The 288,358-nt window shown below is 42.1% G+C and overlaps 7 protein-coding genes, 1 long non-coding RNA gene and 1 other non-coding gene across 60 annotated transcripts in view; 3 read left to right on the top strand and 6 right to left on the bottom strand.

Annotated features, from left to right (window-relative positions):
- Positions 1-9,517, bottom strand: part of DLG2 (discs large MAGUK scaffold protein 2) — a 2,352,634-nt gene extending 2,343,117 nt beyond the window's left edge. For 8 of the 13 annotated variants that reach the window (XM_045165931.1, XM_045165932.1, XM_045165935.1 and 5 more), the window contains exon 1: positions 7,775-9,382. In XM_045165931.1, coding sequence (XP_045021866.1) covers positions 7,775-7,793 — 19 coding nt within the window. In that variant the 5' untranslated portion in view covers positions 7,794-9,382. Of the gene's footprint in view, positions 1-7,774 lie in introns of all 13 variants that reach the window. The other 5 variants (XM_045165939.1, XM_045165929.1, XM_045165926.1 and 2 more) reach the window with 4 other exon arrangements.
- A 116-nt stretch (positions 9,518-9,633) lies between these two features.
- Positions 9,634-16,485, top strand: TMEM126B (transmembrane protein 126B). Its single transcript, XM_006074544.4, has 5 exons — positions 9,634-9,863; positions 13,329-13,450; positions 14,492-14,685; positions 15,748-15,859; positions 16,145-16,485. The coding sequence occupies exons 1-5, from the start codon at positions 9,783-9,785 to the stop codon at positions 16,326-16,328; spliced, it is 693 nt and encodes a 230-aa protein (XP_006074606.1). The 5' UTR covers positions 9,634-9,782; the 3' UTR covers positions 16,329-16,485.
- Positions 16,212-24,838, bottom strand: LOC102392066. The gene is made up of 3 exons (XR_003109756.3): positions 24,668-24,838; positions 20,622-20,700; positions 16,212-19,988 (listed from the first exon to the last, which is right to left on the bottom strand). It is a non-coding gene; the product is annotated as an uncharacterized LOC102392066 (long non-coding RNA).
- TMEM126A (transmembrane protein 126A) lies at positions 24,256-33,517 on the top strand. 6 transcript variants are annotated; one of them, XM_044944033.2, is made up of 6 exons: positions 24,256-24,537; positions 26,626-26,696; positions 27,593-27,726; positions 31,294-31,487; positions 32,574-32,688; positions 33,243-33,517. In XM_044944033.2, exons 3-6 carry the CDS (start codon positions 27,626-27,628, stop codon positions 33,433-33,435), a joined length of 603 nt encoding a protein of 200 aa, XP_044799968.2. In that variant the 5' UTR covers positions 24,256-24,537; positions 26,626-26,696; positions 27,593-27,625; the 3' UTR covers positions 33,436-33,517. The 6 variants fall into 6 exon arrangements, with proteins under 6 accessions (XP_044799968.2, XP_044799967.2, XP_006074604.3 ...); XM_044944031.2 differs by lacking the exon at positions 24,256-24,537 and adding an exon at positions 24,885-25,022; XM_044944032.2 differs by lacking the exon at positions 26,626-26,696 and having other exon boundaries at positions 24,259-24,537.
- Positions 33,518-37,599: 4,082 nt separating this feature from the next.
- Positions 37,600-43,047, bottom strand: CREBZF (CREB/ATF bZIP transcription factor). 11 transcript variants are annotated; one of them, XM_025287279.3, is made up of 4 exons: positions 41,711-43,047; positions 40,261-41,497; positions 39,534-39,641; positions 37,600-38,506 (listed from the first exon to the last, which is right to left on the bottom strand). In XM_025287279.3, the coding sequence occupies exons 1-2, from the start codon at positions 42,781-42,783 to the stop codon at positions 41,482-41,484; spliced, it is 1,089 nt and encodes a 362-aa protein (XP_025143064.1). In that variant the 5' UTR covers positions 42,784-43,047; the 3' UTR covers positions 37,600-38,506; positions 39,534-39,641; positions 40,261-41,481. The 11 variants fall into 11 exon arrangements, with proteins under 11 accessions (XP_025143064.1, XP_025143065.1, XP_006074602.1 ...); XM_025287280.3 differs by lacking the exon at positions 39,534-39,641 and having other exon boundaries at positions 40,261-40,329; positions 41,057-41,497; XM_006074540.3 differs by lacking the exon at positions 39,534-39,641 and having other exon boundaries at positions 40,261-40,329; positions 41,420-41,497; positions 41,711-43,046.
- Positions 43,048-60,165: 17,118 nt separating this feature from the next.
- On the bottom strand, positions 60,166-68,154 carry CCDC89 (coiled-coil domain containing 89). 2 transcript variants are annotated; one of them, XM_045165801.1, is made up of 3 exons: positions 67,863-68,154; positions 66,190-66,280; positions 60,166-61,916 (listed from the first exon to the last, which is right to left on the bottom strand). In XM_045165801.1, the coding sequence occupies exon 3, from the start codon at positions 61,494-61,496 to the stop codon at positions 60,384-60,386; it is 1,113 nt and encodes a 370-aa protein (XP_045021736.1). In that variant the 5' UTR covers positions 61,497-61,916; positions 66,190-66,280; positions 67,863-68,154; the 3' UTR covers positions 60,166-60,383. The 2 variants fall into 2 exon arrangements, with proteins under 2 accessions (XP_045021736.1, XP_025142027.1); XM_025286242.3 differs by having other exon boundaries at positions 66,190-68,154.
- A 244-nt stretch (positions 68,155-68,398) lies between these two features.
- Positions 68,399-187,593, bottom strand: SYTL2 (synaptotagmin like 2). 19 transcript variants are annotated; one of them, XM_045165800.1, is made up of 23 exons: positions 187,431-187,589; positions 140,980-141,052; positions 135,818-136,054; positions 133,943-133,997; positions 132,871-133,364; positions 120,342-120,493; positions 117,940-118,075; positions 106,373-106,454; positions 105,095-105,209; positions 103,162-103,944; positions 97,165-99,633; positions 91,970-92,071; positions 89,910-89,963; positions 88,631-88,678; positions 84,853-84,947; positions 81,830-81,949; positions 80,347-80,516; positions 79,131-79,233; positions 76,522-76,692; positions 74,418-74,496; positions 71,760-71,859; positions 70,315-70,520; positions 68,399-69,470 (listed from the first exon to the last, which is right to left on the bottom strand). In XM_045165800.1, the coding sequence occupies exons 5-23, from the start codon at positions 132,969-132,971 to the stop codon at positions 69,325-69,327; spliced, it is 5,232 nt and encodes a 1,743-aa protein (XP_045021735.1). In that variant the 5' UTR covers positions 132,972-133,364; positions 133,943-133,997; positions 135,818-136,054; positions 140,980-141,052; positions 187,431-187,589; the 3' UTR covers positions 68,399-69,324. The 19 variants fall into 19 exon arrangements, with proteins under 19 accessions (XP_045021735.1, XP_044799355.2, XP_025142010.3 ...); XM_044943420.2 differs by lacking the exon at positions 140,980-141,052; XM_025286225.3 differs by lacking the exons at positions 133,943-133,997; positions 135,818-136,054; positions 140,980-141,052 and adding an exon at positions 165,894-165,995.
- Positions 148,498-148,569, bottom strand: TRNAW-CCA. Its single transcript has one exon. It is a non-coding gene; the product is annotated as a tRNA-Trp (tRNA).
- Positions 187,594-232,110: 44,517 nt separating the features above from the next.
- CCDC83 (coiled-coil domain containing 83) lies at positions 232,111-287,964 on the top strand. 6 transcript variants are annotated; one of them, XM_025286215.2, is made up of 13 exons: positions 232,111-232,248; positions 232,530-232,602; positions 235,232-235,295; positions 238,657-238,779; positions 244,213-244,297; positions 250,172-250,334; positions 253,686-253,853; positions 267,189-267,280; positions 273,511-273,579; positions 278,780-278,901; positions 282,860-282,936; positions 283,475-283,683; positions 287,694-287,964. In XM_025286215.2, the coding sequence occupies exons 4-13, from the start codon at positions 238,685-238,687 to the stop codon at positions 287,853-287,855; spliced, it is 1,242 nt and encodes a 413-aa protein (XP_025142000.2). In that variant the 5' UTR covers positions 232,111-232,248; positions 232,530-232,602; positions 235,232-235,295; positions 238,657-238,684; the 3' UTR covers positions 287,856-287,964. The 6 variants fall into 6 exon arrangements, with proteins under 6 accessions (XP_025142000.2, XP_006067392.2, XP_025142005.2 ...); XM_006067330.3 differs by having other exon boundaries at positions 232,527-232,602; XM_025286220.2 differs by lacking the exon at positions 235,232-235,295 and having other exon boundaries at positions 232,112-232,248.
- The last annotated feature ends 394 nt before the right edge of the window (positions 287,965-288,358 follow it).

Below are 288,358 nucleotides of genomic sequence, written 5' to 3'. Positions count from 1 at the left end.
GCACATGAAGGCCGAGAGGAGCTACTCCATGTTCAAGGTCAGGATGGGCGACTCGCCCAAGGTAAGGAGCAACAGCTGCGCTTTGCTGGAGCAGCTGTGAAGAGATACCCCAGGTCCAAGGTAAGAGAAACCCAAGTAAGATGGTAGGTGTTGCGAGAGACATCAGAGGGCAGACACACTGAAACCATAATCACAGAAAACTAGCCAATCTGATCACATAGGCCACAGCCTTGTCTAACTCAATGAAACTAAGCCATGCCATGGGGGGCCACCCAAGGTGGACGGGTCATGGTGGAGAGGTCTGACAGAATGTGGTCCACTGGAGAAGGGAATGGCAAACCACTTCAGTATTCTTGCCTTGAGAACCCCATGAACAGTATGAAAAGGCAAAATGATAGGATACTGAAAGAGGAACTCCCCAGGTTGGTAGGTGCCCAATATGCTACAGGGGATCAGTGGAAAAATAACTTCAGAAAGAATGAAGGGATGAAGCCAAAGCAAAAACAATACCCAGTTGTGGATGTGACTGGTGATAGAAGCAAGGTCCGATGCTGTAAAGAACAATATTGCATAGGAACCTGGAATGTTAGGTCCATGAATCAAGGCAAATTGGAAGTGGTCAAACAGGAGAAGGCAAGAGTGAACATCAACATTCTAGAAATCAATGAACTAAAATGGACTGGAATGGGTGAATTTAACTCAGATGACCATTATATCTACTACCGTGAGCAGGAATCCCTTAGAAGAAATGGAGTAGCCATCATGGTCAATAAGAGAGTCCAAAATGCAGTACTTGGATGCAATTCAAAAAAGCATCTGTAGCACTTCCCTATTCTCAAAACAATTTTCACATGGGCTAGGTATCTTTATTTGATTATCTCAAGAATCCTAAGAGTTGAGTATTACTATGTGTGTGTTCAGTTGCTCAGTCATGTCTGACTTTGCGACCCCATGAACTGCAGCTCCCCAGGCTCCTCTGTCCATGGAATTTTCCAGGCAAAAACACTGGAGTGAGCTGCCATTTCCTTTTTCAGGGGATCGTCCCAACCCAGTGATCAAATCCATGTTGCTTGCATCTCTGCATTGACAGACAGAGTCTTTACCACTGCATCATCTGGGAAGCCCCTTGGGTATTATTTGTGGCAGTTATAACTTAAGATGAGAAGTTTGAAGCTCAACCTGTTGATTTTTAGATAACATATCCAGCTGATGGAAAAGGTAGGATTCCATCCCAGGGCTCTCCACTCCCAGGGCTCTCCTCCACTCCCAGGGCTCTCCTCCCCTGCACCATGACACCATTCAGTGGATCTAAGAACACCGCACTCATACAGTGCAAAGAACAATGGATAAACTTCCTGTCCTAATTCTATCACTAACTTTATTTTATAAAAATAAAGTTCATATACATTATCTTATTTGATGAGGAAAAGAAACAATGTATTACTAATGTTGTTTCAGAAAAGGAAACTGAAGTTCAGAAAGATTATATGATTTTCACAAGGTCACCTGGTGGCACTGTCATAAGGCGGCATGTGAAGAAGCACACATGGGAGATTGGTACTTTGAGATCTTAGTTTTTTCTCTCTCTACATGTTCCCATTTCCTTTCTTTTCCTTCAAGCTGGTAACTGATTTTTTATTGTATTGCCTCAGGAGAGGTATGTACTAGGACAGAAAATTGAAGGAATTTTAGTTATTCCAGTTTTGCTTTCCAAAAGCCTAAACCCTCTGAATAAAAGAGTTTGTTTCAAAGATCAAAGAGAGATTCTCAGGTACATGCAGAGAGAGGAACATCTTCCAGCCCCTCCCCAGTCTAGGAAAAGATTTTCTCAGCTGAAAACTAAGAGAAGTTTTTGGAACCCAAGGCCGCAGGTGTCTAGGCTATTTCCTGGCAGCACTGCCTGAGAGGCAGAAAGACCCCAGAGAGGAAAAGCAACATTATGCAGCTAGGCAAACAGAAACACAGAAATTCTGTGGGGGCTGGGGAGGGGTGGGGAATGTTAAATCCATGTCTTGGAAGTAGCAATTGTAGCTAGACAAGAAAGAACTATCTAGACAAAACAACTCATGACTCAGAGGTAAACTGTTACACTCAGATGATCAATGACCAGAGTAGACCCCGTGCCAGATGGAGCCCTACCATAACCCCAGGAAAGACAGAAAACCTCAAAATGGATTGGAGTGATTCTGCCCATAACTTAGGAATTACAAGTCAGAAACAAAGCTGAACTGTGGAAAATGAAGATATTTCTTACACACCTAAATCTACAGAATAAGAGTCCTGGTCAATGATTATCTAATCTTGTCCCTTCTTCTGGAAGCCAGGTCTTCTGAGCCAGGTCTAGGTTTCTCCCACATCACTGCAACTGATGATGATGGAGGACATGGTTCAAAGAAATGAACATGAAACACAACACTGAAATTGCCTCTTTCCCTATCTGTCCCCTAATAAATTTTAAGCATCATAAAGTCAGACTGAATACTGTTTGCCACTGCAAAACATACACCTAGCACAGTGCCTGTGCCTATTAACAGGCACTCAATAAATCTCCGTTGAATGGATAAATGATTGAATAATTAAATGGAAGGAAAGCTATTTCCTTAAATATGTACACAAGTTTACCTTCTAAAATAAATTTTTAGTTTATTATCTATATGGAATTTTAAATAGAACACGACTTAACAGGCTTATTTCAGGTCTCACCACACATTTAATGAGAAAGATGTCACAGCTCTTCAAAATGACAGATACTCTACAGACCCCTCAGAGCCTTGTGCTAACAGACCTAGGGCCTTAATGGCTGGTAAGATGTGCCATCAGGAGAAATAAGATACACAATCTTACTCATAATCTTTGGAAGTTTTAACTTAATAATTTATTTTCACAGGATTTTCTACTTTATAATACATCATTTCCACTTGAATCTTCAATCCTAAAACAAATGAGGTCAGGAGAAATGTTTCATAATGGAGGTGACTGGGCCATAATTCTTGAAATAGCTTTGAAAAACTAAAAACTAAACCTATGCAGAAAGCTTACTACCTGGAATTCAGAATGACTGCGGTAAAACTCATGATCCTTTGCTGACAAAGCAACCTACATTGAGGATACAGAGCCCTCGTGCCTTGACTGCTACAAACTCCTGAGCAGGAATTATAGCTGGGGGACACGTCCTCTTGCCCCAGTTTAAAAAAAAAAAAAAAAAAAGATTTTATGCACCTCAGCATTATACTAAAAACATATCTGTTTTGTAGCCACTTGTGTGGCTACATGGTAAATATTAAGAAATAAGAGAATATAATGAGAGTATATAATTAAGAAAGAGGAAAGAATATTCTTACAGTTTACGGAATGTATTGTTATAGAAGAGTGAGGAATTAATTGTTTGGCAAAGGCATAAATGAGTGAAACATGTGAATTCAATGTTTTAAAAGTCCAATATTTTGTGTACATCTTCTCATTGACTAGACTTTTCTATCCAAAGATGTAACCAATCAAAGGCCTAAAAGAAAGATCAAATATTCTATCATGAATGGAGCACTTGGACAGTTTCCCAAAAACCTAACAGTTCAAATAGTGTATATTATCAATTTATTAGCATATCATTTGCAACTTTCCCTATACATAAGAACTACAAAATAAATTCAATTAACAATAATTTTAGAATGATGCCTACTGTTTGCTTCATAACATACTCTCAATGAGTACTTTAATACAAAGAATATTCTTCTATTTTTCTCTCCAGAATGATCTCTTATCATTCCAAGATGCCTCCTGGATTGATAATTATTTTCCAACATCAGGAGTCTGTGGCTTCATGACTTTTAATAACTCTTTTAACCAAGGTCAAGATGACCCTTTTGAAGGATTTCAAATTTAAGAAAATCTTTAGGAAGTTATCTTATTTTAATTTACAGAAATTACAAAAGTCTGAAAACTGCCTTTTCCCATCCCTCTCTGGGAAGATTTGGGGCTTAATTCTTGAATTCTACTAGCTTGGAAAAAGAAAAAACAAGTTTTTCTGAAATGGAATAAATCATCTGGATAATAACCCTGGTATGGCAAACACAAAAATCCAAACAAAAACTTGGTGAAGTATATACAAAAGGGATAAAATAGCTACTCACAGCCAATAAATTTAGTTACATATTTTCCCCTTTTTAGAGAATCAAATGAAATTATTTTAATAATTGAAGAAAAGCTAGAGATAGAAAAAGAGTATGCCCAGATTATCATTGTTGTTTAGTTGCTAAGTCATGTCCAACTCTTTTGCGACCCCATGGACTGTAGCCCACCAGGCTCCTCTGTCCATGGGCTTTCCCAGGCAAGAATCCTGGAGTGGGTTGTCATTTCCTTCTCCAAGGGATATTCCTGACCCAGGGATCAAACCCCCGTCTCTGGCATTGGCAGGCAGATTCTTTACCACTGAACTACCAGGGAAGTCCATACCCAGATAATGAAAGGCAAATATAAAATAGTGAGATCCTACAAAAACAAAGTTAAGCCACAAAGTGCAGGAAACAAGTAAGAAAACTTTAACTAAGGAAACAATAAACTTAAGAGTTATAAGTTTCCTTCCCAGGAGGAGGGGAAAGAAGAAAAACAGAAATGACACTTTTATGAAGTATACAGTCAACCAATAGGAAAGAGTGTAAGCCCAGGAAACAACAATCTCAATTTCAAGAATGATACATGGCATGCTACATGGCAATATCATCTCTGGGGATTCCAATTACACAACATTCTTCAACTTCCTTTAAAAAGAACAATCTCTAAACAATGAGTTATGAAAATGATCATGTTTAAGTTTCATTAGATAGTATACATACTCCATTACATCACTAAGAACAGTTGCAAAAGAAGAAGTCAAAGGAAATAAAATGTCACGTATATTAATAACATCAGATAGACTTCTATACCAATTTAAAAGAAGCACAGAATAGCACAATATTTTAAAAACAGAGAAATGAAATAAGCATCGGTCTCAAAGTATTAAAAGCACTGATTTTTTCCCCCACGTTTAATGACAATAAAGGGAACAAAAATATTGCTCAAAAAATGCACTGCAATGTACTAAAAAATTCTGTTGAAACATATGTTATCATTAAAAAAGCAGCTTTCTGCAAAAAGCACAGGGGATAACACAGCTATCATTAACTTTTATTTCTTGCATCAATCTAACGTGAAATCAGATCAATTCATAAGTCTTGCTGAAATAGCCCCTTACTATACATCATGATCTTGCATCATATCAGAGAATGCTGATACAACTTATCTTGGATCAACCCTGAATTTTCAGAATTTAAAACAGGTCAAAGATATCAAAAAGGCTTAGCTGGGAGCAAATCAAATTACTACTATAGAAAAAAGAATTCTGAATGAAAAGCAACTGTTGGGAGAAAAATATCTCTGAAGAAGAAATGACATGTTCTGTTGATAAAACTGAAATCTATAAAAATGTGAAGCAAGTGAGTGGAAGATGTAGTTAAGTAATGTCATAAAACAAACTAGCAGTGAATATAGGGATTTGAGATACAGTAGCTTTGGCTTATCTAAGAACAGTCAAGAATAGCAGCTAGAAATGTACTTAGGGGCTTCCCTGGTGGCCCAGGAGTTAAGAATGCTTCTACTGCAGGGGCATGGGTCCAATCCCTGGTCAGGGAACAGCAAAAAAAGAAAAGAAAAATGTACTTAGTGAGATGTCACACCCATTCCCACTTCCCACCATGGTTCACGTTACCAATCAGAGAAACCACTCTCTACTTTCACAATAACATACAAAATGTTTCACAAGCGAGAAATCTGTCTTATGAAATTTTCTTATTGTAGTGAGAATATATTCAACAATGTATAAACATGGTTCTATGAGGATAGTTATTGCTTAAAATTACATGAAGCCAACTCTTCCATCCTAGCTACATGCAACAACAATGAAGAAAGAAAAAAAGATTTAAGATGACAGAGGACTGTGCTCCCTGCAGAATAAATCTAGGTTATACTTTCAAGTATTTGTTTTACGTATGTTATAGAACAGTACAGACAGTAAGCTTAGCTAATTAAAAATATAATGTACATGTCGCAACTTGTTTGGTTAGTGGTCTATAATATTTAAAATATATATCTTAGTACTAACAGTTTTAAGAGAAGAGAAAGGGAGGAAAGAAGAGAGGAGGAGGAAGGAAATAAATTATTTCTCCTAAAGTACAGTTTTCAATAATGTATCAGCAATTTTTATAACTTCTTTTAAAGGTAGGAACTTTTAACAACCTCAGTCTGCTGGGTTTAGACCTTAAGTTCACCCTGATTAGTTAAGTTTTACCTAGAACATCAGTGCCCTTCTTCATCTCTCTTCCCAGATACCTTTTCACCCCCTCATTCTCCACACACACACCACACACGCACACATACATACCACACATACACACCACACACACACACACAGTGTTTAATTCAATTACTAGTTTAAAACAAATCCAAAAGGAATACTAACTACAGAACAATAAATGGTAGAAAGAATAAAAATACCCTGCATGCCAAATAAGTCAAAGAGACATACCATTTATTGGCTATATTTCCCAAACCATCCTTGTTCCAAATAAACCAATGATGTTAGGTCTGGGCAAAAGTAGCTCCAAAACTTCATGGAGAGTTTATTTCTCTCAGTAATTATGGAGGAGAGCAGGAGGAGGAAACAAGCCCAGTCTTAAAATCCCAGTGTACTAGATGTCTAGGTGTTTCACAGGTATTATATATCATTACCCATCTCCAGAAGACGACACCAGTTGGATAAAGACTCTGATTGTAAGTTTCCTCAGTGCACCTTCCAAATCCACAGGTATGATTAAGCATCATACAGAGCCAGGTTGTACCTTAACCTTCATCCTAAGCTTTAGTTTTAGACTGCAGGAACTCCCATAACCGGTCAACATTTGGATCTACACTAGTCTACTACAGTGGAGTTCAAAAGTGTTGATACAAATTTTAGTTTAAAACTCTTTAAAAAAAAATAAACTATTTTATAATCGATTTGGTCTTCTATACCACATTAAAAAAAAAAAAAAAAAAAACTAGGTTCACAAGGATCCTTAGAAATAAGGTTCACCTGGGGTAGATCTAGGCTAAAGAGAATCCCAAGGTGTATATATGATACTTCACTAACTCACCAGATCTTGATCAACTGGTGGGGGAGGAGTCCAGTGTTTACCTCATTTGGGAAATTTGCCAGTAATGTTATTGGATAATGTATACACAGCAGTTACCAAAGTTGTGATTTACCACAAAAGGGAAGACTTACACCAGAGTAAATCCAAACATAAAATCTATTCTTAATCAAAAGATAATCTACAATTGTGTACACTGCAAGCAACTTTGTTACCTTTTACAACTATGTAATTCACCTGATAAATATTTAAGCCATAAAGAAGAGCTGCACTGTGCATGTTTCTTTTTTAAAGACCATGTAAAAGTCATCTTTAACAAGCTAAGAAAACAAGTGAAAGAAAGTCCCAAACTATGGTATCAAATTTACGCTCATTACAAAATGGTGATTTAGACCTCCTGATTTGGAAACCACAAATGTCTATAATTAAATAGGACAGCCCTACGTGACTTTCTTTTAGCAAAACAGTATTACTGAATGATGCACCACAGAAAAGACATTATTATAAGAACTACACCCCAAGCAAAACTTTACTCTCAAATGGAATACAATTTAAACTGCAAATACCAGAACCAAGAAAAAGGACAAACATATACAGGAAACCTCATAGCCCACCTTTCTTCCTGACTGGCATTCTTGGGTCTTTCCAATGCCACAGGATTCAAGAGCTCTTTTCAGGTCTCAACTTGATCCAGCTGGATGGAGGCCAAGGGCCAGGTAACTGTTGCAAACCTCTTGGTTGTTTGAAATCCAGGCAGTCTTCTCTTCCAAATAAAGAAAAAATGATGTATTTTATCCCACAAACTTTGACAGTGCCCAAGGAGTTTAAAGAAAAACAGCTTTTGCGTTTTTCAAGTTTTTCAATGCTTCTAAAATAGTTATTCTGCTTAAAAAGAAAATTATTATAAGCATAGAAAACATTATTAAAACTCCTCTTTAGGCAGCAATATCTCTGGAGTTCAATGACTAACTCAATTAAGGCACAAAACAAATTTACACAGCTGTCTCATTACTCAACACATGATCAAAGATGAACTGGTTGATGATAAAGACCCTCAAATTCTTTAGAGAAAAATTTAAAACCCTCACCTCTCCAAAATACTTTTTAAAACCTCTTTAATGGTCTCTAAAAAAGGTGGGGTGAGTTTGGACAGTTTTCTGGGGGTAGAACCCAGACTGAAAGGCCCTTTTCTATTTACTGGACCCGAAGTTCCGGATCTCACCCCCTCAGTGAGACAGGATCCAGCTTGCTGTCACTTTCATTTTTTTTTTTTTTCTTCTGTGCTCTCCAAGCCCCTCAGGCTTGATCCTTAATGCCCCTCTGATTCTGATCCTCCCATGTATTAACCGAGAGGATTGGAAAGAAGGAAAGCAATCCCTTGGCATGGAGACATTAAAGTGACAGTGCTACTCAATGGGCACTTGATGCAGGATGAGTTGGCGAAGATTTCTTCACAGTGGAGTCAGTCAAATCATGCCATCTCTTCGCATCCAGGCAGCTCCCTATCCGGCGAGGAAAAAACACTGAGACTGCTCGAGACAAGTCAGACCTTCCCCCAAAGGTGTTTTCTGAGACGCTGTAGTAGTATTAGGCATGTGAGCATAAGCTGGGCAAACGGTTCGCGGTTTCCTAAATGGGAGAGAGTTCGGCTGCGTGGCTTCCACATCCACCCTTTTTCTCTCAGTCTCTCTCTCCAAACTACCCACCTTCCTTTCGCAGAAAAGACCAGGAATCCCTCAGCTACCGCCGGCCACCCCTCTGCCCACACCCCATTCTTAGAGAGATGAGCACAGAAACGTCCCGCACCCCTCCACGCGATGAAGTGTTTCCTCAGGCAGGAGAAACAGCAACACTAGAAATTATATAACTCGCGATTCTGGCTTCTCTAAGACGCGGAGACGGGAGGGTCGGGGGTTGCTGGTCTGGGAGACACTGCCGGGCACTGAACGTGCACAAAAGGGGGCTAGGCCTTCGCGCAGCGCCCCCCTCACCCCCACCTCGAAACATCGGCTGGCAAGGGGGGGTCTTCTAGGGGAGTGGAGGGGCAAATTTCTCTCCGGCCCCTTCCCAATTGGGGAAAACGGATGGCATGTGAGGGGACTAGAGACTGAAGAGGAGACGCTGACGGCTGTGAGGGGAGGAGGCTACTCGGGGCTGCTCCGGCGGCCGGTTGGGGGCTCTAGGGAGGGGGGGCTCTAGAGAGGAGGTGCCCGAGAAGCTGGAGCCTTAACACACGGGCTGGGCCAGAGGGGCGAGCACCCTGAAGAAGTGAAGGGGGCAGGCAGCTCGGCCACAGCTAACGGAGGTGTCCTGAGAGAAACACGCGCAGCCACATTCGTGCGCGACGACCGACCCACGTTTCCCTCAGGATGCGAGAACGAGGGAGCCAGGCTCACAAATAGCAGAAGCCGGGGATGAGGGCCTGGCAGGGGGCGGGCCCACGGGCGTCCGGCCCTCCTTGAAGCCAATGAGCGCCTCCAGACACCGCGCCCAATCACAGCCAGGACGGAGGGCGCGGCTTTTGACTGGGCCGGGGCTGCGGGCGCTAGGCGTGAGCCCGCGACCCTTCCGGACCCGAGAGCCCTGCGTCCCCGCCCACCGCCAGTCACGTGAGCCGCCAAGATGGCGGCGCTCGGGCGTGAGGCTGGAGACGACGTGCGGGTTGCCGGTGTGGTGCCGGTGGGAGCTGCGGAAGTGCCTAAGGTAGGCGGAAACCCAGGGTGCTGAGGCCCGTGATTTCTGCGACCTCAAGTGCTGGCGCACTCTCCTGAAATGCGCATAAAAGGGACCTGAAAGTCTAAACGGGACAGTTCCCAACTCCATGCAAGGCACGTTTAAATCCCCAGTTGCTGTGAAAAGAGGTGGGGAGAAAGTAGGAGACCTAAACTTTAGTCCTGAATGATGGAGCCTGTTTTCTCTTGCCTGGGGCCTTTGTACTTTAAACCCCCTGCCATTCTATCCTGACTTCTGCCCTGGTTGTGGGTTCTGAGGACAGACTACATCTTGCTTAACTGGGGGACTTTCAAATACCCGGTGAATGTTTGCGCAAAAGATGAATGATTGATGAATAAAATTCTCAAAGTCAAGTGAATGGATACACATAAAAGCACTACAAAACCATAAGATACTTTGAAAGTTATAAACTTGCACGATGCAGTATTAGTGGTGTAATTAAATCGTGGTGACCAGTTGAGTGGCCTTGAACTCGTTATAGCAAAATCTGTACATTTCAGTACTTGTAAAACTTCTGTTAGGAAGTTATCAGTACATTTCTCTGCTTTAATAACAGTGCCTTAGGAAAACTAGGTATCCAGTAAACATTTGCTGTCCTGTTTCAGTATTTTAGGATCATAATTCTGGATGTTTGTGTTTACTATATACTGAGGTAGACGAGATAGGAAGTTGGTACACGGCATTGCCTGAAAGTTTTATGAGTAATAAGGGACTTCAGTGAATTAGATGACAGAGAAACAAAAAGTTTTCCCAAGTTTCTAGTTAATTATCATGCTACTGACATCTGCCTTCATGTACATTAGATGGATTCGATATAGAATCTTCCTATATTGCTATCTTGTTTCTTCCATTTGCCATTTAGATGTCAGAGAGAGGCAAAAGATTAAATCTAGTTTGTGAGAAATTGGAATTTATAAAATATTTTACTTTTTTTTTCCTGTCTTCCCAGACAATTTAAAGAAAAAGAACTGGCTCGATTATAGTTCTTCACTGATAGGGAAATAAACTGGTCCATTATTACTCTTTGTTTAATACCATACAAATATTCAAGAGAGCCCATACGTTCACGACGTTGATTGTTGTCGTTCAGTGGTCAAGTCGTATCAGACTCTTTGCGACTCCATGGACTGCAGCGCACCAGGCCTCCCTGTCCCTCACCATCTCCCACTTTGCCCAAGTTCATGTCCATTGAATCAGTGATGCCATCCAACCATCTCATGCAGTCGCCCTCAGGATGTTGATACGTTTGAATCGACCTTTCATTAGTTCAGTTCAGTTCAGTCGCTCAGTCATGTCTGACTCTTTGCGACCCCATGAATTGCAGCACGCCAGGCCTCCCTGTCCATCACCAACTCCCGGAGTTCACTCAAACTCACGTCCATCGAGTCAGTGATGCCATCCAGCCATCTATCTCATCCTCTGTCGTCCCCTTCTCCTCCTGCCCCCAATCCCTCCCAGCATCAGAGTCTTTTCCAATGAGTCAACTCTTCGCATGAGGTGGCCAAAGTATTGGAGTTTCAGCTTCAGCATCATTCCTTCCAAAGAACACCCAGGACTGGTCTCCTTTAGAATGGACTGGTTGGATCTCCTTGCAGTCCAAGGGACTCTCAAGAGTCTTCTCCAACACCACAGTTCAAAAGCATCAATTCTTTGGCGCTCAGCTTTCTTTACAGTCCAACTCTCACATCCATATCACTATTCAGGAAATGAATATTACAGTGATGTTCAACATGTGTCCGTTTGACTACCAGCATCAGAATCACTGGTGCAGATTTCTAGACTTTACTCCTGCTGAACCCAGATATTTCAATAGGGAGCTCAAGAGACAGCACGTCAAGTACACTGCTCATGTGATTCTTGTGCACACAAAAGGTTTAAAATCTTACTAAGTCTCTTCTATGTCCTTTATGTTTAATCCACTCTGATTCTCTTGCCCAGGACTCCTGAAATTTGAGACTTATGAGTCTGCCCTTGACCACAAATGTTGTTAACATAGGGATTCATATAAATTGTGAAGGACATAGATTTTTTTAATCTATTCACTAGCTAATCTGGAATCCCATAATGCCAGTATGCCAAATGATGTAACAAATACTATTAAGACTTTTCACAAAAATCTGAGTCTTACCCAGAGCAAAATATTTAAAAAGGATCCTTTCTGAAAGCCTAGTTTTGTTTTGTTTTTAACCACTGGTTTCTGTTAAGATGGCTTCCCTGATAGCTCAGTTGGTAAAGAATCCGCCTGCAATGCAGAGGACCTCAGTTTGATTCGTGGGTTGGGAACATTTGCTGGAGAAGGGATAGGCGACTCACTCCAGTATTCTTGGGCTTCCCTGGTGGCTCAGACAGTAAAGAATCTCTGCAATGCGAGAGACCTGGGTTTGATCCCTGGGTTGGGAAGATCCCCTGGAAGAGGGCATGGCAACCCACTCCAGTATTCTTGCCCGGAGAATTCCATGGACTGTATAGTTAATGGGGTCACAGAGAGACATGACTGAGCCACACGACTGAGCAACTTTCACCTTCTGTTAAGATGCTACTGGCCAAACCTCATGGTCCCTCAATATTAGCAACTGTCTATTTATGCATCACACTTGGGAGACAGGAACTTTCCAATCTTGGAGTCCAGTGCCTTAGGACCAGGCCCCCTGATATTACCATGTAACAGTTTCCAGCAAAGGCCCTACTTCCGCCCCAGGAGCTCCTCACAAGCTAGATATGTAACTTACATAATCCAAGGTAGCCATCCACTGCCTCTTCCTAGTTTGGAAGGTGTCCCTCCTACTGATGTTCTCTCTCACTGGTTTCCAAGGAAATTCCTGCTTCTACCTCTCCAGCAAACCCAGCATAATCCCCAAAACTCAGGCTTTTATGAGACAGAGGATAAAAATGGTTGTCAACAGGTAGCTACTGTTTACTTTCAGCTCTGAAAAAGCTACAGTGTGGAGAACTACAACAGGCCTGGCTACCTTCAGGGAAAACTGTAAGGAAAACAAAAATACCTGAGTAACTTAATCCTTCTACATCAAGTCCTAAGGCAAGTCAACCTCTCTGAACCTTGTTTGTCTTATCCATAAAAGTAGAGATGACCATTTTCCTACCAATTTCTCAAAGTTATTATGTGAATCAAAAAACCATTGTCTAAAAGATAAGAGCCCAAATGGCAACCCACTCCAGTGTTCTTACCTGGAGAATCCCAGGGACAGGGGAGCCTGGTGGGCTGCCGTCTGTGGGGTCACACAGAGTTGGACACGACTGAAGTGACTTAGCAGCAGCAGCAAACAATGAATGAATCATTAACAAAGGATGTGAAAGTAGATGACAGTACTTGATACTTTACTAGGGTCTAAATGTTTTTAATCTGAATCTGTAGAATTTATAAGATTTACTGTTAACATCATTAGCTATTATGGTTCTGAATTTTGTGTTTTCCAGGACATCAAGATACCAACATACACACCTGGTCAGTCCAGGCCTTCTCTAGGAGATGCAAAACTCAGAAAACCAGTAGTCATCGAAATCATAGAAAAAAAAATTGAATGCCTTAGAAAAGAAAAGTAAGAGACACACCCAGACTGAAAGTCAATAACTTTATCTGTAGATCTTCTGTATTGCCATGGTTTCTAGGTATCTAAGATCCTATTAACTGTACTGAGTTGGTTATAAAGAAAGCTTTTTTTAAAAAAAAGAACTGGAGGGAAATATGAGCAGATGAAAATAGACGTTTGTCACAATACTGAGACTGGATAATTTCTTTTGTCTCTTGAAATTCCTTTGTTTCTCAAATTGTTGAAATGTTATCTGTGCAATAAGCATATTTTAATTAAAGGTAATCAAGAGAACACCATTTTGAAGACTACTTACATTAATTATCTATTATAATTAAATTCAGTTTAGAATTTCTTTCTTCAGCCACACTGCTGAGCTCAGCAAAAAGGAATACAGGATTCCATGATGTACATATAGTCTCACATTACCATTCTGACTTTTAGATTTAATAGAGTTCAAGAATAAAATCAGTGGACGTTAATCTGAATTGTTCAACATTTCTGGATTTAGGTATGAGTCAGAATAAGCAAAACTAGATCTTTCAAATTTCTCTGAAATTTTGGAAATACTTTAAATGTATCTGGACTACTTAAGAAATAGTTATTTTCTAGAAGACCTAACCAAATGTCAACAACTTTTTTCAGATGACCTTAAGCAAATTAATTCTTACAGTAGAAAGAACAGTATTCTTGGATTTAGCTAGCTCATAAAATTTGGCTACATTGGAAGTACTGATCCTTATTTTTGGCCAAAATTTATTTCTCTTTAAAAGAGCTCCATCTTAGAACCACACTGTTCTCATAAAGAGAATTATATTATCCTCTCATTAGAAGGCAATTTCCATGAGGGGGTGGGATTTTTTTGTTTTTTTTCCCTGCTTTATTCACTGCTCCAGCCTTAGCACAAAGTAAATACCTTTCACAGAGTAAATGCTTAAGAAAAATGTGATGTTGCATAAATATGTAATAACGAATGACTACACAGGAAAGGCTATATCTGTTAGAAGAGTATTATGTTGAACTTAACTTTCACTCTGTTTTTCCGATTAGGACTTTAAATATATATGGAACACTGACCTTTGGAACAACAGCTGCTTTCTCTGGAATGTTGACAAACTTCATTTTCAGACATCGCTTCAAGGTCACGCATGACGTTTTGAAGACATATGCATCATTGACTGCACTTCCATTTTTGTCTACCATAGTTTCTTATAAGCTTCTTGTAACAGATGCTTTGTGTTCAGGTAATTTTAAATTCATTAGCATATCATGTGTTTATATCTAAGTAAAATTACTCATTAACATATACTGTTGCTGCTACTGATAATAATCCCTTACATGTCTATATTTCTTTACCACTAACAAAAGTACCTTCACATATATTGTCCTGTTTAAACGCCACAATATCTAATCAGACAGGGAAAATAGTATTGTGGCTTTTTTTTTTTTAACAGGTAAGATACTAAGCTGAGACATGTTCAGGTACACTAAGAAGCAACATAATGTACTAGAAAAAAAGCAGGCTTTGGTATACTACATATTTCACTTAAGTTTTGTGACACTGGGCAAGTCATTTAAGAGACATGCTTGTTTTAAGAGACTCAGTTGTTTTGTATCTATGAATTAGGACTAATAGTACTTACCTCAGGATTGTTTTAAAAATTAAGATAATGTATGCTGAATGCCTGGCATAATATCTGGTATATTATGGGCGTCTAATGTTACTTCCTGAGGAACTTTAGGAACTTCCTGAGTTACTTCCCGTACTTTAAGTTTCACAGCTAGTAATTGATGGAACCCATGATCCCTGTTCATCAGGTACCTGCTTAAATACCTCATCTCCAGGTATAAATAGGAAATCTCTGATTCCCTCAGGTTAAGTTTCTCCATACATTCCCTATTCATTTTACCTTCAAAGCATGTGCACGTTTAAGTATTTGTCTAATGCATTTCTTTCTTAGTAGACTAGACCTGAAGATCAGTGGTTGGGTCTCTTTGTGTTACACTGTATCACTAGCACGTAACTGACATACAGACAATACAAATGTACTAATCTGGAATCCAGATATCTGGTCTGCTAGTTTAATATTCTTCATTGTGAAATTGCTTTTGCACCAGCTGTATAAGTAAGAAGTAAACTTATCCTTATATAAAGTGTAATAAAAACATTTAAAATTTTTGATACATTCAGTATATTGTACCATACACTGAATTTCTAGCATTCTTTCAGCTATTTTGCTGTGGTTGAGGACAATGCAAATAAGTACCCAAGACTCTTAATAGCCAAATTTACTTTTGTTTTCCAGGTAACATAAGCCAGGAAAATTGTGTTCTTAGAAGTTCACTGATTGGCATAGCATGTGGTGTTTTATATCCCACTGCTTTGGCTTTTTCTAAAAATGGACGTCTGGCATTCAAGTAAGTCCATCTTCTTGTTTCTTCTCTTCCTTCTCCTCCTCCCTTCCCTACCTCCATACTTCCAATTTTTTTTTTTTTAATGTTAATAAATTCTCCTTATTCTTTAGCTGCCAATGACACGTTTTAATTAAAATATCATGGTTTCATATTTCAAATAGCTAATTTTAACCCTTTTTGCTTTCTACATGAAAGATCTAGAACAGAAATGATCAGTTTAGGAGAAATTAACAAATGTTCCATAGAATTTACATCCAGACGAAGTCCTTAACTCTTTTTCCTTTTTAGGTATCATACTGTTCCCATGCCACCAAAAGGAAAGGTTTTACTTTATTGGCTGCTGCTTTGTCATACAGAGATAAAAGCAATGGTGATCCCTCTCATCCTTCAGACAACCTTTGGAATATTTCATGGTCTGCAGCACTATGCAATATTTGAAAGTACACTTGAGAAAACTGTACATGAAGATTAACCGAAGAATGAATGGACACTAAATCAGCTGAATGAACTTTTTTATAAGGACTCAGGCATTGCTGAAAGAGTTAAAAAAATAGTTCTGGATAGCCAGTTTGTCTCTTTTCCTTTTGCCTGGTATACAGCAGGTGCTCAATAAATAGTAAATAAATGTAGGTTTTATCTCTGTTTCATTATTATATGTGGAAATGGGCTTGAGGCCCCAAGGTCTAATCTATACATTTATATATTTATTCATTCATAAACATTTATGGAGCACCTGCTAGGTCTCAGGCATTGTGTTGCTTTTAATAAGAAATGGTCCTCACCCAGAAGAAACTCACAATTAGAAATGTGAACACACAGCATGAGAGGGTTTGAGAGGTATACCTGTAATTGTGTGAGCATACTGAGGATGTAGCTGTTAAATACTTGTGCCGAAGGGAAAGCTATGGGGAAAAGTGACATTGTCCTAAATTTTGAAGGGAAAGTTGAAAGTTCACAAGAAATCAATATAGAAATAAAGTAACAGCCCATTCCTCTAAACTCTCATTCAGTATACTTAGTAGCTCTTAATCATTAACAAATTCACTATGCTATTTAAAGAACATTTATTGGGACTTTCCTGGTGGTCTAGAGACTTTTAAGACTCCATGCTCCCAGTGCAGACAACCTTTGGAATATTTCATGGTCTGGGTTTGATCCCCTGGTCAGGGAACTAGATCCCACATGCTGGAACTTAAAGAGTTCACATGCCATAACTAAAGATCCGGCTTGCCCCAGTGAAGATTAAAGATCCTATGTGCTGCAACTAAGCCCCGGCACAGCCAAATAAATATTTTTGAAAGAAAGAACATTTATTGAGTATCTTTTTGCTATTAATACTGGTACCAGGGGTACAAAGATTCAGTCCTTGCCCTCAAGAAGGTTAATCTAAAGGAGGTCACAGCATGCTGCTTAAGTCTGCTACAGCACTCCTGAGCTACACGTTTAATTAAGGAAACTTAGTACCAGAAATGAACACTGATGAACAAGACACGCAGTGGAATCTCATAGCTTATTCTCTGTCTTAATCATGTTCATCTTGAGATTTAAGGATTTGGTCATCTGAGGCCCCAAGCAACCTAGAGCAGAAATGGAAATCTTAACAAGGTGCTTTACAGCATCAAATATAACAATCTGAAACACATACACTCCTACTAATTAAAAAAAAAATGGCCAGTAAGCCATTCAGCTTCTATTCTCAGAATAATTCATGATACTTGAAACTGAGGAAAAGGCAGGTGAAGGGAGGGAGAGAGGGAACCAAGTCAAGTAGATAACTGCATCAATAGTATTAATATTAACTCTTAAAAATTATTAAGCAACAAGTACATGAAAACCTCATTGTGAGATATTCAAATGATCCAGAAGAATAAAAAGTGAGACATGAAAGTCCCCCTTAACACCCACTCCACCCTATTTCTACTCCATTCTCCAGGGGTAACTACTAAGTTAGACGACTCTTTCCTTATAGTCTTCTTTTATAATTTACATATTTTTAAATAAATGGTATTATCCATACATATACTGGAAATTAATTTTCACTGTATATCAGAGAGCTTTCCAACTCATTTCATATAAGTCTAATATGTGCTTTTTCGTGACTTAAAAACATTTTTAGTGATTCCAGTATTCACATAGGTGATCCTTTCAACACCTTGGTCTCTCTATCATACCACTTATTCCCATGGTCATACTCGAGACCTGTGCCATCCAATATATAATAGTCATTAGTCATTTGTGGCTGCTGAGCATTTGAAATGTGACTAGTCTAAGTTGAGATACATTGTAAGTGTAAAATACACATTAAGTTTTAAAGATTTACTATGTAAAAAAATGGAAGATATCTCAATCTTGATTACATGTTGAAATGTTACTCTTTTGGATATACTGGGTTAAATAAATACATTAAAATTGATTTTATCTGCTGTTTTTTTTAATCTGGCTACTAGGAACTCTTAAGTTACATACACATGTGCATGCTAGATCACTTCAGTCGTGTCTGACTCTTTGTGACCCCATGGATTGTAGCCTGCCAAGCTCCTCTGTCCACAGGATTCTCCAGGCAAGAATACTAGAGTGGGTTGCTATGCCTTCCTCCAGGGGATGTTCCCAACCCAGGGATCAAAGCACATCTCTTAGGTCTCCTGCATTGGCAGGCAGGGTCTTTACCACTAGCACCACCTGGGAAGTCCTACATAAAGTGGCATGTATTTTTATCAAATTGTTTCTCTAGACCTTATCGTTATCAATAAACTCAAATTCTTCACATTGTCAGTTATAAAACTCCATGTTCTGGTCACTACCTCCCGTCCTTCCCGTCTTTTCCTCCTCACACCACATTACTTTGCTTTACCAGCATCTATAATCCATCAATCCCACTACCTTTTCACTGTCTCGCACCCCTCAACCTCCTGACTGTCCCTCTCCAGTTTCAGCTACATCAATCTTTTTAAAGTTTTCCAATCTTGAGGAAAAAAGAAAAGCATAAAAATGAATCTAGCTAAATTTGATTATGAAATAAAGGTACTGGCCTCTTATTTTCTTTTGTGAATTTTCTGTTCATGCCTTTGACCCATTTGATTTGTAAATCAAATAAATTCTCTGTAAATTCTGGGTATTTTGCTTCTTCAGATGCCGAGATAGTCATCTGGGAAATAGCAAGATTGACTTATATGTTCACTTCCCTTGCCAACTGAAAACAAGAGATTTGTCCCTTACTCCATGACTTCAATTTGCCTTTTATACAGTAGAAAAGATAGGGAAGTATGTCAATATTTTCCTTTGGCTTTGGGAAGCAGTACTTGTCAAAGTCTCTGTAAGAGGCCATAAAGGAGAATTAGGGAAATCTTGATCTGAGCCTGAGCCTAAAGGTAAAACTACGTGAACCACAGTATGAAAGGCAGCAAGTCTCTAGAGGCAAGATAGTTCAGAGGTGTGAAGTACAGCCTGGAGCTCCCTTCTCAAAGTTCAGATCCTGGCCTTACTATGCACCAATGGGATGACTTGAATAAGCTATTTTACCTCTCTGCACCTCAGTTTCCTCATCTGTAAAATGAGAAATAAAGACTACTTACCTCATAGTGTTGTCAGGACTAAATGAGTTAATACATGTAAATCAAAATTGTGGCCAACTCACAGGATGTTACTGCCGTTACCGCACACCAACTAATACAGTCCTTTCTCTAGCCTGTAGTTCTCAGTTTACCATTTTTCTAGGAAATATTAGAAAGAAGCACAGCAAAGAAAATGTTTAACTTCCATTTGAATACATATTCATTTATTCGGCTAATATTAAGGCATAGTGTATGAAAAACATTGTATACCACATGCTGGGCAATTTACCTAAACTTTCTGACTGCTTTGCAGTAAGGTTTTAAAAATGGAACCACACCATACCTGGCCTATAGAAGGTGCTCAATAAATGTGTTTACATTTGTCTGTTTTCCCTGATATTTTCCCTGAGTCATATAACAGTGACTAAGATATGGCCCCAACTATAAGCTCTTACCTTCTCTCTTGGATTTTTCCCCTCCATTTCCTCCAACTGCCTTATTGGCCATGTGATTATCCTGTTTTGTGGTTACTGTATCACACTGTATTGCTTGCAGTGTATTGTATATTGATTTTCTTCCTGCTTTTGAACAATTATATTGGCATGTATAAACTATTGAGCATTTTAATTTCCAAGCTTAAGCAGTAATCTAATAATGAGGAAATTATATTTTACAGATGTGGCTGAATTTCATAGAACCTGTTCACTTACTTTCCTCAGATCAGATCAGATCAGATGAGTCGCTCAGTCGTGTCCAACTCTTTGCGACCCCATGAATCGCAGCACTCCAGGCCTCCCTGTCCATCACCAACTCCCGGAGTTCACCCAGACTCATTCCCATCGAGTCGGTGATGCCATCCAACCATTTCATCCTCTGTCGTCCCCTTCTCCTCTGGCCCCCAATCCCTCCCAGCATCAGGGTCTTTCCCAATGAGTCAACTCTTGCCATGAGGTGGCCAAAGTACTGGAGTTTCAACTTCAGCATCAGTCCTTCCAATGAACACCCAGGACTGGTCTCCTTTAGGATGGACTGGTTGGATCTCCTTGCAGCCCAAGGGACTCGCAGGAGTCCTCTCCAACACCACAGTTCAAAAGCATCAATTCTTCGGCACTCAGCTTTCTTCACAGTCCAACTCTCACATCCATACATAACCACTGGAAAAACCATAGCCTTGACTAGACACTAATCAAAAGAAACTTTTTGGAGGGACCTACCTGGGAGTCCAGTGGTTAGATTCCATGCTTCCAGCACAGGGGGGCACAGGGTTCAATTCCTGGTCGTGGAACTAAGAACCTGCATGCCACGTGGTGTGAACAAAAAAAACAAGAAACAAAAGCTATTGGAGTGGCTATGTTAATGTTAAATAAAGTGCAAAGCAAAGCATATTACCAATTATTAAGAAGGTTATTTCATAATGATACAGAGATAAATGTTTATTCATATAATAATGAAGCTTCAAAATACATAAAGCAAGAGCTGATAGAAATGAAAGGAGAAACAGAACAATCCCCATACTAGAGATTTCAATAACCTTCTCTCAATCATTGATAGAACAAGTTGGTTGAAATTCAGAAAGAATAAAGAATTCTTCACTATCAATCAACTTATGGTATTGATGTTTTCGAAAATTTGGCACAGCAGCTGCATATACATTCTTTTTAATCACATATGAAACATTTACACAGATGGACCAGAATCTGGGCTATAAATACCAATAAATTTAAAAGGATCAAGTCATACAAAGTATATTCTCTGACCACAGTGGAATAGAATTAGAAATCAATAACAGAGAGGTATTCAAAAAATTGAACTATTAGGAAAGTAACACACTTCCAAGAAACTCACAGGACAAAGAAAATAGAAGAGAGAATTTAGAAATATTTGAAGCTAAACTAAAAGAGTGAACAGTGTTTCAAAATCTGTTGTTGTTGTTGTTGTTGTTTAGTCACTAAGCTGTGTCCAACTGTTTTGGGGCCCCATGGACTGTAACCTGCCAGGCTCCTCTGTCCACAGGATTTCCCATGCAAGAATACTGGAGTGAGTTCCCATTTCTTTCTCCAAGGGATCTTCCCAATCCTAGGATCAAACCCATGTCTCCTGCATTAGCAGGCAGATTCTTTACCACTGAGCCACCAGGGAATTAAAGCAGTACTTGGAGGGAAATTCATAGCATTAAACTCACATATGGAGTAGAAAAAGATTTCACACCAATGATCTTAGCTTCCTCCTTAAGAAATTACAAAAAGAGGACCAACTTAAATCTCAGGTAGGAATAAGAAAGGAAAAAAGATTAGAACAGAGCAGAATACAATCAAATTGAAAACAGAAAAAAGCAAAACAAACAAATCAATTAAATATGAAACTAGTTGAAAAGATTAAAAAAATTACAAACCACTAGCCCAACTATCAGACATAAAAAAGAGAAGACACAATGACCAATAATAAGAAATGTGGCCTCACTATAGATTTTAGAGAAAAATAAAAGAAAAACTATGAACAATTTAAGACAATAAATCTGATGAATTTGACATTTCATCCTGTCTTGAAAGAACAGTTTTTTTATAAAATCTCAATGAAAAAAATTGCTTTTATTACTTTAGAATGGCTTTCTTCAGATATTGTACAGCACTCACACTTATTAACTTCAAATTAGCTTCAAACCATTGAAAATGACATTGGAATAAGAGTATAGAGTGTTAGGGGGAAAACGCACTCGCATGCACACACACACGTACACGTACACGTACACACACACACACACACACACAATCTGGTTTTCCCAAACTTTCTCACTTACCTCGGAAACTTTCCAGCTGGGATGCACACCCACTTTCCACCTCCATATATGAGGGCCTGTTTTTATTTTCTGGTTCACTGATAAGCTACAGTTTGACAGTAGATAAAGCCCTCTCCAGATGTTGAAACTGGTTTACAGAAAAGGCAGAGGAACCAGAGATCAAATTGCCAACATCCACTGGATCATCGAAAAAGCAAGAGAGTTCCAGAAAAACATCTATTTCTGCTTTATTGACTATGCCAACACCTTTGACTGTGTGGATCACAATAAACTGTGGAAAATTCTGAAAGAGATGGGAATACCAGAGCACCTGACCTGCCTCTTGAGAAACCTATATGCAGGTCAGGAAGCAACAGTTACAACTGGACATGGAACAACAGACTGGTTCCAAATAGGAAAAGGAGTACGTCAAGGCTGTATATCGTCACCCTGCTTACAATAAGAGTACATCATGAGAAACGCTGGGCTGGAAGAAGTGCAAGCTGGAATCAAGATTGCTGGGAGAAATATCAATAACCTCAGATATGCAGATGACACACCCTTATGGCAGAAAGTGAAGAGGAACTTGCTGAAGAGCCTCTTGATGAAAGTGAAAGAGAGTGAAAAAGTTGGCTTAAAGCTCAACATTCAGAAAACGAAGATCATGGCATCCGGTCCCATCACTTCATGGGAAATAGACGGGGAAACAGTGGAAACAGTGCCAGACTTTATTTTTGGGGGCTCCAAAATCACTGCAGATGGTGACTGCAGCCATGAAATTAAAAGACGCTTACTCCTTGGAAGGAAAGTTATGACCAACCTAGACAGCATATTCAAAAGCAGAGACATTACTTTGCCAACAAAGGTCCATCTAGTCAAGGCTATGGTTTTTCCAGTGGTCATGTATGGATGTAAGAGTTGGACTGTGAAGAAAGATGGGCGCCAAAGAATTGATGCTTTTGAACTGTGGTGTTGGAGAAGACTCTTGAGTCCCTTGGACTGCAAGGAGATCCAACCAGTCCATTCTAAAGGAGACCAGTCCTGGGTGTTCTTTGGAAGGTGCCGGTGCCAGCCGGCAAAGTTGATCAGGTCCCGAGAACATGCACGGCGGGGCTGAGACAGGAAACTAAAGCAAGAGAAATCTACAACAAAGATGGGGTCGAAAGGTTCAGACACGTCTCCACCAAGGGACGCAGTCTGACACCAACTTTATTCAGCATCTCATATTTATACAGAAGAGCGTGAGAAAGACAAGACAGTTAACATTTTCTTTGTTTGACCTATACATCTTACAAACAGGCACAAGAAATCTTGAGAGCATGGGAATGCCACCCTGTTATTATTTCTTACACCAAATAACATTTCTCTGTGCGTGAGAAGTTTGCACAGAACTCCAGGTGCCTGCAGTAAATAAGCGCCTAATCTCTGGGGTGGCGGGACAGAGAGCTGTTTGCAAGCAAACCAAGGACTGAGGCAGCTCCCAGAGCTGTGTCCTTCGGACAAAGGACCCCGTTCTCACGGGCAGCTCCCCGCAGGAAGGACTGATGCTAAAGCTGAAACTCCCAGTACTTTGACCACTTCATGCGAAGAGTTGACTCACTGGAAAAGACTGATGCTGGGAGGGATTGGAGGCAGGAGGAGAAGGGGACGACAGAGGATGAGATGGCTGGATGGCATCACCGACTGGATGGACATGAGTTTGGGTGAACTCCGGGAGTTGGTGATGGATGGACATGAGTTTGGGTGAACTCCGGGAGTTGGTGATGGACAGAGAGGCCTGGCGTGCTGCGATTCATGGGGTCGCAAAGAGTCGGACACGACTGAGTGACTGAACTGAACTGAAAGCCCTCACAGCAAAGGGGGTGGGGAGAGGTCTTCTGCTCGGTCTCCTATTAAGTCCGGCCCCCTCCTTTATCTTGTATACCACTTTCTCCTTAGATAAAGCTCAATTATTTTCCCAACAACTTCGGCAAGAGCTTTAACAGGATCCTCACAGGTTTACAAAATAACCAATGAGGCTGTTTCCCCTCCTGCTTTTTAACAGAGGAAAGAGCCCCGCTCCTGCTTGGTATGTGAGGAAAGAGGATGCGAGGAGACAGGAAACAGAGGCCTTCAGAGGTTTGGTTCAAGACTTTCGTCCTCAATTGCCCTGACTGATGGAGCCACAAGACTCCTTTTCTCTCTAGTTTTTCTTTTGCCTCATTCACCTAATCCTCCTCTCATAAGCAATACAGAAAAAACAAGATCCTGCTGCTCTTCAGGCCTTCAGATTATGGTGGCATGATCAGCCAAACCGCACTAGGAGCTCAAGATCCAAGGGAGAACGTAAAATCGATGGAGCAAAGAAATCTCAGGTAATTTTAGACTTCGTTTTAACCGACGACCTATCTCGTATGCTGACGGCTGTGCAATTTCATATATATATATCCCTCATGTCAGTACACGACGTGTAAACTATTGGCCAGGAAATTTTAAGGAACGTACCCAAGGTAGAAGTTTCAACTAATGGGACGGGTTTCAGGTCACTCAGTTTTCATATTGAAATCTCACAATTTCCACAGTCCGTATCCTGTGAAGCGGAGACCGGTTGTAACCGGTACCCCCCGCGTTACCCAAACAGCCGGCCTCTGAGGCGGAGCACCGCCCACTTGCGGGAAGGCCGAGCGCAGCCTCGGCCCCGGAAACCCAATCCGCCGCCGGCTCCGACCCGACGCCCTCCTCGGGCCGGTCACGTGGAGCTCAAAATGGCCGCGCCCGGGCGACTCGAGCGGAGCGTGGCGTGAGCCCTCGCGGGGCCGGAGACCCGCGGAGGCCGCGGCTGCACGGAGGAGCGCGTAAGGTACCGGCGCTCGGGAAGAGGGGCGCCGGCGGGGACTGAGAGATACGCAGCGGGTGACGCTCTGTTCTGCCGCAGCGTGGTAATGAGATCCCAGGACTGAGTCACAACGAGGAGGGGAGTCGGTTCCATCGGTCCGACCATCCCTATACTTTCCACCCTAGAAGAAAAGATCTATTTAAATTAAGCCTCTGGCGGCAGGGCCGGGGGAGGGGAAGAGGTTGGAAACCCGTGCTTGAACTTAATCCCAGGTTTACTGCCAATTTACCGGGTGACCTTGGCCTAATTTAATTTTCATCGGCCCCACTTTCCTCATTGTCTCGGGAGCTATCTTAGAAAACTAATGCAAAAGGCTTTCGAAATGTTTGTAATATGTAAACGTGTCATTCATTGTCTTAAGTGTGGATATATTATTAATAACCAAGATACATACAGTGACCTATTGTGGACCAAATTAAGGGTGACTTTTAATAGCCACACTTTAGAAATGGCTAGCTTACAGCAGGAACCTCAGCAGTATGCAGAGCATAGATCAGAAAACTAGTGATAGCCTTAGGCGGGACTTTTTGGGAAAACATTTCAGACATATACACTGTACACCTTGTATATACTGAATTTTATTTCTCTTTCCACCACCCCGCCAACATAAAATTATTCAGCGTTCCTGTAGATCAGAGATCCTATCATGTTACTGTAACCAAGGCCCTCAAAAAGTTTGAGTCCAGAAAACCTAGACATTAATTTCCAACCCTGCACTGTAGTTAGGATAAATTCAACTTTGTTTAGTTGCTACATTGTGTAGCCTGCCAGGCTCCTCTGTTCATGGGATTCCCAGGCAAGAATATTGGAGTGGGTTGCCACTTCCTCCTCCAGGGGATCTTCTCCACCTAGGGATCAAACCCACATCTCCTGCCTTAGCAGGTGGGTTCTTTACCACTGAGCCATCAGCGAAGCCCTAACTTGAAGGCTATGAAATTCAGTGCACTCAACATTTCCCAAGGCATCTAATGGCTACCCAGTAAAATTTGTTAGTGTTATAAATTAATCTTCTAGCAAATGAATAGTGAACCAAGAAAACTACTTAATAATGTAGTACATTCTTTCTGAACTTTTGCTTTTCTTAACTCTGCTGCCCTGAAATATGAGCTAAATCTAATGAACTAAATCTTCAGGCTAAAATTTATCATTCACCCATTCCCTTACTCTCTTACTCACTTCGACTAGTGCCTAAGTCAACAAACTACCTGCCTGTGGACCAGAGGAAGGTTATCGTTTGTTTCTTTGCAGCCAGCCAGAATGAGTTTTATATTTTTAAATTTTTTAAATTGTTTCATTTTTCTAAGTACGCAACAAAGACCATTATGTGACCCACAAAGCCTAAAATATACTATCTGGCCCTTTAGAGAAGTTTGCTGACCTCTGCTCTAGGGTACAGGTGAAATTGCTAGTGTCTTCTACAAATTCTTTCCCAAAGTGGTTGTAATGAAAGTTGCTCAGTCGTGTCCGACTCTTTGCAACCCCATGGACTGTAGCCTACCAGGCTCCTCTGTCCATGGAATTCTCCAGGCCAGAATACTGGAGTAGGTAGCCTTTACTTTCTCCACAGGATCTACCCAACTCAGGTCTCCCACATTACAGGTGGATTCTTCACCAGCTAAGCCACAAGGGAAGCCCCAGGTAAGCCCAGTTGTACCCAAATTGGATACAATTTATGCTTCTGGCAGCATATGAGTTTCCGTTACCCCACATTCTTACCAGTAATTGAAATTTAATTTCTATTTCCCTGATTATAGTGGTTAAGCATATTTTCATATTTATTGGCTGTTTGGCTTTCCTCTTTGTTATAATTTCAAATTCAGGATTCCCTGGTGGCTCAGCGGTAAAGAATCCACCTGGGAGGCAGGAGCCATGGGAGACACAGGGTCAACCCCTGGGTAGGGAACATCCATGGGAGGAGGAAATAGCAACCCACTCCAGTATTCTTGCCTGGAGAATCCCTTGGACAGAAGAGCCTGGCATGCTACAGGCCTTAGGGTTGCAAAGAGAAGTGCCTGTTAACACCTTTTGTCAATTTTTCTATTGAGTTGGTTGCCTTTTTCTTACTGATTTCTAGTATTTTGCATATTCTGAGTACCAACAACGACTCCTTTGTCAGTTATATTGCAAACATTTTCTCTACCACTGGCTTATCTTTATGGTATCTATGAATGAGTTCATTTTAACTGGTTAATACTAGTTTAAAATTATGTATTTTATGGTTAGCGCTTCTTGCAGATTTGCAGTATTTTTAAGGGTCACAAAAATGTTCTGTTTTCTGAAAGTTTCATGTGTTGTCGTCCACGTTCTGGTTTCTGTTTCACATAGAATTGTGGGGGTTTGGAGGCAGAGGTGTTTATGCTAATCAGTTTCATAATCAAATTGATGATTATCAAGCTATGGCTTGATAATCAGCCTAACATCCATTAGCCATAATAAGCTATGGCTGATTTTTTTTTTTTTGGCTGATTTTTTTAAAACTAAATATTTATGGTCTTCAGAAGGCTTTTATAAGCCCTTTTGCTGTTTTTCTATAGATACACATTATTGAAAAATGACATTTTAATTTAATGCTCAAGATGGAAAATCATGAACCAGAAGGTACTATCATCAAGGAGAACTTAATTGATATCATAGCCAGAAAAATTAACCAACTCCCAGAAGCAGAACGGTAAGATCCCTTCTTATACTTAAAAAAACTTGTTATCAGGTGGATTTTCATCATTGATTCATTTCAATTTAGTCTGACTATAAATAACATACACTATCAGAAAGAAACTGAGATTTTTCTTGCATTGATGAAAAAGACAGGTCCAGAGAGATTAGCCATTTTACTTGAAGTCAAGGCTGAAATTCATTTCTTTGGACATCTAATAGTTGTTTTTCCATTTGGCTTAGAGACAAATGTATGTATTTATGGATCTAATTTAAATAACAAAATTTTAGATTTTAAAACTGTGTTCTCAATTCATTACCACTCTTACCACAGTCAATTCATTACTACACTTACCAGTCTGAGAGTGCCATGTAACATACATAGCTAGACAAGAAATTTCAGAGAAATGGGATCATGGCTAAAAGATCATTAAGGCATTATTAATTTATACAGGAAACATGCTGATCTTTGAAGACAACACTGAATGAATTGCAGTCCCTACAAAATGTTCTTAGATCTCCTTCGGAGGCAGCCATTCTAACATTCCATTTAAGCTGAAGCTCAGAGAAGGAATGGCATATGCACAGGCAACAGGACAGCAGTCTCTCATATTTGAGGAACCAGTGTTGCTAAAGTATTAGGGAAGTGGGCATAAGGTTGAAGAAACAGTTTTGAGCAGGGAATGACCCAGCTAACATTTCCAAAGAACATTCCAGTTGTTTTCTCGAAAACAGATTTCAGGTAGGAGAAAAGGAAGGAAGACCACCAGTAGGAAAACTGGCATAGTAATCCCAGTGAGTGGTGGTGGCAGTTTGAAGTGAAAAAAAGGATGGATTTGAAATACATTTTGGAAGTATAATCTTACTATCTTGCACAAATTCCAATCTTGCTGACACCAGCTAAACAAGGGAGAACCTAAACCCAAGGGCAGTAATAAGAACTTAAGTGAGATTTTTTTAAGCTGTATATCCAACTCGCCTCCCCCCAACCACACACACATACACACTGATACTGTTTTCCAGAGATAAACAGAAAACCTTTTTAAGCAAATAAAAGATATGTACCCATGTTTCCAGGCCAGTAAAGAAGGGAAAGCCACACTGACTGACACAAAGATGGGTAGATGTGACAGCCTTGAAGAGAAGGAAGTAGGATGTGCTATTGGGACTTGCACCAAATTAGAATAAGCAATGGGGAAGTGAGCTAGAACTGCAAAGCAAGCTTTAGTTTAGAAGTAAACTGTTTTCAGTCCCTGGCACCTGAGCAGGGCAGATGGCAGCACCTCCTTATCTTTCCCTTGTTCCCTATTTTTTCTGTTTCTATTTTATGTATCCTAGTTCTGTTTGAATCCTTCTTATATTATCAGTTGTTGTTTAGTCAATAAAGTCATGTCCAACTCTTTCCAATCCCATAGACGGTAGCCCCCCAGGCTCCTCCATCCATGGGATTTCCCAGGCATGGGTTTGTTATTTGAAAAGTTGTTAAGTGTATTAAGCTTGAATACCAAACACTACACTTTCTAATCTACGAAATAATTTCATGTAACAATTTTCATTGCCACTTGTTATTTCTGATCTTATATTTCATTTTATCATGTATCTAGTTATTTTTTATCTTTCCAAAAAAATCCTGAGTTCACATTTCTAATTTGTATTAGAAACTTTTTGGAAACAGTGACCAGCTATGGCGCTGCTAGGTAACAGTTTTCTATTGAATTATTAACTAAACAACATGACTTTAAGCCACAGGAAATTAAAATCTGATTGGGAGACTGCAGACTGTGCTATTCATATTCCAGTTACACTCCTTAATATATTTAGGGACTTATTTATGTAATTTTTAATATTTAACATTAATATGGAGAAGGCAATGGCACCCCACTCCAGTACTCTTGCCTGGAAAATCCCATGGATGGAGGAGCCTGGTGGGCTGCCGTCCATGGGGTCGCTAAGAGTCGGACACAACTGAGCAACTTCACTTTCACTTTGCACTTTCATGCATTGGAGAAGGGAATGGCAACCCACTCCAGTGTTCTTGCCTGGAGAATCCCAGGGACTGGGGAGCCTGGTGGGCTGCCATCTATGGGATCGCAGAGTCGGGCACAACTGAAGTGACTTAGCAGCAGCAGCAACATTAATATATCAACATATTATAATGTATATAATAATTATATATACGGGCAAGTTATTTACCTTAGTATTTGTTCCCATGACTAAAAATGAAAATAATAGGTATTTCACAGTGTTATGATGAAAACAGTATTTTAGAGGAAATGCTTAAGTTTCCCACTCCCTTAGCTCCCCCAAAAATACACAGGTCTTTTCCTATTCATGTTTTATTGTTACTGTTCAGTAGTTCTCCAGGCCCTCATCACAGATATTGTCTTATGTACCCTAAGTTTCTAAACTGCCTCCTTTGTACTGCCATTACTGTTTTAGTACACTTCTGTGAGATTTCAAGTGTATGTATCTTTCAATCTTCACTAATAAACTATGAAGACACTGAAGGTAGATAATTTTTGTACCTTCATAGCCAAGTGCGCTGTATGCAGTAAGGTGCTCAGTGACTAAATGCCAAGTACCATTATGATTACAAAGTGACCAGTAAGAGAAGTAATACCGTATACAATGTAGAAAGCTCAATTAGAAATTCCTAGAAAAGCTGTCTTGAGTGTTAACCATAGTAGTGAGGGTATTATATGGTTAGTCTGGCTAATTAATAATAAGAAAATTGAGAGACTGAAATGCCTGTTACAGGTGGCAAGGCAGGTGGTAGAAGAGTTAAAACTGTAGTTAAAACTCAGAAGAGTCTGAATTGGAATATTTCAGTATTCAGCAGTTTTAGGGTTATTTTTTCCCCGGAAACTAAAGAATGGATAGAATGTGTACTTTAAAACTTATACATACCATGCTTCAAAAGCAGTTTTACCATTTACTATCCCAAAACATCATTTTTATTTCAATGAGTTCTTGTGATGTGCCTAGCATAGAGGATCCCTTAAATGTTAGTACTGTTCCAGCCCCCTAACCCTGACTCTAATGCTTCAAGGAAGATTAATAGGGAACATCAGTTCCACCTTATTGAATGCCTTCTGTGTGTCAGGTGCTGTTGAAACCAAGATACTTGTATCTTTGTAGCCAGTCTTCAAGTTGTTTACAGGCTAGTTGGGAAGGCTGACATGTAAATCTATGATAAGACAGTACCGCTTTATAATGTGTTGTGCTACAGAAGTTAAGTACTGGGCGTTGTAGGAGCCTGGAGAGGCATCTAAGTCAGACTCTTCAGAAGTTCTTCCCTGCTATATAGGGGTCACGGGGCAGGGGGAATTTCCATACCAATACCCTTTACAAAATCACAAAACAAATTGTACCACTGCATCCTTAATGTGTTGGCCAAATTCAGAACCTTTTGGAATAAAAATCTCTATGTAAGACAGTGATTTTAGATTTGTTTTACAGAGCTCTAAGATATAAATATGATCCTAAAATCCTGATTAAGTTCTGTAACATATGCGGGAATTGTTCTTGGAGAGCTTACATACATGATAGAGCAAAAAGTTACTGTTTTTTCTCACGCATTCAGGAATCTGCTTGAAAATGGATCAACATATGTTGGACTTAATGCTGCTCTCTGTGGCCTAATAGCAAATAGTCTTTTTCGACGCATCTTACATGTGACACAGGCTCGTATAGCTGCTGGCTTACCAATGGCAGTGATCCCATTTTTGACAGCAAATGCATCTTACAAAGGTTTTGTAAGTTTACCTTTGAGTACAGGTAAGTTCTATTTCACTATCACCAGTAAGTTCACTTTGGTATACAGTTTGTACCTTATGTCAATCCTTAAAGTAGCTATATGATTTAAGGTAGTCACGGTGTACGTCTGTCAGACTCTGATGGATAAGACTGAACCTTGCTAGCCTCTGTAACGCAGCAATTAATTCATATTAGCATGGTCTACCAAACAAGTAAAATAGATATACACAGTAATGCTAAATACTTTCCTTTATCTAACTTATCTTTCCCACAGTGCTTAGTAAGAAATACTTGACAACTTTTTTAAAAATGTTGACTGCCTTAACATTATAGGAGTTTCTTAAAGGGAAAAAAAATTTTGTGGGAACAAGACTATGTAGTAAATCAAAGAGCACCAAATGTGTGTATGCACAGTAGTTATCAAATACATGGAGACTTGATTTCCTTTGGACAGTTCACAATATTTGCTGAGTACTCCAAGTACAACTAAATCATGAAAGGATTTATGATTTCAAAAAAAAAATTATCACAGGTGGTAGTAGGGAAGGAGGCAGTCCATTTAAATTCTCTTAAGTGGTACTTCAAATTTGTTTAAATTGGATGAGTATTTTGTTTGAATCCCTAAGATCACTGTGGAAAGAATTTTGATATGCAGGGAAACAATGAAGTGAACAGAATGAGTGAAAACATAAGTTAACTTTCTAGCACCATGTACTAATTTGAAAATGAATAATTTTATAAAAATAAAACCAGACTATATAATGTAAAAATTTAAGATGAATTAAATTGTTAAAACAGATTTCCCATGGGTTTAAAAGTTTCTTGAAGACAAAAATACTAGCCCGGGTTTGGTAATACAAATGAAGAAAACTAGAGGCAGTGCAAACTATTACATTCAAATAGAAAACAAATTAGGGAATTTTCCCTAAAATGGTTTTATCAGTTACTTTTTTTAACTACCCATATGTATACCTTTTAACATGCCTTGAGAAATGCATTTACTGTATTACTGCTTGAAAATTACCTATCTGTGATACATATAAGGGGACCTTGAGTTCTTTACGTGTTTGCTTGAATATCCATTTGCAGAACTAATTTGTTTCCTAGGTGATCTGCAGTGTGAAACCTGCACCGTAACACGAGGTGGACTGGTTGGTCTTGTTTTCGGTGGCCTGTACCCTGTTTTCTTGGCTATCCCTGTGAATGGTGGCCTAGCAGCTAGGTAGGATTCTTTTCCATAATTATTGAAAAACTTAAGTACACTCTATTTTTTAAGGAATGTTACCTGTTTGATTTGAAAGCATTAATGAGACTTGTTTTTTCCAAGTAATCAAAGAATATTTTTCAAGAATTTGAAAACACTTCTGGAAATTTATCTCACTAACCTCTTGGGTGTGAGGTTCAGGTTCAAAACATAAAGCTGCAAACAGTACTACTGTGACTAGTGTGAAAGCTACATTATATGTATAATGTTCTTAAGAGTTTGTGTACTTCTTCTAAAAGAAAATTCCATCAGAAAATGTGTAGCTATAAGCCAAAATAACTCAGTTATCCTCTGATGAACTCTTCGAGAGGTGAAATGGGAAAAAATAAAAAAAGGACCAAAGAAAACAAAAGGCCAGTTTTTAGGACTAACAGACATTGAAGAGAATGCTATTACCTTAATCTTTACCCTAAGCTAGTTTTAAGACTTCTGGAATTAATATATGTTGTACATAAATTTATCACTTAATACAACTATCTTTTCTAGTGAACTGTCTCAATGTTTTCTTACAGGTATAATTCAGCCCTGCTGCCAGAGAAAGGAAACATCTTAAATTACTGGATTAGGATTTCTAAGCCTGTCTTTAAAAAGATGTTATTTCCCATTTTGCTCCAGACTGGGTTTGCTGCATACCTCGGGTCTAGACAATATAAACTACTTATAAAGGCTCTTCAGTTACCAGAACCTGGCCTAGAAATTGAGTGATTGTTAAGCAAATCTGTACACAAAAATAAAACTATAAAAATAACCTACATCTGATTATGAATAAACAGAGACTTGTACATAAGGTACAATTCTGGAATCTATAGTTGTCAACACTGTCCACTTAGGTAAGAACCTAACTTCCTCATATTCCCAGTACTTTCTCCCACATTCACTTGCTCTACTCCTTTATATTAAGCACTTTGGTTTGTAACACAGGAAAAAACCATACATTAGTTTTCATTAAAAACCTCAAAGAATCCAAACAGAAATGAAAATGGGGGATGGGGGTGGAGAGGTATCAACATACTACATAAATAGTATTCATTTTCTTAATTCATTGTTTTCCATAGGTATTATTCATAGACTCTTAGAGCGTATTTTAAAACATTCCTGGGACTTCTCTAGCAGTCTACTGGTTAAGATGCCACACTTCAAACCCTGGTCAGCTAAAAACAACAAAAACTCATTCCTCACAGTGATCAATTCCAATATTCTTGCCAGATGATTATTCAGGCTTAGCTCAAGCTGTCCTAACGATAGGCTTCCCTGGTAGTTCAGTGTTAAAGCACCTGACATCAAGCCCTTAACGAGTAGCCATGCTCTTCCTATTATTTCTGGTTTTGTTAAGTATCAGTCTATTCCTGACTTCCTAAGATTATTTAAATTTTTGAAATGACCAGTTGTTTTCCCTTCCTAAAACTTTTCATCTCCAGTTCTTGAAACCATTTTATTTGACAGCATCTGAATCAGCATTGAGCTCCCTAGTGGCTCAGCAGTAAAGAATCTACCTGCCAATGCAGGAGATGTGGGTTTGATCCCTGGGTCAGGAAGATCCCCTGGAGGGGAGAACGACAAGCCACTCTACTACTGCCTGGGAAATTCCATGGACAAAGTAGCATGGTGGGCTACAGCCCATGAGATTGCAAAAGAGTCAGACATGACTTAGCGACTAAATGACAGATCACCACTGGCCAACAAAACTATGATGAGGAAATATCTTTATACTGTACGTGACTGATAACATGTTAGCACTAGCCTATGTGGCTACTGAGCACCCAAAATGTGACTAGTGCACTGAATAACTGAATTTTTTATTCTGTTTAGCCATACCTAGCTAGTATCCTTGGCATTGAACAATGAAGATCTCTATCAACACTTGTTTATGAAACAAGCCAGGCATACTACATACTGTGTCACCCTAGAATATTATTCACAAGCATCTTAACTATTCCTTTTCAAATACAGTGATACATCTGTTAGTCTTATGCTATTTAAAATTATATAAAAACATTTAGCCTGTCACCTAAAAAAAGCAGCTTTGAGTGGGATAGACTTTCAGCATCCCGTAAAGAAAAGAAAGCAGTACAGCCAAAGATTTAAAATTCGATTTATAAAATACAAGGGAATTCCCTGGCAGCCCAGTAGTTAGGGGAGCTTCCCTGGTGGCTCAGCAGTAAAGACTCCACCTGCAATGCAAGAGCTGTGGGTTCAATCCCTGGATCAGGAAGATCCCCTGAAGAAGGACACAGCAACCCACTCCAGTATTCTTGCCTGGAGAATCCCATGGACAGAGGAGCCTGGGGCGCTATAATCCATGGGGTCACAGAGTTGAACATGACTAAAGTGACTTAGCATGCACAAACACCAGTGCTTTGACTGCTGAAGGTGTAGGTTTATTAATCCAGGGACCAGCAAGCTGTGTGGCAGGGCTAAATAAAAACCAAGTAAAAAACCTAATAAAAACAGATTATGTTAAAAAAAAATTCCCTATCAAACTACATTTGATATGAAATTAGAATATATTTTACTATGGATATTCTCTGGGCTACAGAATTATGGCTGATTTTTCTTTTCATCTTGATTCCTTTCTGGATATTCCCAGTTTTCTGTAATGAATATGCTTTACTTTTACAACTGGGGGGGGGAGGAATATATATATATATATGTATATATATATGGCTAAAAACAAAACAAACCCTTTATTTTATAAGCTAAAATATCTAGATAAAGCTCTGACCCAAAGATACATATTTTATATGCATTCTCACTTTTATTGATTGAAAGCATGGTTCTACTCATCACAATAGAAAACCCCAATAAAATTCCTGACTTCAAAAATAAGAAACCCAAATTACCGAATCAGACTTCTTAAAAACAGCATGGTGTAATGAACTTAGATAGTTCAAAACCCACTGATATAACTATATTGATAGTTAGTACAAATGGTTTCCTTACTTTAACATTCCCGCAGTACTTACTCCCTAGCATACCACCATCTGTAAACATACAACAATTTACAATGGTTTCTGCAACCAAAAATGATTCTTTCTTACACCTGTCCTCTACCATATTTTTCTTAAATCATCTTCTCAATTAGTAGAAATGGGCAACATAGGCCAAAGAACCTGTTATTTTAAGCCTGTTGCTACAAATTTACTTTACCAAAATTTCTGATCAGGGGCAAATTAGCAAGAACGTTCTATGATCTGCATTACAATTTAAAGAAAGTCATTTTTAGCTAAGACCTAAAGAACACTGCCTCAGAGAGGAAAATAGTTTATTTCATCAGTTCTGTCACAATAAAAAAAAAAAACTATTTAAACTTTTCTTTGTTCTGTGTAGTTATTTGGCTTTAAAAAAGAAGGCTCATGTTATACTATACTTAAGGTATTAATTTGTAAACCCCAGACTGTGGTACATTAGATGCCAAAAGGGTCCAGGAACTATAAAGGAGAGATACAGAACTTAATGGCACATTCTAAAGGATGCTCAGCCACCAATAAAATTCAAATCTGTATATATCAACAGCTACAGAGATGTTCAAAACACCAAGTGGCTAGATTTTTAAGTCAGATTAACTGAAAATTGAGCAAAAGATTTAACAAATTTTGGGTCAACAAAACTACAAAAAACGGAATTCTCAGGCAGTCCTGTGGTTAAGACTCCATGCTTTCACTGCTGAGGTCCTGAGGTCGGATCCCTGGTTGAGGATCTAAGATCCCACAAGGCTGCAGCACAGCAAAAAAATATATATATATATAAATTATTAGAAAAATTTTAATAAAGCACTGTGATCTGCTTTTTAAAAAGTGGGGAAAATGGCTAAGAAATCTTGAACGTACAAACTGGAGAAAGGTAAAAAAACAGGAATAAAAACACTATTATGAGTAACCAAAGCAATGAAAAGAGCAACTTTCTATTAACCTTTTAAAAAAATACATAGTTTTCCTTACATGATTTGTTGCTAATGATAAAGTAATTTACTTTTGGAATAAAATTTAAAGTATCTCCAGTTTCATTTTTCTGCACTTTAAAACTGAATGTCACTAACCGCTTGCTGTCTAGGTTAGAGCTCTGAGCTCAGTCTGTTACTATAAGACAACAGGGAGTAACAGGCAGATTATTGAGGTATTCAAGTTCAAATATGTACAAAATACTATGCTAGCTAAGCAAACACTTTACAACTATCTAATAGAGGACATCCCCTTTTTGATTCCTGGCTTAGATGGTAACCACCTGGTTTCTCAATAAAAAACAGCACAGTAAAATATAAAAAAAAACCATTTGGGAAGGTCTCAAAACTTTTGTGTCAATAGCCAGGGGGGGAAACCAAACACCTGAAAATATTTTACAACCTCTTCAACTTTAAATAGTCATCAGATTACTTAGCTTAAAACTGTGACTAGACTAGTGAAAAAGTATACCTCCCAAATGCAGAACTAGATAATTATGTATTTTAAAACATTCACTCATTATCAGTGAATTATCCACTCTATTCTATCAAAGCAGCACTTATGGTCACCAAATAGTGTTGAAGCCTACCTGATTTTGGTTACAACACAACTAGCTGTACTGTTCAACATGTAGGAACATCCATCAATCACTTAAGTATAACTGAGAACGCTCTTTGCTGCCTGGCATCAGACTCTGAATAAACTTGAAACTGAGTGAATTTAATCAATCTTGTGTATCACCATACAATAATCAAACTGAATAATTATGATGACGAATCATTTTGGAGAGAGAAGAAATAAGAGCCTATCTCCTACTCCCTCCCACTTCTACCATCTGCACACTTCCGAAATGAATAAAATGACCCAGTCTAGACCAGGTGAAACAATGTATTAACATAATCCAACAAAAATGAAATAAAACAATCAAGAGTTTTGAGTGTTTTTTCACACTTGTAATGAACTGGAAAAATGTTTCAAGTAAGTAAAACAACCATATTCTGTTTTTAAAAAAAAACCACTCCCATCATCCAGAATGCTAAAAAGCCTTTCACACTAGAGAAATTTTAATACAAAACAGTAGAAACTAGTATACCATTCATTAGAAACCTCAAAATAATTTTAATATGTCTTCAGAGGAAGCTCAAGAAGCCAAAACCTCAGAATCCACACATCTTGGCATTACCCTGAATTGCAATTAACTACCCACACATTTAATCATAATCCATTTTTCAAAGATATACAGACAAATCAATGCATCTATTTAAAAAGACTATAGATAAAGACTTTACATTAACTTTTATATTCTACTCAGCAAGGTCTGTCTATACTTCAGATTAGCTCTCATGTTCCAGGAAATAAATACAAACTCATGATATGGCCTTGTGATCACTGATGGCCTGTTTATGTAATTCTACTGCACTAAATGTAATTCCATAAAAGGTGCTCTTGATTATGAAAAGAATCTAATATTCCTTGATGAAATACTATCAATCTCTTCTCCAACGGTTACAATTTTTAAAAGGTATGCAAAGAACTGAGTATCACTCCCATGAAAGACAAAAAATGTATAATTTTGTTCCAAAATTAACTTAGTCTCATGTATTCCTATTAAGTCTTTCAAGGATTCCAGACAATCTTTTCATATCTCCATTTCTGGAAAGTGAAATCTGGAAAGTGAAATCAGTATAGAAGTAATTTGGGAACTTGAAAATGGCATTCATTTTTTTCAGCAGATGCCAAATTTTTGACCGACATGGCTCCCACAATTACTTTGTTACCATCAGTCCAGTCAGTTAACAGGTTGTAGGAAAAGATTCGTTTTTGCAGACACTGCTAAGCTGTTTAAAGAGAAGAGAGAGAGATTAATTTAGTGATTATAAAATGAACAAATGTTTATAATATTTTGAACACTTTTTGTTGGATTATATCAGAGGTGTGACTACATTTTAACAAACGTGGACTCTTTAGTTAGGTCAAGGAAGTGCAGAAACATTAAGTCAATATGATAGAAACAGTAGGTCAATATGATGTGTTAGTTCAATTAATGTATGAATTCCTGTCACAATCAGAAGACAACTATTAAAAGGTACATCTTTAGTTCTTTCTGTATCATTTTGCCATAGAGGCACAATTAGAAAAAGAAAAAAAGACTGCCCAAATACTAAACTGCTTTCATCCATTACAGTAAATAGAGCCAAACCTGAAAATTTCTAAACAATCCGTATTATATTCCAGAAATCTCCTTTATCCAGCTACTAATCATTCAGAACACAATTTTCTAAAAATAGTAAGACAACAGTTTCATATTAATCATAACTTTTTTAATTAACAAGTAGTGAATAGGACACTTTAAGATATTGTTTACTACACACTGAAATAAACATATCTGTTGTAAATTCAGAAACCCAAACATTTACAGTAAAATGTGTTTACACATAAATATGACCAATTTATTTAAAGTCCCTGTTAGATAGGTCTTAAATACATGCAATACCATGTAAAAACAAGACTATGACGTTGATGCAAAAAATGACAAAATCACTATAAGTCACCAAAATTTGAAAAAAAGAGAATGAAATGGAAACTAAGAAAGACAGTTAAAACATAAGGAACCTAACAAAGCAGCTTTTAAAATAGTTGATACTAATCTCCATTTTCAAAAGTTCTTAATCAAGTATTTCCAAAAACTGCCATTTATAAAATGACATTCTAAAAATCTATACTTGGAATTTCAAAGCATCCCAATTCAGAAAGCTTTGACTGTTTCTCCCCAGCCCCCAAACTTCAAATAATGCAGGAAAATCATTGACGTTAGGAAGAAAATATTCCAAAGGAATGGTATAATTTTTAGAAAAACGCACTTACTGCTTCCAGAACCTAAGACCCACAGCATTAACAACAATCATTTTTCCTATTTTCATCCATTGTTTTCCAATGTCATGTTAGAGATGAATAAATTCTTTGAGCCCATAACTGAAAGATCAACAAACCTGATTTTATTATGACACCATATTTTTGTCATTGGTACTGCACAAAATTATATACAAAGATATATATATACAAAATGTTCAAGTATTAATTAAATTTCAATTCAAGGCTTCTGTTTCAAAAAGCTACATTTAACATATTCCATAAAGATAGCACAAATTAGTCATTTCAAATAATTTTTCCAACTACTTTTGGTTTATATATATTATATATTATTCAGTAGGCACTAAAAATCCATGCAGCTGCATTGTGAGGGGCTTGCTCCTGCACTTAGGTATAAGCAGGTTCATCACTCCAGGTTGTGAGTTTGGCTACTATCCATATTCATGCTCAAGTGCAGTAGATGATTTTACAAAATATGCTGTAATGCACTGGAAACCAGAGACCAAGTTAGGTCTCAGAGTGTATTATCTAGCAACAAAACATTTACAGTTGTGCAAGAACAAGATTCCATTTTCATAACCAAATAACAACAAAATAAAACATTTTATGTGTAAGATAACTTACATCTTTGGACTGCTGGAAAATACTTTTTAATTATGAACATTTTAAAATAAAAGCAGAAGCCCTGATATTACCTCTTTTTCCTCATTTCTTATACTACCTTTTAAAATAAAGCAGGAAATGTGGCCAGCAGCTGGTCCCGTCTCTTCTGCCCCAACAGCTGTATCCACTTTAGCACAAAGAAAAACAAGGATGCTAAATACGTATATACTTTATCAAACAGTGATGTTTCACAAAGAATTTCTTCATGTCCCTTACATTGAAGGACATCATGGTTCAATCTATATACAATCACACAACAGAGTACTTCAAAGGAAGAATACGTCCCAACTTTGGAAAAGTGTCAATTGTGTCATTAAGTAGCCAGAATCACTCAATTTTAAAACTCATTTTTAAACAGGACAAATACCTTTGAAATATGGAGAGTAAGATTCTTTGTGAAGCCTCACTTTACACGTTTTCATTCACATTTCATAACCTTCAATATCTAATCATACATAAATTTAACCTAAAAATTTAATACAACAAAAATAAAGGTGTTCAACAATTTATTCATACTCAATGATAGGGTAATCACTGTGCTGGTCCTCAAAGAAACATTTCATTAACCATTCTTATTTCTCCTTCAAGTAACTAACACAGGAGTCTGGTATGCATGTTAATTTTCAACTTCTCTAATGTTGAGATATAAAAATCTATTAATCTGAATAGACTGTATGTCTATATCTATTAAAACTAAAAGACATTCTTATATTTAAGATTTCTGTCATCTCCAGCAAAGTAACTATCCCATTTGTGCATGCCCCAAGTACTTATTGTCAACCTCTGAAAAGTTGCTCTAAAATTGGAATTCCAATTTGCACCTTGTACAACTCGGAAGTTCCATTCAACTTCACCTGTGTCACTGTCTCCAAACTGTATCTCTATTAGCAGCTTTCAGTGTACAGTTGGAACCGATGTCATCCAAGGCCATGTCCACACTGGGGACAGAAGAGCTAGGTACACGCAAGTCTGAACAAGGGGACACATTAACAGCTATTTCAACCAGAAGAAGCATCTTGAGTACATTATTGACCAGCACAAGTCTGTTTCCAGGGTGGACAGGGCCCAAATTAGATTCCCCTCCCAACTTCCGAAAAAGAAAACAACAAACAAACAAACAAAAAAAAAAATCACACACACGCACAAATTGAGATGTTGCCCATTAAAGTAGACTAAGCAGCAGAGCATGAGCGTTACGTGAAGAGATGGATCCTTACCAGGTGGTGAGGCGGGAACGACTGTTCTGTAACCCCTACAACGGAGCCTGGCAGGAAGGAAATCACCTAAAAAAGAAACTGTCAGAGAGATTTAATAGTCACATGTTATCATTAGGAGTTGGTTACAGTGTCACATTCATGCTTTTAGCTAAACACTTAAAGATTCAATATTACTTTTTTTTTCCTCCTCTGAAATGTGTCCAGTGACGATGTCCCACTAAGGTGTTTTACATGATGTAAGGGAGTTGAAAGGGGATAAACGCGGATAAAGAGCAGATTACTTGACCCTACATTTTAAGAGAAGACGACGCCTTCCGGGCGCACGCCGAGCAGAACTCCACCGACACCTTATCCTTGTCCACATGCAGACACACTCCTCCCGCCGAGTCGTCCTGGTCTTCCAGCGGGTCCGGCTGCTGCTTCCCCACGGGCAGAGCGTAGTCGTGGTCCCCGGCGGGCGAGTCCCTGAAGAGCGAGGTGGTCAGCCGCAGTCCCACGCCGCTCAGCCGGCTCAGCAGGCGAGCCAGTCCGGTCTCGTTGGCTAAGACGGCCCGAAGGTAGCGACTCTCCTCCTGCAGTGCCTGCACGCGCTTGCCCAGCTCCCGGTTCTCGGCCCGCAGCTCCTGGTTCTCGGCGGCCAGCCCCCGTACTCGGCTCTCCAGCCCCATCACGTATTCCTTCTTCTTCAGCCGGTTGAGGCGGGCAGCCGCCGCCGCCGCCTTCCGGGGACTCTTTGTCGCCGCCTGGTTGCTGTCGTTGCCGCCGCTGCCTCCGCCGCCGACGCCGCCGCCGCCTCCCGGGGACTTTCTCCGCCTCTTTTCGCCGCCGCCACTGTCACTGCCGCTGCTGCAAGCTCCGATGCCGTTTAACAGCCTCTGCAGCAGGTCCGAAAAGCGCTGCATCTCGGCAGCCGCGGCCTCGTCGTCGTCGTCGCCTCTCCAGAGGCCCCCGCTGTCCGAGCCTCCGCCGGACGAGGAGAGGGGCCCCGGCGAGCTGAGCCCGGGCTCGAGGTGCCAGTCCGGCTGCCGGGGGTCCAGCAGGTCCGCCAGTTCCAGGCCGGACAGAAAGTCCATGTCCTCCGTCTCCTCCCCGGGGACGCTGGCCATCGCCTCCTCCTCCATCTCCTCAGGCGAGGGCGCGCGCGCGGCCACGCCGCCGCGGCCCCCCCTCCCGGCCTCCGACTCGCCCTCGTCGCCGCGCGGCTGTCTGCGGCCGGGAGATCCGGCCGCCGCCGTCCCCTCGTCCTCCGCCGCCCCGGTCAGGTCCGGGGGCAGCGAGCAGGTCGCGACGGGCGCCGGGCTCTCACTACGCGTCGGGGAGTCGCTGCCCGAGGCCGCCAGCAGTTTAGTCAGGCTATGCCTCATGGGGCCCGGCGGCGGGCCCACGTAGGCCCCGGGCCCTCAGACCGGGCCTCGCGGGTCCTAGGGACCCAGAGCGGGTAGCCGCGGAGCAGGCCAGAACGAAAGGGGAAGGTCCGCGTCGCCTCCCGCCCCCGCTTGGCTGGTCGACCCCCCGCGCCGGGGCGGGGGGCTGGGAAAGGAGATGGAAGCAGCAAGGCCCAACGATGACTCGACCGCGCCACCCAGACAACGGCCTGGCCGGAAGTCAGTCGATCTCGCTCCAGCCCCTCCCACCGCATTTCGCGCTCCACTGGGCTCTAGTATCGCGAGACTTCGGTAGACCAGGCATAATTCCAGATCTCCAGTGATGTCATAGTAACAGCGGCAAAAATAACAACAAACCAGGGATTTATTGGAACGGTGGTCTACCCTGTCGGCCCTCGCTTCTCTATCCTCTGTATTCCAGCTTCAACCTGCAGTGAAGCAACTCTCGCTCAAAACTGATCGATACCACACTTATGAATAATCAAAGTTATCCTGGAATTTAAGACTGCTGATCAAATCCTTTTGGAAATTGCCCGGCTCCCTTACGCTATAGTACAAGATGGTTTCATTCAAACACTTAACTACTACTAGAAGAAAAAAGAGATAAGTCATTCATATGTAATTTTTCAAAATTGTTTAAAAAATTTACAAATATACAGAATATGTGAAAGAGTATTCTAATTCAACAATACAACCCAATACCCAGACTCAACAATTAACCGTTTGCCATATACACTTTATCTGTATATAAATGTTTGTAAAACTTTTTTTTTTTTTTTGCTGAATTATCCCAAAGTTTGAGACAAAACACACCACCTCAACATGCTTCCGTGTGCATCTTTAAAAATAACATTATCTTTCATAATCGTAATACTATTATCAGGTCTGGAGAAAATTAACAATCTTGTTAATAGTACCTATTACTCATATCTCATTCAAAATTCATTCAGTTTTCTTCAAAAATAATCTTTGGTAGCAGATATGTTCTTTTGAGCCAGGATCCAATCACAAACCACTTCTTGCATTTGCTATGTTCCCCTGCCCCCCATTTGTCAAACTAGAACACCCCCTTTCACATTGGATTTTTGAAAAAAACAAGGTCACTTGTTTTGAAAAAGGCACCACAATTTGGATTTGTCTGTTTCCTCGTGGTGGTGTTTATATTGTTCTTAAAACCCACAAGGATTTCAGGTTTGAAGCAGTTCACAAATACACTAGAAAACAATGAAATAACTCACATTTTTACAAAGCAAGGTCAGTGAAAATACAGATGAAAAAGATAAGGAGTTCTAAAAGGAGGAAAGGTTTGTTTCAGAATTGGATGGACATAAAATCTTAGTTACTTAAGTTGAGCTAACAGTAGACTAAGCTTCCTGGTAACCCAAACAAACAAACGTTCCTTCATTTGCTTATGAGTAAAGTATACATGAATTCCTTAACTGCTTTTCCTGTTCTCACGTCTTAAAGAAACTTTTCAGTGGGATACTGAATAAAGTAGCAGATAACCTCACCAATAGCTTTCTTTATTTGGCTGTTTCTTAGAAGGATTGAAAGCAAGTTCCAGGAAATTTGGACACTGATAGGTCCCAAACACAGGGTAGGCTTTGATAATTATTTGTTGAATGAATGAAGAAGGTCTCCAACTTTTAACTGAAGGCATTGCACTAAAACTCAACTAAATGAAAACGATTCTGCAAGGGACACAAATAAGCATGACCTGTGGTATCTAGACATGAGTTTGAGCAAGCTCCAGGAGTTGTTGATGGACAAGGAAGCCTGGTGTGCTGCAGTCCATAGGGTCACAAAGAGGCAGACACAACTGAGCGACTGAACTGACTGACTGATGGTATCTAGAAGAAAACATGAGTGGCCTCCAGGTAACTCCTTAACCTTCTCATTAGGAAAAGAAATGAAAGAGAAAGTGAAGTCACTCAGTCGTGTCTGACTCTTTGCAACACCATGAACTGTAGCCTATCAGGCTCCTCTGTCCATGGGATTCTCCAGACAAGAATACTGGAGTGGGTTGCCATTTCCTTCTCCAGGGGATCTTCCCAACCCAGGGATGGAGCGCAGGTCTCTCGCATTGCAGGCAGATGCTTTACCCTCTGAGCCATCAGGGAAGCCCCAATAGAAAAGGTTTTGCAAAAGTAGGACAGCAAACAGTTCGAGATGATAAATTTCCTGGCATACTTTGATTTAACAGGTGTTTTGTGTGGCTGGTCATCCAATCGAACTGTATTTTCTCCTAAGGCAAAATCAAGATCATGAATTGATTTATCATTTTTTCCTAAATTACAAGATTTTGGTTTAAATATACATGGTTTTGGAGAAGGAAATGGCAACCCACTCCAGTACTCTTGCCTGGAAAGTCCCATGGACGGAGGAGCCTGGTAGGCTGCAGTCCATGGGGTCACTAGGAGTCGGACGCGACTGAGCGACTTCACTTTCACTTTTCACTTTATGCATTGGGGAAGGAAATGGCAACCCACTCCAGTGTTCTTGACTGGAGAATCCCAGGGACGGGGGAGCCTGGTGGGCTGCCGTCTCTGGGGTTGCACAGAGTTGGACACGACTGAAGCGACTTAGCAGCATACATGGTTTAAGACCCTCTATATTGAATTAAGAGAAAAGTAAAAAACTGAGAGAGGGGAATTTTTACAAGTGTAGCCTCAGAAGACAAAAAAGCAGCTGAAGCAGAAACAACCTTCCCTCCCTTTCATCATTCCTCTCCTCTCATTCTCTCCTTCTTCACAGTTGGGTTTTTTTTTCTTTTCTGGTTATAATGATCATTGTAAAAGATTCAGATAGTGCAGAAATATACAACTAAGTAGAATATTACCCATAATCTAACTACCCCAAAATGAATTATTAAAATTTTGATGTGTAATATAGTTTTTCTATGTATGGACATATGATATAAATTGTTTTATTTCTCTGAACTCTAATGTTTTGATGTGAATATTTTGTTGACATATTTTATACTACCAAATATATATTTGCATGCTTATTTTTGTTGACTGTCTAGAATTCCATTTCAGGAACTTTCCAACTTTCAATCAACCTCACTGATAGCACTTAGGTTGTATTGGATTTTTCACTGTTATATACCACACTAAAATGTTGCACAAACATATTTGTTCACTTATCCTATGATTTTCTTAGGACAAATTATTGGAAGTAGAATATCTGTCTACAATTTTTATACATAGACTCTTATTACTTATGGGAAGGTATCTGTCACCAATGGTGTTTGACAGTATTTAATTCCTATGCACTCATCAAAATGGATTTCTTCTTTTTAAAATGTGCTAAAAATAAAAAGGGGCATCTTTTTGTGTGAATATGCATTTCTTTAATTATTAGCTTGAATGTTTTTCACATCACCAACTGATTTCTAATGTGAATAGTCTTTTTGCCGCCTAAGTCCAGTTTTATTTGAAGTGAGAGATTTTCGTCAAGAAAGATATTTCTCGCTTTCCTTCTTAATTTATATGAACCCCTTGCATTATAAGAAAAACATCCCTTTGTCTCATATATGTTCCAGTTTTTCCTCTAGTTGATCATTTATTGGGGGGGAGGGCTAAAACTACTTTACTATAATTTCTAAATAGTCTATCAAACTTTTCTGCATGATTTCTGGCTTTGATGTTTAGCTGAAAAAGCCTTTATTAAACTAAATAATATTGATATTTACTTATATATTTTAGAGCTCCTCTAATTTCTTCTATTTATAAATTACTGAGCTTTTTAACAATATGAGTGATTATTTCACTTATTAAATAAGATCCAATTGGAATTTATTCTAGTATAAAATGTGACATAAGAATATAATTTTTCAAAAAGTTATCTGCCACAATACAGTTTATTGAAGAATCCATACTTGTACCCACTGATGTCCTAACATTTGTGCCATATATTAAATTCTTATATATAGTTGGATCTATTTCTGGTGTTTTTCTTCTATTTAATTGATTAGTGTATCCATTCTGGAAGCAAAATCAGTATATTTTTATTGCAGTTTTATATTTGAATGTCATAGGACAAGACTTTTTAGTCTTTCTCAGAATTTTAAATCTGTATTTGAATATTTATTCCTCCAGATAACTTTATAAAATTTTCCAAGTTTAAAAAAAAAAAAAAAGCTGTAATTTTCATGGAAATTGAATTAACTTTATTAATTTATTTTCCTCAGTTACTTTACGCATTTTTTTGGCCTGCTGGACTAGATTATTTCTTCTTTTATGCTTTCTAAATGGTTATTGTTGCTCCTTTGGAAAGCTACTGATGTTTTTGTTAAATTTTTAACTGACTCACTCACTGAATTTTCATTTTTTCCAGTTTCCATCAATGTAGTTCAGTTACAAGGACCTACAAGGCAAGGATCATTTTAATAACTGTAATATAATAGTAGTAACAATAGCTGCTAGTTAGGAGCCCTTATCAATTACTGGGCATATATAGGACTTTACACATATTATTTCCTTAAACATGATAATAGATTTGGGAGGCCTCCCCAAATGTATCAGGGAATCACTGTAGGCTCTCAAGTTGTACTGTTTAGTTTCTCCCTAGAAATGATACATTTTGAAAAGGCTATCTCCAGACCATTTTCTACCAGATTCTTTCCAGTTCAGTTTTATTCATCTTTGATGCTTCATGTGGCAGAGTAAATATGTATAATGAAGATTGTGTTTATCTAGATTCAATGGCTGATCTTGCTTAAGTCTTTATTTTTAGTTTATTCATTCAAATTTCCCTGGTAAACAGTTATACATCTTATTATATATAATGACAATTTTACTTCCTTCTTTGCAATACTTGTTTTATTATCTTGACTTGTAATTAAATAGCACTTCCAGAGTGATGCTAAATAATGCTGTGAATAATCAGTTTCCTTGCCTTATTTCTGAACTTCACAGGAATGCCTCTAGAGTCTAGCTACTGATTTGAGATGGGTATCTTTATTAGGTTAAGCCCAGTTGCAGGAAACAGAAACCACTTCAGCTATTTTAAGCAGGAAAAGCTGTAATACAGAGAAGATACAAAGTAATCGGAAGGACTAGAAGAGTGGGCATTAGGCCAGGTGATTAAGAATGCCTCTCAGTGCAATGTGGCCTAACAGGCCTGCTAGGGTGCTGTTATCTCTGCCCAGGTTGGGATAGTTGTAAATACAAAGCTGGAATGTTGCTTCAAGAGCACTGCTTCCAGGACTCTCAACCCCATTTATTAATTATGTACTGCTGCCTAAAAAGTTACCCAAAACCTAAAACAAACAATACAATAAATACGTGCTTATTGTTGTGGCTTAAACTAACAATAAACATTTCTTATCTCTAGCAGTTTCTGTTGGTCAAAAATTTGTAAGTGCCTCACTTTGAAACTCATGGAACTCAGCCAGATTTTGACTGGGCTGGAGTCATCTGAAGGCTTGGCTGAAACTAGAGCACCTACTTCTAAGGTGGCTGACAGGTTGCTCCTGGGGTTCCTTCTCCCTGTGGGCCTATCCACAGGTTGTGTGAGTGTCTGCACTGCCATGTAGCTGGCATCCCCCAGAGTGGACAATCCAAGACACCAAGGAAGCATCAGCAAATATCTTATGACCTAGCCTCAGAAATCACAATCCCTTCTGTAGTATTCTATCAGTCATATGAGTCAGACCTTACTCACTATGGAAGGATATGAACACACGGAGACAAGAATCATTAGGTACCATCTTGGGGGCTGACTACCATATCTCATAAAACTAGTGAATGGACAGCCACACATAAAAGAAAAAGATTAGAACATTCTCTAACATCATATACAAAAATAAATTCAAAATGAACTTAAAGACTTAAATGTAAGAACATAATACTCCTAGATGAGAATACTGGCAGAACATTCGTTGATACAAATAGTAGCAAGTTTTTTTGGATCTTTCTCCTAAGGCAAAAGAAGTAAAAGCAAAAATAAACAAATGGGACCTAATTAAACCTAAAAAGTTTTGCATAGCAAGGGAAACAACGAACAAAATGAAAAAACAATCTACTGAACTGGAGAAAATATTTGCAATGATATGACCAACAAGCAGAGAAGGCAATGGCACCCCACTCCAGTACTCTTGCCTGGAAAATCCCATGGATGGAGGAGCCTGGTGGGCTGCAGTCCATGGGGTCACTAGGAGTCAGACACGACTGAGCGACTTCACTTGCACTTTTCACTTTCATGCGTTGGAGAAGGAAATGGCAACCCACTCCAGTGTTCTTGCCTGGAGAATCCCAGGGACAGGGGAGCCTGGTGGGCTGCCGTCTCTGGGGTCACACAGAGTGGGACACGACTGAAGCGACTGAGCAGCAGCAGCAGCAGCATGACCAACAAGGGATTAATATCAAAATATATAAACAGTTCATACAACTTGATATCAAAAAAACAACTGATTACAAAATTGGGAGAAGACCTGAATAGACTTTTTTTTAGAGAAGACATACAGTTGGCCAAGAGGCACATGAAAAGATGCCCAACAGTGCTAATCACTAGAGAAATGTAAATCAACCATAATGAGGTATCACCGCACACATGTCAGAAGGGCCATCATCAAAAAGTCTATACATAACAAATGTTGGTAAGGATTGGAGAAAACAGAACCCTTGTATGCTATTGGTGGAAATGTAAATTGGCAAGTCATTATGGAAAAAGAGTATGGAGCATCCTCAAAAAAACACAAAAATACAACTATCACATGACCCAGCTTCTGGGTATATATCAAAAAGAAAAAAAGGATGAAAGAAAGAAAGGGAGGTAAAGAAAGACTCAAGGGAGGCAGAGGAGGGAAGGGAGGGAGGGAGGGAGGAAACACTAATTTGAAAAGATACATGCACCCCATTGTTCACAGTAGCATTATGTACAGCAGGCAAGATATGGAAGCAACCCAAGTGTCCATCAACATATGAATGGATATGTATATAATGGAATATCACTCAGCAATAAAAAGAGTGAAATTCTGCCATTTGCAACAAAGTGGGTGGACCTAGAGAGTACTGTGCTTAGTGAAATAAGTTAGAGAAAGAAAAATACTGTATGTTATCACTTATATGTGGGATCTAAAAAAATAAAACAAACAAATGCATATAACACAACAGAAACAGACTTACAGATATAGAAACCAAACTAGTGGTTACTAGTAGGGAGAGAGACGGGGAGTGGGGAAAGGTAGGGGTATGGGATTAAGAAACACAAACTACTATGTATAAAATAGATATGCACAAAGGATATACTGTACAACACAGGGAATTACAGTCATTGTTTTGTAGTAACTTTAAATGGAGTATAATCTATAAAAATATTGAATCATGATTTACAACTAAAACTAATACAATATTGTAAATCACCTATACTTGATAGATGATAGATAAAACTAGTGAATGAATACTACGATGAAAACTCAACATCTCCAAGAATGTGCTTGGGAACAACAGCAGCCAAAGCGGGGAAAAGATGCCTGCCACATTTGTATCTACCAAATATAACTGCAGAGGAGTCTGAAAATACAATTTTCGGGTGTGTGTTTCTTTTGTTTTAGCTTTTCCATTTGCACAATACAGAAAAGCACATTAAAAACAAATTAAAAGAGGAATTGAAATGGATGGTGAGCACCAATCTATTAAATCCTCCACAAAGATCATGGCTTTATGATACCTCATCACCAATACATACATCTATTGGATTTTTCTATAATGGGAGTTGGAGCAGAGATGGTAGGGAATGCAGCTGAATCAGGGCTGAGGTTTCGCTGAATGGATACAGCAGAAGGATGAGTGCTACAGAGGCCAGAGTGTTTATTTTAATATAATTTGTCTGTGCTCCCGTGAAGTATAATCCATAAAAGTCAGGAACTATAACCATGAGAGGATTTTTACGATTGGATGAAAACTGAAAACTCAAAAGGTTGGCATTGTCTAGGGTACTGTATTAGCAAAATGTGGTTCAGACGGTAAAGCGTCTGCCTGCAATGCAGGAGAGCCAGGTTCGATCCTTGGGTTGGGAAGATCCCTGGAGAAGGAAATGGCAACCCACTCCAGTATCCTTGCTGGAGAATCCCATGGACGGAGGAGCCTGGTAGGCTACAGTCCATGGGGTCACAAAGAGTCGGACACGACTGAGCGACTTCACTTTCACTTTCTTTCAGGGTACTGTAGGATTATGTTTACAAGCACTATATACTTGCATGGATTATAAGCAGTTCTCTGTGTTCTGGCTATATTTCCATTCCTTTCATCTGAAAAATGCATTTGTGAATGCAAATTAATGAGCTACGGTATTGTGGACTAATCTGGGATCTGATTTATTTTATTTAAAAATGACCACCATTTGTAACCAATTAAAATAGTAAGAACTCACCATGCTGCTGCTGCTGCTGCTAAGTCACTTCAGTCGTGTCCAACTCTTAGCGACCCCTGGACTGCAGCCTACCAGGCTCCTCCATCCATGGGACTTTCCAGGCAAGAGTACTGGAGTGGGTTGCTATTGCCTTCTCCAAAGAACTTACCATGCTTCCCAACTAATCAAGCCACACAGCTGCTGCCCGTGAAGGTGAGATTTGCTGCTTTGGAAAGGAAGGGACAACTGGTGGAGAAGTTTGGGCATTGGAGACTTGCAGGATTTTCCTGTTCTGATGAGAAGGACTCCACTTCTCAGATGGGAAATTGTCTTATCTCTCATCCCAGGAATCTCAGAGTCAGAACTTGGCGGAGTTGCTCTTGCATCCCATTACCAGTTTGAAATCATTTCTCTTCCGCCTTCCTTCACAAATCTCCGCTCTTCATTAACTTTTTTTTTAATACTGAAAATCTGCAATCATACACAGAGCTAGAGAAAACAGTACCCTGAATCCCTTATATACTCCTCCAAATTTAAGACGTATCCAAATTTTGCCACATGTGCTTCATCCCCCTGCCTTTTTTTTTTGGCTGAAATATTTTAAAGTGAAAATCCTGATGTAGGGCTTCCCCGTTGGTCTATTGGCTAAGAATCAGCCTGCCAGTGCAGGGGATACTGACTACAGATGGCTTTATTAAATAAGGATCCAAACAATTCTATACATTTCCTATTATCTCTGAAGCCTCTTTTAATCTAAGACAGCATCCCTCCACCCCTTTTCACCAATGCCATCTAATTTTCTGAAGAAGCCAAGTGAGCTGTCCTGTTGAGTGTCCCATTATTCTATATTTTTTGTTTTCTTTCTTGCGTTGTTTGACTTTTCCCTCAACCCTGTATTTCCTATAAGCGGGAAATTGGTTCTTAGGGTTTATTTAGCTTAAGGTTCAACAGTTTTGGCCAGAATACTTGTTAGAAGTGCTGTTTCTCATGGCACATCACCTCTGTGTGTGTGTGTGTGTGTGTGTGTGTGTGTGTGTGCGTGCGCGCGCGTGTGTGTGTATGCATGCACGCACACGCTCAGTTGTGTCTCTTTCCAACCCTATGGACTGTAGCCTGCCAAACTCCTCTGTCCATGGGAATCTCCAGGCAAGAGTACTGGAACAGGTTGCCATTTCCTACTCCAGGGGATCTTCCGTGCATACCCAGGGATTGAATCCACATTTCTTGTGTCTTCTGGATTGGCATGTGGATCCTTTGCCACTAGCATCAACTAGAAGGCCTACGAGGTCTAGCTTCCTGTCTTTAGTGATGCTAAGATTGATCAATGTTTTCAAATGGTAACAGTAAAATTCTCCATTAACCTTTCTCCTGATGGCTTCATCTAGTGATGATCAGTGCCTGAATAAATTATTTCACTACATTTATTAGCTGGGATTCTTCTACCATCTGGGATTCTTCTGTGAAAAACGACTTTATCTCATCACAAATGGGCCATTTTGTCACCCTGAAATATAGGATGAGTTAAAGTAGGATAAATGCTCTGTCAGTAAAAATTTTAGCTCTCCAATTTCCTCTTCACCCAGTAAGATCTTATTTAAGGACACCCAGTAACGAGATTTGAAACCAGGCAGTCTGATGCCAATGTACCCCTTCACTCACTGCACTTAGCTAGTTTGCTGATCATAGATTTCAGATTCTAAAGGGTCTAGTGAAAGGATGTGAATACGGACAGGGCACAGGGAGGCTTAAGCCAGATTATGAAGACTCAGATTTCTAACAGGAGTGGAGGTAAATATGGATGTGTGCATAACTGGATTAATCTCACCAGTCTCTTGTTAGAGTCTACTGAGTGCTTATTCTACAGCCCTGGATGGTGTGGTTATTGTGAAAGCAATTTTCTTAAAGAACAGGAAGTCCTATGAAGGATTCTGAACTATTTTTATGTTTTCCTCATCTCTACTCTTTGACAATTCTTACACATGCTACCCAGGTAGCTCAGTGCGTAAGGAATCCGTGTGCAATGTGGGAGACGCAGGTTCAAACCCTGGATTGGGAAGATTCCCCTGGAGGAGGGCAGGACAACCTACTCCAGTGTTCTTGCCCAGAGAATCCCATGGACAGAGGAGCCTGGAGGGCTACAGTCCATGGGGTCGCAAAGAGTCAGACCCAAGTGAAGCGACTGAGCTCTCACATACACAAAATTGCTCTAACTTAAAGCACATTAAAACTTTAACTTAAATGCCACTTCTAGGAAAAGCTGTTTCTTACCTCTTCTACCTTAAGAAACCCTGCTATGCGCTCTCATGTCATCCCATCCTTCAGCATTTTCTTCTCACCTACTAGGATGCAGATTCAGTGAGATCGGGCCTCCTTGTTGCTCATGTTGTACCTAGCACTTAACACAGTGCCTAGCCAATAACAGGCTCTCGGTAAATATTTGTGACATAAATGAGATATATTAAATCAGTTATTAAAGTTGGAGGATCAGAATGTCTTGGCCTGCTCTTCCTCTACCATCTTTCTTCATCTGTTAGAGTAAAACAAAAAACCAACACCCAAAGCCTAAAAACTTGAAGATACGAGAAAACAGGCTTTCCAAAATCTAAAATTTAGGTCTCATACAGACATGTGAAAATCCATGAGAAAAGTTAATATAGTTAAATCTTTAGGAGAGAAATAGAAATCATTAGGAGGTACTCCTTATGGTAGAAAAAGATACTGTCATTAGCCATGTGTGGCTGAACATTCATGAGAGCAGCAGCTTCCAGATGAAGAGCCTGACCCAGATCTGTCAAGCCGTATTTGGCTCCATATAAAATGTCTTGTCTATGCAGTTCTTGGGGAAGGAAAAATCTGTAGGCTTTTTGAGTCATCTACACAGAAATACAGCTTACTAGGAAATAATAATGTGGAAGATACTTCCTTGTTTTTAATTTTACTACATACATGTTGTAGTTGCATGTTGCATAGCTTGTGGGATCTTAGTTCCTGACCAGGGATTGAACCCAGGCTCTCAGCAGTGACAGCACAGAGTTCTAACTACTGGACCATCAGGGAATTTCCAATTTTACTATATTTTTAAAGAGGTGATATAGTCACATGGTGGGGCTTCCCAGGTGGTGCTAGTGGTGAAGAACCTACCTGCCATAAGAGACATGGATTTGATCTCTGGGTTGGGAAGATCTCCTAGAGGGGGCATGACAACCCACTCTAGTATTCTTGCCTGGAGAATCCCATAGACAGAGGAGCCTTACAGGCTACTGTCCACAGGGTCGCAAAGAGTCAGACATGATGGAAGAGACTTAGCACACACAGTCACATGATTCAAGAGTCAAATGATATAAAATGGGATAAGTTGAGAAGTTTCTTTCACATCTTATCCCTACCCATCCTTGTCCCCACATTCCTCTATACCACCAATAAACATTTCTAACATTTCTTTTCCAATATTTATTTATACAGATGGGAGTACATATGGTTATATTCTTATTCCCCATCCATTCTCTCTCCCTTGCACTAAGGTAATAAATGATAGATATTCTGCACTCTGTTTTCCCTTGCATATATCCTGGAGATATTTTTGTATTAGTACATAGAGAGCTTCCTTTTTCTTTCTGCCTTTTTTTTCCCCCTTTGCAATGTATTCCAAGGTATGGAGGGCCCACGATTTATTTAATAATTAATTAGTTCCTTATTGATGGTATGTAGGGTAGTTCCAATCTTTTTCTATTACAAACAACTCTGTAATGAATCATGTTAAACATGAAAGGGAAAATTATTTTATGTAAATGCAAGAAAAAGCAGATCAGAACATTAAAGAGGGAGAATTTGGCAAAAGCGAAGTTTCTTTGGTGAACTGGGGAGTGAGGGGGCTGGGAAAAGGGTACTGTAGTTAGTTGATTGTGTAATGAATGACCAGGAAGTTCTGTCCAAGGGAAAAGTTTTTCTTGAATTAGTTTTGCCAAGTAGGATAAACAGAAGTTTGGAAAGAACGTCAAATAGGGAGACTCATCTGTATAGCCCTAGACCCTAAACTTTAGTAAGATGCTCTTAGTGTTTGGAAAATAATATCCAGTTTGTTCTTAAGGAGACAGACAACTGATTAGAAAAATCTTCTCTTGGCCACCTCCCAAAATTCCAACAACTTTTTTAAGAGGCTGAGATTTAAAAAAAAATAAAAATTCCCAGCCTGAGAAGGCCCTGTCAATCTAAGTAGTTGTGGTACAGCAGACATTGTTGGTGACCCACCCAACATCCATCTCCCTTCATCCTTGCTGACAAAGTCATACTTTTGTTAGGTAGCCCCACATACTATATGTCACAGAGACTGGCTTAAGTCAGTCATGGTAACAACTATGCCCATGGAGATGTTTGGTTGAAGTGTTTGCATATGGCCCAATTTTGGCAAATGATAATGGAAGATAAGTCATCTGGTCAGCTTTGGGGAGACTAGTTAGGGTTGTGGTCCTCTTTCCTTTATTTGTGTGGCAAGAGATAGTATCTCAAAGGTCTACTCAAATCTTGTCATGGTGGGGAATACAGACTCATTCCCGCCTTGACCCAGTCACAGCCACTCCACAGGTAGCTGAGTCAACAAGGGCTGGATAGAACATCAAGCACCTGGGCAGGTATTCCTTCAAACAATGTTATTTAAAGGTTTAATTTCCATGTAGTGGAGTTGGGGAGAAATAGATTTTTTAACAATACTTTGTTTACTAGAAACAAATTAACTTCACTTAATTTTCACCAAGTGAAAGAGAGTCGATATTATGAGAACATCAGCCAGGCAGTTCATTCTTCCTGTAGTTCTCCTTCCTTTTCTATTTTTCTTGGAATTTTGGGAACCAAAGAAGTTCCTCAGAGGCACACCGACAGGCTTACAAAGTGGGTAACACAAAAGATCACACTTATCAGTTACACAGCACTGCTCACATATTAGTTGGTTTTCAAATCTCTGTTCTAAGGATTTTCATCTTAGGGTTACTGCTTGTGGAGGCCACAAATTCACTAGCAATCTAGGTCTGCTTTAGATAGGAGTTCTGTAGCTCTGTTTTTTCAATTTCCCCTCAAGGGCAGTAATTTGAAAGTGGTTGGTTTACACATTGACAATTTGTTGTAGTGATAAGCATCACTACAGATCAGCATTCCACAGTAACTAGTCACCCATCCTCTAATCCAGTCTGAGTCACAGATTAAATACAAGATAAACACTGAAAGAGTAGAGTAGAAAAGTGCTGTGAAGCACAAAGGAGGGGAAAGAAATCGATGTCTTTTTGTGGCTGGTTAGAAGGTGGTTCAGAGAAGGCAATGGCAACCCACTCCAGTTTTCTTGCCTGGCAAATCCCATGGACGGAGGAGCCTGGTGGGCTGCCGTCTCTGGGGTCGCACAGAGTCAGACATGACTGAAGTGACTTAGCAGCAGCAGCAGAAGGTGGTTTTTATACTGGGGGAAAAGCATGGGTTTTATAGCCAGCAAGCAGGTGCAGCTACATTATTTGCAGTGCCCAACATGAAAATGTGGAGCCCCTTGCCACACAATTTATGATTCTCAAGGCAGCAGCAGTAGAACCAAGTGCTTGATTCATGGGCAGGTGGCACATGCCTAAAATGGTCCTGCCAGAAGAGCTTAGGTTCAAATCTCACTCCTGTACCCCAAGGCTTCCTGGCTTTAGGCAAGTCACCCTCTCTGGTCTCACTTTTTTCATCTGTAAAACAGTGATCATTGCACCTCCCTTGAACAGCTGGAATGAAAGTGACATGAAAAGCACTTGACACATGATAGGTTCACATTCCTCTTAGTTTGTGTTGTGGGTTCTTTTTCTCAGCTGTTCTCTAGGCATCAATCCATCTTTGACCTTCTAATTTTCATTACCCATCTTCTTTCCAGTATCTTTCAAAAGGGTATTAGACTTTGTCAGCAAGGATGAAGGGTATTAGAACCTATTGCTCAGTCGCATCCGACTCTGCAACTCCATGGACTGTAGCCTACCAGGCTCCTCTGTCCATGGGATTTTCCAAGCAAGTGTACTGGAGTGGGTCGCCATTTCCTTCTCCAGGGGATATTCCCCACCCAGGGATCGAACCCCGGTCTCCCGCATTGCAGACACACGCTTTACCGTCAGAGCCACCAAGGAAGCCCTGAAGGGTATTAGAATGAGCATTATCAAATGGCCCATAGCTATTCATTTGTGACCTACAGAAGTGAAAATTATATATGGTTCAACTTAATAGGAACTCCTCAGCATGACTTTGAATGGTATTGTCCTTAGACCCGGAGAACACAGACCCTTCCTTTGCGCCCATCTTCTGGGGAGCATGTACCTTACCTAATAAGGAGGTATTCCCCACCTAATAAGGAGTCCCGGAGGCAAGTCCTGCACTAGCCAACACTCCTCAACGAGGAGCCCGGTATTCCCTGCTCACATGGCCCTCAGGTGGCTTCCAGGAGCCTCTTCCTTCTCACATGCTGGGCAAGAAGGGTGAACCCGAGAGACCTGCATCCCACCTGACGGCAGTTAGGGCAACTGGGTGGAGCTTGCACGGGCAGGGCAGGAAGAGCCGTTGGCACGCATGCGCACAATCTCCTCACGGCTCAGCCTGAACCCGCGTGGGAGGCGGAGGAAGCAGGCGGGCCTGTGGGTCCTTGTTTGTGCCCTTGCCAGTCTCCTCTGCCCTCTCTCCCCTTCCTTTTAATTGTAGACATGCTTCTCCCTCACCTCCTCATAGCCACTTATGATTTACCCAAATATCCTGGATATTTGTAAAAAAAAAAAATCTCCGTGACTTTCTACACAGTGCTGTCTCAAATCTTTTCTCCACCGTACAAAATTCTACTAGTTGTTTAAAGAACCAGCTTATATGTCAACTCCTGTGTTAGTCATCCCTGGCAATCCTCTCTTCCATCCCAACCCTCACTCTCAGGCGTGTAACTGCTCTGTGTGTGTGTTTTACCCACTATGATCTCATAACACCCCCTGAAAACACATTATTACACTGTTGTGACCGCTCTTTTGCCCCTAGACCGTGTGGGAGCTCTTCTGGGGCAGAAAACATGCTTTTTCATGCTTATTCTCAGTGCCCACCCCACTCCCTAAGCTTACTCAACAGACAGTCAATAAATCTTTTAGTGTGATGTCATCAAAACCACTGCTCCCCAGTGACCATGAGCAAATTACTGAATCTCAGTTCTCCTCTTTTTTGAAATAGAAACGAACACTATTATCTTCTTCCGTGGTGCTAAGGATTAAATAGAACAATACATTCAAAGTGCTTCAGCACAACGATAAACAATATGAACTCAATAAAAGGTAACCATAATTAGCTCCTATATTCTGATTCTTGATAATGTGTAAAAGGAAGTAAATAATCCTTTCAAGCCAGCAAGGTGGATCCTTGGAAACTGTATTTAATACCACGATCTTATTAAAAATGTGAGAAAATTGGTTTTAAAAATTGCTTTAGGTTAAAGCAAGCGTTGCTTAAAATTGTTTATTAAAAAGGTACCAATTACTATTTTTTTAACAAGTCCATATCATTAGGTATCTCTTGGCACCCTATACTAAATGAGTGAGAAAAATACTATATAACAATCTGTCCTGGGAAGTAGTCATAATAATGCTTCTATGTCAACTAAATACTGAGAAATAAGGAAGCATAAAGTGTATTTTTATATCTACCTCTTTAAGAACTTTGTATAAATATATATAATAACTTATGTTTTTATCATTACACATTTAAGTATTCCTACAAAAATGCTGTAAGTATACATAAATACTTCCCATTTTACAAAAGGAAAGGGTTTCAAGAAAGTAGCTAATAGAAACAAAGCAATCACTCTGTGTTGCTGTATATATCATATCCAGTGTATGACCTGTTACCCTAAATTGGGGACTTTTGTTAACATATTGTGAAATATTAAATGAAGCTACTGATACCTGCTTTTTTATAACTCTAAATCCCTGGTGGCTCAGACAGCAAAAGCGTCTGCCTACAATGCAAGAGACCTGGGTTCGATCCCTGGATTGGGAAGATTCCCTGGAGAAGGAAATGGCAACCCAGTACTCTTGCCTGGAAAATCCTATGGACGGAGGAGCCTGGTGGGCTACAGTCCATGGGGTCGTGAAGAGTCCGAAGGACTGAGCGATTTCACTTTCACTTTCAAATCCTATTTTTATTAAGGGGGGGGGGTGGCGGAAGGAACAAGAAAATGGAATGGGATCTAAGCTTGCAGGGAAAATTTAAAGGTGGATTTTATTTATTTGAATCATATTGCTCATATAGAATGGCTATAATAAACTTTGCCTACTTTGGAAAACAATGAGCTTAATTTTTGTTCTCCAGGCTACTGCAAATAAAACGATATTCCATAAAGCAGGTAAGGTAAGTAATTGTTTGGCCAGTTACAAAATCAGACCCTTTTCTGCAAGTTATTCATGCTACTAATATGCTATTAACTGTTATAGCTTACACTCTCAATTGTCGGAGATTACAATCCTATCTGTTTACAAGGGCTGCTGCTGCTGCTGCTGCTGCTAAGTCACTTCAGTCGTGTCCGACTCTGTGCAACCCCAGAGACGGCAGCCCATCAGGCTCCCTGGTCCCTGGCATTCTCCAGGCAAGAACAGTGGAGTGGATTGCCATTTCCTTCTCCAATGCATGAAAGTGAAAAGTGAAAGTGAAGTCGCTCAGTCCTGTCCGACTCTTAGCAACCCTATGGACTGCAGCCTACCAGGTTCCTCCATCCATGGGATCTTCTAGGCAAGAGTACTGGAGTGGGTTGCCATTGCCTTCTCCAATACAAGGGCTAACTGTGCTATTTTTCACAATAATACATCCCATTGCACTTATTCACAATAATACATCCCCCATTGCACTCTGAAAAGTAAGAGCTGCTAATTTTAAAACTTAGGACAGCTGAAGATATCTGAGGTTGAGAATGAATAAGTTATAGGAGAGGTAGAGATACTGATAGCAAACTTAAGAAGATTTCAAAGGCACACAACGAAATTTGGTAAATCTCGTGTATTCTAGGTGGTAGGACTGAAAAATCAGTGTTACCCTTACAATGGCACTGTAGTAAACAACATCATTGTAGTAAAGTAGCTTTTATTTGGTCTCTCGTACTTAAAAGTAGAATAAATGGAATGCCATCTTGACTCTCGCCATAATAGTAAGGCACAGATATCTGATTTCTTCATCGGAGGCCAGAGGAAGCAAAAACCTCCTTAAGGAAAGAGATGGCGGAGTTTGGCATTGAGTTCTCTCTCCTTGCTTAAAAGATCCAGGCTGTGCTTTTTGAAAGCTTCGGACTGCAGCCTGAGTTCATCATAGGCGGCCTGGATGCCATCCACCCTGCGCTGAAGCTCCCGGACTCGCAAGTTGCTGTTCACGGCCACGGCCTCTTGCTCAAAGCGCTCGAGCGCGTGCCTCCTGGCCACGTCGGCCATCTTCAGCTTCTCCTCCAGCTGGCGGATCTCCGCTTGCTTGTTCTGAAGCACCTTGCCCCTCTCCATGGACAGCAGCAGCAGCTCCTCTTTCTCCCGAGTGACTGTCTGCAGCCGGGCCCGCAGCTCCTGGTTCTGCTGGCTGTGTGCCTGCTCGGCTTTCGCCGTCTGCTGCAGGGCTTCCTGCTGCTGCTGCTGGAGGCTCTGCAGCTGCATGCGCAGCTGCTCGGTCTCCTCAGTGTGGGCGCAGGCCTGCCGGTTCTGCAGCTCCAGCAGCTCCTGCTCTCGGGCCTGGGCCTGGCAGACATCATGGGCGTACTTCCGTTGCAGGGTCTCCAGCTCCTTGGCGAGGGCCTCGCTCCGGGCTGTGAGCTGCACCACTTTGGCCTCCTGGGCCTTTAGTGCTGGGCTGAAGAGCTGGTCATTCTCCAGCCTCAGCTTCTCGTTCTCCTCTCGCAGCTTGGCGTTCTGCCTTTTGTGTTCATCCTTGAAGCGGATCATCAACTCGTGGTTGGAGGCCAGGGTCATAAAGCGTTCCTCCAGCTTCTGGGCCTGCTGATTTTTGGCCTTCAGCTCCTCGGCCTCCAGCAGCCTCTTCTCCTCCAGCTCGGTGTTGAGCAGTTCCAGGGTCTGGCAGCGCTCCAGGGCCTCGTCGGATCTCCGCTTCAGGATGCAGATGAGCTGGGACTGCTCCTGGATGCGGGAACACAGCATCGCCCGCTCACTCTTGTCCTCCTCGGACAGCCCCCGGAGGTTCGCCAAGGCTTCCCTCAGACCATCCAGCTCCTTAAACTCCATCTCCTCTTCCTGATCTTCCAGTTTTCTGTTTTGCTTATCTAAGGGTTCTTCAGAGGGTGGGGTGTCCATCCTGGGAGCCGCCTCTTCCTGAGGCATTGGCACGCTCCTCTACTGACTGCCCAGCTGACTGCACAGCACCCCACCGTCCAGATTTCAAAAGCCACGGTGTTGCTAGGGTCTCCCGGCAATCTCCCGCAGTTGCTTGTGCGCCCAGTAAGGAGCCCTGTGATTGGTGGACCGGTCTTCAGACTGCTGTGGAGTAACAACAGGAGGGAGTCCAGAGCCAATCATGTCAGGTTATGCTTGCCTTTCTAGCCAATCACAGCCCTCCGCTAACAGCCCAGGGTCTGGCATGTACTATACAGAGATGCCAGCCCCACTTGATTTCCAGCCAGCAGCAGGGGGAAGAAACCTGACTCCACCTAATCTCAAATCAAGCACTGGTGACATAGTCCTCCTCCCTGTCCCCACTTCAGTGGTCATGAGAATAAAGTCCGCTGCATGGAACCGTTGGCCCTGTAAAGAAATTTGTAATCTATAAATACAAAGTAGCAGAAGAACCCTGCGAACAAGGATCCTAAATGGCTGTGACTTTGTACCTGTAGTGATTAACACAGCTCAGTGAAAGAAGAAACCCCAGAGAAATGTCTCTTGTTTCTTGAAGCACTGTCCCCAACTGGGAATATATTTATTATCTAGAACTCCCTTTTTACCCATTAACACAATATGGTTACAGAGAAAAGCCTAATGGACAATATAGGTGTGATAAACATTAAAACACACACACAAAAGTTCAAATGAGGCTTACCTTATACATACCAAAGTCAGTTTCAGATGGATTAAACATCTGAAATGTTTAATGTTAAATGTAAGGACTAAAATGAAAACAAAATATTAAACATGGAGGGACGTCCCTGGTAGACGGTGGTTAAGAACCTGCCTTGCAATCCAGGGTACTAGGATTCGATCCTTGGCCGGGCAACTAAGCCCATGAACAACAACTACTGAGCCCGCGGTGCCTCAACTAAAGAGAAGCCTGAACGTGGTAACAAAGAACCTGTGCTCTGCCATGAAAAGACCCCTATGCCACAATGAAGACCCTGCATGCTGCAACTAAGACCCGACAGAGCCAAAAATAAAATACTTTTTAAAAATGGAAACTAGAGGAAAATAAAGGTAAGCATTGAAGCCCTGGGTGAGGAAGGACTTTCTTAGCCTACGTATTATGTAAGAGACGAATAAGGTAAAGCTTAATTGGACTAAGTTGAACATCTAAAAGATATAAAAGTTATATATAATTTAAAAACTGTGAGACTCTGATGTCTCTCTATCCTTTTCTTTCTCTGGACCTGCCTGCTGCTTTATTCCCTAACCTAACCTAGCTATTGAAGTTTCCTTTGTTGGCTCTGTCTGTTGGTGTCCCCTCTGCCTGAAATGCTTTTTTCCTACCTTGTTACTTTAGTCATTAACTGCATTTTACACTCAGTTAGGAATCACCTCCTTCATGAAACCTTTCCTGGCCCCTAGAAGGCAATGGCACCCCACTCCAGTACTCTTGCCTGGAAAATCCCATGGACGGAGAAGCCTGGTGGGCTGCAGTCCATGGGGTGGCTAAGAGTCGGACACGACTGAGCAACTTCACTTTCACTTTTCACTTTCATGCATTGGAGAAGGAAATGGCAACCCACTCCAGTGTTCTTGCCTGGAGAATCCCAGGGACAGGGGAGCCTAGTGGGCTGTCGTCTATGGGGTCGCACAGAGTCGGACACGACTGAAGCGACTTAGCAGCAGCAGCACTACATGTACATACATGACCACTCACCGCTTTTAGAGCAGTCACTCTAGCCTATTTGAACTTCTAACAGAGCATTTAAAAGCCTTATTACACTCATCATTTATGCCCCTGCCTCCCACTATTAAACTCTGAGATCCTTAGGGGTAGGGACTGTGTCTGTTTCATCCTTAATGATTAGATCAATGCCTTGGGGAGACTCATGTGTGTGTTGGATGGATGTTGAAGTCAAAAATCAAATGGAGAAAAATATTCACCATAAATATGACAGACAATAGATTTACATTTTTACAAACAGCCTGTACAAATCAATAAAGCATTAACATCTTAAAAGAGAAATGAACAATTCACAGATGAGGGGGATGAAATTGCTAATAATCAAACCCCATCGGTGACCCAATAAATGTCAGTTATAAATAAATACTTCATCTATCAAATTAGTCAGTAAGTTTCCCCTTATTTTTAAGACAATCCAGGACTGATAAGGGTATAGTGAAATATGTACTCTTCTACTGTGATCAAAGTCAATTGATGGCATATATTGCGAACTTAAGACATATTTATGCCTTTTGAATTAATGATTGTCCTTCTGGGGACTTCTTTGTTTCGGAAGAAGTAGTCTGAAAGAAAAAGTTTTATTCAAAGTATGGTTCATAACAACTGAAAGTTGGAGACCTAAATGTCCAAAAAAGAGAAAATGTTAAGAAAATTATGATATCCTCATATATAATAAAATATTATGTAGACATTAAACATTAGCATGTTTATAGGTAATTTAATGGCATGGAAATGCTTGTGTTTGAAAGAGAATTGAAAAAAGCAAGATTTAAAAAAGTTAAAATTTAGAATGATCTGAATGATGTGAAAACTTAAGCAGAGAGCAAAGAGCTAGCTATTCCTGTGATCACTATTTCTGGTGGTCAGACTTAAACTGTCAAGTCATGATGATAAGGAAAAAGTCTGGGGTGTTACTTATGGATGGATAGATTTTATAATGCTTCAGATTTCATGTAGAGCAGAATAGATCTGAAAGAAGAGTCTGAGATTTTACTTCTGGTCTCAGAGATCAAGCTCTCTTGTCCCCAATCCCGACTCTGATGTTTATATAGAGAAAACAAGAAAGCAAGGCTGAGGACTGGGGAAATCTCCTGAACTAAAATTTTAGCAACAACTCCGATTGTAGGATATTTAGGGTTTATGAAAGTGGGTTCCAAGATTTTTAAAAACATAAACATATTTTAAATTTCCCTCTCACGCCGCTTCTTCGCTGTTCCTTAAATTTCAAGCTTCACACACTGAAATAAAACTTGTAAGACTGAAGGAACTGATGCTAAGGAACATTAATAAATTAGACACAGCACTCTTCTCAGAGGACTTGCAGTTCAGTAATAATGACTTTTGATTCCTCTCTACCATGATTGTTTTCTTTATTCTACCTTTTTTCCCACCTACCTGTGATCCTGAAGGTGTTCAGTATATTCCCTTCCAAGGGAGGTCCAAGTCACAAACCTTGGCCAACGTTCTCCCTAGTGGTATCCAACAAGTACCCCCACCCCCAACCTGCCTTTAAGTTTTTAAATATCTCTTTTGTCTAAGCTACTATTAACCTATTAACATTTACAGAGTTCTTCTATACACCCTACATGAAAGTGAAAGTGTTAGTTGCTCAGTCATGTCCAACTCTTTGTGACCCTATGGACTATAGCCCGCCAGGCTCCTCTGTCCATGGAATTCTCCAGGCAAGAATACTGGAGTGGATTGCATTTCCTTTTCTAGGGGATCTTCCCAACCCAAGTATTGAACCCAGGTCTCCTGCATTGCAGGCAGATTCTTTTTCATCTGAGCCACTGGGGAAGCCCTATATACCCTACGTAATAGTAGGCATTTGTACATCTTTCTTCATGTAATTCTAACAATATTCTGAAAGATAGGCATTTTGACCCACATTTCATAGTTGGCAGAGAACAAAGAAACTAAGACACAGAGAGGTTAAGCAAGTTGTCCCAAGTCACTCAGAGAGTAATAGAGACAGAATTCACATCCAGATCTTTTTGATACCAAAGCCCATCGTCTTTAGTTCATCATTCATTCAGTTGTTTAATCATTCATTCATTCATACATTCAATTCATATGCTGAGAAACTGCTATATCCAAGGTTTGCAGTCCTGGCCCTTAAGATGACTACAGTAAAATGGTAGAGACAAATAATAGAAAAATGGCTATTAGGTGTTATCACTGCTAACAGAATCATGGATAAGTTAGACATACTACTCTTCTCAAAGAATAAAAACAGGGGTGCAGTGATCTGAAGTCTGATCCCACATCCTGACTGAAGTGCTGAATGTGGAGAGTGAGAGTCTTCTTTTTTAAGGCTGAAGGAGAGGCAGTTCTTTTGGAACAAGTCAGCCGAAGAAGTGGAAGGAATGTGTGTGACTGGATCACATGGGTGGGAGCATTTGTTTTGTAAAACAAACTAGGGAAATTAGTGAATGAGTCTAGGAGGGGGTGGAGATGGGAGAGCAATCCCAAAATCAGAATGGGAAGAAGAGTACAGGAGAAGGCAAATGTTGAGGGACTTTTAAACCTAGATGGTGAGTATGGATGAGAGATATGCAAAGAAGTCCATGTAACTTCCCTAGAAGTGAGCCTAGGCTAACAGTAATCCTGCTTTGGTGGATGCCAAGGCCATGTGACCAGGTTATACAGTTCCCAGGATCCTTACCACCTATTTAGAAGCTGCAGCAGTCACGGAGGGCGTAGAAATGTTGGCTTCTCTGGGAAAAGCCAGCAGTGACTTTTCAAAATATTACTTCATTTTTAAAATAATGGAATTTGGAAGTATTTTCACCAGAGGGGGATACAAATTGCAATGGCTACCTAGCTCTTGATTTTTTCAGTGCCTGTCTATATAACACCCCATTCTTCTGAAAATGGATCGCTTCTCCCTGGCCATAGGGTGGGCACATAACTCAGGTAGGACCAATCATAAGAGCTTACCCTATCCATTCCTGGCCACTCTGAGTGGTGCAGCAGGTGAGGACATGACCCAAGCTCAGCCAGCTTCTCCCAAAGTTCTCTCAAGCTGAACCTAGGAAAGAGGAGTGCTTTAGCTGAGAGTTTGTGACGTTGGAGCTGTCTTTGGTGCTGTTTCCTACTCCCAAGGAAGTCAGGGGATTCCCTGGTGGCTCAGTGGTACAAGCAACCACCTGCAATGCAGGACACCATCAACAATGCAGGAGACGCGGGTTTGATCCCTGGATTGGAAAGATCCCCTGGAGAAGGAAAATTGCAATGCACTCTAATACTCTTGCCTGGGAAATCTCATGGACAGAGGAGCCTGGTGGGCTACAGTCACGGGGTTGCAAGAGTCAGACATTACTTAGGGATTGATCCACCACCACCAAGGAAGAAAGAGACAGTATTGGAGTTCCTGGGAACTCATGTTTCACCCATGAGTCCCTAAAGTCATATATACTAACAAAGTGTCATACATTAACCTAGTGTATTTAGGTTTATTTCTGATTGGGTTTCTGAAAAAAAGGAAAAGAGCCCTAAAACATGCAGTCCAAAGGAACACCTCTAATTTAAGAAAATGAAAATTTTCAGCAGGAACTTTGCCAAAAAATCCCACTGAATCAAAAGTCTGCCAACCTGAGTTCACTAAAGAATTCAGGTGGCCCACACTTTATAATGCATGAAAATCCCATTTAGACTTTGTCTTACAGCCAGGTGAGATTAAAGATTTATATTTCTTTTTTTGGAAAAAAAAAAAAAAAGAAAAAGTGACACGACATCTCCCTGGACTTCCTGAGGCAGTTGGAAGTTCTTTGGGTAGATGCAAGGATGGTGCTGTTGTCCACTCTGGTGTTTTGCAAATCTGAGGCTGGGGGAGGCAGGCAGTCCTAGCCCTGGATGGGGAGATACTAGAAGCGATCTTATTAGTGCTTCTGAGATGGCTAGATGCTAGCAGATGGTTGAGAAGGTAACTGGAAAAAAAAAAAAAAAAAAGGGCCGAGAAAGTAGCTTGTAGCATGAAGTGACAGGGGCTGAAACAGGGTCTGTACTTCTGCTATGGTTGCAGGCCAACCTCGGAGGTGTGTGTCTGGTCACCTGGTCTTGCCCTTGGCTGCAGTCAGAACAGGAAGAGGAAATACAACTAGATAAACAACCTCCTAAAAGACCTGGAGAGACAATGGGGCAAGGCTGTAGTTCTAGGTTAGTTGCTTTTACTGGCCAGTGGGTCAAAGGTTCCAGCATTTGTTTGGGGGAAGAGGCAAGCACTGAAGCTGTTTTCAATGACATTTGTTAGATACTTGTTTTAAGATCTCACTGTCTTGTCACCATCTAGGCTTCCTCTGCCTGCGTGCTTAGTTGTTCAGTCACGTCCGACTCTTTTTGACCTCATGGGCTGCAGGCTCCTCTGTGATTTTTCAGGCAAGAATATTGGAGTGGGTCGCCATTTACCCCTCCAGGGGATCTTCCAGACCCAGGGATTAAACTCATATCTCCTGTGTTCCTGCATTGCAAAGCAGATTCTTTACCTGCTGAGCCATCATCAGCTTGTTTTGGGAATGACAAGCTAGTGGAGTTCTAACAGGGAATGATGATTCGTGTATTAAATGACCCAACAATGTCTTTATGGAAAACTTTAAGAATAAATGACAACTTACCTTCAAAGCTTTCAGCTACTTCTAAAAAATAAAAGTTCTACTCTTAATAACATAGCTGAAGCTTCCAGTTTAGAGAAAATCTTGCCCAGAGTTGCAGCAAAGACTTTGGAGAAATATTAGCCCAGAAGTTCTTTAGCCTGGCTTGTGAATTTAGATTATAGAATTCCTTCTTTAAAAGAAGTTTTTTTAAATTTTTATTTATTTATGTTTGGCTGTGCTGGGTCTTCACTGCTGCGTGCAGGCTTTCTCTAGTTGTGATGAGTGTGGGCTACTCTCTATTGCAGGGTGCAGGCTTCTCATTTCAGCGGCTTCTCTTGTTAAGGAGCATGGCTCTAAGGTGCATGGGCTCAGTAGTTGTGGCACACACGCTTAGTTGCCTTGTGGCATGTGGCATCTTCCCAGACCAGGGATCGAACCTGTGTCCCCTGCATTGGCAGGCAGACTCTTAAGCACCAGACCACCAGGGAAGTCCTGGACTTTAAGATCCCTAACATAAAGTATTTCATTTAAAATAAGAAGTCAGATTACTTTGATAATACCATTAAATCATATAATAATTTATTCTAAGGGTTTTTACAAAATACTTTATGAAAATTATACATACATAGGAAGGACAGTATAATTTAACAATTTACATTCTAATTAAAACTTAGTCGCAAATCATGTTTGTGACCACTCTCATGCTGCTTCATATAGTAGAGTTGTAAGAAAAACAGAATCTTATATATGCAAAGGTTTTGTTCTTCATTTTATATATGGGTACCCTATTATAAAATACAGGCTTGAAACTTAGGAGAAAATTAAGCCAAAAACTTAATTTCACCTATGGCCAGTGGGTGGCACCAAAGCACATAAGACTTTAAACATTGGGAAAAGAGAACACTTCTCAAAGCAAAATACATGCAGTAAATTCAGTCGCATTGCCCTAACATGGAATTCCATATTTCAATAGAGACTACAGAGTGAATAGTTTTCTTATGAACAAATTCTTTATCTTCATGATATTCTAGTCTTTATTTTTTACCCTGCTCATAGGAATATCTTTGAGTCACTCTTCAACAACCAACATTTTTTCAATTCCTGCAAGGGTTTTCAATGATCAAGTGGGAGGCCTTCCTAACCCTTTTGTGGTTTGAAACACATGATAGCAAACTGGAAACTTTTGCTTATTAACAACATTTAATATTTTTTTGGCAGCTTTTTCTTTGAAGCAGCAGCAATGCTTTGATTTTCTTAGCTTTCTCAACCATCTTCTTTTAACCTTGCAGTCACAAATTAAGTTACACATTTTGTTATTATTTAAGGTTTTAGTCCTTGTAACCAAAGAAGCATGTGCAGGTTGACTTTAACATGCTATGTAGCATTTGTTCCAGGCAACAGATGAAAGGTGAGGATCTCTGCCTACAAGATCGGATTCCACCTGTCTGGTGGTTTTCGGTGGAGGAGCCCGTGGACTTTGGCTTCACTTGGAAATCTTGGCAATCAACAGCATTCGGAGAGGCAGGATTGCTTCGATCCAAGTGTTGGGAGACTTCACCATCTTTTCCCAGAGAGCCACTTCCTCTGAAGTAGAGTCCATCCAATCCACTTCAGTACCATAGCTTTTGCCTGGACAAAAAAGGAAAGCTTTGCATTTAGAAAGGAATAGTTCATTGGGAAAAACTGAGTCATTCCTTAATTATAATCACCAATGGAGACAGCTAGGAAGAGTTTTAACATCACCAGTAAGGCTGGGACTCTACAGAAGAAAAGATCTGTTTAATCATATGAGATGTCTGATAATGGAACTCTCCACAACTGGGATTATTCTCATTACTCTCAGAGTAATGACTTCTCTTCTTGACCATATAAAATGTAGATGAGAATCTGTCAGGTGTATAATGGAACAGTAGGGAGGATTCCAGCATTGGGTTGAAAGCGACAGTAGGTGATCCCTAAGAAAGTGTAGTTACAGCTTTAGTGTCTAACAGACTCAATTTTGAATCTTGGCTCTGCCACTTGTTAGCTCTGTTTCTTAATTTCTTGGAACATAAGTGTCTCTGGGTATAACATTAGAAATAACTCATAGAACTTCTGTGAGGATCGAATGCAATAATGCAAATAAAGCACTCAGTACAGTGACCAGTGCTCCATAAATGTTAGCTGCTATTATTATGCAAAGCACACATTTAGCCATGAAGGGCCATAAACCGTTTTTCAGGAAAGGGTAGTGACGAAGGCTTTTCTGGTTTCCCCCACAATCACTTAAGCTCTGTGTGGACAAACACAGCATCCTGTTAGTCTTCATATCTCGAGTCCCTGGCACACAGCTTGACATTCCTTCACTCATTCATTTCACCACACTTAACAGAAATAGAGTATCTGTTTTCATTAGGAAGAAGCAAACCAACCAACCTCTAGTGTCTCCAGAAGCATTAGACTCATGGAAAATTAAAAATGCAACACATGTTACCTGTTCCAAAGCCAATCCGAAGACCTCCCAAAAACTGGTTGGTTAATTTGTAATGGTCCCAGACAGTAAGCTCTACACAGGCTTCTGTCAGATCCTCAGGCCTGAACCCATCATAGACCATGGTGTGGTTGAAGACAGGGTTGGTGGTTTTCCCCACAGCTCTCGTCTTCTGGCGGCTTTTCCTGCTTGTGTCTGGAAGGATGGTACTACAAAAGGAAACATTACCATGAGAACTCTCATGCTTTTAGTGTGCTTCAGCTACTGAGGATTGGCAAGAGGACATGGAAGAAAAAAGAACGTAGAGAGATGGTAATGGTGGGCATTCTGCTGGCAAGATTACGCACTAGAGTGGACCAGACTTGCTTTGAGGAAGTCCTGACTCTGCTACTTATTGGCTGTGTATTGTGGGAAATTGACTCAACTTCTCAGACACCTGCTTCCTCATCTATGAAATGGGAATGGTGATGCCTACCTCATAAGGTTAATATTAGAATTACAGATTAAGCAAACAACTTAGTTCAGTACCTGCATTTAGCATTTACTATATAGCAACTGTTTGAGGATTCCTCTAAAATCTACTCCTGATTATCTGTGAGAGCCTAAGAAATTAGTCTTGTACAGAATTGAAAAAGAAAAGAAACCTCTCCAATTCCCTAGATTTGACTTTGGGAATAAATTATATTACATATTTGTGATTATTTACATATAATTTATGGTAATAATTGAAATTAATTTACCCTACCATGCCTCTTGTAAAGGCAAGAAGGGTTGGGCCTAGTCTTAGAATGGGAGATTGACCTGAGCTGAAAAGCTTACCAGTTGACATCTGTGAAGAATATGTATAGGGAAAATCCTAAATAATGTCATATAAACTTAAGTAGCTATAACTCATCTTCTGATAAAATCTATATAGATAAAATTAGTTAGAGAGAGTCAGGATAGCACAATAACATCTGCTTAGTTACTATTTTCTAGATGCCAGGCATTTACATTATAACTGAGAAAAAGGTTTGCAACTTAAAAACCCAAACTGTTTCAAGCTCTTATGAGCTAATTATTAGTATGGATCTGTTTATCAAATAACTTCCAGATATTCACAGGCTGATGCAAAAGGCTTTTTTGCAAATGGGCCACAATACAGATGTTCGACAAATGATACAAGGGGTGTGGTATCACCATTAGCCATTTCATAAACCCTTTGGTACTGAATATTGTCCTCACTAGCAGATGTACCTCCTGTTGTATATATTCCCTCTTAAACTAAATGGAGCCTTGCAGGGGGTTCATGTCAAAGATCCTTCTAGCTTGTGTAACCACTGTCTCAAGTTATTTCATTTATACTATGAATGATGAACTTCAGCATCACAGTTACAGAAAATTAAAACCAATTGGCAAAGGCCAGGCTATTGTGGAACTGAGGGAGGCAGAATTATTGATGCTGGTACCATTTAACAAAAGAATTTAGATGGCTGCCTCTTAGCAGTGGTAGATCAAGGCACTCCTTCACCCAGATGTGCACTTCTCCAGTTGTAGGAAGTTTTTTACCTATAATAGAAAAAGAGAGAGAAAATGAAATTCCACTGCCATTCCTCTCTTGGCAGTACTGCCTCCCAAGATGCCAATCTAAAAATGGTCTGGCACAGCAAGACTGTGACTGAGTGCTTGCTGATATGATCATCAATGATTATATCTATTCTTAATTACATCTTTCATAGTCTGACTGTAGTGAGCTCAAGTAGCTCAATAAAATAAAAATAATATAAAAATAATTTATTGCAAGTACAGAATATTACATCATTGTTTCTGGGTCTTGCTTGGCTCAACAAGATCAATTATAGATATTAGGTATCTGAATCATCCATTTATAGTTATGTTCAAAACTACTCAGTGAGATGCATATACTTTTCAAATATTACTACCATTAAAAATCAGTGCTCATAGGAGGCATTTAAACAAATCTGAGTATAAAGTAACCAAAACAGGTACTCGTTTAGGTATAGTCACTCTTGTTAAAAGTAGTTGTGCATTTTATAGGAGTATTGTATAGACACATGTAAGAGCCAATATTATAGAAGGGAATTGCTGAGAAATTGGCCTTAGTCTGAAGTTTCTATATAGGTTGGGTGCACATGGATGGAGGGAAAAAAGTGAAAGTGTTACTCTCTCAGTTGTGTCCAACTCTTTGCGACCCCATGTTTTTCTGGATGGGTGAACCCGATCTGTCAACCGATCAGTGTTTAATGAGCGTCTATTATATGCTCAGCCCTGTGCTAGGAATGCTGTTGGATACAAGGAATGCAAGAATCTATGTGCTTGGGAAATATGTACAGGTAAGCTAGAGACAGAAACTCAATAAAAGCAGTAAAATGTAATATAGAATGAATTGCCAAGTTATTACTGTGACGTTCTAGAAGATGATGTGATCAGTAAGGGTAAATGCATTCAGGAAAAGCTTTACAGAGAAGATGGGATTTCATCTAAAGACTTGGATAGGTTTAGGGGAAGAGGAAGCCATTCCAGGGAGGAGAAACTATTATAGGAGCAAAAACTCACACAAGCTGGAGTCCATCACATGTGGGTCTCCTGCCCTTCCCCCAGCAAAAAGTAATCATGGGGAAAATGGGAAATGAGACTAGCAGAATTTATATGTATGTTGACCATAAATGAGAGGATACAAATTATATAGAAAACAATCTGTCTTTTAAAAAGATCCAGATGTAACCAGATGGCAGTTTGGGTGCCATGTGGCCTAAAGATATGCTTTGCTTGTCCTCTCTGTCTCTCTTTTTTTTTTTAAGCAGAATTGGAATGCCTTTCTCTGTTTAATCACTGCCCTCACTATCATTTCTGTCATCCCACTACCTTCAAGAAACGTTTATTTCTATTTGTTTATCTATTTGGCTGTGCTGGGTCTTAGATGCAGTATTCAGGCTCGCTAGTTGTGCCATGCAAACTTTTAGTTGGTCACATGGGGTCTAGTTCCCTAAGCAGGGATTGAACCCTGGCCCCCTGCATTGGGAGCACAGAAGCTTAGCCACTGGACCACCACGGATGTCCCTCATATGAATTCTTAAGGAGAGTAACTTAGGGAACTCTGTGAGAAATGAGAGAGGGGTTAGCACTCATTTCCTGACAGTCTCTTGCTCCTTAACTGTGCTGGAGACCTGAGGCTCTAACATCAAGGATGCAATGTAGTAATTCTGAAGAAAAAACTTTCTACCCTAATGAGACCTTGAGAGCAGAGGACAAATGAGCTCTAATTTCTTAGGGGCTTAGTATGGATTATTTTAATTTCCACCAGTGGGGGAGAAAAACTACCCCAGTTCCATTTGTATCACAGAACTACACAGGAAAGGCCATTTACACTATGTAGATACAAACTTTGTGGAGAGCGAGGCCAAAGTTAAAACAAGGGCTGTAAACTGGGCTGGGAAAAAAATGAGAATTCTTCTCAAAGAAACAGAAAAAATATAATGGTGGTTACCAGGAAGGGGATCCTGGAAGGAAGGGCAAGAGAAGAGTTGTGGTTTAATGGGTATAGAGTTTCAGACGTACAAGATGAAAAAGTCCAGAGACATGCTTCACAACATTGTAAAGATGCTTAACACGGCTAATGGGCTTCCCAGGAGGTACAGTGGTAAAGAATCTACCTGTCAATGCAGGAGATGAGGGTTCAGTCCCTGGGTCAGGAAGATCCCCTGGAGGAGAAGATGACAACCCACCCAGTGTTCTTGCCTGGACAATCATGTGGACAGAGGAGTCTGGCGGAGTCCATGGGGTCGCAAAGACTCGAACACAACTGAGTAAGCACACAACAACCACAACTAATCACACACTTAAATATGGTTAAGAAAAATTTTATGTTATGTGTTTTTTTTTTTTAATGTGTTTTGATCACAATTAAAAATAAAGAAAATGTTCTAGTTTACAAGTGTGGATTGACTCATTTCGACCCTTACTAAGTTAGTAATGTAATTTAGAGCTTCACCTTTGAAAATAAAAAAAAATAAAAAAAAAAACAAACAACAAAGAACTCAAAGAAATGTTTGGAGAGGGGACAGCTAAGGTAAGACCATAAATCTGGACAGAAAATCAGTACATACCAGGCACTGGCTCTGGGACATACTGGAGAGCCAACTTCATCTCACCTCTGTTTTCTGCTTCAAGGGGAACTGGTGCTGTCTGGAAAATGAAGGCAGGTCAGCAGGTGTGAGACACACACCATTCACCCTGTTCGTTGGTGATCTGTTACAGGGCCATATCTGCCTAATTTCTGAGCTTAGGTATCATTCATGAGTGCCCTGGATTGAAATTTCCCTCCCCATCACAGATGGACTATTGCTTTGATATCTGGGAAGGCTACACTGTGTATCCTGGAAAACTCTACAGGGTACCCAGAACATATTTTAAGTCCTTCAGTTCAGAGAAATCAGAATGGGTTTCTTGGAGATGGGAAAGGTATTCTGAAATGTTTAGATTTTTATAAAAATACATACATTTTTGTTAGTGATCCAGCCAGCACATAAAACAACTTATCTGTATTTTCTTTCTTTAAAGGAGTAGGAAGAGCTGGGGTATGGGTGGGGAACAAATTATACATTTTCATAGCTGCATTAACCTAATTATTTTAGACCAGATGAGGAGATGCCTGTAAAAATTACAAAAACTGAACAATCATTTTACAATGTAAAAGGTACAATGCATATGTACGCCCACAGCTGATTCAGGTCAACGTATGGCAAAAACCACCCCAATGTTGTAAAGTAATTAGCCTCCAATTAAAATAAATAAATACATTTTTTAAAATGTGTATTTATTATAGAGCAGGTGGTTTTACTTTCAAATTCTGGTCTTTTAGACCCTTATTGCCAAAACAGGGCTATATGTCAGAAACATAACGGAAAAAAGCTAAAAATGAGATGCTTTTGACAACTTCTGAAAAATTCTTAACTAGCAAGTCTTGGGTAGACCTAGAAATAAGAGCTTCAGGTGACTTTGATGTGGTATTTTGGAACCATTCCTTTAGTTGAATGGCTTTACTGTATAGATACTTAACAGTTTGTATAAATTGTATGTATCACACTTAGCCCTCACGTTGAGAACAACAACAAAAAAACTAGACTGAACAAATCTATTTGAAGGTGCTGAAGAATTATTTAGATAGATAGGGTTCAAATGGATAAGCTGTTGTAGCCTGAAATTCTTTCTTTCTACTTTGAGGCATTAGTTGCGTTTTGAGTAGTGCTAACTGAGAGTACAACAGACTTAGCAGAAAGAGGCTAAGAAGCTGAGCACAGCCTCTCACGGGGCTGGGGAGGCAAAATTTGGCCAGCTAAGGAGAGATGGTCTCAGAAAACACTCTAGACAGATAGTTTTCCAAGTATGGGCCCCAGGCCGGCAGTATCAGCAATGCCTGAGGATTTGTTAGAAATGCATATTTTGGGGCCAGGTTGGATACATGCTAAAATATGCAAACTACTGCCTAGGTTTTCAGTTGGAGCCCGTGAAAGACCACAGCCTAGAAATATGGGCCAAGAAAACTGAGATCAGACCACGTGAAAGCTTCTCGTCAGTTCGTTACCAGGCTAGACTGAGGCAGTGCGTCCTTTCTCTGTGTGTCAAATGCAAAAGTAAACCCTCTCAAATTATCCCTAGAATTTTTCCCACGCAGTGTCCAGCATGCAATAAAAAAAAAAGAACATGCATACCAGAACAAAGGGCCAAATGACCAAACAATAAAAATTAGATGAGCCTCACAAATGTTTAAGATATAAGAGTTTTCAGATACATACTTTGAGTAACTTTGATGAATAAATTCATAAAGATACTGAGAAGATAAAGAATTGTAGCAGAGAAATAGAATCTATAAAAAAGAGTCAAGTGAAAATATAAATCTGAAAGTATAATAACTGAGGACCCATAGATATCCATCTAGATATTAGATAGATACTAGATTAGACACAGCAGATAAGAAAACTATTGAACTAAAAGATAGGTTAGCAGAAACTAGCCAGCCCAAAGAATAGATAGGGGAAGAAACACTACAAAACATAGAAAGGAGCCTAAGAGATTTATTGGACAGAGTGAAAAGACATGATGATCCCAAACAATGGATAAGCATTCTGAATGAAAATGGAATCTTATAGCAGCTCTCTCCTGAATCCCAGGCCCCAAACCACCAAACCAAACAAAAAACTCCAAACTTACCTTCCGCTTTAGAGGGTACCACTTCAATTGTTTATTCTGTTTGTTGTCCCAGTCCCAAGTTTCCAAATCAAGTTCTACTTCCCCTAGAAAACTATTGCGCTTAAATGTATCTCGATGCCAGACAGACAGGTTCAGCTTCTGTGTCTTTAAGATTTGCTTGTCGATTTTATACTGCAGTTCAAAGAAGGAAATTAAAGGGGTAAATAATATTATTTCAGGTCAAAGTTATGACATAGAGGTGAAGATAAAGTCCTCTGTGTAGATCAGATTTTCTCATCTGTTAGGTTTCAAGTCTCAAAAATACTGCAAAGTCATCTTATTCTAAGTGTCTTGTTTCAAAGAGCTAAAATCCATCTTTCACAAAAGCTGATTTTTCTTTCCCTCTCTGGAAAAGCAAATCATGGCTCAAGTATCATAGTTGGTAATAGCTCTCTAAAAACAAAAGCCAGTTATTCAATTTTTACTGGATGTTTTTAGTTCTAACTAGATATAACAGGAATCCAATTCAGTCTAAAAATACAAATGAAGCTTAATCCAATGGTCTGTTTTCTACCTGAGGACAAAGTACTTTTTTAAATAGACTAATTGTTAGAGCAGTTTGAGATTTGCACAAAATTGAAAAGAAAGTACAGAAGAGTTCCCATATTTCACCTGCTCCATATATATACAATCTCCCCAATCATTGATATTCAGCAAGGACAAAATATTTTTCAAGAAAAGATTGACCTGTTTTTTGCTTTTGGGGGGGCATCCTAAGAGTTTTAATCTGAAATGTAGTCAATTCTTGATTATATATAATTATGGAAGGGATATAGTCTTTCTAATCTAAAAATAATCTCTACTTGGATTTATGATATACTACTTGAATGTCCATTTTGGTTGTAGTAGACTTGCTTTTCTCTGAGTTTACCATTTAAATGAGCTGGCTTTTCCTGAGTTCGTGGTTGAAGTAGATGACCTAGAAATAGCAAGGATGCTGAGGTGTATCACAGTCAAACTGTAATCAAAAACTTGCTACAGAAAATCTACAGACAATTCACCCATAGATAACTGAGGGTTAATTTAATGCTGCTCTTTTTCTCAGAGGATAACCAAATACTTGGACAGAATTTTCAGAAAGAGAGAATGAATAATACTTCTCACATTTGTTGTTTTAAATAATCTGTTACCCATGACTAAGGCAGCATGAGACAGTTTTCAGGAAGATAGAACACGGGCATTTGAGCAAGGTATATTCTCCACTCATCTATCCAGCCATCTCTCCTTCCAATAAACATTTATAAAGCACCTATCCCAGACACTGTACTAAGAGTCAGCATTTACTAAGTGTTTAATGCATACTATACTATGGACTTCCCTATAGCTCAGATGGTAAAGAATCTGCCTGCAATGCAGGAGACCTGAGTTTGATCCCTGGGTTGGGAAGATCCCCTGGAGAAGGAAATGGCAACCCACTCCAGTATCCTTGCCTGGAGAAAACCATGGACAGAGGAGCCTGGCGAGCTACAGTCCATGGGGTCACAAAGAGTCGGACATGACTAAGTGACTAACACACACTAAGGCTTAATTATCACTTTACACATATTAACTTTTAATGTTCACAACTACTGAGGTAGGTAGGCACTCTTCTTTTTTTCTTATAAATTAATTTTAAAAACTTTTTGGCCACACCGTGCAGCAGGAAGGATCTTAGTTCCCCCACGAAGGATTGAACCTGTGGTCCCTGCAATGGAAGCTCGGATTCTTAACCACTGGACTGCTGGGGAAGTCCCAGATAGTTACTATTCTTGTCTCCCGTTTGCAGAACTAAAGTGCAGATGGGTTAAGTCATTTGCACACGGTATGCAGTTTATAAACCACCTAGAGTTGATCCCTGCTCTTGGGGAATTTACAATTAAACCAGCGGTTAAAGGGCTGAATGTCAACACTGCCTATTGTGAAACAAAGAGACTGAGGCAGCAGACAGAGGGGAAACTTAGGAGTTAAGAGACAACCTCTCACAGGAAGAGGCATTTCAGGCTGTGGGAAGTAGTTATGGACAGCATGGGGAAGAACATCCCAGTTTGAAGGAAGAGAAAGTCCCAGCAGAGTGAGAGAATGTAATTCCTCCAAAGAACAGAAAGGAATCAGGATAACCTGAAGAAAGACAATGAAAGTGGAAGGATGAAGCCAGAGCTTAGGTTCTCAAGGGAAGGGTGTGCATGTTAAGATGGGCGGGCTTGACCTTAAGGCTAATCGGAGTCCTCCAAGATTTTAAGCAGAGAAATAACATGATCAGAATTGGGCTTTTATAAGATTGTTTTGGCTGCAGTGCTCAACTTTATCATCTGTGTATCCAGTTTCCTTTATTTCCTTATGCCTCATTTGCCTCATCTGTGAGATGAAGATAATAATAATCCCTGGCAGAGCATGGAGGGCATGCATGAGACAAGGCATACAACAGTCATGATGTATCATCTCATACAAAGCAGATTCTCAGAAAGTGGTTATTTATTTCCTTCTCTCTTGGGGACTGACTTCCTCTGCAGAGATATTACCAAAGATGACACGGCCTTTTAAATGCATAGGACACCATTTGGGATTTTCCTAGATAGACAGGTTGTAGGTACCCGCAGTATCTCGTTATACACAGGATTCAAAGTTTTCTTCACTACAAGTGTTTTCTTCTTGCCCATTTTGCCTTTGTCTGGTAATAGGTAAGTCTTTACGTATCTAAAAAGAGAATTAAACAGACAAGAAAGTCAGAGAAAATAAAAGTGACATGTCTACCTGTACTTTTAAAAATGCATTAGAAATTAATAAGAATAATTATTTCATGACACTAGCGAAAGTAGTATATAATAAATGCTCTCATCAACACCTTTATACTTAAACTTTTAAGTGATTTCAATGGAATGGATCATTTTAAATTGTTTTGAAGATTTTTAAGGGATAGTCCCTGAATTCCTTTTTTCCTTTGACCTTAACTAATGTAGGGCAGGGGGAAGATAACTGACCTCTAATGTGATGCTTAATTTCATTGGCTAGTGTCTTATTAAGAAAAGGCTTTGATGCTTGCAGAATTAAAAAAGACTGTCTTTTGAAAGAAAACTCTTGGTATATACCTAATCAGGCCATATTCAATGTAAAACAAAAAAAAAGGAAAAAGAAAAGCTATTGGGCCCCACTGCTTTTATAACAAAAACAAAGGGTTGGGCTTATGCTAGCAAAATTATTAAGAATCAGAATCAGACTTCTGCATAGGGGTAAGGGGGGACTGTCATTTAACTTTTATAACTGAACTGAAATGCCATTAAACCTGTGATTTCAAAAATGAATTGGTAATTCCCCTTAAAGTTCTGTAGAATATAACTTAAATGTGGAAACTACCTTATTCTAGAACCTTAACTATCTCTGCATTACTGAGCACTATAAAGTATGCCCAACCCGTCCCTCCTTTTAGGGAAAGTCTAAACGTGTGTGGAGACAGGGGTCTCAAGTCTCACTCATGTGCTGTTATAAACACAGTGCTTATCTTCTCTATCCTTTGTTTCCTTATCTGTAAAAAATAAGGAATCAGGACAAGATGATCTCAAAGGTTCCTTCCCATTTGAAATGCTTTGTGTTTCTCTGACATTCTTAAAATTTAGTAAGTTTGGCGTATGAATCTATAAACAGCATTTTTCCCCAACTCTTTTTCCGCCCCCCACCCCGAATCCCGTTTTTTTCCCCCGAACATTCCTTTTTAACACAGTCACACACATACCTTCCCTTCAATTTCCTTCTTTTTTTCCCAATTTCTACAAGAGTAACTAAGAGAAAATAGTGTCTCCAAAATGTACTTACGGGTCCGAACGCTGTTTCTTAATATCCGCTGCTGCTAAGTCTTTACACTGGGCCACGAAGACATGCAACTCCTTCAGTGAGTCCACGTAGTCGATGGCAAACTGGATGTTTCCTTTCACTTCCAGATTGCCAAAGTCTCCACTATAAACACTCATCACACTGCCGCTGACCTGAAAACGCGGGAAAACACGTGGTGTCTGTCTCTGTCTCACTCTCGAATCCAGCGCAAGGGTGTCATCTTTGCTTGCCAGCATTTCTCTAGTTTGCATATAAAAGCAGCTAATTTAATGTGGCATTAAAAAAGCATACCAACACAGACAACCTGACATGATATACATGACATGATGTCTGGTGGTTAACAAAAACTGCCTGTAAGAGACATGGATGAAAAACATGAAATGCAAAGTTATTTAGATGCTGACTCATTTCAAACCAGGGTGATTTCATAGTAGGGGGCACTCAGAGTCCCATTTTTAGGCATGCTTAGAATTTAAAATGTTAAATAAAGAGGATGTGAGAAGCCCCAGGGCACACAAATCACAGTGACACATTGGTCTATCAAATTTCCAAGGCACTAAAAAGGAATTTTACTATGTTACCCATCCACTGACTCTAAGAAAATGCTTACTGAGCCATACACTTTTAGAGGTCAGGAAGGGTAGAAAATGGATGATTGATGAAGGAAGTTTAAAACCTTCCCAAGGCCATACATTTGATTGTTATCAGCAGAAATTCAATTTAAATAGATTTTTTTAAAAAGAGTTTGAAAAAATGCAAGGCCAGTAAGAATTTAAGCACAGATTTATCATTCATTTAGAATATCTGATGAGATCTGTGCATGTATATGCAGATCATAGACATTTGGATAAATGTATGTGGATATATTTACATATATATATATATTTCTATACACATGCTACATGCACACACAAAACTATCTCACTTCTATATAAAGTCAAATTCTCCAAATCAAATCTGAGTAACTATACTCAGGGAGCTTCCTTTGGAAAATTCCATTCTGAATCCTTCCATGAGGCCAAGAATCACCTTTCCTTTTAATGTGAATCAGTACTTTTAGTCGTCAGAATAAATGACTTGCTAAAAGAGGTACAATTCTATACCTGCAAAGAGTACATCAAATCATGTCTGATAAAAGCAGACTTTGTAATAGTTACCCCATTCGCCACCCAGAGAAGTTTAGTGGTTCATCTTGTTGGTAATTTAGGTTTATTTTTGAAGTATTTAACATCCAAAACAAACCGTATTTGTTTATCTTGGATATGAACTGTCTTGTGATTAAAAAAAGAGAAGAAAGGAAGATGTAGCTAGCCAGAAGCTAATTGTGGGTTAGATAAAAAACAAACCTCTCACGCCCCTGGAATCTGAGAAATATAACAAAAGGCCATTTTACAGGAGCAGGAGCATGGCAGAGCAAGGTTGGCAGAAGCAGAGGGATATTAACACAAAGCCTTTGTTTACATACAGAAGACAAGGACGTCATGCCAGAGGAGCTGCTAAGATTGGTTAAAGAGCTTGGGCTCTTCTTGTGTCTGCTGAGCTGGTAACTGCCTTCTGATGCTGTATCTGTCTCTCTGTCATCACTCTACAAAACATCATATAATACAAAATTCAAATTCAGAAAGAGTCAAGATCAAGATCTTAGTTTAGATAAAGATAATAGCTTGGTATCCCACTCATGTATGACATTTTCCAAGGTCAAAGGACAGCAGTGCTAACTGCCAAGGAATGGGATTCAAGATGGGGTGAGTGGTCTACCCAGGATCTCACTTAAGCAGGAGAGCAGTGTTTAGCTACTGAAACAGCAAAGTGATTTTTTTTTTTCACCAGCAAGGTGGCCCCCAGGTGCTACAGAAGATAGCATATTGTGAGCTTTCTTGGCTTTCTCTTAATATTATACATTTATATTGCTTGGCAAACTTTTTTGCTACATATGAGAAATTATCTTTACCTAGACAATAAAAGGTCTAATATTTACCCTTAAATCATAAAATGTCATGCCTAATTCCTCTCGGTAACATAGGCTTAACTTCCCTAAAAATCAAATCTTTTACTTGAGACACTATTAAACTAGGGAAAACAATTCTGATCTGATCTGTGTTTCAAGTTTTTCATATATGCATGTATGTGTATACACACACACACACACACACATGTGAACTGAATGGATATGTAATTTTAAACCACCTCTTAGGTATTCCTATAGAGTTACTGTGCTTATCTTTTTTGTTGCTACAGGGAGGTATATTGAATTATACATTCTACCCACATTGTATTTTAACAATTTTTTAAAAATGGCAGTAAGGTATTTATTTTAAATATGTCCCTGGAAATATTTACCTGGGTCAAGAAAGAAAAAGTGGTGATAATAAATTTTATTATATTTAGATCTATCGTTTATTAGATGATAGCTTTAAGGATCTGTGAGTCAGAAGGAGCTCCTTTTGGGGTTAGAGAGTTTATAGAGCAGTTCAGTGGCTCCTGGGGTTAGGGAAACACCTTTACAAAGGAGTGGTTAGTTCATGCCAACATATTCCAGGGCCATGCAATTACATGTCAATGTAACAGATGCCAATCCTAATGCAGATTAAGAAAGGAGTTAAAAAAAATAATGATTTATGTGGATAAGAAAAGAATCCTTCCTCAAGGATGAAAAAATCCACACCTTTTTAGTGTTTCTATTATCACACTCCCTCCCCACATGCTTAGAGACCATTTCCCTCTATCACAGCCATAATACATTCTACCTGGCACATCAGATCATTAGTGATTATTGGAAGGACAGGACCTTGTACTGATGACTTGTAACACTGATTTTCACAAAGTTGGCACTCAACAAATGTGACTGATGGTAAGCCTCAAAGGGACAGTGGGTGAGGAAGCAAAGTCTGACTTTATCCCACTTTCTTTAACATTCAGTCCAACCCCAAATACTTTGAAAGGTAAAACAATACAGCTTAACTTGGCATCTCTGATCCACAAACTATTTGGACTATCTTTTGCGTGGAGCAATGAGGCAGCAGGTTAAAACTGAAGGAAGGAAAAAAAAAAATCAGCAACTGGTATCATTTGCCTCTCAGATTATTAGATGTTTTATTCATATGACCAGCCAAGAGCACATCTACAAACAAAGCACATCTACAAAGGTATAAAACCACAGGAACTCCATGAGGTACATATGCTGGCTTCTAGCTCATGAGCTTGTTTCAAAGAATGAGTGCTTCTCCAAAGCAACTATAATGTGGGCTCTTAAGCACATGCAGGGGTTGAATATTTTCTGATACAGTTCATGGAAGGCTCAAGTGTAGACAGAAGGGTTCCCAGGAGGTTGGGGAGGAGGGATGTAATTTGTATGTTTTCAGAGCTTTCCTTACATTCCATCTACTACGAGAAAGGATGAAGCTTCTATTTCATCATGAAAAATCAGACCAAAACTGCAAACAGCAACAGCAAGCATTAAGGTACTACGTGTCAGCACTGCGCTGCGTGTTTTCCCGGCATTATCTCACTGACTCCTTACAGTCTAATGAGTTAGGTACTAGGAAAGCGCTCAGGGAAGTTAAGGAAATTGTTCACAACTACATAGCAAATCAGCAGCATAACTAGGGGTGGGAGTGTCTAACATCAAACCTCAGACTCCTAATTACCTGATTGCAAAACATGGAATCTTAGTTAAGGCAAAGAACCTGAGTTAAAATCCTAGCTCTACTTTTTAGTAGCTGTTGAATTTGGGGAAAGGCTCTGTGAGGCTCTTTCTTCTTGTACAAAATGGAAAAATTTGTACCTACCACATTTTGTTAGTAAGAGTTAAAGATATCAGAGTGCCTGGTACTCACTATGAATTAAATGAATAACAGATAATAGTCATGTTCTTATTTGAAACAGAAGGGACAGTAGTTAATAGCATGAAGGTCAGATCTGGACTCCACTCCTCGGTTCAGCCCCTTTCTAGCTGAGTGACGTTGCCTGATCTCTCCTAATCTCAGTTTGCTAATCTGTAATATCTGGGGATAGTGATGGTGCCCACCTTCCAGGGTTACTGGAGGATTAAATGAGATAATGTATATAAAGTGCCTACACCTGGTTGATATCCTTAAAGTTTTCCATGTCATTGATACTTTGTAATTTTAACATATGCTTTCAAGCTAGTCATGCTATCTAGACTAAGCTTTCACAAATGAACCGTATTCTAAAGTACAGAGAAGTTCATGCCAACATTTTTCTGCCTGGATTCCTTATTTTGAAACAAAAGTCACATTCCCTGTATGCAATCTGGCTTCACCACCAAAAAGCTACTGTATGAGTCAAATGAGATATGCCTTGCCTTGTTCCAGGACCAAAAACACTACGTCTATTGACATGAGAGGCAAAGGTCACCCCTGCGGCCTCTTAGGTCTCCGCTATGGCTTAATGCAAACACACCAACCTTGGCATAGCAAATCCACTTATTTGGTTCCATTTTCAGGAAGGTACAAAAGACAAACTTGCCTCATCTTGGAGAAATGCTGGAACAGACTTGCTCATCCTTTTGAGTTTGTCAGGGTGGGAAAACTGATTATCAGGCTGTGAAGACACTGTGGAAACTAAACAGCAGCATTTCCATTCAAAATTATCCTCACAATTGTCAGACAAACATAAGGCATACGTTGAAAACACACTTTTTTCCATCTATGAACAGAGACGTTTTTGTAAAATGGTTAAAGGCACAGTAGTTCACATGCACAGGACCGTAGGGTAAGCAACATGCAATTTTCATAAATTATAGAGAGAGAACTAGCAAGGAGTTGAACCAAACAGAAAACAGAACTTAAAAACCACTAGGTTTTATTGGACCAGAGAACTGGATTTGAATTATACTGAAATATACTACTAACATGAATTGGTTTTAATTTACATTTTTTCACAGTAGATCTTTGAACCACAAGATCTGTACTTTATTGGTTCATCTCCTTGAGATATATTTTTTAACATGCTGCAGGCTGAAAAACTATTTCATTGAATAGCAAGGATCTTTGTACACAACTCAAATCATAAAAGTGTCCTGGCTATTGATCTCTAAAAGGAGGTTGGATTCCTTGGTGATTGTTGGGATTACTGTAAGAGTATTTCTCCCTCAGAATCATAAGAGACTATGGTTTCAAAATTAATTATTTTCTGAAAATAGAAATTATTTAGCTATCTGTCAACCCAGATAACTTTCAACAGTGATATCCAAAGGCCATGTATGAATGACTCAGGTTAAGATACCCTAAGAATTTAATATGAAAATGTAGCACATGGTTTCTTTTTGATACAGTAAGTATATATGTGGAAGTCACAACAAGATGATGAATTCTCTTCCTAATATGTTTAACTCTAGTTAGAAAACTTTTCTTCTTCTTAGTCTAAGAATGGGAGAAGGCAATGGCACCCCACTCCAGTACTCTTGCCTGGAAAATCCCATGGACGGAGGAGCCTGGTGGGCTGCAGTCCATGGGGTCGCTAAGAGTCGGACACGACTGAGTGACTTCCCTTTCACTTTTCACTTTCCTATTAAATCTGTATTTCAGGGTAACCAAATATTTGACTCGGAGAAGGAAGTGGCAACTCACTCCAGTGTTCTTGCCTGGAGAATCCCAGGAACGGCAGAGCCTGGTACGCTGCCGTCTATGGGGTCGCACAGAGTCGGACACGACTGAAGCAACTTAGCAGCAGCAGCAGCAGCAGCAGTATAAGAATGACAATGTCTAAGCTTTTCTTATGGTGAATCAGAGCTTTTGTATTGAATGACTTAATATTTTTCAAGGCACTCAGAACAGTGCTATATGTGTTACACATATTAGGCTCTATATATGTCTTTGCTAAACAAGTAAATATCTGATAGGAAATCTTTAAATTATCTTTTCCATGTGACAAAAATATACTGGTTTGACTTTCTCATTGCAGAGATACGAGGAAAACAGATAAATAAAAATCAAATTATTTGTCTACATATAACTCAAAAGGCTCAAGTTTAGCCCTAAATATTAGGTACATTTATCATTAGTTAAAAGAAATCTAATAAAGGAAAATGGAAACTTGAACTATTAAATATTTGCTTATCACATAATAGCTCTCACCTAGTTTTAGGCTCACAAATGCATCAAAATATATTTATGTTGTCTTACAAGATGATAACCTGCTTTAATTACTTCCCATGGTGTGTATTTGAGTGACTTATACTGAATAGTATAAGATCAGGTCCTACAAGGGCAAAGGATAGCCCAATGAGTATGCAAAACTTTCTTATAACATTGCTCTGTATTATTTTCAAAGTATATATTTACTACTCAAATGTAGTCAGTTTAGTAATATGTTTACTGGGCTTTAGTTATTTGTGTTTTGACCATGCATTTCATTTTGTTTTATGGTAAGAACACACTCTTCACTAAAGAAAAGGAATAACCCCAGCCCAGGCATTAAAAGTCATCTTGGAAAATACCACAAAAAAGGGAAATTAACTTATCTAGAATTTAGCACTGATTAGCCTCTTTGCCTTGACCAAAAACTCAGCTAATTAGGAGGTCACAAATGAAGACACAGATATATAGGCACACATCATCCATGTCTATGCTTTGTTTTCACTCCTCAGGCTAAATGTTGAATAAAACATACAAAGATAAACTAAGATGCCCAAACTTAAGTATCCAGTTGCCAGTTCAACAGCAACTGGAAAAGCCTCTTTACCCGACACCCCTGAGAGACAGAAGTCTGGTTGTCTCTGCGGCAGCCAGACAGAGAACACACACCAGTGGCTGAAGCCTGGACGGCCTTATTTCCTAGGTAGTTCTTAAAAATTTGTCAGGTCATGTGCCAAGGCTCAGTGCCTTCATCTCTGGCAGGAGAACCTCATGAGCGGGGTTTCCGATTTCAGATGAGAAGTCACTGTTTTCAAGCATCAGCACTTTTCCTCTATCTAATGGCTCCTTCCTTTGGCAACGCTTCTCTTTAAGAACCATTAGCACATCCAATGACTGTTGGGAAACTTATTAAAACTCCTATGGGCCGGTAGGTGTATCTTCAACACTCCAACGCCTAGGATTTTGAAACCACCTCTGAAAAGGGATGCCAAGAAGACACACAAACATATCTGCATTCTTTGCTAGTCCCCACAAACCCCTTTTTAATGCACTATTTGTACTCAAGACGATAGTCACAGTTAAGAACAACAGTCTTAAAAGTGAACAGAAAACAGTGAATAACCGTTATCTTTCCCTGGTGGTGGATACTAATTAGTTGATGCATATGAGCTACCATAACTATACATACATTTTTCTTTTTTAAAATGGAAACACAGTTGACATACAGTATTATATTAGTTTCAGGTGTGCTAACTGGTAATTGGACATTTGCATACATTATGAAATGATTACCATAACGCTAGTAACTATTTGTCCCCAATGTTATTACAATATTATTGACCATATTCTTTACACTGTATCTTACATTCCCATGATTTATTTTTTATGGTAATCCCCTGCACATTTTCGCCCCATCATGACCCCCAACAAACACCCATTTGTTCTCTGTATCTTTGAGTCTGCATGTTGTTTTTCGTTTTTTAAGATTCCACATATACGTGAGATCACATTTATGTCTTTCTCTGACTTATTTCACTTAGCATAAAGCCCTCTAGATCCATCCATGTTGCCATATGCATTCACTACTTAAGATTCAGAGGTTCATTTGCCTTATATATTGAACTAGACTATTTTAGTTTTGAACCTCAGAGCTTAAACCCTGGGCATTAAAAAAATTGCTTCTATAGATAATGTAGACAGGCATACACAGCCATACTACATACTAATTGTCAAAGTACAGCCTTTTCCTAGGTCCAAATACATTATAAATTGTTTCCTGTCTATAGTGTTTTTTAGAGGCCATAAGAGATCCAGTACTCCAGACCATACTGCCAAGTGATATCATTTTAAGTAAAGACTCAAAGAGCAGGGAGACTGGCAAAAGCATAATAGTATTCAGCAATAATGTGTGTATATATAACGCATATATATATATATATAATTTTAAAAATATATAACTATCCCTCAGTAGAATCATGAATTAACACAGAGTAGTAAAATACTTTTAATAAATAAAACCCTTGTCAGAATGAAATAGTTTTGTAAGCTGTAAGAATTTAGTACAATAATAAATGCTGCATTATTAATGGGGTTAGTTATTTCAGTACATTTTACACCATATAAAGTGGCAACATTTAGTCATTTGTGAGAAAGATCCTGCTACTCACTTCCTGGAATGCATTCATTTGTGTCTGGTTCCTGATCTGCTTTTTGATCTACTCAGAAGAGCAACATTGAGAATAAATACCATTTTAACAGAAAGATTAAAGAGACATGAAAGTAACGCTCAAATGTCAGTTTCACAACTAAGACTGCAGAATACATCTGACAGGTTTTCAGCCTATTTTCATCCATTCCCCAATGCAATTCTTCCTTAGCCTCTTTGAGGTCTCCTGTTCAACTAAAAATCCAACATCCAGCATACACGTTCAGTGTCTTTCCTTACTCATTAAGCCATGGCATGGAAAACAAAAGGAGCACTGGGCTAGGAGTGAAGCTGAGGTTCCCATCCTCACCCTCTCACTGACTGACTAGCTACAAAAGCTCAGACAGATCACCTCCTTTCTCTGAGCTTTTCTTATCTGTAAAATGAAGATAAAAATCGCTGCCCCACCTACTTCAATGAAATGGTTATCAACATAAAAGACAAAACCATTACACAAAAGTAAGGAATGACCTTTGAGGAGCTCTTTTGCTTCATCTTATACGAGAAAGCTCAGCTAACATACATTTTTATTATTATGGTGAAAGCAACTTAGAAAACAAAATTCTAGCATACAAGTATAAATTACATATTTGCATAAATGCTGAACTATAAAAAATCAGACTCATTTCCATCCTTGCCCCCACAATTACCCTATTCATTTTATAACTGAACCAAGTATAATGCCTGATCCATAGACAAGCTGCAAGACCTTCTGACTCCTTAATATTCAGAATCAGTCAATTTCACCCTTGGTCTATACTTGGTTATTGACGTAAGCAGAGGCAAGACACCCAATCTTGTTCTGGGACCCTTTCCTTTGATCTTAAATCTTTACCAGTTAAATCTAGAGAGATCTATATGCTGACTTGAAAATCAAATACAGGAATAACTTAACCCAGGAACCCATGTCACTCTCCCTGCCTTCACAAGGAGTTCTGCAAGTCAGAGTAGCAAAAATCTGCTCATGCTCATAGAAATACGATTTCCTATTTTTAGAAACCCTTGCTTCCCAAGGGTCTCTGATGAGAGCTTCATACCAGTATCACTAGCAGAAACCTTAAGAATACGAACAGTATTAAATGCACCAAGTCAGAACCATTTTATAACAACTTCGGCACCATTCATCACATAGTGACAAGTGACGTTCTTCTATTTTTCCTAATAGCTGTGTCCCGGTGACCGCCCAAACCACCCCAGAACCTAACACGCAGACAGACATGCAAATACATAAAGATATTTACCATCTTCAGCACTACGTACTAATTCTTCTGGCAGATTATCTACTTTGGCTTGATCTGTGCAGGAGAAATTAACAAATGGTTAACACGACTGACCCTTGGCGAGCAAGAACAATGAGATTGTCCCTGGAAGCCCCTGGAGTTGGAAGCAATTAGTCAAGATGCCGTGTGAGGGGTGCAACCAAGATGTCTTCCCCAAAATACTTTCTCTTTAGATTAGCTACTCGAGCCAGTGCCATAGCGGGAGCTCCCATTTCAGCCCCGATGCAGCTTACATCAGCACACTGCTGCACACGGACTCCCAAGGGTTAGAGGGTTAGCTCAGAGCAAGCAATCGGCCGGCAGCAGGAGAAAGCACGGGGCTGCAACAGCCTCTCTATTCTTCTGCAAAGGGTAAGATGCTAGCCATGACTAACACCTTCCCAAACCCACGGTCATTAACAAATATTTCTGGGCGTGCATCATCATGTGTGCATGCCTCTGGGAGCCCTGCTTGGGAAGTCAACTGAAGAGATGTAAGTGGGGACCAGCTGCTAAGTGGAATCTTGGCAGGCTAGTGTGAGAGTGGGTATCGGTATTTGGAAGGGAGCGTGCAGGAATACCCGTCAGCTGATGGTGTTTTTTTTTTTTTTTAACCCTACACATTCCTGAGTACTTTAAAGCTGCACCATGGCAATAGCCCCATGTTTCTCAGGCTAGAGGTTTGCCAAATTGGACAATTGTTGCTGAAGTCTTTTTTTTCCCTTCGGGTCCATCACTAACATCAGAAAGGACAATTAGGGCTGAACAACAAAGGACTGGACTAGCCTTCTCTGGAAGCAATCAGGCGGATGTGGGGGGTTGGCCACCTGTTGAGGCTTTAGAGGGAATTCCTGCATTGGAGGGGGAGTTTGGAATGGGTGACCTTCAAGGTCCCTTCTAACCCTGAGATTCCAAGATCTTTGGTGGGGTGAGGGCTGCATTCCAAATTGGGAATACTGCCTTCACAGCCCTGAAAATCTCTGAATTTTAAGAACTGTTTAGTGGCATAGCTTGTTATGTTTTTCTTTTCCTTTTTAAAATCGGAAACTTTTCAGTGTCAACTGCAGATGCATAGAAATATTCCAAACATGAAAGTGATCAAGTTTTAATCATATGAGTTTGGCAGCGGTTAACTTGCACTTGATAAATTTCCTCATGACCATCTGTAATCCCAGGGGTACATCTTAGCTTAGAAAGAATAAGAACAAAACCCCTAGAAGTCACAGCCTCTAAACCTGTTTGTCTGGCTCACAAGTCCCTATATATGTTATGCTTTATGTTACTACTCTAGAAACCCTTCACCAATTAAAGCAGTGGGGAAGAGTGTGCCTGGAGTGTTGTATGTCAGGCCGTCTTTGAGCTTATAGTTCCACTATCCAAAAGAAATGGGTGGACATAAGGGATAAAAGAGAAAGCAAAGTCCCTGAAGCCAGGGATGAATTCCTCTCCATATCATGCAAAAATTTATCAGACAAGAAGCAGTTATATGTAATACAATCACCTCATAAATGCTCTTGATAACAGCCTATTGATTTTGAGTCCTAGCTCTGCTGCATGGTATGAAGCAAATTACTTTACCTCTCTGAACTCTACTTACCTCATCTGTAAAATGGGGATAAGAATTTGTGCCCCCCCCCAATATGTGGTTGCCTATGCCAGTTACATGAGATCATGCACATAAAACGCTTAGCCACATCTTGCCACACAGTGCTAAATCAATGTCAGCTATTACCACTAGAACCACAAGGTACCACAGTCTTTTAAAACTCAGTGTTTGAAAGTGTTTGAATAAATATTCAAACTGGGATTCTTCAAGAAAACCTAGCATACTTGTAACCAAACCTCATGTGTTATTTTAAAAGCGAAGTTCCAACCACTTTTGGCTGAGCCTGTTTAGCTCGGTTGGGAAAAGGTGTTCTCATCTGTTAACCCCTCCTTTAGGGGTTCAGGGTAGAACAGCATGCAGCGAGGCTACAGAAGAGCACATACGCATTTTTAAGCTTAGATCGGGGCACGGACAGTGGGGCACACTTTATTCTCACTTGATGAATCTGATGAAATATCTTCCAGACTTTTGGAAGGCATTTTCCTAGCAGCACTCCTTTCCAAAATTTTCAAAACAGGACTGGGTTCTTCTTCTGAACCTGTTACAAGACAAAACCGATGAATACTGCACAATACAAACAAAAAAAGAAAACAATCAAACTCTTAATAAATCAACGGACACTGAAATGGTAGGTTGAAAGGAGGTATTATGCCATAAGCCTCCATACTTTTATCCATTCTATGAGGCAGTTCACAGAAGACAGTAAAATTTCTTCACTAAAGCATATTAGTGCATGTGCGTGCAAGGTCAGTTGTATCCAACTCTTTGCTGACCCGCGGACTGTAGCCCATCAGGCTCCTCTGTTCATAGGATTTTCCAGGCAGGAATACTGGAGTGGGTTGCCATTTCTTCCTTCAGAGATTTTCCTGACCCAAGGATCAAACCCACATCTCCTGCGTCTCCTGGATTGGCAGGCGGATTCTTTACCACTGAGCCACCAGGGAAGTCATTTAAAGAAAAACACCAATACAGTATACTAACGCATATATACGGAATTTAGAAAGATGGTAACAATAACCCTGTGTACGAGACAGCAAAAGAGACACTGATGTATAGAACAGTCTTATGGACTCTGTGGGAGAGGGAGAGGGTGGGAAGATTTAGGAGAATGGCATTGAAACATGTAAAATATCATATATGAAATGAGTTGCCAGTCCAGGTTTGATGCACGATACTGGATGCTTGGGGCTGGTGCACTGGGACGACCCAGAGGGATGGAATGGGGAGGGAGGAGGGAGGAGGGTTCGGGATGGGGAACACATGTATACCTGTGGCGGATTCATTTTGATATTTGGCAAAACTAATACAATTATGTAAAGTTTAAAAATAAAATAAAATTAAAAAAAAAAAAGAAATGACTTGTAAACCTAAGAAATATTTGTAAGCACAAATGATAGAGAGACAAGATTAACATAATGACCGCAGTAACAGCAATGTGCTAAGTCTTCTACACCTCTATTTTAGGCACGTGATTTGTTCTGTTCTAAAATTTGAACCTTTCCCCTTCACTTCTAGCTTTTGAAGACAGCCACAAAATGGTTTTAGGAGCATTAAAATAATTAGCTGAAAACTATAGAAGGCAGGATTCAGATGTTTTAACATCTGTATATAATTGGGTACACAGATGGGTGAATTCTCCAGATCAACAAATATAGACTCTCTAGGTTTCATGAGCTACTGAGATTTCCATCAAAATGTTGGGTAATGACCTGAGGTGGTCAACTTTTTATTTTAACATAGAAAGTATTTTAAAGTGGGGGAGGTTGGTCTCTATTAACTACTAATACCTTCATTTTATAAAAAAAATGAAAGGTATTTTAGGAACACAAGGAAAAAAGCAAAAGGGCATAACTGGAGACTAAGAACTGTTCTTTAAATGCATCTAATGTTATAAAATTTTTTCTCTAGACTGTCTTTTATTTTTCCATTTTGACAGTGAAAACTCCGACATGGATAAGCCTTGGTCTGAGTACTGTCACTCAGCACTGTTGTATTCTTCGTGCCCAAAACACTGGCAGGCAAGAGGCACTTCAGCATTGCTAGATCCATGAATGACTCCATTAATGAGTCAATCCACTTGGGAACAACTCTGGACAGTACTTTCCTGAAGTGCATCCCAGTTCTGCCCAATGTTAATAAGCATTCTCCAGTAAATGGATTCTAAGATGAATTAGATTTGGGATGCTCTGTGCTCAAACTTTAAAGTTTTCTTACTACGGACCTTCTCGGTGACTTTAATATGCTTTAAAAAAATGAATCATGTGCATATGAATCACATATAATTCACAATAAAATATGAATCGTGTGCATAATCTCTCAGCATTCCCTCCTCTCTTTATTAAAGGAACATACTGAGGTACTGGCTGGTTAAGAGCTCAGCCATAAGTCAAACATATTCGGCTGCTCATCAAAATTGGGGTTCTTCCCTAATTTGGGGAAGGTTCTTCCCTACTCTCACTCCACCCAACTCATTTACTTAAAAATAATTATTTAGGTTAGAAGTTAGAAAACTATGCCTCCCAGGTGGCTCAGTGGTAAGGAATCTGCCTGCCAATACCAGAGATGAAAGATACGCAGATTCGATCCCTAGGTTGGGAAAGATTCCCTGGAGGAGGAAATGGCAACCCACTTGAGTATTCTTGCCTGGAAAATCTCATGGACAGAGGAGCCTGGTAGGCTATAGTCCATGGGGTCACAAAAGAGTCAGACATGACTGATCACACACACACGCCGTGCACCACTTTATACCTCCTACTTGGCTTTAAAATCTCTGGGCTCTGTCTGGGTAATCATTTATATTGATTATTTATTTTTTAGATAGGTTTGTTGTTGTTCAATCAGTTATGCTGGTATACTTTAACACAGCTATACACATTCAGGAACAGTCTTCAAAGTTAAGTGTAAATTTACAAGCCCTTCACCTCATATAGGCCCATTTACCCTAGTAACTCATGGGGTAGCTTAGTTAAGTCTACTTCAATAAGTTTAAGATGCTGACTTATACTCTTGCAGAGACTGGTATTTTCCTTTTCCCACCAGTTACAAATATTAAAGAGGCTTCAGCTTCATTAACTAGGATTATAGGTGGATTCTCTGGTCAGTTTTCAATAAGAGACCCTATGGCTATTTGCAAAGGAACCCAAATCTCACAAATGAGCCACTCAGTGAAGCTCATTTGTTCTTACTGAGACCGAAGGGAGCTAGGAAATGACACATTCTATTAATTTTCTACTGAGAAGGTGATCAACACCAGTTGTTGTACAACTTTGGTTAAAATGTTCCAGCCGGGGAGCATCCTTTATTATTTCATCACTCTAACCAGGTGACTTCTAATCCCTATTTGTTCCTGGCTTTCTCTCCTAAAATAGTCAGGTTGCTCCAAAGAGCAAACTGAGACAAGCCCTTTCTTTGGGAGCCTGGCTGAAACCAGTATCCCAAGTCCACTTGGATGACTATGGTAATCTTCTCCACTCAGCTAAGGCTGGAGCCAAAGAAATGCACAGGCCAGGCCAGGCCCTTAGGTGGGGTCAGGTGAAGTCATCACACTGAGTCACGGCCTAGGAGGCAGGATTCTGCAGGTAATCGGAAACGGGAGGGAGAGAGCAGCAAAAAGAGAGAAAATGAAAAAACAAACCCCACAACAGTTCACAGTATCTGAGGGCAAGTTCCAGCCCTGCACCTTGTTCCTGGTATTCAGCCACCACTGTGGAAACATGTTGCTCCTAAGAGGGCAATCTACGCCCACTTGCGGCACTTTCTTGCCACAAATCTTACTGGAGCCTGCTGCGTGGACTGCCAATTAGGAAATTCTAATTCTTTCCAAGAGGAAACCTCACTTGGATGTCTCAGAGGTACTCTCTAAACCCCCAAAGTTCTTTAAAACATATCTTTGGAATCTGAAAATTCTACCATTGATCAGTGAGAATAAAATCAGATTCTGAAACACTGCCTGATGGCTAACGCTATGTCTATGTAACTCATTTGATTAAAGAATATAACAGGAAATGTAGCTTTTTATTAAGAAAATCTAGGGAGAACTGAAGTACAAAGACGAATTTAGCACCATTTGGGATTATCAAATTAATCCCACTTTTAAAAACTATATCATCCTTTATGTCAGCATTACATAAATCAACTCATTAACCAATCAGTGAAAAACTTCAAAATGCTCACTGGAGGTGTTTCTCCGGCTTTTTGCATTAGAACCAATGTTTCTGTCTGAAAAATCAGAGTCAGACAAACCTTTTTCTTCCTTTTTCTCTATAAACGGTGATGCCAGAATCAATTCAACTTGACTTGTTTTTGCAGAGTTTTCTTTGTCAGGAGAGGAACGGGTTGCCTATTTCTGGGCACATTAATTGCTTCAGGAGCCTCTTTGAAACCAGGCTCCTGAAAAGCCCTTTCTCGAACCACTGCAACCTCACTTTCACTATCCCTCTCCTCTGGGGGGTTTATAGTTTCTGTGATCCCCACTTCATGGCCCACAGAAAGTTGTGAGGCTCCAGGGATCTCAACCCCACTTTCAGAACCACAGAGATCTGATAAGCCAGTCACACCTTTGTCTCTTCCCAACACTCTATCACATTGGTTGACTTTAGATTCGAAAACATTACTCTTACGTTTGATTTCCAAGGCCTCTGAGGCTGACCAGTAAAAAGGGGGCACTCTCCCGCAAAACCTGGCCTGCTTTGACTCTAACGGCTCCTTCTCAGGACTTTCTTCCTTCACTGACACTTGGGGCTGATAAGAAGGACCATTAGATGTTTCTTTAAGGAGTCTCTCCAAACCAATATCAAGAGCACTCTCAGTAGCTGATGGAGCCTCAGACTTCTCTACTGTCTCTTTTGTTTCCTTAGGATGGAATTCAGAAGCAGCTTGCCTGGGCACCTCGGCAATATAGTAATAGTAATGCCTATTAACTCTGACACATAAAGACCCCTTGTATCACAGTCATATTTTGTGCAAGGGGTTTCAGTTGTTTCCTTCAGTAGTTCTTCTAAGGCAACACTGAATTCAAGGAGTTCTGATTTAGGCTGAATAATCGTTTCCCTCACAATTTCTGTCACTTCCTGAGGTAACTCTTTGCCATAGTGAGCAACAGTAGAAGCAAATGAGCTAAGGGTTTGGTCTGATGGAGACGCCTGGACAGCTAAATAAGATCCCATTTTATGAGTTTCATCAGAAACCACACTGAAGGAATAAAAATCCCTTCTGTCTGAAGCTATTCTGTCCAATGTTGTCTGTGGTGGGATAACTCCCAGAGAATTTGGGGCACTACTTTCTACCCGTACGCCTTTAGGAAATTCTATTTTTACTTCTCCAGAAACTACTTCCAGCCCAGCTGGATAACTCAACCAAGCTTCTCTAAGTAGCTTTTGTAATATAGCTTTTACATCATTCAATGCAGGTCTGGGTGGAAGAATAACTTTTTCTATAGTCTCTGAAACTTCCCTTTGAGAAAGCAGTGTCTTATCCTGAGGAGAAGGATGGGCATCCCTGGGAGAAGGCATATCTTGGGGAGAGTGGACCCCATTCCCGGAAGAACCCTTTCTGTGGCGACAGGAAGGTTGATCCAGGGGATGAGAGCCTTCTGCAGCTGTCTGCAACAAGTTGGGTTCAGCTGGCACTCACCACTTTGAGCTTCCTGGGAGAGAGCGCAATTTCCCCAAGTTTCTGTCCCCTCTGGAAAAGAAGCCATTTTCTGTCTCTCATCGGCTGACGTGTTCTGACTCTGCTTTATCCTATTTTCATCAACGCTACTCTCTTCAGACTCTGAGCTGATCCCAGTGGTGGTGGGTTCACATTTGGTTTGCAAGGGAGAGGGTGGGCTTCCGCTTGCTTCCTTCAGGAGTTTGTCCAGACTAGCAGTCAAAGTGTTCAAATAGGCCTTTGGAGGAGCTACTGTTTTGTCTATATGCTCATTACTGATCTCTTTAGGCCTTTTGGCTTCTTCCTCAGGAGCAGCAAAATCTGTCTCCTGAGGCCATGTCCTATTTTCAGAAACATCTGGTTCAAACACTTGTTTTCCCTGAACGTTTCCACCAGAAGGCTGGAGGACTGGTGATGAGGCTTCGAAAAGCAGCTTCTGTATGCTGTCATTAAGCATGTCTTTGTAGTCTTTAGATGAAACACTTGTTTTCACAATGGATTCTTGAATCTCTTCGGGCTCTTGGTCAGAGTCATCGTTTTCTCCCTTGAACACTGGGGTAACAAAGCATTCAGTATTTTTCCCCATGTTTTCCTTTGATGACTCATACCTTGGCAACTGATGAGTGGACTTTCTGGGTGGTCTCCATGGAAATGTGGTGTCATCTGGCAACACCTGGAGTGTGCCTTTTGAATTTAATTTCTCTATTTCCTCTCTTGCCGGAATTTCTTTCTGGTTTAGAAGCATCTCTCTCTCATGGGTACTGTTTCCTGATGATGTCACGTCACTGAATTCTTTATGTTTCTGACTATTAAAAAGCACAGAATTTTTTTGGCTTGTTGTGGTAGTATTCTTCTCAATATTATCTTGACAGTTTGGATTGGCACCTAAGTCCCAAAACCTTCTCAAATTCTCAAATTGAGAGTGATTATAGACTTGTTCTGTATTGGGTTCATTGATTCTTTCTTGTAAGGACATAACTTTAAAGTTGGGATTCCGTTCACCAATTAGAGATCTGTCTTTCTCCAAAGAGGTATGCATTTCAATCCCGACATTTGAAGGATGATGCAATGGTGGGAAAGTAATGTCCTTTTCAGAATGCAAACTGTCTGTCACTGGTAATCTTTTTACAGGCTCAGTTGTCTTATTCTGAAAGAGAGACACTGTGCCTGACTGGTCAGCTGAAGGATCATTTTTGGATGGACCTGATATTTGGGGCCTGGTCTCTTTAGGTTTCTTTGAGGAATAAAAACCGGAGACATGGGCTGCTTGGCCATCGTTATCTAGGATTACTTGTTTGGCAGTGACTTGAGTATTACATTTACCACGGCTCATAGGAAAACTGTCCACGGACGTCACAGGCTGACATGCTTTAGCAGAAGGTCGTTCCTGACTGAATGGAGGTGAGGGTTCTTTATGAATGGCAGCTTTTGTACTTTCCCAAAAGGATATTCTGTCACTCACTCTCTTGTATTTCTCTCTTTGTACTTGGTTCTGGGGAACCTCACCAGCTTCTGGTACCTGGACCTCAAGCTTCTTCCAAGGAGATACGCTGCTGGCAGCCCCAGGTGGTGACTCAATATTCTCTGGTTCTAAACAAGATTTTAGGATGGAAGTATCTCTTCCTTTGCTCTCACTCTCTGCCTTTACATCGGCTTTCAAACTCGAATCTTGGATAATTGTGGAAAAGTCAAAATTTACTTCTGACTTTCTTGTATTTTTTTCATAAACACGAAGCTTGGGTTCTTCTTCACCTAAGCTGCCAGCATCCTTAATGTTGCATAGAACTTGGTCTTCTGCATGAGATCCTTTGTGAACACTGTAGGAAGAGTTATTGGCTGGAAGAAGTACCCCAACTGCTTTCCCTATGTTTTTTGAACCTTGGCTATAGTCTTTAGTTTTACTCTCTTGATTTGAACTGTAGATTTCAAATGGTTGCAACATGCCGGGACTTTCCTTGCCTTGTGGGGACAAATGAATAGATCTGGGTTTGATGTGCACATTGTTATCCTGGCAATTTCCAGACAGCAGCATACGTTCCTCTACCTGGAATGCTGAATCAGGTCCCACAGGTGTCAATTCAACTTTGGTGGGTAGTAGAGCAATCAAACCATTTCCTTCTTGACTGGTGTCCTCTGTCACCAAGGCAACAGCAATCTGTGGCTTGGAGTCTGGTTTTTTTCTGGGTTGTATGTCTTGGGGATATTGCAGAGATGCCACACTGTCATCTGAATGACAGCTTCGGTTAAACCAGTCTAGGACTTTAGATATGGAATCATCAGTTGTCTTCCTTATCTCAGTGGCATATGGATCAGAATGTGAGGACGTCTTAGCTCTTAGGGCCTGGAGTAGAGGGGGCTTACCTTGCTGATGGTCTCTAGAACTGCAGTCTGGCACCTGAGATGACTCGGGCTCAGTGCAAGACAGTTCATCTGCAACACAGAAATGCTCTTCTAAATAAGAAAAGAGAACGCTTAAAGAATTGTCATTCAGTCACATTATCTTCTAAAAAGGCACTTTGTATTTACATTTGCTCCACCATCAGTTGTTTACATCAGCATTTATCAGGAGTTATAATATAAACCATCCTAATTAAGGTATTCTACCAAAGATGCCCTATAATAGTAAAGGAAGGTAAATACAGGCCCCTGGAATTATGAGGGGAATTTCTTACAAGTGTCTGTTTTATTCTGAAAATTCAAGTAGATTTTATATTCTGATCCATGCTACATTTTACATACAAATTTTTCTCAAAGCTTTGCATAAAACAGACACTCCAGGAAGATACCTCTTGTTGATTATCTACTGGCCCACTCATAAACCCTAGAGAGGGCTTATACTCAAGTTTGAGAAACACAGGACTTCCCTGGCATTCTGCTGGTTAAGACTCCAAGTTTCTAATGCAAGGTATGTGGGTTTGATCCCTGGTCAGAGAACTAAGATCCCACATGCTATGCAATGTGGCCCAAACCAAAACCGAATGAAACAAAAATAATATTGAGTAACAAAGACTTACGCGAGCTCAGGAGTTAGGAAAACAATGTTCAAGGAAGATTAAACAAGGAGTTCCTTCCAAACCATCAGAATGGCACAATGAAGATATTTGCATCCTGGGGCCTTAATCCTGATACACTGAACCAGAATCTCTGAAGATGGGGCCCAGGAATCTTTCCTACTGGCTATCTCAGTGGTCATTTTCTATACTGCAGTTTCAGACCATGGTCTCAAGGGCTCTTCCGCGATCCCTTACTTCCCTTCTATAATTTGCAACTTTGGAGGAAGTTTCTGTGAGACAAAGTAAAATGAGGACTGACAGAGAATGTGAATTCTACCTGCTGCCTGATGTTTGCTACCCGATGGTTAGGAGGCTAGAAAAGGGCGCTGAAGTTCTTAAGCTTTCGAGAAAGCAGGCCGAGACCTTTCCGAGCCTTAGGCACAGGTACGTGAGGGAACTCAGGCATTCTTTCCCTTTAGTTAACATGTGGGTGTGTCAGCATGTCTCGTTCTTCCTTATAAATGCTAAGCTACATATATGTTCTTGAAAATTATATGAGCTGAATTTTTATGAAGTTGGCTACATTTCAAGTGCACCAGAGGAGATGTCAATTAATAAAATTTTCTCTTTAATTATAAACTCTGGCTAAATATAAAACAACAAAGGCTTATACAATAACTGGCACACAGTGGATACTAGTTTCCTTTCATAACTACACATGACACTATTAAAAATATGTCAGTGATGGTGAATTCCTTTGAGAGATCTTTAAGAGTTCTCTGTTAGGCTGTTTAATGGAAGACTAATGAGGGAAAAAATTCTTGTAATACACTGTTAATGAAAAAAGAAGTCTGGACAGTGTAAACATAATTCCAATAATATCCATGCCTGAAAATTATTGAAAGGCCCTACAATGAAACATTAGCAATAGTTGATATCACAGGTGATCACTGTTTTATTTTGTGCATATTTCTTTTCAAATGTTTTTACACTTTTCAAATAAAAGTGTATTATTTTAAAAACAAGAACCGTTACTTAAAAAACTTGATGCCAGGTAATGTTTTTGTTTCCTTTGAGGAATTCTTTTGTTTTCTTCTGGTATAATAATGAGTGTGTATTTGAAAAGCAGAAATAGAGACACAGACTTACAGACCAAATGTATGGTCGCCAATGGGAAAGGAGGGGTGGGATGAGGTGGGAGCTTGGAACTGATGTATACGCACCACTACGTGTAAAGCAGGTAACTACTGAGAATGGACTGTATAGCACAGGGAGCTCTACTCAATGCCCTGTGGTGACCTAAACAGGAAGGAGATCCCCAAAGGAGGGATATATGTATACATGTAGCTGATTCACTACGCTGTACAGTAGAAACTTAAAAAAATATTGTAAAGTAACTATACTCTAATAATTTTTTTTTTTTTAATGAGTGTGATAGTGATTGTCCTAAAGCTCAGAGCTAAACTCTCATAATCTGCACAATTAGAGTTTACCATTTTTCGGTTGTGATTTTCTTTTTATGCTCCATTATTTACTTGTATATATTTTTGTGGTAAGCAGGGAGAAAACAGGGCATTAGTGAATAAGCAGAACTTTGTTTATAAGCTTCAAGACCAGAAGGCCTGTCTGTCAATCAAAATGGGTTTACTGATGATGCCTTCTTCCCAGATTTCATGGTGAGTTAGATTTAAAAATCAGAAAGCATAAATAAATAGCTAACAGAAAATTGTAAAGGTAGTCTATGAGAAAGCAGGCACACTTTGAAAACCAGGAAAGGTTTACCATTTTTTTTCTATTGGATTATACCAAAACAAAATATTACCAAAGAATTTTTTCATCTTTTAGATAAACATTTAAGTAAGCATCATCTAATTATTTGTTAGTGTTTACTCAAACTTTAGAAGTTTCCTTAAAATGAGTTCCTTTATATCTTTGAAGAAGTACCTGCTAATTTTAAAACTAAAAAATATATATATTCTGCCTTTTTCAAATTATTTAAAATATCCAGGGAGAGGGGTAATGGAGACACTTAGTCTTTAAGAAGTGGATTGATCTGAGTAAGTGAGAAAGTAAGACTGAGCGAAAGTGACTCAGGATCAACGCAACAATGACCAATAGGGGATGAGAAGAAAAATGATTTAGAAACTTGACTGCTGCTACAATATATGTTTCTGACTGCAGAAAGTATCATGGGGTTGGAGTAAGACTTAATGAAGATGAGAGAGAGTACATACAATTGTTTTTCCCACTGCTTCGGTTTTAAAACACAAGAACTATGATGTAATCATATGGGTATCAGAAAGCAGTTTGAGGCATCCTCTGAGAGCTCTAAGATCTTCAAGAGAGGGCTAAATCAATGAGCTAGCCAGAAAAATCAGTATTCTCACTGCCTCTCAACTCACAGCAACTGAAGGAGAAAGTTTCCTTCACAATATTTAAAGTCTAGGAACAAATGGATGAAGGCCCTGGGCAAGACATGGTATCAATATAAAGCTTTTTCCTAGTAAGAATTTAAAGTCTAGTTTCCCATCCTTTGAGGCTAAGAAAGTGAAGGTTCTCCTGAAATTAAAGAGAAGCCAAAGTTTTGTTAAATGGGAATCAATAAATTTGCATTAGATGAATAATAATATATTTACTCTATATAAAGGTATTAGCATATGTTTAATTTTCACTCTGTATACAAACCTTGATTTAACTAAAAAAATACTATAATTTGTTTGACTAAATAACTGACACACTTATAACTGTTTAGGATGAAGTGTAATATGTGCCAGAAAGTGTGCTATTCTGGATCTTTTGGCTATTGGTGATTGAGGACAACCTGCAAACCTTTTAAGAGGCATAAACATTCCCCAGTGGCTTCTGCCTAAATTTTACCTGGAATACCTAGAAGGCAAAATGGGCTTCTACCAGGCTACCTGGCTATCCTGGCCATCCCAAGCCCACTGGGTCAGTTTTTATAGCCTGGTAGTGATGAATCTCTTACCAGCAGGGTTTTTGGACAATTCTGATGAGCTAGTTTTGTGTTCATTGATGGTGTGTGAATTCTCAGTGGACTTTGCTCTTGTAGTTAAAAATTCTTTGGAAGAACGGTGCTCATTAATTGGAAAGGAACCAGAAGTCGTTGGCTGACTTGTTTCATTTTTTGATGGACTTGGGCTGGAGGCTGATGACTGAAAAGGCAAGCCGTTTGTGTAGTGGGAAGGCTGAGGGTCATTCCAAAGCTCATCTGTGAGCCCTGCATCTTCTGTTCCATTCTTCAACCTATCGGACTCTAAAACACTAAATTCTCCCACTTCCCGGCCGTGGACCAGCCCTGGACTCTGTGGCAGTTGATCCTCCACAGCAGAGAATCTCACATGCTTTAATGGCTCCAGCGAGTTTGAGGGGGAGTCGTCTTCTAAAGAATGCTCCTTCTCAGAAATTCTCTCATGGATGGTTAGGCCCAGGGACACAATTTTGCTTTTGGGTTCAAAGTTCTGATGAAAACGCACAGTTTCTGAGTCTGTGCTACTGGAACTGGAATTGCGTTTCAGGATCCCTCTGGGAGCCCCTCTTGTGGTCAGGGAGTCTGTCCTTTGTCTAGGAAAAGGCTGGTTGTCATCTTGCTTTAAGTCCTGGGACTTGTAGATCACTTTCCTGGGTTTGGGGACTGGAGCCTTGATTGGGGACCCATTCTCAGGACCTGGAAGAGTCTGCTTTGGTTTCTCTAACTTTTGGCTTGAAATATCCAGGATAGATGACTCTTCTTTGGACTCTGACAACTCCCCTGAAAAGTAAAACATATCAGATGATATACCAAATGGAGAGTAACGTATTATTTAAAACACCTATCATAAACTTAATCTACATTTAGCAAAAAATGCTAAAATATTAAAAGACAATAAAGCATGAAGGTTAAGTACAGACCTAATTAAAAACTCTAAAAAAACTCAGGCATGAACTTCACTGAATTTAAGATGGCTATGCTTTATATTCACACCTTGTTATATTTTATACTCAACAGAAAAAAAAATTTTTTTAAGAAATTTCAAAAACTCCTTGAGGAGAGTAAAGAAAAAATACAAAAGTCACTTGAAAAAATTCATGTACAGAAACCAGAAAAATGAGCTCAGTTTTCTAAAAAGAAAATTTCAACACCTAAAATAAAAATTAATTTTGACAAAAAGGTAAAAAAAAAAACAGGTACCATGTTCCAGTGACTTCTTTTCTATAAAATATTTTATGTTATATAAAGTGTATCCAATGGGGAGGATAAAATACAAACAGTGTAAAATTCCAGTCTATGGGGGTCACAGGGTTGGACACAATTTAGCAACCGAACAATAACCAAATTAATTTTCTACCCCTTGTCCAGTCTTTAATGCCTGTGGAATCTTCTTACAGTTGATTTTGAAGAGATTAAATTGTCTAATGTTTCTTCTTAATAGAATGTAAGAATGGTAAAATTCTGTAAGAGGCAGACTTCAATCAGTTCAGCAACAAATCTAATCAAATGCTGCTGGGAGACTGAGCTGATAATTACAGATTAGAGGATTGTAACATTATCAAGTCTTGAGGCAAACTCTTTTAATTTTAAACAGAGAACAGTGTCTGCACAGTCGATATTCAACAAATAGTGTTCAGGGAGTGACTGAATGCCTCTGGTCAAAACATTTCCCAGGTCAATGGGGGGGCCCGAGGCACGGAGGCCACACGAGTGCCACCTCTGAGCCTGGAACGCATGAACTTCCGGTTTCTAAAACTTCTGCTTCCTTTCCTCGGGCAGGAAAATGGTGGGTGTAGTAGAAGAATAAGAAAATCATCACAATTTTTCACTTTCTCTTGAAAGTTATTTTAGTTCAAGGAACTCTGAGAATTTCCCTTAGTCCACAGATAACAAAGATAAAAATATCTAGCTCAATAAAAATAATATTTACCCTCTTTTGAAGTCTGAAAGAAACCAGTCTTTCCATTTTTTGACTGCTCATTTTTGGTGTGTTGAGATAAGTGATCTTCTGGCAACATGGAGCTATTAAACGGATTCTTCCTTGGCTGGGGAAAAATACTGTTTATTAAATTCATTTTATATGTCATAACAGCAACTCAGTGTCAGCAAATGCTTATTATATGCAATAGTTAATAGTTTTCTCCAGTAAACTCTATCTGGCATGTTTGAAAAATGATGGTCCTAGTTAATCCAGTCAGCAAAGAATCACTATATATATGCCATGCCAAAAAAAAAAAAAAAAAAATCAGACCAAAACTGTGTAAAATGTACTCAATTCCAAAGTCTTACAAAGTTAAACCAGAACCAGGCATTCGAATCTAATCTTACAGAGGTGAGATTTTTACAGAAGCGAAAAAACTTGAGCCTGAACACATCAAAGAGGTGGTCACAGATCAGGGTAAACCTGAGGCTCTAATTACGGCAGATTCACACCAGCGCTCTTCTACTGTACGAGACTCTCTGTGATAGGTTAAAGTCATACTAAATATAATTGTAACTGACCTTTTCTATAAGGATTTAAGAGTCAAGGTATCTTGAAGTGCTTCATAGTCATTAATATGATCATTGATTCTAATGTCAGAAAGCATGTCAATAAATAGAGTTCTGCTTTTCAACTGAAGTATACTTGATTTACAATGTTGTTAGTTTCAGTTGTACAGCAAAGTGATTCAGTTATATATACATTTTTCAGATTCTTTTCTCTTATAGGTTATCATAAAATATTGCATATAGTTCCTTGTGCTATACAGTAGGTCCTTGTTGGTTATCTGTTTTATATATAGTAGTGTGTATATGTTAATCCTGAACTCCTAAGTTATCCCTGCTCCTAGTATTTTTATTTATTAATATAAGACTGAAAATCAGTGTTTGCTATCTGTAGTTTCATAAATTGAAAATCCTCTCCCACAAGAAGACTTGTAATAGGGATTCAGGAAGCCATGAATAGGAATAAGGACTGTCATGGAACTAACAAGCCACATGCCATATGCTTAAAAGAAGCAGCCCCCAATAGTGTCAGACTTTTTATTCTTTAGGGTAAAAAATCTAGGTCCACCAAAAGAGTGATTTCCTATATTAAATAGTAAAACTTATCTATATTTGATGGGAAAAAAGTACTACAAATTCCTCTTTTTCATGGTGCTTTGATAAAATGAGAGAATGGCATTCTGGCCCCAAATGAGCTTTTCAAAATCCAAGTTCAATCTACCTTGGCTGGAGATATAGCTGACTTCCTTGTGTTTTCCTGGGATGCATCAATCATGGTGGATGCTGGATTTACCACGCTGGAACTGCAAAAGAAACAATAATTCAGAGAATAAAACCTTACCCTTTGAGGAAGTGTAAATCATGCCTCTGAAGCCAGAAGCTATTAAGGCAGGATAGGAGAGGAAGTTTGTAAAATGGAACTGCCAGGAAGGAAGAGGGAGTTGGAGCTGAGAGATTAAGCAGCAAAGCAAAGGCAATGGGAAAACAGGAACGAAAGACAGGCCTGAGACAAGGCAAAACCATCCATCAGAAGCCTTGAAGATTTTATCACCGTGCCAGGCACACAGGAGGTTCACGGCTGAAATTTGTACAAATAAACTCATCTCAAAGTTGGGACCTCACATCAGATGCAGACTAGAAAGTGAGCAAACTGTTCTCAAGAAGGGAATACCCTTGCTGAAATAAGGCCCCAAAGTGTTCTAGAGATTCTCTGGTCCAAGACTGGAATGGCACTGCTTACTCTAACTCAGGTAGAAAATAGCTAAAGCGGGACTTCTCTGGTGGTCCAGTGGTTAAGCATCCGCCTTGCAATGCAGGGGAAACAGGTTTGACCCCTGGTGAAGGAACTAAGATCCTGGATGCCACAGAGCTACTGAGCCCAGAGGCCACGACTGGAGAGTCCGTGCATCATCACGAAAGATGCCCCCCAGTGCAGCAAAGATCCTGGGTGCCGCAACCAAGATGTGACACAGGCAAATAAGTCAGTATTTAAAAAAAAGAAAAGAAAGGACTCAGGTGAGACAAGTGGCTGGGCAACAGAAGAAACAGCAGACAGAGATGCTGTGCTGGGAGGATGGTGGATGGGGGCAACTTACGGGGAAGCTTCCCCGACTCTCCAGGCTGGCCAGGTGAGTTCTTGTTCAAATACAAGAGGAGTGAGGATGGAGCGTAGTCAGAGGATGGTGGAAGGTTAGAAGCCCGCAGCTGGCCCAGAGGGGAGAGGAGGACTCTGCAGACCCTGGCTCCCTACCCCAGGGACCGGGCAGCCCTGGGGTGAGAGTACTACGGGGAGTGTGAATGGAGGAAAGTTGAGCTGAGCTGGCTCCCTCCTGAATCACCACTCCCCTGGTGACTGAGAAGGACAAAGAAGGTCACAGTGGCCTTGGAAAGGGAGGAAAACCACCTGCTCAGACTTCCTGCTCCAGGCGCCCCTGCTCAAGGCATAAGAGGGGAGGTCACTATTACTTGAAAGCACCGTGCCTCGTTAAACCCCACCCTGGTTAAACTCCTAGTGGCATCAGAGTCAAGGACTTGGAAAAATACCTCAGAAGGTGCTGGCTTTTCACCAGGAAGCTAAGGAACTGGAGGTGGGGAAGGGGAGCACTTTGCCCCACAGCCAGAGAGCCTTGCCCAAGATTGCTGTCTCTAAACTCGTGGGCCAGATGGTCTTGCTGCTTAATTTCCTTTCCTTCCATCTGCACTTGGACTGATGTTTCTATGGAGAGGTAGTCCCAGGAACAGGCTGAACACTTGAGGAAGCATGCTTCCTTTTGTTACCTTCCTCACTGTTGCAGACAGGAATTACAGCAGATGAGGCAGACGTATGTGGAACACAGCCTTAACACAGGGATGTGAGAACCTGAGGCGGGGGCAGGATGGGGAGGGAAAGAGCAGGGACCAAGGGTGGGAACTTACAATGGAGCCAGAATTAAGGCTAATATCAAAACACATGGCAGGCGGCCTCTGTTCTTGCAAGAGGTGAGCACAAACATGAATCAAGCTATCTATCAGCCAACAGGAAAAAAGGACCCTGGTCGCTGACAGGACTCACAGTAAAAGCAGCCCACAGCTCAGGACTAGAAAGCCATGTCTCTTGAGTGTCACTTTAAGAAGCCAGTGAGCGATATGAGGAAGCTTATAGCAGATGCCACGTTCATCTTCTCAGAGTGCTTTCATCTTCTCAGAGTGCTTTGTATCATCTCCCTTAGCTCAGACAATAAAGAATCTGCCTGCAAAGCAGGAGACCCCAGCTTTGATCCCTGGGTCGGGAACATCCCCTGGAGAAGGGAATGGCAACCCACTCCAGTATTCTTGCCTGGAGAGTCACAGGGGCAGAGGAGCCTGTAGGGCTACAGTCCGTGGGGTCACAGAGAGTCAGACACGACTGAGTAATGAGCACTTTCAACTAGTAAATAAATCAGTTGCATAACTGCAGGACCTGAGCAAACTGCCGCCCTCCTCTCCTATCATCTTCCTCCCTTCTCTCTCCTTCTCCCCAAGAACAAAGGACAAGCAGCGTCCCTACAGCCTCCTCCCTCTGCTCCCTGGAAACCCCACTTCTGCACCCCCAGCCACCACCCCAACTGCCCACGCTGTACATCACGTGGTCCCCACCTGCCCAGGGACCAAACCAACCTCTATCTTACCAAACCCTACACAGCTATGGATTTCATACAACCACATGAGGAGCGATGCAACCTCACCCCATGCATATGTATCTTCTCTCTCACAGTAACCAGGGAGACCCCTCAAGAGCATCTTAGCCATCTTTCTGTTCCTCGGAATACCATGTACAGTGTCTGGGACACAACTGGTGAGTGAGTGGCTATACAACTCAAGGCCAAATAAGCCAGTGCCAGGAAGGCAGCAGCACACACAGGTGACCACAGCTTTTTTTTTTTCTTTTCAATCTGTGGTTTGCCAAACTACAACGAGGCACATTATTTAGGTTTTACACAAGATGTCTTTGTTCCTGCTATTCAGAAAGCAAAAGAGAGAAAGAAATGAGGCATTCGGTGCACATGATCAGACATGAACTACCGGGAACATACAGGATTCACTGTGTTCTCTGGTGGGTGGGATAAGCAGAAAATGGGATGACGATGGGGTACTTAGTTAACCACACTTCACAAGTCTGCCTAAGTAGAAAAAATCAAAACCAGAGTTTCATGCCTCAAAATGCTTCTGAAAAATGCAGCTACTTCCTCGATTAAGCTCCAGCTTTGTGTCCTTCAAGGAATACAACGATGTTTTGTTTGCCTGTCTTTTACTGGGCAACTATCAACACAGCAGCCATCCTATTCTCAGCTGACTTTTGCAACATCCCTAGGCGCCATTTCCTCTTCCAAGGGATCTTCCTGACCCAGGGACCAAACTCATGTTTCTTTTATCTCCTGCATTGGCAGGCAGATTCTTTTAACACTGTGCCACCTAGGATGCCTCAATACTAGATAGAGCACTTAGCCAAAACTGGTTTACTTCTGTAAGAAGATTATTAAAATATTAGACTATGATATTATTGTTAGACTTTGGCTCCTGAAAGTGTCTGCATTTTCATACAAGTCTTCGAAGACTTAAAAGAAGAAGAATGTTAGGTACTCTGGTTGGGACACATGGGGAAGAAGGCCTTCACAGCAGTCTTAGAACTATACCACCTGGGCAGTGGGACAGCCCATCTGCTTCTACGTCCAGCTGTAAAGTACTTCTAAGCACATGCAACAACTTTTAAAGCTTTTGAACCTTAAGCAGGCTTTCCCTCTAAAGCAGTTAAAAATGAATTCCCTGTCATCCCAGTGGTTAGGACTCTGTGCTCCATGGCAAGGGGCATGGGTTTGATCCCTGGTTGGGGAACTAAGATCCCACAGGCTACGTGGTGTGACCAAAAAACAAAAAATAAGTAAAGCAGTTAAAAATAACAACGGACTTACTCTCTTGTGAGGTACATTTCAGAATAAATATTAACTGTGTCTGAACTCAGAAGCAAATTTTTCAAGTGATTTTTCTCCCTGTGTTTCTTGCCGTTGCTGCTTTCTCCCTTTGAATTGTGAATTCCTTAGATGTTAATGCTGTGCCTGGCACCCAGCTTTGTGCTAACACATGTTACACGCAATGTGTAAAAAAAAATGTGAAAAAAAACACATGAAGAAATGGCTCAGGGCTTGAGTGAAGCAGATTCATAAATATACTATGCCAGCCTTTCAAGTCAGTATTTTTTTTTTAAGTAAAATATTACTTCTTTGGTTCTACCCCAGTTCATGCTACAGATTTATTTAACACACACATTCCCATCCATCCATAAGGCACACTGATGTCAGAGTGAAACTATCCCTCACAACTAATTTGGGTATATCTAAGATTCTGTAGGATTAGCAAGATTCATTTAAGAGCTCAATGTGAGTGATTCTGTAGGGCAGGCCTCCAAGAAATGAAACATTCACATCACTGGATTTGCAATTAGTCCAAGAACAAAAGATCAAATGCATTGTCCCATAGCTTGGCTCATCTCTACCCTGCCTTTGGGAGCAAGTGAAGGGCCTCACACTGATCTTATTATAGAGGGTTAAGGCAAGTAGCTAATCCCTCTGCAAGAGGGAGATAGATATATATACAAACAAAAGCTTTCCAGGAAAAAGAGCATTAGTGGAAAAAACAATACTATTTCAGAGCTAAAGACATGGTGTTAATTGGTAGGTTCCCATTCAACACAGGGTAAGAGAGAGGGGTGTCAGAAGTGAGAATCATGGAAGCACAGGCGATAAAGCTCAAAGATGAGCATTTTTTGGTTCACTATGATAACTTATAATGAAATAGCACTTTAATTTTACCAAAAACAAAGAAAGGTGGGAGTGCACAGCTTTTGCATGCAATAAAACTCATCACTTTTGCAGCATTTCATAGGAAAATTCCCAGAGGAAAATCTGCCAATATCATGGAAAGAAACACCATAGTACAGGCTTTATCCTGTTCTCCCTGAACTCATTTTGGGGACATTCTCCATGGATATTTTTGATTAATGGGCATCACAACCCCTGCAGCAGCCAAGCTCCCTCCTACCTCCATGCCTTCTTGTTCTCCATCCTGAATGCTCCTTACTTGTGGTTGTCCAAATTTGAGAATAGCCCTCAAAGTCTCCTCCAGCTTTTATAATCACCAGAGCTCATGGTGATATGTCTGAAGTGAGGCAGTCTTGGCAAAGCAATAAAACCTGGATGTTATCAATGCCATTCTTGCCTTGTAGCTTAAATTTTTTCTTGCTCTCTTAGTCTCTTTTTCTACTGGATCCCTGGGGTCCAAAGGACTTCATTCAATTATTTATTACTCATTTGTTTATCCATTAACCCCTCTTTCATCATTATTCTCTATTCAATAATTCATTATATCATCAACTATTCTCAGTCAATCCATCTCTCACTCTCCACCTATTTTTCTCTTTTTAAAAAATTTAAAATACATTTTCCCATATATTCTTCATTCATTCATTTATTCCACAAGACATTTGTAGGGCACTATTGTCTGTTCCAGGAAGAGAGCAGTGAACAAAATGAAATACAGTAGTAGACAAAGTCTTTTTCCTTTTGCAGCTGAGAGGGGGGAAAACAAACACACAAAAATGAATATGTAATATAATGTCAGGTAGTGATAAGTGATGGACAACAGTAAGAGAGGGAACAACATTCATTCACTTGGTCCATAGATACCAAGTACCTACTATGTGCTGGATATAGTGTTAGAAGCTTGGGGGATGGTGGTGAGCGAGACATAGGTCCTCAACCCTAGAGAGCAACACAGTGATACTTAGCCCTGGGAATCTGGATTATTAAAAGTTCCTTGGGCAACTGTGACATACAGGTCACAGTTGAGAACTTCTCTTCCCTGGTGGTTTAGATGGTAAAGAATCTGCCTGCAATGCAGGAGACCCAGGTTCAATCCCTGGGTTGGGAATATCCCCTGGAGAAGGGAATGGCTACCCACTCCAGTATTCTTGTCTGGAGAATTCCATGGACAGAGGAGCCTGGCAGGCTATAGTCCATAGGGTCACAAAGAGTCAAATACAACCGAGTGACTAACACACACACTCATGCTAAAAGAAGTAGTTAGAACCAGATTGTGAAGAGCCTTGAATGTTGACCAAAAGGCTAGACTTTCACTTTTAAGTCACAAGGAAACACCAAATGACATTATGATCCAGTTTACTTTTTAGAGTCATGATCTGGTAACTGTGTAGACAGGTTCAATTCAATAAGGACATTATAACAGAAATTTAGGTGAGAGATGGTAAAATCCTAAGTAAGGGAATGGAGAAAAGAGGAAACATACAACAGAATTTTAGAGATGAGTTTAGAAGAAATCTGAAGTGTTGGTAGAGCACTCAAGAGATAACTAGTAATTGATAACTGCAATATATCCACTCTGTTAGACCCTTCCAGATGTCAAGCCAAACCAGATTCCCATGTCATCCCCTCTGCCTGTCCTGTCCTCTGTCTCCCTAACAGAATCCTTCTTATCCTTCAAGAAATCCCTTAAATATAATTATTTCTGGAATAAGTTCCTCAAGGACAGGGATCATGTCTTATTCCACTTTGAATTCCTAGATACCATCTTATGTACAACAAATACTCAACAACTGTTTACCGACTGACTGAATGACTGCATGGAGAATGAATTTGCAACCCTACAGAATGATTTATTCTATTAGGTGCTAGGAAGATGCTAAATCTGTGTTTTTCAATCAACTGCAAACAAGGATATTTAAACACTTTATTTCCAAGAAATATCCTAAAAGTAAATCAAGCCAACCTATGCATTAATGGCTCTATCCTCACTATCCATACCTATTTCTCTTTGTCCTATTTTTCTCTGCATCTCACTCTTAGATGGCCTTTCATCTGGCTTCCTATTTCTTCTGTCTGTGGCTCAGGCTGGCACACAGTGCCCCCTGTGACTTCTGCTCCAACAGTAGCAGTCATTGGCCTATTACTGACTGTCATCTGTTACTAGGGCCGGTTTATATGTAGGCAGAGTAGGCTACCACGTCCTTCGTGTGATGCCCACTGCCTCTAATGTAAACTCCTTTGCACTTAGGAACTTGCTTTCTGTGGCTGAAGGTTCTGAACCTTACCAGGATACATTCTCAGAGTAGTTCTTTAAGCTTTTAGAAACAACCAAGAAAAGGAAAGAAGCTCAAAACTTTCATCCACACTGGCTTAAGTTATTAAAAATTTAAGTAAGCCTTAGGGTAGAATGCACAGTATAGCCTTTCCAAGGGGAAAGGAGGAAGCCACAAGGGAACTGAAGGATGTAGGATGGCAAAGAGTGTGGGAGGTGAAACCAGGAGAAGAAAAGAGTTGGGAAGCTTAAAACACACTTGAGAAACTCTTGCTTTTGTTTTTCATTTTTTTAGAAGTCTGGGCTGACCCTGTTTGTGGCCACATACCCCCTTCCAACATTCTTGCCTAGAGAATTCCATGGACAGGGGAGTCTGGCAGGCTAGAGTCCATGCGGTCTCAATGAGTTGGACACAACTCAGCAACTAACACTCTCACTTTTTACTCTCAGCCAAGATGATATAAGCTACCAGAGGGACCAGTCCTCAGAGAGGTAGTCTTAGGGGAAGAGATTGGAGAGACAGAGAGGAACTAAAAAGGTCAGTCCACTTCTGGGCTCCTTCAGACCAGAGTAGCACCAAGGGTGGGGCCACATAAGGCCCTGGTCAGTTGAGAGGCTACTAGACTCTCCGTGATTCCCTAAGCACCCAAACTTTTTTTCAGAGAACATGTCATCTCAAATAATAAAGGAGGGGCTTCTCATCCCAGAGCAGGCCTACCTCTATAACCAGGAAACACACGGTATTCCTTGTTGGGGAGGCAGGATCTGATGCACATGAAATTTCTTACATTTTCATCCTCTGCTCCCCATCAAGGCTCAGCCATGTCTGGGGAATTATTGTATGCCCGTCCCACAATTATTTGGGGGGAGAGACACGATGTGCTATCAAACTGCAGACCATTGTACCAGTGCCAGTATGTGAACTGTGCGTTACTGGTTTACAACAGGTACGTCAAGGCTGTATACTGTTATCCTGCTTATTTAATTTATATGCAGAGTACATCATGAGAAACACTGGGCTGGAAGAAGCACAAGCTGGAATCAAGATTGCTGGGAGAAATATCAATCACCTCAGATATACAGATGACACCACCCTTATGGCAGAAAGTGAAGAGGAACTCAAAAGCCTCTTGATGAAAGTGAAAGAGAAGAGTGAAAAAGTTGGCCTAAAGCTCAACATTCAGAAAATGAAGATCATGGCATCTGGTCCCATCACTTCATGGGAAATAGATGGGGAAACAGTGGAAACAGTGTCCGACTTTATTTTGGGGGGGCTCCAAAATCACGGCAGATGGTGATTGCAGCCATGAAATTAAAAGACACTTACTCCTTGGAAGGAGAGTTGTGACCAACCTAGATAGAATATTAAAAAGCAGAGACATTACTTTGCCAACAAAGGTCCATCTAGTCAAGGCTATGGTGTTTCCAGTAGTCATGTATGGATGTGAGAGTTGGACTGTAAAGAAAGCTGAGTGCCGAAGAATTGATGCTTTTGAACTGTGGTGTCCAATAGTCCCTTGGACTGCGAGGAGATCCAACCAGTCCATTCTGAAGGAGATCAGCCCTGGGATTTCTTTGGAAGGAATGATGCTGAAGCTGAAACTCCAATACTTTGGCCACCTCATGTGAAGAGTTGACTCATTGGAAAAGACTCTGATGCTGGGAGGGATTGGGGGCAGGAGGAGAAGGGGACGACAGAGGATGAGATGGCTGGATGGCATCACTGACACCGATGGACATGAGTTTGAGTAAACTCTGGAAGTTGGTGATGGACAGGGAGGTCTGGCGTGCTGCGATTCATGGGGTTGCAAAGAGTCGGACATGACTGAGACACTGAACTGAGCAGACATCAAGAGTATGCACTTAGAATCAGTTACAGCAGTTTGCTGAGACACCACAGTACATCCTCAGTGGGCTTATGCTTTGCATGCCCTAGTTGTTATCTATATTTCACTTTTCGAGTATTCATTTTTATTATATTTTATTAAAGGGCTCAATCTGTGATAACTAGAAAGAGAAAACACTTAAATCCCTAACACCAGTCCTTTACCACCGTTTGTGCCAGTACTACCCAGCAGCCAGAACTAGAGCTGAGCGCGCTTGGAGTTTTCTTTGCCGCTCAAAAGAGAACCTCATCCCCTGCTCCCCCTCTGTTCATCAGAGCCCTCTCTGCCTCCTCAAGCTACAGATGCAAAGACCAGTTCCAAAGGAACGCAGGTAGCTTCTCATGCTTGAACACACGTTTAATACCCACAATGAGTTAATTACTCACAAACAGAAGCACTCATAATTGTGCCCACAACAGAAGAAGGACTCTTGCTCCAGAGCTTATTAGGGGGAAAAAAAAATCCTTCAGAAACTGCAATACCCAGTCAGGGTTGCCTCACCCTCCCTGACTCCTAAGAAAATATTGACAGGTATTGAGTCATTCTATTGAAGTTCACTTAGTCTAAAAGTACAGGCCGCAAAATATACTTAACACACCCAGTTCCCAAAGGTCAAAGTATAGGTGAGAAACATGCTGGAACCTGACACTGAGTAAAGCAGGAGCTTCTGACACAGAGAGAAGGAAGTCAGTAACAGCTCCTGCTACAGTTCTGGGTGATCACCGCTCACGCCACGTAACGAGCAAAGTATGCCGGACACATCAAACATGTTTATTCCTGTCTTATTGGCCTACCTCATCTGTGTTATAATAACATGTTAGTCGCTCAGTCTTGTTCAACACTTTACGACCCCGGGACCGTAGCCTACCAGGCTCCTCTGTCCATGGAATTGTCCAGGTAAAAATATTGGAGTGGGTTGCTATTTCCTTCTCTAGGGGATCTTCATGACCCAGGGATTGAACTCAGGTCTCCTGTATTGCAGGCAGATTCTTTACCATCTGAGCCATCGGGGATTGCCAACCTAATATAAGGCCACCTGCAAATTGCCAATTTTCTTTCTTCCTGAGAAATGCCAAGTGGTACCCCTACCTCGTTACATTCCATCTCATAACACCCTGGTGAGACAGCTTGGTCCCGAGGTACATACAGATGAAACCTTAAAGATGTGTCTGAGGTCATCCAGGAAATGTAACCAACAATATAGACACAAATGTGGACACTATTCACAGCCTCAAATTGGGAAAGGAAGGTGAGTACCCACCAGGCTGTGTGGTCATAAGGAAACTCAGTCAAGCTCTAAGGGTTGTGGCATCTCAGTCCCTTAGGCCATTTGAGATGAAATGAGTTCCTGGGAGAAGGAAAGGAGGTCCTTCACTATCTCCTGGCGTTTGCTCAAACTCATGTCCATTGAGTTGGTGATGCTGCCTAACCAGCTTCTCATCCCCTGCCACCCCCCTCCTCCTTTTGCCTTCAATCTTTCCCAGCATCAGGGTCTTAAGAGAACATCACAGATCATCCTGGGTGGGGGTGGGGGGGATATGGTGTCGCCTACCACCCAGGAAAACAAAGCAAGTCCTCTCTAAAAGGGAAATGGATAAACAACAAGTACCTTAATAGACTCAGTATTCCATTATTCATATAACATAAGACTTATATTTGACCCTGAAATGCCTGTTGGTGCCTATAGAATAGACCCACTCTCTCATCCACAAATTATATTGAAAACATCCCCATTTCCCAGGTGTCTCAGCCTTGGACCTTAACTCATTGACTGTCCCACCAGCAAATTCACTGACTTCACTACAGTAGGCGATTCTGATTCAATTGCCTTCACTGAGGAACTAGAGAGAAAATGTAATTGTCCTTCAACCAAAGAGTAACAACTATACTGCCCAATGGACAGATACCAATGGGAAGATCCTTAAATATCTAAAAACAAATCATCTTGGTTGAAAAAGTTTGTGGCAACATAGCCTCATAATCAGCTATATCATAGGAAGGATGTACAAATGTGCATTTTGATTGGTCAGGTGATAAGATAAATGGAAAATGCACAAAAGCAAGACTGAAATATTGAGGACAATCTGCATCCTTAAGAGCCATCTATTCAGTACCTACCATGTACCAGGTATTTTATGTACTAATTCTCATCAGAATCTTTCTTATACAGTATGATTCCTATCTATAGTTAGGGAAAGAGATTCAGGGAGATTAAATGACTTGCCCATGGTCAAATGCTAATAAATGGCATATTCAGGACTGGAATTCCCATCTGCTTGGTTTTGGTGCTTAAATTTCTTCAATTGCACCAGGCTGTTACAATTTGATCATCACTGATTTCTTTTTTTGGGCCACATTTGTGCAGCTTGTGGGGCTCTTAGTTCCCTGACCAGGGAAGGAACCTGGGCCCACAGCAGTGTATCTAAGTCCTAACACTGGATCACCAGGGAATCCCCCCCATTCATCTCTTTCCTTCAATGACTTATTCCCCAATATTCATTTTGGAGTACATTTTCATTTACTCTATGAAGAAACCCTTAGTACAAATAACAATTTAAAAAAAAAAACAGCTCTAGTTGGTGGGAAGAAATCACCACTTGACATTTTATTTAATATGCAGATTTGTTAGACATTCTGGAAGCTGAGAAAGAATACCACTCAGGTTTTGTTCATATCAGGGCTCAGAACGCTCTCATCCATGCCCTCCTCCCCACACCCATGAGACCTGGCTGGCCTCACAGCAGGACCTAGCCAGGACCCCCATGTGCAGCAGCTCTCCCCATGGGCTCGGTCTCACCTGGGGCTTGCTGGGGCTACATCTTCTTCTGGCTCTTCTACAACACCGGTTAGCTCTGGGGGGAGGAAAGCATCCTTGTGGACGTTATTCACCCAGCTTTCCTTTGCCCTGTTTGCTCTGTCCTTACTCTGCTCATCTGAAACAGGAAATAATAAAGGCAAGAACGTTATCCATCTGTCTTCTCCACAACCTACAACTTCTCATATCAGCTCTAACCTCTGAAGGCTGGAACCTGAACGTCAGGCCTTCCCTGAACACCCTGGCATCACGAATGAGTCTGTGTACTTGAGATCAGAATTATCAATACACCTGTGAGAGGAGTCATGTTGTTAGTTGCCCACAAGTAGCCTCCAGCGAGCATGGACGCATCTTTAAATGTTCAGACACGACTAAAGCAAAATTGCGACTGCTCTAGGTGAATCTGACTTGAATTGGGGTCAGGACTTGTTGCATATGGCCAGGGGATGCTCAGGGTAGGGAAGTTCTTGTTGGGACAGAAACAGCATCATTACCAACTCTTTACTGAACAGCTACAATGGGCTCGACTCAAGGCTGGGTTCTGGGATACAAAAGGGAACAAATGCTTCTATTCTGGAATGTTCCTCTCCACTGCCTCCTCCTCTCACAGTCTCTACACAGCCAAATTCTACAAGCTCTCAGAAGCTAGCTCAGATGCCAGAGCCCCCTTAAAACCTCTGTGATCCCTCTTCAGGAAATAATCTCTTTGGTCTCTGAACACCCACTGCTCTCTATCTGCACCTCTTGGATAATTAGCCTCAACTGAGTGATGACTGAGTTCGAGGCAAAGTGTTGAGTCCCTTGTATGCATGATCCTCTGAGGAGGGAAAAATTTTCCAAGTTTACAGATTTCAAAATTGAAGACCAAAGGGATCAAGAGACTTGCCTAAGGCCACATAGCCAGTAAGCGCCAGTAATACTTCCATCAGTGTTAAGAATTAAGATGAAGCAACATGTGCTTAGTCATTCCAGTCGTGTTTGACTCTCTGCCACCCCACGGACTGTAGCCCGCCTGGCTCCTCTGTCCATGGGATTCTCCAGGCAAGAACACTGGAGTGGGTTGCCATGCCCTTTTCCAGGTGATCTTCCTGACCCAGGGATTGAACCCAGGTCTCCTGCATTGCAGGCAGATTCCTTACTGTCTGAGCCACAAAGGACTCCCAATTTCCAAATACATTCACAGGTCTTTCTACTCATAAGTCTAGTTTCTTTAACTGCAAAATGGAGCCCTCGGTATAACCCATGGGACCCTTCAAGATTTCTTAAGTTCTGGGTGGTTTTGGGAGGGTGCATGGCAGAGCTGGGATTTCAGCCCTTCTGATGTAGAGCTACACTCCTTATAGATGGGGGCTGACTCCTTACAATGAGCTATGCAGTGCTCATAGCCCGTTGATGACAAGTTACTTCACTTCTCTGAGTTTTATGTATTGCATACATATAATGAGGATAATAATACCTACCTTATAAGATTGCTACTACAATTAGAAATATTAGGGAAGAAATGCCTGTAACATATTAGATGCCAAAGAGATAATTTCCTTATTGAGAACAGGTTAGAACTAGACAGGTGCTAGTTCTCAGGGGTAAAGGTTTAACCTGACTAGTGCAGAGTTGATTAGAGAGAAGTCACCTGGTAAATATTTAATGAACTCAACAGAATTCTGAAGAAGCCTCCAAAATGCTGTCTTTACAGTCCCTTAAATGATGTACTTGGTTTTTAAAGAAGTACCAGGTGTCACAGTCATTGAGCAGGAAGGCCAATCTCTTCCTGTTACTCTACTCAGGAGAAAAGGTTCTGAATTTTTAGTTAGAGCCAAAGAAAGAGGAGATGGTCGATCCCTGATAAGAGCTTTCCAGGTGGTACACAGGTTAAAAAAAAAAAAAAAAAAATCTGCCTGCCAATGCAGGAGACACAAGAGATGTAGATTTGATGCCCCAAGGTTGGGAAGATCCCCTGGAGTAGGAAATGGCAACCCGCTCCAGTATTCTTGCCTGGAACATTCCATGGACAGAGGAGCCTGGTAGGCTACCGTCCAAGGGTCAGACACGACAGAGTGCGCGCGCGTGCGCGCACACACACACACACACACACACACACACACACGCATCCTTTATAAGCCTCAATTGTCAATGTTACTCCAAGTCAATATGGCAGCTAAAGGGCTTCCTTTGTTCTTCTTTACCACACTAAGTCACTTAGCCCTGACTTCATCCATCCAAACCCAAGAAGATTTTGACCTACAGGACCACACAGTATGCAAAGCACACCCCTAAATGATTTCCCTCCGCAGATTCAGTAGCGATGGTGACACCCTCCCCTTCTCCCAAGGACTACTTCTCCCAAACAAATGTTGCCTTGAGAGGCAGTAGCCCAATCAACTTACCTGCTGCCTGGGGCCTCTTCTTCCTCATGGATGCTCTGATGATATCTGCACCGTGGATTCTGTCTCTGTGTCTTTTTGCCTTGGCTTCATAAAACCACTGGCCACTCATATTCTTCAGTTGCTGGTCATCCTTAACTTTTTCAGGCAAATGTCTACAAAAGGAAAAACGCTTTACTTTGTTATGAATCCACAGTAAGTAAATGAGTTCACAGTGACACTGCACAAAGAAGTTGTAAGCATTTGGCCAAAATGAAGCTCTCGATGTTCTAAGAGATCCCACAAACCTCCCAGATGACTCACCAGTGTATGCTTTAACTAAAAGGTCACAGGATCCAATGCCAACATTTTTCAAAAATTCAAAGGTTTAAGCCATGATCCCCAGATGATGCCTGAGATTTCTCAAGAGCAAATTCACTTTTTGGCTGCAGGCTTGTGTGTTCACTGTTCAAATGCAAATACCCAAGAGAAAGAGGGCATGTTACACTTCCCTAAGCCTTGGTTTCCTTATTTTTAAAAAGGGGTTAAAGGAGAATGGCATTGAAACGTGTATATTATCATATGTGAAACGGATCACCAGTCCAGGTTTGATGCATGATACAGGGTGCTCGGGGTTGGTGAACTGGGATGACCCAGAGGGATGGGATGGGGAACACATGTACACCCGTGGCGGATTCATGTCAATGTATGACAAAACCAATACAATATTGTAAAGTAATTAGCCTCCAAATAAATAAAGTGGAAAAAAATTACAGTATCATAAAAATAATTTCACTGTATGAAAAAATAAAATAAATTTTTTAAAAGGGAGATAATTACCCCACACAAAAAAAGGGGTTAAGGAATTTCCCTGATGGTTTAGTGGTTAAGACGTCACCTTCCAACAAAGCGGGTGCGGGTTTGATCCCTAATTGGGGAGATAAGATCCCACAAGCCTCAGTGGCCAAAAAAGCAAAACTTAAAACATCTGCAATACTGTAACGAATCCAAGAAAGACTTTAAAATGTCCACCTTAAAAAATCTTTAAAAAGGAAGGGGGTTAATGATAGTAACTCACCTCGTGAGATTTCTATGAGGATTAAATTAGCTAATGCACGTACATTACCATCTGCGTATGCCTGGAGCCTAATAAACACTGAGTGGATAACTGGTGGGGAAGGTATCAGCTCATCAGTTCTTGCCATTTCAGTGAAATGAATTTATCAGAGACTTCTCTGGAAGCCTATGTGTCCATGGTTCTTAATTCCGGGAAAATGAATTCAACAAGGCAGGCTGGGATCAGGGAAGATCAAGCTTAGGTGGGGTAGGGAGTGCAGGTAGGGGTAAATTCCATTTGTGCAGATACTGCTTCTAAGGGTTCCGCAGTCATTGACGCTCACGGAAAAGCTAAAATCTAAAGAACAAACCAAGTGCCACCCTCCTAAAGTTTCCCCCATTTTACAGAAGAGGGAAAAACACTGTTCTGCAATGACAAGTTTCATATCCTCCACATCTCTCTACCCATGTCGATAAAATGAGTCAAAAAAATCTATCTTTTCTTGTTCACAGAGCTGTACTTACAATAAAGTAAAATAAAAGCCTTTGGAAGATACTGTGCTACAAAAATCCAACAGGGTTTGATGATTGTCATTCAAGCTAATACGCACACTACCTAACGTAGCAAATCTAAGTGTTTTAGCCAGAGAATGTGCAGGGGGGCCACACACGGCGGTGGCAGGGCTGTGTGTGACGGCCGCACAGAGGCCCACCAGGGAAAGAGGAAGGCGGGAGGGGCAGTCACCAGGGTTCTGGCAAGTACGTTTTCTCTCTCTGAAGTGTGCCTAAAGAGACCCTTTCCAGACAGAGTCTGGACGTTTCTCTGCTGGAAACGTCTCTGCTCTCCACTTAAAGAAGTGACCCTACGCCAAACATGTCCGATCACAACCCTCGGACACACGCGGTAGTAACAGCCCACCACCAATCCTAACAGGGACAGTGCCTTCACTTCATGGTTCTGAATCACCAGAGGTCGTGGTTCCTGTGAAATGTGTCTAATGATTTCCCATTGCCCAGATTTTCTTTGTTCAAATATCTTTATTGGAATATAGTTGATTTAAAATGTTGTGTTAGCTTCTGCTGTACAGCAAAGTGATTCAGTTATACATATATGCATATCCACTTTTTTAGGTTCTTTTCCCACATAGGTTATTACAGAGTATTGAGTAGAGTTCCCTGTGCTATACAGTAGGTCCTTATTAGTTATCTATTTTTATATATAGTAGAGTGTATATTTTTAACAGCCAGGACACAGAAGCAACCTAAATGTCCATCAACAAGAATGGATAAAGAAGATGTGTTCATTCAGCCATTAAAAAAAAGAAGAAAAAAGAGTGAAATGACTTTGTGGTAAAAGAATCTGCCTGCAGGGCAGGGGATGTGGGTTTGATCCCTGGGTCCAGAAAATTCCCTGGAGAAGGAAATGGCAACCCAGTCCAGCATTCCTGCCTGGGAAATCCCATGGACAGAGGAGCCTGGATGGACTTAGAGACTGTCATATTGAGTGAAGTAAGTGAGACAGAGAAAAACCAATATTATATGATATTGCTGACATGTGGAATCATTGCCTAGATTTTCAGCAGAGCAAAAAATCCACCCTGGTTGCTGATGAAGCTTTTGCCTTCCCTTCCCAAAAGGACCTCATTCAAGTTCAATGCCAGAAAAGAGAAGTCCTTCCCGCTCTCCGTGACTAGACAGTGAGCCCTAGGGGAAGGGCCTGTACTCAATATATCTTTGCTTCATGTCTGGAAAACAGTGGGTTTTCACACAGCACTTTTGGAGGGAAGGAATATCCTATGCGGCCCCCAACCACCTGGCTTCAGGCTATCTTTTCAGATTCGTTTTCCAGCACTTGCTCCCATGCTCCCCACTTGACTTCTCACTGATCTCCAAACTGCTCTTGCATGACCTCTGCAGACATTAAGGGCAGGCGGTTGTGGCAGAAAGACTATGGGCTTTGGCATCTTCCCAAATTCGGTCCAAATTCCAGTTCTGACCCTGCTTAAATGCCATCTTTGGCAGCTTCCTGTACCCCTGTAAGCTTCAGTCTCCTTGTTTATAAAGACAGAGGGAAATAAGAGGTACTCTGCAGGACTTTTGGATGACAAAAGGCAGTATTTACCTAGAAGCACCTAACAGTACCTGGATCCTGGTAAGAGACCAGTAAATGTAAATTCTCTGGGGATGTCTCTCTCTCACTTCTCTGTCTAGCACGCGACCCCTCATCCCTCAGATCTATGCACCGCCTCACCGGGGAAGGCTTCCCTGACTCCCGAGGGCACCGGGCGGCTAGCCCTTCTCCGTGCTCCCACAGCTCCTCCATGGCGGTGCTCAGTGCGCCATGTTCCAATTATCTGTTTGCACAGCCATCTCACACACTGACCTGTGAACTCTGCTAACCCCTTGAAAGCGAGAACTACCTCCTAATCACCTTTCTAACAAAAGCCCCTAGCACAGAGCCCAGCACTGAACTGATGCCTAGAAACTGTTAAGTGGATAACTTGTTAACACATAAATGCACAGCAGTCAGCCTGGTGTGAGTCGGATAAGAGATGAGAGCCTGTTGTTCCTGGGCTTGAGTGAACCAAGCTCCATCACAATGGCAGTGCCTTCTCTGGTTCAGGCAGTACACTTCATCTCTTGGAGGATTAGGAAAATGCAGAAGGAAATCTGACATCGACCATGAGCTTGTCTAAGGAGACCACAAACCCTCAGAGCGTAACAACTCCCAATTTCCCTTTATGAGATTATTTATTTTCTTGTTTTTGTTGTTCAACTGAAAGGCACTTTGTAAGCATCATTAGGCAACGCTTGATCTGCTCCTGCCTAACTGACTGTCTCCAAGCCTCTGGCCCCTCTAAGCCTGCAGTCCTCTGGGACTCAGGCTCCCAGTAAGGCCATTACAGTAAAGAACTCAGGCTGGGTTTCTGGTTCATCTCTTTTAAAGTGGCAAAAAAATAGGAAATACTTTCAAAAGCACTAAGTGCTATTTATATATTTCCTATCATAATAAACACTGCCAGAGTTAATCAATCTCTTTTTCTATCTTAGCCATTTGGAATATTTTCTATTCCAAGACAAGACATCAAAGCCCAAGTTCTGTAGAGATGTAGATTACAAAAGAAATCCCACCATCAGGGACTTCCCTGGTGGCCCAGTGTTAAGACTCGATGTTTCCACTGCAGGAGGCGCAGGTGTGATCTCTCATTTAGGAACCAAGATCCCGAAGGCTGCACAGCATGACCAAAAAAGGAATTAAAAAAACCTACCACCTAGGTGGGGCTGGTAAAATCTTAGCACCTGGAGAATATTATGGGTAGTGAAATAAGTCAGCCAGAAAGACAAATCATGTATGATGTCACTTACTTGGGGAATGTGCTCATTCCACACACTAGCAGTGTAAAGCTCAAAATTTTTCAAGCTAGGCTTCACAGTACATGAACTGAGAACTTCCAGATGTACAAGCTGGGTTTAGAAGAGGCAGAGGAACCAGAGATCAAATTGCCAACATCCATTAGATCATAGAGAAAGCAAGGGAGTTCCAGAAAAATATCTGCTCCTCCTTCATTGACTATGCTAAAGCCTTTGACGGTGTGGATCACAACAAACTGGAAAATTCTTAAAGAGATGGGAATTCCAGACCACCTATATGCAGGTCAAGAAGAAACAGTTGGAACCAGACAGGGAACAACAGACTGGTTCAAAATTGGGAAAGGAGTACATCAAGGCTATATATTGTCACCCTTCTTATTTAACTTCCATGCAAAGTACATCATGCAAAATGTTGGGCTGGATGAATCACAAGCTGGATTCAAGACTGCTGGGAGAAATATCAACAACCTCAGATATGCAGATGATACCACTCTAATGGTAGAAGTGAAGAGGAACTAATGAGGGTGAAAGAAGAGAGTGAAAAAGCTGGCTTAAAACTCAACATTCAAAGAACTAAGATCATGGCATCTGGTCCCATCACTTCGTGGCAAATAGAAGGGGAAAAAGTGGAAGCAGTGGCAGATTTTATTTTCTTGGGCTCCAAAATCACCGCAGGTGGTGACTGCAGCTATGAAATTAAAAGACGCTTGCTCCTTGGAAGAAAAGCTATGACAAACCTAGGCAGCATATTAAAAAGCAGAGACAACACTTTGCTGACAAAGGTCCATAGAGTCAAAGCTATGGTTTTTCCAGTAGTTGTGTACAGATGTGAGAGATGGACCATAAAGCAGGCTGAAAGTCAAACAATTGATGCTTTCAAACTGTGTTGCTGAAGAAGACTTTTGAGAGTCCCTTGGACAGCAAGGAGATCAAACCAGTCAATCCTAAAGGAAATCAACCCTGAATATTTATTTGAAGGACTGATGCTGAAGCTGAAGCTCCAATACTGTGGCAACCTGACAGGAAGAGCCAACTACTGGAAAAGACCTCGATGTTGGGAAAGACTGAGGGCAAGAGGAGAAAGGCGTGACAGAGGATGAAATGTTTGAATGGCATCCCTGACTCAATGGACATGAGTTTGAGCAAACTCAGGGAGATAGTGAAGGACAGGGAAGCCTGGCATGCTGTAGTCCATGGGGTCACAAAGAGTCAGACACGACTGAGCAACTGAACAGTAACAACAAAAAATAATACAAATGATGTGTATGCAAAACAAGAATAGACTTGGGGATATAGAAAACAAACTAATGGATAATAAAGGGGAAAAGGAATGGAGGAAGGGCAAAATAGGGATACCAGATTAAGAAATACAAATTACTATGTATAAAATAGATAAGCAACACAGATATATTGTATAGCACCGGGAATTATAGCTGTTATCTTGCAATAACTTTTAAAGACATATAATCTACAAAAATACTGAATCCCAATGCAGTACTAATAGGAAACATATAATATTGTAAATTAACTATAAGTTTTAAAAATTAAAATAAAAAATATTTTTTACCAGCCTACATTGACCTCTCATTTTTCTGGAACTTGAATTGTACCAACAAATTAGCATTTGATTCTCTAGTGGTACCATTTAGCTGAAGTGGGAAAAAGGGTAAGTTTCTTGGCCCTCACACTTTTTACCATCCTCTCCACTTGCATGTTATACTTAGTAGAGAGCTGAGGACAGAGAAGATGCTCAATAAATACCCACGGTCTGCTGGGCAAAGCGAAAGCAGAATACTCAGCCTAGCGAAGACGCTGTCCTGGTCATGCCCCATTCCATCAGCTAATATACACTAAGCATGTGCTTTATACTGCGCTTCATGCATGGCACTTAACATGCATTATCTCATTTAATCCTTACAGGTTTACTATGATGCCCAAAGAATTCAGTCAATTGCAGAAGATGGCCATCTAGCCTCCTCTGTATGTTAAAGGCCTTATCTGTTCATTTGCTTACCCACTAGTTCATTGATTCCCTATTGCATACAAGGTATATGCTTGGAACTGTACATAAAATAGTTAGTCTACAGCCAGTCTAACTGCCAATGCCAACTGCCATGGTGCAGAAAGAATGTGAGCACTTCCACAGAAAAGCCTGAACAGTGGCACCCTTCATCCTGGGTTCAAACAGCTTTCTTCCTTGTACTTACACAGCACACCCCAGATTCTAGCTATTCATCATGAGGAAGCAAAGGTCTAGCATCATAGGCAGAACCTGGACGATATTATCTGATCAGCTGTGGATAATGAGAATCAGCAGACTGGCCAGAGAGGCTGACCACTTGATTCCCTAGATAGTACTTTTTAACCCCTCAGCATATTCTGGGCAAGAAGGTTAGACTAGGTGATTTGAAAGTACTCTTACATGTTTGTTTTGAATATGAGAGCTGGAATGGACCTTGGATAGTTAAAAATGGCCTCACTTCAGGGATGAATTGAAACCCAGAGAGGTTAAGAGGTTTGCCCAAGGTCACACAGAGCCAGGACCAGAAGCCAGCCTGCCTCCTCACCCACATTCTTTCTACTGCTTTCCCACCCTGCTGAGGACAGCCAAACGTGGTTATGATTTCTAAGGTGGCTATCACACTTCACTCTTTCTATGAAGGAATTCAACCCTTGATAGAGAATCTGAAAACAAACACATGTGAAAATGAAATAAACTGCAAAAGCTCATTACAGCGGAAAATTAGACAAAACGTGCATCACTCACGTTGGGGATACGTTGCAGGTCCCCACAGTCTGCTGTGAGGCAGCACATTGTGTGGGAAACACAGGTTTGTAGTTGGATGAGCAAGGTTTCACTCTTACAGGGCACTTAACCTCACCCCCCCACCCCCATTTCCTCCTTGTTGAGTGGGTTCGGCTACACTGATCCAGGGATCAAGGGGGAAAATGTGACACTGTGTACAATGTCAACCCTGGACAAATGGTTACTTTCCCCTTTTCTTTGACAGAAAACACCATCAGAGGTGCTGAAAGGCAGTTCTTCAATGACAACTGCCTTCATTTCAAAGAAACTAGGGCTTAAGGCAGCAGCTGAGGATCACAAGATGTGGTCGCGGTTGAGATGGTATCTACTGCAAGAACACCCGTCACCCTAGATGTGGTTGTGTGTTTATGGGGTGGGGGGCACAGTGCTGGTGGTGTAAAGACACCCAGGGGCAATGATTTCCTGTTGGCAGTGTGACACAAAGCACAGGAAACACCACCTCTAGAGTGTGTCATTTTCAAACCATAAAAGACCAAAATTATATCTATGCATGTGTCGTGGTGTTTCTTAAAAAAAAAAAAAAAAAAAAAAAGAGGACAAAGAGGGAGGAGGCAGCCAGGAGAGAGGAAAAGAATCCATGCTGATGTCTGCTGCCCTGCTGCTTTGTGAAATGTCTGCAGCGGGCAGTGAGGAGAGCAGGCTGGGTGGAGCCGCATGGTGGTAACTGCACGTAGCGCTTGTGGCTACAGGTAGGGGGCGCTGCAGCGACCCGGGATTGCTGTCTTCTCACGCAACTCCAGAGACACAAAGTGGATATTCCCTTGGGTTCAAATCCACCTTCTACCATTAACAGGTTGAGTGATTTGGGAACTGGACACTTCTGTACGACACTTTCTCATCCATGAAATCTGGAGGTTGTTGTTGTTGAGTCGCCAAGTCGTGCCCGACTCTTTGAGACCCCCTGGACTGTAGCCCGGCAGGTTCCTCCATCCAGGGATTCTCCAGGCAAGAATATTGGAGTGGGTTGCCATGCCCTCTTCCAGGGGATCTTCCTGACCCAGGGATCGAACCTGCGTCTCTAATGTCTCCTGCATTGGCAGGCGAGTTCTTTTATCACTGGCGCCACCTGGGAAGCCCTGAAATTTGGATGGGAGGTAACCTATAGGATAAATCATCTCCAAAGGGTCTTGAAAGAGCTCGGATGTGAACAAGCCAAAGCATTCCTGGATAAATGAGGAATGGCAGGCAGATTTCAGTTGAAATGCAACTCTCCTCCACAGCAGTCCTGAAAAGGACCCGGAGGCAGTGTCTGCTCCTAGCAGGCAGCAGCGCTGCAGTCCGTTAGTAATGTCCTCGCTGCCAGGGTCCGTAAGGAACCAGCATTTGAAATAGCACTCTGAATTTCAGTGGCAGATTTGCCTTTCTAATGGTGTTTTGCTTAGGCTAAGAATAGAATTATCTAAATTATGTCTCTAAAGTCACTTACCAACTTGGAGGAGAACTGGGGCATTGCAAAATCATGTTAGGGAAACAAGGTCGAGGTTTTAAATTTGCAATTGATAATCCAATAAATGGTAAATACCTTGAGAGCTGGGACTGGTAGGCTGGTAATGTTTCAACTACCCTAAAATCCCTTTCATTAGTCCAGAGGTTTCCTATACTTAATGAGTGCTCAATTAGACTCCACCATTTTATTAATAAATAGTTGATAGGTTTAGGAGTAATTTCCTTCTAAGGAATCAGACCACTAACCAGAGAATTCTGTCCTTTTTTTTTTTTCCTTAGAGGCATGGGTGGAGTGGTGAATAAGGAAATTAAAATGTATCAGTCATCTACTCTGTGCTAAGAAGATAAAGAATTGTTTTATCTGTCTATAATTCTTTGAGTTTGATACTATGGTTATTCCCAGTCTCTGAGCTGAGGGCTCAGAGAGGTCAAGTAACTTGCCGAATGAACCACAGTTGATTTAGTGGTGAGGAGAGGATTCAAAATCACATCAGTTTTGACTGAAGGGCCCTTACTGTTCTTCTCAAACCAGGAGACCAAGAGCTTTTCTTATCAAAGCTTTGGCACTGACTGACTGTGTGACCCTGGGTAAGTCACTTCTCCTCTCTGGGTTTTTCCTGCTTTATCTGTAAAGTGACTGATATGGACCCCAAAAATCTTTCCAGAGCTGTCAGGCTATAACTCTGATAGAAGCACCAAAAACAAACAGCTAGGGGACGGTAACAGGACTGAAAAGCAAAAGCCCAAGGAACAGCATTTTGTTCCATCAGTCTAGGAGCAGACAGCCTCAGAATCATCCAAGTCCCTTCAGGGCTAAAGCAAAGGGTTCGAGAGCGCCATTCCTCTTGTGTGGAGCAGGTGGTGAGCTGGGCCTCTGTCAGTGCCCACAGGGTGTGGGCCTGCTGCCCATCTGGCCCCTGGCACTCAGTCCTGGACCCGCCCATGGCCAAGTCCACCCAAGCTGCTTGGTGCCTAACTAGGAAGGCCCCCAGAATGGTGGCTCAGACGGTAAAGAATCCACCTGCAATGCAGGAGACCTAGGTTCGAGCCACAGGTTGGGAAGATCTCCTGGAGAAGGGAATGGCAACCCACTCCAGTTTTCTTGCCTGGAGAATCCCAAGGACAGAGTAGCCTGGTGGGCTACAGTCCATGGGGTCCCAAAGAGTTGGACACGACTGAGCAACTGACACACCGGAATGGTAGCAGCAAACAGGGTCTGACTCACACTAGATTTTTACCACCCCAAGCCATCTTCCATCAGTTTACAAAGCAAGAAACAAGGGCAGCACCAGCGGCAGCTTCGTAGATGTCCTCAGAAACAGTGCGTGGAAGGAGATTCTGCAAGGTCACCTCTGCAAGAGGACCCACAGCCTTCCTGCTGTGGCTGTAGACTCGCTGGTGCCAGTGGCTACACGCTCCCACCCCTCACCAAGCTCACTTTCAGGCAGAACTTGCAATTTTTAAGGACATTTTCAGCTCTTACTGGAGATGCCTGAGAAATACCTCCAGTCATACAGAACCGGAGAACTACGAGGAAGACCCAGTAGCCTGGAATCCCAGAGGCCAGGTAAATATAGAAGGGAGGGGGACTTCCCTGGTGGTCCAGGGGCTAACATCCTGTACTCCCAATGCCGGGGATCTAGGTCAGATCCCTGGTCAGGGAACCAGATCCCACATGCCGCAACTAGGAGTTTATAGCTGCAACTAAAGATTTGACGTGCTGTGACTAAGATCCAGCACAGTCAAATAATAAATATTAAAAAAATAAAATAAAATATTAATTATGTTTAAAATAGAAGGGAGGGTAACCTCCCTCTAGCCGTCATAATCTGGCTAGATGGAGGAAGCAGAGTTACAAATCACACGTAAAATCTTGTCGGTGCGTGCATGCTCAGTCGGTTCAGTCGTGTCTGACTCTGTGCAACCCCATGGACTGTAGCCCGCCAGGCTCCTGTCTCCACGGAATTCTCCAGGCAAGAATACTGGAGTGGGTTGCCACACCCTCCTCCAGGGGATCTTCCCAACCCAGGGATCAAACCCACATCTCTTGAGTTTCGTCTCCTGCATTGGCAGACAGGTTCTTTACCATTAGCGCCACAGTGGGAGGAATTCAAATATAGCAGCTTGCTAATACTGAGAGTTCCCTCATCTCAAGGCAGGAAGAGGCATGGGGCCCTGGGGCAACCTCAGCTACACTGCTTTCCCTCCCAGTCTCTCCATCTAGTCTTCTGAGAGACTAAAGGAATTTCCATTCCCCCCCATGCTTGAAAACCTACTAATTTTTCCTCTGTGCTGCTCCCCCACCCCCTCATTTCTAAAATGGGTCTAACAGTCTTGCCTCGCCAAATCTCAGGGCTGCTGGGAGGATCATAAGAGGATGACATTCATGTACTGTGACTGGTAAAGGATGAATGCTACCAAGAGACCTCGATGGCTGATTGGTGTAATTCCCAGCTCTCAAGGGGACACAGTTTGAGGCGCCCCACTTGCTGAGAGTGGGGAGCAGCAACTTGGAGGAAGGAACATGACAAGAAAGGAACCGCATTCTCACGATCTCCACCACCTACAGCCGTCTCCTGCCACAGTCACAGCTCAGTGTCCATGCAGCCACCCCCCTCGTCATGGCTGGCTCCCAGGATGTCCTGTCTGCTGCAGTTTTCTCAGGAAGGGATGGTAGACTGAGTGAATGAGTACCTGCAGGCCAGGATTTAATTCTCACTTCTGACATCTATGGATTGCATGAGCCTGGGTGAGTCACTTGACCTGTCTCAAGGTCAATTTCCTCACACATCAGGTTGGCGTAATTACAAACCACCCTGCACCCCAACTACATAAGTGTTGTGAGCTCAGAGGAAATAATGGGCATATAAGCCCCTTGCAATCTGTTAAGCACTGTTTAACATGAATTATGATGAGCAGCCATAATCAGACACACTGGAATCCTTAAAGGGAACTTCAGCATGTTCTTTTACAAAGCATCCATGTTCAAATGAGGGTCAACTAAAAAAAAATAAATTAAATATGGATACAAATAAATCCATTGTTTATGATCATGGTGTCCCAAGAGGTAAGAAGATGGCTGATGCTCCTCTTGGATAATTCCTGGGATGGGGGTTATGTCATGAATACGACTAACTTACATTCAGGAAGCCTTTCACTGCCTTCAAAACCCAGATGACGAAGGCGATAGATGGCAGGGCTTGGACTCAAGCCCTCTGACCTCATGCTCCTCCTACCCCACAGGAGGTGAAAGTGGCAGGACTGTTGATGTGGAACATTTGGTTTGAGTTCCTCCCAACAAGAACAGCGTCACACTTTCTCAAGGGACACAAATGAAAAACTGGCTCAGTCAGAACCAATTTCAACTTGCTGTTGAAATCATTTCAAGCATGTATGAAAATATGCAAAAATGTGAGCTACTTCTCTGTTCGTAACACTTTAGAAACTTAAAATTTTTTCCTAATTTAGTACATGATCCACTTTTAAAGAAGTAGATTCAGTTAAAAAAAAAAAAAGTGAATATGTGTGTGCTTGTGTGTGTGTGTATACATTATACATATATATGGGAAGCATAGATGCATGGATATGTTTGTATAGAGTACTTCATTTTTAATCCAGTGTTTGATAAGTTAAAGGCATTTAGTTAGGTTTTTAATCAAGACTATTTCTGGCATGAGTCCTATGGGATGAGAGATACCAAGGAGGAGAAAGTTCTGTCCAGGAAATACACCTGAAATTGGAACCCGTAAGTCAGGCTCCAAGTCAGAATGACCACTTACAGCTGAGAGGAATAAAGTTTCTCGTCCTCTTACAGACCACCCTCCTCCCCCCATCGGAGGGCCAGCCTCCTACCTGACTCTCTCCTCTTCAGCCCTCTTCAGGGCGGCGTCTCGCTGCAGAACCTTCATGATGGCCTCCTGCTCCTCCTCTGTCAGGAAGCTTAAGTCGATCATTTTGAAAAGTGTTCACAAAAATGACAGGAAAAAACACAGCCTCAAATTCCCCAAGCCGAACAAGTCACCGTAGCCAGGATGATCGAAGGATGAAAAAGTGCAGTGGAATAGTATCTTGTTCAGTTCTGCAGCAAAAGTCTTCTCTCGGCTAGGCAAAAGTTTTAGGTGGCTGATAGCAAAATCCTAAGCGCCCTTTCCCTCAAGGCAGTAGTGGTCTGGAGGGTGATGTCAAGAGGAAGCACTCGGGATGCTGGATTCTCAGCCAGACAGGTCACTTGTTCCTGCTGCGGCATTCCCACTCACGCCTCCTCGCTGGACCAGTCTGAGACAGTTTATTCTCCTTCCGTCCGACGTCAACTCGATGAGCAGCCACAGGATCTGAGCGTCACCTGCCTGGGGAATCGTGAGACGGTAAATACCAGATAGCGACAGGCAGCAGTTCTCATTATTAACAATAAGCATTGCTCATTATTAGAAGATTTCAAACATGTCTGGGGGGGGAAAGTGACCATGTGAGATGGTCTCCAAGATCAGGGAAACCAGTTCTGCCAGCTTCTTGAGCAAATAGAAAAGGGTCATGAAACATGCTTCAACTCAATTCTAGACCGCCGAGATGGAGTGTGCACAAAAATGCCTGTCAATGTTTAACGATCCACAGAGGGAAGGGATGGTTGCAGAAAGATGGTGGTTCTCTCCGCAAACGCATGAGACGCTAGGCTGAAAGGTCACACTAAAGATCAGGAAGACCAGGGAGACCTTATTCCAGTTGTCAAGTGATTACTGGTAGGAAACTAGAAATAAAAATTCACAAATGCCCACTTCTTCATGCACAGGGATGTTCCACTAACGTGCATCTGTGCTCCGAGATGATGGAAGAATTATTATCAGGTAGAGTAGTTTGCACCATAGTGAAAACAGTTATTCTCTACTTAGTCCCACCTCTAACTTTTGCTGGACCTGGAGCAACTCACCAAGCTGTCTCCCTTCATTTCCCAGGAGAAAGAACACTGACTGTGCGTATATAATCTGGGGGAAAAAAAGAGGCAGGATTTCAAAACACCTCACCATTCAAAGTGAGCATTTTTGCATAGAAACGTAGGCAAGAATCCTATTTTCTTCGAGGCATTTTAAGCCCATGAGCAGGGACGTCCCTGGTGGTCCATCGGTTGAGACTTCCCTGTCCAGTGTTGGGGGTGTGGGTTTGATCCCTGATCGGAGAGCTAAGATCCAACATGCCTCATGGCCAGAAAACCAAAACATTAAGACAGAAGCAGTATTATAACAGAACTCAATAAAGACTCAGAAAAAAAAAAAAAAAAAGGTTTTTGAACCTATGAGAATAAGGTGAGACCTACAGAATGCCATAGCCAGGCTAGACTTGAGGAACTACTCCAGGACTGGGGTCCTTTAACAAGCAGAGTACTGCATATATAGTAGACACTAAAAAAAAAGGGGGGTTTACTACATTTTAAAGCAGCCCTACTCAATAAAAGACCGTGTATACAGTAACGTAGTAACGTCTATGAATACATCTATGAATACACTCTTTACTCTTTGGCAAAAGAGATCTACAAGGAAGTACTCCCACTACAACTGTCTAACTACAAAACATGAGGCAAGTTACCTAACCACTCCGAGGCTCAGGATTCTCATTAGGACATCCTTCAAGGGTTGCCAGGATTAAATGAAATAATGGCTAGAAAGCAATGCATATCTTGCATCCTGTACCAAGAGTAGCTGCTAAAAATATACTCTAACTTCCTTTCTGAGTTCACACTTTTGTTCCATTCAGCTGGCAAGAATGTACTGGTTACATGTTTTCCTTTTCTTTTTTGTATTTTTCTGATCTCCCTTATGAAGTTGGGACTTGGAAGGCGTGCACTCTGGTGACCTTTATTTTTACCTTCCTGTAGCTCTTGACATATTGCCCACAGTGACTACGCGAATTTTAAGATAACACTTCACATTCACTTTTTAAATCAGCATGCACTCCCATGTATTTGTTGTCGCTGTTGAGTTGCTAAGTCACATCTGACTCTACAGCCCTACAGACTGCAGCACGCCAGGATTCTCTGGTGCATATATTACTACTTGTGCATATATAAATAAATATATATGTGTGTGTGTGTGTATGCGATACTACAAAATTGCATATATTACTGCCTGCTTAATTGTCTCGAAAAGGACTTATCCTTCAAGATGAAAGTTACTATCTCCAAGAAGCCTTCCCTCATTTCCACTGCTAAGCTAAGTCGATTCAGTCGTGTCCGACTCTGTGCAACCCCATAGACGGCAGCCCACCAGGCTCCCCCGTCCCTGGGATTCTCCAGGCAAGAACACTCGAGTGGGTTGCCATTTCCTTCTCCAATGCACGAAAGTGAAAAGGGAAAGTGAAGTCCCTCAGTCGTGTCCGACTCTTAGCGACCCCATGGACTGCAGCCTCCCAGGCTCCTCCGTCCATGGGATTTTCCAGGCAAGAGTACTGGAGTGGGGTGCCATCGCCTTCTCCGTCCCTCATTTCCACAGCTGGAGCTAAATGAGCTAAATGCTGTAGTACATTCAATTGTTGTCATTACTGTTTAGTTGCTCCGATTCTTTGTGACCCCATGGACTGCAGCCTACCAGGTTCCTTTGTCCATGGAATCTCCCAGGCAAGAATACTGGAGTGGGTAGCCATTTCCTTCTCCAGGGGATCTTCCCAACCCAGGAATCGAACCTACGTCTCCTGCGTTGCAGGCAGATTATCACTAAGCCACTTCAAGTACAGTATTCCTAACTCTTCAGTCCCTCCCTGAAACAGAACACAATCATGCTGTCACTAGAGTAAGCAGAGTATTCACCCCTACCTTCCAGATGGTGGGCTTGGCCTGTGACTGACTTTAGCCCATGAATTGTTATAAATGGGATGCAAGTACAGGCTGTGGATGTGCTTGTGTGGTTTGGCTCGGCTTCTTGTACTCTGACCATGGGCCCCAAGAAGAGCTTGCCCCAGGTAGCCACTGCCTCTTCAGTCTGGGTCCCAGAAAGAGATATAAGGACAGACCAGGACTTGATCCACCTGAAGCTCGGCCACCTTAGCTGACCTGTAGGTACCAAAGCAAGAAATGAATAGTTTTGGTTGGAAGCCACTGAGGTTTGGGGTTGTCATACAACAAACACTCTTGTAGCAGGGACTTCACTAACACAGAAACTTTCTCCTCCACCTAGGTGTTTCCACTGCGATAGTGATTTGTCTGCTCTGGTCTCTCCCATCTGACTATGAGTCTCTTGATGTGAAGAAATAAGTGAATGAGTAAATGACTGAGGGAACCTAATCTAAACAGACAGCTTCACCAGGCGACAGCTGCCTCAGTTCCTTCATGCACAGTAGCTTTAATTCATGCACAGTAACTTCCTTAGCTCTCAGAGGCTGGCAAGGAAATGGACTCAGGCCACCTTCTGGGAACTATGTCCCTGGGCATCACACAGGTTCAATGGGAGATTGTTTTTAAGTCCAATGAATTGAGGACAGGAAGCAAACAAAGGAGAAAAATAAATTATCCAGCAGTGGAAACTGGCAGGGGGGCAAGAGGGGAACTGTTGGTTTCCACATCTTCAAGGTGAACTATGAGCTAACCAGTGCTTCTGTGTAGAAGGTTCTAGGGTTAAGTTTTTCCTGAAAATATGCTATTTATGGGACTTTCCTGGTGGTCCTGGGGTTAAGAATCCACCTTGCAATGCAGGGGATATAGGTTCCATCCCTGATCCGGGAATGAAGATCCCAAAAGCTGAGGGGCAACTAACCCCGAGTACCACAACTACTGAGCCCGAGCACTGTAACTACTGAGCCCGAGCACTGTAACTACTGAGCCCAAGCACCACAACTACTGAGCCCAAGCACCGCAAATACTGAGCCTGAGCACCATAACTACTGAGCCCAAGCACCATAACTACTGAGCCTGAGCACCACAACTACTGAGCCTGAGAACTGCAACTACTGAGTCCATGTGCACCAGAACCCATGCCACAACTAGAAAGCTGGTGTGCAGCAATGAAAGATCCTGAGTGCTGCAACTAAGACCTTATGCTGCCAAATAAACAAATAAAAACACATCAAAAAAATTTTTTTAATAAAAATGGGCTATTTAGTGAGGCAAAGGGCAAGGTCCTCATTTTACAGAGAAAGGAGTAAAGGACTGGAACTCTTGTCTCCTAGACTTCTAGTGAGAGTCACTACCCAGCCAGATTGCAGAAGAACCCTCAGATGGCAGTCAAGACTCTTCAGTCCCAGGTGCTCCCCCAACTCCCAATATTCTCAACAGTTATGAGAGCTAATCAAACATTCATTCATTTCACAAACACTTACTGAGAGCTTATTATGCACCTGACACTGTTCTAAGCAGTGATACAGTGATTGCTGGAGATACAGCAATGAATAAGACATTTAAAACTTCCTGTCCTTGTGGATTGTATATGCCAGTTGGAGGGGATAATGAACAAATTAATAATAAACACACACAAAAATAAAAATGATTAAATTATATAAATTTGGGGAAGGTAATAATAACTTTAGAGGAAAATAAAGCTGGGAAAGCAATAATAAGATGAGGGGTGCTGGAGTTTTAAAGAGTGTGGCTAGGGCAGGTCTCAATGAGAGGATGGATAACTGAGCAAAAACTTGCCAGAGATGAGGAAACAAGCCACACAGGTGTCAGAGGGTCCTGAGGTGCGAGTGTGTCTCGAGTGTTCAAGAAACTTCAAGGCGATCAGTGTGCCAGAGAGACAGAATGGAGTGGGTCAGAAAGGAAATAGGTCAAACTGTTTTGGGCTTGGACTTGACTGTAAGATTTCTGGATCAATGGTAAGGGAAGGCAGGAAAAAAGGAAAAGGGAATAAATACTTACTGGGCACCTCCTACATGCCTGGCAGTTTACATATATCATCTCATTGGATCCTCACAAAGACCTGAGGAAGGTATTTTATTACTCTGTGGTGCTGGAGAAGACTTGAGAGTCCCCTGGACAGCCAGGAGATGAAATCAGTCAATCCTGAAGGAAATCAACACTGAATATTCATTGGAAAGATAATGCTGAAGCTGAAGCTCCAATACTTTAGCCACCTGATGCAAAGAGCTGACTCATTTGAAAATACCCTGGTGCTGGGAAAGATTGAGGGTAGGAGAAGAAGGGGATGACAGACGATGAGATGGCTGGATGGCATCACCGACTCAATGGACATGAAGGACAGGGGAAACCTGGTGTGTTACATACAGTCCATGGGGTCACAGACAGACATGACTTAGTGACTGAACAACATTTTATTACGTGTGCTTTTCAGATGAAGACTATGAGGCTCACGGAGGTGTTTGCCACTTAGCTTGTGTGTGTAGCAGGGCTGGCATTTGTTAGAACGAGTCACCACTGGCTTTGTTAGAATAAGTCACCCCGATATCAACCTCCCACTTAATTCTCTCTTGCACACAGATCCTCAAACTGGGGAAGCAGAAAAAGAGCCCTTCTGTCTGCCTGTGGACTCTCATTCTCTGCATAAGCACAGAAGAATCAGTGGCCCAGAGCTGGCTGTCAGCATGGGGGCAACCTCAGTGCAAAAATCCGGGAGGGATGAGTCTTGGCAACAGGGATGCCTGACGTGGCCACAGCAGGAGGAGGATGAGCAAATAGTTCCCCTAAGGTTCAGCCCTCCCTCCCGCCCCCCTCCTGCAGCTGGAGGATTTTTCTAAAACTCAGATGTGACTAGGGCACATTCCCAGGCTTAAAGCCCTTCACCAACTTTCCACCATCCACTGGCTAAGGCTCAAAGCCCTCACCGCAGCCTGTAGGGCTCTCTGTGAACTAGCACCGGCTTTCTTTTCCAAGCTCTTTTCCTGTCACACTGAACGTTTTCAGCTCCTTCTGCTTTCAGACCTTTGCATATACTTACCCTCCCTCCTGGGCTTCCCTGGTCGCTCAGAAGGTAAAGCGCCTGCCTGCAATGCGGGAGACTGGGGCTCGATCCCTGGGTCCCTGGAGAAGGGAATGGCAACCCACTCCAGTATTCTTGCCTGGAGAATTCCATGGACAGAGGAGCCTGGCGGGCTACAGTCCATGGGGTTGAAAAGAGTCAGACATGACTGAGTGACTAACACTTATACTTTCACTTTCCTCCTAGAACCCCCGCCCCTCCCTCAACCAATACCTCCTGGGTCTCAAGTGAGATGGCACGTACTATAGACATCTTCCCCATCCTCTCAAGACCAGGTTGGTGCCGCGCTGGAGGGCTCCATTAGCCCCTAACTTCCTCACCCAGGATACTCAGTACAGGATCCCAAACCCCATCTACTCACGTCTGTCTTCCCCTGGTTTACGTGCAGGCCTGGGTGTCCGAGCGCTCTGTGTCTCCACCCAGCGCCTGCCACTGCGGCTCCCCTCTACATAACAGGCACTCAAATATCTCATTCGTGAACACAGCTGGAAGGGAACTCAGCTCCCCCTTAACATGAACCTGGCGCAACATTGAAAAATCAGCCACGTGTTCCTCGTGGGTTCCAGCTCCAGGCCTTCCCCACGACTGTCTGGTTTACATCAATCACACGACTTCTCCAACCTCAGTTTCCTCACCCGTACAGCGGATCTATTCACTCCTACCTTCCCTTCCTTACGGAGATTATAGTGAGGCTCTGGTGAGAAGGAAGACAGTGTCGAGGACAAATAAGGAATGAGCAGCCATAGGGGCAGCAGCTGAAAGGGACACGTGAGGGTTCCAGGTGCAGACTGTGCTTAATTCCAGCTCTCTTTGTGCCATTTTTGAAACATATAGAAATACAGAATCACTATGCTGTATAATAGGAACCACGAGACTGCTGCAGGTCAATCATACTTCAAAAGCAAACTCATAAAAAAAGAGAAGACATCAGGTTTGTGGTTATCAGAGGTGAGGCCTGGGGACAAGGGGAATTGGAAGAAGGCAGTCCAAAGGTACAAACTTTCAGGAACAAGATAAAGAAACACTAAGGACAGAATGTACAACATGATAAATATATTATAACTGCTGTGTGTTAAACATGAAAGGGGTTAAGAGAATAAAGCCTGAGAGCTTTCATCACAAGACACATTTTTTCTATTTCTTTAATTTTTATATCTATATGAGATGATGGATGTTCACTGTAGTTATTTGATAACCACTGCATGATGCATGTAAGTCAGATCACTATGCTGTACATGTGTGTGTTCAGTCGCTCAGTCATGTCCGACTCTCTGTAGCCCACCAGGCTCCTCTGTCCATGGGATTCTCCAGGCCAGAATATTGGAGTGACTTGCCATTCCCTTCTCCAGGAAACCTTCCTGACCCAGGGATCAAACTCTTGTCTCCCGACGCTCCTGTACTGGCAGACAGATTTTCTTTTTTAACACCAAGCCACCTGTACACCTTCGATTTATACAGTGCTGTATGTCAATTATATCTCAATAAAACTGGAAGAAAACAAACCAAAAAAAAAATATCTTGCAAGTGTCAGCCCTGTTCTATAAAAGCCACATCTATAAAAGCCTATTCTCTTTGCCAGCTGTCCAAAAGTTAAACTGAAGGGAGAAACACCACAGCTGGTGTCTGCTTTTGATGCCAGCAAAGAGAAGAGCGAGGCTTGTAGGCCTAATCCCCACCACTTGGCCAGCCAGACCCAGGCTAAAAAGCCTGATTAACAGCAGCATTTGTTCCCACAACTCGCTCTGCTCCAAGGAGCGGCCCTGACAGCACCTTCTCCTGTCTAGGCCGGCTGCTGCCGTCCCAAAGCTTCAAGGAAGACCATAACATTCTCCACAACCTCAGGGAAGGGAAGGAAAACTCGAGGAAGTCCTGACTCTCACATGATGAGGTTTTCAGGAGAGAAGCAAACTGTTCTGACAGTCCCATGACATCAAGAAGGAAGCCGTGAAAGAAAAATCTGGGAGGCAGCAGGACAGCAGAACAAGTATGCTCGAGTCAGGGTGGGTCTGGGGGAAAAAAGACAGCCCTGATCAATTAAGAGGCTTACCCCCAGCAATGACAAACCGTCACGTCTAAAACCAAATGCTCAAGTATCACATGACGTCCCTTGTATGCAGAGCCTAAAAAGAAATGACATAGATGAACTTAGAAAACAGAAAGAGACTCACAGACTTAGAAAATGAACTTATTGTTGCCACGGAGAAGGAATAGTTAGGGAGATTGGGATGGTCATGTACACGTGCTCTATTTAAAATGAATAACCAACAAGGACCCACTATATGGCAAAGGGAACTCTGTTCCGTGTTATGTGGCAGCTTGGACGGGAGGGGACTTTGGGAGAGAATGGATACATGCATATATATGGCTAAGTCTTTCAGCTGTTCACCTGAAACTATCACAATATTGCTAATCAGCTATGAAAGTGAAAGTATTAGGTGCTCAGTGGTGTCCGATTCTTTTCAACCTCATGGACTGTAGCCTGCCAGGCTCCTCATGGAGAATTCCTTCCATGGCATTCTCCAGGCAAGAATACTGGAGTGGGTTGCCATTTCCTTATTCAGGAGATCTTCCCAACCCAGGGATTGAACCTGGTTTTCCTGCATTGCAGGCAGATTCTTTACCTTCTGAGCCACCAGGGAAGCCCCCAAAATTGTGTTAGTCATTCAGTCATGTCTGACTCTTTGAGACCCCATGGAACTGTAGCCCACCAGGCTCCTCTGTCCATGGGATTCTCCGGGCAAGAATACTGGAGTGGGTTGCCATTCTCTTCTCCAGGGGTTCTTCCTGATCCAGGGATCGAAACCAGGTCTCCTGCATTGCAGGCAGATTCTTTCCTGTCTGAGTCACTAAGGCAATACCTCAACACAAAATAAAAAGTTCAAAAGAAAAAAAAAAGAATGCTAACCCTCAGAGAGGCATCCAAGGATAAACAGAATAACCCACAGATGGTTCCTGAGAATCCTGAGAAGGAATAAATGGAGTGGGACAATCTGAGACGCTTAGCCTACTTCCCTCCCGGCAGAGAGCTGTCTCGTCCCACCCCCACCACGCCCCCTACCCTGCAGTCATCAGACCACCGGGCCACACGGCCAGGGCTCCCAGGCCCTAAGCTGCCAGCTCCTCCGCTGGGCTGCCCCATTTCTCAGGGTATTCGCGCCAAGGTTGAACTTGCCCGCCATTCCCACCCTTTGCCGCCCTCGGCTCACTCTCCCTTTCACACAACAGTCTACGAGGCGGACAGCACTTGTGTTCTCCCTGCGTCTCCCGCGTTGAGAGGGAGATGAACTTCCTCCCCTCCGCTGTTCCTCACAGAATGTTTTCCGAGCCTCTCACCATCTCGGTCATGTTTCTCTAGGCTGAAAACTGAGCATGTGGTGCTGAAATCCTCCACCCACAGGAGAGCAGTTCATCCCTCTGCCCATCGAATACGGCAGGTCTTTTCCACATGTTGTGGAGGACGCGGAGCTCGAGGAGTTAAGTAATGTCCACAGCTGCTCAACCAGAATGTGATCTGAACTGAGGGCTGTAAGACTCTGAAGAGCACTGACATATATACACCACCATGAGGAAAACAGACAGCTGGTGGGAAGGTGCAGCTTAGCACAGGAGGCTCAGCTCTGTGCTCTGTGACGACTCAGAGGGGTGGGAGGAAGGTCCAAGAGGGAGGGGATAGATACACACATATAACTGAGTCACAGCGGAAACCAACACAACACTGTAAAGCAACTATATTCCAATAAAAATAAAGATATGTTCATAGACAAATACTAAATAAAGCTGCTACTTTTAATCTGTCGCTGCATGCCCATCTCCACTTATTCTCCGAGAGGTCGCACAGCTCATCAGGCACAGGGATGAGACCAGACCCCAGGAGTCCTGGCTCCCGGCCCAGGCCTGTTCTCACCTGCTGTTCCTCCTTCTGGATGGCCTACTTCCTTCTGTGTCGTTTCCTATGAGCGGCACACCCTGGCTCTCAGAGCATGGCATGCTCCTCTCTGCCCAACTTGTCAGGAACAGGAAAATGACTGGACCCTCTGGGGTTGTTTTGCGGATAGACGTGGAAAAGAGGACAAGTATGGATACAGAAAAGGAGGGCACCTGCATCAACACGCAGGTGTTTATACCGGCTCATTAGCCTCTGAGAATGAGAGCAATCCCTGAAATCATAAACTATTCCTAAAAGATGCTTTGTGGTCTTTAAACTCAATCAGAATTTTTTTTACATGTATTTTATTTATTTATTTATTTTTAAATTCATTTATGTATTCTAATTGGAGGATAATTACATTACAGTATCACGCTGGGTTTTGCCAACTATCAACATGAATTGGTCATAGGCATACGTGTGTCCCCTCCATCCTCAATGCCCTCCCACACCCCTCTCCCCAAGAAATGTGTTTATATGAATAGCAAATTTTGTTCACAGCCCTGTCAAGAAACAATGCCATATGAATATTTTGTTTCTACATGGTCTATGCTTTCATCATTATTAAAAAAAAAAAAAAAAACAGGTAAATTACTCAATCTAACGTGTTGCCTAAATTTGGATTCTTGAAAGAATAATTGCCTTGTGACGGGTCCAGAGTAGCTTCTCAAAAACAACATGAGCTTAATGAATAAATAAAATGAATACATGAAATGAGCCCAGGAAGAAGTAAACAAATAAAGAAATACAGATGGAATAATAAAGAATAAGTTATCCAATGAGTTTATTTCTTTTTCACAGAGGAATAAGTGAAAAAATCAAAATTGACGGGCACCTCAATAAACAAAGGGTCCTTTGGGGAGGACTCTTCCGAAGGTGGAGGCCATTTTTCTACTTCAGGTTCCTCCTTCAGGGACAGACTGATGCAGCTGACTGGTAACATTTCCCACAGACTGACTTGGTCACCTCAAACTAAGAGCTGAGAAGAAAAGATTGTTCCTATGTGACAATGCTCCTTACCCCTTAATCTCATCTTCCAACTTAATAATAATCTCTGGACTTCTAGGAAGGCTCCCCTGCCATTCCCAGGCAAGTTTAGATTATGGTACCCACAGGAATCTAAGAGTTTAATCAAGGCCCAAGCAAGGGTAAGATAATGGGCAATCTGAGGAAGATAGTACCACATACACCTACCCTCGTGGGGCTTTCCTGGTGGCTCAGACGGTAAAGAATCTGCCAGCAATGCAGGAGGCCCAGGTTCGGTTCCTGGGTTAGGAAGATCCCCTGGAGAAGAGAATGGCAACCCACTCCAGTATTCTTTCCTGGAGAATTCAATCATGGACAGAGGAACTTGGTGGGTTATGGTCCATGGGGTCACAAAGAGTCAACACGACTGAGTGACTAACACTTCAACAACCTACTCTCATACAAGTACTACATTAAGTAGTAATACAGGAGGTATAAACCAAGCGTCAGAGCCACGGGGACTTAGGCAGGAGATCAGAGGAGGAAAATCTTGGAGGCTGAGAAGGAGAGAGGGGGCATTCTGGACAAGTGCACTGGCCATGAAACTATGAAGACAGGATTTTCAAGGCTGGTAACGGCAGTGTGATCACAAATGGGGAAACAGAGAGGCTGAAATGCCAAGGGAGGGAACTGGCACTTTTCAGTCTCAATAAATATGCCTAAACCACCTTTTAAAATCTGTATTATTTGGGAATATCAGAATTTCAAAAGATAAAAACAGTAGAGAGAAAGGAGCTGAGGAGATAGGCAGCTGAAAATTCATTTTAATCTTCACACTTAGACTGAAAACTCAAATCTAAAAAAAGGATGACAACCTACAAAAGGGATGACTGACTTTGACAACACACCGAGGAGCTCAGAGAGTATGAACATGGCCCATCAGACACGGCACAGAGCTGCTGTGAGAGCCAACAGCCACGGGCTCTCGCTGATGACACGGCTTGGGAAGCCCCTGGAGTCGCGCCTCCAGTCAAAATGCCAGAGAAAAACTTCCTCTCCCCCGGCAACCGCAGCATCCACCAAAGGCCCGGATCTCGATTCTGAAAGAGGGGAAATCATATGCCCCCAAAGCTGTAATAGTGTACACAATCCTGGCCCTCAGAGAGCTTACATTCTGGAAAAGAAGACAGATGTGAACCAGCCCAGGAAGTCCTATGAGGAAGAAGAACAGGATGCTACAAAACTTTTAACCAGGGGGCTTAACACAGTCTCAGGGCCCAGGGAAGGCTTCCTTGAAGAACTATGACTTCTGCCAACTGTAAATTCTCAAGGGATACCGAGATTGGAGATTCTAGCACTTTAATTAACCTAATCATTGCTTACATCCAAATCTGGCTGATGAGTGGCTCATTCCCAGATATCACTTAATACCTATTGAAGACCAAGACTTCCCTGGTGGTCCAGTGGCTAAGACTCTGTGCTTCCACCGCAAGGGGCGTGGGTCTGATCCCTGGTTGGGGAATTAAGATCCCACCTGCCATGTCGGGGGAGAAAACAACCCATTGAATCAAGTTCACAATGTCATGTGGCAGCCTGGATGGGAGCAGGTTTGGGGGAGAATGGATGCATGTATATGTATGGCTGAATCCCTTCACTGTTCACCTGAAGCTATCACAACATTATTAATCGGCTATGTGGTGATGTTAGTCGCTCAGTCGTGTCCAGATCTTTGAGATCCCATGGACTGTAGCCCGCCAGGCTCCCCTGTCCATGAAATTTTCCAGATAAGAATATGGGAGTGGGTAGCCATTCCCTTCTCCAGGAGAATCTTTCCAACCCAGGGATCAGACCCCAGTCTCCCACATTGCAGGCAGATTCTTTACCGTCTGAGTCACCAGGGAAGCCCCCAAAACAAAATAAAAAGTTCAAAAGAGGAAAAAAAAAAAAAGACCCAATGAGTAAAGGTAGACAGTTTGACCAGGACTGCATTGATAAACACCATATTTAATGGGGCAGTGAGGCAGGGGAGAAAGATCTTCAGGGATGAAGTTCAGGAATCTGCATTTTATGAAATTTTCCCGCATGATGTTTGGCCAGGTTTGGGAATCACAGCTTTAGAGGATTCCTTATCTGTCAGAAATGACTGGTTACAGAGCACAGCTGTCAAAGTTAAGCGTGTTCATTTGTATGGCAATTGTTTCCCAGCTGGAACGAAAGCAAACTCAAAAACGAAGTAACAGCTGAACCATGGAGTCACAAGCACCTCTTTGTAGAGATGAGGAAGGCGAGATGCAGAGGGGTTAGAACACTTGCTTAGGGTCACATGGCTCTAATGTGAGCGCTGGGACACCTAGAGGGGACTTCCTTTCTCTTTCAGGACAGAGACAGTTTCAACCCTCAGAAGGATTTGCAAATGGGCTAATAAAGTGGGTTGAGTTGCCTTTCACAGCAGCCCTGAAACCAGCACTTGATAACTACAGCCATTACAGATGAATTCTACATTTAATTATTTTCCAGGTTTCAAATTCAGAGGAAGGGAGTGGAAGAATCAGCTGATTTATTAACCAGGCTGGAATTAAACCCAGAATCATAAAGTTAACTGAACTGTAGCCCTCATCAGCTCACATTTTAAAAGAACTACTTAAACCCTCACTTTTGCTACAATCATGTACATTCTTGCTCAGCCTGGCAGTGAGGGACTCTCTCCAAATGTCCAAACTCAGGGGTTCCCAAACCTGGTTGTACATTAGCATCACGTGAAAAGCTTTAAAAAATACATCCATGCTCAGGTCTTTGCCTCCTATCCTTTCTCCATGCCACCCCATGCCAGTGATTCTGATTTAATTGGTCTGGGGTCATATCTTACCCCAGATGTTTTTTTAAAGCTGCCCAGCGGGTTATAATATCCAGCCAGTACTGAGACCACTGAACTCACTGGTCCTCTCCTCCCTCTGGCCTTGGCACAAAGCAAGGACCTCGGGTAAGGCAAGCAAGATGCCCAGGGCACAAAATTCACAATCAAGGTTGTGTGAGCACAGCACACTGTGCTGAAGCACCCTGAGAGTGAGGTCTCGCTCCTACTCAGGCACCCTGGGCACACGACTAAGGAGGCACCCACTGTCAGGGTATGGCAAGTGCAGCCCCTGTACTTGTGTGAGCCTGTCTCCATAGATTCTGCGCCCTGGGTACCTCACTGGCCTTGCTCCAGGCCCATACCTCCACAAATCCTTCTGGTCAGGCCATTAATTATCCCATCAAAGATACATCTACTGCCTCCTATGTGTGAGGTCTTCCTTGTTCCGCTTCATCCTCCAAAGAGACTCTGGTTTTAAAATGGATACAGGTGAACAATGCCAACCACATGCATTAATCTTACCCCTTTGACATAACAGGCTGCTGTGATGGAGTAGGAAGCCACACCGGTTTTAAAGTCAAAAGACGCCTGAAAGGGGACTAATCCTTCATGAGTTCTTTGGCAGTTCTGCTACAGATGCTGGGTTTGTTACTTCGTCTGTGCTTTGTAGATAGTAAGGCCTACCTTACAGGGTTTCTGTGAGATGACATTAGGCTGTAAGTTAAATGGTCTGGGACATAGTAGGTGCTTCATAGACACCAGTTGACAATAAATCTTCAACATTTCATCAACTCTTATCACCTTTTTGAACTTTCACCCCTGGTGGTACAGTGGTAAAGAATCCACGTGCCAACGCAGGAGACTCAGGTTTAATCCCTTGGTCAGGAACATCCCCTGGAGAAGGAAATTGCAACCCACTCCAGTATTATTGTCTGGGAAATTCCATGGACAGAGGAGCCTGGTGGGCTACATGCTATGAGGTTGCAAAAAGAGTCAGACACAACTTAGCGACTAAACAAAAACAATAACATCACCTTTCTGTGCTACTTGAGGTTGGACTGTTACTGCTGCTGCTTTTTCTGTTTTCCTCTTTAGACTGTCTCCTTCTTCTAACCTCCCACCGTATTCTAAAAAGGAGTCAAACTCCTGGTCTCAGCAAACACCTCCGCCCCAGAGGCCTTTGAGTAGATTAAAAAGAAATCTAAACTTGGGATTGGGGTTTGGCAGTAGAGAAGATGGGTAGGAGGATCCCATTTTTAAATTACCAAAAATTCTTCTATATCTTGTCATCTCAGCCCTAGACCTCAGCTTGCAAAAATCAAAGCCAAGAGTCTGGCATCCTTGTCTCTGGCTCTACATTAACAGCCCTTCTCTAATTTTGCTTCTTCTAGAGTGGGGCAGAGAGGTGCCTTGGCATCCCCAAATCCTCAGTACCTAGTGTGGTGCCTGAACTCTCAACAGCTGCCTCCTTTATTGAATAAAGGGAACAAAAAAAGAGATTATAGGAACAAAAAGGTTTGACAAGTTAGCATCCATAGATGTGCTAACTCCCTGGTAGGCAGAATAATGGTCCTCCAAAGATGTCCACATCCTAATTCCTGGATTTGTGAATACAGTACATGGTGAAAGGGGCTATATGGACATGACTGAGGATACTGTGATGGATAAATTATCCTGGATTATGTATGTGAAGGTGAAGTCGCTCAGTCGTGTCCGACTCTTTGCGACCCCGTGGACTGTAGCCTACCAGGCTTCTCTGTCCATGGGATTCTCCAGGCAAGAATACTGGAGTGGGTTACCATTTCCTTCTCCAGGGGTTGTTCCCAACCCAGGGATCGAACCCGGGTCTCCCGCATTGGAGGCAGACGCTTTAACCTCTGAGCCACCAGGGAAGCCCATGCAGACCCAAGGTAATCACGAGGTCCTTAAGAGGAAGCAGGATGGTCTGAAGGAGACAGAAGAGACGTGAGGATGAAGACAGGTTGGAATGATGAGCTTTGAAGATGGAGGAAGGGGCCATGAGCCAAGGCAGGCAGGCAACCTCTAACAGCTGGAAAAGGAACCAAAACTGATCCTCCCTGAACGTGTCCAGCAGGACCTCAGCTCTGCCGACTCCTTTATCCTGTGAGACTCATTTTAGACTTCTGACCTCCAGAACTGTAAGATAAGAATGCTGTGTTGTTTCAAGTCACTAAGTTTGTGGCAATTTACACAGCAGCAACGGAGAAGGCAATGGCACCCCACTCCAGTACTCTTGCCTGGAAAATCCCATGGACAGAGGAGCCTGATAGGCTGCAGTCCATGGGGTCGCTAGGAGTCGGACACGACTGAACGACTTCACTTTCCCTTTTCACTTTCATGCATTGGAGAAGGAAATGGCACCCCACTCCCGTACTCTTGCCTGGAGAATCCCAGGGACAGGGGAGCCTGGTGGGCTGCTGTCTCTGGGGTCGCACAGAGTCGGACACGACTGAAGCGACTTAGCAGCAGCAGCAATAGAAACGGACAGAGCCTGACAGTGTGCCTTATTCATCTCTGAACTCCCAGCTCGTTGCCTGGAACCGCGTTAACTAAATGCAGCCTCACAAGCAACACCAAGGGCTGACGCTTTCGTCTCCTTGCGTACAGCCAATCAGTTGCCAGCAGGTTCGGCTGATTGAATCTCTGCGCTCCGTCCAATTTAACCTTTTCTCTCCTTTCCTCTCTCATTTAGAAACAGCATGGGCATGAACTGAACATGGCTCCTTTAATTCTTGGTTCATCCTCTCTCCTGGCTACCATACACAGTCCAGCTAGACTCATATTCCAAAGCCCTACTTTGAGGATGCCATACTCAACTTAAGAACCCTACCTAGTTCTTCAACAGAATTTGTACCCTACTGTTGTGTGAAAATTATATAAATCTTAATTATGTTAATTGGTTCATCGCACTTTTCAGGCCTACTATTATATACCTTTCCACTTTTCTGTCTATTCATTCTATTGTTTTTTAAGAATTTGATATTGAAACTCCAAGTAAAAATCTTAATTTATATACCCCCCAAAAATTGTAACACATAGTGAAATTACATGTAACTTTGTTCTGTATTTTCCAAGTTGCCTGTAAATGAGTTATCATATTGTCATAATTTAGAAAACAAAACATAAAGAAAAAAAGAATTTTAAGCAAAGGAATTAAATCTTCACAATATAGATAAAAAGGTGACAACAAACAAACAGATGCGGCTCTTTGGAAAAACAAAAACAAAAACACCTTCCCTAGCTCTTCCCTGACTACCAAAAAGTAAAAAAAGTGAAAGTGTTAGTTGTTCAGTCATGTCCAACTCTTTGCAACCCCATGGACTGTAGCCTGTCAGGCTCCTCTGTCCATGGGATTCTCCAGGCAAGAAGAGTGGAGTAGGTGAGGATCTTCCTGACCCAGGGATCAAACTCAGGTCCCCCACACTACAGGCAGATTCTTTACCACCCAAGCCACCAGGGAAGCCCTGGTAGCAGAGTGAGTCCAAATTCCTTGTACTGACACCTTTATCCTCCCAACCTCCCTATCCAGTCTTATTTTCCATGGAGCCTTTCCTACGCTGTGAATTCCAGCCAGACCAATATCAGCTGTACACAATCATCATCAGGTATGTGTTATTTCTCCTCCTCTGTCCATGGGGATTCTCCAGGCCAGAATACTGGAGTGGGTAGCCTATCCCTTCTCAAGGGGAACTTCCCAACCCAGGAATCACCTGGAATATCTTTTCCTTATATCTCCACACACCCAAACCTTACCCATCACTCAAGTCCCAGCTTAAATGACACCTCGTCCATGAAGCTGCCCCTGTAGCCCCCTGTCCCCTCACAAATATGCCTTCCATAAGCTGGCCATAATTGCCTCTTTCACTGACCCCCCACAGCTCTTCTCCATACATCTCTCATCTGAAGTACAAAAGAGCACAGGCTCTAGAGTCAGGCAGACCTGGGTACAAGGTGACACTCTTGTGCAAGTTACTTGGCTTCCCTGAGTCTCAGTCTTTTCATATGCAAAATGGGCATCATACCTTTCTCACTAGGTCGTTGAGAAGATTTAAGCTCACATATAAGCACCTGACACACTGAGTATTCGATAGTTACATCAACATTACAGAAACTTACATACATTACACGCCAAATTCCAAATTCCTTCTCCTTTGGACCATGCAGCAGAGCGGCTGGTGGGATATTAGTTCCCCAACTAGAGAGGAAATCTGGGCCCACAGCAGTAAGCGTGGGGAATTCTCCCAATTCCCATTTCTAGATTCTTTAAGGAGAGGGCTTATTAAAATATCCACTTCATTTTTGTAGACACACAGTACCTTGCATGCAGTGGTTTTTTTTCAAACAGATTTTTAATATTAAGCCACCAATGTGTTGGGAGCATCTATTCAGGCTTCCTGTTCTGTGTATAGTGAGGATGGCCTCATTTTTCTCCATTTCAGAGAGAAGGGGCGAAGTACACTGGCTTACCTTCTGATCATCAGTGTTACAGAATTCTTAAGAGGGAAACTTTCTAAGATCTACTCTCATTAGTTAATGCCTCTCCACTACTGTTCATTCCAACCAACAATAAAAAATATTGTTTTCATAAGCATAAGTTATACATTCCTATTTTAATGTCACTGTGTTTGTTCTAGCTCAGAGAACAGCTGTTATTCCAAAGCTAGTGGGACAAAGTTCACTTTTACTCCATCACGTCTAGAAATCCCACACTGGACACGATCCTTCATTCCTTAGCTGGGTATGCAGTGGAATCACCTTCCTTTTAAAGGCATTCCTTAAACCACTTTTATGCTAGATGAGAAACCTGGCCCTTTATTTCTCAATCCAGTTGGCAGCATCATGAAAAGCAAAGAACAAGAGATTTAAAGTCATAAGATCTGCTTTGAAATTGAGTCACCCACTTACTACCTTGGTGACCAAAACATACCACATACCTGAGTCTCCGTTTCCTCCTTTCTAAAATTGAGACTAACCACTGCCCACCTCCCTTGCTGAAATCACTACAGGGGTGAATGAGATCACATGTGGGAAGACAGTTTGTGCGTTGAAAACTGCTGTACAGCTACAGTTATCCAGTCACCTTCTAACATAGCGTGAGCCCCAAACAGACACCCCTAAGACTGGATAGGAAAAAATATTCATGGAGCACTCGAGAAGAAATGAAGGGTGCTTTCACTTTACCTGCCTGCAGAGAGTCCCTGACACACAGCAGAGAGGTCGTGTTGTAATTGTAGATGCCAAATAACCACAGGCAAATTCCCCTCTCAGGATTCTCAAAGAATATCTGACTTGGTATCTACACAGCGTTCTGAGATGAGAGTCCCGAATGAAAGCTGCTATTCAGTGTAATTACCATGTAATTAGTCACTACTATCTCTACCTAGGCATCGAGCCAGACTTTACATATAAGAACATCCCTGAATCTTCAAAACCCAACCATCCTTTAAGGTAGTCATTGTAATCCAGAAAGATCTTCACTGTGATGGAGAAGGTATGAGAAATAACCCACCATATCTAAGACAGCACTTGGCAGTAATTAGCACTTAATGTTAATTAGTGCATAACATTTTAAAAAGGGCAGCAGCCATTCCAATTTTGGTCTACTTTCCCTCATAATCTCATCCCTTATTTCCCAGGACAGGCTGACTCAGACTCAGTAGAATGCCTCACTGAAGGGTAAAAGCCCTAATGAGCAAATCTCATGAAAAATTCAGCTGGTCTTTTGGAGAAAAACAGCTGGAGCTGACCTTAAGAATTCCACTAATTTCCCCCTACCACACAGCCTAAAAATAGCCAAAGAGCATTTCTAGCTAGTGATGGCCTTTCCTTTAAAGGACATAATATGCAAAAAGGCATGCTGGGGTCACTAGCCCAAACCATGCAGTCCCCATGATAAATCCTTGGCTAAATGTTCCTATGAGAATCTGCCTTCACAAGGTCAACACTGGAATTTCATTGTGAAGGCTCCCTCTACCAAAGCCTCCTCCCCAAGCACCACTGGGTCTATACAAAGATGTACATTAACAGCCACTGTGCAGCCACAAGAACTTCCATTCTTGGTTCTCACTTTCCAAATCTGCCAAGTGAAATGCTAGACTCTGATGTCCAAGGTCTCCTTCTGGTGTAAGGCTCCTTGGGCGGTTCATTCAACACCTTCTTGTTGCTTAAAATTCAGACCCCTCAGTGTTGCACGGGCCCCTCCAGATCTGCATTCTGTCTTCCTCTCCATTTTCCCCAAATCATACCCTGATGTTCCTTAAATTTACTTCTAACACTTCTATGCCTTTAGAACACAGAGCTCCCTCTGCCTGTAATACCCTTTCTCCACTTCTTAGACTCCTACTCATCTTTCAAAGGCTTCCCAGGTGGCTAAGGTAGTAAAGAATCTGCCTGCAGTGCAGGAGACCTGTTTTGATGCCTGGGTCAGGAAGATCTCCTGGAGAAATGGCAACCCACTCCAGTATTCTTGCCTAGAGAATTCCATGGACAGAGGAGCCTGGCAGGCTACAGTCCATGGAATGGCAGAGTCAGACACAACTGAGCAACTAACACACACACACACACACACACACACACACCCCTTTCAAGCCACAGTCCAGGTATCACCTCCTCTAAGAAGGCTGCCCCTTCCTCACAGTTGGGTTAGAGTCTTCTCTGTCTTTTCACAGGACTCTATTATACAGAAACTGCCTGCTCATTTTTCAGTTTCCCTTATGAGGAGCCTGGGTGTCTGAAGGTAGAGACATCATTTTCCTCTCTCGTTCCACCACCTGACCGAGTACCTACCATTTGATATTTTCTGATACTAGATCCAATTCCACCAAAGTACCACTTGTGTTTTAAGTTACTATTCCAAAGAACCAGAAAGTGAATTTTTTTTTAAAGGAATGTTTTCTCTATTCAAAAAGCAAGAAAGAAAACTATCTCCAAGCTTTTGCCTTATTAGGAAAAATACATATATAGCTGTTTGGAATTGTGACATAATCTTTGTGGAGTTGAAAAATATACACTACATTTGTTTCTGGGAAACCTCTCTCTAAACTCACTGAACCACCGTTTTTTAAAAAGGAGATTCAAATTTAGAAATGATGTCCGACTTGGTGGGTTTTGGTTTTTTGAATTTTTTTTTTAACCAAGAGAAGGAAAAAAATTTCCAAAAGAGATAAATTATACACTAAGTTTTCTGAAAAATTTCTGCTTGGTCCTGGAAAATCAGATGATAGGCAACAAGAAATCATGTGATTTTATATAGGAAAGCAAAATGCCTTATATTTACCACTACTATTATTGAAAGTTATGTATGTGTGCTATAAAAGATAAAAGCTAAATTAATGCAACTAATAGGTAGGACTTGGGCTTGGTGGAAAAGTTGAAGAAATAGACATTTTATCTTCCTTCAATACCTTCTCCCACCTTTACATGCATTGCCTCTATACCATAAGCCAAATCAGTAAAGCAGGCAGTGTCACCGTGGATTTTTTAATTCATTTATTTACAATTGGAGGATAGTTGCTTTATAATGTTGTGTTGGTTTCTGCCATACATCAACATAAATCAGCCATAGGTATACATATGTCCCCTCCCCTTGTCATCTGTTTTATAGATGAGGAAACTGAAGTTCCTGGAGGTTAAGGGACTTGCCTAAACCCATCCTGCCTCTAAACTACAGAGCTGGAATATGAGCCCAGGTCTGCCTGGCTCCAAAGTGCTATCTGACACACCAGAAAGAGAGTTACGGTGGAAGAACCAGCGAGGCACACAGGTACCCTGTGACGGAACCCAAAGGTACAAAGACGAGCTGCGGGTTCCCTCAAACCCCCACGCACCCGAGACACCGAGCTTTGCAGTACCGAATACTGTTAAAACTTGATGTGTATGCAACTAGTTATGAAGGGAGTTTTATTCTTTCTGTGATCCAATGATCAACATCCATAAACATACTCAAGTGTGGACCACAGGCAGAGACTATGATGATCCAGCAGCAGCAGCAAATCTGTTTTTCTGAAAACTTCCTGAACAAAAATCTTTGCACTGATCCAGAAAAGAGCTTTATAGTGGTAAAGAATCTGCCTGCCAATGTAGGAGACCCAGAAGATGCAGGTTTGATCCCTGGACCAGGAAGATCCCCTGTGGGAGGAAATGACAAGCTGCTCCAGTATTCTTGCCTGGGAAATCCTGTGGAAAGAAGAGCCTGGTGAGCTACCGTCCATGGGGTTGCAGAGAGTCAGACACGACTGAGCGACTGAACACGCATGCCCAGTGTTAGACAGTCCCTGAAATACCCTTCAAAGGTAGGCAAAAATGATCACTGACACTTCATTAATTCAGGGCCAGCCTGGAGGAAGGGACAAAGATGAATTTTGGTTCTGCCACTAATGACTAAAACCCTTGGTGGTTTCACGTACCTCTCTAGCTGACCTCACCTATCAAATGAGGCATTTGGTTTCTGATCTTATCTTCCATTTAAATAATTTAATTTTCTCATGATCATAAAATCAAGTGATCAGAATGAATTCCAATATCAGTGCCAAGATATCTGAGGAAGAAAGAGATGTAGAGAAAGATTTTGGAGGAAAAAAACACCATCCTGCTGCCCAACGCAAAATGTTTTTTTGAAAAAAAAAAATCCATCTTTCATAAGATACAGTTATATATTGAGGGAGAGAATGATAAATTAGGAAAATAAGGTATAAAAACTGACAAAAGTTGTCCTTCCCCTCTCTCTGTCTCCCCCCTCCTTTCTTGTCTCACTGGCAGGGTCTCCTGTTCGGGGCTGGCAAGGCAGTAAGGATTCAACTATCAAGTACTGAGACCTGGTTCCCATCGTCAGAGATTCTGGCTCCCGGCAATAGTAACAGCTCCCATTTGTACAAGTTGGGGGTTTACACTATTCTCAGGCATATTCGCTCTTCACAGCACTCCTGGGAGGCAGGGAGGACGAAGTGTCATCATAATCCTTTTATGGATGTGAAAACGAGGTTCAGCAAGGTCAAGGGGCTTGTCCAAGATCACAAAGCTGCCGAAGTGACAGAGCGGGACAGGGAACGCATGTGCAGAGGAGGAACAGGCCTGCAGACGAAAGAGTGCAGTTGCATCAACCTTGTAATGAGTGGGGCGGCGAAGAGATCGGGGCAGGAACTGGGAAGAGGGGAAACGAGAGCGGAGCTTTGACTGTGGGGTGAACCCGAGACAGTTCACAGCCTACACTCACGGAAGTCATTGCAGAAGAGAGCACAGCACTACTTTAGAGGGGTGGAGTACAGAAAAACAAAAGGATGTCTATATTTATGTGCACACAGAAGCCTGCTGTCTTTCATTTAAAAAGTGGACGTTCTTTAGTTACTGTCAGTAATCAGCATGTGCACTCTGGGTATTTTTCTCAGGAGCAGAAATGGGTGGCTCTGAGCCTCTTGCCTGGGCACTCGCTGCGGGTACCAGGGAAAGGGCCAGGTGGCATTAAGGACATGGAATCTCCACTCACTGAGCCAGGGTGAAAATCCCTGACCTTGGCACTTTTGATCATTACTGAAACTACCTGAGCTCACTGACCTCCTCAGTCAGGTATTCTTCTCTGTCAGAGAAGCAAGTCACATGCTTGCACCGCCCGCCTACCTTCCCAAACTACATTCGCTGCTACCGAGCCTCAGGAATGTAATTAATAAGCAACCTAGACCTACTCCTGAAGTGGGAAGGAAGAGGAGGCGAGTGTCTGGGAGAGATTTCAAGGTGATGATAGAACCTCAAAATTACATAAGAGTGCAATAAAACAGGCCCAGGCTCTGTATATCACAGTTGGATTTAAGCCAAAAAAAAAAAAAAAATAGGAATTGGGGAGTTTGTGGATTCAGGCTAAGGGTCCTTGAGAGGAGGGACTTTAGACACAGAAGAATGAGATTAAAGTTAAACCACAGACCTCTTGAGGAATTTAGGTGACAAGAATTCTATGGTTTACTCTTTGCAGAATTATAGATCTTATTTGTTAACTAGTGAGACTTGAGTCAACTCTCCAGAATTCCGATTCCAATTTCATTTAATCAGGTAACATTTCAAACAATACCTATTTCATCAAGGGTGCTGAGATGAAATTCACACAATATAGAAGAGTAAACAATCCCCCGTGGTCCCCAACCCCAAGCAACTGGCAAGAAGTCAGGATGGCAGGGAGGTAGAGACTATATGATGATGGTACCCAGTAAGTGGTTTTGGAGTTTAGACTTGAAAGAGACTCTTTCCAATCAGGGAGAATATAAACTTTCTCTTCCATTACAGGTGAGCCCAGTATTATTTGCAGAGTGGATACAATGACCAAGGGAAAACAGAGCTCCAAGCTAGAGAGCAGAACCAGTTCCAGCACCTTTCCAGCCTTTCTGGCGTCTTGAGGAACTATCAGAAGGCACCAGAGCCTTCCACAGATACCCGCCAGTGGAGACCTGAAGACCTGTCTGCCCTTGAGCAAGTGCTGAACAATGACTAAGCTTAGTGAAAAGGAACAAGAATAGACACACATGTACTAGATCTACCTACCCACCCACCTATCAATGTCTAAAATGCAGTGTGTGTATATATATATAAATTCAAATATATATATTTGCATATAACAGTATTTATATACATAAGTATATGCTATATATATATATTTACTTCTCAATCATTTGTAACCAATTTATGAAATCCTGAGAACCCTTCATCTATTCTTCTATAAAGAAAACTGTTGCTAAGTGACTGTAAAATCAAGATTCTGATGTCCAGGTGAAGGATAAAATCAGGCACCTCTCTCCCATAAAACAATGTCCCAACAAGGCTTATTTTGATTCAGATGTAGTTGGGGTTCTTGTTTTTGAGGGGATGAGCAGTATAATATGTGATGTTGTATAATATGATGTATAATATGTGATGTCGTATAATATGATGTATAATATGTGATGTCGTATAATATGATGTATAATATGTGATGTCGTATAATATGATGTATAATATGTGATGTCGTATAATATGATGTATAATATGTGATGTCGTATAATATGATGTATAATATGTGATGTTGTATAATATAATACTCTGCTGTCACTGTGAAGACCCACAATGTTAGAACACTTACATAACCTACCTCACTGAATCCTCAGCAACACTGTAAGGAAAGCAGTGTTACCATTCCCATATTACAGAAGAGGGACTGGGCTCGGAGGAGTGAAGGAACTTCACCCCGTCCATCTTCTTAAATATTGGTTCATACACAGATACGTGCATACGTGTGTATTTTATAGATAACAGTTACCTTCTGCAACTTTCTAAAAGAATTTCCAGTTTTCATTTCAAAACATACAAACATATGGGTCAGGTAACACTTATAAAATCTCATTATTCCAATTTTTTTCTGAGTGGAGGTAAGTCTTAAACGGTCAAGCTATAATGGAAAGCTGAAAATTGAGGTAAATCAATCTTATCCATAACTTTGATTACAGAAAAAGATGGGCACTCATTTTATAAATCTTTAATCAACAAAGGTTGAAGAATAAATACCTCCTAAGGACATCTGTGTGAAAGACTTACCAGGTACATCACACTTCAGAGAGAGGCTGTGATTGTGGAAAAACCAAATGTACTGGAAAAAGAAAACTGTCATGAGAATTAAGGTCAATCTCTCTCACACAGCTGATGCGCCCAGGCTATGTGATGTTGTGCAACTCACTCAGCCTTCTGGGTCTTTGTTCTCATTGGCAAAATAAGGGCACTTAAAAAGATGATCTTTCTTTTCCAAAGAGAGATCTCATAGATCCAGCAATAAAATGCTCTGATTCATACTGGTGAAAGAGCAAAATTCAGACGCCAGCAGAATTTGGCTACGATGGACCATGGCCCCATAACTCACAAGCACACTTTTCATCTCAAAGCCCAGAACAATGCCATCCCAATCTGGCAGGAGCAAGTTAACGGGGTCATTCAGTAGTGCTCAAGCTCCTCTAAAGAGTAAGCCATTTTGCAGCCAAATTAAATAGCCCTTATTCTTGACAGCTAATAGCAAACTAGGCAAAATTAGTTATCATTAACTAATAATAACTATTAGAACATCAAAGACTTACACAGCACTGACCATAAGACAGCACTGTTCTAAACACGTTTTAAATTGTTTTAATTGGAGGATAATTGCTTTACAAGGTTGTGTTGGTTTTTGCCGTAAGATAATGCCAGTCATAATTGTATGTATATCCCCTTCCTCCTGAACCTCCCTCCCCCTTCCTATCCCATCCCTCTAGGTCATCACAGAGCATCAGGCTGGGTTCCCCGTGTTATACGGCAGCTTCCCATCAGCTCTCTACTTTACACGTGTTAGTGTATATAAGTCAATGCTACTTTCTCAGTTCATCCCACCCTCTCCTTCCCCCGCTGTGTCTATGAGTCCATTCTCTACGTCCGTGTGTCCATTCCTTCCCTGCAAATAGGTTCATCAGTACTGTTTTTCTAGATTCCATATGCATGCGTTAACAGAAACACTTCATATTATTAATTCATTAATTTCTAACAAAATGCCAAAATAAGCGTTGTACAGCTAAGGAAACAGGCTTAGAGAGACTGAACAACTAGTAAGTAGCAGCACACGACTCAGCTGTTGTTCAGCTCGGCATCCAAGCTCTTGACCTCCACGTCACCCTGCCTCTCTCCAACGACAGTGTCACAAAGCACAGTCCTTCTCCAGAAGCCTGGACTGCAGTCTCATCCTTCCCCTTTCTCTCTGACCCTTGTGGACTCTGGCTTGGCTCATTTCCTAGTCTCTGGCAGACTCTGCCCGCAGGTCTCCTCGAGCTGAGCTTTCTGAAGCAGCCCAAGGAGAGGAGGCGCCCGGAGACCCCCAGGGGCCCAGCAGACGCACTCAGCCCTACAGCCCAGGATCACGTGTTCCAGCGCAAACGGTGCGGCCTGACCCGACACCACGTCCCAGCATCAACCTTCACCCAACACCTGAAAATTCATGCTTCTCAGACCCCGGGAGAACTCTCACCTTCACCAAGAGACAAGGTCAGAGGAGGAAAAAAAAAAAAAACATTTCCCCAGGAAAAGCATCTAATGAGCTCAGATAAATTAAGACTAAACTTTCTAAAAGTTTAATGGTAGAGATGGGGCAAGACGATGGTCTGAAAATAGAGTTTGGACTTTAAGGGCAGCTTAACCACCAAATGCCTTAAATTCCTTCTGCCTCATTCTTCCCAAAGTTACCAAGAAGAAAAAAAGAGTGTGGTGAACCTCATGTGAACATGTTACAAAAAGGAACTAAGTAAATAAATAGAAATGTGAAGAAAAAAAAATCTTATCTAAAGATAGGATATACTCTGCCTAATTTTCTTCATCTGAGATACAAGAGAAGGAAAAAAGAATGGAAGAAAAGACAGAGGGGATGAAGGAGAACTTGTCAGCCTACAATGCTTTCACTTCAAATTCTGGGTCCATAATTTTATTATTCTCCAAAATAATAGCTTTCAAATGCCACTACTATAAGTTGTGATACAAAGGAAACAAATGATATCATCATGGGGCTTAACTTTATGACATGTTCATTTTATTACACTTACATACACCAGAAGCACAGAAAATGACCAGCCTTCAACATTTCACTAAAAAACAAAATTATCCCAAAAAACCCCATCAACTTAAATTTTAATTTTTAATTTCTTCCCACAATTCCACAGAGCTGATAAGGGAAAAATGTTTCCATCTTCTAGATTTATATAAACTAGTTTCTATCAGCCCTGAGAATCACTACTTACACCACAGCCTTCTGCCTGCTACAATACACCAGCATTTGCATGTATTTAATGCAATGTCTACTTATTTGGATATTATATCTTATTTGAACCAGTCAGAAAAGGTTTCAAGGTAGGGAGGGAAGAAGCAGAAGTTAAAAATAGGCAATTTGAGTCAAGAGAATTCCATACCCACTGTCCACACTGAAATCACAGCTATGTATGACATACGGCCCTGCTAAAGGGAAAAGAATTTGGGGACTGTTAAAAACTAGAAGGCGAAACACCAATGAGGTCTGCTCTGTGGGATTCAGTGTCACTTGAGGACAGAGGCTTTTTCCAAACAAAACTCAAATGAAAAGACATCTCCTAAATAATAGAAGGGACAGAACAGACTTTCAGTATGGGCTCAAACTAAGCATAGTTTGAGGGCAGTTGGAAATAAACCCCTTTTGGGGATGTAAAACAGAAGGAATAGTGGAATTTCAACTTTCCCCTTTTCTGACAAACATCTAATACCTTCTAGGAGTCAAAATCCTTCTTACCAGTTTTATAAAAAGAAAGCAGATTTTCTCATTGACCCTTAAAACTAAAGTGTAGTTGATTTACAATGTTGTTCGTATCTTTCCTGTACAGTGAACTGTAATCCACACACACACACACACACATTCTTTCTTATATTCTTTGCCACTACAGTTTATCCCAGGAGACTGGATGTACTTCCCTGTGCTGTACATTAGGACCTCACTCTTTACTGATTCTAAATGTAGTTGTTTGCATTTACCAATCCCAAAGTCCCAGTCCATCCCACCTGCCGCCCCTCCCTCTTGGCAACTACAAGTCTGAGTCCTTTGTGAGTATGTTTCTCTTTTGTAGACAGGTTCATTTGCACCCTATTTTAGATTCCACATGTAAGTTAAATCATATGGTAATTGTCTTTCTCTTTCTGACTTACCTCACTTAGTATGATAGTCTCTAGTTGCATCCATGTTGCTGCAAATGGCATTATTTTCTTTTGGTGGCTGAGTAATATTCCACTGTACATCTATGTACTATATCTTCTTAACCATTCCTCTGTTGATGCACATTTCGCTTGTTCCCATGTCTTGGCTATTGTGAACAGTGCTGCTTTGAATATAAGGATGCATGTATCTTTTTGAATTATAGTTATGTCTGGATTTCTTCCCAGGAACAGGATTGCTGGATCATATTTTAGTTTTCTGAGGACCCTCCATACTGTTCTCCATAGTAGCTGCACCAATGTACATTCCTATGAACAGCGTAGGAGGATTCCCTTTCCTCTCCACTCTCTCCAGCATTTATTACTTGTAGACTTTTTAATGATGGCCATTCTGACCTGTATGAAGTAAATTTGACTATAGTTTTGATTGGCATTTCTCTAGTAATCAGTGATGTTGAACATCTTTTCATGTGCCTACTGGTCATCTGTATGTCTTCTTTGGAGAAATGTCTATTATGGTCTTCTGCCCATTTTTTGATTGGGTTGTTTTCTTGTTTTTGAGTTGTATGAGCTCTTTATATATTTTGGAAATTAAGCCCTTGTCAGTCATGTCATTTGCAAATATTTTCTCCCATCTGTAAGCTGTTTTTTTTTTTTTTTAATAGTTTCTTTGGTTGTGCAAAAGCTTGTAAGTTTGATTAGGTCCCTTTTTTTGTTTGTTTCTGTTTTTAAGGAAAAGTAGATTTTTAAACAATTTCTGCAGAAATTTCTTCTATCCTTCTATTTCCAAAATAATTCCAGAGACTGATCGGTAAGATTTTCAATGAAAATTTTTATTATGAAAAGTTACTGAGAATCATGATACTGAACAAATCATGAAAGTCTGACTTGTTCCAGGAGAATCAAGAGAGTAAGAACCAATCAAGAGAGTAAAACCCTGAAAGTTGAATTTTTGAGGACTGTCAGAGTCCATGGGAGCATAACGACGCCCACACCTGGACTTGCAGTTTGACTTTTTTCTCCAAAGAAGCCATATAGTGAGAGCCATAGGCCACTGAAGTCCAGGAATCAACAAAGGCAATTTTCATTCACCTATGTCTTCGTAGAACATAAGTAGTACAATGCGCTGTGCTCTGTTGCTCAGTCACGTCCTACTCTTTTCGACCCCATGGACTATAGTCCACCAGGTTCCTTTGTTCATGGGCTTCTCCAGACAAGAATACTGGAGTGGGTTGCCACTTACTCCTCCAGGGGATCTTCCCAACCCAGGGATTGAACCTACATCTCCTGCATTGGCGGGCAGGTTCTTTACCACTCAGCCACCTAGAAATCCTCAAGTAGTACAATGCCTAGCTCAAAAAGTACTTGTTGAATGAGTGCAAAATAAAAGAACAAAATATCCCCAAGAAAGGAGTGACAGTGACTCCAGCATCATGCTCTGCCTGAGGCTGGACCCAGCCATGCTACATAAATAGCATAGAAAAAATATTATTCGTAGCAGTTTTATTTGTAATAGCTAGAAACTAGAAATAATCTTGATGCCCTTCAAAAGGTGGAAAGTTAAACTGCAGTATATCCATACTTCATGATACTAAGCAATAAAAAGAAACAAACTATAAATACACACAACTTGGATGAATCTCAAGGGAATTATACTGACTGTAAAAAAGCCAGTCCCAAAGGTTATGTACTCCATAGTTTCATCTATATGGCATTCTTGAAATGGCAAAAATATTGAAATGGAAAGCAGAACAAAGGTTGCCAAGGGTTGGGAATGGGCCAGAGGAGGAGAGGGAGAGAAGGGTGAGGTGCTTGCGGGGCGGGAACGGATCAGTGTCTTGGTAGTGATGGATACATGTGATAAAACTGTACAGAACACATCCAGGTGTGTACAAGATTGCACACACACATGTAGCATAGTGTGAGTCACTCAGTCGTGTCCAACTCTTTGCAACCCCATGGACTGTAGCCCGCCAGGCTCCTCTGTCCATGGGATTCTGCATGCAAGAATACTGGAGTGGGTTGCCATTTCATGTACAATTGGGGAAATCGGAATTGTATTGATGTCATTATCCTAGGTGTGATTATTATACAACAACTGTGCAAGATGTTATCACTGAGTGAAATGGGGTAAATGGTACACAGATCTCTCTGTATTATTTCTCATAATACATGAGAATCTATAATTATCATATAAAGTTTTTTTTTAAATCTTAAGCAATCTGTCCTCTCCCACTATCAACACCACCACCTGAGACTGTGTGTGTGTTTAATACATGAAATCTTTTCTAACCACCTACATAGATCTCGTCCATCTCTAAATACACCAACTGTTTTAACCACATAGTCTAACCCCTCTTCTTACATTAAGGACAGGTATTCCAGGACTCTTATCTCCTTAGAGGATAAAAGCTCCTGAGACAGGGCCCATGCCTATTTTATACCCTCTTGGTGCCTAGCACAATGTTGAACAGAGAGTTCAGTTCAGTTCAGTTCAGTCGCTCAGTCGTGTCTGACTCTTTGTGACCCCATGAATCGCAGCATGCCAGGCCTCCCTGTCCATCACCATCTCCCAGAGTTCACTCAAACTCACATCCATCGAGTCGGTGATACCATCCAGCCATCTCATCCTCTGGAGTCCCCTTTTCCTCCTGCCCCCAATCCCTTCCCAGCATCAGAGTCTTTTCCAATGAGTCAACTCTTCGCATGAGGTGGCCAAAGTACTGGAGTTTCAGCTTTAGCATCAGTCCTTCCAAAGAACACCCAGGGCTGATCTCCTTTAGAATGGACTGGTTGGATGTCCTTGCAGTCCAAGGGACTCTCAAGAGTCTTCTCCAACACCACAGTTCAAAAGCATCAATTCTTCGGCGCTCAGCTTTCTTCACAGTCCAACAAAGAGTAGAGACTGAATACAAAGGTTCTTAATAAATGAGCAAGTGAATGAAGGAATGTATACATTCTCTACTCCTCACAGTAGAGCTGGATAAACCAGTAATTCACAATCCTTTTGTTCCAATTTTCTCAACTCTGAAAGGCCTGTAAATGCTGTGCCCCAGCTTCTCCAACCTTACAGTCTACAATGAGATTAAAGATCACCTCCCACTGAGCCTGCAGTAGTAGCTGCATTGATTATTTGCTGTGTGATATGCCAGTTAATTTCTCTGAGCCTCAGTTTTCCCATTTGTAAAATGGGGGACACTCTTTGCCTAGAAAATCCCATGGACGGAGGAGCCTGGTAGGCTGCAGTCCATGGGGTTGCTAGGAGTCGGACACGACTGAGCGACTTCACTTTCACTTTTCCCTTTCATGCATTGGAGAAGGAAATGGCAACCCACGCCAGTGTTCTTGCCTGGAGAATCCCAGGGATGGGGGAGCCTGGTGGGCTGCTGTCTATGGGGTCGCACAGGGTCGGACACGACTGAAGCAACTTAGCAGCAATAGCAGCAGCAGCATGCCAGTTAATTTCTCTGAACCTCAGTTTTCCCATTTGTAAAATGGGGTACACTACTTATTTTTGCAAGGTTGCTAGGTGAATGAGATATAGTGTACATGAACAGCCTTGCTCAATACCAACTTAAGAAGATGCTCAATAAATGTTTTTAGCCTTCCATAGATACTTCCAGGCTCAACTGAAGTGAAGTGAAAGTCGCTCAGTCGTGTCCAACTCTTTGCGACCTCATGGACTGTACAGTCCACGGAATTCTCCAGGCCAGAATACTGGAGTGGGTAGCCTTTTCCTTCTCCAGAGGATCTTTCCAACCCAGGGATCGAACCCAGGTCTCCCTCATTGCAGGCAGATTCTTTACCAGCTGAGCCACAAGGGAAGCCCTTGTAGTTCAAAATGGTGGCCAAATTGGGAGATTGGGATTGATATATACACACTGTTATATATAGAATGTTGTTTAGTCGCTAAATCATGTCCATCTCTTTGCAAACCCATGGACTATAGCCCGCTAGGCTCCATTGTCTATGGGATTTCCCAGGCAAGAATACTGGAGTGGGTGCCATTTCCTTCTCCAACGGATATCCCCAACCCAGGGACTGAACCTGAGTTTCCTGCATTGGCAGGCAGATTCTTTACCACTGAGCCATCAGGGAAGCCCCACTGTATACAGAATAGATAATAAGAACCTACTGTATAGCACAGGGAACTCTACTCAATGTTCTGTAATAGCCTATATGGGAAAAGAATCTAAAGGAGAGTGGATAGATGAATTGCATAACTGATTCACTTTGCTGTACACCGGAAAGTAATACAATGTGGTCAATCAACTAAACTCCAAAACAAATTTTTTTAATGTTAAAAAAAAAATGCTGGCTAATTCTTAGTAAGTTTATGTCTCTACAATAAATAGTGTTTTATTCACATAGCACCTTCCTCTAAAGATCAAACTTTAGCTCCACTTACAATGGCAAAAGTAACGTGGACAAAGTAAATGGAGACAGAGGATGGAGAGATGGAAGACAAGTTCAACTGGAAGATGACAAGGGAACTTACGGTAGTTGTTAGGACAGGATCAGTCCCGCTCCCTGAAAATCTCTCTGCAGAAGAAAGTTTCTCTCAGGCATGGCCTTCTCCTCTTGGTTTCATGCCTTGGTCCTGTCCAAAGGCAACATAGACAGTAGGGCAAGATACCCCGAAAGCCTACAGACCCTAAGAATACTGGGCTGGTGGTACTGAAGAGAAAGAGAAAGGGCTTCTGTTCGTTTTCTCTTAAAGAGAAGTGTTTGTTTTCAGGGTAAGTCTATTGCTTCCTTCTCAGGACTGGGAGTGCCTTAGTCCATTCTTACCCAGAGGGTGATAACTTCTCCCCTAAATATGCAGCTGTCTGAAAACATATTTGCTCTGGATGTGTCACTGGGTCATGAAGAGTTCTATGAGAAATACTTTACACATGGGTGTCTGCAAGCCCGAGCAGTGGAGATATTTGCTGACCCATAAGGCAGAGACAGCAAACAAAGGATATGGTCCCAGGGTCCAGGTTTCAAAAGAATATACTGGGGTCACAAAGAGTCAGGCCTGACTTAGCAACTAAACACATACACATGCACACACACACTTGGATCAGTTGGCCAGTCATTTTGAGCCCTGACTATACACTTGTCCTTGGCTAGAAACTGAGGTCATTCATGACTGTGACAGAAGAGGTCCCCTCCCGAAATGGAGCCTTGATCTAATTCTGCATGTTCACACATTTGCCTGACTTCCGCCATGATGATCTTGCATGGCATGACAGCATGTTTGTCAAAGCCAAGGACTTAAAAATAGAACATCTTTCCAAGCATATTCTCTGTCACCAGCAGAACATATGAAGTAAAGTGAATATAAAGATATGTCCATGTCAGACCACAAACGTGTGGCATATCCCCTAGATTTCAAAGAAGAAAAAAAAAAGAATGTGCGGTCTAGAAGAATTATATATCTTTAAAACTTTATGAGTTCTATTCTCTTCCTTATTAATTCAGTGAATAACAGTATTTACTCATTAATTAATTACTATATGCCAGGCAGTATACTAGGGCTCCCCCAGTGGCTCAGTGGTAAAGAATCTGCCTGCAGTGCAGGAGATGCAGGAGACCTGGGTTTGATCCCTGGGTCAGGAAGATCTCCTGAAGAAGGGCATGGCAATCCACTTCAGTATTCTTGCCTGGAGAATCCCATGGGCAGAGGAGCCTGGCGGGCCATAGCTATAGGTCACAGAGTCAGACACAACTGAGTGACTTAGCACACACATACACACAGGCAGTACACTAAGCCTTCCAAAGAATCATCTCATTTAACCTCTAAAACAATCTCAAGAGTGATGCACGTAATATTTTTTCTATTTGAGAGATGAGCAAATGTCAGCTTAGAAAGACTAAGGATATAAAACCAGGCTCATCTGCTGAGAAGCAGTATTCCTGACCGTCACACTAAGCTACAGTGCTCCAGGCTTGCTTGTTTTACTATTATTGATTGAGAGGGAAAAGTGTATAGTACTGATCCTTCTAACATATTAGGTTGCACCACACAAAACTGCCAATATGCAAATGTTCTGATCCACAGAAATTACAACTTCACTTGTTCAACGTAATATAAGAACAAGACCGAGAAGGACACGTCTTGCAATGCCTGGCCCCGCACAGTCCCTAACTCGCTGTGAGACTTTGGGCAAATCACTAGTTTTCACTTGACCCACCCCATAAAATGAAAAGATAGAGCTGAATTTGTCTCTAAGTTCCCTTCCAGCTCTATAATTACAAGTGAGGGAAGAAAAGCACCATAATTCATTTGTTCAACAATTATTTCTTAAGTGACTACTACATGTCAGACACCGAGCTTTCCTTTCATTCTAAATTCATCTGCATTTTAAGGACAGCCTCCCAGTAGCTTCCTCTGATTCCTGGGCTCTCACGTGTTAGGGATGAAAACCCAGCTTGAGGATCCTTGCTTGCCTACTATTTAGGGAAACTGGCCTGCACCCTAGGACAGGGGCCTCCAAGCTCTAGGATCTAATGCCTGATGATCTGAGGTGGAGATGACAAAATAACAATAGAAATAAAGTGCACAAGAAATGTAATGCAGTTGAGTCATCCAGAAACCATCCCCTCTCCCTACTGGTCCGTGGAAAAACTGACTTCCATGAATCCAGTCCCTGGAGCCAAAAAGGTTTCAGGCCACTGCCCGAGGGTACTGGCAGCTCCTGCCCCACCACAATTCTACAGCGGAAGAGAAAACCAAAGGACCTAGAAACTACTTCAGGGTGAAGAGATGAAGTATGGTGTGGCAGAAGAAATGGTAAGTATGTGCAAATGTGTATCTTCCAAAACAAAGAACTCTCAGTAAGTATTCTGGCTCACAGCAATTTCCAGAAAATATTGTACTTCTTTCTGGACCTTACTTGCACACACCTCCCCCACAATGGGAGATAATCATCTTTTATACTTAAAAAAAAATCCAGAAGGAAGAGCACTTGAGCTGAAGAGAGTAATTGAGCATTGAGTCACAGCCTTTGCAATGATTAAGGACTGGTAATTCAGGATTACAGGAAAACACCAAAGGGCAAGCCTCAAGACATTGATTCAACTCTCACTATGCTACTCACTAGCTTTGTGAGCCTGGATTCATCATTCAACCCACCTCTGCCTCAGTTTCTCATCTGTAGGATACAGACTGGAATACACAACCTCTAAGTTCCTTTCCTATCCTAAAGGTTGACCAGCCCCTTATCATCTAAGTTGTTTCCATCTAATCTGCCACCTGTTCCCTTGTGCACCGTCCACTGTGGACATAGCAAACAGCTGTTTTCCAACACGCCTACAACAGCTCTTCAAATACATACTTAAAGACTCTTATGTGAGCCCACTCCAATCTCTTGCTTCAGGCTTAAATCAAAGTCCCAGATGAAGTCATGTGGTTAGCAAGATGTTGGGAGTAACTCCTGTGGGGTCACAGATCTAAACTTCGAGCTCGTAAATGAGGGAATACATGCGACAAATAGCAGTTGGCTTCCCCAATTTCTTGAAACTGAGAAAGATTCTTAACTCCCAACCTTGTTCCCTAGGAATCCTACCAGCTGTTACAGGAATACAAAAGCTGCAGGAGAAGAGGATTAATAACCATGCTGACCGTCTGGCTGAGATGGAACCTACACACAGTGTCACTGGTGAATTCTACAGGAAAGATTCCTATGTGCTAAATTTGGGGATGTACCAGTAAGAACAGGGTCCAATGGCGGGGACAGTCTGCTCCAGTGAAAGCCTGTTGTTCTGTATGTTATACTCTGAATCACTGAAAAAGACCGAACTCACGTGGAAAAACAAGACACCAAAGGAGCCTCTAGCCTCTTCAAATCAGAGGTGACCTTGGGCTCTACCTATTGTTTAGCCGCTAAGTCATGTCCAACTCATTTGCAACTCTATGGACTGTAGCCCGCCAGGCTCCTCTGTCTATGGGATCCTGCAGGCAAGAATACTGGGGTGGGTAGCCATTCCCTTCTCCAGGGGATCTTCCCTACGCAGAGATCGAACCCGAGTATCCTGCATTGGCAGGCAGATTCTTTACCACTGAGCCACCAGGGAAGCCAGGGCTCTACCAGTAGAGCTCCCCAAACCCTTCTGGGATAGATTAGAAAGGGTTATCAGACAGGGCAGCGGAGGCCAAAGCCACATATCCTTTGCCCTTTACTGTGCTATTCCCAGTCAGGGCTGCTCATTTCTCTCTTAACCTGCAGCTCAACTTTCTAATCCAAACCATCTCTAAATGGGGCTCCCATGAAATGTGTCAGTTTAAGTACCTTAAAGTCTCCAGAAGGACTCTTCCTCCTCCTCAAACAAGTACCTTTTAGAAACAATAAACCAAAGAATCAAAATGATTTCACGGAAGAAGTAATCACAAAAGTTAATTGTTACTAAACAGCTTTCCACCTGCACAGATTCTTAGTGTCAGAACTTTTATTACATCTGTTTTTCATTACAAAACACGAATATTTATCAGGAAGAAAGTAACTTGAGAACTGTTATTAGTCAAATTCTATGTTTTGGAGATGAGCAGTTTTCTATTTTCTCTTCAGGGGTTTTGAATTATAAACCTTCTCCAAGAGACAGACGTGGAGAAGTTTCAGCCACATCAAATTTTCAAAACATCCATGAAATGTAAACCGATATATCTCATAACTGATGTTTTATAAACCTGTCCCTAAAAATCAAGGGCATGCTCTCGACACTTTCTGTCATGGAAATTGTTCCAACAGGCAAATAAACAGGCATTTCCATGGTTAGGGCCTCACAGTTGTCATTCTGTTTAGTTCTGCACAAATGAAAACTCCTATTACCAAAAAAAGGTTAGAGAATCTGTGGCTGGAATCTGGCAAGCAATGGCATTTCCATATTGTTTTAGTCAGCACACTCTCTCAATGCAAATATGAACCCCACAAAATAGTCAATTAAAAATAACCATGTGGTCTGAAAAACAAGTGCAGCATAACTGGAAACATGTCCAAATGGGAAGTTTATGCTTTGCCATCTTTAATTAATGATGCTGTGAAACTCATTAGAGAAAAGAGCTCACAGTTCCTCAACTCCCATGCTCCAATGACTTGAAAATGCATATTCAACTCTAAAAGACAACAAAACAAGCAATAAAATCTCCCATTTCCTCAGGGTCACAGAATAGACTTTCATATCACAAAATTCAGAAGAATCCAGATTCTCAACTGGGGGTCATGTCTCTCCATGAACTGGTCCCCCAGTGAGGGAACTTGAGTTTATGAAGTCTTTCCTGCTTGTTTGAGCTTGATTTCTACTATTTGCCTGGTATTTGAGGGAAGAAAAAAAAATAACATTATGTTAGGCGGGAAAGTATAAAAAGACTCAAACATGAATTTTCATTTCTTTCAAATAGTTGTTAAGGTTTATATAGACCTAAAAGAAAAAGCAGAATTTCTAGAAATTGCTCCAGGAATTCATGGAAAGAAATACATTTCACTTGTACTTTTCTTTTAATAAAAAAGCAAAGAAATAACAAGAACTAGATGGCCTTTCAAAATGTCTAGGATTCCTCGAATGACTTGTGACAAGGGTACCAGGACATTCAATGGAAAAAGGACCGTCTTTTCAACAAATAATGCCGGGAAAACCGCATACCCATATGCAAAATAATGAAGTTGGGCCCTTACCTAACACCACATACAGAAATTAACTCAAAATGGTTCAGAGACCTAAATATAAGACCTACAACATATACTTCTCAGAAGAAAACACTGGACAAAAGCTTCAGGACATTGCATTTGGCAGTGACTTCTTAACTGTGACACCAAAGGCACAGGCAACAAAAGAAAAAAGTAGACAAGTTGAAATTCATGAAAATTTCAAAGTTTTGTTCATCAAAACACTATCAACAGAGTAAAAAGGCACCCCACAGAATGGAAAAAAAATCTGAAAATCATGTATCTGATAAGGAATTAACATCCAAAATTTACAAGAGAACTCCTAAAACTCAACAACAAAAAAGCCAACTCGATGAAACATGGGCAAATGACTAGACGTTTCTCTGAAGAAGACACTAATCACTAGGGAAATGAAATTAAACCTGCAATGAGATACCACCTCACATCCATTAGAATGGCTACTATCAAGGAAAAAAAAGTGGTGGCAAGGATATGGAGAAATTAAACCCTTGTGCAGAGCTGGTGGGAGTACAAAATGGTATAGTTTCTGTGAAAAACAGTATGGCCATTCCTCAAAAAATGAAAAGTAGAATTACCATATGATCCAGCAATTCCACTTCTGGGTATATACCCAAAAGAACTGAAAGCAAGGTCTTAAAGAGATCTTTATACACCTGTATAAAGCAGCATTTATACACATTCACAGCAGCATTTTTCACTACAGCTAAAAAGTAGAAGCGACCCAAGTATCCACTGATGGATAAACAAAATGTGATAAGTTATAATTTTACCATAAAATGTGGTAAATCTGTGTACAAAATATAATGGAATGTTACTGAGCCTTTAAAAGGAAGGGAATTTTGATATATGCTACAATATGGGAGATCTTTGAGGATATTATGCTAAGTGAAATAAACCAGTCACAAAGAGAGAAATACTGTGTGATGCCACTTACATGAGGTGCTGCTGCTGCTAAGTCACATCAGATGTGTCCGACTCTGTACGACCCCATAGATGGAAGCTCAGGGTAATCAAATCACAGAAGCAGAAAGCAGAATGTGGTTGCCAGGGGTAAGAATACAGTGGGGCGTCCCTGGCAGCTCAGTGGTAAAGAATCTGCCTGCCAATGCAGGAGACAAGGGTTTGATCCCTGGGTCAGGAAGACCCCGTGCAGGAGGAAATGGCAACCCACTCCAGTTTTCTTGGTTGGAGAATCCCGCGGACAGAGGAGCCTGGTGAGCTACAGTCCAGAGGGTTGCAAAGAGTCGGACAAGACCGAGTGGCAGAGCACACACACACAAGAATAGGGTGAAATGAGGACTTATTATTGAACAGGTACAGAATTTCAGCTTTATAAGATGGAAAGAGTTATGGAGATGGATGGTGGTCAATGTTGCACAACACTGTCAATGTGTTTGAGGCCACTGAACACTTAGAAAAAGTTAAAATGATAAATTTTTGTGAATTTTACCCCAATAAAAAAATTGGGGAAAAATATTTAGGTTCCTATTCCTTTATAATATGACTGAAGAAAGGTTAGTGGCTGCTCTTTGGTATCCACATTTACATTTCAGAATTACCACTTACATGTGACCTTGGGCAAGCTACATAGCCTCTCTGCATTTTAGCTTCCTCACTGGTAAAATATCTACTTAAAAATATGACGTGTGGATTAGATGGGTCTGTATGCGTAAAGCATTTAGTCTTGGATAATAAACACTAAGTACTAGCTGCTATTATTATTACCTCTACCACTAAATCTATGCTCAGCATCACAAATCAAGTCTCATCCCCCAAGAAGCCATTTGTATTCCATTCTCTGAAATGATGATGGCCTGGCCCCAGGTTCAACATCTGATCTAAAAAAAAGAGAATCTTCCCTTCCTCAGCAGAAGCACACGAATGGGAACTGGGGCCCAAGTGACTCCATCCGTTGGACAGCAACAGAGGTAAGACACTTGCCCCCAATTGTATTTATTCAACAAACGTTAATTGTGTTCCTTGTCAGTGCTCACACTCAGTACTTTGTACTATACTGTGGAGTCCAAGGCCTTGTTTCCTTATTGAAATATGCTAATCATCCAGAAGCGATGTTACATAAAAAACATTTCCCAAGATGAAACTAACAAGACTAGGGCACCCCAAATTACTCCATTTCTTTTTAAAAATTCATTTCATTATAGTTGCTTTACAATGTTTAGTTTCTTCTGTACATCAAAGTGAATCAGCTATACATACATCTTCTCTTTCTTGGATTTCCTTCCCATTTAGGTCACCGCAGAGCACTGAGGAGAGTTTCCTGTGCTATCCAGTAGGTTCTCTCACTGGTTCTCTATTTTACAGGTAGCATCAATCGTGCATGTACGTCAATCCCAGTCTCCCAATTCATCCTACCCTTAGCACCCATACATTTGTTCTTTACGTCTATTTCTGCTTCGCAAATAAGATCTATACCATTTTTCTAGATTCCATATACACACGTTAATACGCTGATATTTGTTTTTCTCTTTCTGACTTACTTCATCTATATGACTATTTCTAGGTCCATCCATGTCTCTACAAAGGACCCAATTTCATTCATTTTTGTGGCTGAGTAGTATTGCATCGTGTATTTAAAATCACCCATTTCTATTTTCCTTCTTATAGTTCTATTCCTAAAAAAAAAAAAAATAGCTCTCACTTAAAGAATTAACTTATGGTTGCCAAGGGGCAGAGGAGAAGGGATAGTTAGGGAGTTTGGGGTGGACGTGCACACTGCTATGTTTAAAATGGGTAACCAATAAGGTCCTACTGTATAGGACAGGGAACTCTGCTCAGTGTTATGTGGCAGCCCAGATGGGAGGGGAGTTTAGGGAAGGATGGATACATGTACATGTATAGCTGAATCCCTTTGCTGTCCACCCAAAACTATCATAACATTGTTAATCAGCTATACTCCAATACAAAATAAAAATTAAAAAAAAAGCCTCTCCATTTACTTTCAAATTTAATAAAGCAGGTTGTTCCCAGATATGTTTTTGAGCAAAACTGTCGGGAAGAAAGACTTCAGTCACACCTGCTCTGAAACTGACAAAACAACAGAGCAGGCTATGTCTGCCCACCACCCATTCACGGACTGCAGCACACGCCCGGGCCACGTGAACACAGTCAGGACAGTCCCCCTGCTGCAAGCCCCGCAGGACCCTGGAAAGGCAGCTCAAAGCCTAGGGCATGCACAGAAGCCATCATCACCAGGGAAATTTCCTCCTTTCCCAAACCTTCCAGCTCCAGAAGATAAAACTTCTCAAAACACTGACTGAGGTGCAGGTAAGATTTAACCACTTAGGGACTCCAGTGGTTAAGGATCTGCCTTGCAATGTAGGGAATGTAGGTTCAATCCCTGGTGAGGGAACTAAGATACCACATGCCTCAGGGCAATTAAGCCCATACATGACGCATGGAAGATCCTGCAACTAAGACCAAATAATAAGTATTTTAAAAAGAAATATTTACCCACTTGTAAATGAGCTCATATAATGATTATTATTCTTGAAGTCCCACCATTGTGTTCAGGCAGGACAATGGAAAAAGAAAAAGTACATAGGCTTGAATTCCAGGGTTACAGGGACTGTGTGACTCTGGTTTCATTTTCGTTTTCATTAACTAAATTGTACAGCTGAAAATTCCTACCTTTGAGAAAACGATTCATGTTAAGCATCTAGCTGATGTCCCACACCATAGCATTTTAATATTATGGATGCCCTGTCCACCCCTTATTTTCAGGCAGGAAAAATGTCCCAAGGCACTCAACTCCTAATTTAGAAGAATCATAAGAATGGGTGGATCCCAGGCTAATATCGCCACTAGTTTTTCTAAAACCCTAGTCCAATAAATAACATTTTTAAGACAGTATTTGAAATGTTATGAAAAAAAATCAAACCTCCTCCAATACTTCTTTCTCACACAAATTTTACAGAGACAACCAAGAAGGTTTCAGCTTTACCTTGCAGAGCGCCATGTACATGCACATCCCATATGCAAGCAGTCTTAAGAATTGGGTTCCCCTCTTATGTAAGAAGCTGAAACCTCTCTGAAACTTTAATAACTCTGAACTTTTAGCCAAAAAAAAAAACAACACAAAAAACCAAAGGATTGGTTCTGCATTTGTGGCATTTCATGGTGTGTTGAGGGGATTCCCAAGACCAGCCCCAAGTTCTTGATGGTTCAGGGTGGGGACTCACAGGGCAGCGTACACGTCATCCCCACGGTCATGGTTTATTACAATGAAAGGGTACAAAGCAAGATCAGCAAAGACTAAAGCTAGATGAGGTGAAGACTGGTAAAAACCAGCCATGGGCTTCCAAGAGGCCTATTTCAGCTGAGTCATACACACAAGTTGTGACAACATGTGTGAAATGTTAACCAGGGAAGCTCATTAGAGAATTAGTGCCCAGGGGCTTTTACTGGGGACTGGTCAACATGGATTCCCTTTGGCTGGTGTGTACCCAAATTCCAGACTCCCAGAAAGAAAGCAGGTCCTCGGCATATACTACATTGTTGCACAGTTTAGGTACAGTGAGTGCTGGGGAAAGAGTAAGTGGTGGGAACCCTTCTGAGATCCAGGTTCCCAGATACCAGTCAAGGACTAGCCTTGCAAGCAGGCATTTCTAAGGACAAGCAGTCTCAGGCTCACTATGTTAATCGTTTCCTGCAGTCACAAACCAAAACCCCAGATATCTAACTCATAACTACCCTCTGACCACTAAATTCTTTTTAAAAAGTGAATATAACTTAGGGTTTCAAAATATATTATTTCAGCATATTTGGACTGTGTCAGCCTGCTGGGTTCCAGGCTTTAAGGAAATACCAGCAAGTCCCAGCCCTCTAAGAAATTTCAGGCCAATAGGGAAGATAAGATGAATACACAAAGAATGCTAACACAAGGTGGTGTGTGATGACGACCATAAAAGAGGTGGAAGCCAAACCAGCCAGAGAAGGGAGAAAAAACTTCCTGCTGTGACGAACCAGGAAGATTTGGGTAAGAAATACCACAGGGCTGCAGATTTTAGGACAGGTAAGATTTGAGAGTAAGTGGCAGGGTTGGGAAGAGCTCAAGAAGAGAAATAAAAGTATCATTTCAGGCACAGACAGGAAGCTATGTGAACAATGCACAGAGGCTGCTGTAGAGAAAGGGAAATATGGTCTGATTGGAAGATTAGGTTCATAGAAGAGGACAGTGAAAGATAAGACTCTAAACAGAAGTCAGAAAGACAAATATTGCATATTAACACGTATACATGGAATCTAGAAAAATGGTACAGAAGAACTTATTTTCAAGGCAGAAACAGAGACAGACATAGAGAACAAATGTATAGATACCAAGGTGGGAAGAGAGGGTGGCATGAATTGGGAGATTGGGATTGACATATATACACTACTATAGCACAGGGAGCCTGCTCAATGATCTGTGGTGATCTAAACAGGAAGGAAATCGAAGGAAGGGTGGATGAATGTATATGTATAGCTGATTCATTTTGATTACAGCAGAAACTAACACAACATTGTAAAGGAACTGTGTGTGTGTGTGTGTGTGTGCATGTGTGTGTGCGTGTGCTCAGTCACTCAGTTATGTCTGACTCTTTGCAACCCCATGGGCTGAAGCCTGCCAGGCTCCTCTGTCCATGGAATTCTCCAGGCAATAACACTGGAGTGGGTTGCCATCTTCTACTCCAGGGGATCTTCCCAACCCAGGGATGGAATCTTCATCTCCTGTATTGGCAGGCACATACCCCACTAAAAACCAGAACAATCTAAAACATGGATCTCAAATGTAGAATGAAGGAGATTGTCTTTTATGCTGTGGGGAGTCTGTGTGTGAGTTTCTTTTTTTTTTTTTTCTTTTTTCTTTTTTAAACATGCTACGTTAGTATACATGAAGGAGAGGACTGACTGTAATCAAAAGGGCTAAGGCTTTTGCAGTAGTTCTCCCAAAAGTCAGAGAGCTGGGAGGTACAGAGAGGTGAAACATAAATGTTGCTCTCAATGGGAGCAACATCGAGAAAAAGCAGTAACAACGCTCCTCAGAAGATGCAAGAATCAAACAAGACTCAAAACTCTCAACTTCGGTATTAGCACATTCAACCAGGAGTGCCTGAAGGGCAGCCAGGTTAAAGGTAAAAAGTATTTTTACAGTAAAAAAGAGCCGGGCAGAGAATTCAGTGAAGTATCTAGAACTCTGATGGAGAAGAGGAACCAGTGCTCAGGAAGGAGGTCGTGGCTAGAACGGCATATGTGGAAGAAGCCAGCTTAGAGGATCAGCTGGAGCAGAGGAGAAGCCACACACTGCACGTGTCGAGCCCAGAGCTGTGAATTTCATCAGCCTCAAGCAAACATGACTGAGCTCTTAAGCTTGGCAGAGAGACCACACTATAAACTCAAGCATATCCACTCACACACAACTAAGAAGCACTCTGGGGCCAGAATACCTCAGTTCGAATCCTGACTCTACTATGTATTATTAGCTTTATGATCTGAGACAAGGTACTTAACCTCACTGCCCCAGATTTCTCATCTATGAAATGGGCTTAATAGTAGTACCTATCTCATTAAGTTGTGATGAGAACTCAGTGAGCTAATTCATGAAAAGAGTTTAATGCAGAGTCTCTCTGGCACACTGTGAGTGTTCAATAATTGTTGGCCATTATTAGTATCTTATTTGAGTCTCACTGTCATGTTATGAGATAAAGTCAGGCAATCATTACCATCTCTATATTACTAATAAGGCAACTAAGGCTCCGAGAGGAAACGCTTGCCCAATCTTCACACAGCAAAGAATACAGGCTTGGATTTCATGAAGTCCGGTCTCCTTAATGAGATGGACAAATCTCTCCAAGCTCAGCCCACTCCCTACCTCACTGGCCTCCGTTCTGGCCAAGCTTGCCTTATACATGAAACTGTGCCCACCACACTAGTTCCTGGGCCTCTTAACTTCCTGACCCCTCTTCATCTCTTAAGCCTCTTCTCAAGTATCACCTCTTCCAGGAAGCCCTTGGCACTTGCTCCCACTTCCCTCTTACCACTCACCTCTCTCAATGCTCATAGCTGACTATTAACACCACAATGCATGCAGTTATAGACCGATGCTTTCCCCACTGGACTCTGAGCCTGAACAATCTCTAGCACACTAAATACCGAGTATTTGCTGAATGAATGAACTCTTGTCTCTAAGTCTGATATTCTTTCCCTCAGAGCATGTGTGTGTGTTAGTGGCTCAGTCGTGTCTGACTCTTTGCAACCCCATGGACTGTAGCCCACCAGGCTCCTCTGTCCATGGGATTTTCCAGGCAAGAATACTGGAGTGGGTTGCCATTTCTTCTTCCAGGGGGTCTTCTGGACCCAGGGATCGAACCTGGGTCTCCTGGATCGCAGGTGGATTCTTTACCATCTGAGCCACCAGGGAAGCCCCCAGAGGATATTGTCCCTTTATCAACAAATGTGCACTGTTTAATAATAGTTTAAAAAGAATACCAACAAAATTGCAAAGACCAACCAATCCTACTGTTCTAAACATGTCATTCACTACCTCTAGGTAGTGAAGCACACATGTGCAAGCACACACACACACACTCTTCAGAGCTGGCCATTCTCACCCACGGCTCATCTGTCTGGGTGCCTGTGGTCTCAGAGGAGACCGAACCCACCTCTATCAAAGATTCTTCCCTCTGCCTGATTATCCCAGTGAGAAGAACCTGGGGCGTGGCGCTTGAAGGAAGACAGGTTCAAAGTTCTCACCTTCCGGAAGCCCAAGGTGAGGCACCCCTGGGAGGTGAATGTGGGCATCTCACCCCCCATGTACCACCCATCAGCCTGAGACTTGGTACCAGTCCCCGACAGCTCAGAGACTGACCTTGGGAAAAAGGTTAGCAGACAGAAAAAGTGAGCAGACCCACTCCACCCGCAGTTCCGCAAACACCAGGTGGACACCTGTGCCTGGTTCCACGAACATCTGTCCCCGGAGCCTTCTGACAGGCGGAGCCGCCTCCCCTCTGCGCCCCTGGCTCGGGGCCACCACCTGCTTCAGGTGGGAAGCGGGCGATCCTTGCCACATCTCGGCACCCCTGGCAACCACGGCTGATCCCCCCAGGGGCTCCTCCCTGGGGAACTCCCGGGATGTGTCAGGTTCTCCCTCTGGCCTGCATGAAGCAGACAACACTTGGTCAACATAAACAGAGACCTAGAAACATACACACACACACCCGTGTGTGCTGTCTGACGCTGATGGCTCGGGGAAAAGGGCCACTCAGTTTCTTGCGATTTGCCCACAGATAAGGGTTTTTGTGGCCCATGCCTCCCTGCTCCTCCCCCGCCAGGAAACTCAGAGACTGCTAACCACAGTGGTGCCTGATGAGCACAAGAAATTCTGCAAAGCACTAACCAAATTCAGCATGTACTGGCTGTCAACAATTCGCAGAACTTCAATTCTGGAAATATGGAAAAGGGCCGTAAACGTTCTTTCTGGGGCCAAGCCTCAATCATTTTGCCAAAAGCGAACCCAGGTTCTTATTTTAAAAGTGGTAAATGCTTAGCTCCAAGGCAGGACATGGGCTTCCCTGGTGGCTCAGCTGGTACAGAATCTGCCTGCAATGCAGGAGACCTGGGTTCGATCCCTGGGTTGGGAAGATCCCTTGGAAAAGGGAAAGGCTACCCACTCCAATATTCTGGCCTGGAGAACTCCATGGACTATACAGACACGACTAAGAGACAGACATGACTAAGAGTCAGACACAACTAAGAGACTTTCACTTCACAAGGAAGGACATATTTATCATTTATGGAATTACTGATCTCCAGTGTGGTCCAGTCCATAGGTTAGTATATGACATTACCATTTTTCAACACATATATGCCTTCCTAAGGCAGTGGTTTTGTCGCTAAGTTGTGTCCAGGTCTTGCGACCCCATGAACTGTAGCCCACCAGGCTCCTCTTCCCAGGCAAGAACACTGGAGTGAGTTACCATTTCCTTCTCCAGGGTATCTTCCTGACTCAGGGATTGAACCCCCGTCTCCTGCATTGCGGGCAGATTCTTTACCATCTGAGTCACCAAGGAAGCCTTATACCTTCCTACAGAAGTCCCGAATTAAATAGCAGTACCATTCTCTACCAAGTACCTTTTACCAAAAGCTTTAAAATATCTTATCTGTACCCACAAGTCCAAACAAGCGTCCCTTCTAGCAACCTCAAATCCACCTTTCAAACTTTGAACAGTGTTACTATTCTAAAATCTAGTTATTTCACATACAATATTGAGATACTTCCATTAGTTCCTTGCTGCCTCCAAGATAAGGAGAAAGTTTTAGACCACTGTTGGGTGGGCATCAGCCGCCCACATTAAATAAATGATCTCATTTAATCCTCTGAACAACTTTGTGAGGCAGGTCTGATCACTGACATTTTACAGACACATTAAGGAAATGGTGATAAGGTCTCAGGATGCACCCCTCAACATGTCCCAAGACGGTAGACCTAAAACAACCCTAGAATCCATTCTATCAAGAATCAAAGAATTAAACTGAAAACCAAGATCCTTTGTCTCTTTTTCTCTTTTCTTCTTTTCCCATTTAGGTTATTACAGAATATGGAGCAGAGTTCCCTATGCTATATAGAAGGTATAGATAGTAGGCATAAGCTATATAGTAGGTCCTTGTTGGTTATTTTAAACATAACAGCGTGAGGGACTTCCCTGGTCCAATGGTTAAGAGTCCGGCTGCCAATACAGGGGACATGGATTCGATCCCTGAGGCAGGAAGAGCTCACACGCTGCGGGGCAAGCTACACTGTGCACCGCGACCACTGAGCCCCTGCTCCGCAAGAAGAGAAGCCCCCCAGATACGAGGAAGAGAAGCCCCCACGCGCCACAAACAGAGAAGGCCCACGTGCAGCCCCCACGCAGCAACCAAAACCCGGCACAGCCGAACAGAAACGAACGAATAAAAATGCGTACATGTCAATCCCAAGCGCCCAGTCCACCCGTCCCTGCTACCCTTCCCCCCCGCCCCCGCCCCCGTAACCATAAATTCATTCTCCAAGTCTGTGAGCCAGGCTTTTTATTACTAAAACCCCAATGATTAGCCTAAAACCAGCAGGGGTGACGATTCTGCCCTAAAGAATCTAACGCGCCACAGTTCATTCCTCCCAGTGCAGACGGCTGGCGGAGCGGTTGAGGCACGGATCTGACGGAGCGCCTTGGCTTGGCCAGGGGTCCGGACCCTGCCCTCAGCCTCACAGCCCTGGGTTTTAATCATCTGACTCAGCCAGCGGCAGCAGACCCCAGGCGCCTGTGGCTGTGAGTAATGGCGACACAAGACACATCTGTCTGATCAGAAGCTGATGGTGTCAGCTACACCAGGGGTTACAGTAAGACAATACTCTACAAGGGAAACAAGAACGCCTATTCGCCCCAGAGCTAAGCAATGCCCTTGTTTCTCCAACTCACAATGCGAACTTGTGGTACCATTTACTAGCTCTTATACCCCTCTCTCGAATATGCCTTGATACACTTATAGAAAGAGAACTTATCTAGGAATAATAAAGCAAATCTGTTTCCACTAGTTGTTGCAAAATGTCTACAAAGTCATGACATCCGGAAACGCTTTTATTCTGGCCTGTAATCGCTCACACCGTTATGAGGGATAATGCATAGGAAGGTGGTTTTGCTTCTTAGCAAAGTGGTAAGTGCTTCTTATACCGAATTTCAAGACTTCATTTCAGAAGAGTGACTCATTCATTCTTCCCTTTGTTCATGTATTAATTCATTAAAAACACTTCATTAAATTCCCATTGAGTGCCGGGCAACTGGAGGCAGAATTAAATCAGAGACTCCAAGCCCTTAGAGGGTCAGTTTTTCCCCAAATTGGGCTTTTCATCTCCGCGGTATTCCAACCACACCCGGCATGCGCTCCTCTCCTCTCTTCCTTCCTCTCTGCCTCAACCATTCCTACAGTTCTGCGTGCTGCTCACTCCCACTTTCTGCATTAGTCCTCAGCCAGGACCAAGTACCCAGGGTGGTGGTGGTGGTTTAGTAGCTAAGTCGTGTCCGACTCTTGCAACCCCATCGACAGTAGCCTGTCAGGCTCCTCTGTTCATTGGATTCTCCAGGCAAGAATACTGGAGTGGCTTGTCATTTCCTTCTCCAGGGGATCTTCCCAACCCTGGGATCAAACCCAGGTCTCCTACATTGCAGGCAGATTCTTTACCAACTGAGCTATGAGGGAAGCCCAGTACCCAGGGGGTACCAGACAAAAGTACTGTATTTAGTGATTTCAGAAGTGAGTGGGAGTGACACGCATGGCCTTATCAACATAAATAACCTGTTTTCATCGTACTTCTGTCAACCAGAAGTAGTCCCAAAGCAGTTCTCCCTTCTATAATCTGAGGAAGTTCTAGATTAAGAGTTTAACAGATAGATGAGCAGAAACAACTCTCCCCTCGATGATCTGCGGACCATGTGTTCTCCATGAGGGCAGTTGGCTGGGGAGACCCTCGGAAAATCATGAGAGGGCCCTGAAAGCAACCGGAAGCGGGAGCTCTTTCTGACTCCTGATTTATCTGTGTAAGTAACGCGTGCTAACTGATAGTACCAGTGGAGCTCCTATCTGATTCATCCGGATGCAGTCATTCTCTACCAAGCTTCTATCTGGGCAAATGTGAATGGAAAATAACCCAGAGTCCTAGACATTTATGGGTGGGCTTCCCAGGCAGCACTAGTGGTAAAGAATCTCTCCGCCAATGCAGGAGATGCATGAGATGCAAGTTCGATCCCTGGGTCAGGAAGATCCCCTGGAGTAGGAAATGGCAATGCACTCCAGTATTCTTGCCTGGAAAATTCTATGTACCAAGGAGCCTGGCAGGCTACAGTCCATGGGGCCACAGAGAGTTGGACAAACTGAGCGACTAAGCAGTGAGCAGCAGTACAGATATTTAAGACTGGAAAGAACTTCAACTGGTCCAACTCCTTCATTTTATAGATTAAAAAAAACTGGGACTTTCCTGATGGTCCAGTGGCTCAGATTCCTTGGTCCCAATGCAGGGGGCCCAGGGTTCTATACCTGGTCAGGAAACCAGAACCCACAGGCCACACTAAGATTCTGCACCGCCAAATAAACAATCTTTCCTTAAAAAAAAAAAAAGCAAGAATCAGGGAGAGGACCTGAGTAACCCCGGATCTCACAGCATGTCCATGAGCCAGGCAGAAGCTGAGCCGTCCGCTTCCCAAGGCAGAGCCCGTTCCGCTGCCGGGAGCTGGTGCCTGCCTGTGAGTAGCCCGACTGCAGGAGCTGCTGCTGTCCTCAGGTACACCTCACCTCTCCAGCTGCTCTCACGGCCTCCCCTCAGCACGCCTGGACCTTGCCTTAGGCAGTGAGAGCCAGCCCTCGGGAGCCCTGCACTCCCTGTGCAGAGGAACAGCTTCCTAGAATGGCAAGCCTGTTTTGACTCTGTGAGAAGGGCTGTGTTCTGTCTTCTCTTCAGGATTGTGATGAAGACTAGTGAAATGCCAGCCATCCAGGAATCCTATATTCTCTGCAGAAAACAGTAGGGATCCAGTAGAGAGTCTGCATCACAATTAAGTCCTACTGATGTGAACCCCAAGAGTTGGAGCCCAGCATTTTATAAAGGCCAACAATGCTTTTGCCCAACCTTCAAGTTAGCTTCAATTGCATATACATTGACAGGCAATTCAGATAACAAACAACATTTGACACTCAGTCCTCCTAATGACTTTGGTGGAGAAAAATCAAGCAGGTGTCCCAATTTATGAAAGGAAAAGCTCGTTCACAAAAACTACCCAAAGCCACACAGGTACTAAAATGCAATGTTGGAGCAATGACCTTATCTACGGCTCCCTCCTCCCCACTGGGCAATTTAGCTTTAGAATTTTCTGCTCACATGTTCCAGGTCAACAACAGTGAAGACCTACCTTTTCGGTTACACCTGAGACATTCAAGATACTAGAGCTACGTAAGGAGCACAGCTTGACCCCATAACCTCAGCAGCAGCCCCCGCTCACAGGCACTTGTACTGGAAACTAACAACACAGGGGAACCCCAGGGGACGAACTTTTGGGTTCACAAAAGGAGTAACCTTTATGACGGCTTTAATTATTCAAAACGATTTGAAATGGCTCTTAGCTCTGACAATAATCGAGTCAAAAGTAAGGGTTATATTCATTTGTTCATTTAAAAAAAAATGTACTTGTATAGCTGCAGAGAAAGATATGAAAGGCTACGTTAAGTTTTGCATTAGTTGTCTCCGAGTACAGATGTATTACTGTTATTAATGCTAATCTGTCCTTTATCTTTTTCTACAATGAACAGGTACAGTTTGGATAATAAGAAAACAAACAGTAATGATCTCACTTTTATGGAGAATCTTAAAAAAGCTAAACTCCTAGAAACAGAGTAGAATGATGGCTGCCAAAGGCTGGGGAGTGGGGGAAATGAGGAGATACTGGCCAAAGAATACAGATTTCCAGTTATAAGATGAGTAAGATCTGAGGATCTGACATACAGTATGGTGACCACAGTATGTATTACATACTTGAAAGTGGCTAAGAGGAAATTGCAAACGCCCTCACTGCAAGAAAAATAGGAGCAACATATGTACATAGAACATCATCATTGGCACACCTTAGACTTATGCAGTGTGTGTATCACTTGTATCTTAATAAGACTTGGGGGAGGGGAAACAATGATTGTTTTTATTTTTTAAATATGTTCTTCACTCCGAAAAATGGGGAAAGAGGTAATCATCACAGAAGGTTGGGAAGCTCTATTACTGTGAACCAAGTGAACAGAAAATGCAAACAATACTTAAAGCCCCGAGACCAGAACCTTTGCCCTGCTTCTCCACTTGGGTCCCCTCAGCCCCCAAGAATATAAAGCAATATGCCAGGGCACCAATTTTACACAAATATTTTGGGGAAAAAAACTATATACAAATATTTGTATATAAAAAAACAAACCTAACAAGCATATGGAATCACATAAAAACTGCATAAAACCTTAAAACCATTTTCAAGCTTGCTGGGGCCCATCTGAACTACATACCCCAATGCGCAGGAGCAGTTGCCAGGCTTCTTTGCTATTGGAGACTTTTTTATGGAGAAGTCTGGGAAGCTGGAACACGAAGAGTACCATCCTATTTTCCCCTCTTCTTGAAAGAGCAGAAACCTGATTAAAACTAAGTCATTTTTCCAGTTCACTTTTTAAAAAGTCAAATTTGTCTTCATCCACTATCTTGAAAACTCCTTTACAAAACAGGTGCCAGTCAACGTATTACCAGGGTAGTCTGTAAGCCCACAGGGGCACAATTCACCTACCTTCCTCACCTGAGGAGGAAAACAATCTGGCCTGGCATCCTAGGGTTCTGAGGATGGTGGGGGCCCCAGGCTGCCACTGCCCACTTCTGCAGGACGGCAGACCACTCTGCACAACGTGCTAATTCATTCATTCCACAAATGTTTATTGAGCGAAGCCTGAGAAAGGCCTTTCAGTGGACAGTGGGATCATTCACAACCCAACGGTCAGGTCTAACGGATCAGCTGTGGACAATCAATCTTTCACTAGACCTCAAACCACCTCTAGGATAGAGCAAACAGGGCCCCCACCCCATCCAGGCACCAGCAGCTGGGCCGGATCAGGCAGGGGCGTTCTGTAAGGGGGCTGCCGCTGGAGAGAGCCTAACGCATCCCAGATTCCCACCAGAATGACCGGATCCCTCGCACATTAAGTGACATAACACCTCCAAAGTGCTTTGAGTGGCGCCCGGCACCTCGTGTGAGCTTAGTAACAGTCATTTCTGCTGTTTCTATGCCAACTCGCCCTTACTCACAGAGCACCAAAAAAAAAAAAAAAAAGGCGGGGGGGGGGGGGCGGCGGCGGGGGTGGTGCGGGTGGAGAACACAGGTTTTCGAATCAGAAAGATTGGATTTGAATCCCAGCTTGGCCATTTACTAGCTATGTGACTAAGGGAAGCAAGTTTTCTGAGCCTCAGTTTCTTATCTGTAAAATGTAGTGAATACCAGTATCCTAGCCCTCACATAGCTCAGAGAGAATTAAAGATATGTTGTTTTACACAACAAAGAGTATCTGTCCCATAAGGGCTCCCATAAAGTCAATCCTGCCACCTCCATGGCCCCTTCCTCTGCTTCTGATGGGCCCTGGAATCTAGTAAAGGGCTACAGGGCAGAGGGAAAGAGACGGGAGAGACCCGCAGGGGACCTTCTACAGAAACCCACCAGGGCCCTCTGCTCCGCTCAGCTCTCCTCCCCTGGGTGGCGGCTCCATCCTGCAGACACCTGCCTGCCTTGCTGGGAATGCCTGCCAAGGGGACAGGAAGCTGAACAGCAGTTGGAATCCATCCCGCCTTCCAGAGTGTGTGTGTCTGTCTGTCTGGGGCTTCCTCTGCACATCCCCGCGTGGTGGAGGCTGGCAGCATGATTCATAGTCACTTCTTATCTCTGCTTCCATCTCAACCCAGAACCCAAGCCCTGGAGCCTGCTGGTCACAGACCAGCAATAAGTGAAAACGAGGACTTTTCATGCAGACAGGAAGGGAGCCCCCTCGAAGTCAAAGGGGCTTTACAAAGGGAGGCGGGAGGAAAGGGAAGCGGGAGGAGGCGGGGTGGGGGCAGAGACAGGGGCCCACTTCCTACAGGCTGGTGGAGCCCGCTGTATTGGCTGCTGAAGCAGTTGGTTTCTCCACTTTGAAAAGACGATAAAGCCCATTCCTGTAATACACAACTCAACCGCGGGACAAGGGCTGGTTGCAGGCAGAGAACTCCGAAACAAACGTGCTTGTTTTCCAAGCAGAAACCATCGGCTCCCAACTCGCCCTCCCCAGCCCCCACCTGTAGGTAGGTCCTAACGCCCCACCGTACCCCACCTGAGCAACCGAGGGGCAACCTGCAGACAGGTCCACCCAGCAGCCGGCCCCAAGCTAAGCTCAGTCCTCGAAAGCCCAAGGAACCGCCGCCCACCCGAGCACCTCGGCCTCCCGGAGACTCGCACCACGGGTACTAGAGTTGGCTCTTCAGCGAGTGGGAGACTAAGCAAGGGCGCTTGCCGGACGCCCCAACGAAGGGCAGCGCGTTTCAGAACTCAGAACCAAAAAGCATCACACCACAGCAACTCCCTCATTTAAAAGAGGAGGAGCCAGTACCAGGGAGGGAAAGAGAACTCCCCGAGGTAACACAGCGAGCCGGCTGGACCGGGTCCGGGGAGGCGCAGGCAGGGGGGCGACGAGAGCATCTCGCCGCTCCCCGCGTCATCTCGGCTCCAGACCCCGGGCGGGTAGTACACACCCCGAACCCCACCCCGGGCCTCCCCCAACCCCGGCGCGGCGCGCTGCGTTACCTTCCTCGGAACTGGACGCTGCGCGCCTCCTCTCCCGCGGCGGGGTGCAGGCGGCTCTGCCCCCCGCGCTCGCCCGGCGATCCAGGTACCGCCCGGCAGCTGTCCGCGCGGGGCGGCGCGTGCGAGCTCCTGGGGCGGGCGGCGGGCGGGCGCGGGGGCCACTCCCGGACGCGCCGGCCAATACCTCCCCGCCTGCCCCGCGCCCCGCCCCGGCCCGGCCCCCGCGCGCGTGGGCTCCGGCCTTCTCTCCCGCCCTTCTCTCCACCCCCCTCCGCCCCTCTCCTCTTTAATTCTCTCCTCCTGGGCTGCACTTCTTGGCCTCCATCTCAGGCGTAACTTACCCCGAAACAACTTTTTCACTTGCAGATCAAGACCGCAACACGGTTATTTTTCGATTCCTGTGCTTTAGGGGTCCTTGGAGTCCGAGAGCGTGGAGCGCCAGAAGCCCTTCCACTCTAAGATAGGGGGTCAGCTCCCCACCCGCCCCCGCGCGGGAGAAAGGGGCGCAAAGTGGTACCCGACAAGATGCTTTCACCCCGGATGTCAGTTTCCTCACCAGTGAAATACATAGAAGTACTTCACAGGTTGTGGTGGTGGTGGTGGTTTAGTCGCTAAGTCGTGTCCGACTCTTGCGACCCCATGAACTGTAGCCCACCAGGCTCCTCTGTCCATGGAATTTTCCAGGCAAGAATACTGGAGTGGATTGCCATTTCCTTCTCCAGGGGATCTTCCCAACCTAGGGATCAAACCCTGGTCTCCTGCATTGCAGGCAGATTCTTTACCGACTGAGCTATGTGGGAAGTCCATCACAGGTTGTAGGGGAAATTAAATGAGCGGATGATTTAAAAATACCTTATACAGGGTCTTCCCTGAAGGTCCAGTGGTTAAGACACCGCGCTTCCACTGCAGGGGGCACAGGTTCCATCGTTAGTGGGGGAGGTAAGATTCCCACATGCAGCGTGGCTTGGCCAAAAAATGGGGGTGGGGGGGGGCGGGAGTCTATGTATTTTATATGTATATACAGTAATACCTGGATAAATGGTGAGGGCGGTGTGTTCAGTCTGACTACCCAGTGCGGGCGCAGTGAGGACGGGCACACTGCTGGAAGGTGCTGGCTGCTGCGGAGGCAGGCACGCCTATAAACACAATATTGTAACTCGGCCAGTTAAAAAAAAGTTACCGATGATAAAGCCAGCTCAGGCAAACCTGGGAAACTGGTGAACTTGAAGGCTGTTTGCTTCCTGGTCATCTCCCCAGTCATTGTTGAACATCCATTTGAAGGTAACCCATATCTGCCTTGGGTCCTTCCAGAGACCTTCCTTCTCCCAATCTTGGAAATGCTGATCCCCAAAGGACTGGTTCAGGCTGGGTGCAGCACTGCCCATCTGTCCTAGGAATCCTTGCCTTGGGTTAATGTGGTTATTTGGGCTTTTATCCAAGCTTTAAGAGCCTAAATGTGTCCCCATGCTGGGTGAGCACTCCAGATGCAAAAGAGGATTAAGCCTTTGAAAAGACAAATTTGTGAACAATTTAAGTGTAGAGTTGTTGCTCGGTCGTGTCCAGCTCTTTGCTACCCCATGGACTGCATGCAGCACACCAGGCTTTCCTTTCCTTCACTATCTCCTGGAGTTTGCTCAAACTCATGTCCACTGAGTCCATGATGCCATCCAACCATCTCATCTTGTTACCCACTTTTCCTCCTGCTATCAATAACTGGTATAATAGTTGCACAGGAAGAAGAGTTTATCTCCTTCGTGCTTCTCTCCAGCCTGGAGGGCAGGCACTGGGTCTTGGGCCTCCCCACCCTACCCTTCCCCACCCTGCATCACCTGTTACAAGGCTTAGTGAGAACCTGCTGTTCGCTATTCTGTGTCACTCCTCCCCAGCAAACAGACAGCAACTCCCAACGGCTTCTCACTTAAGGTTCTGGGGCAGGCAGGTGGGGGAGATACTTTGAGTCAGAGTCTCGTTAGGGACTCTGAACTCATCCAGAGCTATATGACTCAGAGGTTGAAAACTAGAGCTCTGAGACTCCTCTAGTGGTCCAGTGGGTAAGACTGTGTGCTTCCCCAGCAGGGGCCATGGGTTCCATCCCGGGTTGGGGAACTAAGATCACACATGCCTCGAGGCCAGTAAATTTAAAAAAAAGCTAGAGCTCTGACCTCAAACCACCAAAGTTCAAACACTGAACCCACCATTTTCTAAGAGGACCTGAGTTCAGTTATTTAACCTCTCTGTGCCTCCATTTGTTCACCTGTTGAGAAGATGATAATCTTGCTGCTCTCTAAGGTTCCCGTGAAAATTAAAATGAGAAAGTGCATGGGTGCATAGCAGGGTGCCTTGCACACAGAGTGTGTTGAATAAATCTTAGTTAACATGATCCTAGCAAGTCCGGGGTGGTTTGTTCCTCTTAACCTATGGATTGCCATGCTTCAAAATGGTTTGCTTATAAGTGACAGAGATTTCACAGAATTCTCTGTTGACGAGAAAGAGAAGGGGGGGTAGGGATAATGCAATGCAGTGGTGACAAGAACCATGTCCTGACTCCACTGGACCCCACCACTGAACCAGCCAGGTGACTCTGGACAAATCACATAACCTCTTTAAGCCTTGGTTCCTCTTCTGTGAAATAGAAATAGTAAGATTACCTATCTCATGTAAGGGAGACGCTGTAATACACATAGCACACTGCCTGGCCCAGGTAAGATCTCAATAGCTAATAGTAAGATAGGGCTTCCCAGGTGGCACTTGTGATAAGAACCTGCCTGCTAATGCAGGAGACATAAGAGACGTGAGTTCAATCCCTGGGTTGGGAAGATCCCCTGGAGGAGAAAATGGCAACTCACTCCAGTATTCTTGCCTGGAGAATCCCATAGACAGAGGAGCCTTAAAGAGCTACAGTCCATAGGTTCACAAATACAATTGAAGCAGCTTAGTGCACACACGATAATGATAATGGTTAGAAGAGAGGTCTTATACTTTGGAAAGAGGGAAAAGTAATCAGACAGTAAAGCATTGGAAGCTTGATCATAAAGGATGGAGCTGGGTCTGTGAAAAAAATCTGATTGGAATGGGGCAGAAGTTAGCTTAGAAACCCAAAGGTGGAGCTCAAGCCTGGAGAGTTTCCCAGCTGGGCGTGGTTACTTAAATCTGGGGCCTCAGTTCGAACAAAGATAAAATTCTTGCAACTCTACAAACTAAAATAGAATGAAGTGTTGTTTGCAGAGTTGTGTATGACTGCCCTCTGAGCTGGCCTCTTGGGATGGTAGAAAGCCAAAGATCTTGTTTTCAAATAGGAATCTGGGATTTAACCCCTCACACCACCCAGCCGTGACTTTGTAGAGTCACAGGCTCTTTGCCAAACTTAGTTTTATCAGCCAGTTAGTAGGTAACTATTTGTGGGATAGGTTAGGTGTGGTTCCTGCAGGCTTGGAACATCCTCACCTCTATTTCTGTTCCAAGGAATCCTTCTCAGCCATAAGGACCAGGGACAAATGTCACAAGAGTCTACCCTCCTAGGTTGAATGAATCAACCCTTAGAATCTCTCTAACCCCCATGATGTATGATTTAAGCCTTTTCTTGGCATTGATTTCATTGTGTATTTATAGTTAGGGGTCACAGGATATGCCACTCCTCACCAGCTTTAAAGCTGCTCCAATTCAGGGGCTTCCCTGATAGCTCAGTTGGGAAAGAATCTACCTGCAATGCAGGAGACCCCAGTTCGATTCCTGAGTCTGGAAGATCCCTTGAGAAGGGATAGGCTACCCACTCCAGTATTCTGGGGCTTCCCTTGTGGCTCAGCTGGTAAAGAATTTGCCTATAATGCTGGAGACCTGGGTTCGATCCCTGGGTTGGGAAGATCCCCTGGAGAAGAGAAAGGCTACCCACACCAGTATTCTGGCCTGGGGAATTCCATGGACTGTATAGTTCATGGGGTCACAAAGAGTGGGACACGGCGGAATGACAGTCACTTTTCCAATTCAGGGACCCCTTTGCTCTCCTTGTGCTTCTTCACGCTTCTTCACGACCTCCACCCTTCCGCCACCCCCACCTCTACCCCAGATGACTGTACACCATAGGAACTCAATGCTTGTTAAACTGCGTCTCATAGTAAACACGTTACAGAGAACAGCACCGTTGCCACCGTGGAAAAGTGAAACAAAACAGAACAAAATCTTCCAGGGAAGAGATGCGTTTATCTTTAAGCTATGCGGGTTTATAACTTCTTACCCACAAAAAATGGAAGATATTGCAAAATGCTGTACAATTACATCTAGTATGGTAATGTGGTTAGGCGACATAGCAAGCAGTAGGGATCAAATGTACAACATTTAGAATATAATTCAGTCATAGTACTGGGTTTTGGAATTTGGTTTTCTAAGCAAATTGCAAATACTGACTATCATTTTAACTTTTGGAAGTACAAACTCTGGCCTTAAATTGTGGTAGCAGTCTCTCCACAGTCTTTAATAATGCCTTGCATTTCTAACAAGGCTTTGTATTTTTCAAAGCTCTTTCACTTTGATTCTCTGGTTTGATCTTCACATCAATGCCACGATGTATGAAGGGCTGCTATTAGTATCTGCATTTTACGGATGAAGTTAGGAGGGATTTGAAAGGATCAGGTCCTAGGCTTAGGCCAAATGGCACACTAGTGACACGGCCAGGGATCTGTAAACCAGAGATTTCTGATATTCATGAACATTTTGGCATCATTAGTTATAAGCTTTATGAGCAACAGTCTTATGCAGACATGTCTTAATTTACATTCACATGTATACTTTTTCACACAGAGTTCCTTTTAAAAAGTAAAGAAAGGGACTTCCCTGGTGGTCCAGTGGTTAAAAAGCTGCACTTCCACTGCGGGGGGTGTGGGTTTGATCTCTGGTCAGGGAACTAAGATACCACATGCCACAAAAAAAAAAAAAAAAAAAAATTAGGAAAAAAAAAGTAAAGAAAAACCTTCATGGTGATCGTCTCTCTCTGATATGTAATAATCATAGCTTGTTACTTCAGTGCTTTTCATCTGTGGGTATCAACATGCATTCTAACATTAATTATTCTTTAAAAACATTTCTAGGTTTACTCTATCAGTGTTTCAGAACAAATTTTCTCAACCTTAATATTCAAAGAAATAACGTTACTTCAAAAATAAAGACCTCCATTTATATCAAATACCTAGAATAGTCAAACACAAAGAGACAGAAAGTAGAAGAAGAGTGTTCCCAGGGACTGGGGAATGGGGGCGAAGGGGGTGGAATGGGAAGTTACTGGACACAGAGTTTAATTGTGGAATGTTGAAAAAGTTCTGGAGATGGATGATGAGGACGCTTGCAGAACAGTATGGATGCACTCAGTGCCACAGAACTGCACAGTTAAAAATGGTTAAAGTGGTAGATCCATTACCTAACACAAGCTTGTGTGCCCAAAACACAGAGGGGTCAAACAAACCAAAATGAGTACACAGCAGAGAAAGGGTCACTGCAGAGCTCACACCCAAAACATCTCCAAACTCCCTGAAGGGCTTCAGCAAAGCATCTTTAAAGGCCGGGTGAGAGCTGGGCATCCTGGACGGCATGTCATCAGCCTGTGCACAATTCTCTGATTGGTTGACGGAGAACAACCCTCAGTCACCAGCAGGCCTGGGGGCTAGGTGCTGATGAGCATCAGGTAGTTAATTTCTTCCATTTGGTAGTAGTTTTCAGCAAATGAGAAGCTCAGGAGATATGCATTAGATACTATTAACCAGGCACTACAGAGAGGAACTACAGCAGAGGATGGGGAGTGGGGTGGAGGGCTGTCCTGGGAAAGCCCCATAGGGTGCTTCCCAGTTACAGAGTTTTTTGTTATGTATATTTTACCACAATTTTTTAAAAGTAGAAAACCACCTCACTTTATTAATATGATCCCCTCTAATAGAAGAAGTCTAATTATAATGTAACTCCTAATCTTTTTTGTTTACTTTTGTAAAAATTCACCTTGCCTAAAAGCCCCTTTACACTTGATGTGGATGAGAAGATAATAATCTGTAGAGAGCCCTGGGCTTCATGGGTGGCTCAGATGGTAAAGAATCTGCCTGCAGTGTGGGAGCCCCAGCTTTGATCCTTGGGTCAGGAAGATCCCCTGGAGAAGGGAATGGCTACCCACTCTAGTATTCTTACTAAGCTTTTTATAAACTCTAAGATGAGTTTGAGGTTTGTATGAAGAGCTGGGATCCTAGTAGATTTTTTTATTGGGGTACAGTTGCTTTGAGCATTCTCTGGCATTGCCTTTCTTTGGGATTGGAATGAAAACTGACCTTTTCCAGTCCTGTGGCCACTGCTGAGTTTTTCAAATTTTCTGGCATATTGAATGCAGCACTTTCACAGCATCATCTTTTAGAATTTGAAATAGCTCAACTGGAATTCCATCATCTCCACTAGCTTTGTTCATATCGATGCTTCCTAAGGCCCACTTGACTTCACACTCCAGGATGTCTGGCTCTAGGTGAGTGATCATACCACTGTGGTTATCTGGGTCATGAAGATCTTTTATGTTCTGTGTATTCTTGCCACCTCTTCTTAATATCTTCAGCTTCTGTTAGGTCCATACTATTTCTGTCCCTTATTGTGCCCATCTTTGCATGAAATGTTCCCTTGGTAGCTCTAACTTTCTTGAAGAGATCTCTAGTCTTTCCCATTCTATTGTTTTCCTCTATTTCTCTGCATTGATTCTGCTTTATTGACTACGCCAAAGCCTTTGACTATGTCGATCACAACAAATTGTGGAAAATTCTTAAAGATGGGAATACTAAACCACATTAACTGCCTCCTGAGAGATTGTATGCAGGTCAGGAAGCAACAGTTAGAACCGGACATGGAACAACAGACAGGTTCCAAATCGGGAAAGGAGTACGTCAAGGCTGTATATTGTCACCCTGCTTGTTTAACTTCTATGCAGAGTACATCATGCAAAATGCTGGGCTGGATGAAGCACAAACTTGAATCAAGATTGCCGGGAGAAATATCAATAACCTCAGATACGCAGATGACACCACCCTTATGGCAGAAAGTGAAGAACTAAAGAGCCTCTAGATGAAAGTGAAAGAGGAGAGTCAAAAAACTGGCTTAAAACTCAACATTCAAAAAACTAAGATCATGGCATCCAGTCCCATCACTTTATGGCAAATAGATGGAGAAACAATGGAAACAGTGAAAGACTTTCTTTTCTTGGGCTCTAAAATCACTGCAGATGGTGACCGCAGCCATGAAATTAAAAGACACTTGCTCCTTGGAAGAAAAGCTATGACCAACCTAGACAGCATATTAAAAAGCAGGGACATTACTTTGCCAACAAAGGTCCGTCTAGTCAAGGCTATGGTTTTTCCAGTAGTCATGTATGGACGTGAGAGTTGAACTATAAAGAAAACTGAGCACCAAAGAATGGATGCTTTTGAACTGTGGTGTTGGAGAAGACTCTTGAGAGTCCCTTGGACTACAAGGAGATCCAACCAGTCCATCATAAAAGAGATCAGTCCTGGGTGTTCACTGAAAGGACTGATGTTGAAGCTGAAACTCCAATATTTTGGCCACCTGATGCGAAGAGCTGACTCATTTGAAAGACCCTGATGCTGGGGAAAATTGAGGGTAGGAGGAGACGGGGACGACAGAGGATGAGATGATTGGATGGCATCACTGACTCGATGGACATGAGTTTGAGCAACCTCCAGGAGTTGGTGATGCACAGGGAGGCCTGGCGTGCTGCACTCCGTGGGGTCACAAAGAGTCAGACACAACTGAGCAACTGAACTGAACTAACAGTTGCTTAACAATATTTTGTTTTTTCTGCTGTACAATGAAGTGAATCAGCTGTATGTTTACATACATCCCCTCCCTCTTGGACCTCCCTCCTGCCTCCATCCCACCCAATCCAGGTCCCCACAGAGCACTGAGTTGAGCTCCTTGTGCTATACAGCTTCCCACTAGCTAGCTATTTTACACATGGTAGTGTATCCTACTAGATTTTTATAGCTACTACTAATCAAGTGCTTACTATCCGTCAGGTACTGACTAAAGGATTTTACCTTATTATTTTGTGTAATCATCTAAGTAGCTCCAAGTGAAAACAGATGAGAAACTGAGTTATAAGATTAAGTTACTTGCTCAAGCCTAAATAGCCAAACGTCTTTCTGGACTTCTATCAAAACTCTGAGACTGACTCCCCACGAGGCCATAGAATCTCCCTTCAAGAAGGAATGGTCTAAGCATTTGTCACTGGTTTCAAAAGAATTTGCAACAACAAATGCCTGAATTTTGCAAAAATTACACAGTCAACATTGTAGGCAAAAGAATGATGGGGTTTGACCACAAGTTTTTTCAGAATTGGGTGGAGTCCCAAAAGGAAAAGATTGATGTGAAGCTTGGAAATTTTACTTTGGATTACTTCTTAGATCAAATAAGACTCAAAAGTTTTTAAGACCCACGTAAAGTCTACATAAGCCCAAATCATCTACATGCAAACTGCAGGATGCTGTGGTTAGTCAGGTTACAGCTCTGATAACCACCATCATGTTCAGAGTAAACATATAGCGATTCTGGGGCTTGCAGAGAAGCCATGGAAAACCCTGAGAGGGGCTTTAACTTTGAATTAAAGGCAACCATAAGCCACCAAACTGCTGACTATCAACATGTTTACATTTTGTGTGATGGGGGGTGGGGTGAATGCAAAAGAGTTTGAGTGACTCTCAAAGCTGCTGCCTGTGGTGTGGTCAAAGCAGCCTAACAGCGTCCAGGGAAAGCATACTGGGGGAAATGCAATGAAAGGATCCAGCTACACACAGTGAGAGGCTCAGACGGTCCAAGGAGAACTTGAACTTGGGTTGGGCAGGTATTACCATCTGTTGGGCACGTGAGTGGAAGGAAGGGACACTTAAGTCAATAACAGGTCTCACTCAGAGCAACATAGGGTGTACAGAAGATTGCCAAAAGTCTGGTTTATGATCATCAAAATTGTCTGTCTAAATATGGGGAATGGATGACAGAATTCTGTTGAAGATTTCTCACTAAATGTCACACTGAGTGTCTTGGGGTAGAATGGATTGCATTGAGTAACAGAGAAAATGTTATAACCATCAGAGAGAACTTGGAATGATACACTTCAATACCTAACACTTGCTAAATTCTACCATTCTAAGTAAGATAGAGTGTTGAGATAAGCAAATATCCCCTCTCCCCCAGGACTGGGTAATTCAATGGGAGTAAATGAACCAATAGGAAGTAAGCTCCCTGCTTCCTGGGAAGCAGGCTAAGAGGAGCAGGGGGAAGAGAGAGTGAGGAAGACTATAAGAATTCAAAGCTATGCCCACAGACCAGGGCTCCGGTGATTTATGTGACATCCATCCTGGGCACATGACTCCCCTGGAGTTTATCCCACTCTTTCTACACTTCCCAGAGCCTTGACAGAAACTGGAAGAGCTGAGATGAGATCTAGGAGGACAAGTCACATCATAATCACTGCCATCTGCTACATCCATTCATAGGGAAAAGATGCTGGGACCATTAGGTATACTGCCCGGGGTTAAGAGGTCAAAGAAAAAAGTTTTCATAATGAGTGCCATTTCTTTCTTTGTTCACTTTGCCTATTACATAGTTTATTTACTTTTTGAAGTGTCTGATGCTGAGTATGAAACTCAAAAGAACCATGATCGTGAGTTATAGAGGAAAGGTAACATTCCTCTGGCTAGTTCCTAGAAGCTATTTTGCAACATGATGCAATACTTTGTGTTTCCAGTTAATTGGACTGTCTACAGTAGAACCCAAACTGAGAGATGGGTGGGTATGGAGGAAAGAACTGGGTGCATGATTTCTACCCAAATATTCTGGGGTTTGGAGCAAGGATCACCTGAAGCCAGAGCTAAAATATTAGGCAAGAAAACTGAGGCAGGAGTCCAACTGTATGGATTTTGGCAACACAAGAAGATTAAGGAAACAGTGCTCACAGTCAGAGAGCTGAGGATTGAAATTCAGGCTGTCACTTCCATTAGTGTAACCCTTGACAAGTGCCTTAATTTCTCTAAGGCTCTGTGTCTTCATGTGTAAAATGGGCACAATAATAATGTCATAGGTATATGTGAGAATTAAGCTATATAAAGTACATTGTTGTTATTTAGTCGATAAGTCACCTCTGACTCTCTTGCAACCTCATGCACTGTAGTCCACCAGGCTCCTCCATCCATGGGATTTTCCAGGCAAGAATACTGGAGTGGGTTGCCATTTCCTTCTCCAGGGATCTTCCCAACTCAGGGATCAGACCCACAACACCTTTATTGGTTAGCGGATTCTTTACCACTGAGCCACCTGGAAGCCCATAAAGTATATAGGTTGAAAATAAACACTTCTTTCCTTTTATAAGCTCCCTGACAAACCTAAAGTCAACAGAGAGAAGGAAATAATAAAGATCACAGAGGAAATAAATTAAATAGAGATTTTAAAAAAAGAGAAAAAAATCAATAAAACCAAGAGTTGATTTTTTGTAAGGGTACACGAAATTGACAAACCTCTGATCGGGATCACCAAGAATAAAAGAAAGAGGACCCAAATAAACAAAATAAGAAATTAAAGAGGGGAAATAATAACCAATACCACAAAATAAATAAATAAATAAGAGAATACTATGAACAATTATCCAACGAATTGGACAACCTAGAAAAAAAATAAACAAGTTTCTGGAAACAGCCCACCAAAACTGAATCAAGAGGAAACATTTAAGTTAAACAGACCAATTACTACAAGTAAAATAAAATATGTAAAAAAGGGGGAAAGAAAGAAAACAAAAAACAAACAAACAAAAAAATCTCCTTGCAGACAAATGTCTAGGACCAGATGGCTTCACTGGGGAATTCTACCAAATATACAAACAAGAACTTATACTGATCCTTCTCAAACTCCTCCAAGAGACTGAAGTGGAGATAACACTACCAAGGTCATCCTATGAAGCTACTATCAGCCTGATACCAAAACTTGACAGAGACGCTACCAAAGAAGAAAATTACAGGCCAGTTTCTTTGATGAATATATATGCAAAACTTCTCAAAAAATGACTGAATCTAACAACACATGAAAAAGATCATATACCACAATGAAGTTGGATTCATTCACCCCTTGGACCCAGGGTCTTAAGGATGGTTCAATATATATACAAGTCAATCCATGTGCTACATACACCACATCAACAAAAGAAAAAAAAAAAAACACATAATCATTTCAATAAATGCAGAAAAGGTATTTGATAAAATTCAACATCCATTCCAGAGAAGGCAATGGCAACCCACTCCAGTACTCTTGCGTGGAAAATCCCATGGATGGAGGAGCTTGGTAGGCTGCAGTCCATGGGGTTGCTGAGAGTCGGGTATGACTGAGCAACCTCACTTTCACTTTTCACTTTCATGCCTTGGAGAAGGAAATGGCAACCCACTCCAGTGTTCTTGCCTGGAGAATCCCAGGGACGGGGGGAGCCTGGTGGGCTGCCGTCTATGAGGTCGCACAGAGTCGGACACAACTGAAACTGCAGCAGCAGCAACATCCATTCATGATGAAAACTTCTACCATAGTGGCTATAGAAGGGACATATCTCAACATAATAAAAGCTATTTATGACAAACCCACAGCCAACGTAATACTCAATGGTGAAAAGCTGAAAGCCTTCTCATTAAAATCTGGAACAAGACAAGGATGCCCACTCTCATCACTTTTATTCAGCATAGTCTTGGAAGTCCTAGCCAGAACAATTAGAAAATAAACAGAAATAAAAAGTATCCAAATTGGAAAGGATAGATAAAACTGTCATTATATGCAGATGACACGATACTATATATAGAAAACCCTAAAGATACCATGCAAAAGCTATGAGAACTGATAAACGCAGAAAGGTAGCAGCATACAAGATTAACATACAGAAATCAGTTGCATTTCTTTACGCTAACAATGAACTATCAGAAAGGGAAAGTCAAAGAACAATCCTTTTTAAAATTGCATCAAAAAAATAAAATACTTAGGTATAAATCTGACCAAGGAGGTGAAAGGCTTATAGGCTATAACTATAAAACATGATAAAGGAAACTGAAGGTGACTCAAAGAAATGGAAAGATATCCCATGCTCTTATATTGGAAGAGTTAAAATTGTTAAGATGGCCATACTGCCCAAAGCAATCTATAAATTTAATGATACCCCTATCAAATTACCCATCCTAAAATTTATATAAGCCCATTTAAGACTCAGAATTACAAAAGCAATCCTGAGGAAAAAGAACAAAGTTAGAGGCACAGCCTCCCAGACTTCAGACAATACTACAAAGCTACACTAATTTAAACAGTGTGGAATTGGCACAAAAACAGATATATGGATCAACGAACTGAATAAAGAGCCCCAAAATAAGTCCACACACCTACGGTCAATTAATCTTTGACAAAGGAGGCAAGAATATACAATGGAGCAAAGACAGTCTCTTCAGCAAGTGGTGTTGGGAAAGCTGGACAGTTGTATGTAAACGAATGAAGTTAGAACACTCCCTTGCACAATACACAAAAATAAACTCAAAATGGCTTAAAGGTGTAAGTATAAGACGTGATACCATAAAACTCCTAGAAGAGAACATAGGCAAAACATTCTCTGACATAAATTGCACCTATGTTTTCTTAGGTCAGTCTCTCAAGGCAAGAGGAATAAAAGCAAAATAAACAAATGGGACCTAATCAAACTTACAAACTTTTGCACAGCAAGGGAAACCATAAATAAATGAAAAGGCAGTCTATGGACTGGGAGAAAATATTTGCAAACTATGCAACCAACAAGGACGTAACTTCCAAAATATATAAACAGCTCTTACAACTCAATAACAATTAAAAAAAAAAACCCACCCAATCAAAAAATGGGCAGGAGAGCAGAATAGACATTTCTCCAAAGAAGAAATGTCATACAGATGGCCAATAGATACATGAAAGATGCTCAATATTACTAATTATTAGAGAAATGCAAATCAAAACAACAACTGAGATATCATCCCACATCAGTCAGAATGGCCATCCCCAAAAAGTCTACAAATAAGAAATGCTGGAGAGGGTGTGGAGCTAAGAGAACTCTTGCACTATTGATGGGAACATAAATTCTCTCTACAGAGAACAGTATAGAGATTCCTTAAAAAACGAAAATAGAGTTATCATATAATCCAGCAATCCCATTCCTGGACATATATCCAGAGAACAGTCTTAATTTAAAAACATACATGCATCCTAATGTTCATAGCAGGACAATTTACAATAGCCAAGATGTGGAAGCAACCTAAATGTCCATCAACAGGTGAATGGATAAAGAAGATGTGGTACATATATAAAATGGAATACTACTCAGCTATAAAAAATGAGAGTCCCTTGGACTGCAAGGAGATCCAACCAGTTCATCCTAAAGGAGATCAGTCCTGAATGTTCATTGGAAAGACTGATGTTGAAGCTGAAACTCCAATACTTTGGCCACCTGATGTGAAGAGCTGACTCATTTGAAAAGACCCTGATGCTGGGAGGGATTGGGGGCAGGAGGAGAAGGGGATGACAGAGGATGAGATGGCTGGATGGCATCAGCGACTCAATGGACATGAGTATGGGTGAACTCCAAGAGTTGGTGATGGACAGGGAGGCCTGGCATGCTGCGGTTCATGGGGTCGCAAAGAGTGGGACATGACTGAGCAACTGAACTGAACTGAACTGAACTGAAAAAAAAATGAAGGAAAAAAAAAGAGTGAAATAAGGCCATTTGCAGCAACATGAATGGGCCTAGAGATTATCATACTAAGTGAAATAAGTCAGAGAAAGACAAATATCACTTATATGTGGAATCTAAAATATGATACAAATGAACTTATTTACCAAAGAGAAACAGACTCACAGACATGGAAAACAAATTTATGGTTACCAAAGGGGGAAGGTGTGGGGGAGAGATAAGTTAGAAGTTTGAGATTAGCAGATACAAACTACTATATTTAAAATAAACAGCAAGGTCCTACTGTATAGCAAAGGGAACCACATTCAATATCTTGCAATAAACTATAATGGAAGAATCTACACATACACACACACATACACATATATGAATCACTTTGTTGTACACCAGAAACTAACAAAACATTGTAAATTAACTACTTTCATAAGAAAAGAAAAGGACTTAAAAGATTATAAGCTCCTTGAAAGCAAAGAATGAATCTTAGCAGCACAGCAATGGCTGAATAAAAAGAGTGTTAAGTAAATGATTACTAATAAATGAAAGAAGAAAAACCAAATCCAATGTATCCCAAGACCCTTCCCCCAGGTAAGACTAAGGTTGCTAGTCTATACCCATTCTCATTCTTACCACTCAAACTGAAGTTACGAACCCTTGACATCATCTGGGAACTTCTTAGCAACACAGGTTATCTAACCCCAGTCGAGGACTAATGAATCAGAAGATCCACTGTGGCCTGATCCCCAGGAGATTTGTTTACAGGTGACACTTTGAGAAGCACCGCTTAGCCAGGAGTAATGGGAGGAATGAGCAGGCCTGAGTCTCCTGGAAGAGGGCGCCTGTGGCTCCAGCCGGGAGGGAGCGGGAAGACAGACTATGTCAGGTAGTGTCCAGAGTGATTTCTCAAATTGTGACCACTGTCCATCAGGGCCTGGGCTGATGGCAAGATGGCTCTGCATCAGAGGAGCTAGGACCTTGGGCTGGCTGGCTGCAGACTGCAGGAAAGTGTGAGCAGAGGTCGGGGCGGAGGGCGGGGTACTTCCCAGATGGCGCTAGTGGTAAAGAACCTGCCTGCCAATGAAGGGGACACAGGTGATGCAGGTTTGATCCGTGCATCAGAAAGATCCCCTGGAGAAGAAAATGGCAACCCACTCCAGTATTCTTGCTTGGAAAATTCCATGGACAGAGGAGCTTGGGGGTTACAGTCCACAGGGTCACAAAGAGTCAGACACAACTGGGTGACTGAGCATGCATGCCCATGGGCAGAGGTGGAGTTACAGAGCCTCAGCCCGGGCTCCAAGGCAATGTCCAGAGGTCAAGGAAGTAAGAAGTCAAGTCCAGGGGTATCAGGTGAGAGAATCTAAAACCGGTTATGCTGGTGCACAGAGCCAGAGTCTAGAGAACAGAAACAGACACTTCTACTAATACTCAGGGCTTTCCCAGTGGCGCTCATGGTAAAGAACCTGCCTGCCAATGCAGGAGACGTAAGACACACAGGTTTGATTCCTGGGTTGGGAAGATCCCTTGGAGGAGAAAATGGCAACCCACTCCAGTATTCTTGCCCGGAGAGTCCCATGGACAGAGGGGCCTGGCAGGGTACTGTCCATGGGGTCTCAAAGAATCGGACACGACTGAAGTGACTTGGCACGCATGCACTAATACTCACTGAGCAGCTGACGGGTAAGACAGTGAGCTCTCCTTTCAGGAAAGCCTGCTCCTTGTTCTGGGTCTCCCCACTTCAGTGTGTAGGTGGGCGTGCCTTTGCAGCTCTGTTTCTGTAGTCCACGTGACGGGGCTCAACATTACAGTGAGGGCCGGCGGGACACCTGCTAGCAGGTTCCTGTTCTGCTGATTGAGAGACAACAGTGTGGGAAATTGAACATTTCAGAGACTAGCTTTGAAATTTTTGCGAAAAGCTGGGTAGATATTCCCAGGGCCTTTTGCTCACACCCTGCTGCTGCTGCTGCTAAGGCGCTTCAGTCGTGTCCGACTCTGGGTGACCCTATAGACGGCAGCCCACCAGGCTCCTCTGACCCTGGGATTCTCCAGGCAAGAACACTGGAGTGGGTTGCCATTTCCTTCTCCAATGCGGGAAAGTGAAAAGTGAAAGTGAAGTCGCTCAGTCGTGCCCGACTGTTGCTCACACCCTAGCCCTGTGTGTTTTCAGTCAGGAGTGGGCTGCGCTTCAGGAGATAATAACCAACGCCCCCTAGTCACCCAGATACACTGACTGGTATACGACAGTGGAAGTTAAAGATCCAGGTAATGGGGGAAATGTGTTTAGGAAATGCAAAATGAGACACACTTAAAAAATGTTGGTAGGTCCATGGGCTAGCTGCCTACGCAGGGGTCACAGGGATTGGCAGATGTTTCTTATGATGACAGTTTTTTCAGACCTCATCCTGACCTTCTGCCACACTCAGTTCAGTTTAGTTCAGTTCAGTCGCTCAGTTGTGTCCGACTCTTTGCGACCCCATGAATCGCAGCATGCAAGGCCTCCCTGTCCATCACCAACTCCCGGAGTTTACCCAAACTCATGTCCATCTAAGAGTTTAGAAAACATATGGCCACTATGGAGGATAATAGGAAGATCCTTAAAAAACTAAAAATAGAACTACCATTCCGCTCAGTTTAGTCACTCAATCATGTTCGACCCTTGGTAACCACATGGACTGCAGCACGCCAGGCCTCCCTGTCCATCACCAATTGCTGGAGCTTGCTCAAACTCATGTCCATCGAGTTGGTGATGCCATCCAACCATCTCATCCTCTGTCGTCCCCTTCTCCTCCTGCCTTCAATCTTTCCCAGCATCAGGGTCTTTTCCAATGAGTCAGTTCTTCACATCAGGTAGCCAAAGTATTGGAGCTTCAGCTTCAGCATCAGTCCTTCCAATGAATATTCAGGACTGAATTCCTTTAGGACTGAATGGTTTGATCTCCTTGAAATCCAGGGGACTCTCAAGAGTTCTCCACAGTTCAAAAGCACCAATTCTTCAATGTTCAACTTTCTTTATAGTCCAACTCTCACATCCATACATGACTCCTGGCAAAACCATAGCTTTGACTAGATGGACCTTTGTTGACAAAGTAATGTCTTTGTTTTTTAATATGCTGTCTAGGTTGGTCATAGCTTTTCTTCCAAGGAGCAAGTGTCTTTTAATTTCATGGCTGCAGTCAAAATCTGCAGTGATTTTGGAGCCCAAGAAAAGTAAGTCTGTCACTGTTTTCATTGTTTCCCCATCTATTTGCCATGAAGTGATAGGACTGGATGCCATGATCTTAGTTTTTTGAATGTTGAGTTTTAAGCCAGCTTTTTCACTCTCCTCTTTCACTTTCACCAAGAGGCTCCAGTTCTTCACTTTCTGCCATAAGGGTGGTGTCATCTGCATATCTGAGGTTACTGATATTTCTCCCTGCAATCTTGATTCAAGCTAGTGCTTCATCCAGCCTGGCATTTCACATGATGTACTCTGCATAGAAGTTAAATAAACAGGGTGACAATATACAGCCTTGACGTACTCCTTTCCAGATTTGAAACCAGTCTGTTGTTCCATGTCCGGTTCTAACTGTTGCTTCTTGACCTGCATACAGATTTCTCAGGAGGCAGGTAAAGTGGTCTGGTATTCCCATCTCTTGAAGAATTTTCCCCAGTTTGTTGTGATGGACACAGTCAAAGGCTTTGGCATAGTCAATGAAGCAGAAGTAGATGTTTTTCTGGAACTCTCTTGCTTTTCCTATGATCCGACAGATGTTGGCAATTTGATCTCTGGTTCCTCTGCCTTTTCCAAGTCCAACATAGAAAAGGAACTTAGATCTGGAAATTCATGGTTCACGTACTATTGAAGCCTGACTTGGAAAATTTTGAGAATTACTTTACTAGTGTGTGAGATGAGTGCAGTTGTGTGGTAGTTTGAACATTCTTTGGCATTGCCCTTCTTTGGGATTGGAATGAAAACTGTCTTTTTCCAGTCCTGTGGCCACTGCTGAGTTTTCCAAATTTTCTGGCATATTGAGTGCAGCACTTTCACAGCATCATCTTTCAGGATTTGAAATAGCTCAACTGGAATTCTATCACCTCCACTAGCTTTGTTGATAGTAATGTTTCCTAAAGCCCATTTGACTTCACATTCCAGGATGTCTGGCTCTAAGTGAGTGATCACACCATTGTGGTTATCTGGGTCATGAAGATCTTTTTTCACATAGTGCTTCTGTGTATTCTTGCCACCTCTTGTTAATATCTTCTGCTTCTGTTAAGTCCATACCATTTATGTTCTTTATTGAGCCCATCTTTGCGTGAAATATTCCCTTGGTATCTCTAGTTACCATCAGAACTATCATAAGACCCAGCAATCCCACTACTGGGCATATGCCCTGAGGAAACCATAACTCAAAAAGACACATGCACCCCAGTGTTCATTGCAGCACTATTAACATTATCCAGGACAACGGAAGTAATTTAACGTTCATGGACAGATGAATGGATAAAGATGGGTTACATATATACAATGGAATGCCACTCGGCCCTTAAAAGAAACAAAATTGGGTCATTTGTAGAGACAAGGACCTAGAGTCTGTCATACAGAGTAAAGTAAGTCAGAAAAACAAATGTCGTATATTAATGCATACATGCAAAATCTAGAAATATGGTACAGATGAACCTATTTGCAAGGCAGGAATAGAGACGCAGAAGTAGAGAACAAACAGATGGACACAGGGTAGGGGGCAAAAGGAGGGTGGGATGAACTGGGAGATTGGGATTGACATACATTCACTACCATGTGTAAAACAGATAGCTAGAGGGAAACTGCTGGATCCAACCGGGAGCTCAGTGGTGCTCTGTGATGGCCTAGGGGGAGGGTGGGGGAGGTGGGAGGAAGGTCCAAGAAGGAGGGACTATATGTGTACGTATACTGTATACAGATACAGCTGATTTGCTTCACCGAACAGCAGAAACCAACACAGCACTGCAGAGCTACTGTACTCCAATAAGAAAGGAAGAGCTCTTAACCCCAGTAACCATGTTTGACATTAACATTAGGTAATCTTCTGACAATGTAACAGGGAATTATTCACAACTTACCTGATGACAAAATACAGCCGTAAAACATAGTGTTTGGTATTTCTAAGGCATCTCTGTGGTGGACGAATAAATCTCTCCCAAAAGACCCATCTAACAGGGGAAAAAAAACACCAAATAAATATGAATTAACATTGTGCTAAAATTTTTCTGAATATGCAAGAATTTAAGTAGACAAGTTCCAAAACTGGCTCTCCTTCTTAGTATGTAGGTAGTAAATTACTAAGGAAAACTCATTATGTCTTGAGATAGTATTACCCCCAAAATTACTTTTACAAGCATTGTAGAATGATTCAGCAGGTTAACTCGACACTCTGCTTAAGTATCATTTTATTTCAAGTAACACTTCCTGGTAAATAGGTTTTTAATTAAAAAGGAAAATTATATTTCCATCCCTGAAAGATAAGAGACTACAGGCTATTTAACTATCTACAGTTTCTGTCTTTACTTATCTTTGGCACCAGTTACAAAGGAAAACTACCTGCAAAGGATAATTTCTCCCACAATAATCCCTTCCAGGACTTAACAATTTATAGTGTTCACACATATGATTTCATTTGATCCTCTCAACAGTCCTGTAGGGCAGGTATAACAAGAATTAGCATTAACTTCATTTTATACGTGAGGATGCTGAGGAAGCTACATGACTTGCTCATGGTCATCCTGCAAGTGGGGTTCATCCAGATCTTGAACCCCAAGTTGCTGACCCCAGGTCTATCTCAGTGTTATTAGCATCAGGTAAGCCATGGCTAAGTCTACCTGATGTCTTAGGTCACACTGCAGAGGGACCTTGAGAGTCTTCTAGAGCAGTGATTCTCAAACTTTATTTCTTAGAAACTTAAAGGTCCACAGTGATACTTGGGAAGCCACTCTAGGAAAGTGAGAAGTCTGGGTCCTGGGCTACTATTCCAAACGAGCTCTGTGTTTATGTCTCCTATACTGGTGTCTCAGGTAAAATTTCTTTGGAAGGAAATATTCCACCGCTTTCAAAAGATGTTTGAAACTCCAGAATACTAATCTAAACTACTCATTTTATAGATTGGAAAAGACCCATAAAGATCACATAATTTATCTTTGTTCACACTCAACTAAGACTAGAAACCAGTCTTTTTGATTGGGATAAAAGTTAATCCTCTCAGTATGGTGCTTTGTCCGCCTCTGAAGTTCTCTAACTTTAGTTTGTAATCAGGAACACCTGCAGGGCTGGTCACAGCATTCTGAGTCCTCTCCCCCGCCTTCCTCCACTGACAGAGCTTCTATTCAATAGGGCTGGGGTCGGGTCTGAGAACTTGCATTCCCGGTGACTCTGATGCTGCTGAACCAGAGAACACATTTTGAGAACGACTTGTCTACAGGATATAAAACAACAGAAAAGTCAACTGCATTGGCCAGCTAATTGTTACATTTCATCCATTTTATTTCAATCTGCTGCTAAGTCACTTCAGTCGTGTCCAACTCTGTGCGACCCCAGAGATGGCAGCCCACCAGGCTCCCCCGTCCCTGGGATTCTCCAGGCAAGAACACTGGAGTGGGTTGCCATTTCCTTCTCCAATGCATGAAAGTGAAAAGTGAAAGTGAAGTCGCTCAGTTGTGTCCGACTCTTCTCAACCCCATGGACTGCAGCCTACCAGGCTCCTCTGTCCATGGGATTTTCCAGGCAAGAACACTTAATGGTAAAAAGGAAGTTCCTCCTTCAGAATTTATAAACCCATTGCTTTCACCATATTACTACACATTCCTCAACAGTTAGCATTGATATTCTATCACATCAAAGATCCTAAATGATCCATGTAGCAGATGGCATTGGTGTTCCAGCCCACAGCCCCTTACCCAGCTTCTGAGTTCATCTGCAATTGCTCTGGGTAGTTTGCATGCTCACTGCCAGCTTCCCACCTCAATGGCTAACATTTCTTTATGTCTCTGCCTGGGGACTTTCTTTAGTCAACAAGACCATGCTCAGTCCACAAGCACTGTGTGTGTGTGTGTGTGTGTGTGTGTGTGTAATTAATATCCCCACTTTCCAGGGTGACCTTCAAACAACGAGGCCATGACGCTGCAGAAAAATCCTCCAGAGTCACCATCCCTCTGGGAGACAACTGTGAAGCTTGTTCAAATGACTCCTCAGAGGGCCCCTAGTGAGACTGAGTCCCAGTCTCCCACAGCATCAACTTGCTCATTAATGCACCCTTTCTTGGCATTTCTCCCTTTCCATCCACTCCTCCCCCTTCCTTACTTGTGTTTCCAGGGATCACTTCCTACATAAACTATCTGGATCACAAGCTCTTATCTCAGAATCTGCTTTCGGAGAAATACAAGCAAAGACACTCTAAGTTCTTCACGAAATTCATGGAAGCATCACCTGCTGTCAGACCCATATCTGCTTTTTTTCACCTCTCCATTCTATGCCCTAAGGCTTTATTTGCAGGTTTTGGGGCTGGCTAACCCAAGTTCGCAAAGAGTTGGACATGACTGAGCATCTGAACTGACTGAACTGAACCCAAGTTCAACAGTGTGTTGCAAAGCAGAAACATTACTCTGCCTACAAAGGTTCATATAGTCAATGCTATGGTCTTTCCAGTAGTCATGTATGGTTGTAACAGCTGGACTGTAAAGAAGGCAGAAGGCCAAAGAATTGATGCCTTAGAACTATGGTGCTGGAGAAGACTCCTAAAAGTCCCTTGGACACTAAGGAGATCAAACCAGTCAATCGTAAGGAAGATCAACCCTGAATATTCATTGAAAGGACTGCTGCTGAAGCTGAAGCTCCAGTATTTGGGTCATCTCATGCAGACAGACAACTCATTGGAAAAGTCCCTGATGCTGGGAAAGACTGAGGACAGAAGGAGAAGAGGGCAGCAGAGGATGAGATTGGATGGCATCACCGATGCAAGGAGCATGAACTCTGGGTGATGGTGAGGGACAGGGAGGCCTGGCAAGCTGCAGTCCATGGGGTCGCAAAGAGTCGGACAAGACTGGGAAACTGAAGAACAACAACAACAAACCGAAGTTCAGTGCACTCAATGGGTGTTAAATAATACAACAGTTGTTGCTGCCATAACAGTAGCAAAAATACAGACTGTTGAATCACATGCAGATACTCATGGCTCATTAATTGTACACTTAAGTAGTCACTCTTTAGAAAGAGGCCCAAGTTCATGTAGTACCAGATCTGTGAAGGATGACAGCTGAAAAAACCTGGCATTATGAATATTTTTCAGGCGTGACTATAAAAAGCAACCATCAATTCTGAAATGGAGATAAGTTTCCTTTTGTGCTGTTAAAGCAAGATTAACCTTCAGCAAATATTTACATTTAAGGAGTGGAGTTTCAGCAGTGATGACATCAACATTTGTCAAACTGCAGTTTGAATCTCAATTTAAAAAAAGAACTATCTCAGAAACAATTAAACTGTCCTCAAATTGGACCCAAATAGTGGAGACAGATCCCTTTGGTTTAAAACATAATTAAATTAATCAAATATTATCCTAAATAATAAAGCTATTTCATCTATTTAATTCCACTTATTGTTGGTGGCTTAATTTTTTAAAGAAAACAGCCTCATTGTGGCATAACTGACATATAATAACAGTACAAATTTTGACATATGCATGCACCCAAGAAACCAATGTACTGGCTTGGTTTTGAAAGCAAGTCTACCTAATTTTAAGTGTATATCATTTTAAAACCCAATTTCTGGAATAATCTATTAATTATATAGTGACCATTATGAACTAAAGCTCTTTACATTACTCCCTATTTTAAATGGCTATGTGAGTATGCTCCAAAGTACATAGGTGTAAAACAATAAATAAATTCTAATCCCCAGAATTTAGAGGCATATCTCGCAAATAGTATTAATTATAAGAGCTACCACTTACTTGAGTTAGACAAGGCTGTGGTCCTTGTGATCAGATTGGCTAGTTTTCTGTGATTATGGTTTCAGTGTGTCTGCCCTCTGATGCCCTCTTGCAACACCTACCATCTTACTCAGGTTTCTCTTACCTGCGACGTTGGGTATTTCTTCATAGCTGCTCCAGCAAAGTACAGCTGCTGCTCCTTACCTTGGACGAGGTTGCCCCTCCTGACCTTGAACGTGGAGTAGCTCCTTTCGGCCCTCCTGCGCCCATGTAGCCACCGCTCCTTTGACATGGGGTAGCTCCTCTTGGCCACCGCCCCTGACCTCAGACCTGGGATAGCTCCTGCGCCATTGCACCCTGGTGCTCTCAGTCGCCTGCCCTGACTTTGGGCGTGGGGTAGCTCCTCTCAGCCGCGCTTCTGTGTGGTCCGTTGCAGCCGCCACACTTCAGAAAACTAGCCAATCTGATCACACGGACCACAGCCTTGTCTAACTCAATGAAACTAAGCCATGCTGTGTGAGGTCACCCAAGATAGACGGGTCATGGTGGAGAGGTCTGACAGAATGTGGTCCATTGGAGAAGGGAATGAAAAACTACTTCAGTATTCCTGCCTTGAGAACCCCATGAACAGTATGAAAAGGCAAAATGATAGGATACTGAAAGAGGAACTCCCCAGGTCAGTAGATGCCCAATACGCTACTGGAGATCAGTGGAGAAATAACGCCAGAAAGAATGAAGGGATGGAGCCAAAGCAAAAACAATACCAAGCTGTGGATGTGACTGGTGATAGAAGCAAGGTCCGATGCTGTAAAGAGCAATATTGCATAGGAACCCGGAGTGTTAGGTCCATGAATCAAGGCAAATTGTAAGTGGAGTGAATGTCGACATTCTAGGAATCAGTGAACTGAAATGGACTGGAATGGGTGAATTTAACTCAGATGACCATTATATCTACTACTGCAGGCAGGAATCCCTCAGAAGAAATGGAGTAGGTATCATGGTCAACAAAAGAGTCCAAAATGCAGTACTTGGATGCAATCTCAAAAACGACAGAATGATCTCTGTTCGTTTCCAAGGCAAACCATTCAATATCACAGTAATCCAAGCCTATGCCCCAACCAGTAACACTGAAGAAGCTGAATTTGAACGGATCTATGAAGACCTATAAGACCTTTTAGAACTAACACCCAAAAAAGATGTCCTCTTCATTATAGGGGACAGAATGCAAAAGTAGGAAGTCAAGAAACACCTGGAGTAACAGGAAAATTTGGCCTTGGAGTACAGAATGAAGCAGGGCAAAGGCTAATAGAGTTTTGCCAAGAGAACACACTGGTCATAGCAAACACCCTCTTCCAACAACACAAGAGAAGACTCTACACATGGACATCACCAGATGGTCAACACTGAAATCAGATTGATTGTATTCTTTGCAGCCAAAGATGGAGAGGCTCTATACACTCAGCAAAAACAAGACCGGGAGCTGACTGTAGCTCAGATCATGAACTTCTTATTGCCAAATTCAGACTTAAATTGAAGAAAATTTAAGGGAAAACCACTAGATCATTCAGTTCAGTTCAGTCGCTCAGTTGTGTCTGACTCTTTGTGACCCCATGAATCACAGCACGTCAGGCTTCTCTGTCCATCACCAACTCCTGGAGTGCACTCAAATTCACGCCCATTGAGTCGGTGATACCATCCAACCATCTCATCCTCTGTCATCCCCTTCTCCTCCTGCCCCAAATCCCTCCCAGCATCAGGGTCTTTTCCAATGAGTCAACTCTTCACATGAGGTGGCCAAAGTATTGGAGTTTCAGCTTCAGCATCAGTCCTTCCAATGACTTCCAGGACTGATCTCCTTTAGGATGGACTGGTTGAATCTCCCTGCAGTCCAAGGGACTCTCAAGAGTCTTCTCCAACACCATAGTTCAAAAGCATCAATTCTTTGGTGCTCAGCTTTCTTCACAGTCCAACTCTCACATCCATACATGACCACTGGAAAAACCATAGCCCTAAATCAAATCCCTTATGGTTATACAGTAGAAGTGAGAAATAGACTTAAGGGACTACATCTGATAGACAAAGTGCCTGATGAACTATGGATGGAGGTTCATGACATTGTACAGGAGACGGGCTCAAGACCATCCCCATGGAAAGAAATGCAAAAAGCAAAATGGCTGTCTGGGGAGGCCTTACAAATATCTGCAAAAAGAAGAGAAGCGAAAAGCAAAGGAGAAAAGGAAAGATATAAGCATCTGAATGCAGAATTCCAAAGAACACCAAGGAGAGATAAGAAACCCTTCCTCAGCAATCAATGCAAAGAAATAGAGGAAAACAACAGAATGGGAAAGACTAGGGATCTCTTCAAGAAAATTAGAGATACCAAGGGAACATTTCATGCAAAGATGGGCTCGATAAAGGACAGAAATGGTATGGACCTAACAGAAGCAGAAGATATTAAGAAGAGGTGGCAAGAATACGCAGAAGAACTGTACAAAAAAGATCTTCATGACCAAGATAATCACAACGGTGTGATCACTCACCTAGAGCCAGACATCCTGGAATGTGAAGTCAAGTGGGCCTTAGAAAGCATCACTATGAACAAAGCTAGTGGAGGTGACGGAATTCCAGTTGAGCTATTCCAAATCCTGAAAGATGATGCTGTGAAAGTGCTGCACTCAATATGCCAGAAAATCTGGAAAATTCAGCAGTGTCCACAGGACTGGAAAAGGTCAGTTTTCATTCCAATCCCAAAGAAAGGCAATGCCAAAGAATGCTCAAACTACCACACAATTGCACTCATCTCACACACTAGTAAAGTAATGCTCAAAATTCTCCAAGCCAGGCTTCAGCAATATGTGAACCGTGAACTTCCAGATGTTCAAGCTGGTTTTAGAAAAGGCAGAGGAACCAGAGATCAAATTGCCAACATCCGCTGGATCATGGAAAAAGCAAGAGAGTTCCAGAAAAACATCTATTTCTGCTTTATTGACTATGCCAAAGCCTTTGACTGTGTGGATCACAAGAAACTGTGGAAAATTCTTCAAGAGATGGGAATACCAGACCACCTGATCTGCCTCTTGAGAAACCTATATGCAGGTCAGGAAGCAATAGTTAGAACTGGACATGGAACAACAGACTGGTTCCAAATAGGGAAAGAAGTACGTCAAGGCTGTATATTGTCACCCTGCTTATTTAACTTACATGCAGAGTACATCATGAGAAACGCTGGACTGGAAGAAACACAAGCTGGAATCAAGATTGCCGGGAGAAATATCAGTAACCTCAGATATGCAGATGACACCACCCTTATGGCAGAAAGTGAAGAGGAACTCAAAAGCCTCTTGATGAAAGTGAAAGTGGAGAGTGAAAAAGTTGGCTTAAAGCTCAACATTCAGAAAATGAAGATGATGGCATCTGGTCCCATCACTTCATGAGAAATAGATGGGGAAACAGTGGAAACAGTGTCAAACTTTCTTTTTTTGGGCTCCAAAATCACTGCAGATGGTGATTGCAGCCATGAAATTAAAAGATGCTTACTCTTGGAAGAAAAGTTATGACCAACCTAGATAGCATATTCAAAAGCAGAGACATTACTTTGCCAACAAAGATCTGTCTAGTCAAGTCTATGGTTTTTCCAGTGGTCACGTATGGATGTGGGAGTTGGACTATGTAGAAAGCTGAGTGCCGAAGAATTGATGCTTTTGAACTGTGGTGTTGGAGAAGACTCTTGAGAGTCCCTTGGACTGAAAGGAGATCCAACCAGTTCATTCTAAAGGAGATCAGCCCTGGGATTTCTTTGGAAGGAATGATGCTAAAGCTGAAACTCCAGTACTTTGGCCACCTCATGCGAAGAGTTGACTCATTGGAAAAGACTCTGATGCTGGGAGGGATTGGGGGCAGGAGGAGAAGGGGATGACAGAGGATGAGATGGCTGGATGGCATCACTGACTCGATGGACGTGAGTTTCAGTGAACCTTGGGCGTTGGTGATAGACAGGGAGGCCTGGTGTGCTGCAGTTCATGGGGTCACAAAGAGTTGGACACGACTGAGCAACTAAACTGAACTTGCCTCCTTTTTAAACCTCCACCATTTTGGGAACTTGCATTCTTATTGTTTGTGGGAAACCTTTGTTACTGCAATTCCCAGGTGGTGCCAGTGGTAAAGAAACCACCTCTCAATGCAAGGGATGCAAGAGACACAGGTTCGATCCCTGGGTCAGAAAGATCCCCTGGAGTAGGAAATGGCAACCCACTCCAGTATTCTTGCCTGGAAAATTCCGTGGACAGAGGAGCTCGGTGGGCTACAGTCCATGGGGTCGCAAAGAGTTAGACACGACTGAGCGACTGAACACATGCACACATCTTACTCTTCTTTGAAACACCCCTTCGGTGCTTTAGGAAACAACTTCAAAGAGAACGTAACAGGAAGGGGCAGACTTTGATTCATTCACCGCAGTGATTTCTCAGTCGCCAGCCAGCCCAGTCAACTACAGCGGAAAGCTTCACACGGCCCCAGCGTCTGTCCTGTCCGTCACACCATCTCAGTCTCTTTCCTCTCTCTCTGTTCCCCAGCCTCCAGCCTCTTCCCACGCCATTCCGTCTAAACATCAGCATTCCACGTCTCTCTCTGCAATTGGGCTTTCAGCTTGCTGGGAAGTCTCTCCTCATGGCTCGACAGTGCCCGCAGGAGAAAGTCCACGCTCCGGGAGGCGGCCTTCGTAGGCTCCACCTGCTCGTCCTGCTGCTGAGGAGCAGCTGGGAGCCATCTTCCAGGGCAGAGCCCAGCTCTGCCCGCGTGGACTTTGGGCATTTCAGGTTCCCTGGCCCGGGCACAATGTGTGGAGTGACTGGGGACTAGACGAAAGACATTGGGACCATACTGGTCGCAAAGGGATAAAAATGCACACCCTAAGCTTTGTCTGTTGCTGTTGTTTAGTCACTCAGTCGTGTTTGACTCTTTTGCACCCCCACGGACTATAGCCCACCAGGCTCCTCTGTCCATGGAATTTTCCAGGCCAGAGTACTGGAGTGGGTTGCTGTTTCTTTACTCTAGGGGATCTTCCTGACCCAGGGATCAAACCTGCACCTCCTGTTTGGCAGGCAGATTCCTTACCACCTGGGAAGTTTTACTTAGGAAGTCTAATTAGGCCCTTTGTTGGCATTATTAAGAAATAGTGATTTATGTGAGTGTGGGGATTCAGACTTAACAATAGTTAGAGCTTTTGTTGCTGGCTGTGTTAATTTTTTTTTTTGTCAAATACAAAGCATGACGTGACTGGGTTCCTTTCTGAAAGGATCACATTTCATTTATCCAAACATTCACTAAATATCTCTTGAGCACCTATCACATATCTGGCTCTGTGCTAAGCCCTGGTGGTACCCTGGGGAAGCAGAGCGGTGCCACCCTTACAGAGCTAACAGATGAGTCGATGACTCAGGCCAGGGCAAGGAGAGCCACGAGGAGATGAGACGCCTTCCGGGAGCCGTGGGGACATGGCTGGCCCGCCCGCGTCCGCTCAGCACCCACCAGGCAGACGGAAGGCTCCTTCCCCGCAGGAGCGCCTCTGACCACAGTGAACAGGAGCTCGGCCCTCCCCTGGCGCAGGCTTAACCGCGGGGGAGTCAGGACCCCCTGGGGCCGCCCTGAACCAACGGCAAAAGAGGACTGAGAACTAATCACCCCGCTCCCCCCGGGGGCGCCCTCCGACAACTCTGAGGCTCTTCTCTGCCGCCTTAGCTGGAGCTGCCAGTAACAAAATGCCAAAAACAGCAGCATTTTTTCTCTCAGTTCTGAGAGGCTGGGTGGCTGAGATTAGGCTGCCAGCATGGCTGGTTTCCGGTGAAGCCTCTCTTCCTGACTTGTGGGCAGCCACCAGATCTCTGTGTGCACACGTGGTCTCTTGTGTGACCCCAGAGGAGACAGAGACAGAGGTCTCCAGCGTCTTCCTTGTATTTTTTAAGTATAGTTGCTTTACAATGTTGTATTACTTTCTTCTGTAAAGTGAATTGGCCACATGTATATATATATATATATATATATATATATATATATATATATATAACTTCCCCAGTGGCTCAGACGGTAAAAGCGTCTGCCTACAATGGAGGAGGACCCAGGTTCGATCCCTGGGTAGGGAAGATCCCCTGCAGAAGGAAATGGCTTCCCTGGTGGCTCAGCTGGTATCTGCCTGCAATGTGGGAGACCTGGGTTCAATTCCTGGGTTGGGAAGATCCCCTGGAGAAGGGAAAGGCTACCCAGTATTCTGGCCTGGAGAATTTCATGGACTGTATATAGTCCATGGGGTCATAAAGAGTCATACATGACTGAGCAACTTTCACCTCATATATATATAAAATATTTATTTAAATATAAAATATATTTATTATATTGATTTTTTATATATTTATATACATATATCGCCTTTTCCTTGGAATTTCCTTTCCATTTAGTCACCACAGAGCAATGAGTGGAGTTAGGTTCTCATTAGTTATCTATTTTATGCATAGCAGTGTGTATATGTCAGGGGCTTCCCTGGTGGCTCCGTGGTAAGGAATCTGCCTGCAAAGAAGGAGACCCAGGTTCGATCTTTGGGTCGAGAATATGCCCTGGAGGAGGGCACAGCAGCCCACTCCAGTACGCTTGCCTGGAGAATCCCATGGACAAAGGCGCTGCAGTCCATAGGGTCGCACAGAGTCAGACACAACTGAGTGACTAAGCAGCAGCAGCAGCAGTTAGTAAAGGTCAATCCCAATCTCCCAGCTCACCCAGCTCTCCCTTCCCGCCTTGATAACTAGCCATACGTTTGTTCTCTATGTCTGTCTCTATTTATGCTTTGCAAATAAGTTCATCTATACTATTTTTATAAATTCCACACATTCTATTTATGCTTTGCAAATAAGTTCATCTATACTATTTTTATAAATTCCACACATATGCATTAATAGATGATATTTGGTTTTCTCTGACTTACTTCACTCTCAATGACATCTCTAGGTCCATCCACATCTCTGCAAATATGGTGCTTCTTTTCATAAAGACACTAATCCTACTATATCTAGGCCCCACCTTTACCATCCCACTGTAGGACCTTCTTGATTTTTAATTACCTCCTTATATGCCCTATCTCGGAGAAGGACCAACAACAACCCACTCCAGTATTCTTGCCTGGAGAATCCCATGCACAGAGAAGCCTGGCAGGCTACAGTCCATGGGGTCGAAATAGTCAGACACAACTTAGCGACTAAACCACAACCACCACCACGCCCTATCTCCAGACACAGTCACAGTTGAGGTCAGGGCTCCAACATACACATTCTGGGGGAACACAATTCAGCCCACAGCATATACCATCTTCCAGAGTTCTCCAGTGAGCCTGAGCCCCAGTTATCCATCTCCCAGTAACCTGCTCACTAATGCACGCTGAATTGGTTTCTTTTCCTTCCCTCTTCATTTTCCTGTCTTCCCACCAGAGTGTCCTGAGACTACCTCCCAAATGGACAGTTTGCACTCAAATTTCAATCTCAAGGTATCCTTCTAGGAGAACCCAACCAATGACACAATGGTGGACCTGCCCTAGACCTGATGGGATTTTAGAAAGCCTTACCAACTGTGTCAGGAATTCTTTCCTAAGGGCTCTGTAGGAAGCCACTTAAGGTCTTAAGCAAAGGACTGAATCTCTGGAAGGATGTAGAGAAAGGATTAGAGGAGGTGAAAAGTCAATTCAGGCAAATAGTTGGGAATCTATTTCTTCAGTCAAATTAGGACTAAATTGTGAGCCATATTAGAAAGGAGGCAGTGAAGACAGAGACTGGCTTGGTGCCTGGTCCATAGTGAGCCACTCAACAAATATTTTTGGATGAAAATTAATGAATGGGCTCAATCTACCCAATCTCAGGGTAGACTGACAGAAGTCAAAGACTGATTAGATCTGGGGCTGGGGGGAAAGGAAGGAATTGAAAATGCTCCCTGTCTGCAGAATTAAATAGCTAAGTGGATTCTGGTTCTATTTGCTGAATATGGATATAGCCTCGAGGAGCAGGGGCAGACTACAGGGGGTAGGAGATGAGTTTGATGCATGATATACATGTGAGACATCTAACTGATGTTGAGTAGGCAGTTGACTATACAGGTTTGGAGCTGGGTAGGAAATCAACCTGAATATTCATTGAAGGACTATTGCCGAAGCTGACGTTCCAATACTTAATGCCACCCAATGCGAAGAGCTGACTCGTTGGAAAAGACCCTGATGCTGGGAAAGACTAAAGGCAAAATGAGAAGGAGGTGGCAGAGGATGAGATGGTTGGATGGCATCATGGACTCAATGGATGTGAATCTGAGCAAACTCCAGGAGATAGTGAAGGACAGAGAAGCCTGGCATGCTGCAGACCATGGGGTCGCAAAGAGTCAGACATGACTCAGCGATAACATCAGAGATGCCTATTTGGGTCCCACCAGATCAGCCAAATATGACCCAGAAGATCTCCACTTCCCTGACTTTCTGGAGTTCTCTTTAAAGTAATATTTTAGAAGGACTATGATGGAGTGTGAAGGAGTATTCCTGGGTTGGGAAGATCCTCTGGAGAAGGAAATGGCAACCCACTCCAGTATTCTTGCCTGGGAAATCCCACGGACAGAGGAGCCTGCACTCAATGAGTCGGACACAACTTAGTGACTAAACCACCACCATGATGGAGAAGCTACTATGTGCCAGGAATTGTACCAGGTGTCTATTTAATCATCAGAAGAGTATGAAACATTATCTCCACTTATAGATGGGGAATTGAGGTGCAGAAAAATGAAGTAACTTACGCAAGGTCACACAGCTGGTAAGCAGCTTCAGAAAAATCCTGGACTATCTTACTTCAAATTTCATGGTCTTAAAGAAAATAAGCATCAACAAAGAGTGGTTCTGTATCCTACATCTCTCAGCCTCACTGCACCCAACAATGAGCAATTTCCAAAGTCAGGTGCATTCACTAGAAGGATCTTTCCATTTCAGGGCCCAAAGGCTCTCTGCAGTGCCCTGTTGAGCGACTCAGCAGTCATCTGGACAGTTCTCTCTCCAAGTGGTCCCCCTGCTGGTGACCCTACTGTGTACAATTCAAACTGAGGCCTCAATTTCTGTCTGTATGTAGATTTGCTTTTTCTGGACATAGCATCTAAAAGAAATCACATCATGTGGTTTTTTGCAAGGTTTTCTTAGTGCGCTGTATAAAAGGTAAAATATTTAGTATTTCTTCAACACCCTATGAAATGTAGGGAATAATCCAAAGCCTCATTGTTTCATTTTATTTAAAAATAGAGCACACTACCTTGGATTTGCTAATATTAATATATAGTCCTGAAAATGCCCCAACTATTTTCTCTTCTGCAAATAAATGTTTTTTTGTAGATCTGCATTAAACTTAAACATTTATTTGGAAAGGACTGACATTGACATTCTTCAGTGTTATATATTTTCTCTTTAGGTACATAGTATTTCCTTTCCAATGAAGTATGCTAAGTCAAAAGTTTTAAGAGCTTTAATATATATATATATTATTTAGGTTTTGAATATATATTATCAGTATTATAAACTCTGTGATATTTTTATATGGCATATTTTCCCATAGTCTGTTCTAAATCATTGTTTCTGATAGGAAAGCTATTGAATTGTGAATTAAAATTTTGGAAAACAGTATGGAGGTTCTTCAAAAAATTCAAAATAGAACTACCATATGATCCAGCAATCCCATTTCTGAGTATTTATCCAAAAGAACTGAAATTAGGATCTCAAAGAGACATCCGTACTTGTAAGTTCACTGGAGTATTACTCACAATAACCAAAATATGGAAACAGCGTCAATGTCCATTGATCGATGAATGGATAAACAAAACATGGTATATTCATTCAATGGACTGTTCAGATCAGTTGCTCAGTCGTGTCCGACTCTTTGCGACCCCATGAATCACAGCACACCAGGCCTCCCTGTCCATCACCAACTCCCGGAGTTCACTCAGACTCACGTCCATCAAGTCAGTGTTGCCATCCAGCCATCTCATCCTCTGTCGTCCCCTTCTCCTCCTGCCCCCAATCCCTCCCAGCATCAGAGTCTTTTCCAATGAGTCAACTCTTCGCATGAGGTGGCCAAAGTACTGGAGTTTCAGCTTTAGCATCATTCCTTCCAAAGAAATCCCAGGGCTGATCTCCTCCAGAATGGACTGGTTGGATCTCCTTGCAGTCCAAGGGACTCTCAAGAGTCTTCTCCAACACCACAGTTCAAAAGCATCAATTCTTCGGCGCTCAGCCTTCTTCACAGTCCAACTCTCACATCCATACATGACCACAGGAAAAACCATAGCCTTGACTAGACGAACCTTTGTTGGCAAAGTAATGTCTCTGCTTTTGAATATGCTATCTAGGTTTGTCATAACTCTCCTTCCAAGGAGTAAGTGTCTTTTAATTTCATGGCTGCAGTCACCATCTGTAGTGATCTTGGAGCCCAGAAAAATAAAGTCTGACACTGTTTCCACTGTTTCCCCATCTATTTCCCATGAAGTGGTGGGACCGGATGCCATGATCTTTGTTTTCTGAATGTTGAGCTTTAAGCCAACTTTTTCACTCTCCACTTTCACTTTCATCAAGAGGCTTTTGAGTTCCTCTTCACTTTCTGCCATAAGGGTGGTGTCATCTGCATATCTGAGGTTATTGATATTTCTCCCGGCAATCTTGATTCCAGCTGGTGTTTCTTCCAGTCCAGCGTTTCTCATGATGTACTCTGCATAGAAGTTAAATAAACAGGGTGACAATATACAGCCTTGACGAACTCCTTTTCCTATTTGGAACCAGTCTGTTGTTCCATGTCCAGTTCTAACTGTTCCTTCCTGACCTGCATACAAATTTCTCAAGAGGCAGATCAGGTGGTCTGGTATTCCCATCTCTTGAAGAATTTTCCACAGTTTCTTGTGATCCACACAGTCAAAGGCTTTGGCATAGTCAATAAAGCAGAAATAGATGTTTTTCTGGAACTCTCTTGCTTTTTCGATGATCCAGCGGATGTTGGCAATTTGATCTCTGGTTCCTCTGCCTTTTCTAAAACCAGCTTGCACATCAGGATGTTCATGGTTCACATATTGCTGAAGCCTGGCTTGGAGAATTTTGAGCATTACTTTACTAGCGTGTGAGATGAGTGCAATAATGGACTGTTATGTACCTTTAATAGAAGGAGGAAATACTACTGCTTGCAACAACATGAATGAACCAGAAGGACATTATGCTAAGTGAAATAAGCCAGTCACAGACGGACAAATACTCTATGATTCCACTTATAGGAAATACCTAAAATACTCAGACTCATAGGAAGGGGAAATAGGGAGCTGCTGTTCAACAGGAATGAAGTTTCAGTTATGCAGCTGCATAAATGTTAGAGATCTGCTGTTAAACAGAGTGCCTATTGTTAACAATATTGTTATTATACACCTGAGATTTTAAGAGGGCATATCTCACGTGTTCTTACCTCAGTAAGAAAACCAAGTGAAAACCAATTATACAAATACTTCTAAAAGATGTATAATAGCTTCTAAAAGATGGAAGCTATTATCTGTAAGGCCCCATTCTCCATATGGAGGCAGTGTCACTCCACATGTTCTGATTCCTTTAATATGTTTGATAGAGGCAGAGTTTCATAGATGACTTTCTGGTGCGGGGGTGGGCATCCCACCTGAGGCTCAGAGAAGGCTCCAGAGATTGGGCAAGCTGATAACTTGAGCCCAGGAGATGAGCTCATTCTTTCTGCCAGTCACTGCCCTCTGGCAAAAGGCAGAGCCTGAGAAACTAGACCTTAGGTGAGAGGCGCTGAGGCAGAAAAAGACGTGGTCAGTGGAGTTCATCCTGGAAACTGTCTCCATCTGACTTCCCCCACCCTCCTCCACACTGGAGCCAGCATGAACGCTTCTGATCGTACAAGGGTGTCTCTGCTGGCTCACCCAGCCTCCCCTCTCACTCCGTTCCTCTCTCTGAGACCCTAACCATTTCTCTCAGCTCCATAAGGAGCTGACTCATCATGCTCATTTCTACCTCTAGGCCCTGGGACACGCCTGTGTCTCTGTCCCAGCCCCTCTCACGCCCTAGCCTCCAAAACAACTCATTCCTGCTCACTGTCAAGTCTGGGTTTAGACCTCACTTCCTCTGGGAATTTTTTCCCTGAGTCTCAAGACTGGGCTGGGTTTTCCCTTAACTCTCTGCTTTCACCCCTGTTCCAGGGGTTACCCAACCCTGCTTCTATTGCCCCTTCCTCTCCCTAGACTGAAACCTCCTCTAGGCAAGAGTCAGAATCTGTCCAACATCTGACCTCATGAGATACCCCAAGTTAGAACTGCCCAGTCAACTTGCTCCTAAATTCCTGAGCCATAAAAAAACTGTGAGATAGTAAGTGATTATTGTTGTCTGAATCATTAAATGTGGGGTAATCTGTTATGTAGTAATGGACCATTAATGCACTATCAAAACTCAATGGTTTTAAACAACCATATCCCAGACTCTGTAGGTTAGTAACTGATGATCCCCTTGTGGCATCAACTGAAATCAACTCAGCAATACTCAGCTGATAGATGGGCTGGTTGGGAAGATCCAAGTTGGTTTCACTCACATGCCTGGCACTTTTCAGGCTGGAAGGCAGAACTCAGCTTGTTGACCACGGAGCATACACTTGGTCTATCTAGTATGGTCATCTCAGAGTGGACTTTCTACAGGCAGCTGACCTCCCCCACAGCAAGTATCCCGAAAGAACCTGGAAGAAGCTGCCTGTGTGTTTATGATCCAGCTTTGGAAGCAACATAGAGTCATTTTTGCCATATTCTGTTGGTTGAAGCAGGCATAAGACCACCCAGATTCAAGGAGAGGAAACAGATCCCATTTCTTGATGAGAGGAGTTGTGAAATAACGTGTAGCCATTTTTAAATTAACTTTAAACACATAATCTATATATGATAGAACGCACCCATTTAAAGATAATTTGATGAGTTTTAACAAATACATACACCCTTGTAACCACCACCACAATCGAGCTCTAGAACATTTCCTTCCTCCTGAAAAGTTCCCTCCTGTCCTGTTATAGTCAATCCCTTCATCCCCCCCCCCCGCCCCCACCCCCATCAGCATTCAGTAACCAGTGATCTGCTTTCAGAATTTTCTAGAATTTTCTGTGATATGGTATATAACTTTTCACGTTTGACTTTTTCACTTAGCTAAATGCTTTTGTGACCATCATGCTGTTGGATGTATGGATAGTTAATTTCTTTGTTTATTACTAAGTAGATTCTATTGTATGAATGTAAACTTTTTGCTTGTGCAATTACTTACTGATGGACATCTGAGTTGCTTCCAGATTTACATTATCATGATAAAGCTGCTTGGACATTCATTTTCATTTCTTCTGGATAAATATCTACAGGTATGGTGGTGGTTTAGTTGCTAAATTGTGTCCAGCTCTTGCGAGCTCATGGACTATAGCCCACCAGGCTCCTCTGTCCATGGGATTTCCCACGCAGCACTGGAGTGGGTTGCCATTTCCTTCTCCAGCAGATCTTCTGGACCCAGAAATCAAGCCTGGGTTTCCTGCATTGCAGGCAGATTCCTGCACTGCAGGTGGATTCTTTACCGACTGAGCTACGAGGGAAAACAAGGGTGTGGTAGCTGGGTCATACAGTAGATATGCTTAACTTTATAAGAGATTGCCAAATTGTTTTCCAAAATGGTTGTCATCTTCCTCTTCCACCAGTAATACAAGAAAGTTCTAACCGCTCCACATCCTTGTCAACACATAGTATTATCAGTCTTTTTAAGTTTAGCCATTCTAATGGGTAAATAGTGATATCTCATTGGGGTTTATTTTGTATTTCCCTTATGACTAATGATGTTGAGCATGTTTTTATATACCAGTTGGCCAATGATATATTTTCTTTTGCAGAGTATCTGTTCAAATCATTTGGCATTTATATCCAACTATTCTATTTTCTCATTACTGAGCTTTAGAAGTTATTTATAAATTATGGATACCAGCCTTTAGTCAAGTATATAAATTGAAAATATTTTTCCAGATTGTGGTTTGCCTTTTCATCTTCTTAAAACTAATTAAAGACTAAATACCTGGGAATTTTACTGCTAAACATAAAGTCGCTCATATTTGGTAACAGAACAATTTTGCAAAATCCAGTAAATAAGTATGTGGTCCCTAAACTAAGGTTCCTAAAGTCTTTCTCAGTCTGGGCAGCAGTGATCATACAGTCTTCAGGCATGCAGATCCATCTCCAAATGAAACCTCGAGCAGGAAGGAGCCTGACACCTAAAACTGAGCTTGTGTGATTGACAATGGGCTGCAGCAACCTAGGTGAAAGAGGGAGCTTGTCTGAACTCTTCCCAGAATAATGCACTGAGCGCTGAAAACCCCTCCGCTCTCACTTCCCCTTCATCCCTAAGGACTGTGCTCAAAGTTCTTTTCTTCCCTAGTCCCCTTCTCTCAAATCTATATTCCTCTTCTGCCATAAAATTTATTCTTTTTCAATGTATGGGGGCCCCAAGATACTTCTGGACACAAACATGGGGGATTTTTTTACAGTGCCAATGAAATGTTCCACGATCGCCTAGAACATTCTTGAATTTGACTTGACTTTAAGGAACCAGAAGACAAAATACTGTGCATGATGACTCTTTGTTTTGAAACTCATGTAACTATTTCTTAAGAATTCCTGCCTGTTGACCTTAAAAACATACCATGTGAGTGATTAAAATTCCATTTTCTTTTTAAAGAAACTATCTAAAGAGCAGAAATATTTAATTTTGATTAAGTCCAAACTATTATTCTATTTTTTTAATTTAATTTTATTTTATAAACTTTATATAATTGTATTAGTTTTGCCAAATATCAAAATGAATCTGCCACAGGTATACATGTGTTCCCCATCCTGAACCCTCCTCCCTCCTCCCTCCCCATTCCATCCCTCTGGGTCATCCCAGTACACCAGCCCCAAGCATCCAGTATCATGCATCGAACCTGGACTGGCAACTCGTTTCATACATGATATTTTACATGTTTCAATGCCATTCTCCCAAATCTTCCCACCCTCTCCCTCTCTCTCAGAGTCCATAAGACTGTTCTATACATCACTGTCTCTTTTGCTGTCTCGTACACAGGGTTATTGTTACCATCTTTCTAAATTCCATATATATGCGTTAGTATACTGTATTGGTGTTTTTCTTTCTGGCTTACTTCACTCTGTATAATAGGCTCCAGTTTCATCCACCTCATTAGAACTGATTCAAATGTATTCTTCTTAATGGCTGAGTAATACTCCATTGTGTATATGTACCACTGCTTTCTTATCCATTCATCTGTTGATGGACATCTAGGTTGCTTCCATGTCCTGGCTATTATAAACAGTGCTGCGATGAACATTGGGGTACACGTGTCTCTTTCCCTTCTGGTTTCCTCAGTGTGTATGCCCAGCAGTGGGATTGCTGGATCATAAGGCAGTTCTATTTCCAGTTTTTTAAGGAATCTCCACACTGTTCTCCATAGTGGCTGTACTAGTTTGCATTCCCACCAACAGTGTAAGAGGGTTCCCTTTTCTCCACACCCTCTCCAGCATTTAGTACTTGTAGACTTTTGGATCGCAGCCATTCTGACTGGTGTGAAATGGTACCTCATAGTGGTTTTGATTTGCATTTCTCTGATAATGAGTGATGTTGAGCATCTTTTCATGTGTTTGTTAGCCATCTGTATGTCTTCTTTGGAGAAATGTCTATTTAGTTTTTTGGCCCATTTTTTGATTGGGTCATTTATTTTTCTGGAGTTGAGCTGTAGGAGTTGCTTGTATATTCTCGAGATTAGTTGTTTGTCAGTTGCTTCATTTGCTATTATCTTCTCCCATTCTGAAGGCTGTCTTTTCACCTTGCTAATAGTTTCCTTTGATGTGCAGAAGCTTTTAAGGTTCATTAGGTCCCATTTGTTTATTTTTGCTTTTATTTCCAATATTCTGGGAGGTGGGTCATAGAGGATCCTGCTGTGATGTATGTCAGAGAGTGTTTTGCCTATGTTCTCCTCTAGGAGTTTTATAGTTTCTGGTCTTACGTTGAGATCTTTAATCCATTTTGAGTTTATTTTTGTGTATGGTGTTAGAAAATGTTCTAGTTTCATTCTTTTACAAGTGGTTGACCAGAGTTCCCAGCACCACTTGTTAAAGAGATTGTCTTTAATCCATTGTATATTCTTGACTCCTTTGTCAAAGATAAGATGTCCATATGTGCGTGGATTAATCTCTGGGCTTTCTATTTTGTTCCATTGATCTATATTTCTGTCTTTGTGCCAGTACCATACTGTCTTGATGACTGTGGCTTTGTAGTAGAGCCTGAAGTCAGGTAGGTTGATTCCTCCAGTTCCATTCTTCTTTCTCAAGTTTGCTTTGGCTATTCGAGGTTTTTTGTATTTCCATACAAATTGTGAAATTATTTGTTCTAGCTCTGTGAAGAATACTGTTGGTAGCTTGATAGGGATTGCATTGAATCTATAGATTGCTTTGGGTAGTATACTCATTTTCACTATATTGATTCTTCCAATCCATGAACATGGTATATTTCTCCATCTGTTAGTGTCCTCTTTGATTTCTTTCACCAGTGTTTTATAGTTTTCTATGTATAGGTCTTTAGTTTCTTTAGGTAGGTATATTCCTAAGTATTTTATTCTTTCCATTTCAATGGTGAATGAAATTGTTTCCTTAATTTCACTTTCTGTTTTCTCATTATTAGTGTATAGGAATGCAAGGGATTTCTGTGTGTTGATTTTATATCCTGCAACTTTACTATAGTCATTGATTAGTTCTAGTAATTTTCTGGTGGAGTCTTCAGGGTTTTCTGTGTAGAGGATCATGTCATCTGCAAACAGTGAGAGCTTTACTTCTTCTTTTCTGATCTGGATTCCTTTTATTTCTTTTTCTGCTCTGATTGCTGTGGCCAAAACTTCCAAAACTATGTTGAATAGTAATGGTGAAAGTGGGCACCCTTGTCTTGTTCCTGACTTTAGAGGAAATGCTTTCAATTTTTCACCATTGAGGATAATGTTTGCTGTGGGTTTGTCATATATAGCTTTTATTATGTTGAGGTATGTTCCTTCTATTCCTGCTTTCTGGAGAGTTTTGATCATAAATGGATGTTGAATTTTGTCAAAGGCTTTCTCTGCATCTATTGAGATAATCATATGGTTTTTATTTTTCAATTTGTTAATGTGGTGTATTACATTGATTGATTTGCGGATATTGAAGAATCCTTGCATCCCTGGGATAAAGCCCACTTGGTCATGGTGTATGATCTTTTTAATGTGTTGTTGGATTCTGATTGCTAGAATTTTGTTAAGGATTTTTGCATCTATGTTCATCAGTGATATTGGCCTGTAGTTTTCTTTTTTTGTGGCATCTTTGTCAGGTTTTGGTATTAGGGTGATGGTGGCCTCATAGAATGAGTTTGGAAGTTTACCTTCCTCTGCAATTTTCTGGAAGAGTTTGAGCAGGATAGGCGTTAGCTCTTCTCTAAATTTTTGGTAGAATTCAGCTGTGAAGCCGTCTGGACCTGGGCTTTTGTTTGCTGGAAGATTTTTGATTACAGTTTCAATTTCCGTGCTTGTGATGGGTCTGTTAAGATTTTCTATTTCTTCCTGATCGAGTTTTGGAAAGTTGTACTTTTCTAAGAATTTGTCCATTTCTTCCACGTTGTCCATTTTATTGGCATATAATTGTTGATAGTACTCTCTTATGATCCTTTGTATTTCTGTGTTGTCTGTTGTTATCTCTCCATTTTCATTTCTAATTTTATTGATTTGATTTTTCTCCCTTTGTTTCTTGATGAGTCTGGCTAATGGTTTGTCAATTTTATTTATCCTTTCAAAAAACCAGCTTTTGGTTTTGTTGATTTTTGCTATGATCTTTTTTGTTTCTTTTGCATTTATTTCTGCTCTAAGTTTTAAGATTTCTTTCCTTCTACTAACCCTGGGGTTCTTCATTTCTTCCTTTTCTAGTTGCTTTAGGTGTAGAGTTAGGTTATTTATTTGACTTTTTTCTTGTTTCTTGAGGTGTGCCTGTATTGCTATGAACTTTCTCTCTCTCTTTAGATTCAAGCTCTTTGCCTACCTAAGGTCACAAAGATTTTCTTCTATGATTTACTCTAAAAGTTCTATAGCTTCAGCTTTTATGTTCAGATCTATGATTCATTTTAATTTTCTTGTGTATGGTCAAGGTAAGTCTAATTTTTTTCTCACCAGATACGTAATTGCTACAGTAGCATTTGTTGAAAATAGTATCCTTTTGTTAATTACCTTGGCATTTTTGTCTGAAGCAACTGGCTATATGTATTTCCAGATTTTTTTGTCATGTTCTATTTACTTGAATGGTGTTTCCCAGGCAGCACTAGTGTTAAAGAACCCACTTGCTAATACAGGAGACACAAGAAACAAGGGTGTGATCCCTGGGTAGGGAAGATCCCCTGGAGGAAGGCATGGCAACCCACTCCAGTATTCTTGCCTGGAGAAAAGCCCATGGACAAAAGAGCCTGACCAGCTATGGTTTACAGGGCTGCAAAGAGTCGGACATGACTGAAGTGACTTAGCACGCACGCATACATTTACTTGAATGTTTATCTTATGTGGTCATGTTTGAAAATGGCCTGAAAGCTAAAATGCTCTCGTGTCACCACACACTGAAGCCTTCAAGCACCATGTGCAGCACCTGGCTCAAGCTCCTGGGACATGACCCTCTGTCTCCAGCTTTTAGCATCTTGGGCTCCTCTTCCCCAGAGAGAACAGAGATCACACAATTCATTTCCAAACTTACCCAGAGGAGATCAGTGGGAGAGAAGAGAAGTGACTTCTTTTTTGCCAGAGCACTCTTCATTCAACTTAAACTTGGTTTGAAGAGATGAAGAGACATAGGCTGAAGAGCCATACCTCCAGCCTGAAGGGAAAAAAAAATATGGAACCTTTATCCCCTGGAGGAGGAAATGGCAACCCCCTCCAGTATTCGTGTCTGAAAAATCCCATGGACAGAGGTGCCTGGCGGACTACAGTCCAAAGGGTAGCAAAGAATCAGACATGACTGAGCAGCTAAGCATGCATAAATAAAGTGGAAACAACCCCATTTTATAATCATACCAGTGGATGACAGGTCAAAACATTATCCCTTCAATGAGCTTGTCACCATGACTGCTTAAAGGTGATGTAAACTTTTCCTCAAGAGAGCATTTTACTTCATGACTTTTTTGCAAAACACCAATTTAACTGCTTCCAATTTTTGGAGAACCAAGTTTTTGGATAAGAAGTTACACCAGGGCTTTTCCAGTGCTTAAAAGTAATTTTGTTAAAAAAAAAAAAGAAAAGTAATTTTGTTGTCAGTTAAAACTCTGATTTACCAGAAGTCTGAACTGTTTTACAAAATCAGTGGGTTAATCACTAGCTCATATTTCTAAAAATTATTGTGAGACTTAATACATTTTGTTGACTGCCTTATGGTTTATTTGCAGAGGTAATGAAAATAAGTTTAAAAGTATAAAATGTTTAGCCACCGAAATACCAAACAAATTCTTTGCGTTTCTGCCAAAATCAGACAACATTTGGCTTTTTCTACCACAGACACTCTCCTACCTCTATTTCTGCATCATTCAACATGGCGAGGCTAACAGAAAATCAAGGCCAAATGAAGAAACTCAGCAAATGGTTTTTATCTGGCTTCACTGTTTGACCACCAACTGGCAAACACCATAAGAAAAACTGCACAGGAGATAAATGATAGGGTAAAAATACATTTTGACCATAGGCCCAGACTCTAGCAAAAGAAGCTGGCCTAGGATTTGGGAAGGAATTCAAAGTCCTGAAGAATCACAAAATTGTTTTTCCATTTAACAACAACAACAACAAATCCCCATGCTTTAAAAATTGGGATGGTGGTAACTTTTTTCCTCTTATACCTGTACTCTATTCAATCATTTTACTCCCCAACTTCTTGCTGCTCTTCTAGAGAAGACCAAGGAACTAAAAACACTTTATCAGATGTGTAGAACACAGCAAATTAACACTGAACAAATATAAAACCCTAGAAGAATAAAGGGCAGTTTGAACAAGGTAGAAGACATAAATGACCTCAAAGAAGCTAGGTTTCAGGTGACTTTTTACTTAGAAAAATTACCTTAATCAAAGGTAATTAATATTTGTATTCGCTGCTTCAGTTCTCCTCCATAAGCTCTTAATATGTATTCATGTAACAGCATTAATCATGAAATACATGAAAATGTATTTTTAAAAAATCAAATTCAAGGATGCCAAATGTTAGACTTACAAGACAAAAAGGATACCTACTTGACTCAAATGTAACTAAGTGCTCTCAGAATATAAGAAATTGTCTTCAGGCAGGAAATGAGAAGGAACCCAGGTGAGGAAACAGGGAAATTCACGAGTTGTAGGTGTATATTTTTCCCCCTTGAAATTAGGAGTTCAGTTCAGTCGGTCAGTTGTCAGAATCAGGTTCTTTTCCAGTGAGTCAGTTCTTCACATCAGGTGGACAAAGTATTGGAGTTTCAGCTTCAGCATCAGTCCTTCCAATGATATTCAGGACTGATCTCCTTTAGGATGGACTGGTTGGATCTCCTTGCAGTCCAAGGGACTCTCAAGAGTCTTCTCCAAAACCAGAGCTGCCAAAAGTGGAAAGAGAGGGAAAGACGAAATCTATACGGGTTTTCTTGAGGTTTTGGAGCCAAAAAAAAAAAGATACAACGAGAAGGAACATAAGCAGGATCAAGGGCTTTTAGAGCTGTGCTGCTGCTAAGTCGCTTCAGTTGTGTCCGACTCTGTGCGACCCCATAGATGGAAGCCCACCAGGCCCCTCCGTCCCTGGGATTCTCCAGGTAAGAATACTGGAGTGGGTTGCCATTTACAGTTACCTTAAAAGCATTTAGTCCAGGGGTCTGCAGTTCTCCTTGGAGTTAAACCCGAGAAAATGCTTACACAAAACGAAAGCAGGCAGGAGAGAGGCCTCCGTGGAGGAAGGGGCGGGGTGCGGAGAGGCGGGCAGAACGCACATCCCTTTCCCATCCTACAAGCTGTCGGAAAACCACGGTCCAATCCTGATGTCTAACTTTACAACGGAAGAAACAGGGAGTAGCTTGCAGTCACAACACAGAGCCTAGATCTCAAGCCTCTGCACCACTTGCGGCCTCCCAGTTCGCCTCGCGAGGGAGTTAAAAGTGGGCGAGTGAGTCTTGGAAGAAAAGTTATGACCAACCTAGACCTAGACCAACCTAGGTTAGTTATGACCAACCTAATATGCTAGACAGCATATTAAAAAGCAGAGACATTACTTTGCCAACAAAGTTACGTCTAGTCAAGGCTATGGTTTTTCCAGTGGTCATGTATGAATGTGAGAGTTGGACTGTGAAGAAAGATGAGCGCCAAAGAACTGATGCTTTTGAACTGTGGTGTTGGGAGAAGACTGTGGAGAGTCCCCTGAACTGCAAGAAGATCCAACAGTCCATCCTAAAGGAGAGATCAGTCCTGGGTGTTCATTGGAAGGACTGATATTGAAGCTGAAACTCCAATACTTTGGCCACCTGATGCGAAGAGCTGACTCATTGGAAAATAGCCTGATGCTGGGAAAGATTGAAGGCAGGAGGAGAAGGGGACGACAGAGGATGCGACGGCTGGATGGCATCACCGACTCAATGGACATGAGCTTGAGTAAACTCCAGGAGTTGGTGATGGACAGGGAAGCCTGGCGTGCTGCATCCCATGGGGTTGCAAAGAGTTGGACACGATTGAGCGACTGAACTGAACTGAACTGAGGGAGTCTCGGTGCAGCTACGCGAGTTGAGACGGTGAGAACCGGGTAGGGAGACAACTGGAGCGCGGACCCTCGACCTGACTGTTCCCCGCTGCGGCCACCAGGGGGCGGGCCCGGCCCGCCGCTCGCGGCTTGCTGTGGTGGAAGGGGGAGGCCCGCGCGCGCCGGTCGCCTTGGAAACGGAGGGCGCGGCGGCTGCCCTGGAGTGAACTGGCCGGGTCCGCCCGCCGGCCGTGCGCGCTGCCTTCGGGTCCACTGCTGTGTATCCGCACCCGGAAGCCGTCCAGGGGAGGTCAGTACACTGCCTAGCCTCCTTGCTCGGCCCCGGCTCCTTCCAGTCTGACTCTGAAGACTTTTTTGAGCATCTCCGCCCGGTACCCACTGGCCCTGCAGCTGGCTCCGCACAAAACGGGCCTGGGGTTCCGACTTTCCGGGGGTCCAACATCGAGTGAAGTGCTGGGCGGTTAGGAGCCGCTAACCTCCTAACCTTTTCACTCAAGAGACACAAAGGGAGGAAGAACTTTTTGGATCCGATCAGAATACTAACGCATCTCTCTTTCCGCCTCACAGTAGAACCCCTGGATACGTTGCTCATTTGCCTTACTGAGATCTCAGTTCCGGAGAGCAGGATCTGACTTTGACTCAGGTTTGTAACCTTCGTGATGCCCTCAGCCTCTGGCACACAACGGATGCTCAATAGACTAATCATGCCTTCTGTTCGTATGGGGCTTTATCGCTTGGCAGTTTTCCCAAAGCATTTGAGCCTCATTAATAATCATGACAGGTAGGAAAGATGGAAGAGAAAGCGAGGGTCAGAGAGGTCTAGAGACCTGTCCGAGGTTATAAAACTCCTTCATGGAGGAGCTAGGTCTAGACTCCAATCTCCTTAATGCTCTTCTCGCTGAATCCGCAGTCTGGTGAAAGGCTTTAGATAACAGACCCCGCAAATCTTTGCGTCCTTAGTACCAGCATGGAGCCCTCCCGCTGCAGGAGCTTTATAAGCTCTGGGTGTGGCGTTGATGGCTCTTCACCCTCAGCTTCTTGCCCTGGCTGCTGGCAGCATCCTTCTAAATAGGACGCTTGGCTTCTTTCTTTTATTAATCTGTTAGATTTGTATCGCAGCTTGTTTGTCTCCTCATTCCCCTTCTTACCCCATAATTCTCTGCTGGGTGGAGAGAGTTGAGAAAGCAGTTGGGAGGTGAGAGAACATGTCACATCTGATGACAAAAAAAGAGAGAAAGCTTCCTGTGAAGGCAGAGAAGGAAAAGAATAAGACTAGGTATTTATCAACATGTGTAATAATTGCTCATTGTTTTCTTTCCACCACCCCCAAGACCCAGCCCCAGTTGGCATGCTTTATTCACTGTTCAAGGAGAGAGGTCTTTTCATTCTCCTTCGCCATCAGAGTGTGGAAAGTCCTGCATGTATATATGTCCATTATTCTCACCATATTCTCTTCATGGTTATGTTTCTTTTCCAAATTGGCTGTATCTTACATTTTAAAGTTGTTTGAGGCTATATGTGTATGATCTATACAAATGAGGTGGGTCTGAAATTTTGTGAGACTAAATTTAGGTGATATTATCACTACTAAGAGCCTTTAAATGCATTCAGGTGTTTTTTTTTTTTTAATATATGCTGGAGAGCATTTCCACAACATTTTAGATTGTATTAAAAATAGTATCCTAGCCTAACTGAGAATTTGAATTTAAAAGTCATTTTACTTTCCAATCAGGGTATATACAATATTATGAGCAAATAAATAGGACCATCAGGAAAGAAAGTGACTGTGCATATTATTTGCCAGTCGGGCATTTGAATCAGATCTGAACACCCAGTTTGTGCCTATGGGAGATGGTGACCTATATGTTAATATCTGTTTTTGAATTCCCAAAATGAGTTGCTGAAGTGGTTACCTTTCAGTATTTGGGGAGTTATACTTTGTTGAAGATGAGTGCCTTAATGGTTAGATGTCAGATTGTTCGTTAACAAAGGCTTTTGGAAGTACTGCATTATTACAGCTGTTGTTAGACTGACATAATCTTATAGCTTGTTAATGGCAAAGCCATGTCTAGACTTCAAGACTTCCAATACTCATAGAGGGATCTTTTCTTAACTAAATCATATTCTCAACCCCTGATGGAATCTTAGTCAGAACTTTTATCATTACTGATGCTATTAAGTAAATATCCACCATTTCAATCTATATATGAAACATTAGCTAGCAAACATCAGGATCCACTTCAAATGTCTAGAAAGGCGTTAGGGCAGAACTGCCACTCCCAGCCTCCATAGAACTACGAAAGGAGTCATTAGGAAGCTTCTGGATATTCATGGCTCCACAAAGTCATGAGGAACTTTCTAGGTATTGAGCCAGGACCCTGAGACCGTGCAGGAAAGGACAGACTCCTTGTTTGGGGGATAATGCAGAAGGTAAAGAATCCACTTGCAGTGCAGGAGACCTGGGTTTGATCCCTGGGTCAGGAAGATTCCCTGGAGAAGAGAATGGCTGCCAACTCCAGTAGTTCTGCCTGGGAAACCCCATGGACAGAGGAGCCTAGTGGGCTACAGCCCATGGGGCCGCAAAGAGTTGGACGCAACTGAGTGACTAACACACTTTACAGAGTCAAAGCATTATGGGATGAGAGGATATTTGAAGAAGATGGCTTATTATATACTAAATAGACTTCTTACTTTTCACTGAGAAGCATTTGGGGAATACTTTTTGAAACATTTCCTGATAGAAAATGATTATGGAATAGTCTCTGAAAATGCTGGATACCCAAGTCCTTCAAACCCAGCCTCTTCACCTGCCCTCACTGGGTGTGTGTATTTGTGTGTGGGTGTGCACGTGCGTGCACTCAGTACTGTCCAACTCTTTGTGACCCCATAGACTGTGGCCCACAAGGCTCCTGTTTCCATGGAAATTTCCAGGCAAGAATACTGCAGTAGGTTCCCATTTCCTCCTCCTGATCCACTGATAGAACTGGTGTCTCTTACATCTCCTGAACTGGCAGGTGGGTTCTTTCCACTAGTGCCACACCCATAATGTATGTTATTGATGCCCCAACAGAGTTGGGAGAGGAAAAACAAGCACAAAAGATCATGCCCTGGGGAAGTAGCTCTCTAGCATTTATTACTTGTATGGTTTTCTAAACCTTTTAGAGTTGCTCTCTCTCTCTCTCTTTTCTTTTTTTAAGTTCTATTGGAGTATGCTTCTTTCTTCCTATCAGCCTAAGTAGAAGTCTCACCTCTTTTATATTTTATAACTACAGGCCAGAAAAATTGCCACAGACGAACAGGCCCTTAATAGATGTTTGAAGTTACTGACTAATCCAGGCAAGTATTCGTTTGTCAGGAATTATTTTAAGTGAAATCTTCTTGGAGGATAGTTATTTTATAGCTGTTTTTTCTAGAATTCTCACCTTTTCCCGAGGAATCCTCTAGGTGGTCAGGAACTGTAAATCCTTGTCAATGTTTATTAAAATCCCCATTGTTTGTAGGACATTATCTAATGCAAAAGTACATTTTGATGGAATGTCATTAGGTCACTGCAAAAAAGCAACTGTTAAGCAGGTGACCCAAATGGCTTTCTAATTTTCTGTAAAGTATGTGAAACAATGAATCTTAATATAGTTTATGCACAAACCACTTATGCTTAATGGATCCACATTTTCACTCATATTTTATTAAAATCTTTTGCCTTGAGCTGCAGTTAAGTAAGTAACTGTACATTGGTCAGAGAGTCATAAACATAAGAGCCAGGTAACTGGAGTAATTGAGCAAAATGAGGTCATTTTTCCTCCAGCACCAGATGGGTACCACAGGTGGGAACTATAACACTTGATCTCTTCCATATGACTCAGAAAAAAAATTAGAGATTAATGTTATTTGTTTCAGCTTTTAAATAAAATATTTTATAGTAAAAGTTTTTGTTAAACACTAAGTTCTTATAAAAAGCAACCCTTGACAGCATGCTATGGTTTTGTGTAGCTGTTAAGTTAAAAATCCTAATTTTAAAATAGAAAGTAATATAAAAATACAGTTTTCCTGAAACAAAAGATAGCAATTTTGTTTTCCTAGTGCTGTTTCTGTGAACTGTGCCAGTATGCGGCCTATGGAATCATTCTCAATACTTCCACATCTGAGACGATAACACAATATATTAACCTGTCTTAATGAATTTAATCTTTTTGATATGTCACCTTTGTGGTTTTCAGTTAAAAAGTATTGTAGTATATTTGCATTCACAAACCCTAGAATCTATTAGGATACAGAGATGAACACACTTGGCTAGAAAAGTCTTAGGCACTAAGACTGAACCTCGCTAGAGGTCTGGTTATGCAAACAGCAAGTCTGTAGGGGAAAAGTGTGTTTTTATTTCAGAGAGTGTTTCCATTGTGGATCTGAATGATTTGTGTAGATTGCCTATTCGGTGATCCAAATCAGTGATGAAGGCTGATGGTCAAAAACCACATGGATTCGTCTTTACACCTCACCTCATACTTGGCAGTAGGCAGACATTCTTCTGCTTTAGTTACCTGAAATTTACCAGATTATGCTTCTGGAGCCATAACTAAAGGGGCAGAAATACTTACTAAGTTCTTTCTATATGGCAGACACTATGCCAGGTGCTTTAAATATTAACCTGTTTCATCCTTACCAGTGTTTAAAATAAGAATTTTGTTCTCACTTTACAGATGATGGAACTGAAGCTCAAAAAGATTAAGTAGCCTACTCAAGGTCACCTAGATAGTGGGTGGTAGATCTAGGATTAAAATATGTCTACCTGATTCATCCATCTGATTGTTCACTTGACAAGAACCACATCTACTGTGCTAGGTGGGGAAATACAGTAATGTACAAGAATTACATCACTCCCACTCTCATGGAGTTTCCAGCCATTTAAACAAATAACTACAAAGGTTATGTTTTTCCTACCACACCCACCCACACCCACCTAGTAATACATTGAATGCAGGTTAGGTACTTACCTTCTTGAGATCTGTTGTTGTTGTTCAGCTGCCAAGTCGTGTCCAACTCTCTGCAACCCCATGAATTGCAGCACGCCAGGCTTCCCTGTCCTTCATTATCTCCTTACGTTTGCTCAAATTCATGTCCATTGAGTCAGTGATGCCATCCAACCATCTCATCCTCTGTCATTCCCTTCTTCTCTTGCCCTCAGTCTTGCCCAGCATCAGGGTCTTTTTCAATGAGTCAGAACTTCGCATCAGGTGGCCAAAGTATTGGAGCTTCAGCTTCAGCATCAGACCTTCCAATGAACACCCAGGACTGATCTCTTTTAGGATGGACTGGTTTGATCTCGTTGCAGTCCAAGGGACTCTCAAGAGTTCAGCACCACAGTTGAAAAGCATCAATTCTTCACTCAGCCTTCTTTATAGTCCAAATCTCACATCCATACATGACTACTGGAAAAACCATAGCTTTGACTATATGGACCTTTGTTAGTAAAGTGATGTCTCTGCTTTTATAATACACTGTCTAGGTCTGTCATAGCTTTTCTTCCAAGGAGCAAGCATCTTTTAATTTTATGGCTGCAGTCACCATCCACAGTGATTTTGGAGCCCAGGAAAATAAAGTCTGTCACTGTTTCCATTGTTTCCCCATCTATTTGCCATGAAGTGCTAGGACCAGATGCCTTGATCTTAGTTTTTTCAATGTTGAGTTTTAAGCCAGCTTTTTCACTCTCCTCTTTCACTTTCATCAAGAGGCTCTTTAGTTCCTCTTCACTTTCTGCCATTAAAGGGGTATCATTTTCATATCTGAGGTTGCTGTTATTTCTCCCAGGATTTTGATTCCAGCTTGTGAGTCATCCAGCCCAATATTTCACATGATATATTCTGCATATAAGTTAATAAGCAGAGTGACAATATACATTAATAAAAATCCAAAGATAAAAATCTGTCAAGAAAAACTATCATCTTAAAAGATGTGCATTAGTACTTATACCAAATTCTCCAAGTGTTCCTCTTTACCATAAAAACTAAAAACAGTGGGTCTGATTTTCCCTTTTAAAAAATATTATTTTTGATGTTTCTTATTATAACATACAAAAGCAATTAATAGCTGATAAACAGTCACTGGTAATGAGAATACATTATTTTTATCACCCTTATTATTTTGCATTTATAAACCTCTTAACCATTTAAAAAACATTTTTATTAAAGTCCTTATATTTGCTCTTTATAGCAACCCTGGCCAAACCTAGTTTCTTTGGATCCCTGTTCTGACTCTCGAATCCAAGTTTCCTGGTCCTCATAAAAGGTTGTGCTTTTGTTTCATCTTAATTTTTAATAACTAAAAGACATTTATTGAGCTGCTGTTATAGGCAGGGCACTCTGCCAAACACTGTGGAGACATGAAATGATTGAAAAAGTTAAGTTCTTGCTCTTAAAGAAGCTCAATGGGGGCAACAGTTGTTGATGGATCGTTGAAGAGAGTGAGTCTCAGAAAGTTTGGGGTCCTGGTCTGGACCTGCTCTAAGCATGGAACTCAGACTCAAGAATCCAGTTGATTCCTGATGACTCAGCATTATGGATGATGTCAGCTCTGGGGATACGGGAGCAATCTGGATGGAAGAGCCAGTTTAAAGTTAAGTCCCAGTAGTGCTTTATATGATAAACACAAGTAAAGGAACAAAGGATTTATTTATTTTTCCTGTGTCTCTTTTTTCAAACAGGTGTTCTTCTTACTAGCTAAGCAACACAATGGAAACCACGGCGAAAACAAATAAAAGGGATATTCAAGATGGGCCGCCAAAAGAAGTCAAATTGCCTATCAGTGAAGCACTTTTAGACTATCAGTAAGTTTAGATTATGGAATCCAAAAGTTCTCATACATAAGTGGCAAGCACTGCTAACACTCACATAACTCCAGCGGAACATGAAGCGCTCCAAAGCTGTCACGGAAGCTGGATTAGAGGCATAATTTCACTCTCGTGCTACGTGCATTTTTTTTTTTAGGTTTTGGCACGTTGGCAGTAACACAAGCCAAGCTATGAAACAGCATTCGTGAATGGGTCTTGGCTCCCTCGCCCCCTCCATTGAATTATTGGTCACCCTCCCTCAAATACACAGCAACTTGCTGGCTTACCTCTTCAAATAGAGCACACCTCAGTTAGTGTCCATTTACAAAAGAGTGAATGTACACACACTTCTCTTCTTCATTTAACTTTTTATTTCTAGACATTTCAATTTGCATTGTCCTCAAATGCCTACAAATGAAAACCAAATGATTTATAATTATTTTTAATAAAAAAGGGCTTCCCTGATGACTCAGCTGGTAAAGAATCTGCCTGCAATGCAGGAGACCTGGATTCCATCCCTGGGTTGGGAAGATCCCCTGGAGAAGGGAAAGGCTACCCACTCCAGTATTCTGGCCTGGAGAATTCCATGGACTGGATAGTCCATGAGGTCGCAAAGAGTCGGACATGACTGAGCAACTTTCACTTTCACCTTAATAAGAATATCTTAATCTTTCTATCCCAGGAGCTGGAGACGAGACTAGAGGTGATACCTGTTGTTTGTGTGTGTTTTATCTAACTGATGGAGAGTAAGCCCTTTGATAGCTTTTGAACTTCAACTTTGGGTCCCGGGTAGGTGTTTTAATGTGTAACACTTAGGAAGTGAATGAATGCATGTCAGTTTTTTTTTTTTTTTTTCTAATAAGAAGGTACTTCATGCCTATTGAGCAAGTATTTGAATGTTAACCAAATACATGCAGGCAAGTCCTGATCACTAGAGGGCAACAGTGAACAGGCCCACACGGTCCATTCCTAAGGAAGCACGGGAGATGGACGTTAAACACACAGTCCGGTCTTTCCTGAAAAATTGCATACCTCTAAAGAAGATGCTATGGAAGAACAGTGTAGGGTGCTCCGCAACAGCATAACTGAAGGACTGAACAGACTCAGTGCATGCTCGGTCATTTCAGTCGCAGGGATCAGGAAGAGCTCGTCTGAGGGGGCGATGTGGGAGCTGATCTCGGAAAGAGGAGGAACAGATGCATGTTACAGAGCCAGAGAGGGAGGGCCGGAAAGGCTCATGGAAGAGAGGGCGGGTGAGGAAGGGCGTGTTGCAGTCCAGGAACAGAGAGAAGGCAGAGGGAGCGAGAGAGGGCAAGGGCGGGGTCAGATTAGCAGATCCCCATGGATACATGGGTCTTGGGAGTAGGAGGCCGTCTATTGGAGGGGGACAAGGTTGAAACTGGGGAGCAATGCTGGAGACCAGGTCTCAACGACATTCAGGGAAAATCCAATGTCCTTCTTGTGAGACTCCGAGTCTGTATGTTCTTTTTAGAAGATGGTGAGCGAGAGGGTCAGAACACTGACAGCACCCACGGGAAGGGACTTTTCACCAAGTGCCCTTTTATTTAACACTGGAGGTAACATTAAGCGATGGCCAGATTCTCCCTGCGCTCGTTTTGCAGCGTAACTGAAGACTTGGCGCACTTGGCTTCTGAGAGGTGGGCAGAAAGTCCAGCTCCGTGACTGCAGTCTGGTCTCTCACCTTTTCCCCACGGCCCACAAGGATGGCATCCAGCTACGGCTCCTTCTCTCTCCTCTGGGTCAACCAGAGGCCAGTCTTTCTCCTCTTCAACAGAGGTTTCCAAACAGGCAAACATTTAAAAATTCTCATGATCTAGTACAAGGCCTAAGTTGAGCATTCCCATGCTTTCCGTTCTCTTCCTTTGTTGAAACTAAATAAACAGCCTCATGGACTGAACAGCCTGGGCCTTCCCGCGCCCTTCTGGTGACACTTCAGCTGTTCCCTGAGGTCCCAGGTGACGGGACTTTTGTCACATGATGAATAGTCAAGACGCCCCCCTCACCATCTGAGGAAGGATCATCCAAGGGTGCCTGGCAGCATCTTACATTTCTCTTATACGACCTCAGCCCCTAACAAAGAGCTCAGGGCCCAGAGTAGGTCGTCGATGACTTTAGAACAACTGAACTTTTCTTAATCTCTCTCAAGAAAATAAGGCCATAGACCTCTGTGGTTGTTGGCGAAGAACTGAGACTGCCATTGTTGAATCTGCAGAGTGATCACGTCTTAGTCACCCTTTTTCCTCAGGAAATTTGTTCCAAGACTCCCAAGGGATGCCTGAAATTATGGATAGTACCTAACCCTTTATATACTATGTCTTTTCTTCACATATATACCTATGATAGAGTTTAATTTCTAAATTAGGCACAGTAACAGATTAACAATAAATAATAATAAAATAGAACAGTTGTAACAATATACTATATTAAAGTTATGTGAATGTGGTCTTCCTCTCTCTTTCCCTTTAGCAAAATATCTTATTGCATAATACTAAATCTCTAGGTGACGGTGGTTTTTATTTTTTCCTTTATATTTATTCCCCACTCCCAACCCAGTTTTCTACAAGTATGGACATAGGTATAGCAATAGGTACAGATATAGTTACGGGTTTTAAAAGTATAATAAGTAAGAGTATAGATTCTTTTTTGGAACCCACATTTGTGTTCCTTCTCAGAATTTTTAACAAAATTGCATGGAGGAAGGAAGTTGACACATTACTATGTTAATACTCAATAAACAACCTATAATAAAAATAGGAAAGAGTTTTATTCAAGCCAAACTGAGGGCTGTAGCCCAGGAGACACAGATGGAAGAAGCAGTTGAACTGTGTTCCACTGACTGCAGAATGGGGAGGCTTATGTAGGCAAAAGGGCTTCCTTGGTGCCTCAGTGGTAAAGAATCCACCTGCCAATGCAGGAGATGCAGATTCGATTCCTGGGTTGGGAAGATCCTCTGGAGAAGGAAATGGCAACCCAGTCCAGGGTTCTTGCCTGGAAAATCCCAGGGACAGAGGAGTCTGGTGAGACACAGTCCATGGGCCCAAGAGTAGGACACGAATTAGTGACTTAACAATGACAGCAACATACAGGCCCAAACCACAGTTACGTGTTTGTCAAGAATTAGGGTTGGAATCGGTGAGAAGTAAGGGCTCAAAGTAAGGACTTTGAGGCCATAAAATTGCAGCTGGCTGCCCCTGGCAAAAATATTATTTTGAAAATGGCCAGTGGCATCTTTGAGTTTGATCCAGTTCAAAACAGAGTTCTCAGTGATACAGAAGTGTGTCTGAAACCGCATCCAGTGTGGCCACCCAGCTCCTTTTTGAATGCCTGAACCACGGTCACTCCATTTTCATGTTTAAATGCATTCTTTTCTGTCACGGTTAAAGCAGATGAACAATAGATGTTTGACAGGCCACAGGTTGTTCTAGTCAGCATAAAGTTCAAGCCAAATCAGGAGTAAGCCAGGATGACTTCCTCATACCTCAATATGTGAAAATTCCTTCCATCAACTAACATTTTAATAAGGAGGGAAGGGACAAGGTGCCAGACGCACTGCATTAGTGTTAATTCCGTATCACTGTGCTTCAAAACAGCACAATACCCTTTTCAAAGCACTTCAGTGTATATTAAGTGCTCAGTATAAACCTCATTGGTTTATTTTCCCACTTGCTTCAGCATTTAGTGTAACATGTGGGTTACTAGGGCACTGAGTAGATAAGGGAGATGGGAAAAGGAAGAAGTGTTCAGAGAACAGGGAGGCTTGAATTCCCACAGTGGCTAATGGTGGGGCGCCCTGAGGCTTAGCTTCCTCTGAAAGCATTAGTCATTCAGTCCTACTCTGTGACCCCATGGACGGTAGCCCACACCAGGCTCCTCTGTCCGTGGAATTCTCCAGGCCAGAACACTGGAGCGGGTAGCCTTTCCCTTTTCCAGGGGATCTTCCCGACCCAGGGATCAAACCCAGGTCTCCTGCATTACAGGCGGATTCTTTACCGTCTGAGCCACCAAGGAAGCCCTGCTTCCTGATAAATTCATCATCTCTGAGGCCCGCGGAGGCTGAAGTGAATTCCCAGGAAAGGCTAGGTGACGTTAAGCCTGCAACTACCGAACGCTCCACAAGGGGGCCGTTGAAGCAGCCAAACATTCAGGGCGTCTTAGAATCCACCCCGCCCCCAGGCTTGCTGATGCCTCTCAGACCTCTCCCAACTGCCCCCTGCAGAAGCAACTCAAGGCAAAGCCTAAAGGATTTGCTCATTTTAAAAATGCTTTTTCTCTTCATTTGGAAAGAAAGAGCTTTATTTTTCTCTCTACTAAGTTTCAATTCAGTTCAGTTCAGTCGCTCAGTCGTGTCCGACTCTTTGCGACCCCATGAATCGCAGCACGCCAGGCCTCCCTGTCCATCACCAGCTCCCGGAGTTCACCCAGACTCACGTCCATCGAGTCGGTGATGCCATCCGGCCATCTCATCCTCTGTCGTCCCCTTCTCCTCCTGTCCCCAGTCCCTCCCAGCATCAGAGACTTTTCCAATGAGTCAACTCTTCAAATACATAGAGCTGGGTGGGTGTTGTTATCTCTCTCTTGACAGCTTGGAAACTGAAGTTCAGAGAATTGACTTGTTGAGGTCATGTAGGTAAGAAGTGGAAGAGACAAGATTGAAAAGCAGAGTTTCTCATTCTGTAAATACTCCTCTGTTCACTACACCACAAAGATGCTATATATATATATATTTAATAGAGGCAAGGGATTTACATGGGGCTAGTTCTGTTCCTTTATTTTGGTCTCAGATTTAAAGTGGTAAGATTTATGAGGTAATAGAGATACCCTTAACTCTTCAAATAGATATCAAATTGCCTATACCAGAGTCTTTCCATGCTTTCTATATTTTATACCTAACAGACATTTAACAAATACTTGTTTGGTATTTAAAAAATGTACTTGTGTCAAGAAAGAAACCTTTTACAGTTTATAGACAAGATGGTATCCTAATGAACTTGACCAATAGGTCAGCCTGGCTTACCCTACTGTTTCAAGAAGCTGTGCTTGCCCCTGTAAAGTCTTTGTCTTGTCATTTTTGTCTGAATGTTTTTGGATTTCCAGGAAGCATGTTTTCTATATGCCCTTTCCTGGGTTCTTTTTATGCTGAATTATTTATAGATAATGAGAGAGTACAAAAGTTATGACTATGAAATAAAAATGGGGATTGATATTTTTTAAAACTTAAAGTTATCTCTCTAATACATATTTTAGTAAGTAAAATATACTCTTTACAACATCAGTAAAGATTATTATCCCTAAACAGGGTTTTATAGTATATTTAATACTTTATTTCAATTCAAATAGTATAATTTAAAAATTTTCTTTCATTAATTTTTCCTAAAGGAAATAATTGTAACACATTATTTCTGTTATTAGCTGTCAAATAAAGGAAAACGCACTGGAACGATTTATGGCTCAAATAAAGAAACTTAGAGAAAAGAATCAAAAGTATCATGAAAGAGTGAGTATAAAATATAAAGCCAATATCTAATCATTAAACATTTATGCAAATGCTTAAAAATTTTTTGAGTTATAATGAAATGAACTCTAGGAAATTATCTTCTTTAGTGCTTAGACCTGATTAGTTTACAATATATTTAAATGTATTTTTGTACATGGGAGGCAAGAGGGAACTGCTGTTTCTATTTATTAATTATAATGTCAAAGGAAGTCACCTTGAATTGTGTTATTTAGATCATGAGGACACTGAATCTTATGTTTAAAAATGTAAAGCTCTGCAACCCCATTTATCTTTTAATTTCTTATTTAACCAAACTATAATCCTGAAAGATGATGCTGTGAAAGTGCTGCACTCAATATGCCAGCAAATTTGGAAGACTCAGCAGTGGCCACAGGACTGGAAAAGGTCAGTTTTCATTCCAATCCCAAAGAAAGGCAATGCCAAAGAATGCTCAAACTACCACACAATTGCACTCATCTCACACGCTAGTATAGTAAGGCTCAAAATTCTCCAAGCCAGGCTTCAGCAATACGTGAACTGTGAACTTCCAGATGTTCAAGCTGGTTTTAGGAAAGGCAGAGGAACCAGAGATCACATTGCCAACATCCACTGGATCATGGAAAAAGGAAGAGAGTTCCAAAAAAACATCTACTTCTGCTTTATTGACTATGCCAAAGCCTTTGACTATGTGGATCACAAGAAACTGTGGAAAATTCTTCAAGAGATGGGAATACCAGACCACCTGACCTGCCTCTTGAGAAACCTGTATGCAGGTCAGGAAGCAACAGTTAGAACTGGACATGGAACAACAGACTGGTTCCAAATAGGAAAAGGAGTTCGTCTCTTTCTTGAATTTCCTTCTACTTCTCTGATCATTTCTTCTTTTTCTTTTTTTTTTCATTGTTTTTTTTCCCTGGAATAGGAAAAGTAACTACCGTTAATTGAGAGTCCACTCACCAACAAGCAATTCTCAGGCTCTAGTGGGGTGTCTGAGAGTTCACCTCAATTCTGACACTTACCTACCTGGAGATAGAATCACATTCCACAGGTAAAGGGCTCAGTCCCACAAGACCACCCTGCACTTCGGACGCCAGTTACCAGTCCAGGGTGTTACTTGTACATCTGGTTGACTGGCTATAAATCAGGGGCTCGCACAACCCCATCCTCCTCAGGTTCGATTAACTTGCTAGAATGGCTCACAGAACCAAGAAAACCCATTTACTCACTAGATCATTAAAAAGGTATTAAAGGCTATGAATCGACAGTCAGATGAAGAGATACAGAGACCAGAGTGAAAGTGAAAGTTGCTCAGTTGTGTCCGACTCTTTGCAACTCTGTGGAGTTCTCCAGGCCAGAATACTGGAGTGGGTAGCTATTCCTTTCTCCAGGGGATCTTCCCAACCCAGGGATCAAACCCAGGTCTCTGACATTGCAGGCAGATTCTTTACCGGCTGAGCCATCAGGAAGCCCCTAGAGAGCAAAGTACCAAACAAAGGAGCTTCTGCCCTTGTGGAGCTTGGGGCCTGGCACAGCAGCACATGGAAGCTGTCTGGGAAAGGACCAAAAGATGCTCCTTTTCCAGGTTTTAATGGAGGCTTCATCACATAATCATGATTGACTAAATCCTTGGCCAGTAGCAGTTGATTCCACCTCAAGTCCCTCTCCTGTCCCTGGAAATCAACATGAGGGACTGCAATCCTCTAATAACTTGATCAGTTCTCCTGGCAATCAGGCCCCCTCCCTTTCTCTCTCCCAGGTTCAAATGTCACTTTCATTAACATAAACCCAATTATGATGGCAGAAAATTCCATGGGTTTTGGTTACTGTGGGCCAGGAACTATGGTTGAAAATCATTTAAAAAAAATACCATAAGAATATGTCTAAGAAATACAGATATATATTTATCTATATATATATTTATATCATAAACTTATCATATCTATTTATGGTCTTTGGAAGGGAAGCTATGACAAACCTAGACAGTGTATTAAAAAGCAGAGACATCACTTTGCAACAAAGGTCTGTCTAGTCAAAGCTATGGTTTTTCCAGTAGTCATGTATGGATGTGAGAGCTGGACCATAAAGAAGGCTGAGTGCCAAGAAATTGATGCTTTCAAATTGTGGTGCTGGAGAAGACTCTTGAGAGTCCCTTGGACAGCAAGGAGATAAAACCAGTCAATCGTAAAGGAAACCAACCCTGAATGTTCATTGGAAGGACTGATGCTGAAGCTCCAATACTTTGACCACCTGATGCAAACAGCTGACTCACTGGGAAAGACACCGATGCTGGGAAAGATTGAGGGCAGGAGGAGAAAGTGGACAACAGAGGATGAGATGGTTGGGTGGCATCACTGACTCAATGGACACGAGTTTGACTATCAGGAGACAGTGAAAGACAGAGGAGCCTGGCGTGCTGCAGTCCTTGGAGCCGCAAAGAGTTGGACCCAACTTAGTGACTGAACAACAAAGAAATACATTTTGGTCACCTGAGTGACCAAAGATATACATACATATATTTCTTATAAATGACAGTATCACAACCATACACTAAAAAGAAAAAAATGTAAAAACTGGTGAAATAGAAATAAAATCTCTAGTTCAATTAATGACATTGTACCAATGTCAACTTCCTGGTTTTGATGCTGTGCTCTCATTAGATAAGATGTTACCATTTGGGAAAGCTGGGTGGACAGTAGACGGGAACTGTGTGTCCTATTTTGGCAGCTTCTATTCTTGTGAGTCTAAAAAAGTTTTTAAAAGGCCATGAGATGGCCTTATAACAAAAATAATCCTTCCTTTGTAGCTCAGATACTAAATCTCCTTTCTTCTATTTATAATATGATAATTAGTCTTACCTCAAATAATAAATTTACTTCACAAGGTAAATGTCTTTTTTTAAGCATATTGGTGGATATATTTAAATTTATTTTTCAGTATATCACTCAAAATAATTTTTCAGATATAGTGAACTTTGTAACACTGTCAGACACATTTCTTTTCTATTTGAAATTCATACAGGATTTGAAAGTTTAATATAGATGTTATTAAATGCATATGGCCTTTTAGATTCTTAGGAATACATAAGAGCTGTCAAAACTCCCTATGGACATCTCATCTCCAGTTTTCTTCTGAAGTTTTTTGTTTTGTTTTGTTTTGTTTTTTGGTCAGCTTGTTGTTTACCTCAACTTTTATTAACACCTCAGGGAGCTGTGGGCTTCCCAGGTGGCAGAGTGGTAAAGAATCCGCCTGCCAATGCAGGAGACACAAGAGATGCGGGTTCAATCCCTGGGTCAGGAAGATCCTCTGGAGGAGGAAATGGCTAGCTACTCCAGTATTCATGTCTAGAAAAGTCCATGGACAGAGGAGCCTGGCAGGCTACAGTCCATAGGGCTTCAAAGAGCTGGACACAACTGAGTGCACACACACACACATACACACACACACGGAGCTGTAATGTTCAACAACTGTTGATTGTTTTTGACAAGCCAATCTGGAAAAAGGCTGTTAAGATACTGGGTAAGCTCTGAGTCAGGGCAAATAAAGACAAGGCTTGCCAGTGGGATTTTCCAGGGAATTACCAGATAAGTCAACTAATGGCCCTTATTTAGGAACTTGGCTTTGCAAGAGTTCTGCCTCTCTTACTTCTCTCCCCAACCCTCAGCCACAGGCTGCTAGATTGCTGGATTTTGCCATAATTGTGGGGCTACTGGTTTTTAGGGTAAGTTTGAAATGCCACAAAACTCACTGTTCTTACTAAGATTCAACCATTTTTCTTACGTAAACACTCCCTGGAAGTTACTGCAAAGCCTTTAATTTCCAGAGTTCTGAAAAGTTGATTTTGCCAATTTTTGCCAATTTTTTCTCATTGCCTTTATGAAGAAGCGGATTTTCAGCAGTCTTACTCCACCACTTCTGTTTATGTCATTCTCTACAAGATTTTACAAAATTAGAAGGAAAGAAATTCAGTTTTCAGATATATATCATATCATGAATTCTTTGGTACTAAAAATTCTTCAGAGACAGAATTCAGATACTTTAGAATATTGCAAACAAAAGATCAGAGATGTTAAACTGTGGGATTTTGAATATCATATCTTTTTCATGTTTATTTCTATTTTTTTAAATCACTCAAAGCCTGTCCAGTCTGTCTTTTTGTTTTTTGGCTGTATTTATCATTACTGAGCATCATAAAGTTAATTGTTTGTTGCTTTTGTTCAGTTTATCAAAGTTTTACATTAAAATTCTAAAGCACTGATATGACAATCATGTCATACAGCCTGTGGAATGACTTAAAGAGCATTAAGTTTACATTAAAATCCTCTCAGGAGTTTATTAAACTAGTGTCTATTTTGCTAAACAATTTTAAGAAATCAAATTTTTCAGCCATCAGCTTTAAAGTTTGTTGATTCAATATTAAAGACCTGAGTTTTAGTAGGCTGCAGCACTATCAATAAATCACAAATATTTAGATTATCAGAAAAAATTTGGCTACCCAAAGTGTGGGTTGTGGGCCAGCAGGTTCGGCATCACCTGGAATATATGAGAAATGCAGAATTATAGGCATCACACCAAACTTAATCAGAATCTGCATTTTTAACAAGGTTCCCAAGTGCTAGGTATACACGTTGAAGTTTCAGAAGTATTGGCTTAGAGAATCAATTTTGAGAAAGAAAATATTATTATAGTAGAGTATCTATGAAGGTTGCTGCTGCTGCTGCTAAGTCACTTCAGTCGTGTCCAACTCTGTGCGACCCTATAGACGGCAGCCCACGAGGCTCCCCCCATCCCTGGGATTCTCCAGGCAAGAACACTGGAGTGAGGTGCCATTTCCTTCTCCAATGCATGAAAGTGAAAAGTGAAAGGGAAGTCGCTCAGTTGTGTCCGACTCTTAGCAACTCCATAGACTGTAGCCCACCAGGCTCCTCTGTCCATGGGATTTTCCAGGCAAGAGTACTGGAGTGGATTGCCATAGCCTATGAAGGTTAAGAGAATAAAAACATGAATATCAGAAATAAAATACAATATTGAAAAACTTATAGTAAAGAGAATGTTAAATTATAGGAAAATAAGTAATTTTTTAAAGTAGTATTAGAATATTTTAAGTATATACATTTTGTTAGGTTTAAGAAATTGAAGGAAAGACCCCAGGGAAGTGGGTATTAAAACTTAAAGGGAGAAAAAAAAAAGGAAGGCTAAGAAAAGTACAAGAAATATGTATTAAGTTCACACACAATAAAATATTTCTACATATGCATAATAAACTAGCAAGGGCAAAAATAAACTCTAAGTTGATTAAATAAGAAACATGGAAACATGGACAGGATATTCACAAGAAGAACACAGTTCATGTTTCAAGTGTGGAGTATTGGAATAGTGAGTGATCATCACCCCAGAAGAGAATTAGGGTCACTTGTGAGAAAAGCAAAAAATAATGTAAATCCCACAAGAGCAGTACTTTTGTCTGTTTTGTTCATGGATATATGCCTAGTGTCTAGATGACTCCTAGCATATGGTAGATAACTCCATAAATATTGAATAAATGAATGATGTTTCCTAGAAAAGAAAGATATTGGTGGAAGTTGAAGAAAGTGACCTCTGAAGTCTAATTTTAATGTTCATTGATCCTATGATAGGGCGATAGGCCGGCAGATTATTAACACAGGTTTTAAAATGGAACTGTCTCTTCAGTGATTACTGCATTGATGGATTTAATTTTGAGTCTTCCATCTTCTACATGCTCTTTGGAGATACTATTGAATAAATTATTTCATTAACTATTTATTGTTCAAGCCTCAGTGTGTGATTCTGTTTTGAGGGAAAACAATGGAGATACTTCAGCAGAGGTAATTAACAACTCTTTGATATTCACGACAGAATAAACGCTTAAAGGATGAACAGATTTGGCACATACGGAACCTACTAAAGGAACTCAGTGAAGAGAAGTCAGAGGGATCCGTAGTTGTAACAAGAGAGGAGGTTGAAAACGCAATGAAGGAAAAATGGAAGTTTGAAAGAGACCAGGAACAAAACTTGAAAGGTGATTTAGGAACTTAGAAAATTATCATAAAGCCATATCAAGTTATTTCTTGAATGTATCAATACTTTTGTCTCCTAATATGTTCAAAATGCCGTGGACATACTTCAAAGGGCATCATTACCGCCGCAACCACAAACCCACAAATGTAGGTAAGTGGGCGAGAGAAGGAAATATCAAAGTGGGTGGAGATAATGAAGCCAAGTGAGGAGGAGGACAAGCAGTGGTCAGAAACACAGACCAAAGCCCTCTGGCCTTTAACACCAGCCCGCATCCTGTGAGGCGCCACACCGAACTCCAGGCAGTGGTGATCTGCTCTTTTGCAGGGAAATTGTCTTGTTTGGTGTCTTCAATGGCTTCAGCCTCCGTTCAGGCTTGGGAATGGTAAGGGGAGTATAACACCTCCTCCCCAGCCCCAGTATCTCTAAGGAAGCTAAGCCCCCTATTTAGATGGGGAAAGAGGGATTGGATTTGGAAAAGGGGACGTTTACAGGACGTGGATAGAAATGATGCTGGTACAGAAGGTGAAAGACGCAGGACATAGTCTTGCCACGGGCTCAGGAGGTACCAGGGTCCTGAGAGCTGGACCCTCAGTGTTGACACACGCACTGAAAAAAAATTCCTATTCCTTCATCTTGAGCTTGCTGCTCAGATTTCTAGATTTTTTTTTTTTTTTTTTCGCCAGAACCTCTATAAATACCATCCCTGCCAGGAACCTGGAAAACAGGGGAGAGACTGGAGTGCTACCAGAAAGCAGTGTGAGAACCTGAGAGGCAAAAACGAGGGGCTAGATATTCTTGGATTTCCCCAAGCATTCTAGAGAGCCTACTTACTCAAGCACTTGGCCGGGAGCAAGCGCTCCATTCATAGAGAGTTGTCATTTTGGGTGAAATAGTTACCAAGGCCCCAGGTCAATCAGCAAGCTTCATTTTTAGGGGCTCTCCACCACTGCTCCATAAGCCTGCTCCGGCTGAGCCCCTGCAGAAACAGCAGTGACGTGGCGGCACGAGGTGGTGGATGCGTTTCCTGGCCAGGCCCGTCTCCGGGAGAATCCTGCTTCTGTGTGTAAGGGATGCTTTACAAACTCTCTTGAGATGGGTGTGAGACCTCAGCCGATGCTCAGACGTGCTCACTAAGCTGCCTTTGCAGGGAATGGTCCGGTTACTGGAGGCGTGCCCGTCTGCGGTCTGGGCTGGGGCTGGGGTGTGTGTCACCCAAGACCGGGGACGTGCTGGGTGACTAAGAACGGGAGGGCTGGGCATGTGCAGTGGTCCAAGGGAGAAAGAAGCCCATGGATGCTGATGAAGAGAGGGAGAGGGAGAGAACAGACGTGTCTACAAGGGGTCTCTGAGGCTGTCACGGTCGGCACCAGGCAGTCACCTGCAACTCAGTTGAGTTCATGGAACAGCGGCCGCAGCTCCGCCAGCAGCCTGGGACAGTGCAGAGCCTCTGAGCCGCGTCTGGACCTGCTGAGTCAGAGTCTGCATTTGGACAAGGTCACAGGGGGTTTCTGTGCACAGTCAAGTTTGAGAAGTGCTGACGAAACTCCCCTCTTCCAACGTTTACCTGGGATGCTTTCAGTTGCAAGGACAAAAATCCAACCCAGACTAGTCCAAGCATAAAGAAGATCAAGTAACCAGACAGAAAAGGCAGGGCGCTACTGAGCTGAATCCAGAGCCTCACATGCTGTCAGAGCTCAGCTTCCTTTTATTCGTCTCCCTCTCTTGCTCCTCCCCCCCATCACCCCCTCTTTCTAGCCCACCCTCTCCTTCCACACATGCCCCTCTCATCCCTCTTCTCTCTCTGTCTTCCCCTGGAAAGCTGGCTCCTTTTCCTGAGAACGTTCTCCCTGTGAGTCTAGAACTCTGACCACAGACACCTCTGAACGTACATCCTTATAACCTCAAAGTCGAGTGGAGACCAAAAAAGATATGTTTTCTACCAGTTTCAGTGAAAGCATTTCTAGGGAAGGACTCTGAGCCGAGGCCTAGCTTGGGGTGCACCCTCAGCCTTGGACCAATCCCTCTGGCCAGGAAAAGGGGCATCTGTAGTCAGTGTATTTACATGACGAGGGATAGGAGACATGTGTTACTAGATGAGAAGGGAGAGAGGGGTGCTAAGAAAGCAGAACAGCAGCTGCTACCCCCATCTGTCTTTCAAAAGCTTCAGTGACATCAACCAACCCTCCCCGCAAAGACTGAATGTGGTGCAGGGCTGAGTCTGGGGCAGTCTGCTCACAGAGGACAGCTGATCACTGGCGTCTAGTGTTCTTAATTGTTTAATAACAAGGACCACTTGTTAAGGGAATTAAAAAATGTATAATCTTATATTTTGAATATTAATATGTTAAGTATGTATTAAAAATGTATTATTATCACGGCTTCGACAAAGACATGTCTGGAGTCCTTCTGGATGTTTGAGCTGAAGAGCATCTCTCTGGCCTGAAAGAATGCTTTATTCATTTTGTAAATACTTACTGAGCCTCAACTAATGGCCAGATTCTCTGCCAAGTGCTGGGTTGACCGAGATGAATAAAATGTGGTCTTGTCCTCAGGAGCTCTCAAACAAGATGGAGCAGGGCAGTGAGTCAAACAGCCATTAAGTTCATTGTACCTGGTTTTGGTGATGCTTCCTTTTCCAGAATATTCAGCAGCTTGATACTCAGCCTAAAGACTGATACTCAGCCTGAAGCCTAAGTACACTGGGGCAGATTGGAAGTTTATATGATGAGACAGCTCCAAATTTGTACACATTTAACTGAGGAACTTAGCTTTCACTCTGAAGTCTTAACTCGGTGGCGACTGGGAAGAGCAGTGATTATGACTATCATATGCTGTCATTTCACACAAGGAAAGCTCAAAGAGTTGATCTGTAAATGATGGAATCAAACAGTGTACTTAACAAAAAAAGGTCACCAAGGACAGAAGAAGGATGTAAGTTGGAATTACTTTGCCCAGAGACATAATGACCAGAAAAATGACAATTTACAATAAAAAGTCTATGTGAAATAATACATTGTACAAAACAGGATGCTTATCAAGCTATCACAGGCATAATTTAAACTTGTGGGTCCCTAGGCATATAGGTTGATTGCATATTGTCATTCTCGGTCACAGCCCCAAACCACACCATCTACTTTAAAATTGGAAGTTTATTTTCACCAAGATTTTGAATCATGAGGGACAGATAAACAATAGTTTGAATAGTTTAGATTTCCCTAAATTGTAGATATAAAATTGTATTTAAGAGTTGATATTTTCATATCAGACTTTAACTTCACTAAATCAGAGTGCCACATAATGACGGCTGCAAGGACAACAGAAATGACCCCAGATCTTGATGTTCTTTCAACAGATATGCGCATCCAAATAAGTAATGCTGAGAAGCTATTTCTTGAGAAACTCAGTGAGAAAGAATATTGGGAGGAATACAAGAATGTAGGGAGTGAACAGCATGGTAAACTCATTACCTCCTTACAGAACGACATCAACAGAGTTAAGGAGAATGCCGAGAAAATGTCAGGTCAGTTGCAAGAAAACTGGTTCAGATTCAATTAAAAAAAAATCTTTAGGGGGCAGACATTTGGTGAAAGGAGGAAAGAGGTGCTCTGGGGTCACCCATCATGCTCTGCTGTCAGCATGAGCACATGAGTAAGGACACAGTGGAGCAAGTAAAGAGGCTATCCCAGAACTACCTGTTGAACTGAGGGGGGGAGGTGAAGGCATGGGTGTGTGGGCAGAAACCCTGCCACTGACTTTGAGAAAGAAGCTGCATTCAGTGGGTGGGGTCTGCATGCTCTCATACCTGGCTCTGGGTCAACTCCACCGCAGAAGGAGGGTCCGGAAAGGGGTCGTATTAGAGAAGAAATTCGCCTGAGGCCAGCGAGGGCAACCTACCCAGGCTGGACAACCAGAATCATCATAGAAACATGGCCAAGTAAATGCTAAGTTGTAGTCGGGAGAAAACCGGAGCACAAACACGGGACAGGAAAGGAAGAGGCTGGAGCAGGAAGGCATCAGGGATGACAGACCTTACTGGAGGCCACCCGTCTGTCCCTGAGGCCAAGCAGAGTGCCTTCAAAGAACACCAGAGACCCAGAGACACAGAGGTCATAGGGTAGGACAAACGGGAGAAATCTGGCCTCAAAGAGCAGTGTGGGTGGATGGCAGTTCTAAACCCAGCTGGTCTTGGAGGCTTGTTCTGTGGGAGGAGGGTTTATGTGGGTATCCCAAAATGCCCTCTGAGGCTCTGCCTGGTCACCCCGCTTCTGGACCAATTTTCAACTGTGTTTCTCAATTCAGGGCCTCTGCACCACATCAGTGGTATAAATTTGGCCCTAAATCAGTCTGCGATTGGAGTTAAAATGTTTCAAAAGGTTCTTCTCCCCCAAAAGAAGAGACACCCTCCAACACTTGTCTGTTCCCCCAGCCACTGAGATCCCCTTTCTAGATAGAAACGCCATTGCTAGTTCCTTATGTAACCTTTCAGAAAGATCCTGTTCATGTCTCAGAATATACATGTATATTACAAAACAGCATGCTACAGATGCAGTTTTTCACTTATTCATTCAAGGAACAATATGGACATCCTTACAGACCGGTACATGTTAATACTGCCTCATCCTCCCAATGTCTCCTTTGTTTTATTGTACTATAATTTTTTTAACTACTCCCCTACTCATAAGCATTTAGGTTATTTCCTGTCTTACTATTACAAAGAATTCTGCCATGACTGTCCTTACACAATCTCATTTTACTGCGACAAATATCCTTGTATATATGTAATTTCATTTATGTGTATCTCTAAAGGGAAATGGCTGGCCCAAACAGCCCATTCATTTTTATTTTGATAGGCATGGCCCCCTGTAGATGCTGTCCCAAGTGTATTCCTGCTGGTGTGGTGAGGGTGTCTGTTTTCCTGCTTCAACAACAAGAGACGTGATCCGCCCTTCTGTTCTTTGACAGTCTTATAGGTAGAAAGTGGTAACTCAGTGGAGCTTTAATTTCCATTTCTCTTCCTATAAGCGACAGTGAATATCTTTTCATAAATTCAAGAACCATATGGATTTCCTTTCTGTTCTCATCCTTTGTTCATTTTTCTATTGTGTGTGGAGCTCTTTACTTTTCAAGGAAATTAGCTCTTTAACTGTGATTTAAGGTGCAAATATTTTCCCCTTTCATTATTAGTCTTCTGTCTGTGTGGTGTTTGTATGAGGAAAATTTGCAGCTTTATAGTGCCCAATTTATCAGTCTTTGATTTTATGATTTGTGATTACAAATACATTCTCTAATATTTTCTTCTAGAATTTATTATGTCTTCATCTTTATATTTAAATCTCTGATTTTTTTGTGTGAAGTAGGACACCAACTTTCTTTTTTGCCAGATGGCTTTCCAGTTGTCTCAACATCATCTATTAAATGAGCCATTTTTTACCCTATGATCCACAATGATGACTTTATCACACTTTCATTTCCCATGTGTGTTTGGCTCTCTTTCTACATTTTCTATTCTGTTCCATGGATGTATGTATTTGTACAACAACGCCATAGAGGGAAGTCCCTGCCAGTCCAGTGGTTAAGACTTGGTGCTTTCACTGTGTGGGCCCAGGTTCAATCCCCAGTTGGGGAACTAAGATCCCACAAGCCTTGCAGCATGGCCAAAAGAAAATGTTCCTGTTCTGTATTTTTAGAAATTTTAATAGTTTTCCAGCAGTCATTTAATAATTTCCTAGCATTCCTCATATAAACTTAATCCATTATCCTTATCAAAAATTTGGATGATTTCTTTGAGCTGAAAATCTTCATGCTGTTGTATCTAACTTGGGGGTGGTGGTAATAAAATTTTTATGCTGCTGGTTGGACCTTGGTGTATAGCCAATTTTAGGTATCATGAGAAAATGGCTGTTATAGGCTGACCTTATTTAGGCACTTCTGAGAGACCTCTTAAGAAATCTATATGCAGGTCAGGAAGCAACAGTTAGAACTGGACATTGAACAACAGACTGGTTCCAAATAGGAAAAGGAGTTCGTCAAGGCTGTATATTGTCACCCTGCTTATTTAACTTCTATGCAGAGTACATCATGAGAAACACTGGGTTAGAAGAAGCACAAGCTGGAATCAAGATTGCTGGAAGAACTATCAATAACCTCAGATATGCAGATGATACCACCCTTATCGCAGAAAGTGAAGAGGAACTAAAAAGCCTCTTGATGAAAGTGAAAGTAGAGTGAAAAAGTTGGCTTAAAGCTCAACATTCAGAAAACGAAGATCATGGCATCCGGTCCCATCACTTCATGGGAAATAGATAGGGAAACAGTGGAAACAGTGTCAGACTTTATTTTTTGGGGGGCTCCAAAATCACTGCAGATGGTGACTGCAGCCATGAAATTAAAAGACGCTTACTCCTTGGAAGGAAAGTTATGATCACCCTAGATAGCATATTAAAGAGCAGAGACATTACTTTGCCAACAAAGGTTCGTCTAGTCAGATCAGATCAGATCAGATCAGTCGCTCAGTTGTGTCCGACTCTTTGCGACCCCATGAATCACAGCACACCAGGCCTCCCTGTCCATCACCAACTCCCAGAGTTCACTGAGACTCACGTCCATCGAGTCAGTGATGCCATCCAGCCATCTCATCCTCTGTCGTCCCCTTCTCCTCCTGCCCCCAATCCCTCCCAGCATCAGAGTCTTTTCCAATGAGTCAACACTGCATGAGGTGGCCAAAGTACTGGAGTTTCAGCTTCAGCATCATTCCTTCCAAAGAAATTCAGAATGGACTGGTTGGATCTCCTTGCAGTCCAAGGGACTCTCAAGAGTCTTCTCCAACACACAGTTCAAAAACATCAATTCTTCGGTGCTCAGCCTTCTTCACAGTCCAACTCTCACATCCATACACGACCACAGGAAAAACCATAGCCTTGACTAGACGAACCTTTGTTGGCAAAGTAATGTCTCTGTTTTTGAATATGCTATCTAGGTTGGTCATAACTCTCCTTCTAAGAAGTAAGCATCTTTTAATTTCATGGCTGCAGTCACCATCTGCAGTGATTTTGGAGCCCAGAAAAATAAAGTCAGACACTGTTTCCACTGTTTTCCCATCTATTTCCCATGAAGTGATGGGACCGGATGCCATGATCTTCGTTTTCTGAATGTTGAGCTTTAAGCCAACTTTTTCACTCTCCACTTTCACTTTCATCAAGAGGCTTTTGAGTTCCTCTTCACTTTCTGCCATAAGGGTGGTGTCATCTGCATATCTGAGGTTATTGATAGTTCTTCCAGCAATCTTGATTCCAGCTGGTGTTTCTTCCAGTCCAGCATTTCTCATGATGTACTCTGCATAGAAGTTAAATAAGCAGGGTGACAATATACAGCCTTGATGAACTCCTTTTCCTATTTGGAACCAGTCTGTTGTTCCATGTCCAGTTCTAACTGTTCCTTCCTGACCTGCATACAAATTTCTCAAGAGGCAGATCAGGTGGTCTGGTATTCCCATCTCTTGAAGAATTTTCCACAGTTTCTTGTGATCCACACAGTCAAAGGCTTTGGCATAGTCAATAAAGCAGAAATAGATGTTTTTCTGGAACTCTCTTGCCTTTTCGATGATCCAGCGGATGTTGGCAATTTGATCTCTGGTTCCTCTGACCTTTCTAAAGCCAGGTTGCACATCAGGAAGTTCACGGTTCACATATTGCTGAAGCCTGGCTTGGAGAATTTTGAGCATTACTTTACTAGCGTGTGAGATGAGTGCAATTGTGCGGTAGTTTGAGCATTCTTTGGCATTGCCTTTCTTTGGGATTGGAATGAAGACTGACCTCTTCCAGTCCTGTGGCCACTGCTGAGTTTTCCAGATTTGTTGGCATATTGAGTGCAGCACTTTCACAGCATCATCTTTCAGGATTTGAAATAGCTCAACTGGAATTCCATAACCTCCACTAAGCTTTGTTTGTAGTGATGCTTTCTAAGGCCCACTTGACTCCACATTCCAGGATGTCTGGCTCTAGGTCAGTGATCACATCATCATGGTTATCTGGGTTGTGAAGATCTTTTTTGTACAGTCCTTCGGTGTATTCTTGCCACCTCTTCTTAATATCTTCTGATTCTGTTAGGTCCATACCATTTCTGTCCTTTATCAAGCCCATCTTTGCACTAAATATCTCTGATTTTCTTGAAGAGATTCCTAGTCTTTCCCATTCTGTTGTTTTCCTCTATTTCTTTGCATTGATCACTGAAGAAGGCTTTCTTATCTCTTCTTGCTATTCTTTGGAACTCTGCATTCAGATGCTTATATCTTTCCTTTTCTCCTTTGCTTTTTGCTTCTCTTGTTTTCACAGCTATTTGTAAGGCCTCCCCAGACAGCCATTTTGCTGTTTTGCATTTCTTTTCTATGGGAATGGTCTTGATCCCTGTCTCCTGTACAATGTCACGAACCTCATTCCATAGTTCACAGGCACTCTATCTATCAGATCTAGGCCCTTAAATCTATTTCTCACTTCCACTGTGTAATCATAAGGGATTTGATTTAGGTCATACCTGAATGGTCTAGTGGTTTTCCCTACTTTCTTCAATTTCAGTCTGAATTTGGCAATAAGGAGTTCATGGTCTGAGCCACAGTCAGCTCCTGGTCTTGTTTTTGCTGACTGTATACAGCTTCTCCATCTTTGGCTGCAAAGAATATAATCAATCTGATTTCGGTGTTGACCATCTGGTGATGTCCATGTGTAGAGTCTTCTCTTGTGTTGTTGGAAGAGGGTGTTTGCTATGACCAGTGCATTTTCTTGGCAAAACTCTATTAGTCTTTGCCCTGCTTCATTCCGTATTCCAAGGCCAAATTTGCCTGTTACACCAGGTGTTTCTTGACTTCCTACTTTTGCATTCCAGTCCCCTATAATGAAAAGGAGATCTTTTTTGGGTGTTAGTTCTAAAAGGTCTTGTAGGTCTTCATAGAACCGTTCAACTTCAGCTTCTTCAGCATTACTGGTTGGGACATAGACTTGGATTACTGTGATACTGAATGGTTTGCCTTGGAAACGAACAGAGATCATTCTGTCGTTTTTGAGATTGCATCCAAGTACTGCATTTCGGACTCTTGTTGACCATGATGGCCACTCCATTTCTTCTGAGGGATTCCTGCCTGCAGTAGTAGATATAATGGTCATCTGAGTTAAATTCACCCACTCCAGTCCATTTCAGTTTGCTGATTCCTAGAATGTCTACGTTCACTCTTGCCATCTCCTGTTTGACCACTTCCAATTTGCCTTGATTCATGGACCTGACATTCCAGGTTCCTATGCAATATTGCTCTTTACAGCATTGGACCTTGCTTCTATCACCAGTCACATCCACAAATGGGTATTGTTTTTGCTTTGGCTCCATCCCTTCATTCTTTCTGGAGTTATTTCTCCACTGATCTCAAGTAGCATATTGGGCCCCTACTGACCTGGGGAGTTCCTCTTTCAGTATCCTATCATTTTGCCTTTTCATACTGTTCATGGGATTCTCAAGGCAAAAATACTGAAGTGGTTTGCCATTCCCTTCTCCAGTGGACCACATTCTTTCAGATCTCTCCACCATGACCCGCCCATCTTGGGTTGCCCCATGGACATGGCTTAGTTTCATTGAGTTAGACAAGGCTGTGGTTCTAGTGTGAATAGATTGACTAGATTTCTGTGAGTATGGTTTCAGTGTGTTTGCCCTCTGATGCCCTCTTGCAACACCTACCGTCTTACTTGGGTTTCTCTTACCTTGGGCGTGGGGTATCTCTTCACGGCTGCTCCAGCAAAGCACAGCCATTGCTCCTTACCTTGGACAAGGGGTATCTTCTCACCACCGCCCTTCCTGACCTTCAACGTGAGATAGCTCCTCTAGGCCCTCCTGTGCCTGCACAGCCACGGCTCCTTGGGTGTGGGGTTGGTCCTCCCGGCCACCGCCCCTGGCCTCAGGCTTGGGGCGTGGGGTATCTCCTTCCGGCCGCAGCCCCTGACCTCGGACGCCGGGTAACTCCTCTCGTCGCCGCCCCTGACCTCATCTAGTCAAGGCTATGGTTTTTCCAGTGGTCATGTATGGATGTGAGAGTTGGACTGTGAAGAAAGCTGAGCACCGAAGAATTGATGCTTTTGAACTGTGGTGTTGGAGAAGACTCTTGAGAGTCCCTTGGACTGCAAGGAGGTCCAACCAGTCCATCCTAAAGGAGATCAGTCCTGGGTGTTGGAAGGACTGATGCTAAAGCTGAAACTCCAATACTTGGGCCACCTCATGCGAAGAGTTGACTCATTGGAAAAGACCCTGATGCTGGGAGGGATTGGGGGCAGGAGGAGAAGGGGACGACAGAGGATGAGATGGCTGGATGGCATCACTGACTCAATGGACATGAGTCTGAGTGAACTCCAGGAGTTGGTGATAGACAGGGAGGCCTGGCGTGCTGCAATTCATGGGGTCGCAAAGAGTTGGACATGACTGAGCGACTGAACTGAACTGAACTGAGACACCTGGGTTCGATCTCTGGGTTGGGAAGATCCTCTGGAGAAGGCAGTGGCAACCCACTCCAGTACTCTTGCCTGGAAAATCCCGTGGACAGAGGAGCCTGGTAGTCTACAATCCATGGGGTCACAAAGAGTCGGACACGACTGAGTGACTAAACTTTCACTTTCACTTTCAAGCATGCAGCAGCCATTCTGCCTGGGGACAATTAAACCACTTTGGGGGCCACTCGTTGGACAGAATGAATATGAACAGAACGCCTAAATCAATTTGTCTAAAGTCTTACTCCTACCATCCCCTTTTTTCCCCACCTTCCCCCTTCTTCCATGACTTCTCTGAAATTCTCCTCCCACACCCATGACCATGGAGTTCGTGTTAGCTAGACAGCTTTAATTGCAAGGAGTTAATACTTTAGAAGAAAGGGTTTTTACTTTAGGTGAAATGGGATATTAAAATGAAACTTTTAAAATCTGTTTAAACCTGGGTGTCTATACAATGGGTGGTGGTTGTTGTTTAGTCACTAAGTAGTGTCCAATTCTTTTGTGACCCCATGGACTATCTGCCAGGCTCCTCTGTCCGTGGAATTCTCCAGGCAAGAATACTGGAGTGAGTTGCCATTTCCTTCTCCAAGGGATCTTCCTGACCCAGGAATCGAACCCATGTCTCCTGCTTGGCAGGTGGATTTTTTTAATCCTTGAGCCACCTGGGAAGCCCCCTATATAATGGATATCACATTCCAAAATAAAGTGAGAATGTGCTAAGCAGACTGCCAGTATGATGAGGCAGAAAACAGGTTTCATACCTTCAAGCACTGAATTCCAGTTTATAAAAGACATTGAGGAGACCATGAAAAAACTTAAAAATTAGGGGACAATTTTTGGAAAGAGCTCGTGGGTGCAGCAGGTTGTACACTATCCCCCAAAGGGCAGGTAAAGTGTAATTCTTCCTTCACCTCAAATCTAAATGGAAGGTCTTTAAGGAAATTCTTCATACTGTTCAACATGTATCCCCCACAGTTTGGGGGACACTGAGATCTAGTTTATGACTCACCCTGTAAAATCTACAGGATAAGCGACTGACTAGGTAACTGTTCTAAGAGCAGACTGTGTAAGAGGCATGTAGCTGCCCCCTGGGCTGGGCCTGTGTCTCAGTCTATTCGGGCCCCTATAGCAAAATACCATAGACTAGGCAGCCTGTATAGAACACAAGTTGGTTTTTCACAGCTCTGGAGGCTGTGAAGTTCAAGGTCAAGGAACTGACAAATGGGGTGCCTAGGGAGAGCTTGCTTCTTGGTTCAGAGACACTGTCTCTTTGCTGTAACCTGACACAGTGGAAGGGGCAAGAAAGCTCTCTGTTATAAGGGGTCTCTGTTATAAGGGCACTAATCCCACTCATGAGGGCTCTAGCCTCCTGACCTAATGACCTGCCAAATATGAGTACCAGGAGTTCAGGCTGCAATCTAACAATTTGAGCAAGGGGGCGGGGTCACAGACATTCAGTCTGTAGCAGCGTGCACTCCCGGAGTAGGTTGTGGCAAAGAGTGGGGTGTTTCCTGTGGACCTGTTATCTGAGAGAGCGCTGGTACACAGTCCTGTTAAAGTTTATCTGCGGGTTGACTAGAGGGGGTCAACCCACTCCAAAGAGAAATAGGCGCCTGTACATGTGGGAGGGAGGAGGAGACAGAACCAGAGGCCAAAGGGGCAGTCATCAGCCAACCTCCAGTAACAGCACATCCTCTGCACAAGGGCGTGCGGTGAAATGTAACCAGCGATGGGGAAGGTGGTCCTCCGGGGAACCTGCACAAACACCCCCGAGAGAGTAGCCTCAGTCTCGAATGCCAGCTGGACCCAGAAAGTGAGGCCTTAGCTTGAGATAGTGAGTCAAGTGAGATAGTCAAGGCCAAAGCTTGAGATCAGTCAGGTGAGGGCTATCTTGTCCTTCCAAGGCTCCCCTCCAGCCCTGAGGGGGGAGGAGGCATGCCAGCTCAAGGCAGAGGAAACAGTAGTAGGTTCAAGCTAGGAAGGGAACAGCCATAACTTTGAATGAAGCTTAAAGTTTTGATTATTACAAAGATTAGATATCTTAATTTCAGATTGGAAGATCTTCAGTTATCACAAAAGAACCAGAAAAAATCATAGGATTGCCATGCATGTTGTTGAGAGAGGGCTAATAGCCTCACAGTATGAATTTTAAAGGGAAGAGAGAAGGGACGACCCTGGGTGGTCCCATGGTTAAGGATTTGCCTTCCAGTATGGAGGACACAGGTTCGATCCCTAGTCAGGGAACTAAGATCCCACATGCTGTACCATGTGCCACACCTAGAGAAAGCCTGCATGCTGCAATGAAGACCCAGTGTGGCCAAAGCAAAAACAAACACACACAAAAAATGAGGGGGAAGAGAAAAACAAGGTTTGTCGGTGCCCCGTGGTCACGTTTGTTGGACACAAGACTTTCTGTGAAGGGCGGGAGGACAGAGGATGGAGACAGATGGCCGTCAGATCAGTGCTGGCTCCAGGGACGGGGTTCCTCCCTGTGCTTGTCGCCCGTGGTCTGTGACTGTCCCCTCAGGGCACCTCTACTCTGCTCTCTCAGCCTGTCCCCACTCCGTCCTTGCTTCCCGTAGACTAATTCTGAAGAGTGTCATCAAGATCACTACCTAGTCAAGGATGACCAAAGACCTCCGCCCGTGGCTCCTCGTGGGCCATCAGCTGGCCCCAGCACAAACCGCATTCTGGTTGGCTATCCAGCATCCCTGATTCAGCAGCTGCCCTGAGCCCTGGGGGCCTGGGGAGGGGGCACTTGGACCTGCCTCCCCAGACTTCAGTTTGAAGGAGATGTCACGATACTGGGTGCAGAGAACACACTCGCTGACATATCCAGGACAGGGCTCTTGCTCTCAGTAAAAGGAAATTTTAGATTTTTTTAAACTTCTTTTTAAATTGTTTTAATTTAAAATTTTAATTAAAAATTTTTTTAATGTTTTAATTTATTTAAAAAATTTTGGGGTTTTATTAAACCCTTAGATGAGTCCCAGGAATAGAGAAAGTATGGAGTTATTACAAAACAGCAGATACTAAAGTCACAGAGTTTTTCCTTTCATCCTTGACTGGGTGTGTGGGACAGGGATCCTTAAAAGTCTCTCTGGGCACTAACTGAGTTAAAAGGTGAGGCTTCAAGTCCACCTCTTTGAATGCCAGTTCTTCATCTGATCACCTCAGGGACCTCCACGAGAACTCATGGCCCCAGGACCTGCTTTCTTTCACCTTGTCTCATCTTACAAGTCCCTTTGAGTTAGATACCACTGTGCCCAGTTTAAAGATGAGGGAACAGAGGCCAGGAGAGTTCACAGCTTTAGACTCACAGATGTATGAGGTAGTGGAAATGGGAGGTGAACCCAGGTGTGTCAGACCCAAGCCTATAAGCTTCCAGTAGTCCTCCCCACTCCGTGACTCACCTAACACCCACTCTGCCTGAAGGAAGTGCTGTGTGGCCAGTGTTACCATCTGCCCCTGCTCAGTCCTGTCCAGAGAGGGGTCACAGGAAGCTAGAAGTGGGTCAAGAGCACACAACCGAAGCCCCAAAGCTTGTGGGGTGGAGCTGACGCAGAGCCAGACATGACAAGGAAAGGCGAGCAATGGAAGGCAAATTTCAGCTTCTGAGAAGCGACCACGTTGGACCAGGCATCTGAGCAGCCAGGAGTCTAAAAGCACAAAGTCGTAATCTCCCATTTGCAGGGTCCCAGACTTTTCTGGGGAGGAGACTTTTACATACTCTCAGTTTCTCTGGGGGGTATTCAACAATTGTAGGGTTAATCAGTTCAGTTCAGTAGCTCAGTCATGTTCAACTCTTTGTGGCCCCATGGACTGCAGCACGCCAGGCCTCCCTGCCCATCACCAACTCCCTGAGCTTGCTCAAACTCATGTCCATTGAGTCGGTGATGCCATCTAACCATCTCATCCTCTGTTGTCTTTTTCTCCTCCTGCCCTCAATCTTTCCCAGCATTGGTATCTTTTCCAATGAGTCAGCTCTTCACATCAGGTAGCCAAAGTATTGGAGTTTCAGCTTCAGCATCAGTCCTTCCAATGAATATTCAGGACTGATTTCCTTTAGAATGGACTGGTTGGATCTCTATGAAGTCCAAGGAGCTCTCAAGAGTCTTCTCTGACACCACAGTTCAAAAGCATCAATTCTTCGGCATTTAGCTTTCTTTATGGTCCAACTCTCACATCTATACATGACCACTGGAAAAACCATAGCTTTGACTAGATGGGCCTTTGTCAGCAAAGTCATGTCTCTGCTTTTTAATATGCAGTCTAGGTTGGTCATAGCTTTTCTTCCAAGGAGCAAGCATCTTTTAATTTCATGGCTACAGTCACCCAGGATTGCAATAATAGAAGGATATGGAACAGAAATCTTTACTCTCTGCTCTCAGAGTTTTCCTTGAATAGGGGAAGCGGTTATGCCAGTATGAAACACAATGAGGGCTGAGTGGCTCTAGCCTAGCCCCCTGTGCCCATTTCCAGAGCCTTAGTTTGCCTCCAAACAATTGAAAGACCAGACCTGCACATCTTCTTCCCTGTAGCCTAAGACCCCCAAGAGTTCTTAGAGTCAGCTTTGGCTGACTTGGTCTGTGGGGAAATTTTTCCCTTTGAAATAATGTCCTAAATAGATGCTATGTCCCACAACAGTCTCAATACAATAGTATTGTTTCATTACAGAATAAGTTAAATGAGTCGCTGTGGACCAGCCTAGAAATCTAGGGCTCTCCTTGTGGCTCAGCTGGTAAAGAATCCGCCTGCAATTCAGGAGACCTGGGTTCGATCCCTGGGTTGGGAAGATCCCCTGGAGGAGGGAAAGGCTACAACCATAACTGTCAACGTCATTTGTAGGAGACAATACTCTCTGACTTCCAAATAATTATCTTCCAAGGGTTATAAATAAAACACATCTAATGGGGACGTGTAACACTGATGTCATCATAGAGCACAACTCCGACAATTCTGATTTGGAGGGTACACTGCCCTCCTGTTGCACACGGCTAACTACATCACTGTATTCAGTCCTTACTCAGATATTACCGCCTCAAAAAAGCTTTCTCTGCTCACTCTATCTAAAATAGAAAATCTTAGTTTTTCGATTGTTTTTCCCTTTTTACTTTTGGCTGTGCTGGGTCTTCATTGCTTTGCGTGGCATTCTCTAGTTGCAGCAAGCTGGGGCTACTCTTTGTCGCAGTGGTCAGGCTTCTCATTGCGGTGGCTTCTCTAGTTGTGGAGCACAGACTCCAGGCACTTGGGCGTGAGTAGTTGCAGCACGTGGGCTTTGTATCTGTGGTCCCCGTAGTCTAGAGCACAGGCTGAGTGGGTGTGGCACACACACTTAGCTGCTCCGTGGCATGTGGAATTTTCCCAGACCAGGAGTCAAACCTGTGTCCCCTACAATGGCAGGCAGATTCTTATCTACTGCATCACCAGGGAAGTCTGAGAATTTTTGTTTTTCTTCATCACATGCCTCACCACCTAAAATATTATTCACTGGCTTCCCCACTAGGATGTATGTGTCATAAGGGCAGGAGTTTTGTCTCTCATTTGGTAATATTCCCAGTGTCTTAAATAGTGTCATGCACAGCAAAAGAACTCGATGATGATTTGTTGAATAAAAGAATGAACAAACGAGACTCATTTATCCAGATTCATTTCTCTCCGCTCCCTAAAGCAACCCTCATGTCACTTTATCTTGCTTTCCTTAAACAAAAGTGTTGATTATATGATCTCTCAGCATCCTTCAAGACCCAAAATTTTGTGATCCTTTGCTCTCTCAGTTCTGACATTTATAATGTAAGAAAATCTGCAGAGGACAGCGCATCCTGCTCTTTGCATCTCTGTTCTCCCCTCTTGCTCTGAGCCCAACTCAGATCAGGTCTGCTGACTTTCCCAGCCCCTTTACACCTCCCTCTCCTCTCCTCATTCTGTCTTTCCTGTCCCAGGAAACATGTGCCAAGAATATTGGAAATTTAGTTAGCTGACATTAGATGTACAGGATGCTACTTGAGTGTATAATCAACTCTTCATATTTATGTTGTGGAATCAGAAGTTGTCTCATATGAAGGGTAGATGGCTTCAGAGGTACTAAAGCATTGGAAATCCTTTAAAAATACAGACATTCATGAGAGATACCATCTCCAATGAATTCCCATTAAGGCATTAGTAAATTATTGGAGCATTTTGGCTAATTAGAGGTATTAGATTCTTCAGTAAGACGGTACTTTGAAAATTCAGGGGGGAAAAACATGAAGAAAGGAGAGGTGGGGATCATGGAACATAAAGTTTACAACTTAATAGTTTTACCCTGGATCTCAAGCTTTCTAATTTTCTGTTTAAAGAACAGTATAAAATCACCCTGGAAGATGCTAGAAAGAGAATAATCAGAGAAACTTTGTTGCAACTGGACCAAAAGAAGGAATGGGCCACAGAGGTATATGTCAATTTTCTTTTCTTTTTATAGTAGATTTTTATTCTTCTCGCACAGAACTTCAAAATTTTAAGTGAAATATAGTTGATGTATACTATTATGTTATTAATTTAAAGTATATTAAAAGACGCTTGCTCCTTGGAAGAAAAGTTATGACCAACCTAGATGGCATATTCAAAAGCAGAGACATTACTTTGCCAACAAAGGTCCGTCTAGTCAAAGCTATGGTTTTTCCAGTAGTCATGTATGGATGTGAGAGTTGAACTATAGAGAAAGCTGAGTGCTGAAGAATTGATGCTTTTGAACTGTGGTGTTGGAGAAGATTCTTGAGAGTCCCTTGGACTGCAAGGAGATCCAACCAGTCCATCCTAAAGGAAATCGGTCCTGAATATTCATTGGAAGGACTGATGCTGAAGCTGAAACTCCAATATGCTGGCCACCTGATGCGAAGAACTGACTCATTGGAAAAGACCCTGATGCTGGAAAATATTGAGGGCAGGAGAAGAAGGGGATGACAGAGGATGAGATGGCTGGATGATATCACTGACTCAGTGGACAGGAGTTTGAGTAAGCTCCAGGAGTTGGTGATGGACAGGGAAGCCTGGCATGCTGCAGTCCTTGGGGTTGCAAGGAGTTGGACACAACTAAGCAACTGAACTGACTGAACTGAATTATGTTAGTTTCAGGTGTACTACATAGAGACTTGACATCTGCATAAATTCTGAAATGATTACCATGATATATCTAGTAACCATCTATCCCCATACAAAGTTATTATTGATCACATCCCTTATGCTGTACATTAAATTCTTATGGCTTATCTTATAATTGGAGGCTTGGACATCTTAATACCCTTCACTTATTTCACCCTGGTGGCTCAGAGGGTAAAGTGTCTGCTTGCAATGCAGGAGACCTGGGTTCGATCCCTGGATCGGGAAGATCCCCTGGAGAAGGAAAATGCAACCCACTCCAGTACTCTTGCCTGGAAAATCCCATGGACAGAGAAGCCTGGTAGGCTATAGTCCATGGGGTCGCAAAGAGTCAGACATAACTGAATGACTTCACTTTATTTATTTATATCACCCACTCCAAGACCCCTTCTCTCTGTATTTCAATTTCCTTAAAAAACAAAATCCTCCCCCTCCTCATACCCATTTCTTTCTTTGTGGTGTATTATGATCAAGAACGTGGGTTTTGAACTTAGGCATGCATGCTAAGTCTCTTCAGTCGTGTCCGACTCTTTGCAACCCTTTGGACTGTAGCCCACCAGACTCCTCTATCCGTGGGATTCTCCAGGCAAGAATACTGGAGTGGGCTGTGATGCCCTTCTCCAGAGGATCTTTTCAACCCAGGGATCAAATCCAGGTCTCAGTCTTCTGCATTGGCAGGTGGGTTCTTTACTGCTAGTGCCACCTGGGAAACCTCTGAAGTTAGTTTAGTTTAAATCACAGTTCCACCACTTGAAAGTTTGAAAGTGCAAGTGAAAGTCTCATCTGACTCTTTGCAACCCCATGGACTACACAGTCCACGGAATTCTTCAGGCCAGAATACTGGAGTGGGTAGCCTTTCCTGTCTCCAGAGGATCTTCCCAACCCAGGGATCGAACCAAGGTCTCCCACATAGCAGGCGGATTCTTTACCAATTGAACTATCAGGGAAGCCCAGTGTATAAATTGAATTTATACTTGACTTTTCTGGGCTTTGGTTTCCCAGTCTATAAAAAGGGGACAATAATAATACTAATATTTACCCTTAATGAATAGTATGAGGACTGAGATGATTTAAGTAGCATGGTGCCTCATAAGAGCAAGAGCTCTGGAAATTAATATTCAGTTATTTTTAAGTATAATGACTATACAAATTGTGAAATTTTGGATGATCTATAGGATGAAACATAATTTGTCTAAAAAGTACTTTCTTATATGTGCAAACCTAAGAGAGGACACTTTACATTGCTGGAGCTTTAAAAATTGAGGATATAAAAAAATGTTTGAGATATAATTTCCAATTCATCTTTTCTAATCTTTGTTTCATCCAAAATATCTGACTCTCTTTCCTTTCCACTGTCCTTCATCTTGCTCTTGGGCTTCCCTGGTGTTGGAGGAGTGGTGTTGGAGAAGATTCTTGAGAGTCCCTTGGACTGCAAGGAGATCCAACCAGTCCATCCTAAAGGAAATAGGTCCTGAATACTCATTGGAAGGACTGATGCTGAAGCTGAAACTCCAATATGCTGGCCACCTGATGCGAAGAACTGACTCATTGGAAGAGACCCTGATGCTGGGAAATATTGAGGGCAGGAGAAGATGGGGACGACGGAAGATGAGATAGCTGGATGATATCACTGACTCAATAGACAGGAGTTTGAGTAATGGATGCCCTTCTCCAGAGGATCTTTTCAACCCAGGAATCCGCCTGCAATGCAGGAGACCTGGGTTTGATCCCTGGGTTGGGAAGATCACCTGGAGAAGGGAAAGGATACCCACTCCAGTACTCTGGTCTGGAGAATTCCATGGACTGGATAGTGCATGGGGTCGCAAAGAGTCGGACATGACTCAGCACCTTTCACTCTTCATTATCATCTTGCTCCAGACTGTGTCCTAAATCTGTGAGATCCCAGCTGGGATTGTCTATCTGGAACATCCTTTCTTTGGAGTGATAAGCATCTGGCCTTTTCTAGAGTTCTTCACTGAATTTCAGTTGCTATTGTTATTTGCTTCCCCTTTTGTTCAATTGTTCTTTCAGTATTCCTATGCCATTGCACAGTTTTTACTGATTTTCACAAATACAGAGGATGTGGAGGGGAACTGGTCAATGGTTTTGCTTGCCCATGCAATTCAGCTCCTTTGTGACTGAATATGATTAAATGGTGAAATCAATAAGTGATCTGATCATAGTTAAGATGGTTAAAAATGCATATGTCAGTCAAATATCCTTTCAGGATGTACATTCAGTATGTAATGAAGACTGCCCCCAATACCGTTCCTATTATTTTACATTAAAATCTCTCAACAATCCTATAAGGGGGAGACTTGCTAATAAGAAGACAGAGACACAGAGAAAACTTGTGACTTGCCCAGAGCATGTGGCGGAATTGACATTTAAGAAGTCTTTTTCAGATCACTACTCTTAATCATTACACTGTACATTTTCTTTTCTCCACATAATGCCAAACACCCGCATAAGTGAATGAATTTTTCTCATTTTTTTTTCTGGCCATCTTATGTGGATGGTGGTGGTGGTGTATTCACTAAGTCGTGTCCAACTCTTTGCATCCCCATAGACTGTACCCCACCAGGCCCCTCTGTTCATGGGATTTCACAGGCAAGAATACCAGAGTGGGTTGCCATTTCCTTCTCCAGGGCACCGCCCCAACTCAGGGATTGAACCTCCATCTCCTGCACTGTGGGCGGATTCTTTACCGTTGAGCCACCAGGGAAGGCCATACTTCATCATGTAGTTAACTTCTAAAATCTACTTTTGTGCAACCTTAGCTGCTTATTTGGAGAAGGAAATGGCAACCCACTCCAGTGCTTTTGCCTGGAGAAATCCATGGGTAGGGAATCCTGGCAAGCTACAGTCCATGAGATCGAAAAGAGTCAGACACGATTGAGCAATTAACACACAGCTGCTTATTAGAGTCACTTGGAAAATTTGTTTAACCCATGTGGGTCCTGGGTCCCACCCAGGAAGATGCTCTTGTAATTGGCCTGAGATTTTGCCTGGGCTTTTGAATTTTTCAAAATATCCAGGAGATTCTAATATGTAGTCAAAGCTGAAAACACTACTCCATTGTTAGTGAAGTAAGTCATTAGCTAACTAAATTCATTTATGAGCTACTTCCTACTTTTGTTCAAAGAAAATTCTATGTCTAAAATAAACTTTAGTCTTACCATTTGGAGCTGAACCTTTATATGGTTCCTGGGAAATGAAGGTTCACTCTTGTTTGATTAACATGATTTAAAAAAAGGAATTTATTGCAAATCTTCCTACTCAAAACACTTACTAAAATTTACCTTTAATATAGTTTGCCAACAAAGGTTCATCTAGTCAAGGCTATCATTTTTCCTGTGGTCATGTATGGATGTGAGAGTTGGACTGTGAAGAAGGGTGAGCGCCCAAGAATTGATGCTTTTGAACTGTGGTGTTGGAGAAGACTCTTGAGAGTCCCTTGGACTGCAAGGAGATCCAACCAGTCCATTCTAAAGGAGATCAGCCCTGGGATTTCTTTGGAAGGAATGATGCTAAAGCTGAAACTCCAGTACTTTGGCCACCTCATGCGAAGAGTTGACTCATTGGAAAAGACTCTGATGCTGGGAGGGATTGGGGGCAGGAGGAGAAGGGGACAACAGAGGATGAGATGGCTGGATGGCATCACTGACTTGATGGACGTGAGTCTGAGTGAACTCCGGGAGTTGGTGATGGACAGGGAGGCCTGGCGTGCTGCGATTCATGGGGCCGCAGAGTCGGACACAACTGAGTGACTGATCTGATCTGATAGTTTTAAATTCTTTCAATCCATGTTTATGAGACAGAATATTTTTCTCAATGTCTCTTCTTTTGGTTGTATCCTTCAGTTACTTTGTCGTGTGGTATCCTGGTGGCTCAGACGGTAAAGAATCTGCCTGCAATGTGGGAGAGACTGGGGTTCGATCCCTGGGTCAGAAAGATCCCCTGGAGAAGGGAATGGCAACCCATTCCAGTATTCTTGCCTGGAGAATCCCATGGACAGAGGAGCCTGGTGGGCTATAGTCCATGGGGTCGCAAAGAGTCAGACACGACTGAGCAACTAACACTTTCACTTTCATCCATATAAAAGTACCTCACATATAAACGTGAACTGTTGTCCACTATAAAATTCCTTTGGGTGAAATTGTAAATATTTTAGTAACTGAAATGAAGTTACATCTTATGATCCTACTGATAAAGTAAGGCTTTCCCTGTTTGCTTCATTTAAAATGGTTTTCTCCAGGAGATGACCTAGCTACAGCCTGCTGCTAATGCTGCTAAGTTGCTTCAGTCATGTCTGACTCTGTGTGACCCCACAGACGACAGCCCACCAGGCTCCCCTGTCCCTGGGATTCTCTAGACCAGAACACTGGAGTGGGTTGCCATTTCCTTCTCCAGTGCATGAAAGTGAAAAGTGAAAGTGAAGTCACTCAAGTCACTCAGTCGTATCGGACTTTCAGCAACCCCATGGACTGCAGCCCACCAGGCTCCTCCGTCCATGGGACTCTCCAGGCAAGAGTACTGGAGTGGGGTGCTATTGCCTGCTAACCTGCAACTATTTGCTATTAGGTTTATAAATAGGTAAATTGTTGTTATTGACCTGCAGAAATGTTTCAGATTTAAAAGGCAGTTATATCATCTATCTTTGCTCCTGCTACATGTTAAATTATGCCTGTGACCATAAACTTGAAGAAAGTTTGATCACTGCAGTTTGGCCATCTTAATGGTGGAACAGGGCTTCCCTGTTGGTGAAAAGTCCACCCGCCAGTGCAGGAAACGTGGGTTCGATCCTTGATCTGAGAAGATCCCATGTGCGGTGGAGCAACTATGCCTGAGCCTGTGCTCCACAGCCCGGCGCTGCTGCTACTGAAGTCGGCACATTCTGGAGCCCGTCTCCGTGACCAGAGAAGGCACCACAGTGAGAAGCCTACAGGCCACAACCAGAGGAGAGCCCCAGCAGCGACGAAGACCCGGCACAGCCAAAATGAATACACAAAATTAATTCAAACATTTTAACAGTGAAGCAGGTCACTTCATGATTGATTTCACCACGGCAGTCAGATTCCATCACACTAGCGGCCAAATTGATTGGACAACCACCATCCAGTTCTTTCAATCATCTATGTTACTACTACTACTAAGTCACTTCAGTCATGTCCGACTCTGTGCAACCCCATAGACGGCAGCCCACCAGGCTCCCCTGTCCCTGGGATTCTCCAGGCAAGAACACTGGAGTAGGTTGCCATTTCCTTCAGTGCCTGGAAGTGGAAAGTGAAAGTGAAGTCGCTCAATAGTGTTAGGCAATCTAAATCAGGAAAACTAGCATGATAGGATAATAAACAACAATGGGACCCAATGTTTTTAGGCATATTTCCAAAGTTACTGGAAACCATGATTTTAAATGCTCAGATAAGTTGATTGCATATCATCATTGCTAAAAAAAAATGTGAAATGCTTTGTGGCAGCACTTCTTTAATACAGGGGAAAAAATCTTTTTTTTTTTTTTAGAACGCTCTTAGGTTCATTGACAAGGGCAGCTATCGAGAGATCTGGGAGAATGACTGGCTCAAAAAAGAGGTAAGTGGAATTTTAAAAAAGGAAAACAATTTCTTCTTTCTCATTTTTCTGAACCGGAAATGACTTTTATTTATGAGCTGAAGTCATGGGGAAAGCATGGATATGTGACTCACCAAGGTAAAATGAAATTCAAGTGGAGTCCTCATCTTATTACAAGCTGTTACTCAATGAACACCTTAAATTTTTTCAATAACCAGAAGTCATTTTTGGTGTCACACTTTTCACTCAAGTGTCTAAAACTTCTTGACATTCTAAACCTGACCCAGCCTTCCTCTGAACCCTGTTTGCTCCCAACTGATGGAAGCAAGGCTGAAGGATCATTCTAACCTCATTCTCTCCGGTTTTAAATTGTCTCTTCAGGTATTCAGATTGGTATGGAAGAGGTAAAACTGTCATTATATGCAGATGACATGACACTGTATATAGAAAACCCTAAAGACTACACACAAAAACTACTAGAACTGATAGACTAATTCAACAAGGTAGCAGGATACAAGAATTAACACACAGAAATTTCTTTACACTAACAATGTTGTATTTCTTTATAACAAAGTTGTATTTCTTTACACTAACAATGAAATATAAGAAAGGGGATGCAAACAGTCAATCTCTTTTAGAATCACATTTTTAAAATAGCTCATAGGAATAAACTTCATAAAGGAGGTGAAAGACATGCTGAGAACTACAAAACATTGATAAATGAAACTGAAGATGATTCAGAGAAATGGAAAGATGTCCTATATGCTCTTGGATTAGAAGAATTAATATTGTTAAAATGGCCATAGTACCCAAAGCAATCTACAAACGTAATGCCATCCCTATCAACTTACCCATGACATTTTTCACAAAACTGGAACAAATAATCCTAAAATTATATAAAAGACCCAGACTTGCCAAAACAGTTCTGAGGAAAAAGAGCAAAGCAGGAGGCATAACCCTCCCAGACTTCAGAGAATTCTACAAAGCTACAGTAATCAAAATAGCATGGCTAGGGCAAAATCAGACATGTGAATTGATGCAACAGAGTAGAGAGCCCAGAAATAAACCTGCATACCTATGGTCAATTAATCTTCAACAAAGGCAAGATATACATTGGGGAAAAGAGAGTCTCTTCAAGCGGTGTTGTAAAAGCTGGACAGCTGCCTGTGAATCAATGAAGGTAGAACACTCCCTCATACCATACACAAAATTAAACTCAAAATAGCTAAATGTAAAACTCAATATGATGCCCTAAAACTCCTAGGAGAGAACATAGGTGAAATGTTCTGTGACATAAATCATAGCAATATTTTCTTAGGTCAGTCTCCCAAGACAATAAAAATTAAAGCAAAAATGAACAAATGAGATCTAATCAAACCTAAAAACTTTCACACAGTAAAGAAAACCACAAACAAAATGAAAGAACAACCTATGGACTGAGAGAAAAATATTTGCAAATGATACAAACAACAAGGACTTAATTTCCAAAATATACAAATAGTTCATACAATTCAATAACTGAGTATTTCCACATGGATGTCACATAGGTACTTCAAACTCAACATACCTGCAATTTATTAAATTTCTTCTTGGAGCATCTTTTCCTGCATTTCCTTTTCACCATCTGCTCAGACACCCAAGGTAAAATTGTCACCACCAGCTTCATTTCTATTTTCCTTGCTCTCATTTGACTGAATAGAGTTGGTGAGTCTAACAAACAAAAGGTTTTTAAATAAATATGCTTTCTGTGATATTGACAATTATCTTAAAGTTGCTTTTATAAAGTCATGGTGAGTAGGAATTCATACTATTTCCAAAACTAATCAAGATGAATCCTCAATTTTAAAAAATAAGTATTAATTTAAACAAACTCAAGGTGAGCTCAACAGTTAAAGAATATTATAGAGGAACCTAGTTCTTATACTTTTATTAAATATAACAGTATGATCCCAGTAATAATAATTTAACAATTCAGATCTTAAATTCTGTTAAGATATCATAGACATTAGGTTCAGAGAAAATGACCACAAAAATTTATATCTGACTGATAAGAAAGACTGTTTGGTGCCTTGGTCCTTCCTACTAAAGCCACAAATTACATTTTGTTTTGTTTTATTTTTTAATTTTCATAATTCAGTGGAAATAAAAGACAGAAAGATGTCAAGTTTAATTTAATCATGAGCAAAAAGAGCTCATTAATCAAGAACAAAATCATTTTAAAGAAATTCAATATATTTAATTTCTCCTTATTTCAATAAATATTCATTATACTGTTATTAAATTTACTCACAAAATTAATTAAAACCATTTCTGGTTATAAGTACTATCACAGGAATTGAAAATTGCCTGGAAATAGAACAATGTATGCTAATTACTTTGAAGAAAGTTAAGAATGAATAACAAGGGATATTTAACACTGGAACTCCCCCAAATATTTCTCCATTTAACTATTCTTCAACAATAACCAAAAAGCTTAGATCTCTGGGAGGGATATTAGGTCTTATTAAATGGCTTTTATTATCTGAGTTTATTTAGCATGCTTATTAGAAAAATGAAGAAAATTCAAATTTCCAAATAACTTGAACTAACTTAACAAATGGAAAGCTGGAAACACTAGACAGAGATTCAAAGAGGTTAGCAATCGAGGTTTCAAATGTGAGGAGGCATAAAGCTAACTTGGTTCTTGCAGGGGAAAATTTTAAGAGCATACATTTTAATCAGGATCCTAGGCGCCTGAGTTATTCCTTTCCGATTTCTTAAGTACATTTCTTGGGTATCTGGGGAGAAGCAGGGGCTGGGAGGGAAAAGAGGTCTTCCATTTCTTTCTTTATACTTTCTTACCCCAGAAAAAGTGTGATAGTGTTAGTCGTTCAGTTGTGTCCTACTCTTTGCCACCCCATGGACTGTAGCCCACCAGGCCCTTCCATCCATGGGATTCTGCAGACAAGTGGGTTGCCATTTCCTTCTCCAGAGAATCTTTCCAACCCAGGGATGAAACCTGGGTCTCCTGCTTTGCAGGTGGATTCTTTACCATCTGAGCCACCAGTTAAGACCCTTACTGCAGAATCTAAAGGTATTGACATGGCTGTAAAAAGGGAATTTGTTTTCATTTCCCTAACATTTCAGAAGATTGAGAGGGAGACAACAATTGAGAACCTTACTTAGTACTCTAAAGGCATAAGGGATGTCACAGGTTATCTGTAGCTTGAAAGATTGGACTTAACTCCCCCAAAGGGCTCTCATTCCCTGCTTGCCAGAAGACCGAGAACTGCATGCTGCCTCCCAGCTATGCCAAGCCCTGAGGTCAAATTTTTCCGAACATTCTATTCATTCCTTCTTTTACAACCTCTAATTTCTTTCTCATCCTTTGACATTTGAAAATTATAAATTTTTCCTTAAGGCATTCAGGCTTGTAATCAAGCTGATAATCTCATAAAATATGAGATCCTAAAACACCAACCGCTAACTTGGTAATGTAGAGTTATGGACTTAAATTGTCTCGTGAAATTGGTCAGGATGCTGTTCTTTTCACTTTAAGCCTTTTCTATGACACTGGTATTGTTTTATAATTGTTTATGTATTTGTTCACTGGATTTGTAGAGGGAAGAAACCATGCTTTATTGAATTTTGTATCTGTCTACCTCAAGCAAGAACTTACCCTTAGTAAGAATTCAGGCATTTAATAAATGACTTATGTGAAAGAGATATGCATATGGTAATATACTGAATGCTTCCAAGATACAGTAACTTCAACTGCAAATCAATAATGTGTTAGTCATCTCTTTCTAAGTATTCATCTCAGTTACACTCTTGGCAACTCCTAATAAGAGATAATGCATACCTCTCCCCTGTGCCTTTCTTATTTCATCATGTTCCCTCAAGAGACATAGTACCTTTCCCAGCTATCTTTCTATCATTCTCACCAGCTGATCACTTTATATTTTATACTCTTAATTCTGCTATTTCCCATTAGCTATATCCCATCTGCTATATCCCATTAGCAGCACTCAATCCAGCACCTGCATAGCTTATGAAGTTTTTGGGGGCAGAGAGGTAAGTTGGGGGTTCTATCTAGTAACATTCTTCTATGTATTCTCCCCATGATCAAGCCTTCTTTAGACAAAAAATTATCAAAATACATTTCTTAAAGATTGATGGGAACTCTATCAACAGAACCAGCAAGTTGTGTTCGTGTTTGAGTTGGCCACATTTCTGCAGTTAGAGTTAATTAACCCTGCTATGCCTATGAATGGACCTACTGTCTAACCGGCAAGATAAAAATCAGACCTCTTCGCATTATTTGGCTCCCATATTTGTGCAGTTCCTCTACTACTTGTCCCCACACCCATTTTGTTTCTATCCGCAGCAAAATAGTGGTGCCTAATACGCGTGGTTCCTTCTGCCTAGAATATATCCTCTCTCGTCTGGCTAGAGAATCCCTTCTTTGCCTTCGAGATCCAGAATGGAGGTCATCTCTTCCATTAATTCTCCTTCACCCCCCACACCTGGCAGACATAGGGTGAAACTTGCCCTCCTCCCACCGCACCTGGATGCTCTGTTACTATATTTCATCATGCTGTCTTCTGTTGCTGTCACTCGCCTTCCCATTAAGCTAAGAGACCCCTGAAGGTTATTGTGTCTTGTTGATCCTTTGTTCCCAAAGTGCACTATAGTTTTTGATGCATTGTAGGTATACAGTACAATTTCATGAGTGAATGATTAACATCTCAGCTATCTGATATTTCTCAGAATGACTCCAGCACACTCAGAGAGAATATAGTTGTCATATAGAGGTTGATAGAAAGGACTCCTAGGCTTGTACTTCTCTTTTTTAAATGCCATAATACAGATTTTTTTCCAGTGCTATTAATTTTCATTCTGTTGTTTATCAATAACGTTTGATAGAACCTCATTTAAGTACTAATGCCAGACTGATAAATTAGTCTTATTTTCTTATTTATCTCTGCCTCCAGCGCACATAAATCCAGTGATGTTCCTGAAGAGTAGGAAAGGAAATTCTTGCCATTCAGTAATAACTGCCTAACCAGGAAACCAAGTTCTGCCTAAAATGACTTGGAATGAAGTCCGTCCCATCCCTTCCTTCTTAGAGCAAACACAGTAATAAATAATACAGGATAGATCTCCCTCTCCATCAAATGCATTTTTTAAAGTTAAATTTCTTGTGGAAAACTAACATCCATTCTCCTTTTCCTGAGGATAGATTGCAAATCACAGGAAGGAAGTGGAAGAACTGGAAAATGCTATTCATGAGCTGGAAGAAGAAAATTTGGTGCTTATTGATCAGCTATTCAACTGCAGACTTGTGGATCTCAAGATACCCAGGTGAGAGTCATTACGTAGCTAGAAATATTTTTTTAAACATCTGGGTCTGTAAAAAGTTATTTTTTTAAGATGACAATTCTTTAATAGTTGAAAAGAAAGACACTCACAAAATGGCCATGGGGAAACTGTAAGTTTATCACAATTGACCGTTGCTACAAGGCAAACTTTGACTTGCTTTTTCTAACATTGTGCTGTATTCATAATAGCAAACACTTAATATGAATATCACAACTGCTGTCCTTCAGAAACCTCTGGGCCAGCAGGGGAATTGGACATAGAAATAAATGAATAATAATACAGCAGAAGAAGTATGGGTGCAAAGCCGGAGCACAGGAGGAGGGAGTGATCAAGCTTGTGGGCGCTTTCTGGAGGTGTCTGGGACTTCAGGTTACCTTGTAGACTATAGAACGGTTTCCTCTGACAGTTAATTAAAGAGCCAAACTACTTTCTAGGTGTAGAAAATAGGCTGGCATTCCAAGTCACATTTATTCCTGCATAAGTAAAATCAAGTGTGTATATATATGACTTTGCATTTTAGATTACCACTTTTTCTTATCTGACAAAATAAGTCTTAATATACCAATCTTGATGGAAAATCAGAGCCCTGGAATATGGAATTGGACTTCCCAGGTGGTGTTTGTGGTCAAGACTCCACCTGCCAATGCAGGAGACGCAAGAGATGTGGGTTCAGTCCCTGAATTGGGAAGATCCCCTGGAGGAGGAAATGGCAATACACTCCAGTATTCTTGCCTGAAAAATTCCATGGGCAGAGGAGCCTGGCAGTCTACAGCCTGTGGGGCCTCAAGGAGTCAGACACAACTGAGTGACTGAGCACACATACAATATGGAATAAAAGCAAAGTGGCATTCATAATTTGAACAAAAACATGCTTAGAAAGATAGAGGAATTAAACCACTCAAATGTCGGGTGTACATGTGCAAGATGGGAGAAAAATATCTGGGTCTGGGCAGAGAAGTTCAACATGGTGGAAGGCCCAGGAAAACATGTGGTTTTCCAGAAAAAGTGGTTCTGTTGTTTGTGTGGCATGGAAAAAGTACTGTTTGAGACCCAGTAAATTATTTATTGATGGCAAACTTCCTAATGTGTTCCAGGAAGGGTGGATATGGGTAAGTTGTGGGTTTTGGTTTTGTTTTTGCTGAGCTAAATGATGGGTGTCAAGATACAAGACTGGAGAAGCTGGGAGACAGTAGGCTGACTTTATAGCCTGAACTCTGGGTGGGCAGGACAGAGGAAGAGTCACCTGCTCCCTTCCACAATCTGTGTGCTGCCCCGGGGCGGCAGGTACCAGTAGGCGAAGGGGGCGATCGGGCTGAATGAACTGGCTTCCTACAGGACTCCTGCACGTCCATCTCTTGAGCTGATGCCCTTAAGGGTCCCTAGGGGCAGGGGCCTCACTGTCCCCCCAAGGGCAATGCTGTCTTTTGCCAGCCTCCCTCGCTATGACACCTCTCCAGTTCCACACCCAGAGAGCCTCTGCCGCGCAGCACCTGCTGCCCGCATCTCTTTGTAATCACGCATCTCTGCCAGCCAGGCCTTCTAACCACCGCTCCACCTGTGCTCTTTTTCTCTCGTCCAAATCACCCAAACCTCCATAAAGAGCTACCCTGTAAACTGCAGACCTCACTTCCTGCTTCGGTCAGCTTGGTCTGTTGTTCCCGATTCGGTGCTGATGTGCAGGTGAAATGCTCATTATAATAAATGGGAATTCCTTCCCAGGATACAGAGTTTGGCAAGGACAGGAAGGGAGATGAGAAAGTTGTAAAGAGGGCTTTCATGGAGTTGTGTGCTTTGCTGTGATGTCATTTAGCCGTGTCCTCTAGCTCCCCTCACGGAAATCTTCAGTAAAACCCACATCGTTCATCTGCGCTTTGTGGGCTGGCTTTCTTTAGTGGGAGACATGAACGCTTAGTCTTGCTTCAGAGTTGGGAGAGATGAAATCAAAATCCATCTGAGGGGAAAGAAACAACACAGACTGTGTTTTTAAAAGGTGCCTGGTGTATGCCTCCAGGACACCCTGAACTTTTCCTTTGTAACTAGCATTTATCACACTAGTGATTACTTACTTAACACCTGCTTCCCTCCTAGACTGTAAATTCCTTCGAGACAAGTGTTTAGGACATTTTAGAATGACCACATACAGAAACAGAGATATGTGCAAACCCTTAGTTATCTGTTACACTGCTAATCCAGAAGGAAAATGTTGAGTGTCCTCAGGAACTTTTACTGTACCCGTTTTCAAGTCAAAATGATAAATAGCATGTAATTTATGACAACTGTCCATTCCACCTCTTTGTTGAGAGTTTAGTCCTGTCTATTCTAGTTGAGAAATAAACGTGAACTGTACCCAGTGAAGGTGTAAAAAGTTGTCTTCTTTCCTATTTGGATGAAGAATCGGGTATTCTAGCTAATAGAGTTATTAATCCTCTATTTCCCATCAGACCTCCCTCAACGCTTTCCTTCATGACTCCAATAAAGCATTGCAGGATTTGTTTGAAACATTAGATGAGATGAGTAAGCTAGAGGTGACTGCCCAGGGACCTCAGTGCCACAGAGCTGAGTCTAGGGGAACCAGTACCTCAAATCTATCTAACACTAGTCTCATATGATGGCGTTCTTTAAAATGTTTTCCGCACCATCAAATACCAAGCACTGCTGCACTGTGGTGGTCAAAGGTGACAAGAAACTCGTGATTAAGAGAGAAGCCAGACTCGTGAAGGTCACAGTGTTTAGTAAGATCTTAGTCATTCGAGAGGCCAAAACCAGGAAAGAAGAGAACTCTGTGGCCTCAGACTTGACCACCTGCAGGCCAGAGCTTCACTGAGACACACCTTCACCAAGGCTTAAGAAGGTTTTGAGAGATAACTATTATATGTAGTGACATGATTTGTTGGAGCTGTAAGCATCTCGGATGGCACTTTGTGTGCTTTAAGAAACTAACAGCCTGTAATCCAGGGGATTCGCTCAGGATGCTGGCTGGCTGAGCATGAAGGGTTGTTAGCGTATCTGCAAGGGTCATTTGGTTCATGCTGTCTTCAGGCACACTTCATGGAAATGCCACACACAGCTTTCAAGGTATTGTGTCTTCTGACGGAAAACTCCACGGGCCTCTGCAGCACGGAGAGCTGCAGCTGCACACGCATAACTCACCGGCTTGTAGCTGGAACACGCCACTCAGTGAAAGCCAGAACCGTGACGTCATCTTGGATTCCTACTGCTCGCTGTCGTGTCTTTTTCTCTCTCTTTTTTTTTTTCAAATCCATCCCATGCTGGCCACTGTCATTCCTCATCTGGATTCCTGCAACAGTGATGTAACTGGTATTATGATCACTCTCATTTCTCAGACTTTGTCTGTTATTCCCTTATCATGGGACGCACCCCCTACCCCAAGCTCTTCCTTGGCAAATATCTCTTGGTGTTTCAGGACTCAACTCAGATGTCATCTCCTCCTGGAAACCTTTCCTTACCTCCTAAGACTAAATCTGGTGCTTCTTCTCTCACTTCTTGTGTGTGTGGGTGTGCACATGCATGCACATGCATGGGCGCTCAGTCTTGCCTTTTTGACCCCATGGACTGTAGCCCACCGGGTTCCTCTGTCCATGGAATTCCCAGGCAAGAGTACTGGAGTCAGTAGCCATTTCTTCCTCCAGGGGATCTTCCCGACCCAGGGATCGAGCCCACATCTCTTGCATCTCCTGCATCTGTAGGCAGATTCTTCACTTCTGTACCACGTGGGAAGACCACAGCACTCCTGACACTGTGCTAATCACCCATCCTGGTACAAACCATCGTCATAAAACGCTGTCATCTTGTCTGCCACCTGACTGGGCCCAATGCCCCTTTTTCATCTGTGTATCTCCAGCTCCCAGCAGATAGACACTCCTGAGCAGGGGCTACAACATTTGTTGGCTGATAGACTACTTTTCTGATTTGTTTTTAGGCAACTGTATCTCACCCAGGCTGTTGGGCAGGAAGTACCACCTGAAGTGCCTTTGGAGTTGTCAGAAACACATAAAGGTATTATTTTATTGTAATGGTGATTTTTTTTTTAATTTGGCAAACACTTATTGAGCTTCTTATTATGGACAGGCACCTCATAGCTGAGAGTGATTCAGGGGGTAGATACCTGCCAGCTCCTCCACTTTCCTCTTGTCCTTGCAGAGCTGACCCAACTCGTCTCCTTTCCCTAGCCCTGTTTTCAAATCGAAGTCACCATGTGTCACAGTGAATGAACTGGAAGCTGGTGAAGAGGGACAGGATGATGTCTATACCAGCATGGTTTGCAGTTCAGTTCAGCCAACCAACCAAAACGCCAACATACCCACAGAACCCCGTACGATTATGTTAACTTATTAGCTGGCGCAGGGAAATGCACCTTAGACATGGTTGCAAACAATGGGATTCACTCTCACTCTGATACCTCGATTCTACATTTCTAATTCTCAAATTCATCTCCTCCTGGAGATTCTCAAAGGACTTTCAAATTCAAAATGTCACAAAGTATATGCCATATTTTTATCTGTCCAAAAGCTGTACATAATTAATTTCTTTGCAGTCATCCCAGAAAAGTCAGACTCACAACCTGTAGACATAAAAAGCAGAGACGTGTCAAGCATCTCATTTGGGAGCAGTGGTTTTCATCTTAGTCACAAGGACAGCAGATTCGGCCAGCTCCTGAAGATAGATGAAGAAGAGAGTTCAAGCATAGAGTTTGGAGCCTCTGATATGAAATACTTACTGTATGAGGATGAGCAGGATTTCAAGGTAAGATTCATGAGAAGACATCTTGACTGCTAGAGAAAATGTTGTTTTATTAATTAGTGGAGAAAATTAACCGAAAATACGGATACTGAAAAATTCTATTTGTAAGTTATTAGTTAAAGCGGCCCACCATCCACGCCGGTCTCTAAATACTATTTTCACTCTTTGCCCAGCTTGCTACATCTATGTATTGATAGAATTCCATCTCTAGTATATGGTATAAGGCAGTACATCTAGGGCCACGTGATAAACTACCTCAAGACTTAGTGGCTTACAACAATAACCATTTATTCTCTTTCAAGGCTTCTGTTGGTTAGGAATTTGGCCAGGTCTTCTGCGGACCGTCTTCACTTGAGTTCCGTAGCAGGCACACCCGCATGTCGCCTGAAGGCTGGGTTTGGGCAGGGAGACCCACCTCTGAGGAGGCTCACCAACCTGGCTGGCCAGGTGATGTTGGTGGAGCTTGGGCCTCAGTTCCTCTCCACACAGGTCTCCTCACAGACGCAGGTCTCCTTGATTGTCCCTTTGTTCTGGTATCTGGCTTCCCCCAAGCCATCAGTCCCAGAGACCAGATGTTTCCTATGACGTGGAAATCTTACACCAGCACGTCCATCATTTTCTATCTGTTGGTGTAGCTACAAATTTCCACCCAAAGGGAAATAACATAGCTCCTGCATCTTGAAAGAAGGTGGTCAGCATCATATTTTAAGAAAAGCATGGGACAGGATGTATATCAGTGTGACCATTTGGAAAGTACAAATGGCCATATAAAACCATTAGGCAAAACCTGGATTATCAAGCCTTTTAATTTTAAAACCTTCTTGGTACCTTCCAGTCACTTTCATATCCACCTCTTGCTGTTTTCCTTCTTGGTACTACCGATAACCTTAAAAGTTCTCCTAGAACTTAAAGTCTGATAGAAAGAGTGAATAAGAAAGCAGCGGAAACTGAATAAGTCAATAAAAACCATTGTGACTAAGTACAACTCAGTCCTGCCATCGAGTGACAATTTCAAGACTAAGGTCCCAGACTCTATAGCACACAAACCCATGTGCGTATCTTGGTATCAGGACACCTGGCATGCTACAGTGACCTCACGCTAGGGGACAACTGTCTACAAAGTTCCAAAATTCCACACCATTTGGTTGAGTGAAAGACCTTTTTACTTTTATTTTTGCCTTTATCCATTGAATTTATTTATTTTTCTAAATTCATGTTTTATTTAAGCAAAGCTGAATTACAACATTGCGTTCACTGCTGCTATACAATAATGTGACTGATATAGATATGTTCTTTTCCATATTCTTTTCCATTATGGCTTATCACAGGATATTAATATAGTTCCCTTTGCTATACAGTAGGACCTTGTTCTTTATTCATTCTATATATACATACCCGTTTGCATGTGCTAACCCCAAACTCCCCTTCCTACCCTCTCTGCCACCCCTCACCTGCTTGGCAGCCACCGGTCTATTCTCTACGTCCCTGATTTTGTTTTGTTTCTGTTTCATAGGCAGGTTCATTTGGGTCCTATTTTAGATTCCATGTATAAGTGACATCCTATGCTACTTGTCTTTCTCTTTCTGACTTACTTCACTTAGCATTAATATGATAATCTCTAGTTGCATCCATGTTGCTGCAAATGGTATTATTTTGTTCTTTTTCATGGCTGAGTAGTATTCCATTGTATACATGTACCACATCTTCTATATCTATTTCTCTGTTGATGGACATTTAGGATGATTCCATGTCTTCCACTATGGTGAATATTGCTGCTATGAACATAGGGGTGCATGTATCTTTCTGAATTATAGTTTTGTCTGGATATATGCCCAGGAGTGAGATTTGCTGGATCATATGATAATACTATTTTTAGTTTTCTGGGGAACCTCCATACTGTTTTCCACATTGGCTGCACCAATTTGCATTCCTACCAACAGTGTAGGAGGGTTCCCTTTTCTCCACACCTTCTCCAGCATTTGCTATTTGTAAACTTTTTAACGATGGCCATTCTGACTGGTGTGAGGTGGTACCTTGTTATAGTTTTGATTTGCATTTCTCTAATAATTCACATTGTTGGGTATCTTTTCGTGTGTCTATTGACCATCTGTATTTTTTCTTTGGAGAAATGTCTCTTTAGGTCTTCTGCCCCCTTTTTGATTGGGTTGTTTCATTTTTTTGTTGTCGTGCTGTATGAGCTGTTTGTATATTTTGGAAATTAAGCCCCTGTCAGTCACATCATTTGCAAATATTTTCTCCCATTCTGCAGGCTCTTTGTTTTGTTTATGGCTTCCTTTGCTGTACAGAAGCTTGTAAGTTGAAGTCCCATTTGTTTATTTTCATCTTTATTTCTATTGCCTTGGGAGACTGACCTAAGAAAACACTGGCACAATCTATGTCAGGGAATGCTTTGCTTATGTTCTCTTTTAAGACCTTCTTACTTTCCATGGAAGTTTTTGATGTCATGGAAATGGTATTGTATTGCTATGGACTCAACTGTGTTCCTGCCTCCCACTCCAATTCATATGTTGAAAGCCCTAACTCCTATTGTTACTGTTTCTGGAGATACAGGCTTTAGGAGGTAATTAAGGTTATGTGAGGTCATAAAGGTCCTAATTTGATAGGACTGTGACCTTATAAGAAGAGGTTTTGCTCTGTGAGACACTGTGAGAAGGCAGATGTCTGCAAAGGGGCTCTCACCAGAACCCAATCATGCTGGCCCCCTGACCTTGGACTTCCAGCCTCCAGGACTGTGAGAAATAAAGTCCTGCTGTTTCAGCCGGTCAGCCTATGGTATTTTGCTGTGGCAGCTCAGGCAGACTAATACAGGGTTTCACTTCAGAATCCTTCTCTAGATGGTTCTGAAATATATGGTACATTTCCATTAATTTGCTTTTCTTCTCTCATGCATTTATTGCAGCTCTAGAATTGTGTATTTTAAAAGTTAAATACAGTTATATGCATTTTTGAGAAGTAAAACATCGCCTTCCTTTTCCATTCTTTGATTCTCCTAAATTCTTATAAATGTCTACTGATAACCTCACAACATGCCAAGTACTTGTTAGATGCTTGAGAGTTTAAAGGGGAGAACAGGAAGAAGTATAGTCTCAAGATGCCCATGCGGCAGGCCCTACTCGAAATCACGTGTTGCTAGTAGAAAGCAGGTAAGACAATCACTGACTACTGTTCAGGAGGAATGTATACCTGTATCTGTCTCTGTGACCAGTCTTGTGCCCCAACACTTGGTACACATCCTGGCACATAGTGGGCACTTGGGAAAGGTTTGCTGAAGTGTTGAAGGAGTTCAAAAGGAAGAGGTATGACTTGGAGAAGCTTTCAAAAGGAAGGTGTGCACTGAACAGGGCTGGAGCTGTTTCAACCCAGTTTGGGGTTAGCTGTGGGATTTCATATCAATTAGACTTCCCATTCTGTTTGTTGATATGTTAAACTATATTTAGTTTGGCAGAATGTGGTAAGCTTTATACCTGCAGTAGATTCTGTGAAATGTGTAAAACTCATGTGGATTTGCTCAGTATTAAGATATTCGTTGTCAAAGATGTGAGCAGATTTTTCCCTTTGATCGTGAATAATATAGAAAACTCTGCTGTGGTTATATCCTGGCCAGCAGAGGGCTATATAAATGCAGGCAATACTTTATTTTACCGATTAAAGAGCTTGCAGAGGATATATCTCCCTACTCTATTGATGCCTCCCAACTCCACCCAACCCTGCCACCCCGACCTACTGCCCAAGTCCCCAAGACCCAAGCCTGCTAGCCTTGCTGCCTGCTCTTTGGGGGATCTTGCCTACCATGACCCAGTGGGTGTATGCGTTTACTGAGTTTTTTATTTACAGTAGCTCCTATTTTTCACGTGTTATACAGCATTCAGACAATTAGGACACAGTGTAATCTGCCAGATTAAAGGCCAACTATAATAAATAAAACCTGACCTCCAGAGGCTGGTAACTTGCTAACTAACCGCTCCTGTCTGCCCTGTGTCTGTTCACCGCAGGATTATGTAAACCTGGGCCCCCTGGAAGTGAAGCTCATGACGGTGGAGAGCAAGAAAATGCCCATCCACTTCCAAGAGAAGGAAACTCCAGTCAAATTCTATGAAGATGTCAGGAGCCCAGAAAGCCACATCACGTATAAAATGATGAAGTCTTTTCTCTAAAACTGAAAAGTGAAAACAACTTCCTGTACTTTTCTTTGGGGAACTGAGATGTATCAGTTGCCCATTTTATTTACACTTTGGTCCATTTTTAAAGCAGTGAATATTTCTAAAGGTCATAATTACAGCTAAAATCAAAATTCTGAGTATTCAGCTATTCATTTACTTGCATGGCCCGAGAGACAAAAATGAAAGTGCACTTCATATTTCAAGTGTCAGGAGCACAACAGTGGTCCCCCAGGGTGCTTACCATTTAGACATTTACCGATTGATCTAGGATACCCATATGAAATAGTTCGTTAAGAAATTTTCTGAGGAAAATTCAGAGGTTTGCATAGCGCTGACTATACATCTTTCCCTTTGAGGGTGCTGGATGATAGCCAGTCCACAATTCAAGTCCACTCTTCTTTACCCTGACACAATTTATAATGAATATCAGACATTTTAGAAACCCATTTGAGGGTGGTAGTTTGTTTTGTAGAAACAGTCCATCAGTAGGGAGGTCC

The sequence above is a fragment of the Bubalus bubalis genome, chromosome 5, assembly GCF_019923935.1.
Source record: "Bubalus bubalis isolate 160015118507 breed Murrah chromosome 5, NDDB_SH_1, whole genome shotgun sequence".
NCBI lineage: Eukaryota > Metazoa > Chordata > Mammalia > Artiodactyla > Bovidae > Bubalus > Bubalus bubalis.
This window is presented reverse-complemented; position numbering and strand designations above follow the sequence as displayed.

Bases quoted from the DNA above. Each gene is read 5' to 3' on its own strand.
- TMEM126B (XM_006074544.4), top strand. From the start codon at position 9,783: ATGGCGGCGCTCGGGCGTGAGGCTGGAGACGACGTGCGGGTTGCCGGT. The intron at 14,686-15,747 runs GTAATTTTAAAT...TTTGTTTTCCAG, and splicing joins AACAGATGCTTTGTGTTCAG to GTAACATAAGCCAGGAAAAT. The intron at 15,860-16,144 runs GTAAGTCCATCT...TTTCCTTTTTAG, and splicing joins AATGGACGTCTGGCATTCAA to GTATCATACTGTTCCCATGC.
- TMEM126A (XM_044944033.2), top strand. From the start codon at position 27,626: ATGCTCAAGATGGAAAATCATGAACCAGAAGGTACTATCATCAAGGAG. The intron at 27,727-31,293 runs GTAAGATCCCTT...TCACGCATTCAG, and splicing joins CAACTCCCAGAAGCAGAACG to GAATCTGCTTGAAAATGGAT. The intron at 32,689-33,242 runs GTAGGATTCTTT...GTTTTCTTACAG, and splicing joins AATGGTGGCCTAGCAGCTAG to GTATAATTCAGCCCTGCTGC.
- CREBZF (XM_025287274.3), bottom strand. From the start codon at position 42,783: ATGAGGCATAGCCTGACTAAACTGCTGGCGGCCTCGGGCAGCGACTCC.
- CCDC89 (XM_025286242.3), bottom strand. From the start codon at position 61,496: ATGCCTCAGGAAGAGGCGGCTCCCAGGATGGACACCCCACCCTCTGAA.
- SYTL2 (XM_025286225.3), bottom strand. From the start codon at position 132,971: ATGATCGACTTAAGCTTCCTGACAGAGGAGGAGCAGGAGGCCATCATG. The intron at 84,948-88,630 runs GTGAGTAGCAGG...GCTGCTGTTTAG, and splicing joins AAATGAATGCATTCCAGGAA to TTTCCACAGTGTCTTCACAG. The intron at 70,521-71,759 runs GTACCAGCATCA...TTCCTTTTGTAG, and splicing joins CTAAATTCTTTTGTTAAATG to TACCATCCTTCCAGACACAA.
- CCDC83 (XM_025286215.2), top strand. From the start codon at position 238,685: ATGGAAACCACGGCGAAAACAAATAAAAGGGATATTCAAGATGGGCCG. The intron at 253,854-267,188 runs GTCAGTTGCAAG...TTCTGTTTAAAG, and splicing joins GAATGCCGAGAAAATGTCAG to AACAGTATAAAATCACCCTG. The intron at 273,580-278,779 runs GTAAGTGGAATT...TCCTGAGGATAG, and splicing joins ATGACTGGCTCAAAAAAGAG to ATTGCAAATCACAGGAAGGA.